The sequence below is a fragment of the Paroedura picta genome, chromosome 12 (genome assembly GCF_049243985.1).
Source record: "Paroedura picta isolate Pp20150507F chromosome 12, Ppicta_v3.0, whole genome shotgun sequence".
NCBI lineage: Eukaryota > Metazoa > Chordata > Lepidosauria > Squamata > Gekkonidae > Paroedura > Paroedura picta.
The window spans coordinates 2,987,050-3,255,299 of record NC_135380.1 but is presented as its reverse complement, the minus strand read 5'-3'; the positions used below and the strand labels follow the sequence as shown (position 1 = coordinate 3,255,299).

The window sequence follows — 268,250 nt, the reverse complement described above, 5'->3', positions numbered from 1 at the left end:
GGGAGCTTTTAGCCAGAGACTTTTACCGTTCTGGCCAGAGTGCTTTAAGTGCTGAACAAGTATGATTATTTATTACAGCACCGCCAGTGCCCTGGCCAGCCCCTTCGGAAGTGCCGGGCAGAACAAGGTGACCTAACGAGAACCTCCATGGCCAGAGGCAGTGCAACTGTGCACAATGCTTGCTGGGGTACAATATCGGGGGGGGGGGGGATATTGCTTATAGGCCACTTTGGGGAAACAAGATGGAAATACTCCTTTCCACAATGAGTTCTTGAAATGCGGAATTCGCTGCCAGAGGATGTAATGATGGCCACGGGCACAGGCAGCTTTACAGAGAACAAGTCGATTCGTGGCTGTTAGCCACGGTGACTGAACCTCCACATTCAGCCTCTGCAGTTTTTACAGGGGGTGGGAGGGTGGCGGAGGGGAGGTTTACAGCTGGCTTCTTGCCGTCAAGATTATCATGGTTTTACTGTTATATTGCACGGACGTGTATTTTATGCGGGTTTTAAATATTTATTGTAAACCGCCACGAGCCGGCAGGGCCCGGGAGTGGCAGTTAATAAATACAGCTTAAATAAACAAACCAACAAACAAATAGATAACACACATTCCTCCAGAAAATCCCAGGCCCAGGAGGCAGCATTGGGGAAGGTCTCGGCTCCTGTGCTCAGTTGTTGGTCCTCCAGAGGAGCTGGCTGGCCACAGTAGGAGGAAGGATGCGGGACTAGATGAGCTACCAATCTGATCCAGCAGGATTTTTCTTATGCTCATTAGCTTCAAAAGGGGTCTGGGCATAGGGATGGAGGATGGGTCTTATCAGCGGCTACTAGCCATGGGGGTTGAAGGGAACCTCCATCTTCAGAGGCAGTCAACCTCTGAATCCAAGGAGGCAATATTAAAGGAAGGCCTTTGCCTCTGTGCCCTGTTGTTTGACCTCCAGAGGACCTGGTTGGCCACTGAGTGACACAGAATGCTGGGCTAGATGGACAACGAGTCAAATCCAGCAAGGCTCTTCCGCTGTTCTCTCTGCACTTTTGTCATCCCTCCAGAGGAACTGGTTGGCCCCTGTGTGAGACAGGAGGCTGTACTGGAAGGACCCCTGGTCTGATCCAGCAGGGTTCTTCTGAGGTTCTTAGGAAAGCCTCAGCCTCTCTGCCCTGTTGTTGGCCCTCCAGAGGAACTAGCAGGCCACTGTGTGAGACAGGATGCTGGACTAAGATGCACCACAGGTAAGACCCAGCAGGGTCCGTAAGCTTCTTGGAGACTCCTTCTTCTGGGAGAGAAAAACGGCATGTAAGAACCAACTTTTCTTCTTCTTCAGAACACCATGCTGGAAAGTGAGGTCCACTCACACATGCATGAGTGAACCAAGCAAGAGAATCCGCACAGGGTGACTGTCCTCCTCCCGCTCTCAGGTGATGACGGTGACTGACCCAGCCGACCTCGGTCCAGGTGGATACAGGCCTGTTGGCTTTTCCAAGGCGTGTGGATGAGGCCCAGCGCTGCACTTGAGGACCTGGAAAAGGCAGTGATTCTCTCTTGGTCTGTGCCTGCAGGGATATTCCAGGGCAGTACCCACAGCACCAGCTCCCTCTGGCACAGAGCCTGGCTTGGCGAAGATCCATCAGCCCTTGAGAGAGAGAGAAAAATAGTCAAATTAATAACAACAAACCTCCTGGATGTAATTAAGAACTAGAAGAGGCAGGGCAACAAATGGGGCAGCCAAACAGATCTGGAGCTGAGTCATTGAATCCAGAGATCTGGGGAAGGATCTGGACTTCAGCAAGGCCACTCCCCTCCCCCCAGTACACAATCACACACACACACACACAGAGAGGAGGCTTGTCAGTTGTGGGTGGGGAAATACCTGGATATTTAATTGATTGATTGAGTTGATTTGTATACTGCCCTCCTGGCAAGCCGGTTCAGGGTGGTGAGCAATAATAACAGTTCCAATAGTAAAAATTAACAAAATTCCCGTTTTGTTTGCATTGTCCCTGGAGTGCTGCATTCATAGGCGGATGTGGGAATAGAGTTGCCAGATACCTTTCTGCAGGAATGCCCCCTTCCCTGCCCCACGTCAGCCCCCAAACCCTACCTGGTCCAGCTGCCAGTTTCCATTAAGTGGCCCCAGGGAGAGACACAAGTAGGACATTTGTTTGTTTGTTTATTGCTTTTTTATACTGCCGCTTACGGCAGTTCACAAAACAAACAAACAAAATGCAACAATATCAGTTGAAAATATCCTATTAAAACAACTTCAACAGACTAAAGGCCTTTGTTCGATCTCAAGCAGCTGGTATCCAAAGGTATACTGTCCCGGAATGTGGAAGATCTACAGGGTAACATCCCTGGCGATTACTGAATACCGATGCAGTTGTCTTGTCTTGTGTCTGTGAATTCAGAAATTCACGTTCCACGAGCCATCCAAGCCAGGTGTTGTCTTCCCAACTTCACCCAGCACGAATCTTCTTGCAGCCAATTTAGAAACCTGCCAGTAATTCTGGCGCAAACAGCCTAGAGGGGTTTGCCTCTTAACACACACCTACACAAAGTTGCCTTCTGCTGTGTTGGAACTCTCAAACTGCGGCCCTCCAGATGACCATGGACTACAAATCCCAGCGTTCGCTAGCAGGGGCTCATGGGAATTGTAGTCCATGGACATCTGGAGGGCCGCAGTTTGACTTCCCCTAGATCTGAATGGCAGCAGCTCTCCAAGGTCCTTCACTTCAAGAGAGAGGCCCTTCACGTCACCCTTTGTCCGTCCTTTCCACTGGAGATGCCGGGGATTGAACCTGCAACCTTCTGCATGCCAAGCAGAGCCACAGCACCTCCCCGTTACAAAAGCAAGCTCGAAAATCCCACCAGGATCTGGGGCCCGGCGTTCCTTGAGGGGAGCGAACCTGTCCTTATGCTTGGATCTCACCACCCCTCCCAGTCATATGCTTCACTCACCTCCAACAGGAGTGAACTGCGAGAGGCATATGGGAACAAGCGGCTCCCAGTGATGCCAGGATCGGCCCTCACCATCTGCTGCCGAGCTTCCCCTGTGCCTGGCACAGGAGGCATCTTGGTGACGCGAGGAGAGAAAACTGGGAACTAGCAGAGCTGCCGCAAACTGAGTCAGCTTCCTGGTCTCTCCAGCCGTGACGGGCAAAAACAGTTCTCAAAGAACGATTGATTTCGGCATAGGGCCGAGCCAGCGGGGTGTTTGGCTGGGGTCTGGGAGACCCACTTCAAAATCTCCCTTCTGCCACGGAAGCTCCCTGAGTGACCACAATTCAGTCATAATCTAACCTACCTCGCAGGGTCGTTAGGAGAGTAAAATAGAGGTGAAGGGAAGAATGTCAGGTGCTTTGCAGTGCCACTGGGGAGAACGGCAGAGGGAAATGCAGTAAATAAATGCACAGGACCTCTGTGATGGGCCCATATTGTTAGACCCCGGAAGTCTTAATTGGCCCACAGCCCTGGGTCAAGAACAAGGAACTGCAAACAGCAGAGCCAAAGACCCCAAAATGCAAGAGAGCTTGCTTGTGGCCTTTCTCCGCAAACCTCAAACGCATCCAGGAGAAGCTGAGGATGGCCTGGCTTGGCCACCCTGGTACAGGGTTGCCATTTTCCAGGTGACAGCTGGACATCCCCTCCCCAAACCTCCTCACACTCTGCCCCAATATCTCCAGGTGCTTCTCAGCTGACAGCGTGGAAAAAAGCCCAGGCTCACGAGGAAAGTGGGACTGAAGAGGCTCGAACTTTGAGATGACCGCAGTTCCAGAGCTGTCCTGCTGGAGCTTCCCTCGGAAGAACTTCTGGGTTCCCAGATCAGCCACAAAGTCCACCCACCCACCCCAATCCCCGGGGAATGAACTCTCCACTCGCTGGGTTCCAAGTGCTGTCACACTCATTGCTTCATGGGGACCAGCCTGGCCAGGGCGTGTTCTGTGGACACCAGGGGGGACATCTGGACAGAGGTGGCCCCTTCCCTCGAATCTCCAAGCCACATCTAGGGACCTGCCCCTCCCATTAGAGTCTGCTGCTCTGAACAAAGACTCCAGACCGGCTCTGCAGCAAACTGGGAGCCCCCCCCCACCCTCCCGTCTCCATCCCCGTCCCCAATGTTGTCAATCTGGAAGGTGCTCCAGGATCCTTGCTCTTTTTTACACAGCGGCCTGTCTTGATTCATCACCCCGTCAACAGAGATGTCTGGGGGCCTTCCGCGGATGATGCATGATTGAGGAGGGCAGGATGCCAGTGTAGGATCTGCGCACAGCAACGAGGAGACGGCTTTCGGCTGCTGGTGCAGGGGGGGGGGGATCAGATAGAAAGGAAAATAAGGAAAGGAGCTAGGGAGGCCAGGCAAATTTTCTTGGGTGCTTTAGGATGCTTTGGGCTGATCTTGCATTGAGCAGGGGGTTGGACTAGATGGCCTCTATGGCCCCTTCCAACTCTAGGATTCTGTGATTCTAAATATTTGCCAATTGCCACAGTAGGTAGAGCCACTCTGCCAATAAGCCAGTCCTCACTCCAGTGCATTGCTCAAACATGCCCTCTTGTGGTGCGAATAGAGGCTGGCCCCATCACAGTGCACCTTTGGCAAGCAGGGTTTATGCAGGTCAACAACCAGCCCTGTAGCCGTCACCCAGCTGGATGTTGCCCAGTGCCTTCCTGTCTTTTAACACACTTACCCTCGTTTTCATTTGAGCCGCTCCTACTTGCACCAGTCCATTCCCAAGACCTCCCAGATGGGAGGCTGCATCCAGGGAGAAGAAGGGGGGGAGCTATTACCCAAATTAGAACTGAGTTGGGGAATTTAGTTGTGAGAGGGATAGCAACAGGATTCTCCACCTGTGTATACCAGGGTCTTTACCTAAGAAACTCGTTCAGATATTGGCTTGTAATCAAATTAAGATGATCTTTGATTAAAAGCAAATTAAAAATAAAACTAGCACCCTTGCACACAAATTAAACTAAGCATTCACACCAGAGGAAAGAGAGGGGTGAGATGTGGTGATAGGAGAGCATAAGGAGGAAAGAAAACTATAGCTACCTTCATGACATGCAGTAGTCAGTGGAGAAATGGTCAGCATTTCTGGGAGAGCTGAAGAACGGATAAGCATGTAGTGCATACTGGATCCGAGGACACACACGCTTGAAGAAAAGCTGGTGGAATTGGCTTTCACCTCCATAGAGATCCCGTGATGGCTAATGCATAGCTTTGCCAGTTCTGACCTGGGAAATTCCTGGAGGAACTGTGCCTGCAGAGGAGTTAAATCTCAGGAAGGATTCCCCCCAGATATAGAACAGGGCTCTCCAACCATTTTGAGCTGGCAGGCACCTTTGGAATTCTGACATGGCATGGTGGGAACAGCAACAAAATGGCTGCCATAAAATGGTTGCCTCAGGAGGTGGAGCCAACCAGAAAATTATCGCCACAGGTTAACTTCAGTTGCACAGTGCAGATCCTTGTGCTACGGTGGCGGGTACTACCAAAGCAGCGCTTATAAAAATCTGCACAGCCAATCAGAAGCCTTGTGGGGCAAAAGCCCTACCTGGCCACACCCACTTCCTAAAAACACTTGGTGGGCAACAGAAAATGTGTCTTTGGGCCCACTGATACCAAATTGGGATCCCTGATCACTGCAGCAGTGATTCTCTGTTTGTAGCACACAGGGCTTTCCTCCAGAAGACCACGCCATGTGGACTCCCTCCCTCTCCCAACATCGTTGTCAGCAGACAGACAAATCGGTGCTTGGGAAGTATTTGGCATGCATCAGGCAGCCCATCTTTTGGGCTTGCTCTTTGCTGATGCTCCAGAATCTGGGACACGATGCATGCTGTTCCCTCGTGGGGGTCTCTTCAAAGAGCTGCGGCTGCATGAGCAGGGGAACCCCGGGAATTGGGCTGTGAACATCTTTCTGCAGCGTATTCCAACAGCATATTTGTTCTTCTCCCACTCTTCCCCCCCATGAAGTTTTCTTCTCTGTCTTTTCTCCCCCCACCTCCCATACACACACTTTCTTTTTTTCCCGGGAAACAAGCTGAACATTTCTTCCATTTCCGGTTCACCATCCAGCACAAAACACCCTAGGACTCTTCAAGAACATTTCTCTTGCGGGAGTGAGTCCAATAGAGCTGGCACCAGCCATGGGCTTGGATCGTAGAAGCAGCATTTATTTTTTAAAGAAATTGGAAGGAATCATAGAAAAATCCCAGGAAGTTTGCTTGTGGCTTACACAAAGTCATCTGAATGGCTAATTTGGGGACTGACTCCTTGGTCTACAATCCAGTGGAGAAACAGCTTAGAGGCCATATAAGCTTTGGAGAGTCAACACTCCTTTTGTATCTGACGAAGGGAGATCTAACTCTTTAATGTTTATCCCTCAGAAATCTTCTTGTTCTCTCCTGGATTAAAAACCAGCTCTTCTGCTACTGGGTTATAATTTAGCTTTTCTGCGGCAAACCAAAACGTTAACAGCAGCCCTGTAAGGTAGGCCAGTGTTATTCGGAGGTGCGTTGCACAGATATTCAAGGACCATTTCTGCACGTGCAAATCTCCACATCAGCATTCTTAAATAACCAATGTTTGTAAAGTCATCATTCAAGACGTGGAGATCTTAATGCGAGCCAGAATTTCGGGATCAATTGCATGCATCCCTCTCCTTCACGTGACCCTGTTCAGGAGAGGGGCCGGGGAAAGAGTCCGGGGGCCTTCGGTTCTGTATTTGTTCTTTGGACCAGCAGCAGTTTAGGCAGTGTGTCCCACCACTGGAGTTCCTTTAACATGAGAAGCCGCATGCCAGGGATTAACCCCAGCCTCCTCTGCCTGTGACTAGATGGACTAATGGTCTGATCCAGCAGGGCTCTTCTTCTGTTCTTATTTCTTAATCCATTCATGGTATTTTAAATATTTATATGCCCATCTAACTCCAGAGCCTCTCAGGACCCAAAGCACCACCCCCCTTCTCCACTGTCGGCAAGAATCGAATCCAGTAATGCCTTAGGGACCAACAAGATTTTCAGGGTGTACGTCTCTGAAGGTCAAAGCGCCCTTGTGGGGAGATGCTTGAGAGCAGACACCCTGGAAACCTTTCTGGGCTCCACCGTGTTGCTGAACTTGCACCTGGGTCTTCTCCTGCAGAGCACCCATCGGAAGCTCCCCACTTGAACTGGAGTTTATCACCCTTCAAGCTGCTCGGAATTGCCTCCGTCTCCCCTTCTCACCAACAACAGAGTCCAGGAAAGAGGCACCACTGTTAAACCGGAGCAACGGTGGTCTGCAGTGTGAAGGGGAGCGAGGGAGTCCTGTTTCAGCTGCCGCTGCTGCTCAGATCGGCGGGGAAAGCGCTGCTGAGGAGGGCTGCGTGTGCCCGGGGCAAGCAGCATCGGCAGTTCTAAATTTAGATCCCGTTGCCACGAATCCTCGTCCGCAGCCTTTCGGCGTCAGGTCCCCGTTCCGAGGCTTCTTAAGCAGCTCCAAGCCTGATTCTGACAGATTCTCTGGTCTGCAGGCTCTCTCATCGGAAGGGTCTCACAAAGGGGGAAGGAAATGCAAGGGGGCTTCCAACCCTTATAGCAGGACAGGCCGGGGTGGGAAAGGGGGAATCTGGAGCAATGCCTCCCCTTCCCCTGACAGATTGGCCAGCCACCTGATTTCTCCCTGTCCCTCCAGTCCACAGCAGGGCTCCTTGATAAGACCTACCTTCAGCCTTCTGGCATCATGCAGACTTTTCTGCTGTGCCACTGTCTTCTCCGAGGCACAGGAAAATCCAGCTGCAAAAAGACCTAAAAGTGCATTATCCAGTGTGTGCAGAATGGGCCTGACTTTCCCTCGCCAAAGCCTAGGGGGGCCGTATGCACCCTGCTCTCCAGCACAAACCACGGAGCCCACCTACCAGTCATTGCCATGGACCACTGAGTTGATCTCTGCTTCAGGTCGCCCACAGTTCACTACGGGAAAAGACGTTGGAATCTGCAAGAACTGCAGTGTGCATGATTGAGCAGAATATAGAGTGTCCTGTAGGGGGTGCTGGAGGAATGTGGATTTAGCATAGTTAGACCAGGAACTTCCTGATAGTTTTCAAATACTCTCTTCCCGTGTCCTGATTGGCTCAATGGAAGACTTCTTGCTCTTTTTGAGCATACTTCTTCCTGCTTGCCTCCAGGACAGCAGTCGAACAACAGACTGACTTCAGGCTTCCTCAACCGGAGTTTCATGAACAGAACATGGACCCCCGCCTGCCCTGCAGTACTTTAAGCCCCACAATAGCTAACTTGAAAAAGACAAAGAGAGACATAAAGATGGATGTCAGGATCCCTCAACAACCTCCCACCTTGAGATCTGAGAAGCCCTCCATCTCCTGATGACCTCGGATGACCCTTTCCCTTCTCTCCCAAACTTACCTTTGGATTCCTCCCATGAGAGGGATACGGACAAGGGCAGGAGGAAGGAGAGGACTCCCAGACTCAGGGTGCCTCAAAGAGGTCTGGCAACTTGATGCTTCCAGGTCACCCTCCAGGGCATGGACTTTGCAGGATTCTTTGTCACTTCCCACCATGGGCTTGGCCCAACCTGAGAGAGCTTGGCCCCGAGAGAGCCCTTGCCCATTGCAGGCCCGAGAAAAGCAGCCCTGCTTCTTCTTCCTCGTCTTGCCCAGGCGCTAAAGCATTAGATGGGCGAGGCCGGGAGAGAAGGGAAGGCTTCCATTAATCCTACTCCAAACCAGCTCTGGTCACTCCTCCCCGTCATCCCAGAGATAATCCCCGTGCAGGAAACAATTAAGCTCTTCCTCCTCTCCCGGCATCCTTACAGGGCCACCAGGGCCGGAGTCCGGCACGGCAGCCGAAGCCATTTCCCTCGATTCCCACCCTCATTTCCGGACAGCAGCGCAGGACCGGCTAGCCGACTTCATGCCGTAGAGGGCAGGAAAAGTGCAGTGGGCAGCGAAAGTGCCAGCCACAGCAAGCCTGGCCAGGTTAAAAAGAGGTTCTGTATCCTGTTTTCCGCTACCTGAAGGAGTCTCCAAGTGGCTTATAACTCCCTTCCTCGCCCTGTGAGGTAGGTGGGGCTGAGAGAGCTGGGGGAGAACTGAGACTGGCCCAAGGTCACCCAGCTTGATTCATGTTCTCCTAATTAGAGGCCGCCACTCTTATGCACAACACCAAGCGGGCTCTCAGGAGTGGTATTCCGCCCCACTTGTGAGACCAAAACGGTGCCAGATCTCTTCCCAGGAATGTGCATATCAAGTGGGTTTCCTGTTCCAAAGAGCTACCTTCTTCGTTCCTGAGATCTGATGAGATGGGTCTCGCCAGAAGGCTGCTGCTGCTGCATCATTCTACCTGCACAGCAGAATCAGCAAGGAACAGAGGTGTGGGAGGTGGGGCCGCCTTAGGGGCAGAGCATCTGCTTGGCATGCAGAAGGTCCCAGGTTCAACCTCTGGCATCTCCACTTTTAATAGGACCAGGCAGTTGGCGATGTGACTTTTCCCTGCCTGAGACCCAGTACGAGAAGATGATATCAACTCTGACAGGATGTTTGATAAGGAAGCTTCATGCGAACAACCAGCTCCCCCCCTCCCCCAGTTCTGCAGAGCCTCAAAGGACAGTTTGCAAAGGAGACACCTCCACAAGAAAGGCAGCCCCTTGCAGCAATGCAAAGCCACTCCTCCCCCAGCCCTTCCCCCCTCCCAGTGTCCTTTTATCCGACAAAGAGATCTTTTTACTCTTGAAAGCTTATATGCCCTAAAAATTGTGTTGGGTCTTTTAAGGTGGTACTGGACTAGAATCTTGCTCCCCAGCAGAAATTCTTTCCCAGCTCCGACAGAGTCTGTTTGTGACTAATCCACACACCCCGTCCCCTCTCAGGGAAAGAACGGGGGGGGGGGGGCAGGACACAGGGACTCCATTCCATTGAGCACCCTGTCTTCAGTGGGGGCAGCCTCTCATTGTGACGGGAAAAATCCCACCCAATCCTGCAAATATCCCAGATGGCAGCAAGAGCTGGCAGTGGAAGGTTTATTATTTTCTGCTGGAACACAAACATTGCAAGCCGAGAGGCGGAGACCAATCTGGGGAAAGGTAACGTGGTGAGAACAAAGTCTCCTTCTTACGGTGCCAAAGGGCTCCTCGCACCCTGGGTAACATCCAGGCCCCCCCATTGGCCCCAAGAGCTCTGGTGCACAGCAAACGACCCAGAGCTTCCTCCGCTCTGCAACGGGAATGTGAAAGGGCAGCCTCTGAGGGGGACTGGGAACCGGGAAGCGGCTGCTGGACCAGATGTCCCCTGAGTGTCCCACTCACAGAGCAAGACGAGGACAGAAGAGCCAACGAAGCCTCCCGCAGGGGGCTAGCTGAGGATGTGCAAATGCTGCACGGTCACGTGGAGACCAGGTCAGGGGAACCTGCCCTGGCAAATGGTTTGAGGCTGGAGATAAGCAGCCCCTCTAAAGACCAGCTCACACATGCACACGAGGAACAGGGAAGTCACTGTCAGGCAAAGGGAGGGGCCTGCCCCATGGAGACATTTTCGCCAGGGCCCTGCTGGAGAACAAAAGAATATTCCAGGGAATGTAGCAGGGTTGGGCGGGGGAAAGGGGGGGGGGGCTTCAAAAATTAGCCCCAATTCCTTGCATTCTCAGAATCAGATCAGGACACCGCGCCCCAGGCACGACAGCCAGTGACCGGCGGAAAAACCGGTTCCCAGCCCCCATCACCCTGGCCAGATGAGCAGCCGCCGGACCTCTTCCCTGGCAAGACCGACCAGCAGCAGAAATTGACAGCTGGCCCCCACCCCAAACACGGCAGACTAGAGTGGAGGTCGTCCCCCCTTCCCGCTTCCCCCAGGTAGCACCAATGGCCTCCGCTTCTCGGAACGCGCTTTCAAGAAGCACGCTGAGACTACGCATGGTGTCTGCGACCCAAGACCACCTCTGGGGGAGAGGGGCGCAAAGAGGCTCAGAGGTCCGTGTGGGGACAAGTGGGAGCATCAGACAATCTGAATGCCCAGCTCCTCCGCTGTCTTTTGCAGCCGATCCATGACGTTCTCCTCGGGCTCTGCGGCAAACCCGTCTGGCACTGCTGCTCCGCCCTCCGAGGGCGCGTTGGCCATCACGTAGTACACGGTTTCGCTCTCCCCGCGCTCGTTGGTCCTGTTCACGACGCGGATGATGGGGCTGGAAGGCATGCCGGGCTCTTGAGAAGGGGACGAGCCGGGCTCTTGCTCGGAGGGGGGCTGGGGGGCCACGGCGGCCTGCGAGTCCGCTTCACCAGCTTCCTCCCCGGGGGGCTCCAAGATGATGCCTTGCAGGCTGCCCTCGGTCCCTGCCAGCACCATGCACTGGGCCGGATCATCCAGCACCTCGCCCTGCTTCTCCCGGTCCTTCAGCAGCTGCTCCGTCAGCTCCACGCTCTCATAGCGCACCAGCTGCAGCCGCATGTAGCCGTCCTCGTGCTCCTTGTACCTGGGGGGTGAGGTGCAGAGGGAGGAGTTACCGGGGCAGGAGAGAGCCAGCGCCAAGAGACCCAGTCCTCCACTTTTGGCCAGCGGGGGAACCTAAGTACAGGACCACACGTGCTAGGCAGAGCAAGAAACAGAAGAAGAATGGGTTGTTTTACTCTGCTTATCACTATCTTAAGGAGTCTGACAACCGCCTTCCCTTCCTCTCCCTGCAACAGGCACCCTGGGAGGTAGGTGAGGCCAAGAGAGCTCTGAGAGAACTGTGACTGGCCCAAGGTCACCCAGCTGGCTCCATACAGAGGAGGAGTGGGGAACCAAACCAGATTCTCCACCTGAGAGGCCGCTGCTCTTATCCACGACACCGCGTTGGTTCTCATTTTTACGTGCCCATTTTTAAGTGCCTGACATCAGATAAGCTTCTGTGAGCCAGGGGCCATATTTGCACAACAAACCTTTCCAGAGAAATCTCCCTGCGAAGGGAGAAGGTGCTTCTGGGGCCAGTAGGTGGCCTTGCAGGCAACAATGACTGTTGCAGGAAACTGCTCAAACTTGTGTCAAAGGGAGCAGGCAAAGACTTTTCAATGCCAGGGAACAAACACCCAACTGCTCCACCTGCTGGTGATCTGGACTCCTGCAAGGCACCCAGGGCCGGTGAATTTGAGAGAATGGGCCCCAGTCCGGTCTCCTCTCCCAAAATTCAGATCCTGCAGGGTCACCAAGGCTGCAGCGAGTGCCAGAAACTGCCTTTATCTAAAAGCTGTGACCTTACCAAAGGCACCTTGTTCTAACTGCCAGGAGGGGACAAGGCACACCTCTGGATCACTTCACCAAGGAGCTGTGGCTCTTGAAAACTTCTACCTCCCCGCCACGCAAATCTTGGTCTCTCAGGTGCTGCTGGGTCCAAATGTAACTGGTCGACTGCAGATGGCTGCCCTCAGAAACCATCAGCAAGACTGACTCACTCAGCACAGTGCCCTGGCCCCCAGCCACCTCGGCTGCTGCCCCTGGCCACCCTGCATCTAACGCCCGGGGCAGTGGGCAAGCAGAGGGGCAGCGTGCCTATCCTCCCTTACAGCCCACCTACCTGAAACGCGGGTGGCCTGACGGCCACTTGAACTGGTGCTTCTTCCTGAGGTGCACGGTGAGGTTGTTCCCACGCGTGAAGCATTTGTCGCAGACGTGGCATTTGTAACGGGGCTCCATGTCGCCCTGCAGGAGTGCAGAAGGGGGGCACGGGGGCAGTGTTGGGTAGGCCACAGACTGTCTACACAGCCCAGCTTTACAGAATAGTGTGGTTCTGTCACACCACTGGCCCATCTCCTCAGACAGGCAGCAGCCTCCCTGCCTCAGGCAGAGAAAAATCACATCACCAACTCCCTGGTCCTTTCAACTGGAGATGCCGGGGATTGAACCTGCCAAGCAGAAGCTCCCCGACTTGGTTCCCCCACCCCTTGATCCTCCGTGCAAATAACGATTTTGACATTCAGTATCCTGATTGTAGCAATTTCGTTTTTTTTTTTAAAGCAAGACTATAGTCCTTAGGAAACAAAAGAAATATCTGGTAAAATCCAAAGAAGAAGAATATCCATGTCTAATGCAGTATTTTTTAGCTCTCCTCAAAGTATTTTCAGGCTTGCAACAGGCAAATTAAATGGAGCGGATTTTGATCTTCTGATCACAACAAGCCAACTGGGGAATTCCTAGTTTCCATCCTAACCAATTGGGATGACCCTGCAGGGGTCCTGCAAACATCATCATAACTCCCACCCTTCCCACTCTGGTCACTGAGCCCCCCCCCCTCCCTCCCTCCCTGGGCCTGGTGTCTCCTTCCCACCTCATGAACTTTCCGGTAGTGCAGCTTGATGGAGCACAGGGAGCGGGCGCTGAAGCTGCAGGCTTCAAATTCGCAGCGGTAGGCTGGCTCCTTGCTGTGCGTGTCCAGGTGCTTCCGGAGGTCGATGAGATTCTTGCAGCTGGAAGGAAAGAATACCAGGGATGGAATCTCAGAGCCGGGCACAGGCAGGAGATGGAGCGCTACAGCAGATGACAGCAGAAGCACCAGGGGACGCGTTCAAATATTCACAAGCTCACACGTGGGATAGCATCCGTGGCATCGTTTCCGACTGCAGGAGCAGTCCGGTTCCCCAGGAAGAGAGAAGCCAGCTGTACTTCCCGGCAGCTCAGCTCTCCCTCTCTGCCTGTGCTGGCGCAGCCCGTCATTACCTGTGGTCGCAGTAATTGCACTTGAAGGGCCGCTCCTCGCTGTGGCGGAAGCGGATGTGATTGCGCAGGGAGGAGGGCAGAGGACAAGTCATGTCGCACAGGGGACACTTGTAGTGGTTGACTGCTCGAGAGAAACAAGAGGGGAGGTCACCGCCCGGAAGGGGGGGAGGCAGTGGAGAGGGGGTGGGTAAAGCATGCTGGGGGCGGAGAAGCAGCCACTCACCGTGGTTCCTCATGTGGTCGCGCAAGAGCCTCTCCGTGGCGAATCTTTTTGAGCAGTGGGAACACTGGAATCGCTGTTCTGTAAAGCAGAGAGAGTTAGGCCAGGAGGAAGACCGAGAAAGCCCGGCCTGCTGCATCCCAAACCTTGGTGTGTCCTGCTGCTCCTGCTGGTGGGAGGGGGGCTGTCAGGGGTAGAGCAAAGGTCCAATCCCCAGCATCACTAGTTCAAAGAAAGCTGACAATGGGTGATATGAAAATCCTGGGCCAGCTGCCTCTGTCTGAGAAGTCAAGACTCACCTTGATGGAGCCACAGTCTGCTAGAGTATTATCATAGAATCCTAGAATCATAGAGTTGGAAGGGACCTCCTGGGTCATCTAGTCCAACCCCCTGCACTATGCAGGACACTCACAACCCTAACAGTTTGTGAGTGTCCTGCATAGTGCAGTGGGTTGGACTAGATGACCCAGGAGGTCCCTTCCAACTCTATGATTCTAACCCTATTGCTCCTCCACTGTAACCTGCCACCCCCTTGACCTGCCACCTCCTTGCTCTGTCTTCCCTTTCTGGAGCATGAGCGAGAATGAGCCCTTGCCTCAGAGGGGAACCTGAATCCTGTTCTTCCTTCACAGCAAGATGGAGGCAAGATGAGCATTGCCTATTCAGCGTCTCAGGCTGAGCTCTTTTGTAACACCTCCTGCCTGGCCCTTTGGACTGGAAGATGCCGGGGATTGGACCAGGGACCTCCTGCATGCAAAGTAGAGGCTCTTCCCCTGAGCCACGGCCCGCCTCCCAGAGTCTTCTTGGAGTGAGGAAACTCTGATGTTTGGGTGCAGGGGCTGTGCCGCATCACCGTTTAAATGCAGGAAACCTCTGAATGGCCTGAAGCATTGCCTGTGAAAACAGCCAGAGTGTCCAGTCCTCCCGGGATGCAAACCAGTTTCGGGTAGGTGAAAACAGACTGTGCCAAGAGTCACCCTCCCCCGCCTACAGCCACCGCTCCTTCTCTGCCTCCCCCCACTGGCCGCTCAGATACTCACGTTCTAGGGCAGTCTGACGACGGATGTGGTCGAAGAACTTGGTGTTGTTGGAGAACATCCCGCCACAGGTGGGACAAGCCACCACCTTCTCCTGCGTGTGGCTGCGCAGGTGCTCCCGCAACTTGCAGCGGCCTTTGAAGGTGCAGTCGCAGTCTGGAGGGGAGAGAACACTCAGAGCCGTCCTGGCTCCAGACGCTGCCCAGCCTATCTGTCGTCGCAGCAGGGAATGAAAGCATCACTCCACACAAGGCCCAACTTTTTTTAGAAACAGCGGGATCTTCTCTGGTGCACAAACTTCCCCTGCCTAATGTCAGAGGCCCCCCTGTTGCTTTTTTGAGCCTGCTGGCATCTTTGGAATTCTGACACAGCACGGTAGCCATTGCCACAAAGTGGCTGCCATTAAACAGCTGCTGCAGGAGGTGGACCCTGCCAGAAAACAGCTGCCACTGTTTACCTTGCCACACAACGAAGATCCTTGTGAAACAGGCTTTTATACCCCACTTTTCACTGCTCAAAGCGGCTTACAATTGCCTTTCCTACTTCTCCCCACCACAGACACTCCGTGACCTAGGAGGGGCTGAGAGCTCTGACAGAACTGCTCTGTAAGAACAGCTCTAGCAGGACTGTGACTGGCCCAAGATCACCCAGCTAGCCGCTGGCTGAGGAGTGAGGAACCAACCCGGCTCTCCAGGTTAGAGGCCGCTGCTTTTAAGCATGACAACCAAGATGTGCTGTTGTAGCAGCTGCTGCCAAAGCAACCTCTTTAAAAATCTGCACAGCCAGTCAAATCTCCAGTGAGCAATCAGATGCCTTGCTCAGCAAAAGGCCCACCTGGCCCCACCTACTTTCTAAAAAAACTTGGCCAGAGCCATGATGCCCACAGGCACCATGCTGGGGACACCATCTACATCAGGGGTAGTCAAACTGCGGCCCTCCAGATGTCCATGGACTACAATTCCCAGAAGCCCCTGCCAGCAAACGCTGGCAGGGGCTTCTGGGAATTGTAGTCCATGGACATCTGGAGGGCCGCAGTTTGACTACCCCTGATCTACATGCTTCTCCATCAACATATTTTTATACAACACATGAGAATGTGAGCGATCGTGCACATTCTTCCTGATTCAGGATGTGGCTCACTTTTGTACAGAACACATCAATAAATGCTTCTGTTTTCCCACACAGACCCCAAGCACAATCGCAAACTTTCTGGGAAATTTAAATCCTTTCTTTTTCCGGGAGAGGGGGCACTTGAAGTCAGAGACACTTTGGATTAAAGCTGCTGAAATAGTCAGAGCACCCCAAGACACCCCTTCTTCCTCCCTGCCAGCTGCCGCTGGGGTTCCCCTGCGAGCCTACCTTTCCAGCCGCAGAAGACAACGTGGTTTTCCTTGCCGACTGCTTTATACTCCGTGCAGAAGCTGTGATCCTCCACATGCCTATAGAACCATTCGGGGTTATCAAAAACTCTCTGGCAGGAGAAAAGGAAGTCAGAGAAATCAAGGGTTCATCAGTTGCCATTCCAAACACAGCACAGATCAGAGCAGGTTCTGGAGAAGAATTCAAATTTCTGCAAATCTCTCAAACAGCACTTGAAGGGGGGGGGGAGGTAGTGTGGAAGCTAAAAACGTTTCTGCACATGAAATGAACCTGCAATGTGCGTTGCTGGTTTGACAGATGTGTTTTACTTCTTGCTGCACTTATAATACCTAAGCAGACCACTGGTGCACCATCACGCCTGAAACAATGCTTCCCTCTCATCCACGCCCTTTCCAGCCTCCCTCACCTCACAGTACTCCCACAAGCAGAGGAAGTTCTCCTGAATCTCAGGAATGATGTTCCGGCTCTGGAAGTCCAGCTGGCAGGGGGTCAGGTCCGACTGGCTGCGCAAGGCCTGCAAGCCCCACTGTTTCAGCTTGGTGTGGTAGCAGTGGAAGTACACGTGGCGGGCCAGGTCGGCAGGGTTCTCTGGAGAACAGAAGCCGCACTCCTGCCACAGGCAGGTGTATTCTTCTGAAAAGCAAAAACGCAAGCATAGGGTAGGCAGGTTACTGCGGGCAAGTCCAAGGTGTGCATGTGGGCAGATGGAAGGCGTTTTGCCATTATCAGTCTCCCTGCATGCGTGTATAAGTACAGTGCCGTCAAATCACAGCAGACTCATTGTGATCCTACAGGGCAGGTGTGGTTCTCCAGATGTCCATGGATTAGTGCTGGCAGGGGCTCATGGGAATTGTAGTCCACGGAATCTGGAGTCATAGTTTGGCCACTCCTGCTGGGTTTTCAAGGCAAGAGTCAAACCTTGACCTTACTTAGCTTCCAAGATTTGATGTGATAGCCTGGTCTATCTGAAAACTCCCTAACCAGGGGAGGGGCTGTACAACTGGATCCTCTGTTGCTGTTATTAGCATCTTCCCTAAAGCAACGATGAAGAAACTGGGGTTTGGAATGCTTTCTATGAAAGGCAGCAGGTATGCTTATAACACTTAGGGGAAGAAATTGTGCAGTTCTGTGATTCTCAGACTTTATCAGCCTATATTTCTAGATAAAACTTTTCCATGCACCAACTACCTAGAAGCCAAGTATGGCATATATGTCTGACCCCTACTTTCCTTCATGTGCTTTGTCCCCCTGCAGTGCTGCTCTCCCTGTGGCTTGCCATTGCTCTCTCCACCAGCCTATTTGGCTTCCAGACTGAGATAAATGGGTCACAGCAGAAGAGGACCTGCGACCTTCCACTTTAAATCCCAGTGGTATCACAGTCCTGAGTATGGATTGCTCATAAGTGTGTTCCTGTTAAGATACAGGAAACTGTAGGTGACCCACTTAGGAGACCTGTTCTCCCTTTTGTAAAAAATTGCCCGGATTCTTACAAATTATGCTTTAATTAATAAAACTGAGTACATCAGTGAAATTGCTGGAGCCGGGAAGGGAAAGGAAGGTGCTGAAGATACAGCACAAGTGACTGTCTAATAAACTTTTCAGAGTATCATCTTAACTTACATTGAGGGCCAATTCAGGGCAGGTGTTGGATTAAAACAAAACACCCTTACCGAGAGAATCTACTTCATCTTCGTCCTCCTCTTTCCCATGGAGATGCTGCTGCAGGTGCTTTGACACGTGTTCGCAGAACTCTTCCATCTTGGAGACCACAAAAGTGCACATGTCCCACTCACACTGCAGAACCAGGGATTCTTTATTGCACACCTTTCCAGGAGGCATGGTAAGAGTGCTGACAGGAGACAGAGAGAAGTACAATGTCTCTTTAAGTTCAGACTTCCCCCAACATCCTCTACAATAGGATTTCCCTTAACAATTACTTAAAGAAAACATCTCTAACATGTTTTCTTACCCCTACTGTGTTTCTGGATTTTAGAAAAGTGCCCCCAACAGACAGCTCTAGCTCTCTTATGTTCTAGCATTGCCAAACATAATTCTGCATTGCATTTCTGACTCCACAAGTGGAAATATCTCTGCTTTCACAACAGGAAGAGGGACACAACAAGGAAGGATCCTTATGTTCGAGCAACCATTTTAACAACTAAAACTGCCTTAAAATCGTCTTTAAAATATGTCTGTTTAAAACAATCAAGAGTTTCCAGTGCTTGATCTTACAGTTATCCAAACAAACAACCCTACATTGCTTCTTCTTTATTAAATTTTTGTGGGGAAAACTGAACTTGAAGCAGAATGGGACAACCACATCCCCAAAGTTAAGTAGCAGTAAATTACCAACACTCTTAATCCATTAACAATGCAATCCTATGAAGAGTCCTGAGAATCTCCCAGGATTACAACTGAACTCCAGATGACAGAGATCAGTTCCCCTGGAGAAAATGCCAGCTTTGGAAGACAGATTCCAAGCCATAATACCTTGCTGAGGTCTTTATCAGGCTCCAACCCCCACCCACCTCAAACCTCCAGGTCTTTCTCAACATGAAGTTGCTAACCCTATTTAAGTCCATGGAGACCAGTGGGTTCAAATGGCATTCATTCTGCAAATACACTAGCTCCTGTAATATGATAATATTCATACAGCACTTAACAGTGTCCAGAGCTTTGCAAATCCTCAATCCCAACTTTCTTTTACAGTACTTTTGCATAGCAGGTCAGTATCCTTATCACTGTTCCCAAATTTAAAATGGCAGTGGCAATCACAGGCTGTGGGAAGAGGCTTGCCTGGAGTCACCAAATAGCTCCTGTGTCCAAGGCAAGATTGGACACATGACACTGCTTTACACCTGGCATTGATGCCACTCAAGCCCAGCATCCGCTCCAGACTTTTCTTACAAGCACTTAAGTTAGAAAATATGCAGGCTGTGCATAGGCAAGCCATCGCTCATCACAGTTCTGAGGCTGTGTAAGTGGGCGGTCTTCCCCACCATGGGTAGGCATGCAAGGTCCCCCTGCCAGATCTAAACTGGGGAATTTATGGAGATTTGGGGATGGCGCCTGGTTAGGGCAGGGATCTCAGTGGAGTGCAGTGGCATAGAGACCCCGGTCCAAAGCAGCTATTTTATGCAGGAGACGTGATCTCTGAAGTCTGGGAATGCGCTGTGATTCCAGGGGACTCCCAGGCCCCACCTGGAGGCTGATACACCAATAAAAACTGTTCAGTACAAAAGTTACACTAATGGGGGGGGGGACACCTGGAACACAACCCTGCACCATTAGAATTTCTTCACATCCTTTAATGCTAGTAAACAGGTAGAGGACTTGTCAGAGCATTTCCTGTTCTAGAAACACTTTCCAATACCAATTTCTTCAGAGACAAGGATTCCTTTTAGAACAGCCCTCAAAAGGAACTACAGTCCTGATGCAAACTGTCCTGTCCTTGAAACAAAGGTCAACGGTTTCCATAGATGTGGAACAGAATTGTGGAAGCTGTGGGTCACAGCTAGAGCCGACTTTTCCTAAAGCCTCAAAGCAGCCCCTTCCCCTCCAGGGAGACCCGTCTCTGCAGCTTGGAAATGAGCTGCGATTCCAGGGGATCTCCAGGCCCCACCTGGAGGCTGGCATCCCAAAGCACGAGTCCAGTGGGGTGGGCTGTAAACAAGACCTTGGGATTTCTTTCTTGGGATTTCCGGGGCAGCATGCAACCTCAAAAGCCATCTCCCAACACTCCCTTCTGCCCCTGCCCGGCCCAACCAAGGCCAATTAACACACGCGGAGTCGGCCGCCCCAGAGCCCCGGCCCCACTCCCACGGCCTGGCAGGCCGCCCCGGCCACGTTTCCGTGGCTTCAGGCAGGGAAAAGGAAGGGCTCCCCCCAATCCCCCTCGCCTTCCGAACCCAGCAGCCGACGAGCTCGCTATTCGGAGTGAGGAAACCGCTTCCCGGCCTTGAGCCCAGGCTCCGGGGAGAGGCGGTAGGCCCCGTCTCCATAGTTACCATCGGTTTTCCGCCCCTCCAACTCGCCCCGCGACAGCCACTTCCCCACCTGTGCGCCTGCGAACCGCCCGGATGAGGCCTCCCAGCCAATCAGAAGGCCGGCATCCGCCGCATCAGCCAATCACGCCGTCCGCAGGAAGGGATGGGAGGCGCGCCTGGCGGGTCTGTCAAAACAGAAGGAGTCCGTCGGCGTGGCGGTTCCGGCTGGAAACAGGCACCGCCGAGCAGAATAGTTCCGGGCTGGAGGGGGAAATGGGCATTAATATGCGCGAGGAGGTTGGCGTGAGTCGAAAGAAGGAGAACGATAGGGAAGGATGTGGGCTGGAGGGGAAGGGGAAGCTCTGAGGGATGTCGCTGCCGGGTGTGTATGTGAGAGGGTTTGAAACAGTCGTTTTGATGGGGGCGTCCCCCGTGGCATGCTGGGACTTGTAGTTTTTAAGAAGAGCCGTCACTTGGTTTACTGGCGAATTAATTATAGACGCTCTTCGGCTATTCGCGGCCTGCCTAGAAATGTGTGGGAGGAGGAGGAGGAGGAGGTTGATCCCAATTTACTACCATTCCTGTGTTGCTGCTGCTTTAAGATTTAATTCCAGCTTTTAGTTCAGTTGCATCACTTGCTGCTTTAGTTGACTTTTTTGGTGTATTATTTATTGCTTTAATAATTAATAGCTTCCAGTTACACAAGCCACCTCGGGGACTGTGGAGAGGCAGGCTTTTAAGACATTTGCCTCCCCAGGAGGCTGGATCCCTGGTGCTGCCAACCGCTCGGCATTGCCTCAAGGTCACCTGGACATGGCTGATGTCCAAACTGCAGAGATGAGTTTTCCTGGAGAAAATGGCTGCCTTGGCCTTATGCCTACTGAGGCCCCTCTCCAGAACCTCCCAAGGCTCTACCCCCAAACCTCCAGGAAGTGAGACCTCCCGGCATTACAACTAGGGCTGGCATCTTCCAAGTGTCACCGGGAGATCTCCCACTATTAGTTGATCCCCAGACATCCAAGATAAGGTTTTCCTAGATAAAGTGGCTGCTTTGGAAGATGGACTTTAGGAGAAGTATACCCCACTAAGCTCCCTCCCTTCCCCAAACCTTGCTTTCCCCAGGCTGAGTGACCATTTGGGGATATGCATGCAGGCCTGATGGGAAAGAGGCTGCTTTTAGCAGCTGCAGGCTGTCCTTCCCAGGCTGTCTTTGCATGTAGTTCAGCCCAAGGCCTGTACCACCAGATCCTGCACACGAACCAGCAGTGCAGACCTATGCAGTTACTCTAGGCAGAACCCATGGAAATCAATCCTCTTCTTTTTATCCTTTAGCTGGCGATTGGTAGAGCAGGTTGTCCTCTCAGCCAGTGCTGGTGGATTTTTTGCCTTTATAATATGTTACCACTCTTGGCAATTGGTGGCAGTAGTTTTTGCCATATGGATAGTCAATTGCTGGTTTCTAAGATCTTCCTTGATCTGTTTAAGCCTTGGAAAGCAATAAGCTGAGAATTGGGTAACTCTGTACAGGACTACACTACTAAATTCACTAGGAACTACCTGCAAATAAATATGTGACATGATTCCAACCTGTGTCCACTGTCTTCCAGGGGTATTTTTATTATTATTATTATTATCATCATCATCATCATCATCATCATCATCATCAGATTTATTTCCCGCCTCTCCCGATAGGCTCGAGGCGGGTCACAACAACTAATCCCATTAAAATTCCCATTAAAACATCAATCTACATCAATTTTAGCAGAAACCTCTTCCCCTAACACAGATTCCAGTGACCCCTTTGCTAAATGGTAGCATTTTTCTTGTACACACTCTAGAAACTGCCTTAAGGTCATTATTGTCTACTCTGACTGGCAGCCTCTCACCAAGATCTTGTGGGCGTCTTTCAGATTTCCCAGGTGCCAGGGATTGAGCCTGGGAATCTCCTGCATGCCAAGCAGAGAGTCTGCCACTGAGCCATTGGCCATTCCCCTCCCACACGATGCTATCAAACACCCTGTGAGAACCTCCCAGAGACAAATGTTTAAAGCTGAAAATTATGAATGACAACACAAAAATAGATGCAAATGGTCCCAAGCAAATCAAAGACTGCTGTTCCATGTTTGTGACAACAGAGTGGTCATTTGGTTGCAAAACTGAACGCTCTTGGGTTCATGTGGTATGCTTATCAAATTACCACATGTTGGATTCTGCCCACTTTTCTGCTAGCACAAGAGGGAGAAAGAGCAATTTCTCCTGATTCCTCTCCCCAGATTTCTCTGTGCGTGTGCGTGTGTTTGTGTTTTCCTCTATGGGCTTTACGATGCCCAGTAGAGGCTCTTAGCTTGTCAAAAACACCCCTTGTGTCAGTGGAAAATCTGACAAGGTCCAGAGTGTGATTCACTGCTAGAGGATGTAGTAAACAATTTTGAAATGAGATTAGATAGATTCATGAAGGACAGGTCTATTAGTGGTTACAAATCATGGTGGCTGAGGAGAGCCTCCACTTTCAGAGGCACTAATTCTCTGAATCTCAAAGTCAGGAGACAACATCAGGGAAGGCCTCAGCCTCTTTGCCTTTTTGTTGGCTGTCCAGAGGAACGGGTTGGCCACTGTGTGAGATGGGACGCTGGACAAGACAGACCACTGGTTTGATCCAGCAGGTCTCTTCTAATGTTCTTATGTCCAGTGCCTCATCCTAACACCTGAAGAGTAAAACCAGTGAGTTTTTAAAGGCTGAAAAAGAGAAAGTGACCTTCCTTGGTCGGCTCTACTTGTTAAATTCTAATCTGGCCACGGAATTCTTTCCAGTCTACTCTTTCTTGCCACTTGCAAAGAGCTCTTAGGGTAGGTATTTCTATCTGACCAAATTGCTCCACTTCCGGAAGCATGGCTTGTGTGCTGGAAGAAATTCTGGCTGCATTTTGCTGGGAGGACTTTCCTAAGAAGAATTTAGTTTTTGCCTCTTTGGCTTCCCAGTGAAATCTGACAAAGCACAGAACAATTTTCTTTCTCCTGCAACATGATCTGTGGCACACCACACTGGATTGCAGTCCCTGGGAAGGGAAATTATGTGGGCATTTGTATAAGCAATCTGCTTTTTTAAGCACTCCATAACATAATAAATACGCCGTGCCCTAACAGATGCAGTTTGCTACCAATCCAAAGGGCACACCCATTATTTTCCTACTCATCAAGCTTGCAGATTATCCTGAAAGAGAATGTCATTTTGAAACACTTGGCAAAGAATCCCCCTTTATTTGACAACATTTGGAAATGGAAACCACACTCTGAAAAGGTGTCTTTTTTTTTTTTTTAGAGTACCTATTATCTGCTTTGTTTTCAAGTGCAAGGCAAGAGGCAACGTGGACTGGCTGTATATTACTATTGGCAGAGTAATTAACACAGCCAAGGGGCACAGCCTGATTAAAGTGTAGACAAAGCTATATTCAGGCACCAATATACTTGATTGTAAAGAGAAGAGAGACACACACATTGGATAATACACTTTCAATGCACTTTAGCAAGTAGATTTCCCTGCTTTGCACAGGAAAGTCCAGCTGCAAAGGATGGTTACAGCATATTGAAAATGCATTATGGTCAACCTGTGGTCCTCCGGATGTCCATGGACCTGGAAATGTCGTGGTAAAACAAGTGATCTCCTGATGACGGAGCCCTGGAGACTATGGCTGCCTTGAAGGGGTCTAGGGCAGGGGTAGTCAACCTGTGGTCCTCCAGATGTCCATGCTGGCAGGGGCTCATGGGAATTGTAGTCCATGGACATCTGGAGGACCACAGGTTGACTACCCCTGCGTTATCCAACATGTGTGAAATTGATCAGAGATAGAGTGAAATTAACCCATGTGGAATTAACCAGCATCGCTAGCTGAGAGAAAGAGCCAATGGCTCCCAAGAAGAAGCAGGATACCGCCCTAAGAGTAGCAATCAGGAGACAGATGAGGAACGACACTTAACAGGCGAGAAAGTACTGACCTCTCTGTCCTGTCTAATGGTTGTCTTACTGCCCCCTGCAAGGTCTCCCCTTTTTATACACTGGATGTTGCCCCAAAGTCCTGCCAACCAGATGAAGTCAAGGCTCTCTTCTGAAGTATTCTTAGCACACAGTGATATCTAGGATGTCTTGCTCCCTTGATTAAACATTTTGAGCCATGTTTTCCCTGTATCCTTGGGTAACGTCAACAATAACCCCCACAAAGACAGTTCAGAGGGGAGCCCTGTTGGCCTGCAGTAGAGCAGCTATAATGGATTCCAGAAGCACCTTAGGGGCAAACAAGATTGGGGGGGGGGGGTACAAGTTCTGGATTGTCTGTAAATTTGTCTGTAAATTGACAGCTCCCTTTGTCTGTAAATTGACAGCTCCCTTTTCTGTAAAGCGCTACGAAGTCATGGCCAATTTATAGACCCCCCAGAAACTCTCATCATTGGTCTCTAGGGTGCTCTTGGACTGGAATCCAACCCCCACAAAATCATCCTGGGCAATGCATTTCATCCTTCAGCATTCTCAACTCCTCAGACTTTTAAGTGAAAGAGTGCCGTCTCCAGAGCTTTCCCCCCTTTATTCAGCAAATGAAAACTTTTGCTGCCTCCCTTGCCCCTGAAGCATCCTTTCGGTCCAGTGAAAGAGCCTATTCACCCGGCTGCCTCGCTGGCCATGCAAATTGCATCCAAGCAGACATCAAAGGATTTGCATGTACACAAATCCCAGGCGAGCCATTTTGCGAAGGCATGGCCTAAATGGTGGGGGAAAGGCCATTTCTGCCAGGCTGGGCTCGGACCTGACCAGGGCACCATGTGCAGGAGCTTCCTTTTCGGGTGCCAAGCTCCTGAAAGCTCGCCAGGGAGAAAATCCTGCTGAAGACAAGAGGGGAAACGGCTGCCATTGATCATGGAGACTGGTAGGTGTCACTGACCCAATCCGTGGCCCATTCACTGACTAGAAGACTGGTCTTTGAAAGGGATGGGAGATTGTCATAGAGAAGAGGGAACGTGGGGGGGGGGCAGTGGTGGGATGATACTTTTGAATGCCTCTCAAGTAGCCAATGAAGTAGTGGCTGGGATGTGTTGAAAAGCCTCATGCCTACAGTTGCCAACTTCCAGGTAGGACCTGGAGACCTCCTGGAATAGCAGTTGACCTCCAGGCAACCAAGATCTGTTTCCCTGGAGAACATGAATGCCTGGGAAGGAGGACTGCATAGCTCTATACCCCACTCAAGGCCCTTCCCCTCTCCCAACCCCTGTGTACCCTCAAATCTCCAGGACTCTCCCAAAACAGTTGGCAAGGCTGCCCTTGACTCAGCCACAAATTCACGATGTAGAGTTGTAGAGCTGGAGGGGGCCGTGTGGGCCATCTAGTGATCGACCAGAGGCAGGAAATGTGGGGAGAGGAAGGGAACACTGTTTGTAAGCCGATCCTTCAGGTACTGAAAAGTGGGGTATAAATCCAACTTTTCTTATTCTCTTCTTCTTCTTGATCCCCTAACTTAACTGCTAAAGACAACACTTTTCTGGAATTCATAGCTGCCATCTTCTAGTATACATTTTTCACTTTCTTGACTAGAAGAGATGCCAGGCTTCAGTTGGAGCCTGGGCGTTCCCCAGAATTACAGTCAGTCTGCAGCCTACAGAGGTCAGTTCCCCAGGAGGAAATGGATGCTTTACAGGGTGGACTCTCTGGCGTTATGCCCCACTGAGGTCCCTGTCCTCCCCAGGCTTCAACCCCAAATCTCCAGGACTTTCCCAACCTGGATATGTCAACCCCGTCGAGCAGTGAGTCAGCAGTTCCTGGACTGGCTCCCCTTGGGGAAGAGACCGTGGGAGAAACCTTGACATTTCCTAGCATTTGCTTTATTTGCTGATGCAAAGTGCTGCCAAGGCACAAGCGATGAATAGCAGCCCCGTAGGGTTTCCAAGGCAAGAGGCAAAAAGAGGTGGATTGCCATGACCTGCCTCTGCATAGCAACCCCAATAGCCTCCCATTCAAATACTCACCCAGGTCAGCCCTGCTTAGCTTCTGCAGTCTGATGAGATGGGGGTGGCCTGAGCCATCCAGGCAAGGGTATTAATAGTAAGAGCATGGGAGGAATATGGCATTTGATAGGCTTATTTACCAAGGTATAATTCTTTGCAATATCCAATTGTTGCCTTATTTACCACTGGACAAGTAGAGGCAAAGAGGCTTTCCTACAGAAGAACCAATCCTCTACCCCAGGGGTAGTCAACCTGTGGTCCTCCAGATGTCCATGGACTACAATTCCCATGAGCCCCTGCCAGCTAATGATGGCAGGGGCTCATGGGAATTGTAGTCCATGGACATCTGGAGGGCCACAGGTGGACTACCCTTGCTCTACCCCATGTCAGCTGTCCACAAAGCAAAACCGCCCCCCCCAAGTGGTTCGCATTTAACCGACGCCCTTCCTTCATCATCTGTTCCACGTTGTACCTAGCTGCCCCTCCCTTTAACCCCTCCCTAGCTGCCCCCCCCAGCTTCTCCAAGCCCTCAATGCTCCATGGAGGAAAGTGTTATTGGGAGACCTTTCGTGGACTATTAGCTCTTGCTGTGCCATTAAGGATCATGAATGCTCTTTTGTCAAAGGCCAGGACTTCGGTCGGTGAGGCCAGGCCATTTACAGCCATCTGGCGGCAAAAACAGCCGTACTCTGCTAAAGAAGTTGGCCGGATGCCAGCAGCCAGACCTCCTGGGCATCAGGTGCTTCACCTTAGGGCTCCTACTCCCTGGAAATTTGGGGAAATACCTGGAGATTGGCAACTCTGATTATGCACCACTGAATTTGCCCATCCATTCACAGATATTCCCGACATCTTTTCTAGGGAGGTCAGCTTGCGCCTCGACCTACTGGTCTGGCCACAGCTAGCCCCACAAAGACGTAGCTCAATTGCAACCCACCAAAAGGGGCTAAATTAGGAAAGGTAAATCAGAAACCGAAAAGATCAAACAGGTCAGGGGTGTTTGTTTTGGCCCCGGGAACTACGGTCCTTTCTGTTGTTGTTGTTTCCAAAAGGATTAAGCCGAACTTCATGTCCCCATTTGTCACATTTGACTAAAAGCTCTTCTCGAGCCCACACGGACACCACAGGTGCAGCGACTGCTCCTTCCCGGGGCAGCTCCCAGCGGCAGGAGCGCAAGGCGAGCAGCGTCAGGGTTGAGCGCACCTCAAAAGCAACACCTCAACCCACACTGCCAGCTGAAAAGCAGAACGGCAAGAGGGGCAGACGGGCACAGCCGGCATTTGGGGGAGCTGGGAGCGGGGGGCGGGCGGGGTGGGGGGAGAAGAGAATCTCTTTTGTGGTCGGCAGGTCATTCTTTTTCCAAAGGCCATTCCACAGAGGCACATGAGCGCTGCATGGCTCCACTGCGCGTTATATTGATCGATGCGCCGCCCTCTGTTCTTATGTGTGCTTTCAAAGGCGGCTCTTGCTTATTTGCCGTAATTGCAAACCGGGTTTCTGGCGCCAGAAAAGAAAAACACAAAAGCCATCCTCTGATAGCCGATTGTGCTAGTCTTTAAGGTGCTCCCGCTGGACTGTGGCTCTTTTCTACTGCTGCAAACATTAGCACCACATCTGTCTGAGGAAGGGAGCTGCGCATCAGGAAAGCTCCTCCCCTGCCAGAAATGTTGTTAGTCCTTCAGCTGCTCCAAGGACTCTGGCCCTTTTCTTCTGCTATGGGTAGATGAACAAGGTCACCCATCTTGATCTATTGTCCTACCAGGAAGTTGAGGCTTGAAAAGGCATTGCCTGTGGAAACCCGCTGGGCAAAAAAAAGGAGAGAAAACGGGTCGGAATTGGTGAGTCTCGCTCAAATGGCAGGGCAAGGACATCTTCCCCACGGAGGGGGAGGTCCGCCTTCTTGCTCAGAGAGGTGTTTCACCGATTTATTAATCAGGCCCTCCCTTTTGCACAAGTCTCCAAGATGGGGAACATCAAACTCCCGAATCGTCCGTTTTAAAAATCCCAGTAAAGCAAAGTTTAAAGCCACAAAGAAACAGCAATAAATCAACAGACAATCATCTGTTAAATGCTCCAGAGAAGAAAGGCCCTGATCCTGCCCCTCCTATAGCAACAGTGGGGCTGCCAGCAGGGAAGGGGGCCTGCTTGGAGTGTTTCCTGGGAGCAGAGCAGCCCAGGAAAGGTGATGGAGCATCACACAGTGTCCTTTTGCTTTTATGTATTGAGGACATTTAGGGGAGAGGCAGAGCCTCTGCTTGGCATGCTGAAGGGCCCAGGTTCAATCCCTGAAATCTCCAGTTAGAAAGGACTAGGATGTGGATGGTGAGAAAGACCCCTGCAGGAGACCCTGGAGAGCTGCTGCCAGTCAGAATTGTAGACGATGGATCAAGGGCCCGATTCCATATAAGGCAGCTTCATGTGCCCGTTTGAACTCAGGGTCGCCCCGGTTGTCTGGCCTTCCCTTGCTACCGCCTGCTGACTCGGTCTTTCTCCACTTCTGTAGTCCCTGCAGATTATGGCAAGCGGGTGTATCAGGGCGTGCGGGTCAAGCACACGGTTAAGGATCTGCTGGCAGAAAAGAGGTCAAGGCAGACCAGCGGCTCACGCTTCAACGTAAGTGACGTCTCCAGAATGAGAAATGAACCTTTGGCTTCGCTACTCAGCAGCCTGAATAGACCAGACCAACCCGAACTGGGAAGCTAAGCAGGGTCGGCTCTTGTTAGGACTTGGATGGGAGACCACTAAGGAAGCCCAGGTTTGCTCTGCAGAGGCAGGCCAGGGCACACCACCTCTGCAGGTCTCCTTCCTTGAAAATCCCATCAGGAGTAGCTACAAACTAGTTGCAAGTTGCAACTTGACGTCCCCTGCCAGGGCATATGTAGGAGGAGCTCATGAGAAGTCATATTTCTGCACCAAGTGAAGCCAGATCCCATTTTGGGATCCAAAGCCGTTGCCCAAAACCTGATTTTCGATTGGCTGATAACGCTGACTGAGCTGGAAGCCAATTAGGGTTGCTGGCTCCGGGTTGGGAAAACCATGGAACCTTGGGGGGCGGAGCCTGCAGAGGGTGGGGTTTGAAGGGAGGAGGGGCCAATGGGGTTTATTGCCATTCAGTCCACGTTCTAAGTGGCCATTTCTTCCAGGGGAACCGATCTCTGTGGCCTGGAGATGAGCTGGAATTCTGGGGGATCCCCAGGGCCCACCTGGAGACTGGCATCCCTAAAGCCAAGCCAGTGGCAAATCAAAGAAATGGGCCTGTGTCCAATCTGTTCTTTGAACGTCTCCTCTGCCGGTTGTCAGCTGGATCTCAGTGACACCCTTCCACAACCGGATCCTAAGATTCCTTTCCGCCAAGTTGTCTCTTAATGGGGAGAGATATTTTTTTCCAAATGGAGAAAGGCTTCCTCTGGTACAGGTGGATCTTCTCTGTTGGCAAAAGGGAATTCTGGCTTGGCAGAAGGCGGTTATAGCATTCCACCTCCTGATTCTCCAAACATTTCTCCAAAGATTCTCCAAACATTTCTGTTTGATACCCAATCTTTATACAGCTTTCGCTGTATAAATAAAAGGGTAAGGGGTGGGTGGAGAGTGGGCAAGGCCTGTCCGAACTCTGGGCCAATCAGGAGGCCCACAGCACCTCCGAACTGGCCCACAGTCCAAACAGGCCTTGCCCCCCCGGCCCAGCCAGGGGCAATCTGGCGACATCGCCACCAGTTTGCCCTTGGCCACTGACGGAGCCAGAGGTAAATGGGCCTCCTGGGGGGAGACAGACCAGGGGGCAGGGAGGGGAAGGGGGGTGGGAAGCCCAGTGGGAGGGGGGAAGCCTCACCATCTCCCTTGGGCTCCAGTCCCCTCTTCCCCTCTTCTGGTGCCTGTTGTATCTGTTACAATGGGCTTTATTTCAAGTTGTTTCATATTTTGACAGCCTTTTTGACATGCAACAGCATTTGGTTTTTGGTAGCGGTCACACAATGACAATGCAGCTTCAACAGCAATTGATGGATGGCCCAGGATGGGATTTGAACAGTCTTCGTTAGGTGCCAGGCAATGGCGTATAACATTTGACCATGGATGATAGCAGACATGTAATGGTCCTTGTTTTTTGACGGATAACAGCCCATGCCATTTCATACTTGGCACTTGCTGACAGCAAGAGAGACCAAGGCTAAACTTCTAATAAATGCGAAGCCCTATTTTTAATCTGGACAAGCCATATCCTGAATCTTAGAAGCAAGGTGAATAATGCTTACAACAGTCCTTCAAAGGGGCTCATCATAATTAACATTTGCCCTGACGGCGGGGCTCGCGTCGTGTGTTTGTGTGGGGGGACCGGAGCTGAGCACTTTGCCAAAATCCAGCCAGGGGGATCGTGGCGGAGGGAAGAACTGACTGGGCAGCTTCCCAGTTAACTGCTGATCTTCTGAGTGTTTCTCCACTGACAATAAATCCAATCTGACAGCAACAGTACCAGATAAACTTCCGTATTTGCTCTGATAGACTTGCAACTGTGTTATCACAAAGAGGGGGGGGGCACATCTTGTAACAAAGAAGATCATTTAACTCCAAAGCAAACACAGGTGAGCAGGCCGCAGTCTGGGCTCTCAGGCCAAATGGCACCACCCTTTCCTAGGAACTGGTCGCTGGAGTGCAGTTAAATCCTCCTGGCTGCCCAAATACAATCCTCCAATTCTCCTGTGGCAGCTGCACCCTTCCAGCGCCAGCCAGAGCTGCCATGCTCCCTTGGATTGAAGGCCCACTCTTGATTCTGCAAAGCATCATGGCCCTGGCAGTTGCATTGTGATGGGGCATGCACCGTTGTTTTTCATTCCCCGGGCATGTCCGCAAGGGCTTCATTTGGACCGGGGCTTGACAGGGGTTAGCCAGGGCCACGAGGCCAAACTGTCCCCTCCATTTCAGGCCACAGGAGATTGTTCCTTGTGTCTGACCAAAACTCCCAGTTTGGAAGGTTGCCAGCCTCCAGGATGTAGCTGGAGATCTCACACATGTGAAGCTGCTGTATACTGATTCAAACCCTTGATCACCAAGGGGTCCCACAGAGAACACCCTAGTTGGCTATGGCCAACCGACTAGTAGTTTCCAGCCCCCCAAAAGTACGGCTGGCTCTTTAGCTTGGCAAAACGACAACTGGGTGGTGACATGATTGAGGTATACAGAATTATGCTCGGGAGAAGGCAGAGAAAGGAGGACTTTTCTCCCTTTCTCACAAGGACTCGTGGGCACTCCGTGAAAATTATGAGCAGTAGGCTTGGAACAGAGAAAAGGAAGTCCTTCACACAAGACCAGTTCTGCAGAGGAAGGCCATGGCCCACCACCTCTGCTTCTCCCTCGCCTTGGAAGCCCCTTGCTGGGGTTGTCACAACTTGGATACTAAGAAGTAAGTGGCAGGAAGACCCACAAGGAAGGTTCTGCAGAAGGCGGCACTGGCAGACCACCACTGCTTCTTCCTTACCTTGAAAAGCCCCTCACTGGGATTGTTGTGATCGTATTTTCCACCACATATTACTGGGGAAGAATATGGAAGTTCTGTTTTTCTTCCCCTTTTCGACACCTGGCAATTCCAGTCCCAAAGAACTATTTTGAGAGTTTGCCAACATTCTTTCCTTAAAAAGAAAAGTCAACAGGGAGAGGGGGGAAGACGGTCCTCTGTCTTGCCTTGGCAACTCTGCGGCCCAAGTAAAAATGCTCCTTTGCTCGGCCGGACCCCAACTTCCTGCTCGTCTTAAATATTCAGCGGCACCAATTTGTGCCTAAACTCCTGATAAGTGACAGGCTAGGCAAACACAGATGGGGCATGTTATCTTTACAAGTGGCCTCCCGTGTACCAGGTGCTTGACCGGGGATGGAGTCAGGGTTTGGAAAGCAAACAGAGGCTTTCGTTGAAGCCAAACCCCCGGGGCTGAAAGAATGCCCGGCTGCCACGTTCTCACCAGCCGGTTTGTGGCCGTGGCAATTGTTTCCCGACAGAACCAGCTGGACAATTCAGGCACCTGTCGGAGTCTCTATTGCAGAAAGAGAATGGGGAAAAGGCCCCACTGTGGGGTCTGCACGACCTCTGACCTGCAAGCCAACATAATTAGGGATCAGGCCTCTCTGCTAGGGATCCCCTCGGATTATGACTCCAGGCAACAGATCAGAGTCCTCTGGAGAAAATGGCTGCTTCGGAGGGTGGACTCCACAGCATTATACTCCACGCCCTCTCCCACCCCCAAAATCTGCAGGTATTTCCCATCCCAGAGCTGCAGCCCTACTCTCTGCTCCTGATATTTTTTGTTTTCTGCATGGAAGGGAGGAGAGCCAGGAGCTTCACTCCTCTGGTGTCCACAAATCTGCTTTCTCCAGAGCTCGGGGGCCAGAGCTGCATGGCATGAGGTGTCCCAGCGGTGAGCTAGTAGAGACTGGGGGTGCTCAGGTGCCCCGGATCGAAGGCAAGGGTCAATAGGGTCTGGCAACTTCTGGTGCATGGACCCACGGGAGGTCCCCTTAGCCAAGCTTCACAAGACTGGATCCAGATTTGGAGGGCTCTGGGCAGAGGGTTCTTGGAGACCCCCTGGCTGCCCGTCCTGCCATGGGCCCCCTTTTCTGCCCCTTTTCACCCTCCCCTTGCTCCACTGGCAAGGCCTCTTCCTGCCCAGGCATGCAGCCAATGGCACTGCCTCAGCCCTTCCCCAGATGGCTTTGAGCAGCTGCAGGAGTGGTGAAGTCCTCACAAGGGAACAGGCAGGGAAAGGACATGGTATGGGGCAGGGATACCAGTGGCCCCCTCTGGCCAGTGGTGGAGAATGAGGTTATCAGATTCTGATTGGAAAGCTCCCGCAGATTTCGGGGTGGAGCCTGGGGAGGAAAGGGACCTCAGTGGGGTCCAGTGTCAGAGAGTCAACCTTCCCAAGCAGCCCTTTTCTCCAGGGGAACTGATCTCTGCAGTCTGGAGATGAGCTGGAGGTCTGGGGAATCCCCAGGTCCCACCTGGAGGCTGGCATCCATGGGGGCGGTGTCAACAGCAGTGGGTCCTGCTAGAAGCCCTGGGCAGCTGCCCCACCTGACGGCATCCTCGCACCCACCCTGCTCTCTCACCGGAAACACCCCCAGGAGCTTTGGGGGTGATCTCCCCTGTCCTGTGGGAAGAGGGAGTGCCGTGTGGCTCTTCCACAGACCTTCAGCCCATCAGCTCCTTCAGAACCCAACTGCCCTGCAGGGCATCGCCGTGAACGCAGCTGCCCTTGCGTCTGACCTCTTGGCTCGGAACGGAGGAGCTCTCGTGTGCCCGTTTCCATGGAGGTGGCCCCGGACCAGGTGGCAGGTGGGCATGCCAACCAAAAGGAAGTCGTGACACTAGCAAATTTTAATTCAAATCTAAACCTCTAAATTTGGTTGCTCACCATGGCAGGAACCTCCTGTTTGCAGTATGCAAACTGGAGGCTTCTAGGCTGCCAGTCCAGGGTCATAACCAGGGTGGGGGTGGCATTGACTGCTGTGTTTTCCTGTTTCCAGGAGGGGGGGGGGATTAGACTGTAGGCGAAAGTTCGTTCCAAAAGCAAAGTTCGTTCCGTCATCATCTTACTCGAAGCTTCGGCTAGCAATTAACCAGACATGTTCGGTTGCGGATGAACACAAGAAGCTAACAAAAAAATAATGAATGAATGAATTAAGAACCCAAAAGTTAAACAAGTCAGAATGTGATGGCCAAAGAGTTCTATATTTAAACTTCAAACCAAAAATATTACCAAATATCCAAAAATTACGTGTATTTATTACAAATTGGATAACGATGTCAGTCCAAAGAGTAAGCTCAAATCAGAATAAGATCATACAAATATCTCAGACAGAGACCATTTGTGCCATCCGCGCCCCCTTATTCCCGTTTTCTCCTTTTTTCCTCCAGAACAATTTCAACTCCATCCAATTTAAAGAAATAACCGTATTATCACCGTAATGTCTGGAGACATCTTATAGCAACATTAGCTGACGTGCATTTTGTCATAGTCACAAAAGGTCCCTTTTTAACAGCTGCATGATTTTATTCCGATTTGAAGCGACTATTTGGGCCTACGCTTATTTTTATCTATTTTGTAATCAATACATGTATTTTCAGGTATTTTATGCAGTATGTTTTAAGTTTAGATATAGAACGATCGGCCCCCTCACGTTCTGACTTCTTTGGATTCTTAATTTGAACACCCGAAATTGCCTGATACTGAATCAGACGCTTTCCAGGGGTAATCAAACTGCGGCCCTCCAGATGTCCATGGACTACAATTCCCAGGAGCCCCCTGCCAGCGAATGCTGGCAGGGGGCTCCTGGGAATTGTAGTCCATGGACATCTGGAGGGCCGCAGTTTGACTACCATTGCGTTGTCTATTCAGGCCGGCAGCAGCTCTCCAAGGTCTCCAACCAGGCTGGTGCCTCCCCTGACATTGCCTCTTCGCTCCGAGATTCAGATTTTTCATGCCTCCATCTCCACGGCTATCAGGAGACCAAGAAGCAGCACCCATCGCTCCCCTCTGGAGGCCAAATTACATGTTATGAAGTCCCGGGAGTCACGTCCAGATTAGCCACGAGGAATTTCTATCAGATGTGCCCCCCAGTTAGGGCCAGGTTTTTGAAATCGAGTTGTTCACTCAGATTCCCAAAACGTAACCCAATCAAATTTGCTCACGGTGGGAGACTGCCTGTTCCGTCAGCTGGGCTGTTCTTTTCCTTCCAGGGCAGCGCTTCCACCACGCAGTCCTCATTCCTCCCGCTCTCAGGTAAGTATATTTTCATAAAGAAACATCCCCATTTCATTTCCACCCCGCCCTTCTTATGAAATGGAACCAGGGTTGCTAGCTCTGGGTTGGAAAATACCTGGAGAGGGGTTTTTTTTTTGGGGGGGGGGAGGGGGGAGTCTGGGGAAGGCAGGGTTTGGGGAGGGGGAAAACCTCATCAGGGTACAGTGCCATAAATTCCACCCTCCAAAGGAGCCATTTCCCCCAAGAGAACTAATTGCTATAATCTGGAGATCAGATGCAATACCTGGAGAGCACCAGAGCCCTTCCTGGAGGTTGGCAACCCTAGGTGGCAGGTGGAGGTGATGCAGATGTGGAAAGGAGGGACCTGGGGGTGGGCAAATAGGGGCCCCTGGGCAATGTGTTCATGAAGCAGAGCCCACTTCTAGGACTGTGGAAACTTGCAGTGTTCTCCATAAACATCTATGGCAGCCTAACATGTGTTTGGTGGGGGGGGGGGAGGGGGGGATGTGCTTTTGAGCCTTTCTAATGTGCTTTTGAGCCTGCCTTTTCTGGTGCGCCGCTAACTGATCTCTCCGTTCCTGAAAGGCTCCCCCTCCGTGTCCGGCTACTACGGGGTCCGGCGGTCCCTGATGGCAGACGTGGATTTGCAAAGCAGCAAGCAGACCCCCGGCGACGTCTACGCCCCCTCCCTCCTCGCGAAGCCCTTTGCTTACGACGCACATGGGGTTCAAGGCTACCCTTCTTTGCTGGACACCTACTTTGGCGACCAGTACGGGGACCACCGCGTCACTCCGGTCACCTCTGGCACAGCATCCCTTTTTGGCGCGTCACCATTGCCCTCCGTCATGCCTCCTTTCCCTAGTGACTCCGCGCATTTTTTAAGTGTAAGTACGGTCGGTCCGTCTGCTTCAGGGCTCTCTCTTCAGACTGCCAGTGGTGCGCCGGGTTCTCAGGCGGAAACCTTTCCCATCCCTCCCTGATCCTTCAGCTGGAGTTGCCAGGGATTGAAAGTGGGACCTGAAGCATTCTGCCATTGAGAGGCTGTGAGAACCACAGTTGTGCGGGGGCTAGAGGGCCAGGAACAATCAGACGTCACACTGTCACAAGTGGATGCCTCTCCCAGCCTCAGGTCTGTGGCATCTGGGGGCCAGCGCACACACACCCCTGAGCCATTCTCTGCCCACTGAGGTGGGTGTTGGGGTACAGGCCCGTCAGGACTTAGGATCATAGAGTTGGAAGGGTCCTCCAGGGTCATCTAGTCCAACCCCCTGCAGAAAGCAGGAAATGCACAGCTACCTGCCACCCACATTGACCCCAATTCCATGCCCAGATGATGCCCCACCCAGTATGGCAGCTAATTTTTTAAAACCTGCCCCCAAAGTGTTGGGAATTATTTATCATGTGGTGTGTGTCGTGTAGCTAGGAGATCCCGGCAGCCAGCCAAGGGACGTTCGGAGGTGGTGTGCCATGGCCTGCCTCTGCACCATGACCCCTAGTGGTCCTTGGGGGAACTGCCACCCAAGTCCTTGGCGGTCTCCCATCCAAATACGAACCGGGGTCAGCCCTGATTAGCGTCTGAGATCTGCTGGGATCGGGCCGGCCTGGACTATTCAGCTGGGGGGGGGGAGGGGAATTAAGGCTTACTTGCTGCTTTGGGAGACGTTCTCTTCCTCCCATCAGGGGGAATTTCAAGATGTTTTTTTCTCCCTCTTCAGGAGCAGGCCCTGCCCAACAGCCTCGGCCAACCGGACGTCTGTTCTGACTCCCTGCAAGTCATTTCTGCCCCCGGCTGCCTTTCCTCGCCTGAGCCAGGAGGGGGTCCCCAGTACAGAAATCCCAGCTGGAATTCCCCTCTGGCCGGGCCTCAGCCCTACTCGCTGCATGCTCTGGAAGACGCCCACTACACCTCCAGCTACTCGGCCACCTCCCCTTACCCGTTCTCATCTTTTATGGCGGTGGCCAACGACCCAACACCCAAGGTGCTCCACGGCTCTCCGGAGGAGCCTGCAGAGGCCCCCCCTCTTCAGGACAGCAGCTTGCTCTGGCCCAAGGAAGATGGGAACCCGCTTTGGGGACCCTACGAATGCCGAAGGACTTACTGAAAAGGACCAGTAACCGATGGACAAAACCAAAGTTGACTTTTTAAAAAAAGCACAGAAATCTTTCTCCACCTTTGGAAACTTTTAAGCAGAGGCTGGATTGCTATCTGACAGAGGGGCTGATTCTGTGAAGGCTCAAGGGGGTGGCAGGTGACAGGGGATGAATGAGAGGGTTGTGAGTGTCCTGCCTAGTGCAGGGGGTTGGACTAGATGACCCAGGAGGTCCCTTCCCACTCTATGATTCTATGAAATTCTCAGACTTGGTCTGGCCAAATTTCTGCTCCTGTATGGGACCTATCCTGCACAGTGAACATTGCAAATCACTCCTATCATCCATAGGATAATGTTCCTTCCGTATGAAGGGGGAGCAAGGAAGGGGTTCTGTGCAAAAGGTGGGGAAATATCCATCTTTTCTCTCTTAGGTATTGGCAGCTTTCTAGGGTTGACCTTGAACAGATGAAGATGCCTTATACATAATCAGACCATCACAGTCACTATTTCTTGCTGGCAGCAGCTCTCTGGGAGCTCCAGCAGAGGTCTTTCACATTACCTGCTGCCTGGTCCTTTAAACTGGAGATGCCGGGAATTGAACCTGAGACCTTCTGTTTGCTGGCCAGACACCCTGCCACTGAACTACAGCTCTTCCCTTGAGCAGAACCACTCATCGACCTAGGTACCTACTGTCTATTCAGACGGGCAGTTGCTCTCCAGGGTCCCAGGTTGAGGTCTTTCATGCCACCTCCCGCCTGGCCCTTTTAAATGGAGATGCCGGGGATTGAACCTGGGACCTTCTGCATGCCAAGCAGAGGCTCTCCCCTTGAGCCACAGCCACTCCTCAAGCACCACCTGTACAAAAGCTTGTTTAAAGTGACTTATATGAGACACAAGAATAAACATCTGGAAACTGAGCATCAACTTCGTGGGAGACAAAATCCTCCTTAGCATTTAACACCATCCTGCAGCCTAGAGTGCCATGTTTCTGCTTTTTAAAATTATTATTAAGGAAAGAAAGAGCTATTAATTGGGGGGGGGGACCCCTGGAAGGAGGAGGAGCTGTTAAGGCGCAAACACCTTCTTAAGGCCTCCTGTCAGAAGAGAAGCAAGCAAGCCATGTTGTGCTAACAGCAGGTGTTTTCCCTCACTCCATTCCTGCTATAAATAGGTGTCTGCATGCCTGCAGCCCCCCCCCTTTCTCTGAAACATCTTAAGAGTTTGAAAGACCTACCTGCTAGTTTCAGATCTCTGGGGAGGGGAGCCCCATCTGCCAGTCTTCCCTGCCTGGTTCTAAACAGGAGCCCTGAAATCTTGTGGAAGAATTCAGCAGTTCTTCTTTCATAGTATAATGTTCACCCGCTGCAAACCCTCTAGTCTGTGGGGCTGGGTTTGATTCCCTGCTCCTCCTCCACATGCAGCCAGCTAACAGCAGGTGTTTTCCCTCACTCCATCCCTGCTATAAATAGGTGTCTGCATGCCTGCAGCCACCCACCCCCCTTCAGGGCCAGTCTCAGTTCTCCTAGAGCTGTTGTGACCAAGCAGTGATATCAGGACTCTCTCAGCCCCACCTACATGTTGTGGGGAGAGGAAAGGGAAGGTGATTGTAAGCAGCCGTGAGAGTACTTGACATCTTTTTTAAAAAAACAACTCTTTTTCTTTAAGAAGAAATCTGTGCTGGATGGGGACATCTCTGGTCTAAGGGCGGATAGTGAAGGCCAGGTGTGGCAGCTTGAGCTTTTTCAGCTCACTTCCCATCCTAGAACAGGGTATTGCTTTTTAAATGCCCCTCAATACTTGTGCTCAGGTTCACAGAAGAACTGGGAACCAACATAAGCCTCCTGGTTGACATGGGAATCATAGCTCAGCTTCCAGCTCACAAATGTACCCCCCTTTGTCACAGCAGTCCATGAATCCACAGCTAGGGTGGCCATCTCTGCAGGGAGATGGTGAATCTTCCATAGGACACAATCAGCATCCAGAAGCACTTTAAAGACCAATAAAGTCCCCCATCTCCCTGCCCTGGCTGGCCCAGCATAGCCCTGTCTCACCAGATCCTGGAAGCTAAGTAGGGTCAGCCCTGCCCTATACTTGGATGGACGACCAAGGAGTCATCTGCATGGGGCATTTTACCCAGTCCCAGTTCAAATGAATCCCTCCCGTCTACATTGAATCCGATTTGCATTTTGATTATGGGCGCTTTAAATTTTCCCTCTGCAACATCCATGATTGATCCATGATGACCCTACCTTTCCCCGCAATATCCAGAAGTGGGTATAAGTCTTGACATCTGAAAAATCTGTATCAGTAAATGTGCAGACCTCTGCTTTTTGCGAATTAACTCCCTGCCTCATGCCTCCAATGCTATAGCAAAGCAGTCTCCCCAGATTGGCCAGGGCGTCAGTTCAAAGACTTCCTGGTTCCCAGTTGCAAGGCTTGTCTTAAAGTGACTGTGCTCCAGAAGCCCTAACTTCTCTCATCAGGGATTTGCCTCTTATTATTTCCCCCTCCTCTACCGTCTCCAATCCTCCCCCCCCCCCGCTCCCAGTTCAAGAAAAAAAAAAGAGGGACTCCTGGTGCAATTGGCACCCCTCCCCGTTTTGAGCTTTCCCAATCGAGTGAAGAACACTTTTCTATTTCGGGGGGGGGGGGGGGCACACAAAGGAAGACCTGAGTTCCAATCGATCTGAATTCAGCAGAATCCACAACGGAAAAAACAAAGTAAGTGCAGAATCAGCCCAAGTTGCTACGCAGAGGGAGGCCATGGCCAACCGCCTCTGACTGTCTCGTGCCTTAGGAACTCTAAGGGGCTGCCCCAAGCATTTCGCTTTTGTGGGTCAGAGCAGGCGTGAGCCATTCCCAACATGGGCTGTGGGCGGCAGTGTTTGCCAAGAAACAGCGCAGCCTCCACACCTTGATTGACACCCTCCAAAGGACACTCCTTTCTCCGTTGCTCCCTAGAAGCTCCAAAACAAGAAGTTCTCTTCGGCTCCCGCCGTTTGATCTGAGGTTCCGCTTGCCAGCCCCAGATTGGGAAACGCCTGCAGATTAGGGGGTGTAGGCTGAGGTGGGGGAGGTTTCTGGGGGAGAGGGGCTCAGCTGGGTCTAGGTCCTCCCTCCAAACCAGCCGTTCTCTCCAGGGCAAATCAGTTCTCTCATCTAGTTGTATTTCTGGGAGAGTTCCAGGCCTTGCCTGGAGTTTGGCTGCCCAAGTCCTTGGGGTCTTACCAAGCAGTTCTCAAAGGCATCAGGAGAGCCGGCCAAGTTTCCCCAGAAAATGGCGTGCTGCAGAACACCTCCCCCCCTCCCCTTGCAGTGCTGCAGAATCCATGGGAACAACGATACGGCCACCACCAAATATGAACTCCGTCCCACAGCAAATGCAACACTGTTTTTGTGTGTGTTTGGGGGGGGGTATTTTTATTTTTTTAAACTTCATTTATGACCCCAGGCAGCTTACATCATTCTCTTGTTCTGCATTCTATCCTCAGAACAACCCTGCAAGGCTGAACAAAGTTTAAGCCCAGGGATTCCTTTAAGGCCCATGAAGTTTACTTTGCACAGTTCTTCAGACACATACCTGTGAGGCAGGTTAGGCTCCAGGGATAGAGGGGAGATTCAAACCTGGATCCAACCCTCAAACCACTACATCACCCTGCTTCTTAAGACGACCAAGCTGACATGGGAAGGGTTTATTCTGGGCAGGAATCTTGACGTATTTCATATTTATCGCATGATGTGTCTGTAGGGTAGCCAGGAGATAGTCCGATTGTAGGACGGTCTGGCAGTCAGGCAAGAGGCATTCAGAGATGGTTTGTTGTTGCCTGCCTCCGTGTCATACCTCTAGTGTTCCTTGGAGGTCTCCCATCCAAATACTAACCAAGATCAACCCTGCTTAGTAGCCAAGATCTGAGGTTGCGCATGCCTGGGCCATGCAGGGCCGGGATGTTCAGGAATCTTCTCTCCAGGAATGTTGCATGAATGTAGCCATGTTTATGACTCACACATGACGGCCCTTTTCCCCCAAGCTTTTTGGTCTTCGGGGTTTGTAGTGCAGACATTGGAACCTGCTTTATTCCGTTCAGAAACACCTCTTTCCCACTGATGCCCATTCACACGTATTTTTGCGCCTCTAAGAAAGAACTGATAATGTTGGGCAGGCCACATATTGAGAACCAGAACGGTCCTTCAATGATGGGGAAATCGTTCTTGCACTCCCGAGGAGTTGTCTGGCAGGACCAGTGGGAACGTCTACCGAGAAAAACCATGGTGTAGTAGTTAAGACTCTTATCTGGAGAACTGGGTTTGATTCCCCATTTCTCCACACACAGCTTGGACTAGTCTCAGTTCTCTTAAGGCAGTTCTTACAGAGCAGTTCTCATAGAGCTCTCTCAGTCTCACCTGCTTCACAGGGAGTCTATGGTGGGGAGAGGAAGGGAAATGGGGTTTGTAAACCGCCTTGGGACTCCTTCAGGAAGTGAAAAACCAGTTCTTCTTCTACTCCATTACCCGCTAATGCTTTACCGCATCCGTCGTTAGAGATGGTTAAACATTTTGTAGAATGCAGTGGCAGACTGAGCCACGCTGCACTGGACTGTTTTGCTTTGCATCCATTAAAAGAAATCACTGCATGTGGAAAGCTAGCTTGTAAGGAAAGGCACACAGGAAGCTTTTTAATGTGGGGGAATATTAAAAATGCGCATTTCCCTCCAACAGCCATCTCGAGCAAAGCCATCTGGAATCCGAGGCGTTACAAAGACTAGGTGAAGAGTGAAACGTTTTCTGGAGCCGTGGTGCGTTGTGTCCACGATTTAAAGCCGGTATCTGCAACGGGAAGGAACTGATAAGGCTGGCCCTCCGCACCCACCGGCCTCTGCACATTCCTCCCCCTGGAATTTCTTGGTCTTCGAGGTCCTGTTGAGGCCTGTCTCGATGGAAACACAATCTCTGCAGGCTGCGTGTCTGCGTAGAACTGACCCGGCTTCCTTTGGGTGATTTTGATCTGTTGCCACATCTTTTTGGAGGGTTAGTCAAGCAAGGCTTGAAGAGGAAAACAACACACAAAAAGCCAGAAATCCTGGACTTTGTCCTCAAGACAAACACGCTACTGAGGAAGGCAGGTTGGACTAATAACAAGCAGGAGTAACGGGCAAGCTGTGGAGACCTAGGCTTGCTCGTGGCAGATTTTTAAAATTTTGATGAGGTCCTGATAACTCCAAAGGTGGTGCTAGCCTGCTGGCAGCCTCCAAGTTGGGGGCTTAACTTTTGGCCTCCAGAATACGAGAGCCTCTGGGATTCTCCCTCTCCCAATTTCTCCTCCGATTCTGGAGTTTCGGTTCTCTGGCCCTGTTGAAGCCAAACCACTGTGTTAGGAATTCGCCTCCGTCTCCCCATCCCAGGGGAAGGTAAAATGGGTAAACGACATCAAGGTTCTTTTGTGTGCAATGTAAAAAAAAACAACAAGACCATCACCAATATCAACACATGATTCTATCCAGCAGGTTGGGCTCTTGATTTTAAAAGCAGTGTTTTGGTAAGAAAGACTGGAAAACCCACAATGGCAGAGATCGCCTGCCTGCCTCAGGAGGGGACACGGGTGTTGTTCATTGCCCCACCTGGGAGACCTACAGCCAAGGGCCTCCCTGTCCTCCCCTGCAGCAGGTAGTCCTTCCTCATTTGGGCATCCTGGACCAGTTTCAGTATGACCGAGGTGTCGGTGCCCGGATTTGTTTGTTTCCTTCCGCCCCTTTTTGTCCCCTTTTCCTCTGTGCTGCATGAATTATATTTCTGGGTACATAACAAAAGAGGGGAAACCAACTCAACCCAAAGTGTATTCCCACTTTGGCCAGAGGGTCAAGCGGCAACCAAAAAATTAAAGTAACAAATCAAGTATTTATTATATGACGGTGCGCTGATGTAAAATTAAAAACATGAGGGGGCTGAATGTCAGGCCGCACAATTTCCACATTACATGTCCTACGAATCACATGAAACCGTGTTCAGTATATTTATATTTTTGGTAGCTATGTAGGTCTGCTGTGAAAGAGCAAGATTCAAGTCCAGCAGCACTTCCAAGACCAAGGAAATTTTCAGGGTAGCAACAGTCAAGACTCCCTTTATCAGATAAATCTATTGTAATAACGTGAATTATACTTTAATGCTTTGACTTCCGTTAGTATTATTATTATATACTTCATTCATACCTTGTCCTTTTACCCAATGGGGAGCCCAAGTGGCTTCCACTGTCCTCCTCTCCTCCATTTTACCCAACAACAACCCTGCAAGGTAGATAGGGCTAACTACGTAAAGTCACCTAGCAACTTTCCATGGCAGAGTCGAGCCACACTTGCACCTGCAGGCAGCAAAGCGGGATAGAAAGGGCTTGGATAAGCGAACACATGCACAGAGGATCAGCAGCCGAGTGCAACTCACTAGACCCACAGAACTAATCTCTTAAAAAACAAAGCAACCTGTCCAGGTTTGCTAAGGCATGAGCTGCAAAGAGGAGGATGCGGCAGCTGGGCCCCGAGGAGGAGACACGTTTTACTCAAACCAGAGACATGTCTAGCGCCAGAGCCCTGCGCCCCGACCCCTTCCCAGTAAAAATCTGATAAAAGCAGGCGGCAGATTCCAGAAGGGAATTCCAGTCATCCAGCACAACAGAAGGTCAGGTATTAGTTTTTTTTTTTAACAAGCTGCATCAACAGCTCTGCATTCACTACATGTAGACAGACTTTTTTGCAACTCAAATATCGAAGGCATATGGAGGGGAGCTTGCCACTAGGGCTGCCAACCTCCAGGCAGGGGCCACAGATCCTGGACTCTCTGGACTAGAGAGATCATTTCCCCTGGAGAAAACGGCTGCTTTGTAGGGTGGCTTCTGGGGCATTATTCGGCTGTGGAGGTCCTTCCCCATGCTCTCCTTTCCTAGGCTCCACCCCCTCCCCAAAAAACCTCCAGGTATTTCCCAGCCCAGAGTTGACAACCCTATTTGTTACTGGTCTGCTAACTCTTTAGGGCATACCTATTCCCAGGATCCTCATGGGTATGCTAATGCCCGCCTCACACAGTTGCCTCTGCATTTGCTGGTAACCCTCATGGCATCCCAGTCAGCTGAAAGAGAGCCTGTGTTGGCAGAGTTTAAATATGCAAGAGAGCACAGCACCAAGATGCTTTAAAGAATAAAAGAGTTATCTTTAGAAGAGAGAAACAACTTTGCCAGGAAAGAGGAAACACAGAATGCTAACTAGTTGCCTAGCTGTTTTTCATTCATTCTGTGTCGTCAAAAGGAGCAGGACATCTCCAAATGAGCCACAGGAGGAGATAATTTGAAAAGAATATCAAGAAGTTCCTGATCTAACTATGCTAAATACATATCTCCTCTGATGCCCCCTGCAGGATATTCCTCATATTCTGTTCAGTCATGCACATTCCAAGAGCCAGCAGGATGGATTTGCTAGCACATTGGTCCGGGACAGCAGTGGCCTGGGTCCAAACCCTCATTCTCTCCTTCTCTCTCAGATGACCTTGGGTGACCAGGCACGTTCTCAGCCTCACAGGACGGTTGTGAGATTGCAGCAGAAGACCCACAGACACCACCCTGATCTCCTTGGATCGGTGAGACAAAGCTGCGATAGACAGAAGTGTGCACCAGATTGCAATAGTTTAAGATTCAAACCCAAGGACTGGGGAATAGGCTTTTCAGAAATCACCTTTTGAGCTTGGATTATTATCAGGTCCCAAAAATCAACCCTTTCATTCCAGACAAGCCCTAGTCAAGCGCATCCATCTACTAGTTTTGATGGGATTTTCGTAGGGTGGTTAGAAATTGGACTCTGGAGCTATAAAAACAGACCGCAAAACCATTTCAGCCACCCTTCAGTTAAGGGAGTCCAGGGCTGGTTCAAGGCATTTCATCCCCCTAAACCAGGGGTGGGCAACTGTGACCCTCCAGATGTTTATGGACTACATTTCCCATGAACCCCTGCCAGCCAATGCTGCCTAAGGAAGTGGGGCCCCTGCCAGCCAAATGGGCTGCCTAAGGAGGTGGGGAGCTCCCCCTCACTGGTGGTCTTCAAGCAGGGGCTGGGTGGATCCTTCTCCTGGATGCTTGAGGCTGATCCTGCACTGAGCAGGAGGTGGGACTAGATGGCCTGGATGGCCCCTTCCCACTCTAGGATTCTACAGGTCTGCTACATTCTCCCCATTCATGAAACGTTTGTTTGCTGTAGAAGTCGCATCTTGTGATTTTCCCACCTTGTCCTGTTTGAATGGAGAATGGGAAAGAGAAAGAAGAAAGAGGCGTACGTTAAAAAGGATTGACACAAGTCCTGTGCAGCAGACGAGGGCTAAAAGGAGCTGCTGGTCCTCGCACTGCAAAGGGCAAAAGAGGGGTTTCCCAAAAAGCAAATCCCACTGATTTCTTTGGAGCTTACTCCAGCATAAATGCGTGCAGGCCTGGAGCCTCACAGTACTGTTAAAGAAGAACAAAGCCAAATTTTGAACAAAGTTTGAGTCCAGCAGCACCTTTAAGATCCATAAAGTTTAATTTTGGGTAGTCAATTCCCAAAATTAAAATCTGCGGACCTATAGGGTGCCCCTGGTCTTAAAATTTGTTCTGTTGCTTAAGGCCAACACAGCTCCCCCCCAAAAAAAATCCACAACCTGATTTTGTGTACTTCTGCTGTTCTTCCCTCTCAGTCTGTTTCCACCTTTAAGGGATTCTTGGGGTTAGAAGCTAGAACCTAAATTTGGGCACCTGAAATGTTAAAAACTTCCAGACCATGGAAGTCCCCAAACCCGTTCACATTTCCCTGTAATTCCACAGAGTTGGTTTCCTTTCCTTACCTCATCTCAGACCTTCCTAAATTAACTAGCATTTCATCTGGGTAGTTTTTGTCAAGGGAAGTGCTGCACTTTTCTTTCAATAATCTCTTTATAAAGGCAAGTCCCACTTTCTTGTGGAAACTCCCCCCCCCCCATTTCCCTCTTCCTGTCAGGTGTGGAACTTTTCTGGTTTGGATTGCACACACATCAGGGAGTTTTAAAAGCCAATGGAGAGGGGGGGTGGGGGTGGGGGTGGGGGTGGGAGAAGCAAGGTGACTCGATGGATTTCGTATTAGGAGAGCTTGGAAACAGGCCAAGTGCATTGTTCCTCTCACATAATTCAGCCGTTCAGGGGGGGGGGGAAACATTAAGCTAGGCTTTCGTTTCCCAAATCCACGAACTGGATTCCTGGTTTTCCTGGGTGGTGCGACGGAATTACTCGCAGGGCTTTAAGGCAGAGCCCGCTTCAGACTCTGCCAAGAGGAAAACAGCTTCAGGAACATGACAATTGCTCATCACACGGGCTACTGAGCATGTGCGGAGTGCTTTCACTTCTCTCCTGGGCACCCACATCCACCTTGGTGCACCTGAATAAGCCAGCACACAGCTCCTGTTGGGCAACTCGACATTCAGTTAAAAATTAACCCCCTGCTCCTGGATACAACCCATGTTAACCATGAAGTGCTTATTAGCAATGATCCGTTTCATAGTCCAAAAGAGGGGGGGGGTTTCCTGGCCACCCCCCCCCCCAGTTCACACTGTTCAGCACCCCCTTCCCTCCTGCCTTGGGGACAGAACCATTCTTCCTCTCTTTCCAAAATATTCATATGTGCATTTGGAGGAACAGGGGCAGAACCCTTAATTTGCCATCACCCCAAGAACAGAACTGGGGGAGGGTCCCTTCTATGGCTCAAAGAGTTTCTTTGAAGATAACTCTTCCAGAGAGAGTGTGCAGTTCGGAAGTAGAGGATGGCCACGGCTGTGAGAAGGGTGTCAAAGGATCCCGAAGGAGTGTTTTGAAGCATAGCTGGTGAGACCACTCCCTAACTCAAATCTATATTTGTTGAACATTTGTTAAAAAAAAAATGAACTGGAACAATGGCCAAATTATATTTGTGGTAGATGATTAACAGCACTGCTTGCATTCTGGCTGACCCAGTTATCTGCCGCAATCCCAGCGGGAAAGGGGGAAAAAACGAAAATACAGTATAAAATTTTGGAAATTTCACCCCGGGGTCAAATGATCCGACTCCATTCAGCGCTGTTGAAAGTGAACATGAAAATCCAGCTACTGCAACCCAGGCGGTTTTTCCAGAATGCGAAACCCAGCAGCTGCATAAAGGGGAGGGGGGAGAAATAAATATGCCCACACAAAGCAAAAGAAAAGGGGGAAATACCAGAGGGGAAGGAGGGCAGGAAGAGTCCACGGAAGTCAGACCAGGGCCCACCTGCGCCCGTGGCGTTCCTGGCAGGCCTCAGGGGCTCAGCTTGGCTATGCCACGCCCCCCGAGGGCCATTTTCGGCCCTCGAAATCTCAAATGTGGCCCCCAAAAGTCCCCACTGACCCCCCAAAGTCCCCTCTCCTGTTCCAGGGGCACCCCTGCTGCTGACAGCGGAGACAGGAGAAAAGTCAGAGTCTCTGCCCATCTCCCCAGTGAAAATACAGACCATCTTGCAGGGGATCTGCCCGATTTGCAGCCGAGAAGCTAAAAGGTGGAAGCCATCCCCCGGGCAGGGGTCCCCGCGAGGCAGCGAGGGCAAATCCTATTGCCTAAACCCCTCAGCTACAAGGGGATGTGGTCGGTTTCAATCAAAGGTAGTCCATTTTGTGGAGCCTTTGAATATTCAAATTGAAAGTATCGCGCAATCATTGATTGTCAAATCATTGGTTTCTAGAGGTTTTAAATACTTGGCTTGTGGGGAGAAAAATTCAAACTTATATCCGTAGGTATAAAACATTAATATTGTTTGCTTCCCACTCGAGAGCTGCCCAGAGGACTTGGATTTTTCTTTTAATGGTAAAATTCTTCTTTTCTTGTGTGTCCCACTCTTGCAGCCCTGGAGCCCAGCTGAAGGAGCCTCAGCCTCCACACCACTTCGCCTGAGTGTTCAAAGTTTCTCCTCTTTCCTGCAACATGTCAGGTAAACGGCATTTTTGGTCTTTATCTTCACCGAGATTTTTTTTTTTTTAAAGAGGGGTAGCGGTGGCAGATTAATTCTCTTCTATGTGATTTTGGAGATTTTTGTTTGCCTTGGAAGAGAAAAAGCAAAGGGGGGAAGAGGAAGGGAAGTCAGTGGTCTGGAGAACGAAAAGAGCCACAAAAGCCCTGGTGTGTGTGAGTGTGTGTGTGTGTGTGTGTTTTTTAATGCGTGCATGTTAAAAGCAGACGATGCAAACTCATATACATAAAATATATCCCCACCCAGCGCCATAACGCCAGGGCTGCGGGGAAGGCAGTTCCGCAGCACAACGGCTCTGGAATGCAGCTGAAGCCAACTCTGATTGTTAAAGCGATTCTTTAACATGTACATGCGCGCACACACACACAAACAATGCTAATCCTTAACCTGTTTTGCACATTTGCGCACAATTCACGGCGCCACATCGGGGGCTGCAGAGCTCCAACCCGAAAGCCGTCTCCCCCTCCGCACGCGGGTGCAATTTAAGACTCCAGAAACGTAACCTGGCAGGTGATTTGCTGTGGATTTTAATATTCAGGAGGACGATCACAGCCCGACTGTAGGGCTTAGGCAGAGCCTGGGACTCTCCCCATCCCCCCCCCCTTGGGGGCTCAGGAGCCCAAAGGAACTCCTGGGGCTTCCAGAGGGGGGTCCCCACAATCAAGCTCCCCTCTTGGAAAGGTGGTGGGGCTTCAAGGTCCCCCCCCCCTTCCCACCATAGGATGCAATCTGCTTTGTGTCCAGAGGTGGCACTGCCGTGCAAGGAAATACGGGGGGCTGCAAACGCCTCCCCCCCCCCCAAAAAACTGGGCAAAGACAGGGGGCTCTACTCAGACCCCCCCCCCCCCCATTATGTCCCCTCCCAACACTGAAAGCGCAGTCGCGGCGTCTGCGCATGGGTGGAATGGATGGCGGAGCCGTTTGATTGGACACCTCCGGCGAGCGGGCCAATGCAACGGGGTGTTCCTCGGGCATCTTTACGGGACGAGGCACGGTGCAATCCGGCGCAGGGTTATTCCCGTGTAAACGCATTCATTCCGACTCCGAATACGTTTGCATTGTGAATGAGGCGCGGGGAGGGGAAAGTGGGACGTGGGAGGTCCAAGCGGAGGTCTCTCCTGATCCTGCGCAGCAAATCCCGTCGGAGCGCAGCCACGCTTGCTCCGAAGCAGACGCCGGGCGAAAAGGAATGGGGGGGGGGGGGAGAATGCACCCCCCCGCCCCTGTTCGACGGAACGATTAATGATTAAGCCGGATTCAAGCCCTGTCGAAACTGTGCACGCCTACGCCCACCTTCTGCGCCGTTACTCGGAAATAGTCCCTTCGCGGCGCTTACTTCCAAGGAACGATGCAGAACGCGACGTGAACCCGGAGACTGCGCGTCTGGGAGGGGGGGAGGGCTGACTTCCTCGGATCGGGCGCACCTGGAGCGATCCCCCAACCGGGCAGCCGCCGCCGCCCCTGTGCGTGTCTCGGCCGGAGGAAGGGAGGGGGCTGACGGACGCCCCCCTCCCCAGGACGGCCTGGAGTGTCGCGGGGCTCCGGGGGGGGGGGGATCGGGGCCGGCGGCGGACGCGCGAGCTACTCACGGCGCTCTTCGCTCGCCGCGCTCCTCCCCGCCGCAGCTCTGCCTCCTCGCAGCCGGGCCTGGACGGCGCGTTCCCGGCTCGGCTTGCGGAGAGGCGCCGCTGTTGCGCTGATCCCGGGGGGCAGAGGGGGGGGGGGTTGTTGGGGAGAATGCACCGACCCCGAGACTCAGGATGCCCCCCGGCGCCCGAGACTCAGGATGCCCCCCGGCGGGAGGGCGCAGGAGTACTCCGCAGAGCCCGTCGGGGCTTTTGCAGGCATTAAACACCCGGTGTGCCTGGGTCGCTCGTGTGGACCGGGGCAAAGTCTCTGGTGGCCCAAGCCGGGGGCGCCCCCTACTCTACTGGCCCGTTTGGAAAACTGGGTGCTGTTCTGGCCCCCGCCCCCACCCCAAAATGCCCCGAGACGGCCCCGAGAGGAGAGTCGGAGCCCCTTCCCCCGACGGAAGGCCGAAGGGTCCGTGACTTCTCCGCTGACAAGGGAGCCGCCCAAGGGGCCACATGGCCGGGGTTGAAAATTACGCCCAGCGTGGAGATAGGCTGGACGGCTGGGGAGTGGAGATTTTGGGGATAGATCAGGGAGCGGTCGGGATTTGGGGCGGGGAGGGACCTCAGTGGGGTACAGAGTTGAGTCCACCCTCCAAAGCAGCCATTTCCTTCCGGGGAAGGGATCTCTTTAGTCTGGAGATATAATTCCAGGGGATCCCCAGGTCCCACCTGGAGGCTGGCATCCCCAAGTGGAGTTGCCTAAGAGAATTTTCCCCTCCTCTCCCCAATAAAGTCGGTGGGCAGTATGTTCAGGACAGACCAAAGGAAAGACTGAAGAATTCCCAGCCAGAGGATGTTGTGAGGTCCACAGGAAACAGAACAGCATTCAAAGTGGATGAGAGAGATTTAAGGAGGATCAGTCTGTCAGTGGCTACTAGCCATGGTGACTCCATATTCAGAAACAAAACAGGGGGAGTCAAACTGCGGCCCTCCAGATGTCCATGGACTACAATTCCCAGGAGCCCCTGCCAGCGAACGCTGTCAGGGGGCTCCTGGGAATTGTAGTCCATGGACATCTGGAGGGCCGCAGTTTGACTACCCCTGCAAGCCTTTGGATTCCAGAGCCAGGAGGCAACATCAGGAGAAAGTCTCTCAACCTCTATGCCCTGTAGTTGGTCCTCCAGAAGAACTGGTGTGAGGCAGGATGAAGGAGCTGGACCATCGGACCAATCCCACAAGGCTCTTCTCTCCTGGGCCACCCCCTTCTGAGACCAGGAGAAGATGCCTTTGTGGTCCATCAACCTCCTTTTGGTGCTGCCCTAAGCCACTGCTTGGTGACATGCTCTGGAGGGGTAGAAGCAAAGCTTAGGGCAGGGTTGGCCAAACAGAGGCTCTCCAGGTGCCCATGGACCACAATTGGAATGGACATCTGGAGAGCCAGTTCAACCAACCCTAGTTAGGAGCTACCAAATATCATAGGCCTCTGGGAAAGTAACACTTCTTGCACACTTAACATGGCGTTTATGATCAAAAGAGGTGGAGTGAAGGCCCTTGTGTGCATCCAGTTTAAGATGCTCATGACCTGCCCCCCATGCTCCCCCTGTGTCACAATGCAGAACTGTGGCAGGAGCCTCACAATGACCCTGTGAGGTGGGTGAGATGGGGGGTATAACTGGCCCCAAACTCAACCAGTTAGCTAGGGGGCAGACTGGGGAGGGACCGTGGCTCAGTAATAGAGCATCAAGCTGGTGTGCCAAAGGTCCCACGTTCAAATTCCAACTAAAAGGAGGGGATGTGAAAGACCTCTGCCCAACGCTCTGGAGAGCCACTGCTGGTCAGAATTGAGGAGACGGCCCTCGACCATCTAAGCACCTGATTGCTCCCTCTGTGGGTCTGACTGCAGACTTTCCAAAGTGGAGTCCAGGCCTTTAAGTATGACCATGCTGGGTACTTCCATCTGTTATGAATGATTAATTTAGAAGGTTGGGGGAGTTTGATCTCAGGGGGTTCTGCAACCCTGGAACTCTCCTGGAATTGTACAAGCCAGGAGGTCTTCAGAAGACTTCTGTAAAACTGACTTGTTTTTCTACCGTAGATCTCTGACTCTAGGACCTGAATGCTAAACTAAGTTTAGAGCAGACTCCTGTCCAGATATGCTGATTCACACACGGGTCATGTAATAGGCATTGTGCAGACTTTTTAGGCACAAGAAGCATCCTATGCAGGAGGTGCCTCATCAGCATTCTTGACAACAGTCCTGTCATGTAGGCTGGTAGGTTTGCCCTGTATGTTAAGGCCTGGCAGAGTCATGGCTGATTGGGACTAGGGGTATCACAACCCACTTCAGCGGATGTGCTTAGCTGCTGTTCTGCTGGAACCGGTGCCAAATGGCCGGGGTGATTTGGGGTTCAGAGTCTGCAAAAAGAGACGGTGGCTGTTTCACTGTGGTGTGAAGGAACCGATCGCCAACAGCAGCGGAAGGAAACGGGAACGGCTTGTTTGAGTGTTGGTGGCCACAAAACAAATTGCGCTAGGTCCAAGCACGCGTCCATTAATGCCGTGTTCCAGAAAGGCACAACATTCCAGAGCACCCAAAACAGCATTCCAAACTGCTCCTGAACCGAGGAAAGGGTCCCTTCAACATCATACTAAACATTTCACCTGATTAGTGTGTAAAACCTCAGAGAGAGCTCAAAGCGCTCTACACAGTGAGTGTGTGGCCAGAAATTCCTCCAAGAGCAATACTGAAATTGCTGATAAAATCTTTCCTTCCCACAATCTATACCATGGGTAGTCAAACTGCGGCCCTCCAGATGTCCATGGACTACAATTCCCAGGAGCCCCTGCCAGCGCTGGCAGGGGCTCCTGGGAATTGTAGTCCATGGACATCTGGAGGGCCGCAGTTTGACTACCCCTGATCTATACGGTGCTCCCTTGAGGAACAGAGCAAGATCCCAAGTCCAGGAGCGCTTTAAAGACCAACAAGTTTTCCCGGGTCGAAACTCTGCTTTTGAGAGTCGAAACTCTGCTTCCTCATTCACCGTGCTTTCTCTTTTAATTCCGCCCATCCAGGAAAACCAAAAGTCTATCAAGGTGTCCGTGTCAAAATCACCGTGAAAGAACTTCTGCAGCAGAGGAGAGCCAAACAGGCAGTGGCCGAGGAAGCTGTAAGCACCTTCCCTTTTCTGGGTGGGGCTGGGGTTGGGGGGAGCCGTGCCTGGCATTTTCTCATCATGCATTAATGGTTGAGCATCTTCTTTTGGTGAAAGGAGTGAGACACGCCTGTCCCTTGGATCTTCCTCATGGGAAGGCCTGTAGCTGTAGACCAGATGAGATAAGCAGCTCAGCTGGCTGTTGGCATTAGGGACTGCACAGTTGAATTTTTCACCACACCCCATCCCCAAGAAAAAAAAAATTAAAAGGCAGTCAAGAAATTCTTCCATGTAGAAAATTAACTTGCCAGGGAGAGAAGGCAGTGAGCTCAAACTCTCCCCCCCCCCCCTCCGCTTCCTGTTCAGCCCCCAGCCTGGGCGTGATTGAAAGTGCCACAAGACAGCATGATTCAGCCACCGTCATGTGCATTCCCAGATAAAGGAGTTCGATTTGGGCTCTGTGCTTGCTATTTCTGTGCCACTTGCCACTTCCCAAGCAGCAGGAAGCAAAAAGACAGGAATGTTGTGATCCAGGCTAATTCACTGGTGCCTCCCTTCTAGACATCCAGGGTCACAGCAGGTTCCCCCGAGTTCTGTCAGGTGCTGTGACTTGGCTTGAGTCTTGGACATTCTGCTTTTTCACTAGAAATCACATGGTCTTAAATTTGCAATGCAAGACCATGCTGGTGTAGCGACCTTCTGAGTTACACAGAATCCTTCAGGCGCCGCCACCTCCATTAGATATTTAAAAGACAGTGCAAAGAACAAAATAAACCCCATGCCACCCCTGACCCATCTCTGCGTTCTTTTTCTCTGTGTGGACAAAACTGTTTCATGGACAGCCAGCAGTTCAAGCCAGCAGGAATTAACACTTTATTCAGGGCACGGGACTTGGAAATGCATTTAGCAACAGGCACTTGGTGAGGCTACCTGATTCCGCCCCATGATGGCGGCTTCGTTTCATTCCCCCCCCCCCACAAGATTCACTTCTGTTTCCTCCATAACTACTCCGGGTGTGAATTCCTGCCTCCCCCCAACCAGTTCCTGCTTTGGAGCGTGGCCGTTTTTGCAGCGTGGAAAGAAGGTCAACATTCACTTTAATACGGACACTCTAACTTTAGATAAAGACTGCAGTAATTCACCCATGTCCTAGAACAGGACTGGGCAAACTGGGGCCCCTCCAGATGTCCATGGACTACAGTTCCCATGAGCCCCTGCCAGCATTTGCCAGGAGGGCCACCGTTTGCCCACCCCTGTCCTAGAAAGTGCTAGATCGTCCCTTTGCTTTTGGTTGCTTCGGAGCCTGTCGTAATCGACCTGGGAATGGGAACCCTGCTTGCGGTGGTGGGGAGAGGGACATTCTGCTGTTGTGCTAGTAGCAAAAGTCTAGCAGGAGTGTCCCGGAGTGTGCATTTGTAGTGTTCCCCAACTCCAGGCTGGGAAATCCCACGAGATTTGGGGGTGGAGCCTAAGGAAGGCAGGTTATAGGGAGGGGAAAGAGCTCAGTAGGGTATAAAGCCATAGGACCCCCCCCCCCCCCACTCTCCAAAGCAGAACGGTATTTTGTAACTTAGCAATTTCAGGATATCTTCAGGCACTACCTGGAGGTTGGCAACCTGAACGTGGGTATCATTTTACCATCCGTTCTCTGCTAGTGCTGCTATCGGACAGGGTTTGCATTCCCTCTGTGATGGGTCAGTGCTAAGTTTACATTAGTTGTGGGGTTGCCAGGTCCCCCCCCCCACCACCTGCAGAGGATGGGGGAGGAGGGGAGGACTGCCAGCTCTGGGTTGGTGAACACCTAGAGATTCGGGACGGAGCCTGGACAGGCCAGGGACCTCGGTGGGGTACAGTGCCACAGAGTCTACCCTCCCAGGGAACTGCTCTCTGTAGCCTGGAGACGAGTTCTAATTCTGGGGGATCTCCAGGTCCCGCCTGGAGGATGGCATCTCTCATTAGTTGCCATTGGAAAACACAGAAGAGCCAGTCTTAAAACACAGACTCGCTATTCGAAGATGACTTGGGCTTGCTAAATGTAGGGGAAAGACTCACTTGGCTAGGAGTCCCCGGTGCCTGGGCCCTCCCTTGGCTGATCTCATAGCCTCGGGCTCCCTGGAGGTGTCTCCGCTGATTTGTCAAGGAGCAACTTTTGCACTTGCGTTGAACTTCTTTTTTAACAACCTTTTCGGTTCGCCGTCGGAGGCGGCAGCTGGAACTCGGATCCCGGGCGGATCGCCTCCCGCACAAAGACAGCTGCTCAAATACTTGCCCCGGAGGACCGGCTGGAGCGCCGGCAGAAGAGGGCTGTAAATTCCAGAGGAAGCAGTCTGCAAACAAAGCCTGCCGGGTGGCCCTTGACCTTCCTCTTAACTTTGCGATTTCCTGCTCTCTGGGTGGCTTTATAGTCCCTTCTGCAGAAGTTTGCCCGGCCCTCCTGTCTCGTGGCAAACCGCAGACACGCAATGGGGGAGACTGAAGTGGTGTCAGCCGTTTCACAGCCAGACACCTTAGGAGCACCCTGTTTCTCGAGGAGAGCCCCAGGCGCCCACGGTGCGGAGCCAGATCACAGCCCCCGCAGCCGGCTTTCTCTTTCCCAAAGCCCTGAGTGCTGCCCTCGCCTACTGTGCATTCTGGTTTTGCAGGGAGAGAAATCCTGGACTTACCTGCACTGTGATAAGAAAGTGGATGGAGTGGGGAGGGGGGGAGGAAAAGAGTAGGACATCCACATGGAGAAACACACCCAGCTTGGCTTGGCTTTTGACGTCCCCCCTCCTCTGTTCTCAGGTTTCCAGCGATGGCAGGGACCAGACCACGGAGGCGTTCTCCCCTCCCTGTCCAGGTGGGTACAAAAAGCCTACCCCCCCCACCCCACCCCGTCACTTGCCCCACTTTGTATCAGACTTTCTCAGGCCCCATCTGGAATCTTGCCTTGAAGTCAGCCACATGCATTTCATTAGAGCCTTGGCCAATCAGAACCTTGAAAAGGGTTTGCTAAATGGCTAAATGCAGATGACCGAAAGGGGGGGACGGGGTAGGGAGGAAAGTACAAAGGCAATTTTTCTTATTTTTGCTTCTCTAGTTTGATTTGCTGCTTGTCTTTTTGGCTGTTGTTGTCCCTACGGGCAGCAGGCAGACCACCCTCCCTCTCGCTTCCCCGGTCTTGCCAGAATGGATCCAGGAGATCTGGTGATCTGGCCAGCTCCTTTACACCGGTCTGAGTTTGCTGTTTTCCCATCTCCCTTTTTCTCTCTCTGTAAATCATCTTGGATTTCACAGGTCCTTCCTCTGGTATGCCAGATCATCCAAACTCTGTCAAGGGTTAAGAGGCTGGAATTTGGGATTTTTAGCTTGATAGATTCTGGCTGCTAAATTAACAAGGCATTTTAAAAAATCCTTCTGGTCGGGTTATTTGCAGGTGTATATTCAAGACAAGGAAATACCTAAATATTCAGGAACTGAATTTGCTTATGTTAATATAGAAATATGAGACATTCAAAGGCTTCTTTTCTGGCTTGTAAAAAAATGTATTTTTTCCCCAGGTAGAAACCTTTTTAAAAAAAACCACAACAGCATTTGCTTGCATCTTACAGAGGCATGCAAATAAAATGTAATTTTACACACAAGAGAAATTCCATACAGTCAAAATAAAAAAAAGGAATGTTGTAGTATCACAAAGATTGTCCGATATATTCTGGCATAAGCTTTTGCTTTTACAGCCAAACTTTTATTTTTCCAAGAAGAAAAATAGTTCACAGGGGATGTGGAAAAATGGAAGAAGGGTGAGAACTCCCGAGAAGACAAAAATGTCATTAATATTATTTATTTATTGTATGGCCGAGTTACACACAGGAAGCATATAATAAAGCATCTAACCAAAAGAGTCAAAGAAAATGTTTATTTTATTTTCCTCACCACGGGGGGCGGAGGAGAGAAAATTGAGGGCCCACAAGAAACTATTACATTTTGCCCAAAATGGGGTGGATGGGAATAAAATGTTTTAAAAGTATTTTTTAAAGTATTTTAAATTTTTATAGTATTTTAATGTTATATTTTAAATAAGTTTTAATATGGATGTTATTATGGTGGGGAAGGCCCACGGAGGCAAAAGTACTTCAAGCCTACAAGTAGTGCAATTTTCTGGGGCCACCTTCAGCAACTAACGTGATGGCAAAATAGCTTACGTTGCATTTCTCTGTGTTCCGTGTATGAGGGAAGGTCAGGGCTTGACTTGGACTTCCACAGCTTTAAAATCTTCCTCAAAAATGGGAACCTGAGGTGATAAGATAGCAAACAGCATGCTGGGAAAAACCTGATATGCTGCATTTCTGCCTGTTTGACATTCCAGGGCCACTCTGGGCCAACCACGTCATGTAGCAGTCCTGGTCACCCATGTCTTGTCCCCTCCCTCCACCTCCTCCTCCTCCTAGCACCTTATGTAGACTCGGTCTCTTCGTCGTCGTCTGGTTGTGTGCAGCCATGGCAGTTCCAGAGTTGCGTTTCCTGTGAGGAGATCCCCAGCTACCTGGAGCAGCTTGTCGACTCCTGTCTTCATACGGAAATGCCGCTGGAGACGTCTGTTGGGGCTACCCAAGACGATTTGTCCCGTTTTCCTGATAGTTTTCCCGCAGGCCCTGCCTGCCTCAACCAAAGCCTGGTAATTTGAGATTCTCTCTTTTCTCATCTAGATTTTATTGGTTTGTCGGAGTGGCAGATAATCTGCTTGGCAGGCAGACCTCTGACCTAAGACCCTGGAGAGCGGCTGCCTGTCTGAGTAGACAAGACTGACCTTGAGGGATGGACCAAGGAAGTTTCACATGTATGTTCATCTATTCACTGGAACTGTGGCTCAGTGGCAGAGTATCTGCTTGGCATGCAGAAGGTCCAAGGTTCAGATCCCAGCATCTCCAGTTAAGAGGATGGAGTATTCAGTGATGTGAAAGCCCCCTCTCTGCTGAGACCATGAAGAGCTGCTGCCTAGTTGGACAATACTGATCTTTTGGATCAAGGGCCTAATTCAGTACGAGGCAGCTTTGTGTGTTCATGTGTGTTCCACACACTCCACCACAGCACAGCATCTTGTGGCTTGCAATCACCATGATTTGAACAAAGCTGGGAGTCCAGTGGCACCTTTAAGACCAACCAAGTTTATTCAGGATATAAGCTCTTGTGGGCACGCACGTATCTGCTCATGAACGCTTACACCTTGAATAAAACTTGGATGGTCCGAAAGCTGTCCTGGGCTCCCGGCTTCGCTCTGCTTCGGAATTTTTTAAAATTTGTTCTGCTTTGGAAATTTTTAAACGGAGGCTGGAGAGCCATCTGACGGAGAGGCTGATTCTGTGAAGGCACAAAGGGGTGGCAGGTGACAGGGGATGAGCGAGAGGGTTAGAATCATAGAGCTGGAAGAAATTTCCTGGGTCATCTAGGCCACCCCCCTGCACTAGGATTCTAGGTTCCTAGGATTCCATGCTGCTTCAGAGCAACATGGTGACCCACCTGACTCAATCACTTTTGCTGTGTCTAATGAGATGCCGTGTCTCTCTCCTTCCTCTCTGTCGTACTTCAGGGTCATGGATCTCTGGATTCGTCAGGTCCCTCCGGCTCCTGCGATTACAGCCCCTCCCCGCCTCAGCTGCATGCGTTCACTCCACTCAGTTACACTCCTTCTCCTTGCCCGGATGCCCACAGCTGCATGTTCCCATCGTCGGGGGGAAGTCCCCCCACGCAGCCCCCCCACGCCCAGTACCACCCTGCCTCGTCCGCATGCTGCTGCACATCATGTGGCTCCCAGCACTTAGACGCTTTCAGAGTCCCTGAATATTTCCCCTACCCCAGCACAGACTGCCGCGGCTATGCGCCTCCCGTCTCTGTGGCTGACGATTTCTCCTGGATGGATAGAACCTGGGACATTTGCTACAGTTAATGGTATATGTCGGGCCATGGAACCACATTGATGGTGGCTGACCACTTTGTGTCTGAAATACAAAGTAGGTAGAATGGTATTTGCTATTCAGCCAGATGATGTCGAAGGATGCAAGCTTCCTAGCTCCACAGAGTTCCTCTTCAGGCAGAATGAAAAATCGCCAGCATTTGAAGCCTGTATAGACTGGCCTGCTTCAGAGGGTTACAATGTTGGTCTGCAGTAGAGCAAGAGAATAGTGAAATTCAAGTCCAGTAGCACTTTAAAGATCAACAAGATTTTGGAGAGTGTGAGTTTCTGAGAGTCAAAGGTCCCTTTGCCTTGGGACCTTTGACTTGGGTCTCTAAGATGCTACTAGATGTGAATCTTTTCTGCCAAAGATCAAAATTCTGCATCAGGAAGCCAAAAAAACCTCTTCCCATCCCACTTCCTCCCTCCCGCCCTCCTTCCTTGCATTTTCTCATACTGTCTTCTGTTTCTGGTTATTCTGGAGAGGGGCAAAGAAATCTGAAGAGTCTTCTTCAGCAACCTGGCCAACTTCCACGATCTTACTAAGTACTTTGCAACATCCCTTTTTGACCCTACAGTGCGGGAACATTTAAAATTAAAGCACCCTACAATTTCTAGCTGTTATCTGTGTTCAATAGCACATTTCCCCGTGTTTCTAGAGACGCATGGGAATAGCGGTCTGCACATAGCCTGCATATCAAGCAGACTGGTGATTTGCACGTTTTGAGTCATTTGCGGCTGACGCATCTGTAGCCGGAGATGTTTCTGGTCTGCTTTTCTTTCCGCTGAATGCAGAATTCTGTGGACTCAAAAGCTTGCATGCCCACAGGAGATAGTTGGTCTACGTGATATCTCCAGGCTTGAGTTCCGATCAAACCATCTGCAAACTCTCACTACCTGTCCTGGGCCTATTTCCATTGGTGTTTCCCCCCCCCCCCTGTAGGGTTCATGTAAGGGCTCTGATACCTTTTAGCCACACCGCAGTCTTGTTGTTGTTTTCATCCATTCTGCCACTTTCTTTGTTGTAAGATTCCATTAAACAGACTTTGACCCATTTACTGTGGATATGTCTGCTTTTTCTCTCTCACACAGTGCTGGTAATGTCTGTCTGTGACTCAGCTGGGTCTATTTCTGGTAAATTGCAGAGTGTCCAATTTTGTCCTGCTTTAAGGCTCATCTTTAAGCCTCTCTCGTTTGCGTGAGAAGCAAGGCTTACGTCTGGAGACTGGAGCCATGAACAGACAGATCTTTCTACAAAGCTGGGGGAACACACCATGCTTGCAGTGAGGCCTAGCTCTGATGAGTCCCCACTCAAAGGTCCAGTTTTGGGCTATGCAGGTCAGGTATTCTAGCATCGCATACTGACAAAACAGTGGCTCAAAGCAGAAACTGCCCTAGTAAATAAGGGACAGCATGCATTCCTTCTTTCATGCTCACCTTGGATCCTTAACATGCACTGCTTGTAGACTCTTTTAAGCAGACATATGAAACAATTCTAGTCCAGGTTATTTGCTTGCAAAGCATCGGCCCTTTTCTTCCTCCCCTTCCCCCTCGTCCTCTCGATCAAAGGGCAGGAATTGACACCCATTTCATTGCCTCCTTTTGCACCTTTTGGTGTGGGTGGCCAGGGCATGCACATCGTCCCCTGTGGTTTGACCTGCTGCTGCTGCTGCTACGTGAGGCATGTGGAAAAGGTGAGCGCATGGCAAGCCGCCGTCTGCTTCCTCTCACTCGAGACACACAGATTTCCTGCCGAATGGCTCCATATTGTCTCTGGCTCAGGCTGGCAGCATCTCTCTGGAGCCCCGAGCAGAGAAAGAGCCTTCCTAACACTTCCCACACCGGATCTGGTCCACAAGCAGCAGAACTTTGTACCAAACAGCTCCACCTTGAGTTTTAGTGAGAAAAGCAGAATATAAATAATGTGAACTGTTGAACTGCTTTTAGAGAGAAGGTTTTCCTAACTCTGTGGCCCCTACGCAGGAGTGGCCAAACTGTGGCTCTCCAGATGTCCATGGACTACAATGACCATGAGCCCCTGCCAGCATGCTTGGAATGGTTTCTTCCCCGGCTGGCAGGGCCTCTTGGTAATTGCAGCCCAAGGACCTCCTGAGGGCCACAGTTTGGCCACCGCTGCCCTGGAGCTATAGGATGAGCTTCCTGGAGAAGTGGCGTTTCGAAGATTCTGGAAAGCTGATCTTCATCAGCCGCTTTGACCAGAAAGGAGGGTAAAAAATATTTTAAATAAATAAACCATGATAAATAAACCATGATAACATAGATGACATATTTTCAAGGATAATGTCTGTTTGCTTAACATGAATAATTTGGGCAACCGTCAATATGTTGGGATGTGTTTCATTCCTCCTTATTAAAGAGTTAAGTTTTCAGTATTAAAGAGCCAGTGTTGTGTCAGGGTTAAGAACAGCGGCCGCTAATCTGGCAGCCCCACCAGCCTCACAGGATGTCTGTTGTGGGGAGAGGAACGGAATTTGATGTATGCCGCTTGGAGACTTAGTCGGGTAGAGAAAAACAGGGTACAAAAAAACCTACTCATTTATTAACAAAAGGCAAAGCTGCTCTTCAAATCTGCCCTCGTTGCAGTCAGTAGTTTCTGTCCGTATCAGTTCACTTAAGAGCTCTTGGCTAGCTGGAAACCCTTTTGGTTCTAATATAAGAAGACCGGAATTCTGCCCATAGGTGATTTCCTTGCATGTGTGTTTTCAGGGTAAGAGATTAACAGAGGTGGTTTGCTATCGCCCCACACTGTGTAGCAACCTCAGTCTTCCTCTGGGGTCTCTCACCCAAATATTAACCAGAGGCAACGCTACTTAGCTTCAGAATCCCATAGAGGTAGAAGAGAACCCAAAGGGCCATCCAGTCCAGCCCCCCCATCTTCTCAGGACTCACAAACCACACACTCCAGACAGGTGCTCATGCAATCTCCTCTTCAAAACTTCCAACGAAGGAGATTCCACCACCTTCCAAGGCAGCACATCCCCCCCACTTTTCACTACCCCAAGGAGCCCCAGATGAGCACCAGATCTGACAAGTCCAGGCTGGTCTGGCGCATCCCAGGCAGGGCTCTTCCTTGCGCTCCTCGAAAACTGTGACTGCAAGCCATGCCTTGTCTTCAAGGGCTGCGCCTTCAGTCTTATCACCCTCCAAGTTAAATTCCTTGGTTTTGTAGATTGCAGGCTCCAGAGCAATGGGTAAATATTTGTAAGGGTCATTGGTTAAAAGCGGTCCGTTTTGATTAGTGGTGGCACATACTGGGGGACCAAATGCACATGCGCACACAGGCACACACATTCCCCTGGCATACATTCTTCTGCAAAGGAGAAGGGAAGCAGGTTGGAGTATCCAGTGGCTCACTTGTTGCTAGGGATGCCAGTCCCCAGGTAGGAACTGGAGACCCCCCTGTTTTACAGTTCAACTCCAGGAGATCCCCAAGAGAAAATGGCTGCGTTGGAGAGTGGGCTCCACAGCATTCTACTCCACCGGAGCCCCTCCCTGCCAAGAGAAGGACCTGTCCAGCCGCTGCCTGAAACCCACCAGTGAGGGGGAGCCCCCCACCTCCTTAGGCTGCCCATTCCACTGCTGAATCACTCTGACTGTGAAAAATTGTTTCCTGATATCTAGCTGCTACTGTTCTACTTGCACCCCTTTAAACCCATTACTGCAGGTCCTACCCTCTGCTGCCAACAGGAACCTTTCTCTACCCTCCTCCGAGTGACAATATTTCAGATTCTTCAAGACAGACATCCTGTTCACTCTCAACCCCCTCTTCTCCTGGCTGAACATTCCCAAGTCCCTCCGCCTTTCCTCATAGGGCTTGGTCTCCATACCCTGGATCATCCTCCTCGTTCTCTTCTGCACCCTCTCCATTTTGTCCACCTCCTTTTTGAAGTGAAGCCTCCAGAACTGCACACAGGACTCCAGGTGGGGTCAGACCAATGCGGTATACGGCAGGACTAGGACCTCTTGTGATTTTGATTTGATGCCTCTGTTGATACAGCCCAAGACGGCATTCACCTTCTTTCCTGCCACATCCCCCGGTCTGCTCATAGTTAGCTTACAGTCCACAGGTACCCCAAGATCATGTTCACACACCCTGCTGCCCAGAAGTATACCTCCCATCCAGTATGCACACTTCTCATTTTTGTGGCCCAGGTGTAGAACCACACTTGACATTGTTCTGGGACTTGAATTCTAAAAGACATCTGATGCAGGGAGAGAGAGGAAGAGCAAGAGAGAACATGCAAGCAAGTCATGCCCCTCCTGTATGGCACAATGCTTCTGTGTTGCTCTTTCACATCCTGTGCATGCAAGCATCAAAGCTTTGACAACGCAGCTCTCCTCCCCTGTGCGCTGCTGGGGGATGGGGAGATGCAGGAAGACTTAAACTAGAGTCGGCTGCATTAAAGCGGGAATGAATGAAACAGGGAATGAACATACCTGTTCATCTTGCCAGACGCGGGAAGGGAGCACCTCATGCCTCCGTTGGAAGGAGTTTTGCCCTGAAACCTGCACGATCAGACCGTCAAAAAGTGGTATGATTTGCATCTGCCCAAGAGAGCCTTGCCCACAAAATTTGCTACCAGCGTCTCTCTGCTCTCTGGGCGATAAACCTCATTTGCCAAAGGGGGGAGGCAGCAGCTTGTGGAAGCAAGAGGCAGCAGGACTGGGGAGCCCCTTCTAGAAACTCTTTATTGCTTTCTCCCTACGCAGGGCACTTTGCAGAGGGAGCCAGGAAAAGCCTCTCCTTGCCCAAGCAGCTTGCAGGCTAAATATGGCCGGAGGATGGGGCGGGGGAACTGATACAGGCACATTTAAGATCATTTCAGAGGATCAGCAGTAAAAGTTAGATTTGCATCCAGTAGCCCCTTAGAAACCAACAGGAGTTTCGGGGTAGTAGCTTTCAAGAGTCAGCGTTTCCGTTGGCTGCAGAGGAAAGGATGCACAGTAATGGGTTTAAACTACAAGTACAACGATATAGGCTAGATATCAGGAAAAAAAATGTTCACAGTCAGAGTAGTTCAGCAGTGGAATAGGCTGCCTAAGGAGGTGGTGAGCTCCCCCTCACTGGAAGTCTTCAAGCAAAGGTTGGATACACACTTTTCTTGGATGCTTTAGGATGTTCTGGGCTGATCCTGCGTTGAGCAGGGGGTTGGACTAGATGGCCTCTATGGCCCCTTCCAACTCTATGATTCTATGATTCTATACCCTGAAACTCCACTTGGTCTCTAACGTGCTTCTTAGAGTTTCTTAGAGTCTGTGTGATGTCGTGTTTAAGAGTGGCAGGCTCCCTCCCTTCCCCAAATTCTGCTCCCAAAATCTCCAGTTTTTTCCCAGCTGGAGCTGGCAACCCTAACCGAGCCTTCTGGTTCGAGACTGAAGAACTCAACGCAGCAGATGGTTTCCCTGTCCACAGGCTTTGCATGAAAAATGGCCGAATCCTATTTGATCCACTCTCCCGTGCACCCAAACAAAGAGCAATTTGTCTCCGGCTGCCAGTTTATGCCAAAAGCCTAAAATATTGCTGGGTGGGGGGAGCAGGATAAAATCTGAAGTGCTTTTCCTCGTTCTCTTGGTTGCCCTCAAGTCTTGCCGAATTGCACGTGGCTCTTGGACTGCGGACAGGAAACAAAGGCAGGTGATTTGCAAGGCAGCCTTGAGAAGCGTTTGAAAGGGGCTTCCGTTCTTTAAAGGGATCATCGTCTTTTGCAAGGTGCTTTCTGGGTCATTGCATCACAGGCCGATGTTTGGGGCCCGGTCACTTGAATGTGCCTTCTGTTTACTTTGAGGTGGCCTCTGCCATTTTGCCCTTCCTTTGGGAACAGGATGGCCTCCCCACCACTTCTCCTTAGAGGGGGTCGCATTAATGGGGCAAGCTGTATCGGAACGGGGGGTGTGCATACGTGTGTGTGTGTCTTCTCCACCCCCCAGTCTTTATTGCAAAACATTTGTCACGTGGGCGAACACACGATGCTGCCCCATGCCAGTTCAGACCCTCCGTCTGTCCAGCCATTTTGAGCTCAGCTCCTCCACTGGACTGTTTTTTACACTGCAAAAGAAATTCCGTCTAAACACCCGGAAGAAGTTCCAGACAGTTTCTCAGTGGAACGGGCTTCCTCGGGAGGTGGTGGGTTCTCCATCTGTGGAGATTTTTAAGCAGAGGCTGGAGAGCCATCTGACGGAGAGGCTGATTCTGTGAAGGTTCAAGGGGGTGGCAGGTGACAGTGGATGAGCGATAGGGTTGGAATCATAGAGTTGGAAGGGACCTCCTGGTTCATGTAGTCCAACCCCCTGCACTAATGGGTTGTGAGTGTCCTGCATTCTACAGGGGGTTAGACTAGATGACCCAGGAGGTCCCTTCCAACTCTATGATTCTATGGTCTGGTTTGCCTTATCTGGACATGACTGCAAGCTGCCATTCGTGGCTATTTTCCGTGGCATGCAGAGGCATCAAGAAAGACTACACATCACACTGACATGCAGGCCCCAGGCCTGCCCTTACTTTCCTTGAAGCTACCTCTGTGTAGCAACTCCATCAGTAGGGGTGCCAGCCTCCAGGTGGGGCCTGGAGATATCCAGGAATTACAGTCAATCTGCAGACTACAGAGATCAGGTCTGTATGGCTGCTTTGGAGGGTGGACTCTGTCTGATATTATGTCCTGCTGAGGTCCCTTCCACCCCCAAAGCCCACCCTCCTAAATCTCCAGGAATTTCCTAATCCACAGTTGGCAACCTGACCCTCAATTGTGAAGTGGCCCTCATGAGACTGTGTATGCACAACGCTTCAGATGTCCTGAATAGAGACGATTCGGATTGATTTTTCTCCTAAACACATACCGTGCTGCACCTCTTTGAATTCCAGCCAGCACTGAAGAACAGAAGGAAACCTCTTTATAACCTGGATTGATTTACCCTGATTAAATATTTACAAAGAATGCAGAGTCCGTGTTGTTGTTTGAAATGGAAGAGATGCCCAGCTCCTGAATCTGAATGCCATAGGGAGGGGATCTGCTTTAAGTTTCCAGAGTCAGCGGATGGCTGTGGTCAGTCCAAAGACGCAGTTGAACAAAAGGGCATTCTCCCCCCAGTAGGATTTGCAAGAGACTAAATGAAGAAGAAGTAGAAGAGTTGGTTCTTATATGCCGCTTTTCTCTACCTGAAGGAGGCTCAAAGCGGCTTATTTCCCCTTCCTCTCCCCACAACAGACCCCCTGTGAGGTGGGTGAGGCTGAGAGATACTTGATATTCCTGCTCAGTCAGAGCAGTTTTCTCAGTGTTGTGGCGAGCCCAAGGTCACCCAGGTGGCTGCATGTGGGGGAGTCAGGAAACAAATCCGGCATGCCAGATTAGAAGTCCGCACTCCTAACCACTACACCAAAATGGTTGCCACCCTCTCAAAAAAGGATGCAGGACCAGCAAGCCAAATTGAAGGAATGTTGGCTTGAGTCCTCCTTAGGGCGTTATACGTTAACCTGCATGCAAGCAAACCAAAACTGAAGAATGCAAGATTATGGCTTGGAGGGTGGCGGTGGGGAAGATTCAATGCTGAGAACTGCACTGTGCATCTGTCGCTGATTGGACCCTCCAAATCTACAGGCCCCTGAAGCATGCTTGCCCTGTTCCTGCCTTCTTACACAGGGGAGCAACTGCACAACCAAAGACAAGGCAAAGAATTGGTGCAATTTGAAGAAAAGCTTTATCTGATGCTTTGAAAGCACAAACAATTCATAGAAGTACTGCAAAGATATTAACAAGCTGTAGGAAGGAACGTCCCTGGAAATTCCAGATCCAAACGAGGAGCTGATAAATCCTGCATTTCATTCATGATTCCTTCCTCAGCGGACCCCAACAAAAACTTTACTGCATGAGTCCTAGAGGCTGCTAAATAATATTCCGTATGCTTTCCGAATTGTACTTGAACTGAACAGTCTGCCTTTGAGTTTGCCTTACAATCCTTTCCATCCTTTCGAATTGCCAAACCCCGGGGGGGGGGGGGAGCAAGAAACCAAGAAGGGGGCTGCCCCACGGGTGTCTAGGCAGGGCACAGCCGACTGCAAATCAGTGTGCAAAAAAGCCCTGGCCAAATAAAAACGTTTCTTATAAAAATATCATATTCAAATGCTTAGAAAAAATGCTGGTAACTTTTACAAAATTGCTGTTCATTTTTATTTCAGATGTCACCCCGTGGTCCACACAGAGACCCGGTAGAAACTTCATTTCGCCACATTCTTGCTTCTAAAAGCCCTATCTGCTCCTCACCCTTTGAATATGCTGACATGCTGGATTTAAATTCCTTCAACAGGGAGGCCGTTGTTCAAATCGTAGCCGCTGTTGTCCTCGTCCTGCAAAAGAAGCTTTTCGATGGTCAGCGTGCCCATCTCCTTCCTCGCATCGTCCAGCTCTTGGGGGACCGGTTCTGGAACCGAAACAGGAAGAGGAACAAACTGGGGGGCCGGGAGGGCAGTCGAAGCCGGTGGGTACTGCAGGGAAGGAGCCGGCAATGTTGAGATGGGCTGAGTCCACGGGAAATAGCTCAGGGGTGGTTGCTGGTCCATCATGTCAAGATGCGGCACGACAGCCGGAGTCGAGGGTCTCGCCTGCTGGGGGATGTTGGCAGAGTTTAAATATGCAAGAAGTGAGTAGCACTTGGCTGCTTAAAACAATAAAATAGTTTTCTTAAGAAGACAAACAACTATAGTAAGAGAAGAGACCTAACTAACTCTTTCAACTGTTGTCAGAAGTCATTCTGCTGTTCTGGAGGCAAGCAGGGAGGAAGTGTGCTTAGAGGAGCAGGAAGTCTCCAAAGGAGCCAATCAAAACACAGGAGGAGATTGAGAAATATCAGGAAGTTTCTGACCTATGCCAAAGAAACACCTCCTGTAATGCTCCCTGTAGGATAATCTTCATATGTTTCTGAATCAGGCACATGCTACAGGTGTTGAATCTTCTAAGAGGAGAAACCACCTGTCATGCTTCTCTGAGGATTTGCTGCTGACCCATACATGAACGAAGCCATTTGGAAAGCTGATTGACACAATAATTTGACAGCTGAGGAAGACCCCTTGGGTCAAAAAGCATTTGGTCCACTCTGTGTTGGTCTATTTCTCGTGTCGTTGGAAATGTGATGTTTTTAAATCATGATGGTTATGTTTTTTAATATGTTGAATTAGTGCACTTTACGTAATAAATAGTTGAAAAAATTAAAAAATTATTTTTGCAGCTCAGCCTTTGGGATCCTAACTTTTCTGGTTAGGTTGGGTTTTGGTTTCCTTTTTCGGTTTTGCCCCATCCAAGGCAGCCATTGTTTGGTCACTGTACTCTGGAGATCAGCTGTGATTCTGGGGCTCACCTGGAGGTTGGCAATTCTAGAACCAGTCTATTAGTTTCAGCCTGGCAGAGGGCCTTCGTCCACCTCCCCTAACCTAGGAGCAGGGGCTTCTTGGCCCCACGCCTTTGAAACTGGATTGAACAGTTCTTCTGCGGACTCTTTTATACTGCACGCCTTATTTCTATACTGGATTTCTATGGGTTTTTTAAAAATTAGCTTTCAAGTTGCCGTTTCTGAATTCTTCTGCCAAATGATTTAGTCTTATTGATACTGCCTCTTATGGTTGGACTGACCCTTTGAATAATGAAAATGTTTTTTATTGGTCTGCTGCCCAAGCATTTCTTGAACATCCAGTTAGTTCCACTTTTCGAAATGTTTTTATTCTGCTGTGTGTGTACGTGTGTGTACGCGCGTGTGTGTGTGTAGTGTCCATGTGTGTAAAATACTCTGAGTGGCAATTGGGGGTGCCAAACTGTATAAACAAAATTATTATTAATTGCAAGTGTATATGCTGCTGTATCAAACATTTTGAAAATACTTAAAATGCTGAAAAAATAGAAAGTTGAAATAGGTTATCCAGGCCTCCCTGCTAATATTCAAATCCGATATGTGATATTCTGGGCAGCTGGACAGGACAATGGGATTTATGGCCGCCTTCCATTACGGCTGCTCAAATGCTATGAATCAAAACCCTGGGGCTCCTTGGCTTGGTCAAGGTTCCGGGTAAACTGACCCTTTCCTCCTCCTGCAGCTGAAAATAACAGTATTCTAAGGCGTCTTCTGTACAAGGTCAACGTTTAAATTAAAGGCGAAGTGAGTTTCATCCCCCAAATTTTCCTACAAATCATCCAAAATTGAAAGTACTGATGCTAAGCATTCGCAAGATAATATTCAAATATCTTCTGACTACTCACAACAATTCCATATCTCTATGCATAAAAAAGCAGAATGCAGAAAGAATCATAGAATCATATATTTGGAAGGGACCTCCTGGGTCATCTAGTCCAACCCCCTGCACTAACAGGTTGTGAGTGTCCTGCACAGTGCAAGGGGTTGGACTAGATGACCCAGGAGATCCCTTCCAACTCTGATTCTATGATTCTAACCCTCTCGCTCCTCCACTGTCACCTGCCATCCCCTTGAACCTTCACAGAATCAGCCTCTCCGTCAGATGGTATCCAGCCTCTGTTTAAAAATCTCCAAAGATGGAGAACCCACCATCTCCCGAGGAAGCCTGTTCCACTGAGAAACCACTCTAACTGTCAGGAACTTCTTCCGGATGTTGAGACGGAATTTCTTTTGCATTAATTTCATCCCATTCGTTCTGGTCCGTCCCTCTGGGGCAAGAGAGAACAATTCTGCTCCATCCTCTACATGGCAGCCTTTTGAAGACTTGGAGATGGTGCAATAACCCCCCTCCCCTTCCCCACCAACGCCATCTTGTTTAGTTGGAGCAGTAGTTGGGTGGGAGACCACTGAGGAAGTCCAAGGTTGCTACGCAGAAGCAGGCGATGGCCGACCACCTCTGTGCACATCTGCCCTGACCTGGCTCACCTGATCTTGTCAGATCTCAGAGCTAAGCAGGGTCAACCCTGGCTAGCCCTTGAACGACAGACAACCAAGGACATCCTACATCACTGGTTGGCCATGGCCAACCACCTCCGTCCGTCTCTAGCCGTGAAAACCCTGTGGGGTCGCCATGAGTCTGCTGCCACTTGATGGCCTCGTTCAACCAAACAGACATCCGTCATAGCCCAGCTTACCGCAAAGTTTGTGATCAATGGCTGTGAGGCGTAGGTCAGCACCGAAGAGGTTCCGACAAGCGTGTAACTGGGGCACACGGACTGAACGTACATGTCTGCTGTGTAAGGGCAGCTGACTGCGTCGTGCGACACGTAATCTGGGTGGGAGGTCCACTGGGCCAAAGGCTGCAGAGAGGCAGGTGTCGGCTGGGCCAGCCACCCGGAGTAGAGTGAGGTTTCATCAGTAACGGGCAGCGAAGCAGTGACCAAGTCCGACTCCGCAGAGACCTGACCTGCAATGAAGAACGGCCGTGAAGATTCACCAGCGTGGGTGGGTGGGGAGGGAGGCTCGAAATCAAAGCGGTGCATGAAAGGTGGTTGGGGAAAGGATTCTGAAAGCATTACCAGTGGGTGAGTAGGATGCGAGTGGTTGATGGGGGAAAAACACCTACAGGGAAAGAAGAGATTGGCATCAGTCGTTTAAGCGAGACGCAAACGCCAGAAACACGATTACTCAGAGGCCGAGAAGGAAACTTGAATTTCAGCACTTTTCAAAGTCTGACCAGCTCCGAAGACACTGTCAGAGCAAAAGCCTTCCTTTGGAGGATGGAGGAGAAATTCCTGAAGTAGCAGCTTTTCTATTCCACATAAACGTCAGGGGCAAGTTAGACTCCCCGCTTGAATTTTAAGCCTCAGCTCTTGTCATTTCCCCTCCATTCCAAGCCCTGCAAAATTTCCTCCCAGCTCCGCTTTTCACCGGCCACCTCCCCACAACTGGTTGGGCTGTGCTGACATGACGGGGCCTACGCAGGAGAAGGATGCTTCCCACGACCATCTTCCTTCCTTACCGTGGTTCCTGCAGCCATGTTTGCATTCTGCAGACTTCCTCGCTTTCGCTTCAGAAGCTCCTTCACGGGCTCCTTGACGCGGACACCTTGGTAGGGGCGTGGCAGGAGAGGCTGTTCAGGTGAGGGAGCTAAGCAAAAACATTTGGGTCATTAGGTTTCTCTGGCAGTGCTTTGGATGTTTTCCTTTCTCAAGCATGGGGGGTGGGAGAGCTGCCCTTTCAGAGCAAAATGTTCAATTTGATTTTAATTGGAGGGGGGGGGTGTCAATGAAGATGCAGTTTGGCCACCCCTGCTGTTTGGGAGCCCAGAAGAATAAAGAGATTGGGAACTGGTGTAAATGCACAGTGTGCCGACTGGTCCATGCTCTTTGGCTAACTGGGCTGGTTCCGGATCACAGGGTTGAAGCTAGTAAGCTGGTGACGCTGCCTCTGCCCTACCTGGGCTCTAGACAACCCCACAGCCACTCCGGAGTCTTGCAGCAAGCATGAGTCACAAGGAAATATCATTCGGGGTGTTTTTTTTCCCCCCTATCTGAAACGGTTAAGCTTTATCGCACGTGAAGCATTTTTGTGGCAATGAAGTGCTGCTGCATCAAAGTGCAGGAAACCCGTGAAATGTAGATAAATCCCTCTATCGCCAGCTTTCTGCTGCCTGCAGTGATTGGACTCAGGATGCCCCACGCCTCAACGAGAGAAGTCGTCTGTCACTCTCCCTACTCAGCAGCAATTAGGGGTAGTCAAACTGCGGCCCTCCAGATGTCCATGGACTACAATTCCCAGGAGCCCCTGCCAGCATTCGCTGGCAGGGGCTCATGGGAATTGTAGTCCATGGACATCTGGAGGGCCGCAGTTTGACTACCTCTGAATTAGACCAACAGGACACCGTTGGCAAGCAAGAAGGAGCCCAAGTTTGTCCGCAGTCCAAAGAGCCCATAATAACAGGAAGGTCAACTACACCGAGGGCAAGAACGCTGGTGCTCGAGAGAGTGACATGTGAGCAGGACTGAAAGGGCCTTGATTGGCACTGACCAGCTCTCAAGGAGAACATCGTGCAAATCTTAATGTATCACTGTAAAATAGCAAGACAGGCCTAGGAGGGCCCTGGAGATCTCAGGGAATTCCAGGCTACAGCAATGATGGTGGAGAAGAGCTGGGCTTGATACCCCGATCTTCTCCACTCCATGGAGTCTCTTCAAGGGGCTTACAACCATCTTCCCGTCCTCTTCCCACAAGAGAGGTGGGTGGGGCTGAGAGAGTTCTGAGAGAATTTTGACTGACCCAGCTGGCCTCACGTGGTTGGACTAGATGGCCTGTATGGCTCCTTCCAACTCTATGATTCTATAAGTACTGTGTGCAGATTCTGGAGTACTGTGTGCAGTTCTGGAGGCCTCACTTCAAGAAGGACGTAGATAAAATTGAAAGGGTACAGAGGAGAGCGACGGAGATGATCTAGGGCCAAGGGACCAAGCCCTATGAAGATAGGTTGAGGGACTTGGGAATGTTCAGCCTGGAGAAAAGGAGGTTGAGAGGGGACATGATAGCCCTCTTTAAGTATTTGAAAGGTTGTCACTTGGAGGAGGGCAGGATGCTGTTTCTGTTGGCTGCAGAGGAAAGGACACACCGTAATGGGTTTAAACTTCAAGTACAGCGATATAGGCTAGATATCAGGAGAAAAAATGTTCACAGTCAGAGTAGTTCAGCAGTGGAATAGGCTGCCTAAGGAGGTGGTGAGCTCCCCCTCACTGGCAGTCTTCAAGCAAAGGTTGGATACACACTTTTCTTGGATGCTTTAGGATGCTTTGGGCTGATCCTGCATTGAGCAGGGGGTTGGACTAGATGGCCTCTATGGACCCTTCCAACTCTATGATTCTATGACTCTATAAGGAAAACAAGGCAGCTGGTCTTTGGCAAGAACCGACATTGCCAGGGAGGAATGCCTTAAGAGCGTGCTCCACGGCCTGGGCAGCTTGGCCGGCCAAAGCCCACCCTGAGCAGATGGATGGCTCCGTCATCAGTGTTGCAAACATTGGCTCCTGAAGGAGCCAAGAGGAGTCTTGCTGCCGTTTGGGCTTCCTCGAACGCTTATCTCCGTTCTGCCCTTCGCACCAAGCACCAGCGAGCCAAGCCTGTGGGTGGGATAAGGAGGACGGGGGCTTGGGAAGGGCTTTCTCTGAGTGGTGTTTCTGTTCTGTGTAGATCTTTCAGAATTTTAATTCCCCCCCCTCCTTCTCAGGGCTTTCCTAGTTTTGCCAAGAGGTAAACATAATTAATTTTGATATCTAGGAAAGGGAATGTTTTAGTACGCCTCTCCAAGAATCACAAGTTCCAAAATATCCACAGTCTCTATAAACATACTTCTGGGGAGTGCAGCCCTCACGTTCTGCCTCTGAAATATGATCCCAGGAATAAACGGGGAGGGGTCCAGGAAGGGTCTGTGCACTCAGTTCCCAAATGAGACAACAGAGTCCTGAGCTGGACTCTGCCGCTTCAGATAGCAGGTTCACAGCTTGAAACGCATCTCGGGAATGGAGTGGGCTCCAGGCCTGTAGCCAGAGGGGTGATGCCCCTACCCAAACATGCCCTGCCCCACTAATCATCTTTCCTCTTACTGCAGGAGGAGCCTAGACCCACAGCCCCTTCCACCTGGGGAGGCTCCCTCTCTGTTGCAGTGCATTGGCTGGCTGAGAGATGCCTCTTCCTTGCAGTGGAGTCTCCCTTGTGCTCTGGTTGGCAGCTCTGAAAGCCTCTCACTTAGCTTCCACCGGCCACCTCTTCTGCAGCCAGCCAGCCAAGCTCCTCTCCCCTCCCCTCCCCTCCCTGAGTGGGGGTGGGGGTGGGTGGGATGGGGTGTGCTGGCCACCATAGTGTTGGTCTGAAGCAAAAGAACACAATTTGAGTCCAGGGGCACCTTTAAGACCGACATATTTAATTCCAGGTATAAGCTTTCATGGACGTGCCCGCTGAAGTTAGCACGTCCAGGAATGCTTCCAACCAGCATTAAACCTGTTGGTCTTCAAGGTGCCTCTGGACTCAAATGGAGTCTGATTGCTTCTTTCCCAGTGAGTTGAAAATGAGCTTTATTATTTCCAGATGAGTCACAGCAACTGCCCACTGACAGCACATTGTCATTTGGGGAGAGCAGACATGCCTGGGTGACTGTTCCTTCTCCTCCCCGTTTCTCATCAGGCCTTGGCAGGTGACAAACCTCTCAATGGTGCAGGGCAGATCCAAGCAAACATTCCCCCCCCCCTCTTCCATCTCTGATTCAATCGCCCAGAAACACACACCAGCCATTTAATAAAAAATACATAAACATTGTGAAGATACAATGGAAATCATTCCCTGTTTGCAGAAGAATTGACAAGCAAACATTCAGAGACTGCAAAAAGAGAGAGGTGGGGGCAAAGGAATATATATATTTTTTAAAAGTCTCTGATAACAACAAACCGATTGGAGAGCGTGGTCCACAGCTTGCAGAAGAAGAAAAAACAAGCTGGTGTCTCACAAAAATACTTTCTCACACATTTGTTTATGTTTAAAGAAAAGAAACCACACCTGGCTCATGCCCTGGATGCAGCAGCCGTGTGCTCACATGCACACTCCGGGACTCTCTAAAGGAACACTGGGACACATCCATAACACATGCCTTGTGGGGTCCATACTAAATAGAGTCGCCAGCCCTGGGAGGATGAGAGATCTTCTGGGCTACAGAGATCAGTTCACATGGAGAAAAGGGCTATTTTGGAGGAAAGAGTCTATGGCAAGCATTGCTCTCCAGCCTTTCATGGACTACAGTTACCATAAGACCCTGCCTCTTGTGGTCCAAGGGTAGTCAGCCTGTTGTCCTCCAGATGTTCATGTACTATAATTCCCATGAGCCCCTGCCAGCAAACTCTGGCACAGGCTCATGGGAATTGCAGTCCACGAACATCTGGAGGACCACAGGTTGACTACCCCTGTTGTAGTCCATGGACATCTGAAGAGCCAGAATTTGGCTACCTCTACATAGGGCTTTCTCGACAAGCCTTGGGCTCCCTTAGTGGTCTCCATCAAGAGCTCACTCTGCTTCAGGGCTGTGATGAGTGTGGGCCAGCCTGGGTAGAGCCTTCTGCCAGTGCAGGCAAAACTAAAGTCATTCTGCATTGGCCCCTGATGTACTTTGGAGCTTCTGGATTCAACAGAGCAGGGGTAAAGGCAACAAGATCAGCTGTCTGCTTGTGCCTGGTCAAAAGAGCAGACATCTACCCCCTGCTCCTCTCCTGGATTTTCAGATTCCCAACCTGCCTTTGGCTCTCTGTGGAGCTCTCTGTGGAGAGCTGCAATCACACAAGACAATATAGTGTTTGATGAGCCCAAGGGCTGACTCTTGTTTGCACAGAAAAAGCATCCTGGCTCTCAGGTTAGGCTGCCTTAGCAAGAGTCCTGGAGCTGTATCCCTCCTTGACCTCCAAAATTTGGCTGGCACACCAGAGTGTATCAAGTAGCAGCTGTGGGAATACCTTCTACCTTGTTCTCTGGTGTCAACTCAGCACTGTGTCAACAGGCCAAAGATAAGCCTCCTTTCCTTGGTTGTCAATTGCTCCATCGCCTTGTCTGTAAAGCTCCATTTAATGCCGTTTGCATCTCCCGGAACGCTCTGATCCCCTCTCCGTGTCAATGCATGTCTAGGCTTGTCTGCAGGAGGGAATAGGCAGGCCCTCTTGGGCAATGGACACCCTCTTCCTTTCCCAAGGAATCCCACAATGATCTTTCCCCCCCTTGAGCAAAGCTGACTGTTAGAGCTGGCAAGGAACTGTTCCAAGCACTACTCCATTCTTGCTGTTGTTAAATTGGGGCAGGGTGCTTCATTGGACTCTTAGCCCAGTGTAAAGACGCTGAGCAAACAGGTACGAGTGTTTGCTTTGAGATCAAAGGCATTTCCGCCAAAGCAAGGCAGGGTGGAGGATTCTGGAGAGTTGGATGCAGGGCAGCTGGAGGCAGATGCTATGGATGCCAGCCTCCAGGTGGGGCCTGGGGATCCCCTGTAATGACAGCTCATCTCCAGACTCCAGAGATCAGGTCCCCTGGAGAACACGGATTCTAAGGTACTGTATCCCCAGAGAGGTGGTCTCTCTCCTCCGCGGCCTCCATTCTCAAATCTCCAGGAGTTTTTCGACTTGGATCTGGCAACTGAAACCCCTCCGCCCCCCCCCCCCCCATGGCTGCCTGTGGCCAGCTACCCACCTGAAACTATAGTTCTTTGTACAAGGGGTTAGATTCAATTTGGTTGTTATACATTCAATGATCAGAGATCCCTGTTTCTCTTAGGTAGATTACTGCTGCACTAAGGGAAGAGGATAAATGCAACTAATCAAGGAAGATGCATAAGAATATAAGCATCGCTAAAGTGTTCCAGTATGATCCAAATAAGTTAAGAAGAGCCAGTTAAAGTCTCTGAAAAGTGGGCTCTACGGAGCACTAGAAATTAGAGGCTTTTGCATGAATCTGTTGGACAAAGCTGGCCAGGAGATCAAGCCCAGCTGTCAAGGGTTGGCTGAGTAACGGCAGAGTTAAACTCCAACAGGTGGGGATTGAAGCGAAGACAGGAGCAATAGGATGGAGCTTTCACAGGCTAATTTCAGAAGATATGTTAAAACGCAACCTGACACAAAACAGACAGTTCCAGGATAGGTGAGGCAGCCCTCGAAAAGAACATTTGAGCAGTTCAAAAATCTCACTCATGCAAAAAAACTAGTACTGTATTAACTAGGGTTACCAGATGCCTTCTCTTGAGAGGATGTGCCCTCTTTTTAGGGATCCATTCTCTTTGGGGCACTTTTTAAAAAACTGATGAAAATGTCCTCTTTTTGGGTTGGCAGGTTAGGAATATTCCTAGTTAGTATTGATTATCACAGCTTAGATATCTTGGACTTCGGGTATTGTTTGTATGCCTCCTTTTGATATGAATGTATGCGTTTTGGTATGTATGTTTGCATTTTAAATAAATTTTATATTAAGAAGAAAAAAAGAGAAAGGTGACACAAATTTCAGATGAACTTTTGGTAGCCTGTGAACTCCATGTCCCCAGGGGACTCTTCCTTGGATGTATTTATGAGATAAATTGAGCCTCTCCTTTTACTAACGATTCAGCCAGGCAGACCACATGTGGGTGAAGGGGGGGAGATTCAGCCAGGCAGACCACATGTGGGTGAAGGGGGGGAATCTTCACCCGAACAAGCCTGAGGGGTGGAATATTTCAGTTTCAATGGGTAAAAAAGGACTCTCAGCTGCAACTTAGCCGTTGGAGCTTTTCCCTCAAGGGACTGAACAAACTACAGAAAAACAACCCTGGGATGAGATCCTGGCTTCCTTTCTCTGACAATTTCACAGGTGAAGACGTTCTCCAAACTCAGTTGCCCAAACAGGGTTCCCTCAGCTGTGGCTGTTGCCCCTTTCCCCTCACAGTATTCTCAGAAACTGCTCAGGGAGAATTGGGGCTTTTGGCTTTTACCAGGGGGCTTGTTTGTCACTTTTAAAAAATTGTCTTTCTCCCCAAAGACTACTCAAACCCTACCTAAAAAACCCTACTTAAAACCCTACTTTAAAAAAAATTGTCTTTCTCCCCAAAGACTACTCAAACCCTACCTAAGAAAAATCCTGCCTAAACTGACCCCCTTCTCCCGAGTCACAAAGGCTCTGTCTGAGGAGAATTGTTCCCCCCCCCCCATTTTTATACTGGGTCTTACTCCCTCCCCTCCAGGGCAATTCCATCGGCTCTGATTGGCTGCCCCGAGAGCTGTGACTGACATGATGACCCTTGGGTCTGAACTGGTGCAAGGCAGCTTCACATATTCATGAAGGGTTTTTCAAATATTGAATCAGACTCGTGTTCCATGAAGGTCAGTCCGGTCTCCTCTGACTGGCCGTGGTCTTTCACCTCACCTGCTGCTGCCTGCTGGTCCTTTGAGTTGGAGATGCTGAGGACCAAAACAGAGGCTCTGCCCCTAAGCCATAGGCCCTCCCTGACAGCAATGGCTGGCTCTCTAGAGTCATTTGACATGCAGAACCTGAAGGCTTTGATTTGAGCCTGGCTTGAACTACTGGGTTTTTTGTGGGGGAAGGGCCTTAATTAAAAGGATATTAACTTCCACCTATCAGCTCTTTAATCACTCTGCAATCCTAAACGGTAGTCAACCTGTAGTCCTCCAAATGTCCATGGACTACAATTCCCATGAGCCCCTGCCAGCATATGCTGGCAGGGGCTCATGGGAATTGTAGTCCATGGACATCTGGAGGACCACAGGTTGACTACCCCATACGCACAAGCTTGGAAACATTCTGTTATCCCCTTGCCTGTTTCCTCTGAGGACCCCAACGCAGGATGCAGCTTACATTTTAATTAAAAACATTGCTCTCAGTCAAGCAGCTGGCTGACGAAGCCCGAGAGAGCACTGTCCATCCCACCGAGAGTTTGGAGGTGGCTTTGCCCGAACGGAGACGCGCATGAAGGAACACATGACGGTTTCGTCTTTCGGTATCACTGCTCAAGGCTTTCAGAAGCGGGCACTGCAGCTGAACTTCATCAGCTGAAAAACCATCACAGGATAAGCCAGGGGTAGTCAAACTGCGGCCCTCCAGATGTCCATGGACTACAATTCCCAAGAGCCCCTGCCAGCAAATGCTGGCAGGGGCTTCTGGGAATTGTAGTTCATGGACATCTGGAGGGCCGCAATTTGACTACCCCTGGGATAAGCAGTGGGCACCCAGTGAAGGGTCCAATCCACCAAAGCACTCCTGTTTGTTTCCCATAGGTAGGGAATTTTGACCCTTGGCTTAGGCCCTAACATGCCTTGGAGGACTAATTTGCGCACAGCAGTTTCACATGGCCCTTGGGTGCATTTCAACTCGTGCATTGCAAAGGGAAGCATCTCAAAGATCTGTGGGCTGAACATGCTCTGCATAAGGTTGCCAAGCTCCAGGTGGCACCTGGAGATCTGCCACTATTACAGTTCTTTTCAAGACTACAGAAATCAATTCCTCTGGAGAAAATTACTGCTTTGGGGGATGGGCTTCATGGCATTGTACCCCCCACCCCCAAACCTCACCCTCCCTGGGCTCCATTCCCCAAATCTCCAGGTGTTTCCCAATTCAGAGCCGGCAACCCTATCACTGGATCATAGCCAGATTGTGCAGAGTGCAATCGGTACAATGATTGGAGGGAACTGATAACAGAGGCTGTGATGTGGTCAAGCATATTCAAATCTGATTGGTTTTAGCTGAAGTTTAAGCAACTGCTTATAGCAAAGCTGTTAGAGACAGGACATTTCGAAGGTCCATGATCAGAGGCAATCAACCTAGGACTACAGTTCCAGGAGGTAGGGGAAGGCCCCAACCTCTTTGCCCTGTTGTTGGACCTCTAGGGGAAGTGGCTGGCCCCTGTGTGAAACAGGAGGCTGGACTGGATGGACCCTCCCTGGTCTGAACCAGCAAGGCTTTTCTGATGTCCTTAGGAAGGCCTCAACCTCTTTGCCCTGTTGTTGGACCTCCAGGGGAAGTGGCTGGCCCCTGTGTGAAACAGGAGGCTGGACTGGATGGACCCTCCCTGGTCTGAACCAGCAGGGCTTTTCTGATGTTCTTATGTCATTAATTCATAAGGTCACCATAAATCTGAAGCGAGTCAATGGCACATAATGTGCACATACAAAGCTTTCCCACTCACCACTGGCTGCGGCATACTCACTCCATTTTGGCACAGTGAGGTTATAAGTCAACATAAGCATGTGGAGTCTCTGTATGGTGAAGACTACCAAGGAAGTCTCTGCAGAGGAAGGACATAGCCAACCATCACTGCTTCTCCCTTGCCTTGGAAGCCCCTTGCTGGGGTCTCCCTAAGTTGGAAGCTAAACAGGGTTGGTACTTGGAAGGGAGACCACCAAGGAAGGCTTTGTAAAGGAAAGCAGTCACCAGCCCCTTCTGTTTCTGCCTTGCCTTGGAAGCCTTATCCTGGGACCTCCATAAATCAGTTGAAACTTGATGGTACTTTGCTCAACTATACCAGAAGCAAAGGCAAAAAAAGAAAAGATGCATTATCTTTCAAGTGGAAATTGCTTGGTTTTCTGTGACCACCTTTGCCATATTGCAGCTTTTATGAATCATTAATTGACATTTAATTGGTGGTGACTAATGCTGACAGAAGCACTGGAAATCTTCTCTGCCTAATTATACACCCTGGAAATTTACTAGCTCGGTGCAATTGCTCAGTTTCTGTCGCTCGGCATTTAAGAGAACGGATTTAAGAGACGGATACTCTGATTTCGCTGCCATCCAAGGTACCGCTAATTTTTTCACCTGTCCTTCCCCTTCAGCTAGCTCAAAGCTGCATATCTGGTTCTCCCCGCCCCTGTTGTCCTCACAACAGCCCTGCAAGGTGGGTTAAGTTGTGTGGGAGAGCATTTGGTCAAAAGTTACCCAGTGAGCTTCATCTTCAAAGTAGGAATTTAGGGCGAGGTTTCTCTCCTAACTCCAATTTGGATGACTCAGAGTAGCCTTGTCATTTCTGATCTCAGAAGCCAAGCAGGGTCAGCCCTGGTTAGTATCTGAATGGGAGGCCAGCAAGAGGAAAGCAGGCAATGCCCCCCCCCGAACATCTCTTACATCGAAAACCCTACAGAGTTGCCATAATTCAACTGTGACTTGATCACACTTTCCACTATTGCTGACCAAGTTCTATTCTGTAACTCTGACAATGTACTGGCTACCTCCTACGACATCATAGAGTCATAGAGTCAGGAGGGGGACTCCAGGGTCATCTAGTCCAACCCCCTGCTGCATGCATAACAATGAGAAGCTATTAATTCTTAGCTATGGTTTCCCAGGTCCGAAATGGGATTCTTTGTTTGCCAGCAGCAGCTTTGCCAAGCTTCATTGGAAAGAAGACCAGAAAAATACGGAACAAAGTTTGAATCCAGGGACACCTTTAATACCAACACAAATGCTTCAGATAGAATGAAACAATATTTCCTCAACCATACATATAGGTAGAGAGAAGGTGGGGGGGTGTAAATTGTCAGGAAGTTTTAGCTAGAATTCAGATGCATAATTAACTGGGCAACTTATACATCTGAATTCTAGCTTAACCTTCCTGACAATTAACACACACACACACACACACCACCTTCTCTCTAACTATATGTACAGTTGAGGAGATTTCGTTTCATTCTATCTGAAGAAGTGGGCTTGCATATGAAAGCTTGTATCTTGAATAAAACTTTTGCTGTTCTTAAAGATGCCCCCGGACTCAAATGTTGTTCTGCTGCTTCAGACCAACACGGCGACCCGCCTGGATCAGAGAAATCCTACCAGTTCTTCTTTCAGTTTGCAAAAAGCCAAATGTTCTTTTAAAAGCCATTGTCATAGCGTCATTTATTGACATGGGCATGTGAGGTCCTTGCATTCCCCGATTAAACAAACCTAGAAGGTTCCCAAAGAAAGGCATAAAGAGTTAGTTAAATGTCCTTGACCTATGGATGGCCCAGGCTAACCCATCTCATCAGATCTTGGAAGCGAAGCAGGGTCAGCCCTAAGTAATATTTGGATGGGAGTCCTCCGAGGAGGTTCAGGGTGTTATGTAGAGGCACCTCTGACTATCTCTTGCCTTAAAACTCCACAGAGCCACCATAGGTCAGCTACAAGTTAACAGTCAATAACTAACAACAAAGAATGCAGATAATTAAGACTTCACATTGCCTTCCAGACAGGAATTAGTGACCAAAATCCCTCCAGAAGAATAATATTAAAAAGAAGAGTATTCCTCTGAGCATGTGCAGAAGCACCCGTGTTTTATTACTTAATAACCAAGTACATCAGGGATTAGGAGGTAAATATTTGGATCACAAATAGTCGTCTCTGGCATGTCTCAGTCCCCAAAGTTCCCCTTTCGTGTGGCGGGAAGTTAAACTCAGATTTGATTAACTGGGATCCTGCCTTTGGCAAAAGCTGTAGGGTGGCCCTTTAGCAAGCATGTCACCTTCCCGTCACAGTTCCTGGCTTGTAAAATTTGAATAACAATCACCGACCACCCAGTGGGCCTGGTACACTCAAAAGCACCTTGGAAAATTAAATAGCAATGCAAATTATAAGCACGTGTGGTTATTGCTGCCCTACCAGCACTCAAGCAGTAGGGATGCATCTATGTTAGTTACAATATTTTCTTCCTAATAAAGAGGCCAAGACTCACTTTTTTGCCAGTGCATGTTCTGTGCCAGGAGGGATGCCCTTCCTTCCTTCCTCCCTCTCTCTCTCTTTCTCCCTCTGCCTGCTTTTTGGGTTGCTCTCTGCTTCTCTACGACGACGTGATGCTCGGCTGTCCAGATGTTCCTTTCGTCTTTTTTTAAAGCCCAGGTTCCCACTGAATGGCATGACGTTGTCACATCCTCTTACCCACAAGCACTTGAGATTTAACCCACCCAACGCATACACACACACACACACTCCTTTGCTGTGTGTTGCCGCTCACCACAACAGACACGTCTTTCAAGAGACAAGGACAGAGAAATGTTTCAGTCAGAGGAGCACTTTGCAAGCCCACGTGGAAGGGCCACGGAAAAGAACTGCTGCTCACGGCCGGCTGTGCGTTCCAGGCAGGGCAGCAGGGCTGAAACACCTCTCAGAAGAATTCTGTGATCCTTCACGAAAGGAGTAGTCAAACTGCGGCCCTCCAGATGTCCGTGGACTACAATTCCCATGAGCCCCTGCCAGCATTCGCTGGCAGGGGCTCATGGGAATTGAAGTCCATGGACATCTGGAGGGCCGCAGTTTGACTACCCCTGCAAGACAGTTGATACGGCTCTCTTTAGTTACACCAGATGGAGGACGTGGCCTGGTGATGTTCAACCATTTTTAAAAGAGAGAAGAAGTCTGGTGGTTCGGATTTGGACTCTTTTACAAGAATCTGGAGTCCCTGGGGGCGGCTTGCCAAGACTCGGGGAGGAAGCACCTGCCAGAACGTCACGCGTCGTTGGACAAAAGGGACTGCATGCATGCCGGCTGAAAGATCAGGTTTCCGTTGAGAGAAGAGAGTGGTCAGGGGAACAGAGGGCAAGCTCCACCAGCCCTCGGCCGACACAGCGCTTGCAAGTGCAGAAATGTTTGAAGGCGAAAGAGCCGCAGCAGTTTCAGCCAAGCCTGAGTCCTAGATTGTTCAACTCGAGTCGCTGTTGTCTTTTTACTGGCCCTGCTCCTGTGCCATTCACAGCCTAGCTGGCTGGCAGAGCAATGCCTTCAAGTGACTCAGTCCACCATCCAGGTCAATATCGTCTTCTCAGACTGGCACCAGACTTCCAAGTTCTCAGGCAAGGTCTCTCACATCACCTGCTACCTGATGCTAAACTGGAGATGCCAGGGATTGAACCTGGGGCCTTCTGCCTGCCTAGCAGAGGCTTCACCCCTGAGCCACACCCCCTCCTCTGTTGAATGCATGGAAGAGGAGCTGCATTGGTGTTTGGTGCCAGAACAAGGGAGGGTCTTGCTCTAAAGGCCCAAACCAAACACATCCTGAGAGCTCAATGACCAGAGTTCTTCTCAACCATTTCTTAAACTCAGTGCTTCATATTAGGGTTGCCAGCCTCCAGGAAGGACCTGGAGATCTCCCGGAATCACAACTGATCTCGGAACTGCAGAGGCCAATTCTCCTGGAGAAAAAGACTGCCTTGTGGGTGAGCTTGATGGCATCATGTCCCACTGGGGTCCCTCCGCTCCCCAAACTCTGCCATCCCCAGGTTGCGCCCCCCTCCCCACAAAATCTCCAGGAATTTCCAGAATTGGAGTTGCTGTCCCTAGTGCGAATCCTGGTGGGTTCAGAAGCATTTAGGACTCCTTATTCTGAGTTGCAGGATGAAGGGTCAGGGAGATTATTAATTGCATGGTAGGAGGATAACTATCTAAAAATATTTTTTAAAAGACAGCAAATGGCTTCATCTGATGGATGGCTGAATGGATGGATGGATTGACAGGATCTTTTCCCAACAGCTCTCAGTCTAAGCAGCTCCTGAGGCAGCTTTCAAAGTCAGCTTTAAAACATCCCGAAAACCATCCCATTTAACACCCCCACCCCCGAGCCCTGAATGAATGCAAACACCATTAATCATAGACAGCACTGACAAAAAGCCAAAAATGCAGAGATCCTAAAAGACTAAGAATATCCAGCAAACACTGCGGCATGGTGGTACCCATATTTTAAAAATGTGTTTCTGAACATGTGCAGAAAGAATTCTCGACTAAACATCTGGAAGAAGCTCTTGACCGTTAGAGCGGTTCCTCAGTGGAACAGGCTTCCTCGGGAGGTGGTGGGTTCTCCATCTTTGGAAGTTTTTAAGCAGAGGAGAGCCATCCGACGGAGAGGCTGATTCTGTGAACTTATGCAGATTGTGAGTGGGTGGGCAGGAAAGGTTGTGTCTGAGCTTGGCTCTTGTGGCCCTTTCTTGCATGCCCAGGGAATTGCTGATCACCATGTTGGGGTTGGGAGACAATTTCTTCCATGACAGACTGGCCAGGGATTCCGGTTTGGGGGGGAGCATCATCTGGGCATGAACTTGGGGTCACTGTGGGTGGGCAGGTAGTTATGAGTTTCTGCCTTGTGCAGGGTGTTGGATTAGATGCTCCCGGAGATCTCTTCCAACGCTATGATTTCTATGATTCTAATAACTTTCCTGTGCCTTACAAGCATTCTTTGCAACACCCCTCCCACCCTCTGACTGGAATAAAAGGACACAGATCTCCACTTCTACTGCCCTGTGTCTGACAGAGGGAGCTTTGATTCTCAAAAGCTCACACCCTGAAACTCTTGGGGTTCTCTAAGGTGCGATTGGCCTTGAATCTAACCCTACTTGCCAACCTCCAGGGGGAGCCTGGGAACCCACCCATTCAGGCTGTCCATTATGGGAAGGAAAAAGAGCCTGACCAAGCTCAAAAGGAGTGCACAAGAAGTGCTTCTGAAACTCAAGAAAGACGTTAAAAAGCCGCCTGCAACTGGGAGGGCGGGGAGGAGGGAGATCGCCCATGCTAGGAAAGGAAAGAAAAGCACCCCCCCCCCCTCGAAGCAGCCGTTTGCATCCTGGCCTGCATATATTATCGATAGCATCGAAGCAATTGCCCCCCTCCCCCCAGTACATTTTTATAAATGAGGAAGTCGTAAAGGGCACATTATCCACCGATTCTAAAGACAAAACAAAGTCCCCCACACACCAAGCGCCATCTCCCCGGTCCCTGTTGTGTATACACAGCAAGGAGATAAGTCCCAGCCAAGCCAGTCCTTCCCCAGGTTTGGACAGGAAGACGGTCGCGCGGAGGGAGCCAAAGAGCTGCCGCTAATACACGACTCTTCTGGCACATGGAGGGTTTGCTCCGGAGCTTGGCAGAGGGAGCCCAATCAGCAGGCTGGTCCAGCTCCCCAAGATGACGGCCGGCTTACTGAAGGGGCTGGGAAGGCTGAGCGTTTGCCAGGCTTACAGATCCGGAGGGGAAGCCCTGTTGGCCTGTCTGTTGCAGGAGCAAACCTGGAAGAATCACAGGACTTGTGGCCAGGAAGGAGCATTTGTGAGTCTCAGTTAACTTCTTCAGAGCCTCACGGCAGCACCTCCCCTGCCACAGATTTTGTGAGTCTTTCAGGTGCTCCTCCACGCTTGCTCTTTTCTAGTTCATTGACCGTATATAATCGTATTACCTGATACATCAACGAGCCCCAGGGTTTCACGAAACCCCAGCTGAGAAAGCCCGCTCTGATCTATCTCTGTGTGGGCAAAAGGGGAAGAGACTTCTTAAAAACAAAGAGGGAAGCTCAATATTCAACTAAAGCAGGGATAGTCAAACTGCGGCCCTCCAGATGTCCATGGACTACAATTCCCATGAGCCCCTGCCAGCATTTGCTGGCAGGGGCTCATGGGAATTGTAGCCCATGGACATCTGGAGGGCCACAGGTTGACTACCCCTGAACTAAAGGATTGGAGACACCTGTGAAGGAGCTCTCCCACCACGGACATTCCCTGCCACACTGCCAAGTAGCTCTCTCAGAAGGTCTGAGGGTCTGTCTGCCCCCCAAGGAAACAGCACTTCCACACGGCAGTTTCAGGGAGGGGAGCAGCACAGAGGGAGCTAACCCCCCCCCCTCCACCACCACCCGCCACCCAAAGTGGCCTACAGCATTCTCATCACCCCCAATTCATCCCTACAACAACCTTGTGAGGTCGGTTAGCCTGAGAGCACGACTGGCCTAAGTGTCACTCACTGAGCGTCCATGGAAGATAGTGATTCGAACCTGGGGCAGTTATGAAATCCCCCAAACTGGCTTTTTGCCTCTGCTGGGACTTCGGGAGGGTGATGTTCACTGCTCCAGCCCTCCTGAGGGCCTCATCCCTTGTAAAGGCAGCGATTAACAGTGGGATCTTCAGAATATTTCCTTGAGCGAAAAGCCCCTTGGGTAGCACTCGGTAGGATTCTGAGTAGGGTGCTTCTGTTTAGAAGAAAAATTCTTGACGAGGGATCCCATGACGGGTTTGGCAAAGGAGGGCACGGAAGGGAGCTGTGCTTTCTCCATGACAGCTTTAAACTTTGGAATTCTTCCTCCCTTCTGTGTTGGAGCAAAATAGCCAAGAAGGCAGCTTGTAGATTGGCTGGAAATTCCATTTCCGTCCTGCTGCTCTGGGGGAGGAGAGGTGCAAACATCTGAAAATTAATAGCCTGATGAGATTATACCAAATGGAGACAGTACTTATTGGGCCAACTGTTAATATGAGAATCATAAAACATCCAGTTTACACAGAAGGTCTGATCAGGTTTGGGAATTCTGAAGAGCAACCAGTGAACTGCGTGGCAGAGCAGAGCTTCGGACACCAGTTTACCCCAGTCCTGATTTCTAGTTTTTCACCTTACAAATGCATTGTGGCAGGAGCTTTAGAAGGCAAAATATTGCATCATCAGGTACATGCTGCATAAAGGCATACTGTGAATGCATGCAAAGGTCTGATTTGGGGAGGGGGAGAGAACTGGTAAGATCAAAAGACAGGTGGCACGTTCTGAACACAGAAGTTGAAGCCGTGAACTAAGGATAACAAATCAAGATTCAACAAAAACTCAGTCAGTACAGTAAAGACAAAATTTGAGTCCAGAGGCACCTTTAAAATCACAAAGTTTTAATCAAGCTCTTGTGTGCATGCACACTTTTTCATATACCTTTGAAGAACTTATGGAATGACATAAAAAGTAGCTGAAGAAGGGTGCATGTACACAAGAGCTTATACCCAGAATAAAACTTTGTCAGTCTTAAAGGTGCCCACGATAGATAATGCACTTTCAATGCAGTTTAGAAGTAGATTTTCCTGTTCTGCACTGGAAAATCCAGCTGCCAAAGCACATTGAAAGTGCATTATCCTATGTGTGCGGACTGGCCTCAATCTTTGTTCTGCTGCTTCAAGCCAAGACAGTGACCCATCTGAATCGACAGTAAGCCAGTGAGTAGCAATACCAATTTTGCATTTCTTCTGACAAAGAGGGAATGTGCTCTTTTATTCCTGGCATTTCCCTAGGGTCCCCAGCTGGAACACATACTAGCAAATATTACTGATATGCATCAATTGAACCATTACAAGCCAGGCTCCAGAACCATTGCTTAGCCTTGACCGCAAAGCCATGATCCTGATTGTCCTTGGTGGGAGAGAGGTCTGATCTATGAAATCACCCTAATGATAGGGAACAAGCACCCATCCCCCCCAGTTCTCATCTCGCCACTGCACCCCACTGGATGGACTGATGATCTCCTTTAAACAAGCAAGCAAATCGCCACCCATTTTGATCTGTGGTTTGTTTTGGTTTGCTGCAGAAATACATTTCTTTCCCCCTCGGTTAATAATTAAGCAGTTGAGAGAATGAGCCAGTTCTGGTGCTTAATGTTGCCATTTAAGCAAAGCAAGAGAAGTAGCCGAAATATCCCCCCCCCCTCCCAGTCTGGTCTCCCACTTTATTACAAAAGACATCCTTCTGAGCAAGTTCCTACAGGAATGAGGCATTTGCTTTGTTTCTGAGACATGGACCTTTCTTTTTTTTTGTTTTTAGTTACCCAAACCGAAACAAACCAACAAAAAGTTGTCTGTTTCTCCTCTTTGGAACGATGCAACCTTTTAGTGGACAGTAGCCAACGACAGGGGCAAGATGAATTATCGGAGGGATTGTAGTGTGTGTACGTGTCATGCTGTGATGAAGGGGGGTGGGGAAGGAATACAAGCTCCCCACACAGACTTGCAAACTGGAAACACCACCTTGTAATTTCAATGGCAGTTTTGGATGAGAATTAATCAAGATGGGGTGTGTGTGTGTGTGTGTGTCCCGAATTAAAGGTGGAAGCATTCACTGCAAAAGAGCCAGGCACTCCAGGACAGAAGAGCACAGGCCGGGGGTCTCCCAGCCCCGGGGCTCTCAGGGCGTTGAAGCAACTGCTTCTAATCCTCCAGGAGGAACAGCCTTGATTCTTCCTGGATTTCCTCATGCGTCAGGCATTCTGGAAGGCCCCCAACATTTCGACCTCTTTCCTTTTTCAGGATCCCACGGGCAGGGCAGGGCATCCGTTGAAGCTCCGGGGCTGCCGGGGTGCCTGGAGAAGTTTCTCAGGGAACGCTCTCAACCGATTGTTGTCACTGAAAACACGGCCCTTTCAAGGCTTGCCAGTTCCAAACGCCGCCAAGCCAAGGACCTCCGTAGGGGTTGAAAGGGGTGCTGGGCCAACCTGAAAATCAGAGCTCACCAGAGAGGGAGGGCTGCCTCTGGCACACATAGGGATGCCAGCCTCCAGGTGGGGCCTGGGGATGCCCCGGAATGATCTCCAGATCAGTTACCCAGGAGAAAATTGAAACTCAGCCAACAAAGTGCAGCCTGCAAATCCTGCAGCTGAGGCTACGCGTTTCGGCTGACTCTGTACTGGAGAGTGGGCAGAGCCCACCCACGTGTGCAGACGGGGCAGGGAGAAGTGGGAAAAGCAGCAGGAGGGACTCTCCAATGGCTCTCTGTCTTGACTGCAAGGGTGATTCTTTGGAGGATCTGCAGCGGACAGGAGCCCGTTGGTGAGTGTGTGGCTGCCGGTTTTGCTGGGCCAGCGTTAGGCCGGGGCAGGTGATTTCCGAAGAAAGAATTTTTAAGTCGCTCTCCTGTTTACTAAAGGGCAGCATTTCCATATTGGCTTGTGGCCAGCACAGTTTGGGTTACACATTAAACAATGTCATAATCGCTTGCGCTTTAACAATCCACAGTATGGAGGGTGTCAGCAGCCCAGTTCCCATGGTGGTCAGGTGTGCTTCTCTGGAGCTTTGAAAATGCCAGGGAGAGGAAGAAATAAGACAACATTTCCTTCTCCAGAGCGGTCCTTTTGGCCAATTGAGAGGGCAGCGGATGCCTGGCTAGGATTACAAGCAGGGATGCCTGCATTCACGGCTCCAGGGCTTGAGCAGAGTTCAGAATAGATTTGCCCACCTCCACGTGAGACCCGAAGACCCTCCAGAATTACAGTGGATTTCCAGACTACTGAGACCAGTTCCTCCAGGGGGAGGGGATGGCTGTTTGGGAGTCCATGGAATTATATCCTTTTGACAGCCAATTCTCACTCTCTCCAGGATCCATCCCTAAATCTCCAGGAGATTCCCAACCTGGAGCTGGCAACTGCCGTTCACCATGAGGCACAGAAATCTGACCTGGGAAATCTGGGGGATGCCGAGTGAATTCTGGCAGGCAGCACTAAGTTTAGGCGCAGTTGGGCAGGTGGGGTTGAATCACAGGCCCCCTTGTTTCTTCCATTTCAATTTCCTTCTACCTCTGCTGCTGTCCTATAACACATCACCTCTCTCTTGTTGGTGCTTTCTGCCCTCCTGCCAGTATTTGGTGGCTGAGTCTACTTGCCTGTGCTAAGCTGTGGGTCCAAATGAGCCACTCTGCCTGGCCTGCTGCTCTGCCTAAGCCTCCAAGGAAACCCTCTTTTTAATCTGCCAGCTTGGAAGCAAGCTCATTTTCAGGGGCGGGGCAGTTCTGCTGAGTGGCACTTAAGCCATGAGACCAGCTCCTCCTCCAAGGACTTGCCAGAAATATACAGTAGAACAGATAGGGATGCCAGCCTTCAGGAGAGACCTGGAGATCGCCCAGAATTACAGTTCGCCTCCAGGATACAGACTGGTGTCCCCATGGCTCTGTACCCCACCGAGGTCCCTGTCCTCCCCAGGCTCCATCCCTCGATCTCTAGGAGTTTCCCAATGTGGATCCGGCGATTCTAGCTCCTCGCCCTCTGCCGGCCCTGGCACCCCGAGCACATGTGCCTACCGGAATGCCTCCTGATGCACGCTTCACGCTTTCTTTCCCTCCTTTCAAGGAGTTCAGCTGGAGGCCCAGACAATGGCTGGGCAAACAGACTGCAGGTGTTACACAACTCCCTGCAAACCGCAACAGACAGGGGCCTGCTGGAGATCTAAAGGCCTGCCATCGCTTGCTGCAGGAGACTTTGGTGGCTTTTCAGCCGGGGATTAAGTAGGCAGGTGTTTATTTAGCATCGATAGCCGGATCGGCTCATTAATCAAACGGGAGAGACCAGCTTTTGTGGCGAACTTCAAACTCAGCTGCGAAGGGACAGCGGGACCAGGGTGCTGGGCTTCAGAAATGGGTGTAACCCCACACCCATCCCAAATAAATAGATCCCACCACCACCACCCATGCTCAAAGTGGAGCATGTGGGACAGAACGCACCGGGAATCCAGTTTTATTTGTCCCATTAAAAAGAAAAAAAGAAAATCAGATCACACCTCTTTGCTTTGTGCAAAGTACCTGCTGCATTCCAGACTCATTACAAAGCCATACAAACATCAGAGCAGCAAGAAAACAAAACCATTAAATAAAAAGGAAGGAGAACTCTACACAGAAAGTGTTTACTGAAGGGTTGCCAGCTTCAAGCAAGGAAATACCTGGAGATTTGGGGGTGGAGCCCAGGAGGGTAGAGTCGGGGGGGGGGGGAAGGCACCCCACAACACACACCCTGTGAGGTGGGAGAGGCTGAGAGAGCCCTGAGATTACTGCTGGGTCAGAACAGCTTCATCAGGGCTGTGGCGAGCCCAAGATCACCCATCTGGCTGCATGTGGAGGAGGAGCAGGGAATCAAACCCAGCTCCCCAGATTAGAAGTCTGCACTCCTCACCACGACGCCAAGAAGACAGAAGAGGCGGGAGGAAGGCTCAAGATTTAGACACAATTGGCTTCAACCATAGGCCCGGCAAAAGAGCTCCATCTTACAGGCCCTGTGGAATTCAGAAAGTTCAGGCAGAGCCCTGATCTCTCTGGGGAGCTCATTCCACCAGGCAGGGGCCTCTGGTCAAGGATAAACTTATTTTGTGAGGACCAGAGATCCTTAGCTGATTGATGGTGCTCAATCGAAGAGCTCTCCGGGGGTATCTTCAGAGAGGCAGCCCCTCAGATATGCAGGGCCCATATCGTGTAAGGTGCTAAAGCTTAGAGCTAAGGCTTTGAATCAGATTCGGAATTCAGCCCTGTGGGGGGAAATTCAGCCTCCTTCACTCCTTCGTCTCTGTGTTATTCCCTCCGCCAAATTAGAATCCGAAGAACAATACTACATCTATTGTCCATAAAGTGAACTGGGTGGCGGATCAATGAACTAGTGATCAGGAACAATGAAGCACTGTAGGGCAGGAGTAGTCAACGTGTGGCCCTCCAGATGTCCATGGACTACAATCCCCATGAGCCACTGCCAGCGGTTGCTGGCAGGGGCTCATGGGAATTGTAGTCCATGGACATCTGGAGGACCACAGGTTGACTACCCCTGCTGTAGGGTTTTAATAACGTTTTAAAATGCTTTTAAAAAACGGTTTCATAATGATGTACATGCAATGCAGTTTGTGATCCGACCTGAGTCTGCTTGCAGACTACCAAATAAATAAATCTGAGTTTGCCCCTACCCTACTCTGGCATGATGGGAAATCAAAAGGGAAGGCACAGAGAGTTCTGCTGAGCGTATGCAGAGGGTTTGTTCCTGCTTATTGGGGACCAATAGCCCTCTCTGCACAGCTGGGGATAATAGGAAAGGGTTGTATCTGAAGGAGGAGGGGCCACATGAGAGCTATAGCTCCCAAAAGCTCCATCTCAATTTTTGCTGCAGAATTCTTGCTCTTTTCGGCTGCTCCAGACCCACAAGCACGGCCGCCCATCTCGATCTAGCTCCTGTACCATTTACGTGTGTCGTGTGCTCACCAGGTTGCACGAGTCCTTCCCGGCACTGTGTGGCTTTTATCCCAGCCAGGTGAGTGCCAGGCAGGTGACACAATCGCTTCAGCCCATAGCGATAACTCCGTAGCCCCTGTCGGCTGCGGTGTTTGTTCTTCCCATGGAGGGCAGGGCTCGCTTCTAGGGGGCCAAGGAGCCTGCATTGTGCTGCTCCAGAGGAAAATCTCCCTCCATCTCAATTTACAAATCACAACGACAGCCGACTGTGATATGATCGCAGGGCACGGGTCCAACGCACACCTCCTTCTTCACATGTCACTCCAGTGCAGCCGATTGATTCCCTTTCGAAATGGCCTTGAACACTTAATCCCACCCGGCACGGGAGAATTGTGTTCAGAGTTCCCCGACAGAGGAGATGGTCAGCTCCAGCCTTTCTTCTGGGTTGCCAACTTCCAGAAGGTGGTCAAAGATCCCCAAGTGACAGGGATCTGCTCACCTGGAGAAGGGGGCCACTTTGGAAGGTGGACTCTGTAATGTCCCACCCATGGGCATCCCTCCCCCGCCAAACGCTGCCCTCCTCAGGTTCCTCCTCCAAATTCTCCAGGTGTTTCCTGAACCAGTGTTGGCAACCCAACCATTCATGGGGGACACTTAAGAATCGCCCCCCCCCCCACTTCCATACTTAGCAAGCCCCCTTGCTGAAGTTTCAATCCTACTGCTGGACTCTGGAAGGTTATGGATTTAAAAGCCAAAAGGGTTGTTTGCTCTGGATTGGGGGATTCCCTGAGGAGCCAGTGATTTCGCTGCACTAAGCTTTGGTCCTGCACTGGAGGGTTATTTTCGTGCAAGAGGATTTCACAGGCCCCTTTCTTGCAAGTTATGGGGAGGCCCCCGCCCTTGCCCCCACCGTGTGTGTGCGCAGCTGTGAGGCCACCGATTCTTGGCCCTCCTGCCGGCTGAGCCTGTTCCCAACGGCTGGGAAGATAACGGGAGGGAAAGAGCCTATTGACTCCGGAGCTCAGCATTTCTTCGGCTGAGCAAATATTTGACCGGGGGGGGGGGGGAGGGGAGGTCCACGCACACAGGCACCTCCGAGTGCTTTGCTTTGGTCAGGCCCCCTCTGGCTCCAAATAAAGAGAAGCGGCTTCCAAGGGACACCTGTGTGCGGCAACCTGTGCTGGTTTCCCTGCGCAGACTCGCCTTGGGAATGGAACGCCTTCCGCAGGCTGGTGGCATGGGGGACCTTTCCGCCCGATGAGCTACGGTGGCAGCTATGAGCCATGAACACCTGGTGGAGAGCCAGTTCCAGCTTTTTTTTGGGGGGGGGCAGGAACCCTCTTAGGGATGCCAGCCTCCAGGTTGGACCTGGAGATCCCCTGGAATTAGAGTTTACCTCCAAGATCACTTTCGTGGGACAAAAGGGCTGCTTTGGAGGGTGGACATAACATCATGCTCCACGGAGGTCCCTCCCTGCCCTAAATAGCACTTACTCCCAGCTCCACCTCCAAAGCCTCCAGGTATGGAGTTGGCAACCCTAGCCCCTCTCCACCCCTCTGCTCCTCTCATGGCCTCCTTCTCCTTTCCCACCCCTCCCCATCACTCCCAGTGCCTTACAGCTGCCAACCCCTGGCTGGGAAATTCCCGGGAACTACAAGGGACGGCCTGCTTGGGGAGAAGTGGCATCTGAGTGGGGCAGGATTCTATAGCATCCCCCTGCCCAAAAAGCAGCTTTTTTCCCCCCAGGGGGATTCAACTCTGTAAAGATTAGTAGTAACCAAGGGGCCTTGGGTTCAAATCCCCACTCTGCCTCTGAAGCTTGGTATAATGAAATTGGCCAGCACAGAAGAAAGGTGGGGGTTTGGGGGCTTATTTGCATACATTTGAGCTGATAAGTTACAATAAGGCAACCCTAGCAAGGGGCTTTCAAGGCAAGGGAGGAGCAGAGGGGGCTGGCCATGGCCTTCCTCTGCAGAGCCTTCCTTGGTGGTCTCCCTTCCAAGCACCAATCATAGTTAGTTTCTGGGATCTGACCCAATTGGGTTCTATCATGCCTCCTTCCCTCGTTCAGGGCTTATTTAACCCTCTGTAAAGAACCAAAACTCAGTTGCCGGCTGGTTTGTATATCATTTGGAAAAATGCAGAATGATTTATGGCCCTGGGCGCAGGGGAGATGTTGAAGTTTTCAGGTGAACGCATTGTTCAAGAGAAAAATAACGTGGCAGCCAACCAATCTAAATAATTATCCAGAGAAACTCATCCATCTACAGTTCTAAATTGATATGTCAATTTCTTATCTATGAATCGAGCGGATGATGTGAATCAGAGAAAGAGAAACAGGGAGAAAATCCAGGTGTCGGAATTCTTAACATAATCATGGTGGGGTAAAAAAAAAATTAAAATCAAATAATAAATAATTCCTTGCCAAGGGACGAGAAACGACTTCCGTATCGGACCCGGGGCATTTACGGCTTTCCAGTTACCTTCGCCAGCGGTTTTACCAGCCCCTGTTCCTGCCACTTATAGAGCAGGTTAATTTGCCCTCTTCAGCAGGTGTTGATGTTGAGCTCCCACCTGTGCCAAGGAGGAAAGGACGGTACTTGGAGGGGCACAAGTGACAGAGCCACCTTGTTTGGCGAGAATCTAGAGCTGGCCTTGATTGGCCCATGTCAGCCACCATAATTCATTCTGCCTTGCCTACTAAGGAGCCTTTTCAGAAGTCCTAAAAAGGACCGCCCAGGCACATGGATGCACGACCATCTGAAATTGCCTTAAACTCAATCAGAAGGCTGAAGAAATCCCAATTTAAAGGCCCGATATGCTGCATTGAATCACACCATTATATCAAGTAGCCTTCTTCAGTGGTCAAGCATAATTGTATGTCTTTGAAGTTATTATTTGGGCCTACAAGTGTTTGTTAATCTATTTGTGTTTCCCGAGATTGGCCTTGATCTAAATCGTCCAGAGATCAGTTGTAATTCCAGAATGTCTCCAGACCCCACCTGGAGGCTGGCAACTGTAGGCTCTATGCCCATCAGAATGCCACCTTAGCTGGTAGGCTGACATTCCTGGGAAAATAACGCAAGAGCCCAAGGAGACTCCGAAGCCATCACAAGCAGGTGAGCGAGCTGGGGATCGAACCTGGAACCTTCCGCATGGTAAGCAGATGAGCCACTGAGTCACAGCTCTTAGTGATGGTGGAAAGTGCCACCAGTCAGCAACCCCGGAGGATGGCTTGTCATGCCCTACCTCTGCATAGCAACCCTGGCCTTCTCTCAGTGGTCTCTCATCCAAACATTAACCACATATGTCCCTGCTTAGCTTCTGAGCCCGGGCGAGTTCAGGCCAGCCTGTGCGAACACAGTTCTTAGACCCAAAAACATAGTTCTGGAAGGGAAGGGTGGCCTGGCCATCACACCTGTCCATCTCTCCAGCTTTGCTGTTTCCCCAGCTCCTTCCACCTCCTTTCTGTCTTTATGGCCGTCCTCCGCGCATTTTGTACGCCCGGCCCGCATACCTATAAACCGCGCGGCCGCTCTCATGAATGGATGGGTGTGGGTGTCAATATTTTGCTACTTCAGTCCCTTTGCTGCCCGAGCTTTGCATATCCCAAAGCTTTGGGAAGTGCTTTCTTCAGCCATAAAAGAATAAAAGGGCAGCTGGATACTCCGGCGGCCCAGCCTGGCCGATTAATTGGGCTGTAACCACCTTGTTTTATTTTATTTTTTTAGATAAATAGCAGATGTCACAATTATTTGGGATGACTGTAACGCAGCCTTAAACAAACAAAGGACTTGGCACTTTCCCACGAAATTGTATGCAGATGGATTTCGAGGGTAGGGCTGGCCCTTTTCAGAGCGGGAGACAAAGGGAGACTTTGGGAAAACCGTTTCACTTGTTTTTGCGGCTGGCTCCGCTCGCCAGAGCCCAGAGCACCCCCCCCCCCGGAACACGCATACGCTTGCATGCACACAAACACACACACACACAGAGTTAAGTCACTCCTGAGAACTAACATCTGCAGATTGCCCATTTTCCTGCAGGCAGGGCTCCCGTGTGTTTGAGGAACAACGTTTTGAGTCTGGTGGCACCATTAAGTCCAACCAAGTTGGATTCAGGGTAGCTTTCGTGTGCATCTACACACCTGGACAAAGAAAAGTGGGGAGAGTTGTCCTTTTCATTTAATCACAGGGGCATTTATGTGCCTGCTCATTTCAGGTTCGGTCACACAAATGGAAATGTGTAATCGGCCAGCGTGGAAACCTGGCACGGAAACCAACACCCCCCCCCCCCCCCGGATTACCAGGGGCCTGTTGGCTGAAGCCTTCAGGAGAAGAAATCGGCCTCGATTTGGTTACCCTTCTGGAGTGAGTTCTGGGAGGATCATGATCAAAATGTCACCGCTCGGTTTAATGCCCCCCCCCCAGTAAATACCAGCTCATTTTAACGGCCCCTTTTAATGGCTTTGTTTTATTCATAAGAGGGCTGCATACCTTCTTTGAAGGCACGATGAAAAGGAAGACAAATAAAAGAGGGAAAGCGTTTCTGGGTGTCGAAGGGACTGCATTCCACTTAACAAAACACCGCTGTTCTCAGTAGGGGTATGAACTCACTTAGGATTCAGTTGCCAACCTCCAGGTGGCGCCTGGAGACCTGCGTTTCACGGCTAAGCAGGCATCCGCCCAACGGACTTCTCCGGGCCTGTCTTTGCGGGTGGCGAGAAGACCTTCTGCCCGGCTTGCGTTTTAGAACTTCCTGCCCCTGATTTTTCAGCAGGTCCCTACGCATTCTCCAGGAGTGATGGCAGGATTCAGTTTCCTGTGGGACACTGTGGGAGCTCTGAAGAGGAAATGTTTTGTTGTGTGCTTAACGGAGCTTGTATGAACCTGTAGGGCCTACTCCAGTTCCAAAGTGGCGGTGCTTCTGAACTGTGTAAACACTCCAGTAATTTTGCTTGCCTCTATAAAGAAGAGAAGAGAAGAGATTTTGCCCTGCTGGAGTTCAGGGAACTGGCCAAGGATCCCATCATTCTCGGCTTGAGATTGATGGAAGCAAGGACTTTGTCATTCTCTTTAGGAGGACTATGAGAGAGTCACAGAGATAGATGGGCCAGTATCCTAACATGCTGTCTGTCTCTATTGGATTATTGTCTCAGTTGTGATTAAGAGCAGTGGCCTCTAATCTGGCAACTCCCCCTTCCTCCACATGCACCTTGCTGGATGACCTTGGGCTACTCACAGTTCTCTTAAAGCTGCTCTTACACAGCAGTTCTCTCACAGTTCTCTCAGCCCCAGTTGCCTCTGCTGCAGGGAAAGGAAGGGAATGGTGTTCACAAGCTGCTTTGGGGACTCCATTAGCTAGCAAAAAACAAAAAAACAGCTCTTCCTCCTTCTTTTGCTGCCCCTTTGATCTGTAGATGTCTGCTCTCAGGGAACAAACTTCCCTCCTTTTACCGTGACACCTTTCTGCTGCACACACTGCCTGCTCTCCATCTTTGGCCCCACGAGAGCAGGACATGGATTCCCGCATCCCTCTCTGCCTTACTTAGCTAGAACATACACTCTCTCTTCACTATCCCATCTAGAAATGTCATTCCTGTAATAAAGAAGCCAGATTAGTTTGAAAAGATAAAGGAGTCTCCGTTGGCTTGTTTTTGTCTTGTCTGCGCCCGCAGAGACCCTGCGGCTTCTGCCGCGTTCTGAGCCATTGTGCATTCTGCTAAATCGGGCTTCCTCAACCAGGGCCCTGGGATGTAGCGAATATTCCTGCAGAGACTACTGGCCAATTGTTGCCAAGGCCAGACCACATGATTACGAGACCACGATGACCAAAACCTCAGTGGATTCATCCCGTTTTTCTTAAGGCCTTCACTAAACATGGGCAGAGTTGCTCCAACTGGCTCTGGCAAGGCATCAGATTCTGAAACTTGTTCCCTATCGGTGACCCTCTCTGATCTATTTCCACTAAGAATAAAAGAAGCCGACGTAAACTTTCTAACAGCTCCAGACTGGCTGGGGAGAAAGAAGAAGGGGCGGGATCTTGACTGACTGTCCAACTTTTTGCAGTGAGTCTGCAGAAGGAATGTTTGCCTTTCTCTGACACCCCCACCCCTTCCCCACGCTCGATCTTAACTCCACCACTGCTTGCTTGCTTGCTTGCTTGCCTGCTGTTTTCCCAACCGACTAGACTACAGGCTCGGCTTGAACGATAGCACATCTCACTCATGTCAGCACTGGAATGTTGGCAAATAGCACTGCAAGGGAAGTGAAAGGTCAGCCTGGATGGGAGGAAAAATGCACAGAAGCACTGTGGGTAGAAGGAGCCTGTGTGGTGCTCACAGGAAAGAAGAACTACAGCTGTGTTTTTGTACCCTGCTTTTTACTACTTGAAGGAGTCTCAAGGCAGCTTACAATCACTTTCCCTTCTTCTTCCCACAACAGACACCCTGTAAGGTATTTGGGGCTGAGAGAGCTCTGGGAGAACTGAGGTCACCTAGCTGGCTGCATGTGGAGGAGGATTGGGGGATCAAACAGACTTCTCTGATTTAGAGTCTACCATTCTGGCTCTCAATAAAGGAGTCTTTCATAGGGAGGGACAGGAGAAGGGGAAGGGGAAGAGGGGGAGGGGGAGGCACAAACCTAAGAATCCTGGCCCTGTTCATGGTCTGAGGCAGCCCACAAACCAAACTCCAAACAGAACCAGGATTTTCTACAACCAAACCGGCCAGTTCATACTCCCTTTCTCCAGCCGCAGCCAGGAGAAGAGAAGAAGAAGAAGAGTTGGTTCTTATATGCCGCTTTTCCCTACCCGAAGGAGGCTCAAAGCGGCTTACAGTCGCCTTCCCATTCCCATTTGGGGGTTGCCACTTAAACCACTAAAGCCTAACGGTTGATGGGCTGGCCCACCAGGTTGCTATGTTCATGGGGAAAGCCCCACATTCTGCAAGCAGCAGGGCCACTGCAAGGTCTGTGAATGTCACGGCTGTGGCGTTTAGCAACACGCAAAGGAACCCACCTCTGCACTGCTTACATGTCCATTATTAAATCAGGGTTACCAACTCCGGGTTGGAAAACTCCCCCCAGGTTTGGGGAGGCTGGAGGCTGGTAAGGGTGGGATTTGTGGAGAGCAGGGATCTCAGCAAGGGTTAAGTGCCATAAAATCCACCCCCCCCCCAAAGCAGCCATTTTCTTCAGGGGGATCGATCTCTGTCATCTGGACACCAGCTGTGATTCCAGGAGGTCTCCAGGCCCCACCTGCAGGTTGGCAACTGTACTATTCCTTTCAGACCCAAGCTAGAATCACTTGCCCCGTATGTAACCCCGCTATGTAACTCATGGTCTTCTGGATGGGCTTTTCTTTGACTTCACAGCACCATCTAGTGGCTGGTGACGGGAATGTCGTTCTCTGGCGCAAGGCTCTCCTCGGCTGGGGTCCCCTCTCTTGGAGCCAGATTTAGGGGCTGCAGACCAAGGCAGTTGCGTGGCAGGGTCATAACTTCAGACGGGCAGCTGTCCTGGCCTGCCCCTTGAACTTTCTTAAAAGGCTCAGAGGAAATGTGTTCGTTTGCCTAAGGCAGGGGTAGTCAAACTGCGGTCCTCCAGATGTCCATGGACTACAATTCCCAGGAGCCCCCTGCCAGCATTCGCTGGCAGGGGGCTCCTTGGAATTGTAGTCCATGGACATCTGGAGGGCCGCAGTTTGACTACCCCTGGCCTAAGGCATGAATCGATACAGATTAAAAGACGCCAATCTGCAAGTGAATTAGGTTACCGGACCGAGATAAGTCATGCACATAAATTGTGGAACAAGCTCAGATTCTACTTTTTTTTTTTTTTTTTTAAGTCTGTGAACCGTTAAGTCTAGGACTTATCGTGCTCAAGTGCAAATCAGCAAGTGCATTATGTTACAGGACGGAGATAAATCCTAAGCGTAAATTGTGCAACAGGTTCCAAATCGTGTTTTAATCAAGTATTTTAAAGCCATTTAGTCTGTGAACTAGTCGAATTGGCCATGGTGGCAGGGGCTCATGAGAACTGTAGTCCGTGGACATCTGAAAAGCCACCCTTTGGCCACCCCTGCTTGAAGCCAATCGAGAGAAGGGGCTGGGTCAGGGAGCCCCACCCATTAGAAAGCCCCTTAGTCCTGCAGCTGCAGGTCACTTGAAGCCAGAAGGAAGGGAAAGGGCTAAATGAGCAAGAAGATAGGACCAAAACCAGGTACAAATATGTATTGTTGTTATATATTACACATGTCCCTGATGAAGCCTGCTGGCAAAATGCAGAGGGAATTTAACTGAAGAATCAAATATTTTTTTAACCTGATTTTGCTCATCAGCCTCCCCCCCCCCCAGTCTTTCAATCTCCTGTAACTAGCATGCCTCTTTATTTTCTTATTCCATTAAGTAGGAAACCACTAGGGGTCGGTGTTGAATCGTGAAAGAAGAACCCAAGCCATGGAACGGGATCGCATCTCAAAAAGGACTACTGTGCTGATTCCATCCTTTGGTAAACCAGAACCCAAAGCAGAGGCAAGTAAGAGCCAGTGAGGGATGGCGGTTAGACGGTTGGACTAGGATTTGGGAGATCCAAGTTCGAATCTGCACCTGTGCCGTGGAACCTCGCTGGGTGACTCTGCACAACTCAGCCTCTCCCCTCTGAAGAAGCTCTCTGTCCTCCTCATGCAAAGTCCCTGAGACAAAGTATCTTTCCTAGAGTCTTGTCTGACTAAAGCAGGGGTGGCTGAACAGTGGCTCTCCAGATGTCCAGGGACTACAACTCCCATGAGCCCCTGGCAGCCAATTGTAGTCCATGGACATCTGGAGAGCCACAACTGTACCTCAAGAAGCTTGTCTTTGAAAATGCAAAAACAGGTAGTAAATCATGTGCCAACGTTTCTTTATAATGCCCCTGGAGTTAAAGGCAAATTTACTCTATTCCTATTCTTAAACCTTGGGTTTGTCCTTAAGCACTTCAGATGGTGGAAGATTATTAACTCTACTTTCAGACTCTTCTTCTTCCTTTTAGGAGGAGATTGGAAGAGCACCTGCCAGGGGTGTGCAATTTTTTTTAAGCCTGAGAAGCTGGGGAGGGGGGAGGCTGGACTGGGTGGCCTTTCGGGTTTCTTCCAGCTCTCTGTGTGATTCTGTGATTCTGATTCTGTGATTCCACAAGATGGACCACTGGTCTGATCCAGCCAGGCTCTTCTGTTGCTCTTATGATAGATGCCAAGCCCAAAGCAGAGAGACAAAGTGGAAAGCTTAAGATTCCTGGTGGCTGGCAATGCGCTTGGCTCCCTCAGACAGCCTCGTGTTGTTTAAATTTACCTTTGAACGGTTGTCGTCACGCCTCTCCACCTTTTGCTTTGCAAGCCGCCTACCCGTCAGCCACTCCTACAGCACCTTCCTTGGGAGAGAAGGTGTGTCCACAGCAGTGACAGCTTCAGCTTGACTTGGCTGGAAAGAAACTCCGGCAGACGACCAGCTGTTGATGCACCCAGGAGCCACCTCCAGAGTCTGGCTGGGTCGTCTTCCAGGTGGACCTCCTCACACCTGTAGGCTTCTCCCCTGACGGAGCTGAGCAGATACGTGGACAAGCCCTTGCAAGGACAGACAGCCTCATTGCCAGTTGCCATCCAAGCAGCTTCTGTGGGATTCAGCGGGGATTTTGGCAGCCATGCGGAGGTGTGAATTACAGCCTTGGTTATCAGTGGGGAGATCAGACTGACAAGGGGGGACCGAGGGAGAAGACCAACCACGTCTTTGCCGGCACAATGGAAACTTTGCAGAAGTGGGTCCAATGGAGCTCGCAGCCCGTTTGCAGCCCAAATAAGGAGCCCCACAGCTACATGGGGGGCCAAGGATCCCCTACACCAGGGCAGACAGCGAGCCCCCAAAGCTACTTTCAGCAGAGTCCATCACTACCCACCTCCGGACTAACAGAATTCACCACCACCGATTCTCCGAGTTGGGACCCACCTCCAGATGAGCCTTCGGAGCTGCTGGCCCCCAGAGGTGAGACCCGACTCCTCTCTGTGTATTTGAATGTTATCACACCACACAATGGGATAGCTTTGCCAGGCGAGAAAAAGACACCGGTTCCAGGCTGTTTGTTGGAGGTTTTCTCTTGCCGGATCTTGTTTATTTCGGGAACGTTTGTGGAGGAGAAACACAGACACACACAAACATCTGTTGCAATCTTTATTTCACACTCACTGGGAGGCGGATCCCCTGGTGTTTTCTTCACCCAGAGCATTAAAGCACGCTTGCCTTTTTGGCACGTTGACATGCAGGTCTGTTCTGGAGAGCTCCTATTCTCCATCCCATGGAGTGGGGCTTAGAGTGGGGCTCAGACAACAGCCTGCAATGGGAGGGGCTGATGCTGAGAGAACAAAGCCTTGGCTAAGGTCCATCTGTGTCTATTGATTCCATATCTGTTTAAATGCCATGGCTTCCACCCCAAATTCTGGGAATTGTGATGTGCCAGCAACACGCGAGAGTTTTTGGGGGTGGGGCTACTGGATTAAAGGTAAAAAAAATAATAATTTGCCTCGGAAGAACAGAAGCTTCAGGCAGGGTCCCCAGTCCTCCGTGTTTACTGATTAAGGCGGAAAGGTTGTTTAGACAAATTGCAAATATGATCTGACTCCAACGGGGGTGAAAGAAGGAAATTTTACTTACAAAAACAGGAGCACATCTTAAAATGACATATGCATGCAGGTACACTTAATGTATCGTGAAGAGATTAACTTTGAAAAGATTAACTTGCTACAGCTCCAAACCCAGGGAAGAGAGAGAAGAAAGATCCTATAAGATGATTCAGAAGGCCCCACTAAGAGGATTCTGTTCGCCCTTCCCCTCCCAGATCCCCTTGCAGGCAGAGTTACAATATCCAAGTGGGACATGGTGACGTTGTGCTGCTGGTTCTGCAACGCCATTTCCAATATGTAGAAATGACATCATGGTGTTGCAGGGATGCTCTGGGAATTTCTCTATGGTTAAACAACATAAAAACCATGGAGATCTGGGACATTCCCAGAGTGTCGCCATGATGTCATTTCTGGGCATATAACTAGAAATGACAGTGGATTCCATTTCCTCCTGCCCCATTTTTCTCCTGCTGTCCTTGAGCGGCAGCAGAAATCCAGACCTTGAGGAGGAAAGGTCCCCCCCGTAGCCAGAGACCTGGCTGTCCTGTTTCTTGCTGAGAGAACTCTGTGAGAAAAGCCCTTAGCTTGCCTCACCCCCAAACTATGATTCCCAAGGTTTCTTGGCAAGAGGGGCAGCATGTTAAACAGGGTTAAGTCAGCACTAGATTCGTGGCTGAGATGAGAGCTGGATTCGCTTGCAGCAGAGGGGCCGGCCACGGAGCTGCCTCTGCTCTTTGAACTGTCCCCAGCCCAGCAAGGATGTCGCTTTTTGAGCATTTGGGGAGAGAGTCTCTCAATGCACCTCCTAAACAATGGCGAACTTATGAATGTGACTGATCTTGTTCTTTTGTGCTCCTCACTACCATCTCCTTTCCCCCCAGAGGTGGCCTTCACCGCTGATGCCCCTCCGAAGCAGTATATGGGGGTGAGGGTCAAAATGCCCGTGCGGGAATTGCTGAAGAAAATCCGGCTCTCCAAAGCGATCGATTGTGCCAGCAGCAAAGTAAGTCTTGCTCCTTGGAAGAGAACAGACTATTAGTCTTGCGGGACGTGGGACGTGGGACGTGGGGCCAGCCCAATGCTCTTCAGTATGCAAGACGGCGGTCTTAAAAGGCACCCTTTCACTATCTGGCTTACCATGAGGTTCCCTAGTGTAGCGGAAGGCCCAAATGAAGGCCAGCTGCCCCAATGTGCTCCCAGGGTTCAGGGTTCGGGGGCCACTTCCACAAGGTCGGCATCAGAGAAGCTCTCAGCCTCGTCATGTCACACATGGGCCTCTACCACTGATCTCCCCTCATGTACTGTCCTTGGTCCATCTAGTCCAGCATCCTGTCTCACACAGTGGCCAACCAATTCCACTGGAGGTCAAACAACAGGCCAAGGCCTTCCCAAGGACATCACAAGAGCCTTGCTGGATCAGACCAGTGAGGGTCCATCTAGCCCCATATCCTGCCTCACACAGGGGCCAACCAGTTCCTCTGGAGCACCAACAGGGCGTGGAGGCCAAGGCCTTCCTCTGAGGTCGGCTCCACATCTTTTGTGCCTTCTGTTTTTGTAGTAATGTCAGCTTTGCTCTGCTCTTCTGAACTTTGCAGCATATTCCCAGAACTAAACAAGACTGATGATTCAAATTCATTCTTTCCCTCCCCGCTTAGGAGGCATCAGTAAAAACAGGAACGAAAGAGACTCCAGGAAGAACAGGTAAAGAATCACCCCCTTTGAGGACCAGCAATCTTCAGAAATCTTTGATTCAAGAGTAGCACCTGAATAATTTCTGCCAATCCTCTGGACTGGGCTCTTACACTTTGAAAATATAATTTCCCCCAGCAATTACAATCAGCTCTGAAAATTATAATCATTGCTACCTTAAATATTCATGGGTTGCAAATGTTTCAGCAGGTTCCTGAATATCTTCTCTTCTCTTCCTCTCACCCAGGGAAAAAAAGAATCCATGCGCAGAAGCATCACAGACTGGTACGTGGCAAACTTTGAGCTTTCCGGGGCCCAGAATTCCCTAGGCAAAGCGCCAGACGGAGCCGGACGACTCACATCATATATTATTTCCTTGTTCTTTCTTTAGAAGAGGCATCATTCCCGGGCAATGATGGAAAGTGTGGAGGACCTGGATATCCTGGTGGAAGTTCTCGAGGAAGACCTGAACAAGAGCTGCTTCAGGCAAGAGATGTGTGGGTCTCAGTCACACCCAGATGTTGCATCCTTGGGACTTCAGCCTCACTGGCAGGAAGGTGTTAGCCACAAACAGCTGGATGGGAATCGTCTGGGAATCAGCTGGGATTCTACCAAATTTCAGCCATATTGTTCATTCCCCGGTCCGGGTGTGTTCTGGCATGGATGCACCAAGCTTTGGAACCGAATGGAGGACAGAACGGTGCAGCTGTGTCAGAGTTCTGTCCCAATGCCCCAGTGTCCACACAGGCAAGCAAGACACGGACAGGGGCATGATCCTTTCCTGAAGTCTGTGCAGAACTTCCATGCTTTGGCTGGAGAGTTTGGGCCTCAGGGCCATGATATGCCAGGACACGTGACGTCAGAACCTCTGGAGAAGGAGTTGGTCATTTTGCAACAAGAGATGGGCCAGTTGAAGCCACACGGCGGCTCTTTCAGGGGGCAGGAGGACTCCTTGGCTCTGCCTTTCCTCCAGTCCCAACTCTACCAAGAAGAGAGCTGTCTCAGGAGCATCTTGCAGGAGAGGTGGCTTACGCCGGATGCCATTGGGAACAGGTCTGTGCAGGGCTCTGTTTGCTTCTGACAGTAGTCACAATAGAACCTCTTTCATTTGCACTTTCTGGCTTTTCTCCTCCTGATCCTCCATGCACGAGCTCTCAAAAATGGGCTCTTCAAAAAATACAAGAAGCAGACAAGAAATACCCCAAAAATAACCAGACTGGGAAAATCCCTCTATTAACACTACCATCCCCTTAAATTATGTCTAGAACAAGATGGGCTAGACATCAAGAGAAAAATTTTCACAGTCAGAGTAGTTCAGCAGTGGGATGGGCTGCCTCAGGAGGTGGGGAGCTCCCCCTCACTGGTGGTCCTCAAGCAGCGGCCGGACAGATCCTTCTCCTGGATGCTGGAGGCTGATCCTGCACTGAGCAGGGGGTGGGACTGGATGGCCTGTGTGGCCCCTTCCCACTCTCAGTTTCTATGAGTCCAGTTCAGCCATGGAATGGGCTGCCTGAGGAGGTAGTGAGCTCCCCTCACTGGCGGTCTTCAATCTGCATAGCAGGTTTGCAGAGGAGAGAGAGCTAGAGAACCCACCCTCCCCAGCAGTTGTTATCTCCAGGGGAACTGATCCCTGTATTCTAGAGAGCACATGCAATTCTGGGAGATCTCCAGACCCCACCTGGAGCATGGCAAGCCTAATGGTGGAGCCTGGGCAGGTGGGGTTTGGTGCAGGGAGAGACCTCAGAGCTGTATAATGGCATTGAGGCCACCTTCCTCCCAGAGCCACTGGGGAGCTGATCTCTGTCATCGGTAGATTACTTGCCATTCCCAGTCATCTCCAGGCCTCCCCTGACAGGTGGCAACCTAATTTCCCCTCCACAAGCTTACTGAGCCCCACGTCCCTCCCCCGCTTGCACAGACCCTTCCAGGTGTATTCCCAGTTGGTCCTCCTGCCTTTCAAGTCTGCCTGGAGCAGAGCTGCCTTGGGCCGCCTCGCTAAATCTGCAACTGGTCCTGACTCTCTCTGCCAGACCGCAGCGGACAGAGCGGCTTAGCTAAACCTTGGAGAAACTTGAGCTCAGAGGAGCCCCGCAGCCGAAGACTTCCTCGCTGTGCCGCCATTCCCAGGCGCCCTCGAAGCCAAGGCCATTGTGCCTGGATCAAATTCCTCGTGGTCTGATGCTTATCGCTGTTCTCTGGACCGCAAGGATAACATTTCGCCTCTCTCTTTGTCCTCTTCCTCCTCCCGCCCCCAAATCAGGTGGCCATAAAACTGGGTGGGAAGGTCACACGGAAACCCGAGTTTATTGACAGGGAGGGCCCCGTTGGCTTCCTCAGAACTAGGGAGCGGTGAATTTGCTGGCATTAAAAGCGGCAGCCACCAGTCTGTGACCCCAAGCGGTGAATACAACGAGGTGTGTCGAAACAGCAAATATGCGGGTATCAAATCCAAATAACAGCCATCGTGGCTTTGAGAGACCAGCAAGTTCCAGGGAAAGGGGGGAATCGGTGTCTGCTCATCCCACAAGCTAGCAGAGTGGGACAGGTAGGGTTGCCAACCTCCAGGTGGTGGCTGGAGAGCTCGTGGTCTTACAAGTGAACTCCAGATTACAGAGTTTAATTCCCCGGAGAAATGGCTAGTTGGGAACCCAAAAGTTGAGCTGCAAAAGCAATATTAAAAAATCTTACAAATAAGTATTAAACAAAGTGCACAGATATACATTAAAAACGTATTTTAAACAACACATATCTAACTGCACGTGTCCGAATAGACCAAATAGGGTTATGGTTATTTGTAAGATTTTTTAATATTGCTTTTGCAGCTCAAATTTTTTGGGTTCCTGACTTTTGTTCAGGTTGGGTTTCCGTTCCCTTTTTTGGTTTTACTTGGGAAGTTGGGCATTAACCCCACTGAAGTCCTTTCCCTCCCCAAACCCCACCTCACCAGGCTCCACCCCCAAAATCTCCAGGTGTTCCCCAAACCTGAACTGGCAACCCTAGGGACATGAGGTGAGCTGATACCAATTCTTAGTGAAGGCTCTGGTGGCTTTGTAGTTCTAACACAGCTTACAAACACCTTTCCCTTCCTCTCCCCACAATAGACACCCCATGAGGTAGGTGGGCCTGGGAGAGCTCTAAGAGAACTGCTCTGTGAGAATAGGTCAGAGAGAACTGTGACTAGTCCAAAGTCACCTAGCTGGCTGCATGTGGAGGAGGAGTGGAGAACCAAACCCACTTCTCCAGATTAGAGCCTGCCGCTCTTAGCCATTTACCATGCTCGCTCTCAGGTCCAGGGAGCTAGGCAGAGGCAGGCAATGGCAAGCCAACCTAAACATCGCTTGCCTTGAAAATCCCTGGAGGTTGCCATAAGGCAGTTGCAGCTGGACACCCCCACCATGTGAGCTTAGGAATGCCCCCGTAAGTACTGCACTGGAGAGAGACCAAAGGGGGGGGCTTTCCTCTCACCCTCCGTCTGTCACGTTCAAGAGGAAGCCTCACTGGAAATCTTATCTGACACAGGCCAGGTTCATCGACAGGCAAGGGCTGCCTGGTTCGGCAGCAACAAACTTGCAGTTTCATGGGCACAGATTAGACAGCAACCTCCTGCGTCACCTAAGGGCAAGCATTCTTTTGCTGGCAATCGCCACTGATAAGGCACAGTTGCTAGAGCAGCTCCGAATAAGAATATCCAAAGAGCCCAGCTGGATCAGAACAGTGAGGGTCTAGCTGGTCAGGTATGCTGCCTCACCAGTGGCCAACCAGTTCCTCTGGAGGGCCAACAACAGGGCTTGGAGGCCGAGGCTTCAATAAGGACATTAGAGCCCGGCTGGATCAGACCAGGGAGGGTCCATCTAGTCCAGCCTCCTGCCTCACCTAGTGGCCCACCAGTACCTCTGGAAGGCTAACAGGGAAAAGAGGCGTGGCAGGATTCAGCATGCTTTTGCAGATGCATATTCCTGTGCAAAACAGGAAAATCTGCTTGTAAGGTGCGCTGAGTGTGCATTGTCCAACGTGTGCAGAATGAGGCCGGAATATTGGCCCGCTTGACTCCAGCGCCAGGCTAGCAGTGATCTGAAGAACTTCTCAGTAGGTTGAAGGTTTTTTAAAACCGTAGGGTGACACAGAGGGTTGCATTGGGGATTTCTGCCTGCTTTAGAGGGCTGGCTCAGCATCCAACTGGGATCCAGCTGGGCCCACAGGGGTCCTCCCATTCACCCTGTCCTTCGATAGCCACAGAGGGGCTCTCCAGGGTGCTGAATCTTCCCCCTCTCTCTGCTATGGGGATTCTCATGCAGCAATTCGTCCGGCTGAGAGCCAGTGTGGTGTAGTGGTTAAAGAGCGGCTGGATCTAATCTGGAGAACTGGATTTGATTCCCCACTCCTCCACGTGCAGCCAGCTAGTTGACACAGTTCTCTTAGAGCTGTTCTCACAGAGTTGTTCTCTTAGTGCTCACTCAGATGCCTCATGGGGCGTCTGTTGCGGAGACAGGAAGGGAAAGGTGGCTGAAAGCCACTTTGGAACTCCTTCTCGTAGTGAAAAGCGGGGTATAAAAAACAGCCCTTCTTCTTCAGCCGTCTCTCACCTAACACGGCTGATCCTGCTTATCTCTTGGTAACCTTTGAAAATGACAAGCTTGCACTCGAAAGCTCACGCCTTGAATAAATCTTTGTTGGTCTTAAAGGTGCTACTGGGCTCCCTTTCCATAGTAACAGTCCCATCCTACAGAGAAATTGAAGGCATTCCATCCCATTCTCTGGGTTGCCAGCCTCCTGGTGGGGCCTGGAGATCTCCCAGAATTACCTCTCCAGATATCCGTTCCCTTGGAGAGGTCAATTCCCTTGAAAACAGCTTCAGAGGGCAAACTCTATGGTGTGGGTTCTAGGTGAAATCCCTCCACAAATGCTCCCTCCACAGGCACTGCCCCCGGAAATGATTCCAAGTCAGAACTGGCAGCCCTAAGAAAAGGTGGCATGTGGCCTAGAAGCCGGCAGGAATTTTAAGGGCGATGAAAAGATGTGAATACATTTTGTTGGGAGCAATGTGAAAATCCTGCCAGACTTGTTGACCCAGAACTTAATGAGGAACGGAACATCCACTGCAGAAAGAGACAGCTCTTTTTCGGATTGCCCTCGGCCCTGAAACTGTTTCATCACCCTCCCTGTCTGGTTCCGCATTTGGCCCTGCCTACTTGGCTATACTTCAAGTTATAGTTCAGCAACTAGTTTCTGTGAAACTTCATTGGTTACTACATGTGGAGCTATGCAATACTAATTCTTTTTTAATGAAGGAAGACAAAAGTTTATCCAGCCATCTGTAAATGGAAAACTTCCCTTTGAAGTCAATGGGAAAGGGTTTGTTTTTAAAATATATATATATATGTTTGTGTAAGATAAGATGATCGTTATAAGCGCTAAATAATCATGAAGATTGTTTGACTGCCATGCTATTGAAAGAATTCTGTGCTTGCAAAAGGTTGTCTGTATAGCTACTGAGTTCTTTTGTTCACCTGACATTTGGGGGGTGAATTTCCTCCAGGCCAAACTAGCCAGGGATTCATGTTTTTTTTTTGGGGGGGGGGCATCATCTGGTTATGGAATTGGGGTCACTGTGGATGGACAGAGAATTCCCTGCGTTCTGCAGGGGGTTGGACTAGATGACCCTGGCGGTCCCTTCCAACTATGATTCTATAATTCTATGATCACAGATGTATTCAATGATTACAACAGATATTTTCATTTTTGAGCTGGGTTGCTTTTTTTTTTAAAGTAAAATAATCTCATTTAATGAACCGGGTATTTTCGCCATTGGCTTAATTAGTATAAATTGTATATCAGAAAGGGTACCATCCTATAAAGTTGAGTGTGTCTAAAGAGAGAGGGAATTTCATGGACAACTAGAGAGTTATATGTTCACAAGTGAATTCTTCTGTGTTGAGGACAATAACTGTTGGCATGCGATAAGACCCATGCTGTGTTTCTCTGCTTTACGTTAATGAGATGCGAGTCTAGATTTATGAACCTGTATGTGAGTAACTGAGCTAAATGCTGTCAAATTTGTCCAGAGTAGGAATTTCCTTCCCTCCACTGGTACATAAGAATATTTGTGTGCTCTCTCCCTTACAATGAATAAATATTTATGATTTTCAACATTTGCTGTGTCTGTGGTGGTCTCATTTGCAAATGCCAAAAATGATTGTAGGCAGTGCCATTTGGATCAAAGCTTTTTTTTTGGGGGGGGGGTATGTCGTAACCCCAGCTGAGGGAAAGAACAGCTCTTTTAGGGCACAAACAGAGAGATGTCATGAATCTCCTTGGGTTTCATTAAAAAACAAATGAGGGGCTCAATTTGTCTTGGAGCCATGCAGAGAAGGGAGAGGAAGTTTAACCCTTTAACCTCCACTCAGTTTTGCTGTTGGAAATCTGGCATCCTGCTTTATTGTTGGCGTCTTAGTGAAGAAAAGATGTGTCCTTTAAAAATGCACATTTTCCTCTTTACAATCCTGATATCAATGGAGAAAGGCTGGTTTCAAACAGCGATATTGAGAGGAGGCTGAAGGGTTAAATTGCACAATCCCAAGGGAAACTGAGGCTGCTCTGTTTGCACCTTATAGAGAATGCAACTGGTGTGTCTTTTTCCTAAAAAACAGATGCTGGCCTTCCATCCAATCAAGGTCTGTGGCAAATCTCCCCCAAAAGGCAAACTCAACATTCCAGCTAGAAACTCAGTAGCTTATTCAGGCGAGTACAAATGACCTCACAAGACGTTCAGCCTCTCAGTGGGACCCGAGGAATCCCCTGGAAGCTGTTCTCAAAGACCTTGGATGCCCAGGGTCTGGAGCAAAGCAAGGCCCTCCATTTAGACTGAGCACCTCACCAGCTCTGGAGAAGTTTCCTGTTTTGAAGGGAGAATTTCAGGTTATGAAACTCGTCCAAGACATGTCCCGGCCTGAGGAAGAGGCCGGATCCTGCCTGGAAAGAACACAGGGATATTCCTGGCCATGCTTGCAATCCTAGATTATCAGCAGGCCACAATCTCCAACAACATCAACGGCACACCAAGTCCAAGAATGTGCCGGAGGCCGGGATTTTTAAAGAAAGGGGTCAGTGAGGTCATCCTCTCAGATGCCTGTCGCTGGGATGACCAGCCATTCGCAGGGCTTATGGCACGTTCCCCTGAACTAATTTAATCGTAACCCTGTGGCGCTACCTGCCCCTTGTCCGGATGACAGGAGGAGCTGCAAAGGGAAGAGAATATGCAGACTCCACTGGCAGCCGCTCACAGAGCCTGCAGAGGTCTTCCAGGCAGGCAGCTGGTTTGTTCTGAAGCAACAGACCAAAGTCAGAGTCTGGGGTGTTTCTAAGCCCCACAAAGATTCATGCTGGGCAGGAGCTTTCACAGTGTGCATGCACAGCCTCCCCAGGGACACGGCCGCCAGGGATGTGAAAGACCTCAGCTAAAGACCCAGGAGAGCCTGGGGACAGCAAGGCTTGGGAAGGAGTAGGACCTCAGCTGGGCTTAATTCCATAGTGTCCATCTGCCAAAGCTGTCATTTTCTCCAGGGGAAATGATCTCTGTCACCTGGAGACCGATGGTCATTGAGGAGCACTTCTACCCCCACCTGGAGGTTGGCAACCTTTCCACATGGCAGCCTCCCTTTCAGGATACGGAGGAGAGGTGGTGTGCATCTCCACTTGCCTCTTTCCTGCAGCCTCTATGGGGGGGAGGGGGGAGGCCTTCTGCACAGGCCTTATTAGGGTTGACAACTACTGGCTGGGAAATGCCAGGATCTTTGAGGGTGGCGCCTGAGGGAGGGATCTTGGCGTCTGGGTTTTCAAAAAGAAAGGCCCATTAACCCCATCTCCTCCAGGTGTGCATACGTCACATGGCCATGTAAGAACCTTTGCAGGGGGATGAGTCATCTGCAAATGCCTCCACTTGCGATGGAACAGCAGATAAGGGGTTTTTTTTTTGGAACCTGGCAGGTCAGGCCGATTAAGACGTGCTGAGGCTTGAAGTCTCAGAGCATAACCCAATGCACTCCGGAGCGTGCATAATGCTCATTAGCACCAAGAAGAAGGCACTGAGCCTTCTTTAGCAGATGCAGAGCCCAACTGCGTATTGATTACTTTACTCGTTTCATTGAGACCCTGCTCTTCTCCTCATAGGGGACCTGCAAAAGGTTGCTTCCTTCTCATCTCCTGGTCATTGATGTCCCCTAAAAAGTCCCATCTGAGGCACAACAAGCCCTTTGTGCTGCAACAACAATGCTGGGTTGAGCATAAGATTGGCGGGATTAGGTTGCCAGCCTCCAGGTGGGGCCTGGAGGCCTCCCAGAATTGCAGCTAATCTACAGATGATATAGAACTGGGGTAGTCAACCTGTGGTCCTCCAGATGTTCATGGACTTCAATTCCCATGAGCCCCTGCCAGCGTTTGCTGGCAGGGGCTCATGGGAATTGTAGTCCATGAACATCTGGAGGACCACAGGTTGACTACCACTGATATTGAAGATCATCCCTCCTGGAGCGAATGGCTGAGCCTGGCTGGCCCTTGCTTGCCTTATAAAGGACCTCTCCTCTTCTCTCTCTCGCCTGGGCTGGGAGCTGCAGTGAGTGAACCTTTTTGGAAGTTAACCTAAATGCATCTTCATGAATAGGTCATGTGCTTCTATTTTCCCTGTTTGTCCTTTCCCTTTCCTTTCTAATGCTCTTTGGCTTTAAACCTTAAGCCTTTCTATCTTATCACATGGGGGCAATCGTAAAAGTTTATTCATTTTAATTCCGTGTTGCATTGCCAAAGTCCTGGTAGTAGATGGGGTCCACATGCCATGATAGAAAACACAGATGTTGTCGCCAGCCAGTTTCTTTCACTTACAGAGTTTGTCCTTGTTGTTGGTGGGGTGTATTGTTCCTGTTGTTTGGAAGATGTTCAACAAATCTAGGGGCTCTTCTATGTTTGCAAAAATCCTCTGCATTGTCATGTCTGCCCCCATCGCTCAGATTTGGCATGGTCCACCCCAGTGGGGGCTAACCCCCAGGTATAATTGCAGCGTTTCTTGCAGCTATTCCTGGGAGTTTCTCCCTCTTCCTTGCCTCCTGCTTGGGACACAAAGTCCTGCGGATTCCTTACATACAATTTTTTTTAATAGCTGTATAAATTCCCAGCAGCACAATCAGGATTTCAGTGCCAATAAAACTTCCCTTTTAATTAGCAAGTAAATATATCTTTCCAGGGCACCACAATGCTTCTTTGGAAAAGCAATTATAGAAAGATCAATAAAGAGAACAGCCCAAAGGTTAAGATGTGTGTATCCCTGCCCAGGCCTATGTGAACCATGTTTGCTATTGTTTAAGAGAACGTCCTTTCCTCCACTCTCAGGCCTCACAAAAACCTAACAGGTTGGTGTGAGCCCCAGGTTGGAGAGCCAGGTTAGTGTACTAGTTAAGAGCCATGGCCTCTAATCTGGAGACCTGGGTTCGATTCCCTCCTCTTCCTCCAGCTGCAGCCTGCTGGGTGACCTTAGGCCAGTCTCAGTTCTCTCAGAGCTCTCAGCCCCACCTGCCTCACAGGGTGTCTGCTGAGACATACAAAAGTGGGATATACAAACCAGGCAGGGATATAGCTCCAAGTGGGGACATTTTTTGGAGATCCTTGGCAATTTGGGGGCTCATGGGAATTGTAGTCCATGGACATTTGGAGGGCCGCAGTTTGACTACCCCTGATAAATGGTCATATCACCCAATAAATTTTCAACAATTAATTTCATGAAACCCTGGTTGAGAAAGCCTGACCTGAGGGCTAGAAACTTGGTTACACAAACGCACAAACATTTCACATAAAGCCCAGTTCTCAGCAATTTCAGGCTGTCAGCAGAAAGGCTTCAGTCAACACGGCTGAATGAGTTATTTGTTTTGCAGTGGGTGCGATAGTTCTGAGGAATAAGAGACTCCGTGTGTTTGTTAGTAACTGCGTGTGGTAACTAGCATCACCTATTGAATAGATTTTAACACAATTATATCTTATCTTTCCATCCCAGTAAGAATTGCCCAGAGGTATTGGTGTACGCAACAAATACCTGCAGGAAATAGAAGTACCAAAGGCTTTAATGAGATGAGAAGTCGCTTCTTTGCTGCTTCTACCAAAACATTCTCCTTTGGCTTTTCTCTTCCCCGCCCCCATTTTCATCCTCCAGGCACAAGTTTCCCTCTGGCTGGATGATGCTTCTTAGGCAACAGAGTGCTTCAGAACTAGCCAGGAAAGTAAATCTTATCATAGCACACACAAACCCCTGTGTGCAGCCATCACAACTTCTTTGGAAGAAGCATCCTAATGTCACATGGAGCCCTAGCAAGAGGGTACCTTGACAAGCCAAGAGATGGGGAACCTGTCAGGGCAAAGAGAAGGTTGTCACCTCTTGGCTCGTCACCGACCTGCAAAATTAAGGAATTTAGCCCATGTGCCCCAAGTGTCTGCCTGCTATTCAAGCTGCAAGCCAGCAGTGCTGCATATATCTGCCAGATCTGGGTTGGAAGTTCCTGGAAATTTGAGGGACAAAGAGTGGGGAGGACAGGAGGTTAGGGAGGGGAAGGACTTCAGCCAGGTAGAATGCTGCAGAGACCACCTTCCAAGTGGCCATTCCCCCCCCCAAGGGCCTGATCTCTGTCACATGGAGGTCAGTTCTAATCCCAGGGGGTCTCCAGCCACTACCTGGAGGCTGGGAGACCTAGAGGAGTCTTCTCAACTGGATATAATGCCCTCTTCTCTGCCGTCCAAAGCAGCCATTTTCCCCAGGAGAGTTGGTCCCTGTCATCTGCAGGGCAGTTGTACTCCCAGGCCAGCTCCAGACCCAACCAGGTAATTGGCAAGCCTGGTAAATATTTGTCATGTTCCACGTAATTCTGCCTCCAACCACAGATGGAGATATCTATGTCTTCTGCACAGGGAAGGCCAGAATCCTGGCCCACATAACTTCATTTCCACTCCATTTAAGAGGATTACAGTACTTATTTATCTGTTTATTTAGATATTTAGAAGAAGAGTTGGTTTTTATGCCCCGCTTTTCACTGCCTGGAGGAGTCTCCAAGTGGCTTACAATTGCTTTCCCTTCCTCTCCCCACAACTGCGAGGGACATGAAGCTGAGAGAGCCCTCACAGAACTGCTCTGTGGGAACAGCTCTAACAGGACTGAGACTAGCTCCAAGTCACCCAGCTGGCTGCATGTAGAGGAGGCTCACCAGGTTGGAAGCTGCCACTTTTAACCACGACACCACACTGGTGCATGTTGTGTGGCCAGGACATCTACAGATTGTTTGGCAGGCAGGCAAAGAATGTCTGAAGGTGGTTTGGAGGAACTACCCCCCGAATCCTTGGAGGTCTCCCATCCAAATACTGGCCAGGGTCGACCTTGCTTAGCTTCTGAGACCTCCTGGGATGGGGCTTACCTGGCCTATCCAGGTCAGGGTCTTATGGTACAAGTCTCTTTTCCTGGATTGCAACTCTTTCTGCGCATGCGTGCTCTTCCTCAGCAGGCCGGCTCACCTCCACGCTGTGAAAGTAGAAATTTCTTTCTAGTCCAGCCAAACTGTCATCATTCTTGCCTTAAAATGTGATGCACATGTGGGTTTCCAACTTCCCACTGCCCCAGAAGTGGCAGAAGGATTTGGTTCAGGGGTAGTCAAACTGCAGCCCTCCAGATGTCCACATCTGGAGGGCCGCAGTTTGACTACCCCTGATTTGGTTAGAAAGAGCTCTGTTTGCCCCAAAATGCTCCGTGGAAGAAGCAAGGCTGCCCCCTATTGGGGGAAAGTAGGAGAAGACTAGCAGGTCACCTGGACTGGATTGATACCACTGTGATGGTTCTGAAGGCCGGCTTGGCTTTTGCAGGGCCAGCAAATGAATCCGTTCCCCAGCCAGGAGTCAGAAATCACAACCTCCGTTTAAGACAGGCCATAAACTGCAAATGCTTCCCCTGTGAGAGACGGTCTGGCTGTTTTCTTCACAACGAGGTCCGAATTCCAGCAAGTGTAGAAGCACCGGGCTAGGAAAAGCCACGAAAATAAAGAGCTGCACCAGTCACAGGAAGCCTTTTTGAGAGGACAAAGGCTGATGATGTAAAATAGATTTAAAATACTTCATTAGTACGTCAGAGGGACCCTTTCCCATCGCTCTCTTCAACCATCTGCTTTTATACAGCTGCTGAGGGTGTAAGAGTTCTCCCCAGATCTCCCCCCAATCTGCTTCTTCATTCTTAAGAACCTCAGAAGAGCCTTGCTGGATCAGACCAGCGAGGGTCCATCTAGTCCAGCATCCTATCTCACACAGTCCCCCTGGAGAGTCAACAACAGAAGAAGAAAAAGAGCTGTTTTTTTATCCCACCTTTCAGTAGTGAAAGGAGCCCAAAGCAGCTTATAAACACCTTTCCCTTCCTCTCCCCACAACAGAGAGCTCTAAAAGAACTGTTCTGCAAGAACAGCTCAAAGAGAACTGTGATCTGTGACTAGCCCAAGGTCGCCTAGTTGGCTGCATGTGGAGGAGTGGGGAGTAGTTCTCCAGATAAGAGTCCACCTACCTTTAAGCACTGCACCATGCTGGGCATAGAGACTGAGGCCTTCCCTGCTGGATCAGAACTGTGGTCCATCTAGTCCAGCCTCCTGTCCCACATAGTGACCAACCATTTCCTCTGGAGGACTAACACAGAAGCTGAGTCCTTCCCTTGATGCTGCCTGCTGGCACCAGGATTCAGAGGTTGACTGCGTCTGGACATGGAGGTTCCCTTTAGTCACTGAAGTGTCTAGTAACCATTGGCAGACCTCTCTTCCATGAATCTATCTAATACCCTTTGAGAGATGTCTGTGCCTGTGGCCATCACTTCATCCTCTGGCAGTGAATGCCACATTTTGATCACTCTTGGTATAAATAAATATTTTCCTTTGTCTGCCTTGAATCTCCCACCCATCAGTATTGCTGGATGCCCTCAAATGATAATATTTGGATATTCTTCCACCGTTCACTCATGTTACCCGACCGCCTGCGAAATGCGATCCAGTTCCGCTTTCGCTCTTGGCCCATGAAATATTCAAAGGCTGATACTTCCAAGGGGTCTAGCAGCATCTAAAGGGCGAGATACTTTGAGCTGCAGGAAGATGTCCCAAATTCCCTGGATTCTGGCCATTTTCATGGCTTCTTCATCCACCAGCTATCCAGAAGACTGCAAAAGGGGGCTGCACTGCGAGAAGGGGAGGCAAAACCTATCGACCTGTCCAGCAGGTACGCAAAAGTTGGCAAAGGGTGCTGTCCTTTTGATTCCCTTTGTGTCTTGGCACTCTCTGTGGTGGTCACTGAACTTTTCTTCAGATGAATCATTGGTAGATGGATTGAAAAATCCATGCCTTGGGTCATTTTAAAACAATCACCTTCCTTGGCTGCAATGTAATATATTTCTTGTAACTTTTATATTTGGAACAGAGTCTGCACATGACTTAAAAGATACAGAGTTGAAAAGGTGAGCGTGGCTCATGAAAGCGCCTCCCCTGTCTCAAATTTTGTTATTCTTTAAGGTGCTCCTGGACTCTGGCTCTTTTCTTCTCCCCTCCCAGTTTCTAATTCAGACGTTCTCCAGAAATCCTCTGGGTACTAAAAGGGTCTCCAGACTTTCAGCAAATATTTCATAGCCGTGTTTGATGCTGATGGTATTTGATTTCAGCAGCTGATGTTTGGCTCAGCTTGGGGCTTCCAGGCTCCAGTTGGTGGCTAAAGACCTCTTTCTGTTACAACTGATATTGGGGCAACAGAGACCGCTCCGCATGGAGAAAGTGGCCGTTTTGGAAGGTGGACTGTGTCTTTATATGCCACTGAAGTTTCTCCCCTCCCCAAAACCTGTCCTCCTCAGACTCCATTCCCTCTCCCCCTAAAAATTTCCAGGCATTTCCTGACCCAGAGTTGGCAACCCTAGCTGACATGCAATGGTGGTTAATACCTAACAATATTTGCCAACTTTTAGGCTTGCATATTCGATGCCTGCAAAACCTCAAAACCATTTAGAGAGGCCAGTAAGTTTAAAGGATTCATATTGTGAAACTGGGGGGGTTAAATTTCATATTCAAAATACTTATTCACTCGATTTATACCCCACTTTTCTCCATAGTGTGAACTCAGTGAGGCTTACGTACTTCACACCCATTTTATCTTCACAACAACCCTGTGCGGTAGATTAGGATGAGAGTTTGTGACTGGCCCAAGATCGCCCAGCAAGTTTCCCTGACAGAGGCAGAATTTGAACTTTGGTCTCCTAGTTTCTTGTCCAGCCCTCTAGCCTTTATACCACACTGGCTCTTTAAATCCAAGTTAAATCTCTGAAATGTTGGTCTTGAAATTTCAAAGGGAAATCAGCACTGTTGCAAACAGTCAATTCTGCTCTGACATGAATTCATGTTGCACTCAATGCAGCTTTATTCTGGTTTCCATTCAGTTGTTTTGGTCTCTTCCAAAGGTTTCTCCTGTCCGGACAGAGACTCACCCCCGCTTCTGTGTCCAGAAGGCACGTTCCGGCCTGCCGAAGGCACCCCCTCACACTCCTGTGCACCTTGCCCGGTGCACTTCTTTAACGCTAAACGTGGGCAAGCCGCTTGCTACCCGTGTGGCTCAGAGGCCGCGCAACCCAAAGAAGGCCAGAAAACATGTGCCTGCCTTCGACAAGGCCGGGTGTTTCAGGTATGGGACTCATCTCTTTGATTCATGGCTGATGCAGCCTAGAAGGGGCCGTGGCTCGGTGGCAGAGCCTCTACTTGGCGTGCACAAGATCTCAGCTTCAATTCCTGGCTCCTCCAACGAAAAGGTCTAGGCAGCAGGAGATGCAGATGTTGGCAGAGTTCAGGAAATAATGCAAGCCATGCTCCGAAGTTTGCTTTCAATTAATTTACTCCAACAGGATTTTTCAATATCTGCCTCAGACCCTGGAGAGCTGTCGGCAGTCTGAGTAGTACTGACCCTGATAGAGTCTGATTTAGGGTAAAGCAGCTTCATGTGTTCACACATGTCTTTGGGGAAGGGCCATGGCTCTGGCAGAGCATCAGCTTGCCATGCAGAAGGTCCCAGGTTCTGTCCCTGGCATCTCCTGTTAAAAGGACCAGGTAGGAGGGGATGGGAGAGACCTTGGCCTGAGACTCTGTAGAGCAGCTGCCAGTCTGAGTAGATGATGATGACATTGAAGGACCAAGATCTCAGCAGAAGGCAGCTTCACATGATCATGTCTCCCTACACACCTGCAAGCTAGAATCCTAGAGTGGGAAGGACCCATGAAGGCCATCTAGTCCCACCCCCTGCTCAATGCAGGATCAGCCTGAAGCACCCAGGAGAAGGAGAAGGATCTGTCCAGCCACTGCCCTAGCGGGAACACATGTAGCAGTGGGCCCCCAATGTAAACCAGGTTGTGGTTTTCATGAAAATATTTTTGGATAGATCAGCCAAACATGCTGAAAATGCTTGCTCAGAAGAAGTTCAGAGAAGTGGGACTGGACTGCCTAGAAATTCTTGACAGAGACATGTTCTTCCCTCGTGATAGCCTAGCGATGCTCAGTGCCCCTGCGCCCCTGGGCATAAAAGCCCTTCAGGAGACAGGAGGCTGGACTGCGTCAAGCGGACCTTCCCCATCTGTAGAGACGAGACTATCCGGAACCAAGAGGGCCAGTGCTTGACCAAGGAAGAGTGGATTCGCTACTGTTCGGAAAAGGTACTGTGAGAGACACACCAGCTGCCGTGTTTTTATTTGAAACCCTTTTTATCCCGCTTTTCCTCTGTTGGCAGACTTTCAGTATGCAAAGGATGTGCAGAGTACCAGCTGCTTAAAAATAAATAGCTTTACTGAGAAGAGAAAGAACTTTGTAAAGAAGAGAGGTGGGGTATAAAAAACAACTCTCCTTCTCCTTCTAGGTCTGCACTCTCCCCAAAGACTACCAGGGTTACGATAAAGTCCTCGGCCTCTGCCTTTGTCAAAGTGACAACCTCGATCATGTGTGCAACCCGCAGTGCCGATGGCGACAAGGAGGCCTCCTGCAATTGGTCTGTGACCAAGAGGCTCCCCGACTGTCCGTGACGTACAAAAATGGGAGCCAGGTAGGAAGGCAAGGGGGGCAGTGAGCAAATGGGGGTCCACTTAAGCAGGGCAGGGTGGGTTAGCGTGTCAAGCTGAGCCGCCAGATTTGGGTTGGGAAATTCCCAGTGGTCCGTGGTGGAGCCTGGGAAGAGTCTGGACTGGAGCACTTCAGGGGCTAACTGGACTGAATTAATACAAAAAAGAATTTCCTTGCAGGCAGAAAATGAAATAGGAAAAGACGGCCTGTTCTATGATTTTGCTTTCATATGGGAGCATTCTGCCCGACGAATCCCCTCTCCACCCCATGCATAAAATCACGGAGTTAGAAGGGACCTGCACTATGCAGGACACTCACAGCCGTATCGCTCATCCACTGTAACCATCATCCACACGCGCACACTTGGACATGTGAAAGCAGCGTCCCAGCACTTCCCTTCCGATCTCTTTTTAGGTTGAGATATTTTTAGAAGAGATTACAACTTCTCCACAAGTGCTGGATTTCCACGCTCATGACGGCTGTGCTTCAGAGAAGAATCAAGACGTCCACCCTGTATATGTCGTTAAAACAAATGGTAAGGAAGAAGGTCTATATTCTCCCTAGATTATTCTTTCTCTAATTCCTGATGCCCATCAACTGTTTTTAGTTGAGCAGGGTCAAGTAGGGGTTCTGTTTGGTGATTCGAAATTTGTGCAGATGTTGAAGCACGTCACTGAAGCAGCTTTTGGAGACAGGGTTGCCAATCCCCAGCTGGTCCCTGAAGATCTTTTCTCCAGGGGAACCGATCACTTTCCCCTGGGGATGAGCTATAATTCCAGGGGTTCCCCAGGTCCCACCTGGAGGCTGGCATCCCAACAAAGTGCTGGAAATGTGCTAAGTAATCAGCTGAGAATTGTTCTTTGGTTCTCCCTTTAGCTCCAGAGGTCAAATTTGAGGATACAACTAGCTAAGAAAAAAGCAAGTTTGTTATGAGACCAAGGCCACAACCAATTCCTTTTTACGTTTCTTTTTAGGAAATGGGTTCATGGGAATATACAGTCCTGAACCAGAGCTGCTATTCTCTTTCCTTGCCTTAAACCACAGCATGTCGGCCTCCCAAAACGTGCTCCAGAGATCTGCAGCTTCCTCAGGTATGCCCTCTTGAACAAAATGGCAAAACCGTAAGAAATAACTGCACATGCTGTTTGCATATAAAGGAGGTCCTGCTCACAACTTATTTCACTGAAGTTTTGTTTTTTGTAGGTAAATCCGACAGAGAAGATTCTAGACTTTACAAGGCACAAATGCAGCCGTCCAATTCAACACTGAAAATGATGTTTTCTGGCATCCTCAACCCAACCACATGCCTCAAAATCCATGACATGATCTTGTTCATTGTTTCTAAGGAACATTATCCTGTTTATGATGTGTAGGTATCAGTTCTGAACCCGGTAGAACTTTGCTGGGCTAGCCACAAAAAATGTACCATTTGGGTCGACATACATTTAAGAGAGCCAGCATGGTGTCATGGGTAGGATCTGAGAAGTCCTGTTTTGGATTTCCACTCAGCTGTGAAATCTTGCGGGGTGACTTTGGCCTAGTTTAAGAGTTTAGCCTATCTCACAGGGTTATTGTGAGGATAAAATGGGGGCAGGAGAATGATGTCCACTGCTTCGGGTCCCCATTGGGAGGGACAGAGTATGAATCACTCTTGCTTGAATCACCAAATCATGATTCAACATGATTCAGCAATTCAAGCACATGACTGTTTAAACTTTAAAGGAAAAAAGAAGGGGAAGAAAGTTCCCCTTTTTTTGTATTTGCATGCTCCGGGGTGGGGGGGGGGATTGAGGTAGAGGCACAAAAATGTCATCATAGTTACAGGAACCTCTCCACAAAATAACCCCCAAGTTGCAAAATGACCAGAGGGTCTAGTTCTACAGGTACCCAAAGAGGCTGTCTCCATCCAATCTCCATTATTTCTTATGATGATGAGAAAAAAACAAGATTCTCAGGCTTATTATTATTATTATTATTATTATTATTATTATTATTATTATTATTATTATTATTATTATTACCTTAGGAAATAAGGAAGGCTGGGTTGATTCAATATTACTTGTAGTTTAGATCTGCAGGGAGATATGCCGGACATAGAGGTATGATATCAAATTGACCACTAGAGGGTGCAAAGAACAGGGAAAAAAATCCACAGCCAAAGGAACAAGCAAGCCATGAAAATGACAATGTGGAAAAGCCCTCTGTATGAATTATGGCTAGGGTTGCAAGCTCTGGGTTGGGAAATTCTTGGAGACTATGTGGCTGGAGCTGGGAGGGGGTGGGATTTGGGGTGGGGTGGGGAGGGAAGGGATCTCGGTGTTGTATAATGCTATGGAGTCTACCCTCCAAAACCGCCATTTTCTCCAAGGGATCTAATCTGGCAGAATGTCGGCTTTGCCATCTCCCTGGAAGTGCACGCGAGGCAGCAGTCAGTTCCTTGTTCCGGACTACCAGCATTTGCCTTGTGTCTGTTTCTAGCAACAACCTGTACAACACGAACAGCGAGTTTGACTGGGGAAGATTCCGCAGCCTCGCAGAGGAAGCCAAGTTGGCCCCTGGTTCCCGCAACGCCCTCCTTTTCTTTTACCAGTTTCATGATCCAGGAACTTTTGTCTTCAGGCTCAGCAGCAACCAGCACAAGAGAATGGTTTGTTTTAGGGCAATGGTGTGCGTTGTTGACATTGCTAAGAGTGGAGAGTTTTCAGTAGGGTGTCATAGTCTCTTGTGTGCAACCAGGTTTCTCTCCAAGCTCTGCTCATTAACACAGGAAGCCACGCTCAGCTGCAATCTGGCCCATTGCCCAGTTTAAGATTTCAGAACATATATTCAGGGTGTGAACTGCTCCATTAATCAGGGGGGAACTAGAGAAAGCATTGTTTGTATCTGCAGCATCTGGTCTATAAGCTTTCTAGAATCAAAGTTCTGGTGGCTGGGGGATTTCTGGGCTGTGTGGCCAGGGTCTGGTTGTTTTAGTCCCTGACATTTTCACCAATAACTGTGCTTGCCATCTTCAGGGGTAGGACATGGCAAGTGTACACTTGGCATGGAGAGATTCCCATCCTGCCATGTCCTACCTCTGAAGATGCCAGCCATAGTTACTGGTGAACCACCAGGGACTAAAACTAACAGACCCACAGCCCGGAAAACTCACAACCAGCAGTGGACTCCAGTTACGAAAGCCTTCAGCAATTCAATCCAAGCTCTCTTTGTCAAGATCGGATGGAGATTTGACTCTCAAAAGCTCACACTCCTAAGACCTCATTGGTCTCTAAGGTGACTCTGGATTTCAATCTAGCCATTAGAAAATAAGTAACCATAGCTCACCTCGTCTTATTCTGTTACTGAGGGGTGCCACGTACAGACCTGTGAATTGTACCTCTGCTCAGTAAATATCAGCTGCCTGATGGATCTTGCATGATCCCTTTTTTGCCAGCAGACGCCAGTCCAAGGCAGTTGGCCTTCCTAAAACTTTTAGCCCCCAATGGCTGCTCTTTGAGGTTGGTTGCATGACCTCCAGTCTGCTTTCTCTGTGCCTCTGTTTATTCCACAAAGTACATCCGAGTTCTGCCGTATGGCGGGCAGTGCTCCGAAGAGGGGCCCTTCTTCCCAACGACTCCGCGGTACGTCATACAAGTTGGGATTGCAAAGATCCCAGATCTCACCCTGAAAACGGATTGGCCAGTCATTGGCGGGATAATCATTGGACTCCTCCTCCTTCTGATTGTCTGCCTGCTACTAATTGTGAGTTAATTCCCGTCCCCCACCACCACCAACCTAGCAATGGGTGCGCGTTATAACCGTGTCAATGTTCCTCTTGGGATCTGGTGGTGCTTCGCCTTCCTCATGCGCTTTTGCCGTGGTTCTTGCAGCTCCTTTGCCAAGTCCTCAGCTGGCCCCGCAGCGGAAGCCCCTGTCCTCGATTCCGAAAGTTGCAGCAGAAATATAATCTAGACAAATATTCCTCCCATGGATCCATGGTCATTGCCGTGAAGAAATATCACCCTGGGGCACAGAAAAAGAACAGCCTGGAGGAGAGTTCCAACCAGTTGGAGAAAAGAGGTCTGAATACATAGGGAAATAGGAAGCAGCTGGAAAAGTTGGTGGTTCTCATTGAATCAGTTTCAGTGAATGCTTTCACTGGAAAATTCTGCTTGCAAGATGCGTCCGAAATTCTATTTGCCACCTTCATGGTCCACTTCTGTTTAGATCAGCCCCCCCCCCTCCACAGACACCCCTTTTTGAGCCTGGGGGTGCCTTTGGAATTATGTCACAGGGCAGTGGGTCCCATCATGAGATGGTTGCCACAGGAGGTGGAGCAACCAAAAAATATCAGGGAGCAAGGTCCAGTATAATCCCACCTGTTCAAAATTTCAGGCCAAAGCTCTGTTTAACAGGATGCCTTTTAGTCTTCATAGCCCATCAGAAGCCTGCTAGGCAAAAGCTCCACTTTGCACTGTCCCCTTTCTCAAGGGAAAGATGTCAGTGGGTGCTAGGGTGCCCACAGGCACCTTGTTGGGGACCCCTGACTTGGTTCATCTCTGACCCTTTGGCTGACTTTTGACTTTTGCTGTGCCTCATCCTCGGCTTCTTGTAATTGGCTTTACGACTCGTTCCCGTGAGACTTAACGCCACGTCACTGTGCTTCTGACTTTCTTCTCTGGGGTAGCCCTCCCCTTCCTCCGGCTTTCTTGCTTATCTTATCATTATTGTGGCTGTTGCTATTGTGGCTACGGCTGAATTCATTCATGCTGATCCTAACTGCCAGGCATCTCCATGCTTAGTAAGCGGGATCTAAGAGTTTTGTAACGAGGGAAGTGCATGATGGATGACACGTCCTTGGACTTGTGCGTTCACGGTAGTTCTCTGCCTAGGTAAGTGCGAGATGTGGAACTCCGAGGAACAGATCGACTTGGATTCCTTCAACACCAACATCTTCTTTGAGATCCTTCTCACGCAGTCTCTGGCAGTCACAGCCAAACTGAGCCAATTTAAAGAAGAGGTAACAATTTCGTTTTTTCTCTCTCAGTTATCAGTTATGCCCTGACCTTGCTAGCCTGGGCAAGCCTGATCTCACCAGATCTCAGAAAGGAAACAGGGTTGACCCTGCTTAGTACTTGGATGGGAGACCCCCCCCCCCCCCGGAAGTCATATAGTGAAGAATTGCTATGCAGAGCCAGGCAAGGTCAAGGGCAGGCCACCTCTGAACATCTCTTACCTTGAAGAACCTTATTGGGCTGCCACCTTCTACCTGCACCATTACTCAGAATTAGACTCATTTGGGAAAGTATTAAACTTATTTAGAAAGTTGGGGAGGGTCGTTTGTTTGATTGTTTTGGCTTTCTGAAATCCTAACTGTAAAAGGGCTGAAGGGGAGAAACTGCTCTCTTGCAATTGTCCTTCAAGAGTTCTCAGCCAATTAGTTGGGTAGATAAGCAGATGGCTCAGGAGTGACCTACCCAGGGTGCACCATCTAGAACAGGGGTAGTCAAACTGCGGCCCTCCAGATGTCCGTGAACTACAATTCCCAGGAGCCCCTGCCAGCAAATGCTGGCAGGGGCTCCTGGGAATTGTAGTCCACGGACATCTGGAGGGCCGCAGTTTAACTACCCCTGATCTAGAAGTTGCTCAGAGCAAAGAGCCAGGCCAGAATTAGCAGTTTGGGACAACTGGGTGGGAGGTGTTTGGCTCCCTGCATCATCTGACCACTGCTGGACCCATGGTGTCTCTCCATACTGCAACCTAACAGCGTATATTTCAGTACTGAATCCACACCTGCAATCATAAAACCCTCGTTTTCTGCACTTTTGTTTCCTCCGCAGCTGAAAATCTTGTACCACAAGGTTCTGGATGAAACGGCCTCCCTCCGAGAGCTGTGGGTAGCAAGGATGTGCATCCCAGACACAGCAGACCCTGGGGACAAAGCTGTAATGGGGAACTACGCCAAAGCAAAAGAGGAGGTAGAAAACTGGTGGATTGAAGGCCTTGGCCTAAAGCTTTTGAGCTCCTGCATTGTTTCCCCCACTGAAACAGAGCAGTTGAATGTGGAGGAAAAAGGGGACTGCACACCACACCGCCTGCGCTGTTCATTTGTACAAATTTCCCTCCCGAAAGAAGGCTGCTTCTTGTAGCAGAACACCAAGATCTCCCATGTGGTTATGTGGAGAATGGCAAAGGGCATAGTGGCCAAAGGGCTGAGCTATGGTCCAAGGGAACACAGGTTCAAATCTTGCCTCTGCCATGAACCTCTTCCAAGTGGGAGCTGGAGATGTCCCAGACAGGGACGGGCATGAACTGAACCACGGTTTGCAAAGTGAATTTCTTGAGGGGTCTACCATCACGAATTTCCATGAGCTTTTAATGCAGTTTCCAAAACTGGGTCCCAAAATTCCAAGGTCCCAATGGCACCATGAAGGTGCCAAGTAGGCAGGACTTGGGAACTGGTTGTGTGTGTCGATCCCATCCGTGTCTCCTGTCACTACCAGGCAGAGGCGGAGATCCTGCGCCGAAGGAGGCTGGCAGCAGAATACGAGGAGAGCGTGACCCGACAGCACCGACTGCTGACCCAGGACCTCAAGGGCCAGGAAGAGCACTGGGTGACCTTCCATTCCTCCCTGCGGGAGGCAGCGAGACTAATGGAGATGCTCACAGATGCTCTGGCTTCCGAAGATGGGCAGTCCTCTGGGTCAGAAGGACCAGACCATCAGAGGTGAGGGCCCACCCTGAAGTCTTGCTGTGCTTTAGACCAGGGGTAGTCAAACTGCGACCCTCCAGCATTCGCTGGCAGGGGCTCCTGGGAATTGTAGTCCATGGACATCTGGGGGGCCGCAGTTTGACTACCGCTGCTTTAGACCTTGATTTTGGCATAACCTGGGTGTGCACCTCCATTCGTGAAGGCCCCCCCCCCTTCTGATGCAATGCAACAGAATTTATGGCATGCTTTTGAAGGCGATAGTGGCCATTCCCAATGAAGAGAAAATGGGGGTCACAAACGTCTTCATTAAAATACCCAGACCTTAAAGTGCTTATCTGTTAAAGCCTTCTGCTTCCCTTGCATTTTCACGGCAGTGTGGGGATTAGAAGCCAGATCTTAGCAGTCTTACTCCAGATGATCTACCACCCAGTCTCTCCTTGCTGTTACTTTCCCCTCCCACTTTGATGCCTGTTGCCCAGCAGGACTCCTTCAAAGCAGGTCTTGGGAGATGGATGTGGGTGAGCGTACTCAACTCACATGTCCCAATAGCATCTCTAAGATTTAACTTTAAGCCATAACTTGTAGAAATTAAAACTGTTTGGGCCAAAAAAAAAAGAATTAGAGTAAGAGAATCACTAACGGAAGCCACTCATCACGTATACGGACAGATGCAATTTCCTGCCTCAACAGGCCTTTCTTTCCTTCTGTTTTCAGGCTATTAAGCCTCATAGATGCTGTGAGCAGCCGGATGTCCAGTGCTGTCCGAGAGGAATGCCAGCGGCTCATGGCGTGGGGAGTTCTGGGAGAAGGACTTGGTGCGCAGCTGGTTAACAAAGAGAGGACTAGGCTGCTTCCCAAGGAAGAGCTCATAGGTAAATGAACTGAAAACTGGGGTATTCATTCCCTAAGGAGGGAAAGTAGGTACTATTGTCATTAATATTGCCCCTGGCAAGGACATAAGGAGAGCCCTGCTGGATCAGTCCTGTGGCTCCCTCATCCAGCAACCTGTCTTAGACCGTGATCAGCCAGCTTTTCTGATGGTCCAGTAACAGGAGAGTAAAAACAAAGTCACAGTAGAAGAGCAGGTTTGCAGCCCAGCTGTTAACATATAATAAGGGCTTAATGTTTCAGACACTGCGTCAGCTTGCTTTTTCTTTCCCTTGCTGGTCTCAGGACCCGGCGGGTCAGTGAAGGCCCATGACGTTGTATACCAGGATGCTACCAGTGGATTAATAATGCCCACCCCGGATGCGGTCATGCTGCTGGCCAACCAGTCCCTGATGCCTGTATCATCGGATCACTTCCTGCATCCGGACACTGGGAAGATGCTCCCAATCGCTGGGAACGTTGGCTACAGTCCTGCCAACTCCAAGCTGATCTCTGTGGCTGATTACACATCCGGTAAGAGCCATGCTTGGATACGGTTGCTGACTGCTCCATAGATGATTGCCCTTGTACAGGGGTTTGGTTAGGTATGGGCGGAATGCTTGACCAGAGCATGTGATCTGCCTTCCACTGGGAGTTGCTTTGGTGCTGGGGAGACGTCCCATGGGCCATGAGTGGCTTTTTCTGCCTGGGGACAAGGAGGGAAGGAAACTTTGCTGCTTCCGTTCCTTCTCACCTGTTGCTAGAAAGGTCCGTTTGCTGGATTTCCCTCTCAAATCGCCTGTGGTCGTTGGTCTCTCTGTTTAGGTGAGCTCCATCGCTTGGAAGTCCCCGTGTTCCCCTTTGTGCCCTACCCTATTTCTCCCAGGACTGGATTACCTGTCAAGAGTAACCTTCCAGTTCTTCAGCCGGAGAAAATTTTTAAGCTGGGAGGCTTCATGCAAGACCCCACAACGGAGATCGAGGTGCCGATTCTTGCAGTTACCCTTCACCCCCAGACTGGCCAGAAGCTATCCTTGGGGGGGACATACCTGAATCCGCTGACAGGAACGGTGACTCCTCTTGAACTCGGTGGACCCATGAGAGCACCAGAGGGAGGGGAAATTGTTCCAATCCTTGGGGTTGCCCTGGATAGTAACACAGGTAGGAGCAACTTTCTCCCGCTGCTGTTTTCATTACCCAGGTTACCACAATCGGAATTGGAATTGGAATATAGTAAAGTTATTACTATAGAGTTCCTGTCGATTCCTAGAGTGACCCAGAAATGAGGAAAAGCAGCTCTAGGAATCACCTGAAATTCCAGACGCTCTTATCAACACTAAAGCACAAAGTTCAGGCTGCTGTGATCACTGCTGCCTACCAACACATGTATCACGAATGAAAAAGAGAAATACCAATACACCCCCAGGCAATAATTTACTGAATAAAAGGAACAATCAGTTCTATAGCTCACCCTGAAAACTCTAAGGAATTTGTGGTTTCTCAAAAAAAATTATTAATGAGGCTAACCGATCAATAACTTTTTCCTATAAAGTTAAGCTAGAACGGGGAAGAATGAAATTAAAGAAATGATTGACTTCTCTTAAGAGTGGCTCTACTCATTAATTTACCTGGCGAAACCAACTCCTTTAGAATCTGTCAATCGATTAATATAATAGAAGCAGTAAAATAAGTCTGTGAGGATTGTCTATCCCAGAAAGGTAGTGTTTTCTCTCATATCGCTCATTTTAGCAAACGAGATGGACAGGATTATTGATTTCTTTACCTCTAAGGTTGCCAGAAGAGCCTCTTTGGGTGCAGGGTGGTAATGCAGCCAACATGCTGTCTGAAGCTCTGACCATGAGGCTGGGAGTTCGGTCCCAGCAGCCGGCTCAAGGTTAACTCAACCTTCCATCCTGCTGAGGTTGGTAAAGGGAATGGCAAACCACCCTGTATTGAGTCTGACAAGAAAACGCTAGAAGGTATCACCCCAAGGGTCAGACATGACTCGGTGCTTGCACAGGGGATACCTTTACCTTTAAGGTTGCCAGCCTTCAAGCGGTGACCGGAAATCTGGGATTAAACCAGTCTTCAGGTGATAGAGATGTCCTGCAGCACCTGTAAAGAACATAAGAAGAACCTTGATGGATCAGACCAATAGGCCATCTAGTCCAACATTCTCTCACATGCCAACCAGTTCCTCTGGACAGCCAACAAAAGGGTATAAGAACATAAGAGATGTCATGTTGGATCAGGCCTATGGACCATCCAGTCCAATACTCTGTGTCACAAAGTGGCCAAAACCCAGGGGCCATCAGGAGGTCCACCAGCAGGGCCAGAATTCCAGAAGCCCTCCCACTGTTGCTCCCCAAGCACCAAGGATAGAGTATCACTGCCCCAAACACAAGAACATGAGAGAAGCCATGTTGGGTGAGACCAACACTCTGTGCCACATGGTGGCCTAAACCCAGAGGCCATTTTGAGGTCCACCAGCGGGGGCAGAACTCCAGAAGTCTTCCCACAAATGCCCCTCCCAAACCAGAGCCCTTTGATCTACTGTTATTTTTTGTAATTGTCTTCATCATTGCTCCACACAGAATGTTCCATTTATACCTTGTACTTAATAGCCATTGATAGCTGGGGGCAGAGAGGCCCTGATACTGACTCCAGGCTCTGGAATATCAAATAGATCTTATTCTTACGTGGGCTGGCACCCCCTCATCCAGTGCATGTACTGAGATCCTCACTTTATTTACGGGATAATGAAGACAAAACAATGAACAGCAGGTCAAAGGGCCCGGAAAAGCAGGAGGTGCAGAGTAAGATGTAATTATGTAAAAGTCAAATGAATCAAGAAATGATGACATACCAATCTCCTTTGATTTAGTGTGTATATCTGTGTGGGTCTTTTTTTTCCTTCCAAAATTGAGAATCCCAATTCCAACTCAGACTGTGAGTGCTGAAATCACCCCACTCACAGTAAGGGGGGGGGGGAATCCATACTTCAAAAATAAACAGACTAACAAGGTTTGTGGCCCAGAGTCCCCAAGGGCAGCAGAGATTTTCTTTTCTTATTCTGGGCTTTCCTTCTAAAGGCTTCTGCTTAAGTTCTTTTGGGGATCCCAGGAGGCAAACCCTGAAACAAATAGGAGGTAAATTGGTTGAGATTAGGGATGACAACCTCCAGGTGAGGCCAGGAGCTGTCTAGGAACCACAGCTGGTTTCCAGACAAAAAGTATCAGTTCCCCTGGAGAAAATGGGAGCTTTCAGGGTGCTCTTTGGCTTTATACTCCACTACAATTTCTCCCCTCTCCACCGCAAAATCTCCAGGAAGTTTCCAAGCTGCAGTTGGCAAGTCTAGCTGGGCTCTAAAGAGGTCACTTGACCACAAAGTATTTTGTTGGGTTAAAATCACCAGAAAAAGAAGATTCCATGTTAATGTCTCCCCTTGTGATGAATTACAGCAGGGGGAGTCAACCTGTGGTCCTCCAGATGTCCATGGACTACAGTTCCCATGAGCCCCTGCCAGCAAATGCTGGCAGGGGCTCATGGGAATTGTAGTCCATGGACATCTGGAGGACCACAGGTTGACTACCTCTGAATTACAGTGCTTAATATGTCAAGGAATCGCACAGTCATTTGGTGTGGGAAATACCAGATGTTAAGGGGGAAAAGATCTGTCTGGACAGAGCCCTGAAATGACTATGAATCCATCATGCTATGGGGGAATTGCTGGTCTAATCTTTTTTTTTTCTTCTTGGACTGCAGGAGACGTGGTCCCTTTGGGAGGATTAACAGGTCCCTCAGAGAGCTTTCTCCTCCTCGGGGATTCCTTTATCGAGCCGCTGAGTGGGAAGACGGCTCGTGTGCAGGGTGCTTGCCTTCTGCAAGGCAAGGTGGTTCCCCACGCGGGGGGTTATCAGGCCCTGCTGGAAGCCAATCTCCTCCTCACTCAGGTCCACACAGTGAAAGTCCTGAGAGAATATAAAGACTCCATTTGCCAGGATCCGGGAGCTGCGGGAGATGGACAGAGAGCCCTCAAAGCTGCCGAGGAAGACATGATCACAGCGTTGTCCCAAGGGCTCAATTACTCGATATTCAGGCTACGGAGTCTAGAGAAGCAGAGAGCCGTTGCTTCAAATCTCAAGAGCACGGGTGGCAAGTTGGGTAAGTAGTATGAAAGAAAGAAGGTTAGGGGACAGGAGGAGCATGGAAGGCACGTGGCCCTTTCGTAGGGTTGCAAATCTCCAGGTAGATTCAGGTGGGAAGCCATGTTGGTCTGAAGCAGCAGAACTAATGTGGAGTCCAAGGACAGCTCACACCTTGAATAAAACTTCCCTAGAGATCTTCTGGGCTTATAGCTTATCTCCAGGCAACAGAGATCACTTCACCTGGAAAAAAAATGGCCTTGTTTTGACTCACTTCTCTTTGGGTTTTTTGTTTGTTTTTGAAATCCCAATTTAGGCATGATCAAATTTCCAAGCACCGAACTTTGGATTCCTGCAGTGTTTGGGATGAAAATTCCGGATCCTGGAGGTTCACACCTGGCGGTGCCCATCCTTGGAGTGGAATGTGACTGGAAAACAGGGCAGCCAATACCACTCGCAGGGACCACGGAAGATGCCAACGGGAAAGGTGGTGGCCCAGATTGGGACCCTATGTGGATAGGATGGGGCGGGGGATGTCTCCGGTGTAGATTCTTCTCATCTCCTTTTGGAAAGAGCGAGGTGGGACCCCATAACTTTGAGAAGGTCTGTAGCAGATTAGTGGTACTCTTTTTCCTGCAAAACACACACACATGCACCAAAGCTCCTCGTGGTTTTAAGGGTTATATCTTCTTTAAAAGATTTCTAACCTTGACTGGCTCCCACAGATCTGTCCCACTAAGGTAGCACTTTCTCCCCAGCCAAGGAACTTTTGCCGGATGTAGAAGGCTCTTGTGGATGGATCTGTGGGCTCCAGCTAAGGTTGCCAGCTGAGGGCTGGGAGATTCCTTGAGATTTGGGGGTGGAGCCGAGGGAAGGTGGGAGGTCGGAGATGGGAGGGACCACAGAAGGCCCCAGAACCCGTCTGTTTTCTCCTTGGGGACCGCTCAGTTGCCTGGAGATCTCTTGTAGTTCTGGGAGATCACCGAGAGCAGGGGCAGTCAACCTGTAGTCCTCCATGGACTACCATTCCCATGAGCCCCTGCCAGCGAACGCTGGCAGGGGCTCATGGGAATGGTAGTCCATGGACATCTGGAGGACCACAGGTTGACTACCCCTGACTTAGAGGACTGCAGCTCTAGATCCGGCCTTTTGTCTTTTGACAATGAAAAGCAGACAATGTAGACACTTCTGCTGTTCCCTTTGTGCCAAATCTAGGCCTGGCTCCGATTGCTGTTGGTTTCCGAACCATCGATCCTGTCACGGGGGAGACCGGGCCGGTCATCGGTGCTCAGATTAACCCCTGGACTAACGCTGTCATACCCATTGTCCAGTCCCTGGGAAGTCTCCCACGAGGAAACCCAGACCCGGATCTGGTGAGGACAAGTGTTCTTCGCCTCAGCCTCTGTTTTCTCATCCCCCCTTCCTGCTGCTGGCTGCTGGCTGCTGGCTCAAGGCCCGGGCTCTTGGCTCTCTTTTGCAGCTGGCAGCTCTGGACAAGGAGATCCATGCCAGGCAAGCCTACTGGGAATGCCAAAGAGAAAAGGAAGAAGAGCTGCTGCGGGAGCTGGACTTCTTGTTTCTGCACATCCTGGAGGCCGCCAAGCAGGGGAAAATGAAAAAGGTGCAGTCGCTGGCCTTGGTTCACGTCTGTGGCTGGTAGGAAACCTTACATCACCACCTGGCTGTCTAGCCTGGAGCCATGCAGTCGTTCTTCCGATGTTTAGCCAGGCTGTGTATGAGTGTGTGAGGCAGCATCAAGTTGCAGCTGGCGGGTGGTGACCCTGTGGGGCAGCCTTTCCCCACCTTTTTTACCATGGAGGAGCCCCAGGAATATTTTTCAGGCTTCAAGGAGCCCCAGGAACAGACTGGAAGTGGTGTCAGGTGGCCATGCCTCCCTACCATGCCAAGGAGAACTGGGGAGGGAGGAAAGGAGGTGGTTTGAATAAGGTCTTCAGGGTCCGTAGCCTTTCCCAACCATGCAAGGAGGCCACCCCCAGTCAATGGCAGCGACTGGTTCCCTGCTTTCATGGCCATGCTTGGAATAGCTTGTGGCTGAGTCCATTGAGACAGGATAAAAGGGAAAGGCTAGGGAGCCCCTTGGGGGGCTCTCAATGGCCCACAGGATTCCACAGAGCCCAGGTTGGGAATCCCTGCAGGGTTTTCAAGGCAAGAGGTGGTGGTTGCCTCTGCCTGCCTCTAAGTAGTGACCCAGGTATCCCTTGGTGGTCTCCCATCCAAGTACAAACCAGGGCCGACCCTGCTTAGCTTAAGAACATAAGAGAAGCCCAGTTGGATCAAGCCAGTGGCCCATCTGGTCCAACACTCTGTGTCACAAAGTGGCCCAAATTCCAGATGCCGGGAAAGCCACTGTGGGAAGGGACTTCCAGAGTTGAGGGTTTACAGCTAAAAGGTTCATCTAGTCTAAAAAAAATGAGTTTTCTCCCTGCAGGTAAAGTACAGGAGCAAATTAAAACCTGCAGAAGAACTTTGCCACTTCCTGGATGTGGCCTCAGCCCAGGAAACTCAGAGGAGGGTCCGGAGAGACCTGAACGCTCTGTGGAATTCTGAACAATACCTGCAAACAAAATGTAAGGCTGGATGTTGGGGTTGGGGGAGGGAGGTGGGCATTTGGTACGCTGTCCTATCCTTCCATGTTCTGCGCTTCCCTGAGGACAGCCTCTCTACACAATCAATTCCCTTTTCCTCTGGAGTACACAGGAGGCATGCTGCCGGAGTCTGCAACAATGTCATGAGCCTCAGGAGAGACTCACAGGGTTTACTGGGATGGCAATTAATTTCTCAAAAAACAGAACATCCACATTCATACGGGATGAGCCTTCGGTCCCCAAGCCATACCTGAAGGACCTCTTGAGTCTTCCTGCTGACATGCAGAGGACAGAAATATTGATGGATGACAGTTTTAGATCTGGTCTCTGCTAAAAAAAAACTCATTTGGAGATCCTTGGGCAAGTCACTCTCTCTTCAGCTCTGTTATTTGGTGCCTGCAGGTGACAAGGACGAGCGCGATCAAGAGGCCAGAGTGATGCTCTTGCTCAGGAAGGTGTTGGAAAGGCTGGTGCAGTTCGTCAGAAAGGTCCAGATGGAAGAAGGACGGATCCAGATGCAGCTGAAGGAAACCGAGCGTGGGTGGAGCAGAAGCGTCCCCACCGAGGAGTCCGTCAGGGAGAAATCCAGAAAGGTGACTGGGAGGAAGGATGCTGCTTGTGCAGTAGAAGCCCAGTGGCTCCTCACACCTGGCAGCCACTTAGAGTGCCCGTCACTGCCAGTCTTCCCAGTCTGGCCCAGCTGGTTAGCAGCACCTCTCTTGGCTGAGAAGTCCCAGGTTTTACTCGGTGGATCCCAACGGATGAGACACGCCCATCCAATTTGCAGACCTTTGCTGCTCTTCCTTCCAGATCACCCTTCACCTGGTGGCCGAATTCCAAGAGCACATTGCTAAGCAGCAGGCCAGCGTGGAGAGCGCGTACTGCAGGCTGGAGTACCTCCGATACCTGTCAGATACTCAGACCCTGCAGACGAAGGTGCGGTTTGCCTCTGAACGGGAAGAGGCAAAGCAGAAGTGGCATCAGAAGCAACAGGGGATCCCTGTGGGTTTATTCACCGTGTCCACGTGCGAAGGATGGCGATGGGGAGACCTAGGGGGTTGTCCAAAAATGGAGTTACACCCCTGGCCATTCCTGCTCCCTTTCTATGACTTGACAGCTTCCTCCCCCAGGCTAGCTCCAACACCAGAAGCGAGTCTGGTTGGAAGAAAGAAAACACTTGAAATAGTAAATGCCAAAACATCCCTCCCCTGAGTCCTGTTTCCTTTAATCTAGAAGGGTCTTTTTATTTAGTAGTGATCATGTGCTACAAAAAGGAATACTGCTCATTCACCAGAGAGGAGCTGTGGGTTAGTAGCAGAGCCTCTGCTTGGTATGCAAAAGGTCCCCGATTCAATCCCCAGCAGTTCAAGGACCAGGCAGGAGGAGATGGGAAAGAGCTCCGCCTGAGACCCTGGAGATCTGCTTCCAGCCTGAGTAACTACTGACTTTGACAGACCAAGTGTCTGATTCAGAATACGGCAGCTTCGTGTGTTCATATGCTGGCATTTCCACCGCAAGAGATTGCCCGCAGTACACAGCAGGTATGCTAAAAGTTGCTTCTCTTCTCTGGCCCAGGATCTTCTTTCTGGATCAACTCAGTGTTTTGTGAACTACCAGAGCACGGGATTTTACAACATCATCAGCACTCCCCGTGGAAGTTGGGAGGTGATTAATCGCAAACTGATCCCGCTGCTCAAGACTTTGGTTCAGAAGCTGGAAGAAGACAAGAGGGATGCCGAGCCTCCAGAAATGCTTCTGGGTCTGGAGTCCGGAGAAGGTACAGCCTGCAGTTTCAATCTTTCAAGCAGGAATCAAGAGAAAGAAGCCGTTCTGAGAGGCCCCTTCCTGCAAGGAACTGGGCAAGGACCTTATTCCTTGCGCAGATGACCCGAGAGAGAGAGAACCGAACAGAAAAGCCAAGTGCATCAATATACACCAAGGGCGAGGGCTTAATTCTGCAGTCATCAGCCCCTGTGATAAAGATTTGTAATAGGACAGGATCGGCTGTGTTAAATTGGATGTGACATACACACACACGAAATAATACCTTTTCTTTCCCTTTGGGAGGATGGGGAGAGAGAGAGAGAGCTTTTTTCATTCTAATTTTATTCAAAGGTAAACCTGGACAGCCCAATTTTATCGTATCTCTAAGCAGGGTTAGATGTGGCTAGCATTTGGGTGGGAACCAAGGTTGTAATGCAAAGGAAGACCATGGTAGCACTACCTTCTAACCATAGAGTTTTGCTCCAAAACCAGAGTATCACACTCCCTCCCTGGTGTGCCAACGTCACTTCTGTGTTAATTTGCAGCATCCTGCTGTTTTTGGGGGGAGTTGGGGGAGGCAAGGTGTCTCTGGAAAGTAGGGAGCCCCTGCCCTGACCAGAGGACCTCATAACCCTTAATACATTGTCGCCAAGGGGACTGGGGTGAAAAGCTATTCGATGGTGTCGATGGCTACCTGAGTCTGCAGGGGCAAACCCCAATCACAGTTTTGCAGCCCCCCATGATTTCAGTGCGATACTCATAGGCAAAATCGCCAGTGGACACTGCTCTTGGGCTCTTCCCGTCCTTCTGCCCCAAACGGCAGGATTTTAACATGGGAGACTCTGAACCCTCTTCCTCTAAACTGCTTCGCTCTGCATTAATGCCCATGCAATTAATTCGAGAGTATAAACAGAGCCTGCTAGTGCAGAATGCCTACCCTCAGCTTGGCAGCTAACGGGCCGTGCAACAGACAATCGATCGCAGTCCTTCTCCCCTGCCCTCCCCTGAGCCCTCCCATTTATAAATTGTGATGCAACCCGACTCTTAGTTACATAAGAGATTTCCGCAAAGGTTTGTGTACAGATGGGAGGAGGCTGGAGTTGGCTCTGGGTAGAGTTTGGCTGCGAAGACACATAACTATGAAGGGGGAGGATCTGTTGACATGGCCAGTGTGGTCCCAGGGAGCCGCCTGGCTTTTACAGCTCCCCCCCCCCCCGCATGTGTTTCTGTCTCCATCATGGGGCTTTGGAGCTCAGGCCCCTTGCAGATCAAGTCTGAGATGCAGCAAGAGGCAGCGGTGTTGGCACAGGCAGAGCTGGGGCATTTGATGGATTGCCAGAAAGAACTTGTCACCATTTTAGGGGGTTGCCAGAAACTACCTTTCCATGGGGTCAGTCATCTCTGCTTTTTCAGGCCCGGAACCCAAACTTGGCCCACTTTGACTGTGCACACCCATCTTTGGTTCTGGTTTCCCCCCCCCCCTTCATATAGTCTCTTCTCTCTGTGTAGATAGAATCATGGACTTGGAAGGGGTCATAGAGGCCAACTAGTCCAACCCCTCCTCAATGCAGGCTCAAGCCTCAAGCATCCCTGGTAAAGGTTTGTCCAGCTGCTCAGCCAGTGAGGGGGAACACACCACCTAACCAGGCAGAAAATTCCACTGCAGAATGACTGCAAAACAACCTTTCTATCCATCACAAGACCTTCTTGTGAATCCCTGCCTCTCCCCTCTTCCTCCTCCTATGGGGCTATCCTCTAAGGGGCCCTGGGCTTAGGGTGGCCAGCTCTGGGGTGGGAAATAGCTGGAGATTGGGGGGGGGTGGAGCCTGCAGAGGAGAGGGCTTAGGGAGGGGAGGGGGAAGGACCCCAGCAGGGTCTAATGCCCTGGAGGGTCCACCCTCTGAGGCCACCATTTTCTCCAGGGAGACAGATCTCTGTCATCTGGAGATCCGTTGTAATAACAGGAATCCTCCAGGCCTCTCCTGGAGGTTGGCAAACCTGTCTTCTGACCCTGACACCCGGCTTAGCTATGCCGGCCTGCCTCAGGGTCCCCGCCCAGCTCATGATTCCTTCAATTTCCTTGGAATGCAAACCTGAAAAATATGGCCTGAACTGGGAAAAATTCCAAAAAGGCTCAAAGATTTGTCAGCACTTTCAAAATAATTGGTGGTGATTTAAATATCGAGAACTGCATTAAAGTAATTAATACAAGGCAGATTTTTTAAAATGATCTTGCCTCTCGCGTGCTGCTGCATCTCCAGCCGCTATCGATCGCCGTTTCCACTGCAGCGTTTCAGCTCGACTCTCTTTCTGTACTACATCCCCAGAGAAACCCATGGGGGGGGGGGGATCCATCCAACAAACCACAGGAAGGGAGGGAGATTTGGGGGTCTAATTGCCCTCCTAGGTCTCTGAGTGGCTGCCCTGCCTTCCAGACTACCAGCCCTGAAGTCCACACGCACACAGGTTAGGAGTGCCAGCCTCCAGGTGTGACTTCAGGATCTCCTGGAATTACAGCTCAGCTCCAAATTACAGAGAGCAGTTCCCCTGGAGACCCATTTTAAAGCTGGGAGATTTCACAAAGTCTACAGCCCCACCTTGGGATGCCAGCTCTGGGTTGGGAAATACCTGGAGACTCTGCGGTGGAGCCAGGGGTGGTCAGAATTTGGGGCAGAGAGGGACCTCGATGGAGGATCATGCTATGGGGTCCACCTCCAAAGTTGCCATTATCCCCTGTGGAACCAATCTCTTTAGTCTGGAGATGAGCTGTAAAACCAGAGCATCCCCAGATCCTACCTGGAGTCTCTTGTGTTCCCTCTCCTTTCTCTTGAAGGCTACTCATCGAGGAGTACCTTGAAGGTCTCGGAAGCCTTCAGATCTGAAACAGGGCAAGAAGCCGCTCCACCAGCCCTGCTCTCTCCAGCGCTGCCATCTTTGTCCACGGCACACAGATCCCAACTCCTGCAGGAAACCCAGCTGAGGTGAGAAGGGATGGACGGGGATTTTCTGTTTTCTCAGAGCTCAGCTTGATCTGGAAGATGGATTCAGGTCCGTTGCCGGTTTGGTCTGAAAGAGCAGGACAAAGTTTGAGTCCAGGGGCACCTTTAAGGCCAGCAAAGTTTAATTCAAGGTATAAGCTTGACACGAAAGCTTATACCTTGGATGAAATGCAAGTACTCTGAATAAAATAAAAGCTTATTCAATTGCAATAAAACACGTGTGCATGTGTGCAAAAGCGCATACCTGGAATCAAGTACATTGAATAAAAGGAAACTTTATACCTTGAATAAAAGCTTGTACCTTGAGTAAGACATAAGTGTCTCCACCTTCTGCAGCCCTGCTTCAGAAGGTGGAGACCCCTGAAGGCTCTGAAGATGACCATGGAGGTGGGGGAGATTCTTAAGGAAATAGGTGGCTTTTCAGCTATGTTGGCCCCAAACCATATAGGGCTTTGAAGCAATTTTATGAATATGCCAATCCTACCTGATAGAATTGTGTTTTTTTGGGGGGGGGGCAGAATGTTCCTTGAGAAGCACGCCAGTGAAATGGTGCACCTGGAGTTGTCCCTACTGGCCAAGGAAATGAACATGATCTCTCACTTCTGGGACTCGTCCAAGGGGAAGAGATGTGCGGTAAGACAGCTTCATGTTCTACACTGGGGGGGGGGGGTGTGGGAAAGAGAGTTCGCTTTTTGGAGTCACCTCCGCCCAAATTGCCCATCCTCACACTGCTCATATTTGCAAGTTGTACTCCTCAAATTTCCTCTAAAGGTAAAACAAGGACCAAGCTGAGATATTGGTTTGTCTAATAGATCCAACTGGAATTGTAGAAGGCAAGTTAGAATATTTGTGGATTTGGTACCATTTTTGGCCTTGACATTATGCAAACCAGAGTTTTTCTATGGCTCCAGGAAACTGCAAGCAGCATGGAGTGGCAGGGCTTCCTGAAGGATCTGGCTGACCAGCACCTGCAAGCCGAGCGAGAGCTTAGCCAGCAGCACTGGGAGGAGCTGAAGGGGGCTGGACTCAGCCCCAAGGAGTTCACCCTCCAAGAAGGCCTTTTGTTTTCTCCGGAAGAAATCCTGCAGTCCTTGGCATCACTTGTGGCTGACTTGCAAAAGGAAGACTCCACCTTTGGTGTAGACCCTGAGCAACAAGACAGCGTGAGTCCTTTCCTGTGCCAATGGAGGCTGGCTCCAGGTTTCAGGGGCCCGTTCCCCTCCCTTCTCCCACAGACTTCCAATCTGGTGAGCTGAGTGATTCTGCACTCCTCCCCCCACATTCAGCCAGCTGGGTCACCTTGAACCAGTCACAGCCCTGATAAAGCTGTTCTGACCGAGCAGTAATATCAGGACTCTCTCAGCCTCACCTGCCTCACAGGGTGTTTGTTGTGAGGAGAGGAAAGGGAAGGCAAATGTAAGCCACTTTGAGATTCCTCTGGGTAGAGAAAAGCAGCATATAAGAACCAACTCTTCTTCTTCTTCAGTAATCTCAGGGCTCTCTCAGCCTCCCCTCCCTCACAGGATGTCTGTTGTGGGGAGAGGAAAGGGAAGGTGAATGTAAGCCGCTCTGTCTTCTTGGGAACCCACCTTCTCCCTGGTTGATGGTTCCTCCCCTGCCTGCACCCCCCACTTCCCAAAGAAGCCTGATGCTTGGCTGAGCCTCACCTGGGTTTCTCCCCCCACATCTGCATCCTCACAGCTTCTTGTTCACAGGTGTCCTCTTTCACTCAATAGGAAGCTCAGCCTTTGGGGGCAAGCCTTGAGGGGGACTCAGTGGCCCAAATAGCACAAGCGGCAGCAGTCAAGATAGTGAAACAAGAAGCTTTAAAGCAACAGAGGATCCAACATGTCTTGGATGCTTATAACCATCTCCAGGTACCTCTCAGCTCTTCTTCCTCTGCCTAGTTCCTTGAATTAGAAATTGTTTCATGTCTACCCCACTTTGGCCAAGCGTGTCTCTTCCAGGAGAGACGCTTGAGTCCCCACTGACTGATGGCCATGGGCATGGAGAGCTTTGAGATAGATTCATGGGGGAGAGGTCTATCAGTGGCTACTAGCCATGCTGAATAAAAGGAGCCTCCACATTCGGAGGCAGTAAACCTTAGAACACCAATACCAGGAGGGAAAGACCTCAGCTTTTATACCATCTCATTGGACCTCCATAGTATCTAGTTTGGTCCCAGTGTGAAATACGATGGTAGACTAGATGGACCACTGGTCTAATGTAGCAGGGCTTATGATCTTATGAAGGCCTCAGCCTCTGTGCCCTGCTGTTGGCCCTGCAGAGGAGCTGGTTGGCCAGTACATGAGCCAGGGTTCTGGACTAGATGGACCCTCACTGGTCTGACCCAGCAGAGCTCTTCTTATGTTCTGATAACATGGGTTTTCTGTTTTGTGTCCCAGCAATGCCTGTGCCCCAAAAACATACTGCAGGCTCTGGACCACCTTGGCTACAGAGTCACAGGAGAACAGGTAGCCCATGAAGTGGCTCAGGTGTCTGAAACGCAGCTGGTGGCGCGAGCTGTAGCTTTTGTTCAGGAGCACCACTTGGAAGGGGACTTCCTGGTTCAACTCAAAGAAGGAAATGAAGCTGAACTGTGGCAGCTGCAAACACTGATCAAAACAGAGCTACAAGCACAGATAGAAGCAAAGGTACAGAAAGAGCTATAGGGAGGGAGGGAGGGATGGATGGTCCAAAGCTCAGGATTCACCTGGGTATACCCCTGCTGGTAGAACACCACCTTTGCATGCAGAAAGTCCTATAGACAGTTGCAGGATTTCTGAGAGTAAGTGATGGAAAAGGCCTTCTCTGCTCAGGACCCTGGAGAGCTGTTGCCGTTCCAAGGAGGCTGGAAAGAGATGGAAGATCTGATTGGGGAGGAGTCAGTATTGGGCTTGTCCATCCAAGGGCTTGAACAAATGTATGATCAGACATCTTATCTCATCTTATTCATCCATAAAATACAGATGGCGGACTCATGCAGCACTAGGGAAAACCAAATGGAGGCTGAAGGATTAGAATCGTAGACTCATGCTGCTTGAAGACCACCAGTGAGGGGAAGCTCACTACCTCCTTATGTAGCCGATTCCACTGCTGAACTACTCTGTAATATTTTAATGTATTTAATAAAAAGCAATCCTAAATTGTTTCTCCCATGCCTGCAAACCCGTTTGCTCTCCCCAGCTGCAAGCAGAAGAAGCAGAAGCAATTCGACGGGCTGAGAAGATGGCGCCAAGTCCTCCCACTGCACACATCATGTATTTTCTCCTGACTCAGAGGCATCTCCGGCAAACGGTCCATATCTTGGGTGGTGACCTTCGGCTCCAGAAAACAACCACAAGCCCTCCAGAGGAAGATGGCCACCCAGGAGACCTCCCTGTGGAAGTAAGAGTTTGGCTTCTTCAATCTCAAATCATTGAGGGAGGATTTCGGCACAGACTTAGATATTTCATCATATTTCATGGTATTTTATGAAGAGGTGTCTTTGTTCTTCTTATCATTTTTAATCCATGTTTTATGATGATTTTAATAATGTTGTAACCCACTTTGAGTCCTCTTTGGAGAAAAGTGTGTTAACGAGGGCATACATAAACAAGCAAGATGAAGGGATAAGGTATTGCTTAAGTCTGTAGCGTCTATAGAAAGCCTGGACTGGTTTCCACGGGAAGCGAGGCCTTTTCTGTTGTAGCCCCAGGACTTGGCCACGAATGCTTATTTCTTCTCCCTCTGAGATCTGCAAACAAGCAAGGCAGTTGAATGTCTGTAGCAATTTTTGCCTTTAAAAAGGAGTGGACAAATTCGGGGACAACATCAGCCGAGCTCTGATGGATCAGACCAATAGTCCACCTAGGCCAGCATCCTGTCTCACACAGTGGCCAACAACAGGGCATTGAGCGTTGAGGGGGTTGAGTGAGGCTGTGTTGCAGGTACAGTGATTCACACACACACACACACACACACTTGACCATGGTCCTGCTTTGCTGTGTTTCAGGGTCCACAGGTGGATGACGATCTGAAATCCATCTTGCAGATGTTGAAGGAGAGAAGGGGGTATGCGCGCCCACTGCTGGAGCTGAAGCAAACCGTGCAGATGTTGCAGCTGAGGGAGAGGCAGTTTCAGGAGGTGGCCCAGGCATTGAGGGGACTCTCTTCAGATCAGGTGAAAGAACCAAAGAGCTCCCAGCTGGGCTGCTGTGGAGTGGAGGGTGTGACGAGACAAAGCCAGCAGACAGGCAGCAACCACGGGTGTCACCATTGCTCATATCAGTCAGGGAGGCAATTGGGATACATCAGCTGGCCTGGCCTATTGGTACAAGGCAGTTTTTTGCATCTTCCCGGTAGCCCGGGTTAGCAGATGGCACATGGACAGAACTCCACCTGTTGACTTTCCAATAGCCCAAGAGCATCACACACATTCAAGATACTGCTGCCGTACTGATACTACAGATAGACTGGGGCCTAATAGATTCCTTCTCCCAAAGTAGCCCCCCCACCCAACCATCAGAAAGGTGGCTGGCAGTCCAAAGGAGCAAGTCTTTCTCCATGGTGGCCCCTCTTGCTTGGAAATTCCTGCCTTAAGAGGTCAGCCAGGGTTCCTCACTAGTGGTATTTTGTGCTAAGTATACACCAGATTGTCTGGATGACTGTGTGTGAGTAAAGTATTTGTTTATACAGTGCTATATGAGTAATCAAATGACAATTGTGTGAGAGGTCCCTTCCCACCCGTGGACCCTGAAGAAAGGCTGCCCCCCCCAAATTAAAGCAGCAAACCTTAGCTGGCTCCTCCAAAGACTGGTACTATGCAATTGCTGAATTCTCTGATTGTGAGCAACCAGGTGCTCTCTCTATCTTTCTCCTTTTCTCCCCCTCTCTATCGCACTTAACGTTGTGTTTCCCTCGCAGCAGCACCTGGATGACGCTGACCAGATAACCCGAGAACTGCAGGAGTTCAGGCAGCAGAAAATCCAAGAGCTGAAAGAGCAGCTGCGGATCTTGGCCCTACAGAGGCAAAGAACAAGTGAGAGCTCCTCCAGCAGCGCAAGTCCCTTCTGGGTAGGACCACGACAAGCCATTCGATTCATTCTTTTGCAGGGAGGATGCCAGGGGTAGTCAAACTGTGGCCCTCCAGATGTCCATGGACTACAATTCCCATGAGCCCCTGCCAGCATCCGCTGGCAGGGGCTCATGGGAATTGTAGTCCATGGACATCTGGAGGGCTGCAGTTTGACTACCCCTGCTCTAGGAGCACCGCACCATGCTTCTATCCAGATATATGGCTGGAGAAAAAGTGAAGCCACATTTTGGAACGCTGGGCTTTTACCCTCGATTGTCTTACAGAGTGTGGCTAAAAATAAATTTCACCACAAGGGGAAGTCAGTAAAAAAACATGCTGGGGAAATGACAGGAAGAAGTCACCACTAGATGTGTTTTTTGCATCATCTGTGCCCCTAATCCTGAAAATGTTTGCAGATCCCTGAACGAGAAAAAGGTTCTCAGCATGTCCTTTCCTGACGACTAAAGAACAGCAGCCCACCTCCACCTGCCATTGGGAAAGGTCCCAATCTCAGGAAGGGATGGGAACTTGAAAATTGATTGCTGGCAAATGAGACTTCTGCCATTAGCACAATGTTTGTGAATTAGGGAAGGGAAGCTACTGCTCTTGTGTCTCCCCCCCCCCCTGCTGCAGCTTAAAAGTCCCATGTTAGAAAAAGAAGGGAAAGAAAGGGCAAGGAAAGAGAGGCTGGAGGTTTCCCAAGAAATGCGTTTGGAAGAGCTGGAAGAATCATACCGGGGGCAGGTATCAGCTGAAGGAGCCAAACTGCAGGATCAGCTGGAAAGAGGAGAGATCCAAAGACACACCAGGCAGGTGAGAGCACGGTTGCAAAGGGCATGGCTTGCTGTGAGAGGATGCAGGAAAGGGATTGGACCCTCTGGAGGTTTTAAGTCTGCACGTGAAGCCGCCTTATTCTGAATGAGACCCTTGGTCCCACCTGGAGGTCTTTCACAACATGAATCTACCTGACCATTTTAATTAGAGATGTGGGGGATTGAACCTGGGACACAAGCAGACGCTCTTCCACTGAGCCATGGCCCCTAATATCCACTGACGAACCTCTGCTCCTTATAAGAACGTAAGGGAGGCCATGTTGAATCAGGCCAACGGCCTATCTGGTCCAACACCCAAGGGCCATCAGGAGGTCCACCAGGAAGTCCAGAACTCCACAAACCCTCCCACTGTTGCCCCCCCCGCCAAGCACCAAGAATACAGAGCCCAGCCAATCAAATCTCCAGTGGCCAATCAGAAGCCTTGCTGGGCAAAAGTTACACTTGGCCCTGCTCACTTTCTAAAAACACTTGGTGGATACCAGGAAAGGCGTCCATAGTCACCATCTTGGGGGACCCTGCTTTATCATGCTGCAGACTGCAGTCCGTGGCAGCTTCACACAGGAACCGGTTCTTTGGAAGAGGCATGGAAGCACCTGCAAATTGTCCCTGGGTTTCTCCACCACCCAGACTCCATGAGGCTGGGCCAGAATGCAAAAGCTCAGCTCAGACATCATCACATTTCATCCTTCTTCTTGTTAGACACTCGTGAGAGAACACGATGAGACGGTGACTTTCCTGGACAAGGCGTTTCACCAAGATGCGGGCAAACTCAGAGGGAAGGTGGAGAAGGAGAAAAAGAAGAAAGAGGCTCGTCGGAAAAGCCGAAATGCCCTGGCCTCTGAGGCTGCCTCTTCACGGCAACAAGGACAGCCTGATCCGGCTGAAGACAGAGACCTCTTCCTATTGGCTCAGAGTAGGTCTCATTGGCGCTAAATCAAATGTTCACCAGATCTCACTTTTTCCTGGGGGAAGAGTCTTCCATGGGCCTTTTGGGGCTGTTATTCAGTTAAAATTGAAGTTAGTAAACAGTAAGAACAGCAGGAGAGCCCTGCTGGATCTGACCAGTGAGGAGCCATCTAGTCCAGCATCCTGTCTCCCGCAATGGCCAGCCAGTTCCTCTGCAGGGCCAGCAACAGGGCAGAGAGGCCGAGGCCTTCCCCTGATAAGGATGTCAGAAGAGCCCTGCTGGGTCAGACCAATGGTCCATCTAGTGCAGCCTCCTGTCTCACACAGCAGCCAACTAATGCTTCTGGAGTCCCATCAACAGGGCATGAAGGCTGAGGCCTTCTCCTGATAAGAAAATCAGAAGAGCCATGCTGGATCAAACCAATGTTCTCTTTAGCCCAGCATCCTGCCTTACACATTGGCCAACCAGTTCTTCTGGACAGCCAACAACAGAGCATAGAGGGCAAGGCCTTTTCCTCATGTTGCCTCCTGGCTCTGGGATTCAGGGATTGAATTGCTCTGAATGTGGAAGTTCCTTTTAGACCCTCTGTCTAGTAGCCACTGATAGACCTCTCCTCCATGCATCTCTCTAATCCCCTTTTAAACATGTCTATGCTCATGGCCATCACGACATCCTCTGGGAGCCAATTCCACATTTTAAACCCTAGCTGTGTAAAAAAAAATTTCCTTTTTTTTTTGCCCTGAATTTTTTGCCCATCAATTTAGTTGGGTGGCCCTTAAAGATGAACATTAAGACCCCGATGCCATAAGGGGGGAGCCAGCAGGGGTTGTGACAGCAGCAACTGATTATAGAACAATTACCTCATATCAGCCGGCTGGTTTACTTGGTCCCGATTTCATGGATGCACCTCTTGTGTTGCTAAATTCCTGGAGGGCTTGTGCCAGCCTAGGTCACTCCTCAGTCCCTCTCCCACGAAGAGTGACAAGAATATGAGTGCCATTCTGCTGCTCTTCGCCTAGGACAGTTGTGGCCATGAGATTTGTAGTCCATGGATACGTGCAGAGCCACAGTTTGGCCACCCTGACCTAGGATCACACTAATGGGATTCCTTTGCCTTCCTTGCAGACATCGCAATCTTCAGGCAGACCGAACTGCTGGTGACCACAAGGATCACTCTCCTGAATCCTTGGATCAGGTGCTTGCTGACCGGTGAGGCCTCCCGATGGATTTCTGCTGTGTCATTTGCAAACATGAGGCTGCCTTATAATGAATCAGATCCATAAAGACCAAGTTCTCCAAGGTCTTAGGCTGAGGTCTTTCACATCCTCTGTGACTTAAATCCTTTTTAAAACAGGAGATACTGGGGATTGTGCCTACAACTTTCTGCATGCCAAGCATGCAACTTTTCTAGAGATGTGCACAGACAGATGACCTGAACCTGCCTTCACTATACCTCTGAAATGGGTCTGCTTTTGTGTCAAAATCGCTGTTGGACCAATAAATCCTCCAATGATACCTGCGTATGTTATTCCTATTTATATAGACTCGGATGACGCCAGCAGCCTGAAATCTTCCCAGCTCCTTGCTCTTCTGAAAGACATGAATGTCCAAATCCAACAATGTGCTGCCACAGCTGGACTGCTGGACCCCTGCTGGCCGGAAAATGGTAATTTCCTTGGCATTGCATTGCACTGTCCGGTCTGCCAAGACTTGAACTCAGCACCATGGACAGTGTCTCACATGCTGAAGGAAGCTTAAGGATTCTGCAATTGCCTTCACAATTGCCTTCACAACTACAGACGTTGGGCTGTCACACACACACTCCTTTCCTAAAATGAGCTCCATCATAAAGGAACAGGATAACAGGCAGTTTAGACTGTGTAACTTTGACTGCTGTGTGCTCAGCACCAGCAGAAGAATTGTTGTTTTTTGTACCCCTCTTATAACTATCCAAAGGAGTCTCAAAGCGGCTTACAATCGCCTTCCCTTCCTCTCCCCACTACAGACACCCTATGAGGTAGGTGAGGCTGAGAGAGCTCAGAGAGAACTGTGACCAACCCAAGGTCACTCAGCCAGCTGCATGTGGAGGAGCAGGGAATCAGACCTAGCTCGCCAGATTAGAAACCACCACGCTTAACCACTACACCAAGCCGACAGGTCCAGTAAGGAGGCAAGGAATTCTGTGCACAGATTATATCTGCTCTTAGAGAACTTAAAAGGAGTCAAGTCTAGAGGAAGTTTGCCTGTATCTCATATCAGCATTCGAGTTATCTTCTGGATTAGATTAGGGTAGTGTAGGGATAAAACACGGGGGTTCCCAACTTTTTTGAGCCTTGGGACACCTTAAGAATTCTGACACAACACATTGGGAGCATCCACAAAATGGCTGCCTCAGGAGGCAGAACCTGAAACAAAATGGCTGCCTCAGGAGGCAGAACCTGAAACAAAATGGCTGCCACGGGAGGCAGAGCCAGCTACAAAATGGTTGCCACAACTCACCTTCAGTCACACAGCGAAGATCCTTGAGCTGTGGTAGCAGCCAATCAAATCTCCAGGGACCAATTCAAATCCTTGCTGGGCCAAAACCTGTGGCAAATGCCAGGAAAAGGGGCCAGTGGGTGTTGTGGCCCCCACAAAGCATCATGTTAAGGATCCCTGGATCAGGGTGTGTGACAAGGACTGTGGGGACTCAGGTTCAAACCCTCACTCTGCCATGGAACTCACCACTGTTTCCTGTCAGGACAGTCAAGCCTTTCTAAATCCAAATTGAGTTTTCAAGTGGGTGAAGTTGTGTGTGACTGTCTGGCATCCCTGCATCTGTTCCAAGGCATTTCACATTTGTTCTGGATTGGTGTTGCTTCATTTAGGCTGAGAGAGAGGCCTGCAAGTATATAATGAGCTCCACCACAGGATATATCAACCCCCTTCACATGAGACATTAATAGTCCCCTTCACATGAGACATCAGCCAAAACAAATCTGATTGACGCTTTTCTTCCTTGCAGGGGCCGCAAGTTCTTTCCAGGATATAATGAACATCCAGATGCCCCCTGGGTCAGGAGAGCTGGTACCACTGCCCCCGCCGAGCCTTTCTGCAAAGGAGTTTGTGATATTCCAATACGGCACCGTCATTCTGCAGTTCCTCAGGCCTCTTATTGGTGTAAGGGTTCAAAAAGCAGGGGGAACCCAGGGAAACTGCCGCGGAGTGAGAGACGGAACTGCTAATACAGGATCCAGCGAGACCAGCCAGCATCTTGAAAGATCACAGCTTTTATTCTAAAACACACACTCGACTTGCAAGTGCCTGTGTCAGGGGACCCCAACATGATCCCTGGGGCGCCATCATGCCTTCTTCTCCTGGTTCCTGCCAAGAGTTTGTTCAATATGGCTGGGGCCAGGTGGGGCTTTTGCCAGCAAGTCTTCGGACTAGCCAGTGGAGAAGAAGAAGAAAAGAAGAAGAGTTTGTTCTTATATGCTGCTTTTCCCTACCCGAAGGAGGCTCAAAGCGGCTTACAGTCGCTTTCCCATTCCTCTCCCCTCAACAGACACCCTGTGGGATGGGTGAGGCTGAGAGAGCCCTGATATTACTGAAGAAGAAGAGTTTGTTCTTATATGCTGCTTTTCCCTACCCGAAGGAGGCTCAAAGCGGCTTACAGTCGCCTTCCCATTCCTCTCCCCACAACAGACACCCTGTGGGGTGGGTGAGGCTGAGAGAGCCCTGATATTACTGAAGAAGAGTCGGTCAGAACAGTTTTATAAGTGCTGTGACTAGCCCAGGGTCACCCAGCTGGCTGCATGTGGGGTAGTTCAGAATCGAACCCGGCATGCCAGATTAGAAGTCCGCACTCCTAACCACTATACCAAACTGGAACTGATTGGCTGCATGGATTTTTAAAAAATATTACTTTGGCAAGAGCTACTTTACCACAGCATAAGAATCTTGGAATGTTTGGCTGAAAGCCAGCTCTGGCAGCCATTTTGTGTCATGTTCTGCCTCCTTGGGCAGCCATTTTGTGATTGTGCCCGCCCTGCCATGACAGAATTACAAAAGTACCTGCAGGTTCAAAAACGCTGGGGACCCCTGGCCTGTGTTTTCAGAGTAAAACCTGGACATACATCAACTTCTGTTATTTTTAAGAATTCTGGGTGGTTCACACACAGCACAGTTTCAGTCATTTTGTTTTATTTAATAGAGCACTTGGTGTCTGCTTTTTTTATAATATTCCCAAAGCAGGAACCTAACAACAACAACAAAACCTTTAAAAATAAAAGTATCCCATTCTGCTACTTTATTTTTCCTTCAGGGATGCCAACAAGGTGATCTGGGTAAAAAACCCAGTGCTGAGGGAGGGCACAGCCATGGCTACCCTGTCAGGCCCAGTTATGGATGCCAACCTCCAGGTGGGAATTGGGGACCCCCTGGAATTACTACTCATTTCCAGACAACAGAGATCACTTCCCATGGAGAAAGCTGATGCTTTAGAGCAGGGGTAGTCAACCTGTGGTCCTCCAGATATTCATGGACTACGATTTCCCATGAGCCCCTGCCAGCATTTGCTGGCAGGGGCTCATGGGAATTGTAGTCCATGAACATCTGGAGGACCACAGGTTGACTACCCCTGCTTTAGAGGATGGATTCCATGGTATTGAATACCACTGAGGTCCTTCGGGGGTTTCTCAAACTGGATCTGGTATCCCTACCCTCCCCCATCCCCTGCCAATGACCACTCCCACGATGCACAGATAGATGTTTCTGCAAGTTTCAATCCTTCTGCACGCTTCCAAATTATCCCCCTGAAACCTCAACCAATATAGAGCAGCTTGTCTTTGCTGGGATTTTGTTTCAGTGTTTAATGAACGGGAGAGGCTACACTGAAGGGACGTTGTACTGTCCCTGACTCCTGGCCATCAAGGCAACCTCCCGAGAGAATTTGCCTCCTCCCGGGCTTGCAGATTGACAGCAGAGTTTCTTTCTTTCTTTAGGCACCAGAAATTGAATTGTGCATCGCTTCCAGCATCCCTGCTAGCAACGCCCCAGGAAATGCCTTCCGGGACACTTTCTACTATCTGGTATGTTGGAATCTCCATCTCATTAAAGGCATAAACCATAAAACAAATGTAAGAACTCCCCCTCTCCAGCAGAGACACATTGCTAAGGTATGGGACAACTTCCTGGCACCCAAGGGGTTTTAACTGGAGACACTCGGGGTTGACCCTGGGATCTTGTGCCTACAAAGCAGGTTCAAATATCCAGGAGGGAAAGAAACAAAATGCTTTAAGGGTCAGAGGGCTTTGCAAAGCTCAAAGAGATGTGCAGTTCTGCCCTGGCAGGAGAGGCCATTCGTCAATCTAGCTCTGCACTCTCTGCACTAGCTGAATCTTGTACAAAGCTGCCTTATAAGGAATCAAACCCTTGGCTCATTGACTACTCGGTATTGTCTACACAGACTGGCAGCCGCTCTCCAGGGTATCAGAGGATTTTCGCATCTTCTCTTCCCTGGTCTTTAAAAAAAAATAAAAAAACATCAGAGATGCTGAGAGTCTGTCTGGCCTTTCCCCTCCGTAGCCTCCCGACCACAAGCTCTTTGTCCTGCGGAAGTGCCTCAGCTGCGTGGGCAGCTTCGTCCTCCTCCTCGTGCACTGCCTGGCTCACATCGCCGCCGGCAACCTCAGCCAAGATTCCGACCCGGCTTTTCGGAGACTCTTTTACCAGGTATGGGATCATCAGGCCACGGATCCATCAGCAGTGAAATGGCACGCCCAAGGCAAGGCCATAAGGCAAGGGTAATTAAACTGCGGCCCTCCAGATGTCCATGGACTACAATTCCCATGAGCCCCTGCCAGGGGCTGGAGACCTCCAGGAATTATAGCTAGATTTGCCAGCCTCCAGGTGGTACCAGCTGACCAAGATCAGATCTACTGGAGATCCCCAGACTACATGGAGAGCCAAGTGTGGTGCTATAGGCTCTGATCTGGAGAACCAGGTTTGATTCCCCACTCCTCTTCCACATGCTTTAGGATGCTTAGGGCTAATCCTGCGTTGAGCAGGGGGTTGGACTAGATGGCCTGTATGGCCCCTTCCAACTCTATGATTCTATGATTCTATGATTCTATGTAGCCACCTGAGTGACCCTGGGCCAATCCCGGTTCTCTCAGAGCTCTCTCTCTCAGTCCCACCTACCTCACAGGGTATCTGTTGTGGGGAGAGGAAGGGGAGGTGATTGTAAGCCCCTTTGAGACATAAAGCCTACCTTGGGCTGGTCCCAGTTCTCTCAAAGCTCTCAGCAAAGTTCGCAATATGTTAAATGTACCTCCGTCAATAGGTCCTGTAAGATACGCTTCTATTTTTGCACATAAGATTTCTTTCTCTTGTTTCCACTGGAGTCAGATCATCTTTGTCACTTGTTTGACCAGCCTGTTCCCCTTAACCAGGAGACATGGAGGTCATCACCTCAGCAGTTATTCTCCTGAGCTCCTTTCCACATTTTCTCTTCCACACTTCTTAGTTAATCTTTGCTGTCTTGGACTAATGTGTGCACTCAGGTGTTTTTTTTTCTCCTTTTAATCTATTATATTATTTATACGATCCCCTTTCTGTTGGCCTCTCAGGCACTCAAGGCCTGCCTGGGCGAAATGTTCTCTCTTCGGCTCCAGACGTCAGCAGTTCTGGAAGACAGTAAATCTGCGGCGAGGGTTATAAGCGAGGCTTTCTTGAAGGGAGAGGAGATCACAGATGAGAAAATCAATCTCCTCTCAGACCTCTTTGGGGCCAGGATGAAGGCTGCAGAGGAGGTAATTCCTCAGATGCACTCAATCACACCTGTCTGATGTCCAGGTGTCACAGAAATCTGTCTCAGGAAATTGGGGAGGGGGGAGCTATAATCCAGCTTCAAACTCATACCTCCCAGGTTAATGCCCACACTCCAAATCAGGAGGACCTATTAGCTCCCAGAAACTATTTTGGAATGCTAGGACTAAACTCAAAGCCTTGTACAAAAGAGCACCTGAAGAGCTCTCGGGTGACCCTGGAACCCTGGTCAGGAATCCTTGATCTGGGGCCTAAGCTGTGAACCTCATCGGGGGACTTTGGGCCAGGCCTGTTCTCTCTGCCTAAACTGCCTCACAGAATCATTGTAAGGAGGACCAGATGGGGAAATTACTGTTTTCTGTCCTGAGCTTTTGGGCGGCAGAATAGGGCAAAACATAAAACTTCATCATCTTTGCACGAGCCCTTTATTCTTAGTCGTTCACTGCAGAGAGCGAGAGAGAATGTCTCACCTAAGATCCTGAGAAGGTTTGAACCTGGAACTTTTCGGCCAGCAGTCTGAGCGACTCTATAGCTGGGGTGTCTTTGTCTATTTCATTTGCACCTCACGTTTCTTCCCAGTGGGGGCCCAGAGAAGCTTACATTGTTCTCCTCTCCTCCATGATATCCTCAAAATAACAAAGGTTAAGCCAAAAGGGTGTGACTGGCCCCAGGTCACCAGGCAAACTTCCCTATCATGAGTGGAGATTCGAACTCGGGTCTCCCAGCTACTAGTCCTTAGACACGACACCACACTGGCTCTCCGTTCAGAATATTCCGTCATGAAGGTGATCAGCATCTCAGAGCCTTCAGCTCCCATCAAGAGAGACATTTCCTAGAAAGGTGAGCAGTGGAGAACTCTGGGAAACCCATTCACAACTTCACTAAACAGGGCCCTTTTGGTAGGGCATGTAAACATAGATCTTGAGAACAGCTGTGAGGCTTCCAAACTAAAATATCCAAAAGCCTCTGCCTTGGCCTTAGGGGTTACCAAACTGCTGGTGGGGCCTGGAGACCTCCCAGAATTCCAGCTGAACTCCAGAGTTCAGTTTCCCTTGAGAAAATTGGTGGCTTTAGAAGACTGCTTCCCCACTCCTGCCCTCCCAAATCTCCAGGAATTTCCCAGTCCAGAGTTGGTAGCCCTTCCTGGTCCATGTAATGACACACACACACACACACGCGCCCAAGATCTGACATCAGTAATACTCGTTTCTTTTGCACATGTTTGGTCTGATTCCCTGGAGGACCTGCTCAAAGGCCAACTGTCCAAAAAGGAAGAAGGCTGCTATTCCTGCATCTTCTCTGAGGGTCAGAAGACCTCGGCAATGAGGTGAGAATTGGGAAAGGAACCAGGAGGGGGTGAGAAGAAGAACTGGGGTCTTTCTGGCTCAACCTATTAGTGCATTGGAGTCAGGATTCAGCCACCCGGGGCGGGGGGGGGGGGGCTTCCTCACACGCCAAATACTGCACATTCTGTCCCCCGTCAATGCGCTTTGCATCTGGATTGTTCTGTGTGAACTGTCCCAATCCATGAGCAAACAGTTGCTGAAATGGATTAAAGGGGCATCAGTGAGGAGGTGGGGGAAGCTCCCGGTGACTCAGCCTGTGTCTCCATTGACAGCTCAGTGGCCGGCAGCTGCCCTCAGTCTGTCCCCGAAGCGGCAGAAGGCAGTCCTGGAGAAGGAGCGGCACATTCTGCAGCAGGTGGCTCCTGAGCATCAGATGCCCAACAAACTGGAGGAGAAGGACTCTTCGTTGAGGGAAATGGAGGAGCTGGGAGGAAAGGGGCCCGAGGGCAGAGGCCAGCCAGAATGAGCCTACAAAAGGCAGAGAGGAGCAGAGCATTTTCTACTAGCCTCACTGGATCAGATCCATGGTCCATCTGGTCCAGCATCCTGTCTCACACAATGGCCAGCCAGTTCCTCTGGAGGCTCAGCAACAGGGCCTGGAGACCGAGGCCTTCCCCTGATAAGAAAAGTCCTGCTGGGTCAGACCAATGGCCCATCCAGGCCAGAGTAGAACAGTTCAAGTCCCTCTTCTCCAGCCCCATGGCCAGAATCCCACACACAATTTGGGATTCAGACACAGAATCTCAGTGTCCAGTGGGCTTTGGCCATAACTGACCAATGGGACAGCCTAGAAACCGAGCACACTCACTGCTGGCATGATCTGAAGAACCTAGTTACCAACCTCCAGGTAGTGGCTGGAGATCCACTGGGATGTCAACTCATCTCCAAACTGCAGAGATGAGATCCTCTGCCAAAAATGGCTCCTTTGGAAGTTGGCCTCTGTTGCAGTTGACTTTGTCCCCAAACCCCACCCCCCAAAGTTTCCAGGTATTTCCCAACCCAGAGCTGGCAACCCTAGAAGATTCTGCATGATTCTTTCCTTCCCCCATTCTCTCTTGTATCATCAGCATTCTTGCTTTGAATGTTCTGTTTAAAAATATAGAGTCACAATAAAGCATCGACTGATTCCGTTCCTAACTACACCTCTGTGGTCGGACCTTTTCTTTGGCCTCTTTTCAAACCATCTACGCTACATCTTGACAGCTGCGCAGAAAGGCCTGCAGGGGACTGGTGTGGCCTGGCCAGCCCGTGCTCCGCAAAACACTTGCAGGAATTTCACTCCCGAGGTTCCGAGGAGCCGACCGGCCCTGTCCATTAAGTAATGATCCATTTGCACAGCAACCCCCCCCCTCTTTGTGTGCCAAGCCCCACTTTAATGCATTCATTACTGCTGCCATTGGAATCCACTAAATGTCTCTAGCCCTGTGTCAGCGCAGCAGAATTGATATCTCCACAGCCTGCCAACCGAGCAGCCAGAGCCTTGTGTTGATTTAAATAAGGAGCTGCACGTTGGCCTTTTACTTGCCAGGGGAGGGGGAGGGGGGCCTTCCAAGAAAGGCTTTTACACCTCAGTAGCTCCAGGAATAGTTACAGCCAGGGCCCTGTGCAGAGACTGGTTCCAGCTGGGCTTAGCAGAATTCTAGAGCTGAGTCAGCACACCTGCTGCACCAGTGGGTCGATTCCCCCACTGTTAACCTGTTCTTGAAACTTGTTGGGGGGGGATGTCTTTTGAGAAGAGGCTCCTGGATCTACACTGAAAGCTTGGAGCCTCTAACTCAAACCCCCTCCCCATCCCAGGCCTTGCAGAAGGAAATCGGGGAATTCCCATAGACTATAAGGACCTCATTGAGTTTGATGGTGCCAAATTGATTCAGCTGGCCCAGATCCCAAATCAGCTGAATCAGATTCAGCCCAAATCAAGTCAGGCCAATGCAAAGGGGTCTGAATGGTTTTCTTTTTTTCACTTCTCATTTTGCCCATGCCTATTATCCACCATGCCTGGTTTGCAGTAGAATAACCACAAGAGCAGGGGTAGTCAAACTGCGGCCCTCCAGATGTCCATGGACTACAATTCCCAGGAGCCCCCTGCCAGCAAATGCTGGCAGGGGGCTCCTGGGAATTGTAGTCCATGGACATCTGGAGGGCCGCAGTTTGACTACCCCTGCACAAGAGGAACATCCTGCTCAGTCTTTTCTCTCCCGGCCTTCCCATGGAGACGCTCCACAGTCCACTTTAAAAACACATTTCAGTTTATTAGTGACTGGATTTCCTTTTTACCTTCCCACAAGTGCCAGCAGCCTGGCTCCGTTTTCAGTCTTGCCATAAAAACAACATTCCATTTCATCTAATTAAAACATGTTTAACCCCCAATTGCATATTTAAAAAAAAACAGTTACAAACACAAAGAAATAAAAGGACCCGGGAGACAGGAAGAGAAGAATTCTGCTAAGTGCTATTAAGAGAGTTTTGCTGGGCGCGAGGAGTTCGGGCTTCCACCCGGCATCGGCCGAGGGAGGCGGCTTCTTCCTCGATGCCCAGAGAACTGCAGAGAGTCCCAGTGGATGCTCTACCGGTTGGCGTTAACCCAGTGGTATCGATCCACGCGGGGACCCGAGAAAGCTGCTGACGGCCGATAAGACTTGTAAGTCTTGCATTGGAGGAAGTACGTGCTGGTAGGGTGCTGAGGGAGGCCATCCACGGCATGTGCTTTCCGCCGGTACTGGGCCCAAAAGTGGAATGGCTGCTTGTTATAGTCGCTGCACTGATACCAGAGAGAGAGGGGCAGATAAGCACAGCACAACGTGGCACAGCCGGAAAACTCAAGGGGTTCAACCATGTACTGCCCCCACCCCACCCCAGGGAAGGGGTCTGTAATCCTTGGTTTGTGGGTTAACCCCAAATTGTTTGGGCAACGGCAAGTACCCACATGCTTGCCTGAACCTGCTGCAGACCTGCATTCTTCTATGTCCACTGCATTCAACCAAGGTCTTCCCTATCTATTCATTTCAAGGAATTATAATATACATTCTGAAAACCAGGACATCCCCCCACCCCCGCTTTAAGCCTGAAGGCACCTTTGGCATTTTGAGAGAGTGTGGTGGGTGCCACCCCAAAACGGCTGCCACGGGAGCGGGTGCCAAGACCAAAATGGCGGCCACAGAAGGTGGAGCTAAACTGAATTCATCCCCTTCTTCCTTTGCAATATAATCACATAAGGGGGATTTTTCAAAAACAAAGGAGAGGAGAGAGAGAGAAAAGTGAGAATTATTTTCTTTTTTTTTAAATGAAAGCCTGACAGCGATAGGGTTGTCAGCGATAGGGTTGTGGGTGTCCTGCATGGTGCAGGGGCTTGGACTAGATGATCCGGGAGATCCCTTCCAACTCTATGATTCTGACTAGAAAACGGAAGCACACAATATCGAAGAAAGCTGCCCTGCCCTTTCCCAGAACAGCCAGAGCCTCCAGCCCCTCACCTGATAGACACTGTTTGGATTGCTCACGGTAGGGATGCTTTGCGGCTCCTTGGGACAGACCTCCTCATCAGAGGACGTGCCCGAGTGGTAATCGGACGTCAGCGCCTTGTCCACAGCCTGGCTGATGCGCTGTGAGAGATCCTGGTCCTCTGCCTGGCCATCAAAGTGGGCGACGGTGAAAGGAGGGTTCTTCTCGCCATATCTAGGGAAGAGGGACGCGTCTGGCCAGGCAAGTCACTAAACAGGGGTAGCGATTCAGGCCAGCGCCACAGACAGATCCCTCACACATGCAGCTGACTGACCTCCTGCTCTCTGTGCTAGAGCCACAACATTCCCCAGGCTAGCTGCTTTGTACAGCTTGTGCATGAGCGCATAGGCTCTTGAGCTCCGGTGACAAGTGAGGACAAGGTTTTCGGATCCTGGAGCTCACAGCAAGAAGCAAAGAGCGGATGCACCAAAGAAACACGATGCAGGCAAGCCACAGAACAACTCAAGCATGGGGGGAAACACCCAGGAAGCTTAGGGGTGAACTCATCCTGCAATTTGTTTGCATACTGCCCAGCACAGCCCTGTCCACAAGACTGAGGGCTTTTCCTCACACCCGACTTACTCCTGGTTTGCCTGGCAGTCAATCCACAATGATCAAAACTCCTTTTGGATATGATTGCGACAAATGTTTGACCACATTCCACATTTTCACAAATGTGGAGTCAGTTTATTTTCTTCCACACAGAATCAGGACTTAAATAGTCAGAGCTGGTTCTGCACAAGCTAGGTTTATCAAGTCATCGTTCATTTGGGCTCAACTTTGGTGGGAAAACACAGTAAAGGAAACAAAACTGTCAAAATTAAAGATTAATGAATTGTGGAACTTGAAAGTAATTTAAAGAGAATCTGTCACTAGGCTCCATTCATCACCCAAGCATGGAGGCCCCCTCACAAATGACCACCTGGGCAGAGTTTTGTCCACTGAGAACTCAATTTCAGCATCCAATTCTAAATGACATTATATCCTACTATCCTACTATTATGTTACATCACAATCCACTATTCAGTTCTATTATCCCAAATAAGGAATAAAATGAACATATGGCCCTTCTGGGGACTGTTACAAAAGGCCTGAATGAGGTTAGTGTATGGAGTTAGACAAGAAACCAAAATCCCTGTTGAGTCCTGAGGATTCCATTGCTTCAGTGTTGTACCAACTTGCAGCTCTGCAATTTCCCTTTCCAGACTCTTCTTGAAGCTCCTTTGTGATAAAACAGCTGCGTTGAGGTCGCCCATGGAATGCACTACAGACATTTATGCCTGGAATCCCACCCTTCCACCCAGCCCCATAACATTTTCAGTCCCTTCCAGTACCAACCAGGGCGACAAAGGTGGACCTTCTCCCAAGCACTCACCTGCAGCACACATCAAATGGGTCCACCCAAATGGTCAGCTCCTTTGGCAGGCCAAGTCTACTAAAATCCACGGTGCTCTCCAAGCAGGCCTGCTCTAGCAGAGGATCCCTTGTCTGGACATTGTTTATCCTGATGCACCTGGGGAGGCAGGTGGAAGGGCCTTAGGAGTGCAGAATGGCAGCTAAGAAGGCTAAAGCCAGACATCCAGAGTTATAACACAGCCACAACGTTGGGACAATACACAAGCAAAACCGAAATACAACACAAGGCCATTTTGGGGAGTGAATTAAAGTCTTCGTGTAGATGTAACAAGCAACCTTGACTAAGATGTGGAATGTAAATTCACCCGTGCAGATGCATGTTCCACATCAAAGACAGACTCCTGGGTTTGTTTCCGTTTCTTCAGAGGCTTCCTCATGTGTAATGAACCCAAAGCTTGATATTCACCTGCCATTCATTCAGCACACAGCCTTAATCTCCTTTAATTCAATCCCCCCCCCTCCAAAAATTGTAAACTGAAATATAGATGGCCATTATTACTGACAGCTATGTACAGAATGTAAAATGTTTGGCCCAGAATTTGCAAAGCATACATACATTATACTTTCATCAGTTTTAGATAGTCTTGCATTGTGTTTTGGTTTTGCGTATAGACATCAAGAGATGCCAGCAAGCCTGAATTACCAGGGAAGGTGATAGCTGTTGGATCTGCAGGGTGTATGACTGGACGGAATATGAAGCGTCCTGGAGAGGAAATGTGTATTTAGCATAGTTGGAATAGGAGGAACTTTCTGATGGTTTCCAAATACTATCCCCCACCGTCCTGATTGGCTCAGAGGGAGACTTCCTGCTGCTTTGAGTCCACTTCCTCCCTGCTTGCCACCCCAGCAGGCAGAACGAACAACCGAACAGTCAGCTAGCTGGCCTGCTGGGATTCTCTCTCTTCTCTTAGGCAAAGTTGGTGCTCTTCATAATTTTAAGCATACTAATGCTTCACTTCTCTCTCATATATTTAAACTCCACCAACTTTAGTTTCCCATGTAAGGATTCGGGGGGGGGGGGAGATGGGATAGGTCTTGAATATTTGCCAGCAGCCCACAAGCCCATGGGCCTCTCGCCTACCTGAAGGCTTGCCCTCTGGAGGGGTCGTCCAGGTACCAGTGGTTCTTGTACTTCTCAAACAAAATCATCATCAGCTTGGATGCAAACATCTCGGTTTGGTGTTTGCTCAACCGGCCGTGCTTCTTCACAAACCGCATGATGAAGAATACCGAAACAGCAATTTCATCCTTCATGTCTTTTTTTATTGCAGCTAATGAAGTCTCAGCTTCTATAGCACAGGCCGGGGGGGGGGGGAAGAGACGAGAGGGAATTTATTGTTCGAGGCCCCACCGTTTGCTTCATACTTAGTCCCTCCTCTCCCACCCAGGCTTAGGATAGCAGCTAGGGGTGGCAAAGAGATCTGGGCCATCTCAGTTCTCCATTTCAGTCCAAATGTGGAAGAACGTTGAGTGTTTCTGACATGCCCCGTAAGATAACTTGATCACATAAAAGCCTTCTAGCTGACATTCTGCCACCAACTAAATACCTCTGGTAAACCACAGGCATGGAGAGAATAGCTGTTAGAGATAAACTGCTCCTGGACATGGAAGTTTCAGGCAAAACAGCTAAAAAAAAAATTGGCCTTTTTAAAAGGCCACCTATGGGGCTGCCAGAAAATAAGCATGTTCTCTCTTGCCTATTCATGGTTTTATCAATTCACCACCGGATTAAGCACCATTAGGATGCATCTCGTTCCTTAACCATTTCCCCTTTTATTTACTTCTGCTACTCCCATGCAGCAAGCTGTCCATTATGATCAAGACATCCCACTGGGGGACCACAGCCAAGTCATTCCAATACACCAATGCCAAGGGTCCCCAGCACGGCACCCCTGGGCACCAGTCATCCACTGTCACCTATCTTGGGATCCACCAAGTACTTTTAAAAAGTGGGCGGCATCATATGGGGTTTTGGCCTAAGAAAGCTTCTGGTTGGCCATTGAAGAATGGGAGTTTTGTGTTTGCAGAATTTAAAAATCATTGCTTTGACAGCAACCGCCACTGGGTAAGTTGCTGCAACCATTTTGTAGCTGGCTCTGCCTCCTGTGGGAGTCAGCCAATGACAGCCACTTTACAGCTGCACCCCCCCCCCCTCTTAGAATTCCAAATGTGGCCACAGGCCCCAAAAGGTCAGAAACAATTAAGGAGATTGGTTTAAACCTTCACTGCAAGCTGAAGGACAGCAAAAGCATCCCCAAGTACTCTGTCATGGAGGTCCTCAAAACAGGAATGGCCAGGCAGAGGAGCTCTCTTCAGGAGGCTTTAAGACCACATCAAAAGAGGAACATGGCCAAGATGGATACCACAAGCCTCTGACCAGCCCCTTGGGGAAACAGGACAGTGAGCCCAGGATGAGAGCCAACTCTTATACTCTTACACAAGAAGCATTCATGGAGCAATAGCCTAGCAATAACTACTCACCATAACAGCTAAATGGAGCCTCCATGTTCTACAGCACTTTACCACAGAATACTAATTAAGGGGAGAGCAGACAGCAAAGGGGGGCAGCTAAACTTAATTCCCTGCTTGTCAGCTCTCCTAAAGGAGCTGATTGGCCACTGCAGAGCATCAAACAAAATGGCCCCTTGACCTGGCTCTGTTTTGATTCCTGCTCTCTGCCCCAAGGTTACCAACCTCCAGAGATTGCACAGAACTGCAACTGATTGCAGAGATTGGTTCACCTGCAGAAAGTGACTCTTCCAGAGGATAGGCTTTGGGGCCTCACAGCCCTGCTGAACTCCCCTCCCCCCCCCCAAATAATTCTCCAGGAATTTCCCAGCCAGAGCTGGCAACCCCACCTCCCCTTGCAATTCACTAGCAATAGCCACTCATTGCCCCTGCACTCCCTGGGAAAGCTAGCTTCCAACATTTGCGAGAACGTCCCACTTTTTAACTGTACACCACAAACACGTTACCTCTGGACATGACCCCCCACAGCCTCCCTGCCCAAGGACACACCTGCCACGCTCCACAGAACCAAAGAGAGGCAGAACCCTCAGCCACTGCTCCTTCTAAAGCTGCCACCGCTATGGCTTTCCCTCTGCCTCTCGTGAACCAGCACTGGTCTTTCAGCTGGCTGAACAACCCCCAAGCACTGTGGCCTCAGAGTTATATAGGCAGGAAGGGCTCAGGTGAGCTCCCAGCAGGTGTGCCTCGTCACTGAAGGCCTCCAGGGCTTTTAAAGACCCACACACTCACTAATTGCTTCTGCTTAACTCATGAAGCTTCCACTGGTTCTGCATCCCTGCTTGGGGTTGATCCTACATTGAGCAGGGGGTTGGACTAGATGGCCACTCCCCACTCTAGGATTCTGCTAAAGGGACCAGACCTTGTTCTCTAGGCTAGGCCTGCTGGCCACCTTGCTCTGAAATTCTCCCCACAAAAACTTGAGGGGCCAGAAAAGGGCTTGAAGCTCAGGGATCCTGTGTACGGCGCATACCCAAACTGCTGGCTCTTCTACTGCGGAACAGCTGGACTCTGACACAGGATGGTGGGTGCAGCAGCAATACGGATGCCATGGGAGTTGGGTTGGGAAGGAACCAACCCCAGGCAGAGGAAGCCCAAGCAGGGTTGTAGGTAAGGTTGGAAAATACCTGGAGACTTGGGGGTGGGGGTTGGGGACAGGGAGGGACCCCAGTGGAGTATAATGCTCTGGAGTGCCCCCTCCAAAGCAGCCCTTTTCTCCAGAGGAACTCCCCTCTTTGGTCTGGAAATGAGCTCTAACTTCAAGGGGGTCTCTAAGCCCAAGTGCAGGGGAGAAGAGGGGGGGGGAGAGAATAATATAAATACCATGGAGGAAGTTGTTGCTGACATTTAAAAAAAAAAATCTGCACAGCCAATCAGACCTCCAGGGACCAATCAGACACCCTGCTGGACAAGAGCTCCATCTGGTCCCACCCACTTTTCTCAAAACATTTGACAATCGCCAGGAAAGGTGCCCAACATGGGGACCCCTGCCTTTGAACAAACCGCACCAGTGCCTCCCTGTGGCCTTGGCTCATGCCTGTTGAACTTGCAGTCCAGCACAGGAAGACCAAGCTATGTTGTTGCCCAGCTGGCAGACTCTTGGGTTCCTGCCCAAGAACATGGTGGGCCCTGCCACGTGGCACCCACTTGCCCATGGGCTGGTCGCTTTGGCCCCTCCGGTCGCTCTGAATGGCAACGGCCGTGCTTTCCTTTCAAGGAGCTTTCCTTCTGAGCAGCAGGGCTCCTCCAAGCCTGATCCGGAGAGTGGCACAGAGCGAGAGAGGGCAGCTATCCTCAGCCGAAAGCGGTTGGAGCGGGCACCACTTCAGCCCAGAGCATTCCTCCTTAGATTAAATCTTGGGTCTCCCTGATCACCGGGCAAGCCCAGGCACGACTGGGGGCGGGGGGGGGGGGAGCCACCCATGTTCTCTAGCAACTGCCAGCCAACCCCGGAGCAAACATTACTTTCCTAACTATGGGTAGGCAGGGGCTGATTCTCCTGCAGGGAGGCGCTCTAGTGGATGGAGATCACTTTGGGGGGGGGGGGTTTGACTTTCTGCATGGCTCTTTCATGAATTAAAAAAGATCCCGCTCTTTCATTGGGAAGAACCCTTTTTGTGCCTGCCAGCGCTGAAGCCAAACCGTGAAAGCTCTCTTCCTGCCACAAATTTGGTTAGTTTTCAAGGTGTTCCTGGACTCTGGCTGTTTTTGGCTGCACTGCAGAGTGCGACAGACACCCGCATCTTTTCAGGTAAGGAGGATACAGAGGATGGGTCAAGAAATCAAGTAGGAACCTAGTGAACAGCTGCCACGGCTGGGCCACGATATCCCAAACCGATGACTGCTGCACAATGCGACAGATTTACGCCTGAGGTGAGGGAGTCGAGGGGAAATGAAAAAGGAGAGGGGTAGCTGTGTCGGTCTGCTGCAGCAAACGTGCAAAGCCAAGAGGCCAGTTCTTCAAACGGAGAGGGGGCCCGGCCCCTTGCGTGGCCTGCTGGAAGTCCCGGGTTTGATCCCAGTGGAAAGGACCAGGTAGGAGGTGATGGGAAAGACCTTCCTCTGCCTGAGACCCCTTGGATCAGCATCCTGTTCAAGACCTTCTAGGAAACATCATATGGAACAGCTGGACTTTATTCAAATAATTTTGATTAAACACTATCCAGTCAGGGCTGCCCATCACCATTGAGCCTTTCCGTGGATCCAGTGTGTGGCCTCTTGGCTCTCTGCGCCCGCCTTTTTTTTTTTTTTTGGCCTTGCATGATCTAAACCAGTGGTAGTCAACCTAGGGTCCTCCAGATGTTCATAGGCTGCAATTCCCATGAGCCCCTGCCAGCATATGCTGGCAGGGGCTCATGGGAATTGTAGTCCACGAACATCTGGAGGACCACAGGTTGACTACCCCTAATCTAAACAATAATGAGGATGATGCATGGATCAAATGCCCCTTGGGTCAATTTTGCACCCCGTAAGGCCTCAGCGATGAGAAAGATCTGCGTTTTCAAGGTCAGGAATCCAACTTCTTCTCCAGGGTTGACAACTCAGAGGGGGGGGGGGGATTCCTGGAGCTTTGGAGTTGGGGGGAGGGAGAGGGGCTGGAGAAGAAGAAGAGCTGGTTTTTATACCCCCCCCCCTTTTCTCCTAGCAGCTTACAATCACCTTCCCTTCCTCTCCCCAAAACAGCCACCTTGTGAGATAGGTGGAACTGAAGAAGCTCTGAGAGAACTGGGACTGGCCCAAGGTCACCCAGCGGGCTTCACGTGGAAGAAGACTGGGGACTCCAAACCTCTACACCGGCTTAGAGGCCACCCCACCCCACCGGTTTGGAAAGGGAGGGTTCTCACTCAACAGCATCATGCTCTGGAGTCCTCCCTCCAAAGCAGCTGTTTCCTCCGGGGAAACTGATTTCTGTCATGTGGAGATCCCTTGTAATTCCTGAAGATCTTCAGGCCCCACCTGGGGCTTGGCGACCCTATATCTTCTTAGGGAAGCTGTGAGTTTAGGTGATCCATGGAAACGGTGCACAATCAAGCCACCCTGTTGTCCCTTTCCCAGAACTGATCTCTGCCTCCTTCCTCAGCCACACCTGAGCCTCCATGGCTACCAGGGTATACAAACGCCCCGCCTGGGACCCACCCTGCCTGTTGCCCGGGCCAGTCTAGTTCAGGGCAGGGCAAAGTCACCCCAGCCGTGATCGGGGACTCATTTCAGCACAGTTCGATGGACTTGTATGCGGTCCAGCCTTCTGTTATTTCAGATGAACGGATCAGACGGAGACAACGGTGGCCAACAGCGTGATCCCGACCCACTTTACACCCATGGGATTTACTTCTGAGTAAGGCTGCAGCCTTAGCAACTGAAATGCAAATTGGGGAGGGGGATTATCCATTAAGGAAGAAACTCAAAAGCTGTGTGTCAACTATTTCTTCCCAGATCGAGTTTTTGAAAGGATTCCAGGCTGTTATATTTAATTATGAAGGCAGCTTCCAGCACCTGGATTTTTGCAAGGTAAGCAGCTTAGGGGGAAAGTTGAGAGTTGGGTTTATGTGCTAAGAAGCCAGGCAGCAGAAATACAGTGGGAAGTCCAGACCAGATACAGGATGTAGAAGAAGAGTTGTGATGGGGGGGGGTTATACCCCACTTTAGACTACCCAAAGTGGCTTACAAGACTCCCTTCCTCAACTCGCAACAGACACCCGGTGACGAAGGTGGGGCTGAGAAAGTTCTAAAAGAACTGTTTTCAACTGTTCTACTAGGACTAACTGGCTCAAGGTCACCTCTCCTCCCCATGCGGCCAGCTGGGTAACCTTGGGCAAGTCACCATTCTCTCAGAGCTCTCTCAGCCTCCCCTCCCTCACAGGAGAGGAAGGGAAGGTGATTGTAAGCCACTTTGAGACTCCTTCAGGTAGAGAAATCCCAGCTCTTCTTCTGCATTGCAGCTGACCTACAGGGACCCTGCAGGGATTTCTAGGCAGGAGACATTCAGAGGTGGTTGGCCAGTGCCTGCCTCGGGGTAGCAGCCTCAGACTGTCTTGGTGGTCTCCTCTGCAAGCACTAACTAACCCTCTTAACCTCCATAATGTGATGCGGTCAGACTGGCTGAGGCCTTCCAGGTCAGAGTGAGTAAACTCTACACTAGAAAAAAATTCTATGCCAAAGCAAGCTGAGTGGATGCATATAAAGCAAAATGAACCCAAATTTAATTCTGGGTAGCTTTCATGCGCCTTCTGAAGAGGTATGCCTGCACAGAAAAGCTTCTCCCCGGAAGGAAACATTGTTAATTGTGAATTTCCTGCATTCTGCAGGAGGTTGGACTAGATGGCCCCTGGAGATCCCTTCCAACTCTATGATTCTATGATTCAATATGCCCTGGAATCAAACTCTTTTCTGTTCTTTCCAACCATCATGGCTGCCCATCTGAGCACAGCGAAAGTGTGTGTGGTTATTTTGCTGTATTACAGGGCACACCTCACCCTTAGACCCGTCTCCTCCGGCTCCTGACCCTTCACCAGATGGCCAAGCCTGTGACCATCCTGAGGACTAGCCCCTTGGCTTCAAGAACCAGGAATTCTCAGGCGCCGGGAGCTTGTTCGGCACGTGTGGCGGCAGCCTGAGCAGAACTGCCTGGGCCCGGCTCCAGTATTTATCAGTGCTTCTGGTTTGTTTCACGACGGTACCTTGCCAAGTGCAATCGCTGGAAGCGTTTTCTTTTCCGGGCTTGGATGCTTCAGACCCAGCAGCATTTGGTTCGGAGGCAGTGCAGTTAGCTGATTGTGTCCCTTTCCCAAAACAATCACTAGCTTCACTGTCATCGAAACGAAGCACAGAGTTCCCCGGGGCCTGGCAGGAGGACCGGCATCCCGTCATCTGCTCATCTCTACTCCTCCTTCATCTCAGAGGCTTCAAGGCAGTGGGACTTCCGGGGGGGGGGGGGTCCGATAAGCACTTAGGGTGGTGCCCCAAAAGAGCTGCTGCTCCAGGACCTATGAGCCACCCCCGGGCATTCTCAGACTGACACCCAGTCATGGTTTCAGTGCTGGATTTGGGACTCTTGTGATTGAGCCAAGTTCGCTTACGGTCACCAGCCTCCAGGTGGGGCCTGGAAATGTCGTGGTAAAAGAAGTGATCTCCTGATGACGGAGCCCTGGAAACTATGGCTGCCTTGAAGGGGTCTAGGGCAGGGGTAGTCAACCTGTGGTCCTCCAGATGTCCATGGACCACAATTCCCATGAGCCCCTGCCAGCAAATGCTGGCAGGGGCTCATGGGAATTGTGGTCCATGGACATCTGGAGGACCACAGGTTGGCTACCCCTGCTCTAGGGCATAATACCCCCTGGAGGTCCCTCCCTGGATCCACCTCCAAAATCTCCAGCTATTTCCCAACTCAGAAGTGACAGTCTGAGCTTTGAGGCAGCCTGTGTGGTCAGATAAGTGGTCCATCCAGCCCGATCTAGTCTTCTCTGACCGGCTGCAGCTTTCCAGGGTCTTTCTGCAATGCCTATGGCCTTTTTCCAAAAGATGCTGAGGATTGAACCTGGGACCTTTTACACGCCAAGCAGATGCTCTGCCACTGATCCACGGCCTATTTTGCTGCTGCAGAGAACATAAATAACCCTTTTTTTACATGGTGAAGATTTCCCAGCATCTGTGTCCCGAAATTATTTAAACCAGGCTCCCAGTGATTGAACCTGAGATGTTGTGCTTGCAATGCTTCCGCTGAGCTATGCCCCCACCGGCCATTTCACATGAACCTGCCTGCTGCCAAATCACTGCCCGGGCCCATGAAACTCCATCTTGTCTGCTCTGACGGGCAGAAGGCAGCCAGGGCTGAAGGGAGAGGTAGGTCTTCTATGCCATGTTCAGGACTAGAAATGGTTGTGGCTCAGTGGGGAAGTATCCGCTAGGCATGCCAAAGGTCGAAAGTTCAAATCCCTGACCTCTGAGACCCTGGAGAGCTGCTGCCAGTCTGAGTAGGCAATACTGGCCTTGATAAACAAGGGTCTGACTCAGTAGGAAGCATCTTGGGAAGGGGCGTGCCTTCAGCATTCTGAAGGTCCCAGGTTTGGTCTGCACATCTCTAGCCAGGAGGATCAGGTTGGAGGTGATGAGAAAGACCACCCCCTGAGACCTCGGAGAGCAGCTGCCAGTCTGAGTGGGCAATACTGATCCTGATGGTCAAAATACAGGAGCTTTGTATGCTTATCTATATGTTTAGAAATCCTTTCCTCTGAGTAGTTTGATAGATGAAGCATCCCAAGGCATTCATTCTTTTGGACATTAACCATTAATTCGCTGCATCCTGTATCCAGCCTGAATTCAGAATGTTTACCCATCTGCTGCGATGCAAGAGATTCTCCAACTTGGCAGCCTTACAAGACGGAGAAAGAGAGTGCAGCTGTCGGATGGGTGTCCAAACACTAGCCTGGTTACTAGGCAGTGTAGTTAGCTGATTGACAAACGCAACAGTCACTAACAACACGGCCAGGTAAAACGGCCTGCAGTGCCCCTGGGCGAAAGAGCCGATGGGCATCAGAAACACTTTGGCAGCCACTGTACGGAGGTGGCATCCTGCCAGAAGCCACTGTCTGGAAGAGAGAGGCCAAGCGAAAGCAGCCAGCTCCCAGCCTGATATCGCAGCCAGGGTTGCTACAGACGCCTGCAAATTCATGTAAAAGCTTGAAATGCAAGTGGTTTTTGTGGACTTTGACCTGGAAAAATCCCCTGAAGGCAGAAAACCTGAGACTGGCAATTGCCCTGTTCAAAAGAGCTGATTCTCAGGGCAGGGGGAATGAGGTGTTAGATGGGCTTGTACTACTTCCCATGCGGGGGCCAACGTTAACAACTCCCTGCTGACAGAAAACTAGCACAACAAGCAGAGGCAAGGGATAGTGTTTCTCCGCATGTGTAAATTGTTTATCCACGTGGATTTTTTTAAATTCAAAGGAATGTTACCAGCTGGGATTCTCTCACCTGCAGTCAAAGTGGTATAGTCCATTCTACTACTTCAGGCCTGTACCACTTCATTCCTACTAAGCTTTGCTTTAGAAAAGAACTGGGTGAGGCAAAAAATGGGGGGGGGGGATAAATAGGATTGTTTACCCAAACATCCATCCTGTCTACTCCCTCCTCTCTCCTTAGGTGACCCTGTCAGGTCCCTTGTAGTTCCCCTTCAATGAAAAGCTGTCTGGATCACAACACCTGGAAAAACGCAACCTCTGTTGTCAGTAATTGTGATCTGGGAAGCTCCATCTGCAGAATGGGCACAACTACAAGTAGCCAACCATGCAAGGTTGTCGGAAGGACTGCCATGATGATGTCCACGAAGCTATTTCCACGCTCAGAGGAAAGCATCAAAATCTGGTCTCATTTACTATCCAACTATCGGTCATTTAATAAAAACTACGAGCTTCCTTTGTGTTTCCATGTCTGGTTTCTTTCCTTTGAGAATTCAAGCAGGTAGCTGCAGTCATTGTTCTCTCAGAGGTCTGCAGCAGAAGAGCCAGATTCAAGTCCTGTAACCACTTAAAGCCCAACAAGGTTCCAAGGGTGTAGGTTTTCAGGAGTCACTGCTCACTTCATCAGAGATAAGTAAGAACAGAGACCCCCGGTCCTTTGCATCCCTGTCCGAATGTAGGGTCTCCATTCCCACTCCCCAATGAAAGTAGTTTTGATTAAAATGTGGAATTTGCTGCCAGAAGATGATGTGATGGCCACAGGAATAAACAGCTTTAAAGGGAGAATACAGACAGGACGGAGGCAACACAGAGCCCGGAGGCAACACGAAGGAAAGGCCTCAACCTCTGCCCTCTTGTGTGAGAAGGATGCTAAACTAGACTAGATGGACCCTCCCTATATATATATTCTACATATATATATATATATATATATATATATATATATATATATATATATATATATATATATATATATATATATATATATATATATATATATATATATATATATATATATATATATATATATATATATATATTCTATATATATAGTATAGAATGTTTTACATATGGTACATTGCCCCAAAAGACATAGTGGAGGTCAATAGTAGTTATAATGGGAAATGTTATGAAATAAATGCATCTTTTTATCATAAGTGGTGGACTTGTAAGAGAACAAAGAATTTATTATTATCATTTTGGTAGATTCAGAGGGACATCCACACTGAAAGTGACGTAAGCTCTTTACTAGGCCTGCAGCATGGTACAACCAGAGAGGAGAAGGGACCCAAAGAAACCCACAACCAACCCCAGCTTAAATACCCAAGCGCTATTGGTCAGTTTCCCTTTAACCTGACTGGATCCGGCAGAGGGGATCGAGCCGCGCACTGGACAATTCCAGCCTTACAATCCCGCTGCCTCCGACCTCAAGCTCGGTCCTCGGCAGGACCACAGGGGCAACCATCTCTAGCCTCTCTAGTCATTTTAGGCCGCCCCTCTCTGGCAGCCGTCGGGGGCGCCTGACCATTAAAACGCCATGCATACCACTGGATTCTGATTCTGATCCGCGACCAAGTGCGGAGGATACTGAAAGCCCGGTTGTGATCTCTGTTCTGAATCCCACCCGGCTTCGTCCTGCTTCTCGCGCGGAGACCCACCCAGCGGCCAGAACGGCAAGCGCGGCGCGCCTCCTGCTGGATGCCGGCCGGGGCGGAGCGTCTGGCTCCGGGGCGAGCGTGGGCGGCTCCATGGCGACGCGGCTGGCTGGCCGGCTGGCCGGGCGATGGAGGCGCGGCCGGCGCTGGTCTTCGCGGGCTGCAGCGAGCGGGACGTGTCGCTGGCCAAGTCCTTCTGGAACTCCGTCACCCTCCAGCCGCCGCTCGAGTCCTCCCTGCGCCCGAGAAGGGCCTCGGGGGGCGGCGGAGGCGTCGGAGGGGCAGCGGGAGGCACCAGCGTCAGCACCGTCGCCGCCGGGGGGCTGGTGGCCGGCCGCCGCTCCTTCCTCGACACCCGTGAGCGGGGGCGGCGGGGCCTCTGGGCGCGTGCAGAGGGCCTTCCCCAGCCCAGCCCCAGGTGGTAGGCGGCGGGGCCTCTGAGCCGGTGCAGACGGCCTTTCCCCAACCCGGCCCCAAGGACCTGGTCGTGGGTGACGGGGCCTATGAGCCACTGCAGAGGGCCTTCCACAACCCGGCCCCAAGGACCTGGTCGTGGGTGACGGGGCCTCTGAGCCGGTGCAGAGGGCCTTTCCCCAACCCGGCCCCAAGGACCTGGTCGTGGGTGCCGGGGCCTCTGAGCCGGTGCAGAGGGCCTTCCCCCAACCCGGCCCCAAGGACCTGGTCGTGGGTGACGGGGCCTCTGAGCCACTGCAGAGGGCCTTTCCCCAACCCGGCCCCAAGGACCTGGTCATGGGTGACGGGGCCTATGAGCCACTGCAAAGCGCCTTTCCCCAACCCGGTCCCAAGGACCTGGTCGTGGGTGACGGGGCCTCTGAGCCAGTGCAGAGTGCCCATTCCTTTGGCATCTCTTTCCAATGTCAGGGCACAAAGCAGGTGCCAGGTTCAATCCCTGCCACGTCCTGTTAAGGATCGGGTAGGAGGTGATTCCTGAGACAATACTGATGGACCAAGGGTCGGATTCGGTAGAAGGAAGCCTCATGCGCTCGGAAAGGGGTTCAATCCCCAGCCTCTCTAGTTAAAAAGGAGAGCATTCTGGATCAGGGACGAGGGTGGGAATGTGGGAGAGACAATCGCACTCCTTTGGATGCCTGAGATAATCTTTCTTCTCTTCTTTTGTAGAGAAAAGTGGCCTATCTCTTCAGGCCTCCGCCATTAGCAGTAAGTGTTTTTGCAAAATACTGTTGTGGATTTAGATCCCTGTGGGCATTTACTGCTGTGCCGGTTGAAGGCACGCTGAGGATGCCTTCCCTCCATGCTGCCTGCTGCGGGCGTCTCCAACCTTTTTGAGCCCGTGGGAATTATGGCTTTGCCACCCAGCATGGTGGCCACAGCCACAAAATGGCTGCCCCAAAATAGGTGCCCTGGGAGGTGGAGCCAGCCACAGCTTACCTTTGTCACACTAAATTGGGCTGTGGTCCCAGCTGCTGCCAGAGCAACATTAAAAGCAAATCTTCACAGCCAATCAAATCTCCAGGGACCAATCAGAAACCGTGCTGGGCAAAAGCTCAACCCACTTTGTAAAAACACCAGGAAAGGTTTCTCCAGGCACTGTGGTTCAGGCTACAGGTGAGCAGGGTCATCATCAGTTTTAATATTACCTTGATGTCAAAAACAACTCTCTAACTCCCTTCCTCCCCCTGTTCTATGATTCTATCTTAAGGCGATGCTGTCTTTGTTCTGTTAAGGAAAAGGAGAAACAGAAATCCAGGAAGATCCGGAAACAGAGCGAGTGGATGATCAGAAAGCAAAGTACCTTCAGAAGGTGAGCTTTGGGTGGAAACTTTGGTCCTTTTGATGCTCTGTCTTCTTGGTGCTTGAGGGAGACACAGTGTGTGGGGGGGGGGAGGCTTCTGGAGTTCTGGCCCTGCTGGTGCTCCGCTGGCGCCCCTCCCCTCCGCACTGCAGCCCTGGCCGCCTCGGGCTTCTGTGAACGCCAAAGCGCAACCCTGCGACTCCCTTTGGGTCATCAAGGCCGTCACCGCGCTGCCACCACTGCAGCCTCTGTGACCCAAAGAGGGTCGTGCCATCAGGTACGTTGAGAACCACTGATATAAAGGTAAAGGTATCCCCTGCGCAAGCACCAGGTCATGTCTGACCCTTGGGGTGACGCCCTCTAGCGTTTTCATGGCAGACTCAATACGGGGTGGTTTGCCAGTGCCTTCCCCAGTCATTACCGTTTACCCCCCAGCAAGCTGGGTACTCATTTTACCGACCTCGGAAGGATGGAAGGCTGAGTCAACCTTGAGCCGGCTGCTGGGATTGAACTCCCAGCCTCATGGGCAAAGCTTTCAGACGGCTGCCTTACCACTCTGCACCACAAGAGGCTCTAACCACTGATATAGAGAGTGAAATTATGTAGAACTTCCCTTACTGCCCTGCCTGTCCTCTTTAAGGTTACCAATCTCCAGGTAGTACCTGGAGAGATCTCACTATTACAAGTGATCTCCAAATGACCATAGCCAGTTCCCCTGGAGAAAATGGCCTCCTTGTAGGGTTGACTCTGTGGTGTTTTACCCGCCTGAGATCCCCCTCCTCCCCAGATTCCACACCTCAAATCTCCAGGTATTTCCAAAACCAGATCTGGCAGCCTTCTTTCTTCAGAGTGGAACGAATTAGAATCTTACTCCAAATTCAAAACAGGAAAAAAACCAGATTGTTGGATTTCAGGGAGAAATTGGGTAAGGGGCAGTTAAGAGAAAGTCTCTTAACAAAGCTCCATCCATCTGACTACAGCCAAATTCTGGAAAGCGACATGAATTTAGCAACACCAACATACATAAGAAAGACGCTGTCCTTTTTGCAGTGTGGAGAGTTTGCAGAGATCTTTCTCATCTCTGAAATTTAACCTGCCTTTTAACATCCCCAGCCTGGAACACTTTCTGTCTGATTATCTGTTTCAGGAAGGGAATGGAGATAATTAAATTGCCCTGTAAACCTGAGAGAGAAAGAGGAGGAGGAGGAGGAGATTCCAGACTTGAAAACGTCAATTTGAAAAGAGCAAACACTTTGCCATTTCTCCCTTGGGGTTCTGAACTATGAGGGAGCAAAAATGCTTTAATTGCTGATTTGAGCAGATCCAGGAGGGGCCCCCTTTCGTGTTCTTAGGAGCTCCCTTATTCTCCAGACCTGCCGTCCCGCAATACAGGTGTTGCTGTTTTGGCTCCTGTGCTGTTCTGCCCTTGTCTGTCGTGGGAAATGCGAGGACGCTGACGCCCAGTTTGCAGACCCCTGAATGACCTCTCTGATTTCTGCTCTTTCAGCAAGCATTCCCATCACGCTTCCAAAGGCATTTTGGAAACAATGAGGGCTAGAAACTTGCTTCTTTTACTCTTTCGAATGAAAGCTGAGACTCGGGGGGGGGGGGTGGAAAGAGCTGTCACGTGACATCGCAGCCGGCCTATGGCAAGAGACATTCTGGGGTGGTTGGCCCTGGCCTGCCTCTGCTTAGCAACCCTCAACGTCCTTTCCGGTCTCCCATCCAACTGCTAACCAGGGCCGACCCTGCTTAGCTTCTGGGACCTGACAAGCTAGTCTGAACCTTTAAGCTGAGATTCTGAGGAAGATCCGTTCATGCCCGCTGCTGCCTCCTGCCCGGCCCCTGTTCTTGCACGAAATCATCTCCCGTGGGATATGGACCAGACCGGGCCCTAAATGCCTTCAGGCCTGGCCGGTGCACTAAATTTAAAACCCGACGACAGCAATCAGCTTGTTGAATTGCTCTCTCCCTTGCGTGAAATTCTTGAACACAGTTTGCTTGTGAGTGGAACTCTGCACTGGATTTTCCCAGAACTTGCTTGTGTTAAAGATGCAAATATAAACGATGGTCTCGGGAAGCTAATTTCGTGGAACTCTGTTGTGGGGAGGGGAAGGGAAGGTGATTTGGGAGCCGCTTTGAGACTCTTTTGGGGAGCAGCTCTTCTTCTGTCTGCTCCAGTGTGGTGTGAGTTCAAGGCTCCCCAGGGCCAAACCATTGATGGCGCTACAGCCTGTATAACGGGAAACCAACCTCGGTCGTGTATCTCTTGATGGTGAAGCTCCGTGTTGGCTCTTTGCTAATTAGCTCCTGCAGTACACTGTAGATCTGAGCACCTTTGGGATCCTTGTGCCCCACAACCCACCTTTTTCATTCAGCTGTTTATAGGAAGGAAGGAAGGAAGGAAGGAAGGAAGGAAGGAAGGAAGGAAGGAAGGAAGGAAGGAAGGAAGGAAGGAAGGAAGGAAGGCCCTCTCGCTCCATCAAGTAAAGCTCTGGTCTTGTGCTAATTGCCAGGCTATCATTAGAGAGCATTTTGCTAAATTTAGTGATGTTTCAGATATTCTTTTCTCCTTTATTCAAAATGAAACGCTTCCCATCTTGGGTCTGGGAAAGGAGCCAGCTTCGAGACGTCTTCAGGGGCGGCTGAGAGAGTGCTGAGGTTTGCAGCTGCCTCTTGCGAGCCAGCCGTCCTCCGCCCTGCAATTAATAACCGTATAATGGATTTAATCTCGTACCATCCATTAGAGCTATCTCGTGGAAATCAAATTAATGGGGAAAGGCGCTCCTGTTCACTGGTTATTCTGTGATTGTGTTAAACGAACTCTGCAGCAGAGACAAGATCAGCGTTGTGCACCTTTGCACGGCATGACTGGTGCGTTTCAGCTAGAAAATCATTTGACAGAATCACAGGATATGTTAAGTGAACCTACCTCTCAGGGTCGTTGTGGTGTATTGTAATGCCCACTTTTCCACATGTGGATGTGCAAAAAGTGCTATCCAAGTGCTTATGGCAAACTCAGCCAAGGGACTTTCAAGGTAAGGGTGGTTGGCCATGGCCTTCCTCTACAGAGCCTTCCTTGGTGGTCTCCCAATCCAAGTACAGACCCTGCTTAGCTCCCAATATGATGGCCTCAGCCAGGGGCTTTCAAAGCAAGGGAGAATCAGAGGTGGTTGGTCGTGGCCTTCCTCTGCAGAGCCTTCCTTGGTGGTCTCCCAATCCAAGTACAGACCCTGCTTAGCTCCCAATATGATGGCCTCAGCCAGGGGCTTTCAAAGCAAGGGAGAATCAGAGGTGGTTGGTCGTGGCCTTCCTCTGCAGAGCCTTCCTTGGTGGTCTCCCAATCCAAGTACAGACCCTGCTTAGCTTCCAATATGATGGCCTCAGCCAGGGGCTTTCAAAGCAAGGGAGAATCAGAGGTGGTTGGTCGTGGCCTTCCTCTGCAGTGCCTTCCTTGGTGGTCTCCCTTCCAAGGACTGACATTGCTTAGCTTTCCACATGGCAACCCCACCCAGGGGCTTCCAGGCTAGGCAGTTTGCCATTGCCTTCCTGGTAGTCACGTGGCTTTATATAAAGGGCTTATATAATCTATACGGACATCCACAATGTCTGTATGTTACAAGCCTTGAGTACCGCGTGAAAGCGAAGCCGTGGAAGAGGAATGTGCTTAATGCCCTGCGAATAACGCATTCCATGTAAGGATGGGGCTGTCTCAGCAGCACATTTTGTTACTGGCTGAAGGTTTATGAAACTCGATTTTGCTGACAGAGCATCACAAGAATGAATTCATTTCCCTTTTTCCTTGCGCTGGAAAGTTTTCCAAGCTGTTCTCTCCAAGTAACTCCCAGAACTAAAAAAAAAAAAGCAAAATTCTGGATCACCGTGGCCTTTCCTTCTTTTGAAATCTAACGAAGGGACCTTCCATGCCAGTGCAAATCCCAGGGAGCAGCCCTCTCCTTAGGATACAACGGCCCTTCAGGAGAAAGAGAGATTTCATTTTGTCTCCTCCTTCTTGCCTTGCAAAGAACTGAGATGTTTCTGCTCTCTTTTTGCTGGGTGTTGGGACCTGCTTAAGGTTATGTCAGCCAAAGGTCTGACCCAGGGGCATTCGCTGGCAGAGGCTCATGGGAATTGTAGTCCATGGACATCTGGAGGGCCGCAGTTTGACTACCCCTGCCTTAGACTGTTCAAAACACTTAATGTAGGTCAAGCTTTCTCAGCCAGAGTTTTATGAAACCCTGGGATTTCTCGATGGCCCTGGAAGGGTTTCCTGAATGGGTGGGAATTAATTAATTTTTAATACATTTTCAAAATGTATCGGGGAATATGATCATCTATGGTCATGTGGAGCCCCTCTCCCCCCCATGGCAATGATGAGCCTGGAGGGGGGAGGAACGGGAGGGGCCCCAGAGGGGCATGTGCCCAGCTCTGCTTCCCTTCATTCTGCACCATTGCACCACTTCTGGGCTACCTGGAAGCCTGAAGAACGTTTCAGGGGTTTCTCAACAGTAAAAAAAAGTTGAGAAAGGCTGATGGAGATTATTGTGCAGTCCTGACCGCAGAACCATGGGATCAAGTTCGGAAGCAGAGGGACTTGGCTGATGTTGTCTCGTGACTCCTTAGCAGCAGAGAGAGTCACCCTGCAGTCATCTTACCTTAATGCTCCTTGTCTTTAGCTGCTGTGCTACACCAGTCCTTAGGCCAGGGACTGGGTCGGTGGGGGAGAGCGGTGCCCAGAGCCATTGCGCCCCAAGACTGACCCAACCAGGAACATAAGCCTATCACAACTGCCTCCTCGCCATGCAGCCGGATCAGACGTTGGCATGAAAGGTCCCCAGTGCCTTTCTTGGCTCTTCACCATTGCCTGCTGTTTTCTTGTAGGCCAAGCGGAGAGAAGAAATCCTGGCTTTACTGAGGAAACAGCGGGAAGAGAGGATCAGGGTGAGAGACAGAAAATTCCTTCTTCCCTCATGCATCTTTTGTCTTGAGGAAGCTCTTCTGGCAGGGGCAGGGGCCTGAGTGCCCCCCCTTCCCAAAATGACCAATGATGGGCCTGAAGGGGATCAAAGGGGGAGGCGCCCTGGGTGGGCATGTTTGCAGTTATGCTCCCCAGCCATATTCTATATGATCTGGGGTTTCTTGAAGCCTGAAGAATGTTTCAGGGGTTTAGGAAGGCTGCATTAAGCAATGGTAGTCCTTAAATGTTTATGCAGAGGTGGTAGACTAGGATTTTCAGTGCATAAATGCCAGGGAATGAAAGCTTAAAGCAACGAACTCCTTTCTTTCACAGAAAGAGGCTGTTTCTCGTCCATACAAACCAAAGACCAAAATGGAAGAAAGGTAATAGATTTCACCACACCCAGCAGTTTTATTCTGTGTGTCAGATATCATGTAAACCCATGATTTTTATCCTCTTGAAGATCTGGAAGCTTTGCAGGATTTCCCTGCATCCAGGGTCGATTATGCGCTGGGCTTTTGCAGCTAATTCAGCTTTGATTTTTTTAAAAAATCAATCTGCATTTGAGTTGAGTGTCCACTGAGGCTACTTGGTTTATTTTACAATCTACACTGCTCAGGATCAACCACAGGTTCACTTAATTTTTCCCCTGGCATATCTGGGAGTGGATTTTCTCCGCTCAGTCTGAGAAATGAGCGTCCGTCTCACACTGTTCCGTGAGCAGCATTTCTATCAGATTTTCTCCCCAACTGCACCTCTAGCATCATCATCATCATCATCATCATCATCATCATCTATTTGATTTCTTTGACAGGCGCTCTCAGAAACCGGCACACGGCGGTTCACAATGTTTCAATACAAATACAGTACACTAAAACCATTAAAATTCCCCATTAAAACCCATAAACAATGACTCAGTCACAATGATGGCAATTAAGAAAATTCCTTTAAAAAAAAATTATTCTAAGGAGCCATCGGGAGGGGCCTTTGTAGGAAGGGGCAGTTTATAAATCTTCTAATAATAATTTTTAAAAATTATTTTTTTTAGGAGAAAAATCAAGCCTTGTATACTTATTTATAGTAAGTTCTGACAATAGAGTTCCTGGTGATTTCTAGAGCTAACCTGGAAGTGGTAACTGTAGGAATCACCAGAAACACTATGCTTAAGAACTTCTGGTTTGTCCATAGAGTTTCCAGCAATTCCTAGAGTTACCCTTTGATGCTTCCAGGTAGCTCTAGGAAACACCAGGGACTCTGTGTCAGAACTTCCTATATGTAAACAAGGCCGTATTTTTCTTTTTAATTTTTCTCCTGGGATGCCAGCTCTCCCACCAGTGGCCAGCACTACTACACATGATGCTTCCAAGCCACTCAGTAGGTCTCACTAAAGAACATCCGCCAACTTCAGCCGGAATTCCCATGTTCATAATGTCACTAACCTGGTTCATGGCTACCCGTTCTGTGTGGATGGGGGGTGTCTCTGGCTTGGCGCCAGCTCCCACAGGGCAGAGTGTGCTTCCAGCCTGTCTCGTGCTTGTTGTGCAGCTTCCTCTCTGGCCTCCTGAGCCGTACACACACTGTTTTGTTTTTTTGCAATGGAGCATCTGTAAAAACATCCTGTCTTGAACCCTATCGGACAAGCAGAGAGAAGATTCTAATTGGCAGCCCAAGTCGAAGGTCACGTCGCTGTTACTGTCAGACACCAAGAGAACATGGCCGCCTTGGCGCTCTGTTACTGTCGAGCGGCAGCAGCGGCGTTTCCCATTTCTCTCGTGAACAGTTTTCTGCAAAACACAAAACTCAGCTGGAGGTTTATCACCCTGATCCTGCAGCTAAAACACATCCATTCTTGTTTTGAAGAGAGAAAGGAGAGCAGACAGCTTTCTAGCACAAAGAAATGCTTCCCTTATTTCTTCCGCACGTGATAAAAAGGGGCACGCAAGCTCTTGGTGGTGGGCGTTACGGCAGACGTCTGTCAGCAGGCCTTAAACTGAGCACCGGGAGGAAGGAATAAAGCCGTGTGCCTTCAAAGGCCTCATCTGAAAGGGAAGGAAAAGGCCTTCCTTTCTGGAAAAGCTGACCTCGTCTCTCACTCTCCTCCCTCAGCAATTCCTTCTGGTTTTTAATGTGTTAATTGACAGCATTTTTCTCAGTCATGATGACAACTTATGACCCGCGAGGAGGAGGGTTTCTGACCTAACTCGTTACATTATTAAAAGCTGTTTTTAAAACGCCAGCATACTTTCTGCTCTTCCTGAGCATTTGGCAGTGTCTAGGCACATCGGCTCATGTAGGCACAACAGGAGAATGGTTGCAGATTCCCTATGTTCCAACTGTGTTAACATTAAACACAAATAGAAGTTCTTGTCCTCAGAGTCTTTAATCATCATCATAACTAGAATCCTAGGTAAAGTCTAGTTCGGGGGTAGTCAAACTGCGGCCCTCCAGATGTCCATGGACTACAATTCCCAAGAGCCCCCTGCCAGCATTCGCTGGCAGGGGGCTCTTGGGAATTGTAGTCCATGGACATCTGGAGGGCCGCAGTGACTACCCCTGGAACCTCTGTTCTGTTCCCAAAAGACCTTGAGCTCTGTTTGCATTTTGCTTGCCTGCAATTATTATTACAAAGCTGAGGAAGTCTCACAACAAAACTAGAAGTTACTTAGAATTCTAGTCTTGTTTTGGTGATTCTTAAAGACTCTGAAGACAAGAACTGTGTGTGTAATGTTAACATAGCCGGAGCACAGGAATTCTCCTGTTAAACTGCAAGATTTATTGAGCCACGTGGTTTTCCCCTGTTTGTATCTATCGGGGGGGTTGATAACTCTGAACAGGGAAGTGGGCCTAAGTGGTTTTGCTGCTATTTTCCTGCCCCTGTTTCCTGGTAGCGCCTCCCCCCCCCCCCCAAAAAAAAACAAGGGCTTTATCATGTTTTTTTTTAAGAGACGATAGACTATTGTTATAATAATCTGTGCATCATAATCTCTCGATGCCCAGCTTTCATTTCCTTAAAAAGTATCCAGTCCTTTGCATCTCAAGGGTGAGCTGGATTTGGTCTTCCATGACACTGTTGTTGTTATGATCCATGCGCTGATGACTCCGTCCTCTTGGTCTGTTCTTTCTTGTCCGGCTGGTTGTGCCCCATCAGGCCTCAGCTGCTTCCTCTGGCTAAATATAGCAAAGTCTAACAGTTCATTTCCTGCCCAGCTCTTCCCCTTCCATTCACTGCTCATGGAAGTGGCCTTTCACTCCAGGGGGGGGCTCAAACTTGGCAGTAACAAAACCCGGTTCAAGTGCATGGTCGCATTGGGGAGCATTGGGCCACCGGAACAAAGGCCTTCTTTTAGGAGAGTGCGGATTGTGGCCGAGTGATGGCATGGTTATAACGCTGGTGACCCACAGACCCCCTTGTGCAGAACTTGCTTAGCTCTTCCCGTCCATTTTGCACGACTGCAGGGCTCCTGGCCACCCCCACCCCCACCCCCTGACCATTTCCCCCCACAGAAACGGTGCCTAGGTTATTTCCAGGTTTTTAAAATTAATGTATTAATTTTTGAACACTAAAAGCGCTATACAAATCCTAGACTTTAGTAATCATGTGCCATCTGTTTTCCAGGTGACTGTGCTGAAATCAAAATTAAATTAGCATCCACAACCACTGAATGTGCATCTTTATATGTTTTCTGTTGTTTTGCAGCAAGTTAAAAGAACCAGAATCCGCCGTGGAAGATGAAGAAAGTGTCAAAGCCTTAATTTGAACAATTTTGTCAAAGTGAGTGGCTTGGAGAAAGGCCCCCTGACTGTTCCACCAATCAAAGCAGCTTGTTTTTTTGGTGGCTGAGAGGACCTTTTTGGTGGCAACCCTGGAATTATAGAACAGCCTCTCCAGAAGGTGTACCTGGGCCTTTTAAGAGACAGCTGAAGACAGCTTTATTTAGGCCATTTGGTTAATTTACTAGCAGTCCTCAACTTTCCAATGTTTTCATGGATTTGATGCCTTTCATTTGATGTCTTTTATGTATATTGAGCTGAGAATTCTGTGTGTGCATGCTTGTTTTTGACATCGGTGTTTAGAGCAGAACTGGCGAGCTCTAAATTCAAACCGCTGGTCTCTGACCGCAGGGCTGACATTGAGAGTTTTATAAAAGCCTCTGACAATATTTTATCCTTTTGAAATGGGAAGGGAGGGGGGTAGGCCCATACAGGGATGCAGATAGTCCATTAAACCGAATGAGAAAACTTTCCTGTCCATCTTGTTTGAAGCCTTCTGCATTATGTGCGCGTACAATTTTGCCCTCCTAGCGATCCATCACGGCTAATTCATAAGTGAGCGAGAGAGAGAGACGGAGCCGATACCTTGCAAGGCCTGCTTGGGAAATCACATTTCTTTGTCTCTCTGCTGTCAAAACGGCTGCGCAATTGATTCCTTAAAAGCAAGAATGTCGTCAGTGCCTTCCATCTGACGCAGAAGCCTCCGATCGGCCCCATTAGAAAGACCTTTTGAAGGTCCACCTTAATGCTGGACTTTAAAAAAAAAATTCCGTGTCACGCCTTTTTTTTTTTTTTTTAAAGCCCAGACTGGCATGCGACGCCCGCTGCCTCTTTCTGCTGTTGAAATCAGCAGAATTTTAATTAACATTTCAGCTTGTCAGCTTCTGCGGTATGGATTCTGATTTTTCCCCCCCTAGCTGGGGGCTCCAGGGAGGGGCTGTGGATGAATGAGTGGCACTCTACCCCCTGCTCATAACTCAGGCCCTGCCTGGAAAAGTGCTGATGCTTCTGGTGCAGTTGTACTTTAATGGTAGCTCTTTGGAGCCATTAGTTCTTCCAAGAAAAACTGGGCGTGTGCGGACAGGTGACCAGGACATAAGAGCATCCATCTTCTTTGCCCCCGCAGGATTACTAAGAGCAAACGTTCACTGTTGGAGAAACTTCAGTAGCCGAAGAAGTTTCTAGCGGCAGGATTGGTCCAAAGGGAACCCCCCAAATAAGGACACAATATATGGCCGGCTATTAGGGCCAACCAAAAGGACTCCAATCAGTGCGAAAGCTTCCAAGTTTTCCAGAAACCTTCACCAGCCTAGATATTGCAGAAATTAAAACAAGGTGGTGGTGAGGAGAAGATGTCTCAGACCATGGGTCTCCAACATGGTGCCCACTTACGCCTTTTCCAGTGTCCACTAAGTGTTTTTAGGATGCGGGTGAGGCCGGTAGAGCTGTTCCCCAGCAAGGCTTCGGAAAGACTCATGGGGATGCGATTGGCTGCCCAGATCTTTCCCAATGTTGCTTTGGCACAGGGATCTGTGGGAACTGTTTTGTGGCTGGCTCGGACTCCTTGGGGTATTGGAGCTCTGCCAGTGGCAACAATGTGGCCTTCTGCTTCCACAATGGGGGCTTTCCCATGGGACTGTCCTGGGTCGTGTTACTGTGGTCAGTCTGAATCATCTATACTGGGCGGCTTTGGGTTTTGAAGCCCAATAAAGTGGGTCTAGATGTGACTTGCCCTAACCTGGGTGTCGTCTGCACGGGGATTTTTACCCTGTCCCAGTTTGAATGAATCCCTCCCGTCTGCACTGAATTCGATTTGCATTTTGATTTGGGGCCTTTTAAATTTTCCCTCTGCAACATGCATGATTGATTCATGGTGACCCTACCGCGATATCCTGGAGTGGATATAAGCCTCGATATTTCAAAAAATGCCATGAGTGTACATGTCTCCTTTTTGCGAATTAACATATCCTGCCTCAGAGCAAAGCAGTCTTCCCTGATTGGTCAGAACGTCAGTTCAAAGACTTCCTGGTCCCCGGTTGCAAGGCTTGTCTTAAAGTGTCTGTGCTCCAGAACCCTAACTTCTCTCAGCAGAGATTTGCCTCTTGGATTTATTCCCCCTCCTCTGCTGTCTCCAATCCTCTGCCCCCCCCCTTCCAAGAAAAGAAAGAGGCTCCTGCTGTGCTTGGCTTTCCCGATCCCCCTTCTGAGCTTTCCCAATCAAGTGCAGAACACTTTCTGTTTCAATGGGGGGGGGGGGGGGATAGAGGAAGACCCGAGTTCAAATTGATCTGAATTCAGCAGGATCCACAATGGAAAAAACAAAGTTAGTTCAGAATCAGCCCTGGACGGTCCAGGTTAGCCTGATAGCATCAGATCTCCAAGCAGTGTCAGCCCTGATTAGTACCCAGAGGCCAAGAGGCAGCCAGCGGCAAAACACTGAACTCCCCCCCCCCCCCCGGGACACCATAAATCAGAGGTGACCTCCTGGCACTTTCCCACTGTCACCAGATACGATCCCCTCTTTTTCAGAAAGGGTTTTCCTTTATTTAAAGCTGCACAGCTGTAGAAAATTTGCATCTCGGGTCCATCCAGGCACTGTTGCTGCTGAAGTTTCTGTGCAGTCCAGAAGCCCTTGGAGCAGAGGTTCCGCTGGAGAGCCAGGAAGGAGGTGCCGACCCCCCCCCCGCCCCTCCTTCGGGAAAGCACCGTGAGAAGCGCAAAGTCAGCCTTCAATGGCTACAAGTGTCGGGGAAGGAAAGAGAGCCTTCCCTGAGGGAAGAGGAGGCCTAACCCAGAGCACTGGCCCCCTTCCCAAGCAGCCACCCTCCCAGGGGGACGGAGCTCTGTCGCAGGGCAAGGGGGAGCGCAGGGGCGCTTCGGGGAGTTCTCCAGCCGCCCCCTGGAGACTGGCATCCTGGAGCGCAGAGGGGCGGGGGCGGGGGCGTGGCCAGGCTTTCCCCTCCCTCCGGCGCGTGGGCGGGCCTGGGCCGGCCGTCCAGTGCGTTGCTGGCTCGGGCTGGAGATGCCTGCGGCGGGCGGCAGCAGCGGGCGGGGAGGCGTCATGCGGCGGGCGGAGGCGCTGCTCTGGTCGCTGCTGCTGCTGCTGCTGCTGCCGATGGCGATGCCGGGCGGAGGAGCCGTCGCCTCCGGGCCGCTGCGAGGCAAGCGGGAAGGGCCGCCGGGGGCGCCGCAAAGTTGCCGGGAAGGGAGGGGAGGGCGTCTGCCGCGGCGGCCGAGGGGCTTCGCGGCCGCGCAGAAAGTTGCGCCGGGCCGGGAGAGGCGTCCGGGGAGCTGGCTGCTGCTGGGACCTCGGGGGGGACGGGGTTGGCACCGGGCGGGGGACGGGCGGCTTGGGGAGGAGGGTTGCCAGATCCAGCCGGGGGGGGACAGGGGCCCCTTCCTTGGGGTCTAGCCCCAGAGTTGCCACCCTCCAAAGCCTCCCTTTTCTGCGGGGAACTGATCCCGGGAGTCTGGCGACGAGCTGGATTCCCGGGAGATCTCCAGGTCCCTCCTGGAGGCTGGCATCCTGAGGCGGGGCTGGGGCGAGGGCGGGGCCCGGCGCCTGAGGCCAAGCGGCTGCAGTTTGGACTGGTGGGGATCGGCTAGCTAGCCCCAAGGAGAAGGGTGCGCGCTGGCGCGGGGTGCCGCGGAGTCCGGGCGGCCGCGGCGAAGGGTCAGGCTGAGACGCGCGCTGGCCAAGTGCGGCCCCTCCGGCCAGAGGGATGGCTTTGGAGCGCAGCCTCGGCAGCAGTCGATTGCTGGACGGTTCGAGCGCTGGAGCATTTCTGGCATTCTCCCCGGTTCCAAACTCCCCCGTCTCTGGGTGTCTGCGAAGGGTCTGAAAATAAGTCCGGCCCAAGATTCCCCGACTTCATTCCTTTGAGGGGGACATAAACTGCTCGGGACATTGGCCCTTTCCCTGGGCTGGTTTTTGACTGCGGGTTTTCTGGCAGCATTCATGAGGACTAGAAGCACAGAGGGTTCAGACAGCGGTTTTGGAGGTGGTGGAGTAGCCACAAGTGCTGTGCCGGTGGTGATAGTACAATCCTGCTTGCCCAAGCTCTGACATCTTTCTAGATTGGGCCGGGGGGGGGGGGGGGTGTCTTTCTTGAAAAACTTTCCCAAAAAAGAGGGCAGAGATGCATAAGGCACTTGGGGTCCCCATCAGAGAGAAAAGCAGGCATCAATGAGTTAACTTTAGTGCTGAAATCAGGGCATTTCCATGCGCACAAACTTGTGACACAACTGGTGTCCCAACCCACGGTGTATGCGTTGAGTCCCAGGCACGCAATACCATACTCAGAGGGATAAAGCATCTTGTGCTTGGAGGTGATGGATTGTAGTCATGCAGTGTGTGGGCGCATGTGCGTGAGAAGTATGTGGTTGTTCCAGTCTGTTCCTCTCCAAAAGAAGTCATTGTGCTGTGATTTGCAAAACCTGTCACCGGAATATCTCGGTTTGGGTTAGTCTGTCTATAGCGGTAGGAAAGAGCCAGAGTCCAGGAACAGCTGGAAAAATTGGTGGCCAGGGAGGAGCTTTCATTGATCCCTCCTCATTTCTTCAGAAGTGAACTGTGACTCACGAAAGCTCTTCTCCTGCCACAAGTTTTATTCGTCTTTAAGATGCTCCTGGACTCTGGCTCTTTTCTCCTCTGTCTCAAATTAGTTTTCACAAAACTTAAAGATTGAGTAAGAATGACAGAAATAACACGGCTCGATGGTTCCCGTTTTCCAGAGGGGAAACAGAGGCCAAGACAGAGCTGGCCAGGTTGCCTAAATTGAATTTTGAATTGGGACCCGTTATATCCAAAATTACTGGACTGGGTTGGCCCTCTGCAGAACCGTTACATATGTTATTCCTGTCCTTCGTAAAGTGTTTCCCTGCAATAAACACGAGAAGTGTGAAGATTCAGGGCCATGTGCCAATGCGCCCCAAGAGGCCACGCATCTCCAGGCATGTCCCCAGTGGTTCCAGGGTTGCCCACCAGCTGAGTAACCTGCTAGTATCCAATCCCAGGACTGAAACTTCCTGTTCTGTGGCTGTTCCTAGAGAGAAAGGACTATTGTAAGCCGCGATATCCGTGGAGGGGTTAATCCCTTCGAAATTAACAACCAGCTGATGAAACACATGTAGATTCCCAGACTTCATTCCGATATAGGTTAGGGTGAGATCACCGGTTGGAGAGATGACTGTAGCAGTGGCTGGAATGGGATCAGCTGCAGTACATTCCCCCTGCCTTGGCTAGAAATTGCTTCCCATTTTGCTGATAAAACACAGACGGTGTGCCAGACTCTTGCAGGGGGAAAACTTGGTCCAGTGCTGCCTGGCCGTTAGCTGGGGATATTCTGAAGACGCAGTCCCTGCCAATTGTACAATATAATGATCTGTTCTTTGTATCCCTTCCATTGCTGCCTTCACAGCTGCAGACCAGATTCTCCAAAGAGGTAGCTTCCTCTGTCTTTTTCATCAAAGTTTGCATGTCTCTACGATTATCCTCGGGGACCGGATGGTTTTTGCTGGGTGCAGCGTTTTTAAGTTGCATGCCTTCTACAAAGAGGGGCCGTTCTGAGTCTTTAAAGGATTGTGAAACTCTGTGGAACGGTGAATCCGTGCGTTCCGTGCCGCACTTGAAGGAAGAAACAGAAATCAGGAACATCTTTCAAAATGCGCTTTAGAAATAGATACCAGGGGGTTATTATTGCTTTATTTGGAGGATGTCCGTGGCCACGCTCCAGGAATATTTATAATATCCTCTTCTTAAACTCTTCTTGTGCAATATGCTTATTGGATAAAAACCCTTGGCTTCTCTAAAACTAAACGCAAGATAAACTCAGTCACAAGGTCGGTTATCATGTAATCTAAGCAATCTATAAATCCATATCTCCACTGTGACCCTCATCTGCAGGTATCTAAATCTGCAGATCAGGGGAATAGCAGCCCAAAAAAGGTGGTTCTACAAACTGACATTGTAAAGAAATTGGGCAGTTGTTGGTGGCGTCTCTGGAGCAGGGGTGTCAGCACAGCCTGTGAACTGAGAAAATTGGGTGGGGGGGACGGGATCCTCCCTCAGGAGTCTCACAAGCCCACACGTATATTACTCTGTGTCATGGTTAAGAGCGGCAGCCTCTAATTTGAAGAACTGTGTTTGATTCCCCACTCGTCCTCCACATGCAGCCAGCTGGGTGGCCTTAGGCCAGTCACAGTTCTCTCAGAGCTCTCTAAGCCCCACCTGCCTCACAGGGTGGCTGTTGTGGGTAGAGGAAGGGTAAAGATTTGAGACTCCACCTGGTGGTTCTTATTATTATTATTTGCTTCATTGTGGTCATAACTTTCCCTGCATTTTTATTTTTAAAACCACATTGGGCGGTAGATGAGACAAAAGCCAAGCTTATGAAGAAGATGGAGGAGAGTTGGTTTTTATGCCCCAATTCTCATTACCTGACGGAGTCTCAAGGCGACTTACAATCACCTTCCCTTCCTCGCCCCACAACAGACACCCTGGGAGGCTCTGAGAGAACTGTGACTGGCCCAAGGTCATCCAGCTGACTTTATATGGAAGAGGAGTGGGGAATCCAACCTGGCTCTCCAGATTAGAATCCACCACTCTTAACTGTGACACCACGCTGGCTTATGTGGAACCTGCCCTGGCCGGGTGGAATGCTCTGTCGATCGAGATCAGGGCCCTGCAGGACCCAAATCTGTTCTTCAGGGCTTGCAAGACGGAGCTCTTCTGCCAGGCTTACGGCTGAGGCCAAAAATAACATCCACCGAGGAAAACTGGCCTCACCATTGAGGAAAAGAAAAGAGACAGAAGATGGAAGACCATCCCCCAGCCCATAAATCTAGTCCAAGGGGCATTCGTCGCATTAGCTATATTGTAAATGTTTTGATCTTTTAAAACTTTGTATGCCATTTCAGTGCTGTTTCCTTCCCTGAGCAATATGGAAGGGCGGGATACGAGCACAAATTTATTTAGGTCCGTTCTCCTAATTCCCACCCTTGGTTAAGCTCTGTGGGCACCTTTCCAATTCTGGCACTGGGTGGTGGGCACAGCCCCCAAATGGCTGCCACAGGAGATGGCAGAGGAAGAAGAGTTAAAAAAAAATACACGGGGCAAGAGAGAGAATAGAACAAACCCTGTGCTGGCAACAGCCACTGAAACAATGCTATTTTAATCTGCATCCCCAGAGACCAGTGCTAAGCAGGAAATCCACTCAATTTTCACCGTGGAAGGTGTCCGTGGGTATCAGCTGTCCTGATCTGACCACCCTGGATTCTGGGGGTGGATGGAATCTCACCAGCTTAGCAGCAGTAAAAATATGGCCAAGCTCTTCCATGCCGTAAAAGTCGTGTGTTTTTTAAAACAAATTCTGACTTTATAATTGAGAAATACTCCACGGCAAGCATCACGGATTAAGCATTTGCCGCTCCTCCCGGTCTCTGTTTCACAGTCTCCTTTCTCTTCCCTTCCCACAGGACAGGCCATCTGTCGGGGCGGGACCCAGCGCCCCTGCTACAAGATAGTGTACTTCCACGACGTGTCCCGCCGGGTGGGCTTCCGGGATGCCCTTGAGGCATGCAGACGGGACGGAGGGCACCTGGTGAGCATTGAGTCTCAGGCAGAGCAGAGGCTGATAGAGAAGATCATCGAGCATCTCTCGGCCTCCGATGGCGATTTCTGGATCGGGCTGACAAGAGAAGAGGACCCCGACAACAGCACGGAATGCCCAGACTTGTACTCCTGGTCGGACGGGAGTGCCTCTGTGTTTCGGTGAGTCCTGGACAGGGAGGAAGCGGCAGGAAGCCCTCATGAAGGGAGCAAGTGAAGCAATAATGTGAGCTTTCACGAGCAGAGCTTCTTTCCCAAGCATCAGTTGGAGTCCCTCTTTGGAGAAGCCCCTATCCCTTGACCCATTTTGTTACAATACAGCTCTTCTTCTCCTCCTCCTCCTCCTCCTTTTTGGAGATCAAGTCACAGTTGAATTAGAGTGGCCTCATAGACTTTCCAAGGCAAGAGACATTCAAGGGGTGCTTTGCCAAGGCTGGCCTCAGCATAGAGACCCTGGACTTCTCTGCTGGTCTCCCATCCCAATTTTTCGCCAGGGCTGGCCCTGCTTAATTTCCGGCTAGCCTGGGCAATCCAGGTCAGAATGCACGGCCCTGTTACCCATGAGGGAAGGCCCTCGTGCAGAATTCAGCTGTATGTAGTTTGCAAAACAAACCCGAGAGATTGGGAGCTCTCCTGACTTCCTCAGCTGCCCCGTTTGGGCAGACGTGGCAGGTCCCTCTATCAGTACTGCTCCGGTTCCCCAGTGAGCATTTGCTTTGTTCCCCCAGGAACTGGTACATCGATGAGCCCTCCTGCGGTAGTGAAATCTGCGTCGTGATGTATCACCAGCCCTCCGCTCTGCCCGGCGATGGCGGCCCGTACATGTTTCAGTGGAACGATGACAGATGCAACATGAAGAACAACTTTATCTGCAAATACTCTCTGGGTAATGTGCACACAAGCCAGGCTAGCACCACTTTTTTCTATCCGAGAAGCAAAGCAAGGACCAGCCTTCCTTAGTACTTGGATGGGAGGCCAAGGAAGACCAGGGTTGCGAAGCAGAGGCAGCCAGGGCGAACCACCTCTGTTTGTCTCTCCTGGCCTGAGTAGCCCAGGCTAGCTTGATCTTGTCAGACCTCAGTAACTAAGCAGGGTCAGCTCTGGTTCATACTTGAATGGGAGGCCCCGGGAAACTCCAGGGTTGCTACGCAGAGGTGAGCCAAGTGTGAACCACCTCTGTTTGTCTGTCCTCAGCGGAGTGGCTCAGGCTATTTTTATCCCACTTTCCCCAAAAGAGCTCAGGGCAGCATTCCTGTCCCCTTGCATCCTCTGCGAGGTAGGCCAGGTGGAGACTGACCCAAAGCCATTGAGTCAGCTGTGTGGGGATTTGAACCTGGGTCCTAATGTGACTTTAATGGAGAGTTGCCATGGGAAGGGGAAGCTGAGAGAATCTGCCGCCTCTTTTGACATGAATGGGGGACAGTTCTGCCCAATCCCCCTTGGCCCTGTAGCCGCCCACTCAGCATCTCATGCTCTGCCCAGGAATCCTTCAGGGTGGGACCAGCAAAGGCCCCTCCTGCAAACCCTGCAGTGTCAGCCACGGCATGGATCCAAGCCATCGCCCGCCAGCACATCTGCTTTCCCTTTGCTTATTGTGGCCAAACATATGAGGAAAACATGTGTGTGTTTTTTGTATTCTGCTACAGAAAAACCAACTGCTGCCTCTGAACTGAATACCTCTCAAGCAGGTAACTCGCACAGCAGAAGAAGCTTTATACCTTTAGCAGGGGGCGGTGGTTAAGAGCGGCAGACTCGAATCTGGAGAACCAGGGCTGGTTCCCCACAGCTCCTTCCTATGAAGCCACGTTGGGGGACTTCAGGGCAGTCCCAGTTCTCTCAGAGCTCTCTCAGCCACACCTCCTTCACAGGGTGTCTGTTGAGGGGAGAGGAAGGGAAGGCAATTGAAAGCTGCTTTGAGACTCCTTTGGGTAGTCAAAAGTGGGGTGCGAAATACAGCTCTCCTCTTCCTGTCATGTTTGCATATTTGGCTGGGTTTGTTATTTTTAAGTAAGCTCACAACCACAGCAGGGAAAGGCAGAGGCTTAGAAATGTCTCCCTGCCCCTGGGAGTTCCTCACTCTCCCCATGACCTTATGAACGTAGGACGTTGCCCTGGCCTGATCCGGGCCCTTTGTCCCCAAAGCCCACAGTCCAAAATGGGGAAGGAGGGCTTTTGCATGCAAGTCATTCGCCCTGCAGCTGGATCTTTGGCATTCACCCAAAGGTTTATTTCCTAGGGGTTGTAACGGAGCCTTCAGTGCTGGCACCCCCAGAAGAGCCTGTTAAAGAAGATGTCAACAACGTAACGGTCAAAGAAGCCAAAGGTAATGCCCCTGTCTCTCTCTTACTGTTGCACATGACACTGCCTTATCATGTCAGATCCTCAACCCTTCAAAGTAAATCTTGTCTGCTCACACCAAGCAGGAGCTCTCTCAAGGGGAGGTCTTTCACATCACCTTCTACCATGTCCTTTTTCACTGGAGATGCTGGGGATTGAACCTGAGACCTTCTGCATGCCGAGCGGAGGCTCTGCCCCTGAGCTACGGCCCCTCCCCTGACCCACAGAGAAACTCATGAAACTGCCTTATGCTGAGTCAGACCCTTGGTCCATCAAAGTAAATATTATCTATCCAGGCTGGCCATGGCTCTCTGGGATCTTTTCACATTCCCCAGTACTTGATCCTTTATACTGGAGATGCTGAGAATTCAGATTCATTGCTACAGGTACAAGAACATTAAAAAACCCAAAACAACACTGTCATTATTACAAAAATATTGTAAACCAGCAAGCAGTCATAAAAAAGGGGAATTTAAAATAATATTAAAAGAGGAATAGTTTCAAAGGAAAATTAAATTACCAGAATTTGTAACGAGTTTCCAGTGCTAACATATCTTTGATGTAAGCTGCAGCACAACATGTAGCTACCTGTTAGAGGCATCAGTGTTTTCCCCTGAGAGGAGCATTTTGATTTTTCCTTCCTCTGATGCTCCAGGAGACTGAAGCAAAAGGGAAGCAATGACCTTACTGCGGTATATTGAATGGACTGAGCACCTAAAGAAAATATGTCCTAGGGCAGGGGTAGTCAACCTGTGGTCCTCCAGATGTCCATGGACTACAATTCCCATGACCCCCTGCCAGCAATGCAAATGTGATTTCCCCCCTCCAGACCCTCTTTGGAGCCTCGCCTACATCTTGGTCCCCAGCATCCCTGGCCTGCTGCTCCTCGTGGCCATCATGGCCATCTTCAGCTTCTGGCTTTGTGCAAGGAGGTAAGTGCGATGAGATTGTGTAGCACGTGTGGATTGAAGTTGGGCTGTCCTGGGGAAGTGATAGGCCACAGAAAGTGAGTCTGTGTGTGTGTGTTTAAAGCCAAAGGGAAGTGTGAATGATTGCTGAGCCAAGTTGGCAGTGGGGAAAGTGATGGGAGATGAGGCAAGTTGGCAGTGGGGAAAGTGACGGGAGATGAGGAAGATCAATCGGAAGATATTGTCATGCATGCAGGAGTGAATTGAGGTCTTTCTACCCAGAGGGTACTTGAGTGAGCACCTTTGGAAAGTCGACATTGTGTGTTAGGTGCAGCCACAAAATGGCCACAACAGCATGGATGCTGCAGGAGGCCAAATGAGCCACAAAATAGCTGCTACAGCTTGAAAACTGCCAGGAGAGGGGAGCTCACTGCCTCCTTAGTCAGCCTGTTGCATTGTGAAACTATTGTGACTATGAAAAATTGTTACTCCAGTTCCCACTCTCTGCTGGCAACAGGAATCATTTTCTGTCCTCCTCCAAATGTCAACCTTTTAAATCCTTCAAGAGAGCCATCCTGTCCCCTCGCAACCTCTTCTTCTCCAGGCTGAACATTCCCAAGTCTCTCAGTCCTTCCTCCTGGGGTTTGGTCCCCAGGCCCCAGATCCTTTGTTTGTCCCTGATTTGGGAAACAGCCCTTGGAATCAGCCTTGGAGGTCTCAGGTGTTGGGTAGTGAGTTAAAAGTGGGCCAGAATGCAACACACCTGCCCGTGCACTTCAGCACTTTGGCCAGCTCCCAGTTCCTGTGCTGCCAAGGGCCCCGCCATTGTCACGGCTTGGTGTCTTTCCTCTTGTTGGTTTGTCAAGCTCTGCTTTTGGACAAAAGAAGGAAGCAGATTTTCCAGCTCTTGGGGGGGGGCTCTTTTTTGAGCTTCTGCTGAATTCAAATGGAATAATTCCTTGGCACAGTACAACAAATAAGGCAAGTCTTACTAGAAGATCTAGTAAGATATAGCCAAAGATATATTCTAGTATGCCAACGTCTACTAGACTACTGCAGCATGCTCTGGGTGGGGATGCCAAAATGGGGTGGGAAGCTGCAGCTGTTTCATTATGTAGCTACCAAAGTATTAGCCAGTGTGGGCATTGGGGAACATGATTTTGTATGATCTTTGCCAGCTTCCAGCTGCTTTCCGGATCTGAGTCAAGGTGCTGGTCTTGATCTTGAATGCGGTAGGTTCCCATCTCTTATGGGAAGAAGTGAATGTTTTCTTTCTTTCCTCATAAAGGAGACGAGAGCAGATGGAAGCAGACACGAAGGGGCAGGATACCTGGCTGTCTCCCAACAGGCAGGCCAGCCCAAGCTTGGAGATCTACAACGTCATTAGGAAACAATCGGAAGCTGATCTAGGTGGGACCAGACCAGAGATTAAGAACTCTTCATTCCGAGGCCGTTCAGGAGACGACGCTCCGGACGACCTCTCCGGAGACTATGACAACATGGCCGTCAATACCTCGGAAAGCGGCTTTGTGACTTTGGCCAGCACAGAAAGCGGTTTTGTCACCAACGACATCTACGAACTGTGCAATGACAGAGTGGGGCGAAGCAAAGAGTCCACTTGGGTCGAAAACGAAATCTATGGCTATTGAAGAAGAGCAAACTGGGGGATGCCGTCCAAAGCAGGAGGAAATCTGCTCGCAACCAGTTTTGGCACGCAGAGACAAGGCCCGTGTGTGCAAAGGAACGCAGTTCTTCATTTGTCAGTTGTTTTGTGATGAGGGATTTTTTCCCCCTTCGAGTGGAACAGAAGGGAATGCGTGTTTATAGATGTATGTATGCAGTGATCTTATCCAGACGAGCAAATGAAATGAATGAATTCCATGGACGTAAACCATTTAAAAACTTTGCTTTTCCAAGCTGACTGCCAGATGGGTCTCATGAGATGTTTACTGGTTTTGTTTCCCTAGCTCCACAGCTAAAAATACAACAGGTATAGCATGACCACCTGTCTGGTACCAGCTGCCGGGTTCCCATCTACATCCATTTTGTCATCTTGAGAGCCAACAATTTTCCAACATGGAGGAGGCTGCCATTATGAATGTTTCCCCCCCTCTTATCCATCCAGACTATTTTGCAGGATGTAAATCGCTTTCTCGGGCCTTTGTCCTAAACACTTTATGAGAAGAAACCGCTGACTCTTAAGCGGGGGTACAGTGCTGGTGATGAAGATGTGGGAATCAATGTGTGAAGCAAAACAGAATCATGCGGGGTGTTTTTCTCACTGGGATGGTTGCCTTGGCTATCCCCTTCCCCAAAAAAGGTACTGCTCAATGAAACAGCTGTTGTCTGCAGCTGGAAGGAGAATGGTTGCAAAAAAAAAAACGCCCTGCAGCGGCCTTCAACACTTCTGTCAAAGGGACATCTGTGATGGGCTTGTTAGTACACCTTGAGGGAAAGTGCAGGTCATTTAAGAGGAGAGGAAACAGGTGACGGCCTGCGGTTACTTTCCTCCCTCCTTCACTTTCCACACCGCTGGCTCTCTGTACCGAACATATTGGAGGCCAGCCCAGCTGTGTTCCTGGAAGTCGTGATGAGACTGGGATTGCCAAGAAAGGTTTGTGAACGTTACGTGGATTGTAAGCCAACTGTCCTGCAAGAGGGGTCCGAACCTCCCCAGTCAGATTGGCTAAGGTTGAAACTGGCGCTGATGTGCCACTCTCTCAATCTCAATGATAGGCCCAGAGGGGGTGGGAAGGGGAGGGGCCCTGGGTGGGCGTGTCCACAGCTCTGCTTCCCAGCCATATTCTGCACAATTGCACCATTTCTGGGGTTTCTCAAAGCCTGAAGAACGTCTCGGGGATTACTTAGTGGTAAAAAAGCTGAGAAAGGCCAATTTATACCTCTCATATTTGGTTGGTCTCTGCTGGAATCAAGCTGTTCTTCTACAGAGCAACACAGCTAGCCTCTGGGGAAAGTAGTTTTTTTCTAAAAGTATCCTGCCTTCCTGCACGCACAGAGATTTGCATTCTCTGTAGATGGCCTGGGAAATGTTTGTTACAACCTGTTTTTTTTTTAACTTTATGCAAGTTTAAATTAAATTCCCTTTTAACACAGATGTGAAAAGCTTCCAAAAGGTTAGGCGAGTATGAGGAAGGACTTCCAGAAGCATGCCTTGCAGCGGGGAGCATCCCTATGCCTAAGCAGAGAGGGTGGGTGGGTGGGTGTCCACAGGAATCAAGCAGACTGACTTACTAACATTTTTGTTGCTTTGATGTTTCAGAGGCTCACTTTTAAAAGATTTTCAACATCTCAGAAGAGCCGAGCAACTGCGGGAACACAAAGGTTGGAAGCGGTTAAAAAGTCTTCACAAAGCAGAATTCTGCCAGCATTTAATATGAACTGTAGATGTCTACTGAGGCTGTTCTGGCAGTCGTGGGGCATGGCTTCCTCTGTCGTCTGAGGTGAAAGAGAGAAGTGTTAGAATATGAAACGCTGAGGTGTTGATTCTAAAGTGGAAGATTTCCCCCTTTGAGCTTGTAAATGCCCCGTAACTGTCTGGACCTCATTGAACTGATTCCTGTTTCTGGGAAGCACAATAATTGAAGGAGGGAAACAGATGTAAGTCCAGGAAAATATAACCAGGGCCCCATCCCGGCCCTGTCCTTGACATTCCAGGACATTTTTACTCTGCTTTGGATACTGTATTACAGGCTCCTGCAGGAAAGGAGTTGAACTATTGGGGATGAACACAGCGCCTCCTTCCTGATTGCTGAGAGGTGTCCAAAGTTGTCTTTTGCTGTTCACAAAGAGTGTGAATTCCAAGCTGTAATCCCAGGGGAAAGACCAAACCAGCTCAACCAGTGTGTAATTTATTGGCATGTTCAAGTCTGGCATGTTATTTGAAACCACAATGTCTGCAGTTTCTCAGGAGTGTCCCTCCATCCCCTGGAATAAGCTTTGAGTCAACATATAGGACAGAGAGACACATGTTTGCTTGTGTTTTGTTATTTGCTGTGCGAGAGATGAAAGACAGAAAAGGCTTGTTTAATCTGAAGTAGGACTGAGCTCCTTCCCTGTTCAGGGAGCACAAAAGAAGTGCTTCATGAAAAAAAATCTGTGCTAAAGGGATTTTCAGGCAGCACTGGGTATGTTTGTGTGTCTGTGCATACATGAAGTCTCTGGCCATGATTAACTGGGATGTTGTAATGTCATGGAGTGTGCATATACATTCTAATTGCTGAAGGAACGAAGCTGTGACCTGCGGAATCTGCACAAATAAGCCCAACTTCCGAGAGTAAAGTGAAAGGTTGACTTCGTTATGAAAATGCCCCATAGAAGCTTGGAGAAGAGGTGAAAAATCAGGTGGCTAAAGAAACAGAGTTTTGAAAGTAGTGAGGGCCTGAAACAACAGCTGGCAAAGAAATCAAGCTAAAGAATGGATGGGCTAAGAGGAAAGGCTTTCAGAAAGGTGGGAAGGAAGCAGAGGAGAAAGCCAGCTCTGGAGACATATTTGCTGGAGGAAGGGGCACTAGGGGAAGGCACAGGTTCACACAGACCCCTTCCCAGACTGTATTGTCTTGGGTGATGGGTGATGTGCTCGGGAATTTTTTAAAAAGTGCATTCTCATATTATTTGCTGTGGAATGGTTTTCAGGGAATTTGATCACCCCTGCAAGAGCTGACTCACACGTGCATTATTTCGAGTTGTGTCATTTACAACGAATGCTTTTGTGTGGATGGCTCATACATGAGTGCTCTCCTGTACCCAACGGGCAGGCACGGTGTCACCCATTCATTCATACATGTATCCAGTGGTGCAAAGGGCCTGTGGGGCAGAAATAAGCTTGTTGGTGGTGGGTGTTGTGAATATTGTGAGGCTGGTGCTGGGCGACTGAGTCAAGCCTGCTACCAGAGAGTGTCACGATGAAACAACCACACACTATCCCTGTGGTTTCTGCTGTTTTTCATGTTATCTTAGATATGGGTGTTGCCTTCTTGTACTGTTTCTTGAGTGCATGTCTGAATGCAGTCCCGGGTGTCATTTATGAAAGAATAAATGGGTTTTACTAGATGACAACTTTCTGAGAAATGACAGCATGGCAGTAACTGAGTGTTTTGGGGGAGGGGAGGGATTCCATTGGCCCGTAAAGTTCCCTTTCCAAAGTGGGCCTTTTCTCCAGGTGAAAGGTTGTCAGAGGAGGGCAGGGAGCGGTTCCTGTTGGCAGCAGAGGAGAGGACCGGCAATAATGCGTTTAAACTAGGTGTAGAATGGTACTAGTTAAATATCAGGTGAAGGGAGCCCATGGCTTAGGGGTAGAGCCTCTACTGGCATGCAGAAGTTACCAGGTTCAATCCCTGCCATCTCCAGTCGAAAAGACCAGGTGGGTGGTGCTGTGAAAGACCTCTCCCTGGGAGCTGCTGCCAGCTGAGTAGACAATGCTGACGTTGCTGGACCGAGGCGCAGAGCCAGTAAAAGGCCGCATCACAAGGAAAGCGTATCGTTTGGGAATGAATGCCATGAGCTTGTTTTGCCAAGATAAACACTTCGGGCTGCCAGCTTCCTGGAAGGGGGTCCTGTCACTTTGAAACCAGGGTGGACTTTTCCTTGGCCCTGTACTCTCTGCTGATTAGCGCCATCCTGTGATTCCGGAGCTAGCTGTCCCTCTTTTCCTTAAAAAAAAAACCACCGGCCTGCTGAGAAGGTCCTTCAGGGAGCAAGGCTCGACAGAAAGCAGCAGCGGCCGCCTGCAGAGAGGGGCCGGGAACCAGACGGATCATTACGAGCATTCTGAGCGGTGCTAAGCAGCCGCCGCCAAGTGGCACCGAAGAAGCGGGAGGCAGCGAAGTGATGGCCGTGGGCCGCCTTCCCAATCGTTAATATGCTAACTGTCCGTTGAGTAAGCATTTGCAAGATGCGCTCGCTTTCGGTTGCTCTTTTAGGGGTTGCTTAAAAAACAGAAAAGCCTCCACTCTTCACAAGCTCACGATGTTTTGTTGCTGATTTAGCGAAACAGGAAACAAGCTGCAGCAGAGGAAATTGTGCCTTCCCCCCACAACCTTTGTGCAGTGTGATTCTTTCCAGGTAGGTTGGCAGCATTTGACAGGGCTAGTGGCATCTCCTTGACTGCAATAAGTCGCCTTCTGCAATTTTTAACTCTTCAGAGGTTTCCTCTAGCAAGGATATAAAGGCTAGTCTAGAGCTGGTGAAACATGGCTTGCTGTCTTCTTTTGGTGTTCTTCTTGAAGAACAAAGTCTTCAGGCTTCCTTAGAAAATATCACACGAACCCATGAAGCTGCCTCATACTGAATTGGTCCCTCAAAATCAGTATTGTCTGTTCAGACTGGCAGCAGCTCTCCAGGGTCCCAGGCTGAAGTCTTTCACGTTACTTACTTTGTGGTCCTTTCAGATGGAAATCTTGGGGGTTGAACCTGGGACCTTCTGTGCATACCAGACAAATAAACTGCCACTGAGCCACAGTCCTTCCAATCTAAAAGCACCATGCTGCTACTGTAGAAACTCAATCATCCAGTGCAGTTGGTAAATGGGAAGGTCCCCATTCCCCATCTCCCCCCCCCGATGAGTTATGAAAATGTTTTCTCAAAACACAGATTTAATCTTCAAGAAGCCATTTAACCTCCTGCAATTTTTTACTGGAAGCAGAAAGCAGGAGTTTAAATGGCTGGTGGTCAATTCACCTCCTGCTTTTTGCCGATCATGCCTTTCATAGCAAGCAGAAAGCAGAGCTTGAAATCCCTCCCAGCCTTCCCCCATCTCTTTCTGCTCATTGCAAAAAATCTGCATCAACATTTGTGGAATTTCATAGCAGTGCTTCAGTTTGCAGTTATCAATTCGCAAACCACAAACTGCTCAAAATTCATGATGAACTTTTATTCCTTGGCTGGTTCATGCCCAACCCTAATCCAGACCCCTAAAGGCGTAGCTTTCTTCACTCACCTCAGAGTTTCACTGCCGTACACAGAAGCACCAGGATGCTGCAAACCTGCCCCCAACTTCTGCCTTCATCTCCAGCCCCCACCCATTTCTCCTTTCTATAGCCCCAGCTTTGCACCTGGCCTTGAGTTCAGCTCTGCCCTCTTCCTGGGTCCCAGCACTGCCTCATAACACCTGGGGCCAGAGAGCCACTGCCCTCTCGCCCCGACTTGCCCATGGCTCCGTAGCCCGGGAGTCTCCCTGGCCCAGACCATCAAGGCACCCTCTTGCTAAATCTCCTGCACTGTTCTGCCTTGGTCCTTACCAGCTCTACCACATACATCTGGCAGCCAGGCCCAAGGGTTTGCCCTGCCCTACCGGGCAGCTTGTTTCTGGGTGGTCTGCCACACAAAGTTTGCTGCCTGTTTACCGCACCCCTTAAAGTTAGCCACTGAAGAAGACTGAAGATTCCACTTCTTGGTTATGTTGCAGAGCGCTTGAGAACAAAACCAGCTTTTATGTGCATGACGAGAATTGTAGTGTGTTGGCTACCCTACAACATTATGCCATTCAGAAGACACTCTTTGTCAGAGAACTTTTAATTAATATTGGAAGTACCCACCATTGAAGCTTGCCTGGTAGCAATACAGGATGTACTCTCTGCATGCAAATGCACAGAGTGAAAATGTATATCACTAGAGGGCGCCTACGTTTCATATTTAACGTTGCCCAGGAACAGTTTGAGCATTGTCTTGCATAGTTTGCAGGTTATAAACAGACGCTATTTGCACATTCTTATTTAAAAAATGTGTATGTATAAAATGGAATTAAAGCCACCTCACTTACAAAGGAGAAAACTGTTTCTGAACAGCCGTTGTTTGATCCTGCTGGCTTTCTGTCTCTTTCTGCACACCAGAAGGGGATGTCTAGTTGGGACATGTTTCATTAGATGCAGTAAGGGCAGGGTTACTACTTCGATAAATTATTTCAGGCACCTTTGACAACAGCTGGGAAAGGACTGTTGGGTTGAATCAGATGGTTCTAAAAATGAATTGTAAGTAAAGAACAGGTTGTGTGTGGGGGAATCTATTGCAAGAACTTTTTCAGAGCCTTGCTGGTAGCATGAAAGAATAATTACAGATGCGTCCCTTGTGTGAATGAAGCGCTACAGCGACCCCTGAGAAGGGATAATGAATGGGTTTGTGAACAAAGCAGACGGTCTGGATTGCAGTATATTATAGCCTGATAGGGACTATTCTTAGTTTGCTCGTGCTTATATCAACCACCCCGGAGGTTGGAAGGATGACTAATTTCATTCAGCAGCTCCTCAGCCACTGGGTTTTTTTGCAGTGGGTATATCTGGAAGACAGTAAAACAACACTAAGCTATAACAGAATAAATCACTGCTGATAGAAATCTCCAGATTAAAAACAATCCAGTAGTAGCCATGTGGTTGGAGAATGAAGAAAACCGACAGGAATAAAGTAGATTCCTTTGAAATGTCGTGAGGGAGGAGAGTTTTGTGGATCCCGTGGACTTCCAAAAAGACAAATCAGTGGGTTCCAGATCCAGTCAAGCCTGAACTTTCCCTGGAAGCAGAAATAACTAAACTGAGGCTATTGAATCTAGGTCACCTTCTGAAAAGGAAAAGATAATAATATTGGGGAAAGTTGAAGGCAGCAGGAAAAGAGGAAGAGAAAGCATGAGATGGGTTGACTCAACAAAAGAAGCCACATTTGAGCAAGGCTGTTCACAACAGGACGTTTTAGGAGACATTAATTCATAGGGTCCCTGTGTCAGCAGTGACTTGATGGCACTTAACACACATACATAGTCACCATGTCTTTTAGAGACTGGATTAGGTGCAGAATTTTGTGGCCGTTACCCTGGGCTCATCACATGCATCAAATGCCAGAGATTTCCACATAACCGTAGGATATATTGAAAAGATATCATTTAGGAGATTCAGATGTGATCTGCATCACCTGTTTGTGCCCTAGGTCTTGGGTTTTGATGCTAAGGAGACCATCGAATCCCAATTGTAGACATTTTAGCAGCAGCCCACGGTGGAAGGCTATAGGCAAGGAACAGTGTTGTGATCCATCAGGAGATACACCTGAACACCTGGGGTTGTCAGATCGGAGCCCATGAACAGGGGCACAGAGAGCCAAGGCCTGCAGCCAAGGCAAGCCAGATGATTTTCAGCAGGGGACAGGCTGAGAAGCTTAGTCTTCTGAGGATAGAAAACATCATCCAGGTGGCAACTGGAGTATCTTGAACAAGAGAAGCCATAAATTCTGGCCAACTGCATAGCCCAACATTGCCACAGCTAAGAGTACCCAAGCTGTCAGTATGAAAAAGGGTGGAGCATGAATGATTACTATGGATCCTATCCATTTTAGCACCTAATCTTCATGATGCTCTAATGACAAACATCAGAAGAGCCCTGCTGAGTCAGACCAATGGTCTATATAGTCCAGCATCCCCTCTCCCCCAGTAGCCACCCAGTTTCTCTGGAGGGCCAAAAACAGGCCAGAGAGCTCCCCAGTGTTGCCTCCTGGTCCTAGGATTCAGAGTCTGACTGACTTCCCATGGCTAGTAACCACTGATAGACCCATCCTTTGTGAATATATCTAATCTCCTTTTAAAGCCATCTAATCTCCATTTAAATATATCTAATCTCCATTTAAAGCCTGTGGACATCTCTGCATCCTCTAGCAACAAATTCCACATTTTAATCACTCATTGTGTAAAGAAGTATTTCCTTTTGTCTGTCCTGAAACAATTCCCAATCAGCTTAATTGGATACCCTTGAGTTCTACTATTTTAGTAGTCTGCCTCAAACCAGTCCTTTAGCAGGAGTTCTAGATGGCAGAGGTTCCCTTTGACACCAACTTGTTCAGGCCAAGACTGGCTGAGAGGGTGGAGGTTGTTGTCAACTTGAATTAAGCCTCCTGCATGGCAGACATCCAACGTGTATGTTACTGCCTGCCCACCATCAGGTTGTTCCCAGGACACTTGCAACACACCATCAGCCGCTGGCCAGGACTTAGTCACCCTCACATTAATTTGAACTATGTGAGTCTTATTAAAAGGCGGGTGACTACACAGCCTGCTGGCTTATTTTGCTTTTCTTTTGGGTCTACATCTGGGGGCGATATATGCAAATATGTAAATAAATTAATGCATGTAAATGAATTATTGCCTCTCCATCTTGAGATGTAACAACCAGGATTTTAAAGGCAAGCAGAGGTAAAAGCGGAACAAAGGAAAGCTATGATATTTGGAAAGAGCAAAACCTGTTGTTGTTTTTTTTAAGCATTCAGGGTTTCCAAAGTAAGAAATGTTCAGAGGTGGTTTGCCCTTGCCTGCCTCTGTATAACAACCCTGAATTTCTTTGGTGGTTTCTCATCCAAGTTCTAGCCATGGTTTGCTTCTGAGATCTGATGAGGTTTGGCTAGGTTGGGCCATCAAGGTTGTGGTATGGATCCCCGCTTTTCATGACCCAAAGGAGTTCCAAAGTGGCTTACAATTGCCTTCCCTTTCTCTCCCCACAACAGACACTTTGTGAGGTAGGTGGGGCTGAGAGAAACTGCTCTAACAGGATTGTGACTAACCCAAGGTCAACTAGCTGGCGGCATGTGGAAGAGCAGGGAATCAAACCCAGCTCTCCAGATGAGAAGCTGCTGCTCTTAACAACTACACCAAGCTGACTCCTAAGCATGCTGAGCAACACTGCCCAAGTCATATCCAGCTTATCCACAGGACCATGCTGGCTTTCTCCCTGGAAAAAGAAGAACTGTAGGACGCTGAGAACCAGCATGGTATGGTGGTTAGGAGCGGTGAACTCGTATCTGAAGAGCCGAGTTTGATCTCCCACTCCTCCTCCACACGAAGCCAGTTGGGTGAGCTTGGACCAGTCAGTTCTCTCAGAGCTCTCTCAGCCTCACTTACCTGACAAAATGCCTGTTTTGGGGAGAGGAAGGGAAAGGCAATTGTAAGCCACCTTGAGACTCATTTGGGTAGAGAAACGCAGGATACATAAGCCAACTTTCTCTTCTTCGTTCTTCTCTATCCCATTTTTTTAAGACCCGAACTGCTAAAACATCCTCTGAAGCTGGCTACTGCTAACCTTAATTTCTGTGTTGGTAAATTAACATTATGAAGAATCTGTGGTGTGCTTTTATTGTTATTTTTTTAAGCAAAATATGATACCTCAGTCACTATTTCAGGTTTTTTTTAAGTTGGTAGAAATGACACGTTTAATATGCCAAGGTTCTTTTTTTTTTAATTTATTATTTTTCTTTAAAATCCCTATTATGCAATATCTTGTTCCCCATGCCCAGACTGTCTTAATCCCTTCGAAACCACCTCTGGCGTAGTTTTGCCTGATAATTGGGAACAGTTTTGCAATCATCCAAGTAAATTCTGAGTCCAAAATGACTGCCAGGAACTAATTGTTTCAGGCATTACAAATCAAGAAGGTAGGCATTTTGTGACATTTTAGAAACTGGTTTTCTTTGTGGGGCAACCATCTCCTTTAGCCTATTTCACAGGCATCCCAAGAGCTACAGATGTCAGTGTGTCATAGACAAATGACGACTCGACCCCCCCCCCCCCGCTTTCCCTTTACAGAGCACCCTGACCCCACTGTAAATGGAGTGTCGAGCCAGAATGCATTTCCCAAGGTTGCAATTTCCATGCTATTTGTTTTATATTAGGATTCTGGTTTGGGGATTCACTAAACTACCCTAGCAGGGAGGGAAGGCTGCAAGATATAGCCTGATCTTGTTATATCTCAGAAGCTAAGGAGGCTCAAGACTTGGACTGAAGACCACCAAGGAAAATATCTCAGAAGCTAAGGAGACTCAAGACTTGGACTGAAGACCACCAAGGAAAACTGCAGAGGAAGGCGATGGGGAACCATCTCGGATTCTCCTTTGTCTTGAAAGTCCCTTGTTGCATTGCTATATGTCACCTGCGGCTTAAAGTGACTTTAGCCTTCCTCCTAAACTCCCCTTTCTCGTACGCTGCAATTTAGCTTGACGACGCACCAAATCTTGCTACAACTATTGACCTGTTCCTAGTTCCATTTAAAGCCAATCTACTTTTCCTAGTAGACATTGCTATTCATTACGCCTTGGCATGCAGAAGGTCCCCGGTTCAATCCCTGGCATCCTCTCCAGTTGACAGTTCCAGGCATTAGGTGAGGTGAGAGACTTTTGCCTGGGATTCACGGAGAGCTGTATGAGCAGACAATACTCGGACCAAGGGCCCGCTCTGGGATCAGGCAGCTTCACGGGGGGGGGGGGGGGGCGTGGGCTTGACCTGCCCTGGCTATGCCCTTCGTTTTCTCTGTTTCTTGAGCTTTAGACTTGAAAGCCTTCGAGAGCAACTGTTCAAGGCTGTCAGGGCAATCTGCGGAGTGGTCCAGAGAGCCTCTAGGCCAGCAGGGGCTCATGGTCATTGTAGTCCATGGGCATGTGGAGAGCCAGTTTGGCCATCCCTGCCCTAGGGAGCCTCCACAGCCAGGTCTGCAGGAATGCAGCAAGAGCACCTTGAAGACCCCCCAGCTTTCCTCAAGGCGGGAGCTCTGGAGGGCGGCCACTCTCCCTCAGACAGAGCCCGACCCCTGGTTTGGGGAGGACAACGGGGGAGGGGGCGGGCTCCTGACAGCCAGGGCAAGGCGATCCAGGCGCCCGCAAGTGCGGAGGCTTTTGGCGGGAACCGCCCCCCCCAAGGGCGAGGGGGGAGGGGACGGGCGGGCGGCGGCCGTTGGAGCGCTCGGGTGCGGTTGCCGCGGCGACGCTCCCCTCCCGGGCTGACGCGCGCGGTGACGCGCCCTTGGGGGCGTGGCCGAGGGGCCGAGCGCGGCGGTCGGTTGGGCGGGCGGGCGGTTGGGCGGCGCGCTCGCGGGCTCCGTCGTCGTCGGCGGCTCCGGAGGGCAGAGCGGCGGCGCCGGGACCGGAGGGGGCCGCCCGGGCAGCATGGTGATGGCCGAGCCCCGGCGGCTTCCCCCCGCGGCGCTCCTGCCGCCGCCGCCGCCCTCGTCGTCGCGCGGAGGGCCGGGCCCCGTCCGCGTCGGCTTCTACGAGATCGAGGGCACGCTGGGCAAGGGCAACTTCGCCGTGGTCAAGCTGGGCCGGCACCGCATCACGCGCAGCGAGGTCAGCCCCTCCGGCCGCCGCGGGGGGGGGGAGGGGGAGGGCACGGCGCGGCGCACGCCCCCTCCCCTGGGGTGCCAACCTCCCGGCGGCGCTGGCGTCCCCCACCCCCAAATCTCCAGCCGGGGTCTGGCCTGACAGCCCTGCCCCTGCCCAGTACCCGCCAGCCCCGGCCTCGGGTAGAAGGGGGGGTGGACCCCCAAGCAGAGGGGAGACTGGGGGTAGGGAGAGGGGGCTCTTGCTTCCCACGCCCGAGAAAGCCAAGGAGAGACTGGCGACCTTTCCTCCCACATGGAAGGGATGCCAGCCTCCCGGTGGCACCTGGGGAATCCCCAGACGAGAGAGATCCGCTTCCCTGGCGGGAATGGATGCTTTGGAAGCTGGATTCCGTGGCATGGCGCCCCCAGCACCGCCGCCGCCGAGCTCTCTGCCCTCATCAGGTTGGATCCCCAAATCTCCCGGCCTGGAATTGGCAACCCTAACCCCCATCAGCCACCGGTCTGGGACCTGGCACCCCTGTTGCGTTGAGAATGCATATACAGTCCGTGGACAGTCTTGCACATGATTCTTCTTTTGTGTCCTTGTTCAGTAGTTCTTAGGTGGTGTTCGGCATGTGTTGGGGTTGCAAGTGGGTTTTAATCCCAGGTACCTGTCCCTGCTTTTATTTTTTCAAGCGGACAGGTGTGGTTACAAATGGGTTATGCACACGTGCAAATGCAGGATGTGCTTCTGGTCGCCATAACTTGGGGTACAGGACCGTGGTCTTTCTTTGTAGGTCGGTTGATTATTTTCTGTGTTATACTCAGTGGTTGAATGTGTGCTTTAAAACCCCACACTTACAAAGGTGCCAATCTCTGATTTTATGTTTCAAGCGACTGCACATCAGCTCTGTTCTGCGAACAGGTTTATGTGCGGGATGTCTCTGTGTTAATGGTGACATGTATAACGGGGCTGTATTTCTGTTTCTTCCTCTTAGAAGAGAGAACAGGAGCTCTTTATGTACAATACTGACAATATGTACATTGTCTTGTGACCCATGTTTGCTTTAAAAAAAATGAATTGGGGACCTATACAAATAAATGTGGGGTATAAATCACGTGTTCAGCTGTACCCCTAACATGAGAAGGACCAAATGCATGTACAAAGAAAAGGTGTGTGCACAAGACAAAGGTTCCAGGAGTGGGGCGAGCCTCGAGGAAAGGAGATTATTTGCTTAAGGCTGGAAGGAAAAGGAGATCTCCACATGCTCCTCCTCAAAGTCAAGGGGAGGGGGTGGGGCCTTCTTCTGTGAAGGTCATCCCAGGGGGAAAAAGAAGGGGGGGGGTTCCTCCGAGAAAAAAGGTAACCCTTGAAGCCTGCATATGCAGGAAGGCATATAGGGGTTGTTTCTTCTCTCTCTGCAAGGCAGCAGGATCTGGGAAGGGGCTTCCTAAAGGCAGGCTTCACCTTTGAGAAGGAGTTCAGTGTGGTGTCTTGGTTAGAGTGTTTTCACTAGGATCTGAGAGGACCAGATTCAAATCCCCACTCTGCCATGACAGCATTCTGGGTGACCTTGGGTCAGCCCTACCCTTACAAGGTGGTGTAAGGGTGAAATGGAGGAGAGTAGAATTATGTAAGCCACCTTGGGTCTCCTTTGAGGAGAAAGGAGGGGAAGAAATGAAGGAAGTGATATCTGGATTGCAGGTGTGAATGAAGAACTCCTTGCAAAGAGAGGGGCAAGAAGAGACCTGCCTTCATGAACAAAGGGTGGCAGAAGGGGAAGATGGTTCAACTGTGCACAGCTGAAAAGGGTTCCACTCCATTGAGCTTTATCAGTCATACCCTGTCTTGGGAGTCACATGTGGCTCTTTGACTTTCCACTGTTGGTTCTCCTTAGCACTGTTCACCATCGGAAAAGAAGCAAGGCCATTGCTTGGTAGGGCTTGTGGTTAGCAGGTGGTTCCTGCCTTGGAGCTGCAGCTGCTGTGGCACAACTAAACTCCAATTGTCCCTGTGCTGCAGGCATCATGGCAGGGGTGGAAGTAAAGCACTCATCTTTCCTGTAACCACATCCGTCTGCACTCCTCTCTCAGGATCTGCCAGGAGAGGACTAAGCTGGCTGCAGATAACAGGGCATCCACCACTGTGGCAGCCACTCACAAAAAGAGCATGACCATGGGGGGGGGGGATCTTACCTACAACCAGCATTTTCTTGCCTAAGCTGCTGCACCTCATATGAAGGAGAGGGCAGAGAGGGAGCCAACTACACAAGGGCTGGTTAAGTGCTAGATAGAAACCACCCTTCATGCGCAGAAATAATGCGGTCATTTAAATGCCTATAGGTATGTCATAACTGCTAATATTAAATATTATTGTGTGCATTTGCTAGGGATGCAAGTGATATGGGGTGCATAGGGTATACAATAGTAGTCATGTGGCTCTTTTCATTGATGGTCGTTGCAAATGTAGCCTCAGAGTAAACACCCCTGCTTTGTCACAGATGTCCAAAGCGGTGGCATTAATTGAAAAGCACCCCACTGAAAGCAGGAGGCATCTGCCTACCTTGTCATGGAGGAAGATGATGCTTTCCTAGACAAGCACATGACCCCGAGAAGAAGGTTGATTGTTTTGTTTTCTTAAATATGGAGACGTTTCAGCTCTGCCCGTCTTGGGGAATGGAGCCATATATCTAGGAGAGTAAGCAGAAGGATGGTGTCCAGGCATGGTTTCCTCAAGAAAAAAAAAATAGGTCCCTTTCAAAATGAGTGGCATTTCCCACAGGGACCCAAGATCTATGCTAATTCGCTAGAAATAAATTAAGCAAGGCTGTCCCTTCAAAAGATGATAACTGTTCGCTTCTTCAGAAAAAGGTGCTACCTGTAAAGGAGCAGGGATTCAGTGGCAGGACATCTGCTTTGCACCCCCAGTTTAAAGGAATTGGTGATGTGCTGGGCTTTTTACTGAGATCCCAGAGGCATTGATGGGCCAGGGGTCTGACTTGGTATAATTTGACAGGAACCTTTCAGAAAAGCATGGCAGAGGGAAGCATGGCGTCCTTCAAAAGGGTTGGGCTCTAAGAAGAATGTTAAGGTAATTGTACAATAAAATCAGAGTCCAGGAGCACCTTTAAGACCAACAAAGATGTATTCAGGGCATGAGCTTTCGAGTGCAAGCACTCTATGTCAGACTATGATCTCCTTACGTGACAGGGAAGTTGCTGCTGGACTCTAATTTTATTGTGCTACTTCAACACGGCTACCTATTTGAATCTAAGGTAATTGTAGTCATGATACGGTGGAAGCAACCAAGAAGAAGGCTCATGCAAGAGAAAGGGCAGCTCTCCTGGCTGGTAGACTATAAAAGTTAAGAGTTGACACAGGTAAACAAAATGGGAGGGGTCTAGCTCATGGGCAAGTAAGGTAGAGCAAGATCAGGTACATATTTCTGAGCAACCAGGATGTTGTGGTTAAGAAGAAGGCTGGCATGTTAGATGTTCCCTGCTAAGGCATTTGCCTTATGCCTTGAGCCCCTTCAGCTCTCCTCGGATATCCTGGGACTCTGGTGTTTTGGCCTTCCCGGTCCTTTGCCCTCTAACTTTGACCTTCATAATTTCCTTCCTGCCAGCTGGGATCAAATGGGAATGAGTAGCTTCTTTTGTTCTCTCTTTCACAGCAAAAGCAAATGAGGCTGAGAAGTCAATGCCAGCCTGGCATAATCTTGGCGCTTGTCAGTTACTCTCCAGCCAGCAGTGTTTGCTTATTTGGGTAAGAAAAGGACTAGAGGAGAGGTGATTTCTCCTCTCCTTGGCGCTCCCAAAGCAAATCGGCCTGGCAGGCTTTGAAAAGCTTCCTTTGCTCCCAGCAAGCAGAAGCAGTGCAGGCAGTCCTGGCAGCAGGCCCCAGGCCTAACCTGTGGGCACATTTCAAAGGGGTGGGAGATTCCCCGGGCCACTTCACTGGTCTCTCTTCCGGTAGTTCTTGCATTGGACAAGAGGGAGAGTTACTGGCCGGCTTGATGGGTTAATTGAGTTCCTGCAAATACTTTTGTTTGTCCTCAACTGGGAGTGACCAGAGTCAGACCATAAAATGTTTAGCTGGTGCCTGTCCATTTTGGATGCATCATATGCCTGACCATTTCCCTTGAATTGGGAAGCCTTCAGAAGGATGGTCCCATTTTACCTTCCAGTCACATGAGTCATTGTTGTCTGCACTAAATTAAGGCCATAGGAGTTTTTGCGCCTGCAAGCTGCACGTTAAAGACGATACACAATTATTGGGGTGGATCAGAGGAACATGTAATTACTGATTGCTGGATAAATAGGTAGGGATGCTAATTGTTAGATGAATGAGGGGTGTAGTTTTTTGGGGGGATTATCTTTCAGACACTTTAATTTTTTTTTTTTAATTTAAGCAACTGAAACTGTTGCCCTTTATGGTAGTTACTTCCATAACTGATTTTATAGGGCTTAACTTCATTGAACTTTGTAGTTAAAATTTCATTGTGTGTTTTGTGAAGGTTCCATATCAAACGGAGGGACTGCTGCACTGCTTTAAAAATTTGGCATCTTAATTGCCGTATTAAGTTGTGTAAATGGAAACAAGATCTGAGAATAGTAGTGCTTCCACTTCCTAATATTGATTAATTCATTCACCCAGTAAAACACTAAAAACTAGCCTATATAAACAGAACAAAATTACATTGGATTATAGTTTCTAATATTTTGGGTAACTTTCTTGACAATTCACCTGACTTTGCTACTATTAAAACTTGAAAGCTGTTGTGCTGTGAGTTGTGTTTTCTATTTCACCTGGTAACCATCCAACTAATCTTTTGGGTTTTATGCCCAGGTGGGATGCTGTTGGAGAGAACACTTTGGCTCTTAATTTGCTGCAGTGAAAAAGGATAGAGCTCTTCACAATTTATTAATCATAAAGCTTGGAGCATTTTTAAAAATGCTTCTTTAAGTAACTATAGTTATTATTCCTGAGCACAGTCATTGTGGAAACGGAGCAGGTGAGGCTGAGAGAGTTCTGAGAGAATGGTGACTGGCCCAAGGTCATCCTGCTGGCTGCATGCGGAGGAGCGGGGAATCAAACTGTTCTCTAGATTAGAGGCTGCCGCTCTTAACCACTACACCACAGCGGCTCTGAGTCAGGTCAGAGGCTGATACAGGGGTAGAAAATGCAGTCGTTCTTTTTCCGACTGTGGGAATGTTGCCATATTTAAGGCTATAAAACACCCTAAAATATTTTAAATGAAATTTTGGTATTGCTTAAAGGGCTCATAAATTCAGTCAACTCATTTTTCATTCTTGCCAAGTGTGGTACTCCCTGTTCGGTTCTGGAATCGGAAGTTCACCTCTGTTGCTGCTAAGATGGAAGGATTCCAGGATTGTGGAAATATTGGGAATTGTTTATTTCTGGCACTTCACCTTTCTGATTAGGTTTGTTTTGTTTTGTTTTGTTTTTGGTTGTCTGTTTTGAACTGCTGATCAAATGGATCTTGATCACCTTGCTTCGTATGCTTCTAGCTGGATCTGACCAAACCAAAAGTTGTAAAAATCTTGTTACACTTCCTTCTCCTGTTTTTTTATTCCCCCACACCTTGTCTCTCATCTATTGTCTACAGCAAAAGGTCAGTAGTCACTGTAATGTTGAAGTATCGCTTGTGGCATAATTCGATGAGGGAAACTCGGATGTGGAGTAGAATTTCTGCCATAGTCATTGCTCCTCCTGGTAAAGAGCCAGGTGATGTCCTGACCTGGACGGCCCAGTCCAGTCCAATCCTGTCAACTCACAGGAGCTAAGTAGGGTCAGCACTGGTTAATATTTGGATGGGAAACCACGGAAGTTCCAGGTGGTGATGCGGAGGTGGGCAATGCTCTGCTCGTTCCTTGCCTTGAAAACCCAACAGAGTAGCCACAAGTTAGCTGCAGTCTGTTGACACTTTCTACTATTATACACAATAGCGTGTTGCCTTGTTTATGGTTGCCTTGGCTTGGATCCAGGGCATTGCATATGTGAGTGAAATCCTTCTCATGTACAGGAGAATACAGATTTCTCAATTCATGTCCCCGTACCGTTTTCCACACTGCTCCGGAGGGTCCCTTGGCCTTTAGAGCAGCTTTTCAAAATGCCAGGAATGGGGGGGGGGGCAGGGGCATTCAAGTGGATCTTTGGATCCCACCCCTAGTAAAGAAGAGGTCATTGTCAGCAAGTCTAGCTCTTAATTGCTCTTTGAGAGCCCCAAAACATTCACATCAGATTACAGGATAGGTTTGCAGAAACTTGACTGTTCTTTTTCACATTCTTTCACTTATCTGCATGCTGGTTCTCTGATAAGTAAAAGAGACCTTGTGGAGTCAAGGCAAGATGTTTTCTGGTTGGTATCATAGAAACTTAGTGTTATGTTACTAGGACTTGGTGGAAAGGGAAGGATTACTGCTTCAGTCCAGAGTCTCATTTTAGGGATCCCCTTTGCCTGGCTTTCATAGGAAATGTATTCTGCAGGCTTGTGGGTTTTCATCTGCTGTATCCCACATTTTAAAATATTTTTACAGTTTCATTGTGAAGCCTCTTGCAGGCAGATTTTGGCACTTGTGAATGTTTTTCATGGTTCCATGCTTAGATTGATAGTTTTTAATGCTCCGTTCAGTCTCTTAGAGGAGAAAAATGAATTTGGGCCAACACTCACTAGAATTGTCCTGTGATATTACATGGAAACTGTGCAGTTGCTAATCACGCTTAAAAGTGAGGGGACCTTGAAGTGAGGTATTAAAATATGCTGATCATTGAATATTAGTGTTGTACAGGTATGTGATAGAATTGGGGCCTGACAAGACCATTTACGCACTGGGAACTTCACTGCCCCAGCTCCCATACAGGAGTGCAAATCGAGGGTGGATGAGGCGCACCAGGCCAAATGCTCCTCTGTGTGGGTGCAGGAAGAGGTAGGCCAACCTGCCACGACTAAAACTCCAGCCTACAGCCTGGCATGAAACCTCCAGTGCATAAACGGTCCAAGGCAGTTGCTAAGGTGGATAGTTTTGAGTTCCTGTTTCCTTAGACAGGATCGAGAAGTGCATCTGATGCCTTCAAACCGTGCAATTTGAAAAGCGCCACTACTGTTTGTCAGACAGTGATTCAGCGCATAGTTGAACTTGTATCCACTAACACAATCCAGGCTGTTGTAGAAAATGGACAAGTACAATTTTGTGCTTCCAGTTTAGTGCTGGGTTCTGCAAGCATTTAGTACACTTGTGCTCTTGAAATTTCAGGCATTGTATTATCTGTATGCTGTATTCTGTTTCATTAGAATGCAGAAATTGCCTGTCAAATGAGAAATATAGTTAAGACCACCCAGAATCCCAGCTGAAAATGGCCACTCCTTTGCACCATTTCCCCCCCCCCCTTATAGACGAGTACATGTTGGTTGTAGCATAGAGGTATACAGTGATTACAGAATTAAGTTTGTAAAATATAGTAACAGTATGCTTTGGTTTGTCTTTGCAAAGAAGGAGAGCTTGTATTCATAAAATGGAAGGCAAATAGGTGCAGGAAAAGCTGTTGAAGTAATCAGACCGGCAAGATTTTGTGGGAAGACAGATTAAGAAAACTCCAATGGTGTATTCATGCAAGGTGAATACGGTGATATGAGGTGTGGAGTGATAAATGCTATTTGCATTCTTTAGGCTTCATTGTACTGCCCTCAGAGTCCTGGACTGTATAGTTTAAGTTGGGTAGAAGGTTATGTGAACTATGTAGTTTTTGCTGTTTTATTCAAGCTGGAAGCTTGTTATCATCTGTTTTAAATTTCTTTTAAGTAGTCTGAATTATATTAGAATCCAGTATGTGGAAATCAAATAGGACACAGGTATTTGAAACCTGTTATCTGGTAAACAGAGGATGAAAAGTTCAGAGCTCCTAGTGTGTGTGTGTGTGTGTGTGTGTGTGTGTGTGCTACAGAAAGATTTGATAGAGCAGTCTCTGGAAAGCTTCTCTGTGGAAGACCTAAGTTTCAATTCAAAAGCATTTTGATTTAGAATAGAATTCCTCCCACCCCCCCAAAAAAGTTCCATAAATTGAGCAAATATTTGAATGTACCTGAGCTGACTTCCTTGGATTTGCTTTCTCTCTGCAACATCTGACTTATTGAGAACATCTTCTTTTCTGAAGTTCCTTTTTGTCTTGCACTCTCAAAAGAAGCCCCTACCTGCCCACACGCCCCTACCTGCCCACATGAGGCTATTAGAATGCCACATTTCCCCACTCTGTTTTTCTGCCACAAAATTCAGCGGAGTCCCTGTGTTTAACAAATCCTTGGTTTAGACAGCAGCCTGGCAATCAGGATGGCGCGTGTGCATGAACCTGACGCTCTCATTTACCCAGACGCATTCCAGTTGTGTTCCAAGTGTTTAGTTCTGCATTTCTTTTGTTCAAACAATATTACTTCCCCTTCATCTGCGACATGTCATCTTATCTTATTATTTACATTACACCCTCAATGATGCAGAATTTGGATCACCCTTTGTACAGCCTAGATGATTCCAGGGAGAGCTGTGGGAAGAGGACTGTTTTAGAGAGAGAGAGAAGCAGTGTGTGCATTTGGGTTGCAAACCTTGGTCCTCATTTCACAGTGTTAATCCAGCTCATAACAACCTGTTCTTCCTCTCCAAACAATGATGGAAGAAACTATTTCATCTGAAGGCTTGCAAGTAGTGCTGTGCCAAGGAATTCAGTTCTATAACAGCATCTCCATGTGCCCCGAGACAGTCTATTGAGGGGGGCGGTATATAAATCACATAAACAGGACTGAAAAAGACTTGCTTTGGTTCTTGGAGGACTGCTGATGTGGCCCTAAAGGCCATAATGGAATATTCTGCTGACACCATAGAAAGCTGCTCAGCATCTTTAGTTTTATTCCAGGACAAAGTTTTCTGGTGTTCCAGGTGAATGTCATGCAAAGAGTGGTGTGCATACACCATCCCATTTCTAGTAAATTTCGATCTTGTGATTCAAGCTGCCTTTCACACTTCTTAAAAGCAATTTGAATATTAATGATATCTGGTGACATTTTCACAGGTTGATTATACATCAGGTAAACAAAAACCGGCAGCTTCTCTTCTTCTCCTTCTTCAAAAGAGTATTGACTCTCACTTTCCTTGAGTGCTGCGTTGATCTTGTGCACAGGGAATGTAACCCCCTAAGCTGCTCGTTGCAGATCCAGTGCTTTAAGCTCCGGGCAGGCATGCAGTTCATTTGAAGTCATTTGATTTAGCAGCACTCCCCCCCCCCCCCAGGAAGGGGATGTAGCGCTCTGTTCTAGCAGGCCTGAATGATTGTTCACCTTCAATGAATTCTTTCATTTGGTTACAAGAATTGGCTTCTGACAAGTAGTTTAGCTCCTGTGGAACTTTGGAATAGCCTTTCGTGGTTTCTTCCAAAAGGAAAGCGATCTCTTTTGCTAGCTGGGTCTGCTTGTGTAGAGATCGTAACAGGAAAAATTCACTAGGAGCCTATAGGGCAGCAAGAGAGCAGACGTCCTACTCTGAATAAAGATTTTACCTTGTGTAGAATCCTGACTCCTTGATAGAAAACGATATAGTATATTACAAGGAGGAACCAAAAACACGCTGATGTGCCAGGGCAGAGGTGCCCACTGGACAACGTAGCTAGCAGTCCTCTTCCGGTCTCTTCGGATTTCTAATGTGTAGCCTGTTCCAAAAGCTTCAGAGTCAGTTACGGGAAATCATAAGCCCAAAACAGCTATTAGGCTTGAAGCAAAACATGCCATCAACAAAACCTCGTCCCTTCCTGTCCTGTGTTTGGCCACATAGAAGCCAACCCAAATAGTGTTTTGGGACAGAAGAGGTATTTCACAGTTGTGAGGCCACTAAGGACATCTTCTCCTGTGCCTTGACTGTTTAAGCGGCTTAAGTCATGGGTAAGTATAAAGAAAGGGCTTGATCAGTTATAGAATCAGGGAAGGCAGGAGATGAACTTTCATTGGTGCTATGGGGTGTTAAAAGTAAACCCAAATTTTTGGCATCTAAGCACTTTTATGCTACGTAGGATGTTGTGGCTCCTCCCCCCCCCCCCCTTGGTAACAGCTCCTATATTGTTTCTGGAAGGCCTGTCAGCTCTGATACTACAGTTTCCATAAATCAATACAGTATTTTCAACTGCATGTTCAGATTTTTGCTGTTTGCATTTAAAATGAATTTGCAAACCGTTAAGTACATTTCTTGATTGCTCTCTTTATCCCGTATTAACAATGCACGGGCTTTTGTGAGCCCCAAAATGGGTTGCAGATGAACTGAAGAGTATTTGTTGTTTAACTTCCATGAACTTCCCTAAGGAGAACTTAGATTCCAAAGTCTCGGTAGAGTAATTATAAAGGATTTTATATATGAAACATTAATCATAGTTAAAGTGAAGCACATGAGTAATTCAGACTGCATTGATTTTTGTTTTCTGACTGAATATAAGCTGCAGGCTTCTGCTTAAATTGTATTTTTACTCATCTCTTTGTATTAGAAGGTGGGGCATTCTGGTAGTTATTGAAAAAAATTTAAATGTTACACAAAGCCACAATAATAATTTATATAAATTTACACTGACTCTCTCTTTGTCTCATATTAAACTTTTTGTAACCACTTCTTCCTCTTATACTTTATAATTAATTGAAAGCCTGTTACAATAGTATCTCTACTACAACCTCGGTAATGAAATCTGGTGGGCAGTCTGGCTAGGTAGAAAAAGCAACTTTATCAGGGGTGTTGTGTTCTCCCTGGGTTGCGTTGTTGTTTTGCCTTCCCCCCTGCTGTTACTTGCTGAACCTCAGCTGCTTTTAGAAGCTCCCTCTGTTTCAAAAGCAGTTTTGTCTCCTTGTTTGGAGGCTGCTGTTCCCAAAACACCCCTTTGAAAGCCGCTTCAGTTTATGGAGCCAGTCACATGGTCTTTTGGACCTGGGTCTGTGTGTATATAAGAAAATCTTGTGACGTGCTTTCGCAGTGTTAGCTTTTTGTTTAACAAAGCGCCTATCTTTGTAGTTCCCTTTTTTTTTAAAGTGAAATGTTCCTGTGCTGTCTTTATCAGTCCCTTTAGCAGCAGTTTCAGTTTACATACATTGGATTCCCTGCCACGCAGCAGCAAGGGCTGTGCCGATTCCAAGGGAATAACAGCAGACTCAGATACTGAGAATTTTTTTTGATAAGAGCACGTGGCAAGGTCATTAGTACCCGTTTATTACAGCCGTGCAAATGGAATGCAGCAGAAACATCTGCAGAATCAGAGAGAAAATACTGTAGAGGTCAATATTTCTGTGGGGAATCTTTCAAAATTGTCCCTCCACTCACACCTGATGAAAAAAGTCAAAGTGTGTCCAACGTTATGGCCAAGGTAGCAGACTTGTTCATTCTGTGCAAAGCGTTGGGTGACCATAAGAATGTCTTGGAGTTCTATCCAAAATATTACATTTTGAGTACAGAACACAGCAAATACATGTCTGATGTGGAGATAACTAAGTCCCAGCAGTTTATTTGCAGACTTGGTAGTTTAGTTTAGGAAAGCTGAACTTTTTATAAAAAAAGAAATTCTTGTCTTTGACTCTAGGTGGCAATAAAAATCATTGACAAATCTCAGCTTGATTCTGTGAATCTGGAGAAAATTTATCGTGAAGTGCAGATAATGAAAATGCTGGATCACCCACATATTATCAAGCTTTATCAGGTATGTTGCCACCTTTCCTTCCTACCAAGCCTTTGGGCTCTGAGCTGGAGAACCAAGTCCCTTGTCTCAGTGCCACATTGCAGGTTCACGTTGGCCTGCTGCGCCTGGAGTTGGTGGGTGGCTGTTAATGAATTGTGATCTGCCAATTAGTACCAAGCTGTGTATTTTTAAGAAATAAATATCTCCTCCTTGTCTCTTTGGGAATGCTGAGAACAGAATGGCTTTTAAGATTTCTTTAATTCAGAAGGCTGAACTCTCATTGATTTGAGCATGCAAAGGAATAGGGTGTGGAGATGTCTGAGAAATGACTCCATCAGTGCAGCAACCCTGTTGAGAGGGACAGGTGTTTATGTTGTTGTTATTATTATTATTATTTATCATACTTCTATACCGCCCTCCCCGGAGGCTCAGGGCGGTTTACGTTATAACAGAGAACCATACATAAAGAGCCATGTTAGATGGCTCTTCAACCATTCCCTGGAATGAATCCAGGTAGATCACTTTGGGGTCTTGTCTAGAGATGTGAAGGCCTAGGGAAAAATTGGGGAAATTCAGAAAACACTTTAAAAAGAATTTTGTTTTTCCTGAGGGGAAAAAATCTGAAATTTGAAGGAGCATTGTGGTGGTGGTGGGGGACTCTTGTAGATCAGGGTTCCCCAACCTTTTTGAATTCTTTGAAATTCTGACCCAGGGTGGAGGGCACAACCACAAAATGGTTGCAGTAGGAGGTGCAGCCCCCCCACAAGCACACACACACAAAGATGAGGCAGGGGAGTACAGGGATTTTTAAAAAACTGGGAAAGAGGAGTGGACAAGAATAAAATCAACACCAAGGAAGCAGCTATCACCTAAACATTGTTATTTTAATCTGTCTGGCCAGTTGGATCTCCAGTTGCCAGTCAGAAGCCCTGCAGGACAAGTCCCCACCTGGTCCGGTCCGTTCTCTAAAAACACTCAGTAGGCACCAGGAAAGTGTTGGTAGCTACCATGGTGCCCTAGGGCAGGGGTAGTCAACCTGTGGTCCTCCAGATGTTCATGGACTACAATTCCCATGAGCCCCTGCCAGCGTTTGCTGACAGGGGCTCATGGGAATTGTAGTCCATGAACATCTGGAGGACCACAGGTTGACTACCCCTGCAGTAGACACATACAAGATTTTCAAGCATTTTGTTCAAAAAAAGTGAAAGAAATACCATGGAATATACTGTTTCCAGGGTATAGGCTTGGTCTCCAAAATGCAGATTCTATTTAGAACCATTTCATACAGGATGATTTACTTACAGAGAGATTGTTCCATTTAGGAAAATGTCTATCTCTGTCATTTGTAGTCAAAAGTCATGTTTTGCTTACTGAGATAGCGCAGTTGTTTGCATTCATCGCACATGAATTGCATATGTTCTTTTCTCTATAAAGCAGAAATATCACTTCAGGCATATCACAGAAAAATGGCCTGTTTTTACCCTTCATGCAGTGCAAATGGGGTCGTGTAGTACAGGCTGTGAACCCACCTGCCCACCCCAGGTTTCCCAAGCATCCCGAGACAGATACAGTTCTTTTACCACTGGGGAAAAGCCACTGTGAATGAGAGGGCAGATGATATGCAACAGCTGCTTGACACTGAACATTTTGCCACCTTTTACCACTTCCAGGATGGCTGAGCTGTAGGCTTTAGACTTCATCAATGCCTCCATTGTGATAAGATGACAGATTTAATGCACGTGTTGATTTCCCTGAGTAAGGAAAGTAAGAGATCTCTGTTACAGTAATCAAGTCCATCCATGCACCATGTCATGTGTGGAGGAGAAGGGGCTCTAACAAAAAGATTGCTAGGGTTATAACAAAGAGGCTTCTTTTCTTCTGAATGAAGAGTTCACAAGGTTTCCCCGTGAGCTCTGTCAGTCCCCTCCATCTCCAGTTAAAAGGGACAGTCAGCAGGTGATGTGAGAGACCTCTGCCTGAGATCTTGGAGCGCTGATGCCAGCCTGAGTAGACAGTAATGACCTTGATGAACCAGAAGTCTGATTCAGTATGAGGGGGATGGGGCCTCTCTCTGTGGTCTCCCCTGCCAACTGGGCCACAGTAGAGTTTTAGGAGGTATGCTTGAGGGGCAGCGGGTTGAGGAAGTGCGGTGAAGGGCTCAATGTGATACGTAATCCTCAGCGGGCGAGGGGCAGTGAAGCACTACAGGGGGTTGGACAAAGGGTCAAGCTGCTAAAGGAGCAGTCACAAGACAGAGCCCGTTCATACAAACGCATCTTTTCTCTCACTTTTCCATACTCTGAACAGCTCTTCCCCACTCCACAGCCATTTCCCACCTTCTTCCAATTACTACAGTAAAGGCACAAGTTAATAAACAGCTCGCGCCCCCCTCCCATCCTAACTACGGGAGGGGGAGACAAGAAGGTAAGAAGATTTGCAAGGACGAAGGGGAGGGGAAGAGGCCAATGCAAACGGCAGGAGCAGCCATGGCCTGTGACCTACTTATGCTTCTCTACCTGCAGGTTGAGAAACATGGATACAGATTTTTTGTCTTTTAAGGGCTGGGGCGCATTATTCCAAGGTCCCTCTTCCAAATATGAGCAGGTTGACCGCTGTTACTACCAGTTTGAATTGGTGTGGCATTGGTTTAAACCACATTGCAGTAAGGGGAAAGGCTGTATACCTTTCAACAAAACATAATTGCTTCTCTAAAATAACTTTGATTTGTAGTTCAGAGTTTGTCTTTCTATCCCTTGCCTCACACAATATTTCATAGTTGCATCAAAAAGCAGCATGGATTTCAAACATCAGGGGTCCTATACCACATTTGCCTAGTCTGAAGGTTCTGTCGGGCCTGAACAAACATAACTCTTACAGTTGCCACAGGGGAAACTATGCATCCTTTTAAAGAATTTCATGGTCAGGGAACAAAATCCAATTGAGGTGCCTATTTAGTGAGCTGCTTAAGCATGCCTTTAAATCTGTGAAATAACCTGAGGTGGTGCCCTATGGCTGCTGTGACGTGTTGGGAGAGAAAAGGTATTTCCAGGACTTTGTTGTTTTTTGTGTGTCCCCAACTAAGTTAAGCTAATGTCTTGTTTCTCCATCAATAGGTGATGGAGACCAAAAGCATGTTGTACCTTGTGACGGAATTTGCCAAAAATGGAGAAATATTTGGTAAGCTCTTTTCTTTGTCTAAAAAGTAACATAAATAACATGGTGCCTAAAAATCGTAGTTTAATTGGAATTGTTCTCACTTTAAGAATGGAAGCTTTATATTGCCTCCTTTGTGTTTTATCTGTTTCAAAGTAACATGTTTGAGATGAAGTAACAGAACTAATTAATTGTTTTACTATTTGCCCAACATGTGAGTATAACTAAAATACATTATAGGCCAGATTACTATCTCATAGCAATGTCATACTTTTAGAAAAAGTATACATGGGTCCCTGCTGGCTTGGAAAGGGTTGATTGTGTGCATACCTTGATGGATAGTTCTTGTGTTCTTCAGCAAATTTCACTGAAATTGTTGGGAAAGACAGTTCCTTGAGCTATAATCATATTATCCTGCTCTTTGAGGAGCTTAAAACAGACTACATGATCTCACTCCCTGTCCTGCTCGCTTCGAGCCATTCTAGTGTCCAGTTCTGTCTGCTTCCTGTATGCTAAACCAAACTGCGAGTCCGTGCTGTCTTCTTGGTTGTGACAGGTATATTCAGGGCTCTGGGCGAAATCTCTGGAGAGGAAATTTCGGGACGAGGCCACCAGCCTGTTTGCAAAGAGAAAACCAGTGTTTTCCTCCCCTGATGAGTTCACTGCCTGCTGCAGTGTTGCTGTTGACTTACACCCATGCAGTGCAAATGAGGCTTCCTGCACTTCATGGGTGAATTAATACTTAATGGGGCTAACAACCAGGAGTATTAAGCTACAGCGCTATAGTTTTGTATTGCTGAACGCAGGATGGATATGCTCAGGGCAAGCAAGTGGGCATGTTACTGAATTACAGCACTCATGACAGAAGTCTTTTTCGAAGCCTCTTTGGCTGAATGCTGGCCTTGCACCGTGTTGTGTGTGCTTGACTGGGTGAAGTTTGATTATTCTTTGCTGATGGGATTTTATGGCTGGAAATGGAGTGTTGGGTACAAGAGTATAGCATGAGTAGCCAGTCTTTTTGAGCCTGTAGAAGTCTGGCACAGGGTGGTGGGCACAACGACAAAATGGCTGCTGCAGGAGGCGGAGCTACACGTACAAAGGCAGCCCAAGTGCAGGACACGAGAGATCATTTAAAAATACACCTGGAAGAGGAGAGAATAAAAACTACGCTATGGCAGCAACTCCCGTGGAGACAGCCTTATTTTAGAAGCCTTGCCTAGGCAAGAGTTCTACGTGGCCAAATCCACTCTCTAAAAATACTTACTGGGCACCTGGAAAGCGGTCAGTAGCCCCTTGGTACACGTGGGCACCATCTTGGGGACCCCTGGATGGGAAGAAAAAGTCAAGTTGAGGGACAAATGGGGAGAATACCTTTTTAAATCAATACTAGCCAACTATCAATATATAGCATCTTAAAACTTATATCCTTGCCCTGCTTCGAAAAAGAGCACAAGTAGAGTAGCAAAACTGAGAAACTAGGCCTGTGTCTCAGGTGCTGCCCCAGGGCTTGCATTTTCAACTTCCTTTCGCAGAACTCCATTTCACGTTGCCAACCGCTTTTGAAATCCCTGGTTCAACAGTGCGTTGCTATGCAGCATTCCTGCGGATGGCGGAGCAAGAAAGAAGTCCAAATTTGTCTCGGATCTTCAAAACTGGCCACACGGTCCTTCGGAACTTGCCTTATTGCAGAGTCTTATCTCATGCCTTTCTTCAAAGAAAAAGACTGAGGTTTGACCTAGTTAGAATGGATTTTAGGCAAAGCTCACCTGTATCCCTGTGGGTGTTGGTAAGAGGGACTTTAGGAGACTTGCCATGTTTTCCCCTTGCAACTTAGCATTGAGAGGCCGTGTCCTCTAGAAACAGAACACAATTTACATCTGTGCCTGAAATAATAGTTACAAACGAGCTTCGGATCCGAAACAGTTTGCTTGCTGAAAAAACATTTGAGAGAGGGCAAAGTGACGCTGGCAACCAGGAAATAATAAGACCCTTGTTAACTTACTGTCGCTAATATAAATCGTAGCCAGTTGGTGGCAAATCAAGTTAAGGGGGGAAGCAGGCTAGAAAGGGAAAGTCTGCTTTGGAGAGTAAATGGAATAAAGTTCATCACCTTGTGGCACTGAAAAGTCCAGTGATTGGAGAACAGAGGAGGTGGAGGCTGGCTGAGCCATCCTGTTTATTTAGTGGTCTGAATTCAAAGAGGGTGAATCTGCAGCGAGTCTCCTGTCTGTTTGCGTTTTCTCTCAATCTTGATTGGGGGAGGTACTTTTCGGTTCCCAGAGTGTCTGCACAAGAGCTTCTTCATTTCATAAGAGCCAAAAAGTCAAGGCTGCTGTTGAGAGACAATGCAAAGAATATTGAGCTGTGTTTTGCCTCTCCCTCTTTTTCTGCCAGACATTTACTTGCTTTGTGTATAATGTGTTGGCCAAGCTGCCTGGGAAATTGAACCTTGTGCTCTTGGTGCATTGGACCCCTGGCACCAGGTAAGAGGGCCACGGCATAAGTGCCTGGATTACGTGCACAGAACTCCTTGGCCTTCCGGACACATTTAGCACAGGGTATTGTGAGACATTACCGTTAACGGTCATGACTGGGGAAGGCCGTATTGAGTCTGCCATGAAAACGCTAGAGGGCATCACCCCAAGGATCAGACATGACTCGGTGCTTGCACAGGGAATACCTTTACCTTTTACCTTTATTGTGAGACAGCCCTGCAAAGGTTTCCCAAATTGGTGGGAGTTAATCAATTTTCAAAATATTTTTTAAAATTTGTTGAACATTTATTGGGTGATATGACTGTATATGGTTATGTTAACACTGCCCATGGCCATTGATGGGCCTGAGGGGGTGGGATGGAGAGGGGCCCCAGGTGGGGGTGTCCACAGCTCTGCATCCTAACCATATTCTGCTCAATTATGCCACTTCTGGGGTTTCCTGAAGCCTGAAGAATGTTTCTGGGGGTTCTCAAATGCAGAAACATTGAGAAAGGCTGTTTTAGGAAAGCTGCAAAGTAGGATTTCAGCAGGCTCCTTTGCTGCACATTTGCAGCATTTCTTAGTCCCTTTGCCTCATTTAAGTGTGTCCACCTGAAGCTTCTGTATTTTAATCTGTATCTCTAATGCTAATCTTCAGTTGCTTAGTGATAGACAAATCTCTTCTGGGGCAGAGTATCTGATCTGTCCACTGGTGTTTAATTAGTTCAGTTCAAGAAATTATTTGCTTAGCGCAAGATGTTTATACATGACAAAACACGATGTTATATCAGTACCAAAGCCTGATCACATCTTTTAAAATAGTTGGAGCAAGTGGGAAACTTACCTGAATTGTGTACAAGGAAAATCCTAGGCTTCCTAGGCCCCAGTTTCTCCCTTCTCATCAACCTTACTCTGAGCTAGAGCCCCAATCAGCTGGGCATCAGACTACTGAAGTGGAAAATGCCTCCTCTGCATTTCCTGTGCCAAAACTCTCGCTGCTGCCTGCCTGATGATGGGGGGAAGGGAAATCCCTGCCTTTTCTGGTTCTCTTCCTCTTGCCTTTCTTCCTGTTGCCCCCTCCTCTTCCTTCTCTGCCACGGCTGGCTGGTTCCTGCCATCCTCCACTGCTCCCATGCCCACCAGTGACACCTGCCTGCCTGGCTCTCTGGTCTCCACATCCCTTCATTCCTTGCCCAGTGCTGTTATCCCTTCTGTCCTCCCTCCTTCTGTTGCTGTTGCTTTCCTCCCCTCCCCCATTGTTTAAAGAGGTTGCTAAATGTCCATTCCAATGGTGGCTGAGATCTTGTGATGCAGCAACTAATTTTCCCTTTAGTTTAGATCTGCCTGCTTTTTAAAAAAAATTCCTTGCTTTCTCCAGATTTGTCTGCAGACCTGGGGACTTTCCCTGCTTTGTGGAATCCCCCCCCCCCAATCATGGCCCCATTGTGCAGATTTGTAAAACCCACATTTTAGGTCCATTAAGCAGGAAACCTGCAAGGACTTCATTTCCCCCTGTGTCACCTTCGCCACACTATTTCTTCTTTTTCTCCTCCCGCCAGCACCCAATTCTTCCCTTCCTGTTCACAAGCCTATTTCCCTACCTATCTCCCCATTTCCTTCTCCATTCATCCCCCAACCATCCCATGAGGTAGATTAGGCTAGCACAGTGACTGGCGCAAGGTCACCCCACAATGCCAGAATGGGAATTTGAAACCAGGTCCTTGCCTGACGCTGGAGCTGCTGTGTGTCGCTTTCCCTCCTTGCCTCCCGTTCGCATCCTGTCCCTGGGGAAAGTCTTTACCAGTTGTCAGAGTCACGTAGTAACAACCACCTCAGCCGAGTTGTGTGGTGGCTACTACCAAGGCCAGCCAGCGAGTCGTGTGGCATCAGTAGCCACCGCACCTCTTTGGTTGCCTTTAATTACCTAAATGGTTTGCGGCCAGGGGACTGCAAAGACTGCCTGCCAGCCCATGGGGCTTCCTTTTGGCCATCTCACCACCTTTAGATAGGGCCCAAACTACTGTATAGCCTGGCTTTTCACCTGATCTATTTAACTTCATTGCCTGTGTGAGTATGTTGTAATCTGGTTTGGTCCTGCTGGATATTTGAGTCTCTTTGTACTTTAATGTAGGGCGGAAGACATTGGGGCTGTTTTGACACTTTTAAACTAATTATGTTCTCTCTTCAGTGGTCCAAATAGAATTTTCAAGCCAGAGATCTCTTGCTTTCTTCAAAGGACTCCGTTGTTCTGCATCTTTTTGAGCAATTCACAGTCCGAGTCAGGAGATTCTCTATGCTTCTGAGTAGAGTGGGTGGCTTTTGCCTATGACCAGACTTCTGTCTTCGGTCTACCTTGACCTTGCTCAGGGAAGAGTGTAAAAGTGTCTCCAATTAAGTGTTTGATTTTTCTGTATAAACTTCAGTTTTCTTAAGAGAAAATAACCTAGGAATTGCTTTTGTATAGAGTTTTATTTGAGGGCCTCATAACGCCGCTTCTGGTCTTCTCTTTTAACCTGTGTCCCAGAATGTGTGGTGTTGAAAACCTGAATTTCTCAAGGTGTGTGTGTTCATGTGTGTTTGTTTTCAAATAAGTAATTTCAGTCTGCATATATTGGTAGGCAGGGTACTAAGGTAGCCTTTTGTATGCCAGTCTCTTTACAGAGCTGCTTTAGCAGCCCTTCAAGAAATGTTGCATATAAAAAAACAGCATAGAAGTACTTGAAAATATACTATTGTAAAATTACATGTGCCCTATCTTGTGTTAATGTCTTAATAGTTTTGTGCTTTGAGATCCCTAATTGGGCAGAACAGCAGGATGCAGATGTTTTAAATAAATTTAAAAGACTGCATGTGAGAGCTATATAATTTTTTATCTTCTCCAACCTAGATTAATTCAATAAAATACCATTTCTGTATTATTCATTTATGAAAAGATATAGAATAATTTCATTAATGGTTAAAGCTGTCATTTATGTTCCTTACTAACATAATAGAAGAAAATCATTCTGGCTTATCTTCAACTACCCATGAGTGAATCTCTGCACATCTTCTTCAACACTGAAATTGTGTGTGTGGGGGGGGGGAGTTGCATGTACTGAAGATTGTCTGACGTGGAGAGCACATCTGCAGCACTAGAGTCCCGGGGGCAGAGTGCGTGCACATTACCAACCAGCAGAGGTTTTCTCTAGACAGCCTGGTTTTCTTATGAGTATCCTCATGAAAAAGATTCCAAACACTTCATGAAGGTAAATTAACTGCCAATGCCTTTCACATTCTGTTAGTTAAGATCACATGCTTTGAACTATCTGCCTTTTCCAGATACCTTGACTTAATTATACTCTTCCAAGTAGGGAACATTCCGCTGTATTCTGGACAGGAAGCTGTTTTGCTTCCAAGTGAAAGGCGAGTTTCTTCCAGCTATTGTTCTGTGTTAAGTCTGAGGTGGTTTCCAGCTTACACCGAATTACCTCCCATAAAACAACGTATCTGACATGCCCACAGTCAAGTGCAAAAGGACAGCAGGGAGCTTTCTAAGAATGAGCCAGGGTGAAAGTAACTTGGATTTCTTACTCGTGCTGTCTTTCTTGGGGGGCCACTTTCTTAATGGAATTCTAATTTTTTTTTTTTTTAGAATGAAATAATGGTGATCATCTAATTGGCAAGGGAGAAGCAGGGGGGGTGGCCGTTGCCTTCCTCTGCAGAGCCTTCCTTGGTGGTTTCCCTTCCAAGTACCAGCCCTGCTTAGCTTCCAATGTATGGTGACCCCAGCAAGGGGCTTTCAAGATAAGCGATTAAGCAGAGGTGACTTGCCTTTGCCTTCCTCTACAGAGTCTTCCTTGGTGGTCTCCCTTCCAAGTAGAGACCCTGCTTAACGTCCTAGATCTGAATAGGCTGGGCTGTTCCGTGCCACCTTCCTTCCCAAAGGGGGGAGACTAAACATTTAGTTTTTCTTCTATCCTGTGTGTATCGTTAAACTGTTCTTTGACTCCGTCTTCCAATATTCCTAAGAAGCAAGCCATCATCCATGAAGAAAAACAGCAGCTTAAATTATTCTCTTTCCGGCAGCCCCTCCAAATCTCCTTTGAGCAAAGTCCAGCTTGTGCTTCGAAATGTCTGTTGAATGCTGCTTGTCTGTCATTGTGGCCACAGGCTAGTTTCTACTTTGGACCCTGTCCAGTTGTGCTTGTGATTTTTTATTGTATTTATTTTTATTGGAATTTGTATTCAGCTCTGCCTTCAGAAACTCAGGCCAGCTGACAATGATATAAAACACATATACAATTTCAAAAATGCAAAAAAAAAAAAGATCAGGGCTGATCTCCTCTAGGACTGACCGGTTTGTTCGCCTTGCAGTTCGCCTTGCAGACTCACAAGAGTCTTCTCCAGCACCAGAGTTCAAAAGCCTCGATTCTTTGACGCTCGGCCTTCCTTATGGTCCAACTTTCACAGCCACACATTGCAACTGGGAATACCATAGCCTTGACTAAACGCACTTTTGTTGGCAGGGTGATGGCTCTGCTTTTTAGGATGCTGTCTAGATTTGCCATAGCTTTCCTCCCCAGGAACAAGCATCTTTTAATTTCTTTGCTGCACAATCCTATTCCCTTATAAAAACACCCCTCCTTCTATTTCCTTTTTAAAAATGCCCTGTAAAAAAAAAAAAAACATTCCTCAGCATTCCTGTCTTGTACTTTCTGCTAAATGGCAGAGGTGGGGAGCTTCCTAATCTCCACAGGCAGGCTGTTCTCCAGGGTGAGAACCACAATGGAGTGAGCCTGTGAGTGGATTTGTGTGTGTGTGTGGCCTGTGACCATGCCACAAACAACCAAGATTGCCATGAAAAGGATTTTGGTCAGTTGCCTGCCAGCAGCTCTGTCTGAAAAACCGCCATACTGTTTGGTTCTCTAAACCAGGGGTCGTCAACTTGTGGTCCTCCAGATGTTCATGGACTACAATTCCCATGAGCCCCTGCCAACAAACGTTAGGGGAGCCTCAAGGGGTAGTCGACAAGGAAGCAGCCACCACTGAAGAGGTAGATCGCACATAAATATGTAAAACACTAGTGTTGGACACAAGGATGCATGACCCAGAATTCAGTCTGCACAACTCCAAGACGTCTCAGGCGGCAGGCAAATGGACTTGTGCAGAAGTATAATGCAGCACTGAAATGGCCATAGTGGTGCTGCTGACAGCATGTATTTGAGGCAAGGTCTAAAGTTCTTAGCGCTGTGAAGTGAATTCTCAGTGGATCCTTTTCTAAAACTGCCTTTTTCATTGCCCCTGCTGTGGTTTTTCCCTGCCTCACCTATAACTCAACAAGTAGGGAACCTGAGGGGGGGTCATAAAGAGGGATTGAGGAATTTGGGAAATGGATGTTGCTCATATTGAGGAAGAATTCCTAGCATCCAACAGCTGATGGGTGGAGAGGTTGATTCTGCAACTGGTTTGCCTTTTAGACCCCAATGTAAAGTTTGCAACTGAAAAATCATGCAGTCTGCATAATTTCTTGGGACACCCTGAACATTTAAGCGTGTCACACTTAGGGGTGTGGGCATTTTGTGACAATGTCAGTGAACTAATCCAGTTTAAATTGCCCTGTTTAGTAGAAGCTTCTCAAACCTGTCATTGTTGAGAAATGAAATGTTCTAGGCCAACCCTATTTGGCCCATCATGATTACATAACCAGTTTGACTGAAATCCGTAAGTAAAACCATTAATCAGATCTTACAATGCGATTATTGCACACGGAAGTAGGGCTTGCCTCTGTCATTACATCATCTCCCTTTGTTTACATTTTTAAAAGGCTTTGACCTGTTCATGGGCATTCAGCTGAGTGTAGGGTTTTTATTTTATGTTTTATTGCATCAGAAGTACAACGGCTATCTCAGGTATTCTGCAGCAGATCTGCAGGCAAGGTCTGCGATTCGTTGGGGAGCTGTAAAAAGAACAAGTCTTCATTGCCTTAAACTCATCAGTGTAAGAGCAGCACGTATACTTTTGTGATACTTTTACCAAGAATTTCCAGATGTAAAGTATGCATCTATTATGCTTCACTCAGTATTTTCAAAAACCAAAGTAAAATGACTGGAATATTTTACAAAGAACTCCTTTAATTCAAAGTTCTCGTCAACTATGGTGTGGTGATTAGGATGGTAGACTAGGATTTGAGCCAGTCAGGTTTGAATCCCCCGTCTACCTTGGAAGCTCTTTCTTTGAGAATTCTGGAAGGAGGAAGTCAATTCCATCATGAAAGTTCTTTTAAGGCTGTTGTGGCCCTCTTGCCCCTTCTTCTAGATGCCTGTAGCATCAACTCTTTCCATATGAATGACCACCTTCTGCATTTTAGGGAGAAAGGAACTCATGGCTCATCTTGCTTCTGTTCAGTAAAATTCTACCCAGGATTGCTACAGGTCAACAAACTAGGCTATTTAGGGGGCAGTCCTCAAACAGATCTCACTTTATTTAATGGTGCATGCTCCAAGGAAATTTTTCTTTGCATTGTAGCCTTAGGGACTTACTACTTTCTAGTAAATTTCTAAAGGTAACATAACATCTTCTGCCACTTCTAGATGAAGTTTCAATATTTGCTTGCTGGAAAGTGTCAGAACAACTTTCCCGTCACTGAAGGATCCAATTGTTTGACATATTTAAAAACTGTAAATGGTAAAATGTATAAGATAAAGCAAACTCATTAGAAATATGCCTTTAATGCCGGTCAGCATTTTGTGGGCTTAAGATGTTCATAACCTGTCTCATCTACCACTGGTGAGGTCACAGGAGGGGGGGGTTACAGCACGAAACAGCCAGCCCCCCCCCCTCCATCATAACTGGGACCCCCAATTCCAGCAGTGAGGCCCTCTGCTATACATCTTGTATTATTTTGCCTTTTGAGAACATAAACCATTTTTAAAATGCTGGTGTCATACAGAGCAGTGGTGGACTATAACTTAGGTTGGAACCCAACCGAAAGGAGTCGAGATCTACAAGACTGCATTGGATTTTTCATTCCAAAACAGTTATGCTGTTGAGAATATCTTCTATTTTTGTAGGTATGTATGGGAATTAATGGTTGTTCAATTGCGCACACCTGCAATCCACCTACCCTGGCCTTTTGCCTGTCCATTTGGGGGATCAGTACGAATTTACCCAGTAGGTAGGACCCCACATTGAATGTCAGGCCAAAAATTCATTCTGGTGCTTACTGACATGTTTCCTGCTCAGGCTAGAGGGCTGAACTGGCAGCATGAGAATCTTCTATGCAACCACACCCGCATTCTTGTTGCATGTGAATTCTCTCAACGTACATACAGGGCGTAGGAATAAGCAATCCTTATTTGGCTCCAACTTGTCAGTGTGGTGTGTTTTATCTCCCTGTGTGTTATTCCTGGCAAAAATAGCAGAATTTGGTGCCAGCTACTACGTAGTTTGGCTTATGTAATTGTTCTTCACATTTTGCAAAATAACACCTAGTGGTAAGAAGATAAGAGCTTTAAAGGTGACTTCAGTGAAGGGGTAAGTGATTCTGTCTTCAACAGGAAGGCAGAGATGGGTGAGGCTGTTGTTGCATCTTGCATAGCCGTGACCAACAAGAGAAAAGGAAGAATGTTTTTTAATATAGAAGGTAAAATGTAGCTGTAGAGATTAGCCATGCTAATTATTATCCCTAACGTAGAGCATGGAGGCTTTGCATATGATTGAGAAGTATGCTAGTTAGTAGAACATTTCTAGTTTGGGGTGTAAGTAGAATGCAGCTCATAGCAGTTACGTTATCAGAAAGTAAATTATGTGTTACTGGCAAGCTTGTTAGTCAGTGACATGCAAGCAAACTTGAAAACTGGATCATAAGGACTAGTTGGATAGCAGATCTTGCCAGTGGGGTAGTCAAACTGCGGCCCTCCAGATGTCCATGGACTACAATCCCCATGAGCCCTTGCCAGCATTCGCTGGCAAGGGCTCATGGGGATTGTAGTTCATGGACATCTGGAGGGCCGCAGTTTGACTACCCCTGGCCTAGATGAAGACCTCCTAGCAGCCCTGTGTGCACTCCCTCCAGTTTCCTGACAAAAAGATGGGCCGAGGAGGTAATAAATAAAAATAAACCTGGCAAAAGTCGGCCCGTGTTGAAATAGGGTGAGCAGCTTGCATAGAACTGCAGATGCCAACGCTGTAAAAAGCTGCCCTTTGCCATGCAAACCCTTCTCTTAGAGGCTTTGATGTTAGCTCCTGCAATACTATTTTGTAACAATAGATAAAAATAAAGGAAATCTTCTGATACCTCTAATCTGTTGGTGTGATGCAAGTTTCTGTGGCCCAGATCCTATTTCATCAGAAACCAGGAGCAGAGAGGAAGGGAAAGAATACACACGCATCTAGGCAGATTAGAACAAAATTGGTATGGCCAGTTTAAGAGGCTACAACGTGCAGGTTAATAGAAGGAATAGGACGACTTCCACCCGCTGTGTGGAGGGAGGCTTCCACCCACCTCAAATGCAGGCGCATCTGGCAGCAGCGTCAGGCAGAATGCCCCCAACAAGCACCCTGTGCGTGACAAAGACAGAAGGAAAGGGAACGTTTGCATAGGAATCCCCACATGCAGTCTTATCACTGCATGTTTGTCAGGGAGTAAACCTTAAATATTACTCTGTCACGAGTAAGTATAGACAGATCACATTGTGGGTGCTTCATGCCATGGCCGGTAAGAAGCTCTGGCTGCAGGGCAGAAATCATATACCTGGAACCTTGGAAGAGCGCTAGACTATGAACGCATCCGCTCATCACTAACTGATCTGTGGATTTGTCTGTGGCTTCTTTGCGGTTGGCAGGACATTGTGTGCTGTCGGCTTCCTAGTTGTATCGGTAGCTTTGAACTGGAATAGGGGGCATGGCAAAGGTTCTGTTCCCGTGCAGCTGGGCATCTTGAAAGGCAGCGGATGAGATATAACTGAGCTTGCTGCTTATCTGACCCGTGGACCCATCCCAAGAGATGCACGCACAAGGGCCCTTGTTGACTCTCTGGTTTCATTAGTCTTGCGCAACGTCTGATCGCCAAGGAACAAAACTGCAATCCTGTCTGGGTTTTCTGGAAGAAGAGAAAATGGATCGGGCTTATGTGATCAAGACCTGGTTGGAAGAAAGCACGGAGATGTCTCTGTCCCACTCGACCCCATCAAGATATGTGGTGGTTCTTCATCAGCCCTGCCCTGGTCAGATGTCATCCTCCAGGAGCCTCTCCCCTTTCTTGTAGTCAGCCGATGACAGGCAGCTCTATATCTCTTTTGCGAGCTCTCCCAAACAATGCTAGAGGTCCTGGTAATCACATCTTAGGCCAGAATGGCCCTGGCTGAACCTTAGCAAGAAAGGAAGCCTATAAAGTAAATAAAATATTCCTTTTTTACCCTTCCATTTTAGTTTTAAAGAACACTCAGGCAATACCACCAAAGATTGGCTCTTGTATGCCCCAAATCAACCCTCTGCTGTTCTTGTACGCTCTCCGTTAGCAATGCCATCACCACCAGCCACCCTGTTAAATAGGCTTCTCTTCTTTGGTTCCTTCCTTTCCTTTGTGAAGATGGTAGAGAGCACTTTTTGCTGTGACGTTAACTTGCTTCTCCAGCAATAGGTTGTTCTTATGGGGACCTTCAACAGACTGCTTTTGGTTGACAAAGATTGGCTGGCTTCCTGCTAGGCTCGTTCCAAATGCCCTCCCCTCTGCCACGTACATTCATTCATTCATTCATTCATTCATTCATTCATTCATTCATTTGACTCACTCCTTCAATGGCTGCTCACACAGAGACCTCAGGTTTTCTAATTCTGTTTATTTGAACATTTTTCAATCTGCCTCGGTTCTTGGTGAGAAATTATATGTTTTTGCAAAATTGTTCACAGCAGTGATGTTTGTGCACAGAGCTATAGTTGTGATGTTTGTGCACAGAGCTATAACTTGTGAGATGGGGCGAATCAAAAAAATCCCTTTTAAAAAAACATTTGGGATTTCTCCGTAAGCATGTTCCCCAAGCGTAGAAAATCTCCCCTTCCAGCACTTGGCCACACTGAGAGGGGTTTTTTTTTGTTTGTTTGTTTTTTAGTCTGGTCCCAAGCTCATAATTAGATCTGTGACCTTAGCTTTGTGACATGCTTGGTGGCTGCCCAGACAGCATTTTCTAAATAAATGTCATGTCTCTCTCTGTGGTATTGGGGAAATACAACCTGTCAGCAAAAGTTTCGGTTTGTGCACTCCTCATTTCCCTTCTTGACAGTTTATTCTCTTCCAAGTTTCTGTTGCTTCTCAGCCCTCTCCCATTTATCTAGAGTTCTGCTGCTGAAATTGTTGGCCTCTCATCATTCAGATCATGAGATGTCTCTCCTTAAATGTCCGCAATAGCATTCCCACCTCTCCTTTATCCTGCACAAATGTTGTCTTTACCTTCAGAGGCCTTCCTTGAACTCCCTTTTCGATGTCTCTGACCTTTGCTCCTCCACTAGGTCTCCCTTACCTGTCTGAAGACATCCTGTTCCCTCAAACAACTATTCTTACTTCGCCCTGTGCTTTGAATTGCCTCACAGAACATCTACACCAGGGGTAGTCAAACTGCGGCCTTCCAGATGCCCATGGACTACAATTCCCATGAGCCCCTGCCAGTGAATGCTGCCCCTTTTCGCTCCCCCTTTTCACAGATTCTTTCAGCGCTATCTTTCGTCACAGTCCCTTAGCCCATGTCCCCTAATTGAACAAAGCCTAAATAAAATACAACTAAATGGAAAAATCAATTCTTCTCCTGCTCTTCCTTCTGTCCTCTTGGTAGATGACAGAAACAGTCGTACACACAGTACTTACAACAACAAAGTGCACGCACATGGAGGTTTATACTCTGAGTAAAACTTTGTTGGTCTTAAAGGTACCTCTGGACTCAAACATGGCTACCCACTTGAGTTAGTATTCAAATGCTTATCACTGTCTTGTGCCATAATTCACCTTCCATTTCCTGTGAGATGGACACAAATCGAATCCAATGTGGTGCAATGGCCAGAAACCTGGCTTAAGGTCAGGGAGACCCACGTTCAAATCTCCACTCTGCCTTGGAAACTCGTTGGGTGATCTTGGGTCGGTAGCACACTCTAAGCCTAGCCAGCCTCATAAGGTTGTTGTGAGGATAAAACTGAGGAGAGGAAAATTACCTAACCCACTTGAGGTTCTTGTTGTGTAGAAAGGTGGGGCATAAATAAATTCCAAGGGGTCTTTGTAGCAAATAGCAGTGGTGGACAGCAGCCATTCCCCCTTGCAGTTCTTGGCCAGCTAACTTGTGGCTTTGTTCCACAAACTGCTAAGCTGGTATTGTAAATTAAATTTGTTCTTAGCAAATGTGTGTCTGAACACAGAACCACCAGCATATTGCCAGGGGAAAATGTTTGGCAATGTTTGTGCCTCCCTTGGCTTATTAAGCTTTGTGAAGCAAACTCCAAGATGCAAAATGTTTTCATCCTGCTCATGTTGCAGTCTAGCAACACGTGGGTTGCAACCTGGCTCCCCAATCTTCAGCTTCATGAAGCGTTTCAGTCCCCGTGTAGTGGTTGTTAAGACTGCATTCATCATCTGGTGAAGCTGCAAGGAAATTAAGCCTAGTGGGTGAAAGGTTAGAGGAATGTGTGAAGAACACAAAGTGGGAAGCATAGTTTCCATTTTTTTTAAATATAAAGGCAAGGAGATATCTACAAGTGATGGAGAGGAAAGAGAAACGTGATCGCTTATATGACTGAAACCCGTCACAAAATGGTTAAGAACTGTCAAAGGCAAATTGGAAGAGTACATAGAATCATAGAATTGGATGGGGCCTCCGGGGTAATCTAGCCCAACCCCATGCAGAATGCAGGAAATTAACAACTAACTGTCCACCACAATGACCCCAATTCTATGCTCAGATGATGCTCCCACCCAAAAAAACCAAAATCCCTGGCCAGTTTCTCCCCTTCAGCCCTGCTACAGCTAGGCTTTCAGGGAGCCAAAGAAATACTTGGATCTGAGCCCTGGCCCTTCAGTCTGACCTGGCTGCAGCAGCATCCCATTGTTCTGTACCCTTCCAAAAACCCTTTCTTGCCAGTAGCTTATTTAACAACACTAGAAGTCCCTAAACACAGAAGAAGATTGACTTTGGCATGCTTCAACACCCTGCCCTCGCCTTTCTGGAAGACTGATATCTCGGTTCTTCTCATGTGTCCCTGCCAAATGGGAAAGGTTGTGAGCGTAGAGCATGCATTATTGCGCTGCTCCTACTAGAGTGACGTTTGCTCACAATATTTCATGTCAGTGTTAGCAAACTCCCCAGGAGGATCAGAGCCTTCTATACCTCTCTGCTTCTCTTTGATCTTTCTTTCACAAACAACTTGTACTAGGGCATGGAGTATACGTCAGCAGATGGTTAAGTCCTTAAACAAGGCTGGGTTATAATAACAATCTTCACGTTTATTTGCTGACCATAGTACTGTTCTGTGAAAAGCTTTTAAGTTGATTTTATATTGAAATAAAACTAAATATCATTGAAACTTACCCTGTATATGAAAAATTAAATGTGATATATCTGTTACGTTCGAGTCCAGTTTCACCGTAGAGACCAGCAAGACTTCCAAGGTGTTAGCTCTTGAGAGTCAACGCTCCCTTTGGGAGTTTATACCCTGAAACTCTTGGTCCCTAAGGTGTGACTGGATGTGAATCTTGCCCCTCTACTGCAGATCAACACAGCCAGCCTCTGAAAGTATCTCTCTGATATTCCTGTTTATCCGTGGTAGTAGAAGAAGAAGAAGAGTTGGTTCTTATATGCCGCTTTTCCCTACCCGAAGGTGGCTCAAAGCGGCTTACAGTCGCCTTCCCATTCCTCTCCCCACAACAGACACCCTGTGAGGTGGGTGAGGCTGAGAGAGCCCTGATATCACTGCCCGGTCAAAACAGTTTTATCAGTGCCATGAGGAGCCCAAGGTCATCCAGCTGGATGCGTGTGGGGGAGCGCAGAATCGAACCCAGCATGCCAGATTAGAAGTCCGCACTCCTAACCACTGCACCAAACTGGCTCTCTGACAGAAATTAGTTCACTTGTGTCCCACACACACTTCTCTGGATGTATTATCACTTAGCAACATGCAATAGCTATACAATGAGTTGTGTTGCAACAAAAATGAGGACCCAACTTGACTTGATGTTTGTTAACAAGTTGGGTTGGAGTCTCAGTTCATGTCTCAGTTCGCATCAGTCATGTAGCCCCTGTTGCCTTCCAAAGTGCAGGAACCTGAAGGAGTTGCATGGGGGCTGAAGGAGTTTCCCCGTCCCCTGGCCCGCTCTCCTGACATGGTGACATGGTCCCAGCAGGTGTCATTTGGGGGCTGTTTGCACCATGTCAGGAAAATGGTGCAGTGGGAGATGAAAGCCCCCTTTCCCCTCATGTTGTGGTCTGATTCCAAATTGGGCCCCCGCCACTCCAGGAAGCTGGGTCCTCATTCAGTGCTGTTTCACTGAGGGCAATGAGTACTGGGTCAGTGGAGGCTCCTTTAAAAGTCGGGTTTGTGTCATAGACTTCCCAAGTGCCCCAAGGACCAGCACATTTATTGTGGCTGAAGCCTACTTCTTTAAAGACATGAAGTGAGCCCTTGGTTGAAGACATACCTAGGAGATGACAAACTGAGGTTAAATGGCAGGGAAATATAAGCTGCTCTCTCTGGCTAGAATATAAAGGAGAATAAAACCTAATTGTAGTAAATGGCGAATGGAGACTTTTGGCCAGATACTGTGCTTAAGGTTTCCTTTCCGAAATACTGGGTATCCTTGTCTTTAAAAAAAATTGAGAGGAAGGGGAGAACTTCCCACCCCCTACACAAAAAGTATTAAATTTGCCCCCCATCCCTCTGAGCTGGGGCACTTCCTTCCAAAGGGATCGTGGTAATACAGAGCTTCATTTTGGAGGCAATACTGGGGGTGTATCCAGGAGGGGAGGAGGGAAGTAGGGCAGCCCCACACAGAGCCTTCAGAGTGAAGGATCGTTGTTCTGGAGGCAGCACATGAAGCTGCCTGGTTTCCAGGAAGGGAGGAAATTTGTTTCAGAACTGTAGGCCAGCTGCACGTACAGAGAGGGAAAGAGGGAGGGAGGTCTCACCTCTTCACCTACGGGCCATTCTTCTTGCTCGTGGGAGTTTTGCTTCCCAGCCTGGGCTCCCCAGGCCAAGAGTATGTAAGACTAAGCAGGGTGCAGCCTGGGGGGGGGGGGGGGTAGATGGAAGATGCCTTAGCCATCTTTTGGGAAGGTGAGATGCAAATGTTCTAAACAAACTGCACTTGTACACAATGGGGGTTTAATTTGCGTGAGTGCGGGAGCCATCAGTATGGCATTTGCTGCTTATTCCTTTGCTCCGGAGTTTGGGAGCGGGGAAGGGAGACCAGGGCACGGTGCCTACGAATCTGCAGTATTTCTTTTCCCACCCGTTCTGTGGACCATAACAAATGTCCCTTATTTCGGAACACTGAAACCGGAGAGAGAATGTACCAGATTGCCGTCATGCTGTGTGTTTAATTTTTTTCTTGGCAAGCTCTCCGGCTGTGTGTTCAGACTTCAGTGAGGAACGGCAGCCTCCTTCCGCCGTCAGTCTGCACCGTGCGGGGTGAGCCCCAGATGGGCCCCAGGGAAAAGGCCACACCTCTGGGTCGCCATAGTAAATAGACAGGACGGCGTGTACCGTGAAGCGAGGGTGAAAAGTTCCGTCCCCAGACGATGAAGAATCGACAGGAAATTTTTTGCTCATGGCAAAGCCACAAAGCCGGCTTGCCCTCGGCACAAGAACGCAGAGTGTTTCCTCTTGGTGACTAACTGTGGCATCCCGAGCAGTGTTAACTCTTCCAGACCCATGGAAGTCTTTGGTCTTTGGAGAGTCCAACTCTGAATGGGAGGGCGCTACAAAGAGCCCTAAGGCTAGCGTATTTATATGGCGCATAGAAAGTGTCTCCACCGGTTCATGTGGGGTTTTTTTGAGTTCCAGCAGGGTCTCACTGTATTATTTTTTTTTAATCTGCACAACAGGGTTAAAGGGATAGGGCAGCTGTTTCTACAAAGTTGGGGGGGGGGAGTATGCAGAAACATAAAATAACATCCCCACAATCTTTTGCAACATCTGCACAAGATATCAGCTCCCTCCCCGCTTTTAAAATTAGGCATCAGCTGGGAGGTGTGTACTCGGCGGGGGGAGGGGGGGAGAGGAAAGTAGGTCCCTAAGATGGCCATGCAAGGGGTAAGGGAATGAGGGTTGGGGAGGAAAACCTGTGGCAGGGGCTAGGTTTGGGAGAGAGCAGAAGAAAGTTTGTGATCAGGAGAGTTGGAGATGGGAGTCCTCACAGTTCCGTCTTTTGTAGATGACTAATATTAACCTACCCTCCCCATATGTCCAAATAGAAGAAGAAGAAGAAGAAGAAGAGTTGGTTCTTATATGCCGCTTTTCTCTCCCCGAAGGAGGCTCAAAGCGGCTTACAGTCGCCTTCCTATTCCTCTCCCCACAACAGACATCCTGTGGGGTGGGTGAGGCTGAGAGAGCGCTGATATTACTGCCTGGTCAGAACAGCTTTCTCAGTGCCATGGCAAGCCCAAGGTCACCCAGCTGGTTGCATGTGGGGGAGCGCAGAATCGAACCCGGCATGCCAGATTAGAGGTCCACACTCCTCACCACTACACCAAACTCAAATAAGCATTGCCTGGCCTTTTGCCATTCTGCTCCCAGCTGCAGCCCCTGGGGATTAGTCTGTCTCTGCTGGCAGGAGGGAAGCCCTGCTTTGTCGGGACAGAAACATCTGGAGGTGGTGTTATTTCAGCGGGCTCTGCAGCTGCCCTTGAGTCACTGTAGCAGCTGTGGGTGACACCAGGAGGGGGAAGCTGAGACCTGGTCGCCTTTCCTCTCCAGCATCCTCCAAGCCCTTTTATTCCACAGTTAGTGAAAGGAACAGATCCACAGCTCATGCGCCTTCTCCTTGGAGGAGATTGGTTTGTGCTATCAGCCTCTCAGAAACCTTGACGGTCGTCCGTATTCCAGCCAAACTCCCAACCTGCCACCAAGTCTTAAAAGAGCACTAATGAAGAATTAGAAGTATTAATACCAGAAATTCCTTGTTTGCATTTTTGTCAGCTGCTTTGAGTCTGTCTGGTCAGTGGTGCGTAGAGGCTTTTTGGGGACTGACCCTTCGAAACCTGTGTTTATTTCCACAGATTACCTAGCGAACCATGGGCGGCTGAGTGAGTCCGAGGCGAGGCGCAAATTCTGGCAAATCCTCTCTGCTGTCGAATACTGTCACAGCCGCAAGATTGTGCACCGTGACCTCAAAGCTGAAAACCTCCTGCTCGATAACAACATGAATATCAAAATAGCAGGTAGCCGGATCCTTCCCTCCCCCTGTCTTTTGTGCAGCTGCCTGTGGTGTAAATCCTTCTCTCTTCCCAATGACCTTTGTTAACATCCTGTGGCAGCGCAAGGGAAGTGGAAGACCAGAAAGGCTCGCCTCTGCCTGCTCCCTTTGCATTGTGGGTGATGTAGGATGCTGGCATTAAATTTGTGCTAAAAATAGCTCCCCTTGTACTCCTTTCCCTCTTTTGGAAAATAGCAGTAATTTGTAGAGTTTCTTATTAATTTTTTTTTTTTTGGTAGTGTCATGACAACTGACTAGCACCACCAGATGCACAGGTTACAATCAAATTAATCAAATAACTCTTCACTACAAGAAAAAGCTGAAAATGGAAACTTTCTGGGTTATTTTAGCATGCTTGATTTAATTTTAATTACAAATTTAGACGAAGCAGATGTTCCTTGCAATAGAATAATTTTCTCATGCCTCCATGCAATACTAAAGCTCCTTGGATTGCCAGACCAGAATTTCAACAATGAGGGACTACTCTCGAGCAGAATACTTTCGCCCTTCTACAGTGCTTTGGAATTTTTGGAATAAAAGACGCCTGACAACTTTTCCAGATGGTGTTTCGTTCCAAGACAGAGGGAAGAATGATTCGCTTGAGACTTCTGAGCATTACTTAGCATAGAGATGGCAGAAAGAGCAGCTGCACCAGGAAGAAAGTGTGAAGTAAAGTGAACTTTTAAAAATGAAATTCTGTGAAATTTAGTCACTTTGCAAGATTGCTTTGCAAGATACTGGCACCTAGCACGAAATCTGGCAGATGGAAGACCAGGATCACTCTCATCTATACACTTCACTTCTTCTGGATTCTGTAGTATTGCATATACACAAATTTGGCAGGGTCCAGGGAAGTTTGGATTTCCTGCTCCCTTTTGAAGCTTCTTATGACTACTAACGGAGCTCCCATTATGTCTCCTTCAAACCTCCGTGCTTATAAATGCTTAGCAATACATGTTGGGCACCCAGGTGAATTTTTAGCATGGTTTTAGCAATATTTTGTAATGAAATGTGAATGCTGAAAAAACTCAAGCATTAAGCGTAATAGTAAAAGCTTTTTGGTGAGATGACAACTTAGTTTCTGCACTAAAACTAATGCGCAGTTAAAGGGCTATCAAAAAGAGATTTCTTGAGGGGGAGACAGAGGAGTTTCTGAAGGAAACTGATCACTCAAAAAAACTGGCCAGTGACCATTATAGCGTGTTTGATTGAACTATGTGGATTTTATGCCCTTTCCCCATTACTAGTGGAAATTTACATAGTAAAGCAGAAGTCAGTAAAGGGGAAGTGTTAAGTTCCTTTTGTGTAGTTGGTATTTATACAGTCTAGTTTGCTGTGCTGCAAAAGGTTAGGATGGATCCAGATCTCCCTTTTTGTGGCTGTAACAAAAAAGAAAAATTACAAAAGAAAAAATATATACAATTTCTGTGCATTCAGCAATGCTGTGTATTTGGCAGATGACAGTGGTGGTGATGGCATGCGCTCCGCCCTGGAAAAATCTGCAGCAGTATTAGTGTGCTAATCACCTGAGGACCCTCCCTGTAGCAATGCCTCTACGGCCCATCAGAGTACCTTGAGAATTAAGTTAGTTCTTGAGGCATCTTCATGCATCCAGTGACAGCGTCTCTGCACAGTTCTTCCTGCATCTGTTGGCATGCGTATCACTCCCTCTGCTCTGGAGCGTAGATGTCTTTCTGAAACTTTGTTGGCCTGATGTCTTCACCCTTGGGATGTGATATTTTTACTGATGCTGAATGTTAAGCAACTTGCACCATTCAATCTGGTTTCTCTTCAGGCCATTCTCCCCTTGCTTCACTGGACCTTCTGGGTGGAGATTTGCAAGTTTGACAAAATATTCCTCAGCTCTCAGTAGGGCCATAAGGGTGGCAAATGTATCTGAACCCCCTAAAACTGGCACAAGTCTCTGCCTGCACTTTGTTTCTGGGATGCAAATTTTCCTCCTGATTTGTGGAGCCCCAGGAAGAAAGGGCCTGGCTAGTGCAGTTTGTTCGACTCCCTGCTACTTGTGAGAGGAGGCAGCCTTCCTGAGAACCCAGATTAGCTTGCCTTCTGGTTAGAGCTTGCAGATTTTTGAGGGTCTCATGAAGGTCCCTGTTAACAGTTCACTCTCTGCTGTGCTGCCTAAGCTACAAAGCATCAGCTTGCATTCTGGTGAGGAAGGACAAACGCAGAGTTTGCTTGTCATTTGTAACTGCAGGACCTTTGAGCCTAACTAGATGCTCTTGTCCATCCTCAGCCCGTTCCTGCAAACACCCTTTTCCCTTTAGCGCCTCTTTAACTGCCAGGAATGTTAACCCTGGCAGAGCAGTTTGAAGATCAACTGGAGGTCTCCGTGCTCTGTTTGCTTTTAGGTCATACAAAGCAAAGAGGGAAACTGCTATTTTGAAAGGAAGGCCTTTTCTGCTGGTGGGCAGCGTAACAGGCATTGACGTCAAGACTGGGTGATCAGTGATTAGTATTCAGTTCCTGGAGTGGGTCAGGTTTGCTTCTGTCACACCTGTACCTTTCCTTTTATCTGCACACTTGCCATCCTGCTTACATTACCAAACAACAGCAGATCCCTAAAGCTTCCCTCTAAAATTGAGGAACTTGACTTTTGCTATCAAGTTAATGCGCCCTGTTAAAAATAATTCCCCTTTAAAACACATTTGCGCTGTTCCACAAAAGACTTTTTCAGATAGGAGAACTTGAGAGTCCCTGGTTTTAAAATAGCGGGCTGCATTTTGAAGGCAGACGGGTGCCACTTCCTCGTCTTGCAGGGGACCAGGATGGTGCTCAGTATTCCAACTCCGGTCATACCAGATAATATTGCCTGTTTTATTTTCAATCCCTTTCCTAATAATTCCCAACACAGAGTTTGCTTTTTCCACTGCCGTGGCAATACTAGATTGACTCTTTCATTAAGCTAGCTGCTGTGTCTGCAAGGTCTCTTTCTCTCGCGGTCTCTGCAAGTGAGCATGCTCCTGGAGGTTGGATTGTTTTGCGCCCACATGCATCACCTTACACCTACCTAGGCGGAACATTGTTTGCCAGATGGTTGCCTACTTGCTCAAGTTGTGGAAATCCTCTTAAAGCTCTGTGCAGCCTTGAGTTTCACTCTCCTGAATAACGTTGTGCCAGCTGTAGCCTTGGCCGCCATACTGTGCTCTTCCAGTTCTGGGTCATTGATGACTAAACGAAAGGGCACTGGCCTCAGTGCCCATCCTTGTAAGGCCCCACTACTTCCTTCCATCACAAGAACTGTTGGGAATTCCTCCTGGGGGGAACTGCACAGAGAGCTATCTTGCATGGCTCCCTAAAGTCCATTCTTAGCTGCCCCAGGCCATTCAGAGTGTGCGTGCCACTCCGTTGTTATTATTATTTCAGTTTATATCCCACCACTCTCCATGGACTCATGGCGGGTCACATAAAACAATATAAACCCCCCAATAAAACCAATCAATCCCATCCTCCCCTATGCACAGTCCAACATCATCACAGGGAGAGAATTTGCAAGGTGTCAATAGCGTTTTCAGTGAATAACATCCTCACATTCCTCACAGGGCCTTAAAATAAAACTAAAAGAAAACAGTGGACAGGCTGAGGGATCTGGCTGTCTACAAGGTTGGTTTTGATTGACTGTGATTAATGTCTGGTTTGGAGCATGAAAGCCAACTTGACACAGAGTCATCGCAGTAATACTGGGGGGGGGGGGGGAGCTGTTGGCTCAGTCCAGGACTTTTCAACGTGTATTACTTTAGAGCAGGTTTTGTGGGGCTCACATATAAGTCCTGTCGAAAGACAAGTTGAATGAACAGACACACCCTGGCGCAACTGGCTAGTGAAGAGAAACTATATCCAAATCCGGACTTACAGTGTTTAATAACCCGAATGTAAGGATGGTTCCATTGTTGTAACCTATGCTGTTTTCTCTGTGTATTTAACTAGCATGTGAGGGCAGGGCTGAGAACACCTAAAACAACCCCATCCTGTATTTGTGGTGCACTTTAATTTATTTTGGAATAAAATCTGCTTTCTCCTTCTCTGGATATGCACCTTTTAGCAGCTTTAGCAGAGGGAGCTTTAGCAAGTGCAGCTTACTATGGGAGGCTGAGAGAAGCAACCCCTGTAAAAATGTCCTTGTCTGCTAAATCGCCATGGTGCTGAGTACGGGCAGTTCCTTGCTAGCTCGACTCTTTTCTACACTAAAACTTACAGCCCTCAGCTCTTGCATTGCCCTGTAACCGGAGAGGGATCAGCCCAGCAGGTCCAAGATGGAGAGGAAAGCCATCGGAGCTCTCCTGAAAGAGAGGCAAGCATGGGAAGTCGGAATTGTTTGCCAGAATTCCTTTCCGTCTTCAAGCGGGGGGGGGGGGTGTGGAGGGAATGGAGCCCAGTTGCTGTTATATTAGTGTAAAAGAATCACACGTTCAGGGATGTCGATGCCTGAAAAGTTCTTTTGTTGAAATTTGATCCCTGACTGGGCGAGCCTCTGTAATCTTACCTTAGCAAAGGTATGCAGGATCTGATTGGGAAGTTTCCCAAGGACAACACGTTTAAAGGGCCCATGAATTCATGTTGGACGGTTGTTGCCTGTCTGAAAGTTGGGGGAAGAGAAAATGTATTGAAATTCCAGCTGGTACACAGATTTTAAGGCAATTGTAGGGAAAGTTTTCTACCTGCATAGAATTCAAGGTGGAGGGAAATTGCTTCACCGCTTCCAAGGTTTGCTCAGCTTCTATAACGTGCTGAAATGCCGTCTAGAGAGCCATAGTAAAAGTCTGTGAGTAATAAAAACATGGCTTAAGTCGGTATCTCCATTCAATGGTGCAGTTCCTGTATTGGGTGGGGACCTAAGCCAAAGGAAGTGAGATGTCAGCAGAAGTCATGTGTGGAGGTAAAATGAGAACCCTTGAAATACTGTCACTTCAAGATTAGAAGTGGCTTCCAAGTAAATCAACCCACGTGTGTCATTAAGAAGGCCAATGGCTTGGGTCCACCAGAGGGTAGGGTTTCTGAGAAGGGAAGGCGGGCTGCCAGCAGAGTGTGACCTCCCCACAAACATACACACACACACATACGCTGCAACCCAAAATGCCACAGAAAGGCTCCTCCAGGGCTGCAGCAGGGGAAGGTAAGAAAGTCACACTGCAAACCAAAATCCTTCTTTTTTTGGCGGAATCCTACCCCAGCATCTTTAGGTCATCAGATACTTTAATGTAACCTCCTTCCACTTGTCACTTCATAACATACTTTTGCAATTAATTCCGTGGCCCTTCTTCCACTGTTGAAATTTGCACTTTTTAGCATCTTGTGTAATGCAGCCATTACTCTACTAAATCTTTACCAGCTTGACCTTAAAGTGTTAACATGTAGTTTTTAAAAGCCCTGAAATCAAGCATTTGATATACTGAACAGGTTGTCAGAATTACTGCATGCGAAAACCTTATCTCCTTTCCTGAACTGAACATGGTAAAATTAAATAGACTGAGTTTGGGGCAAAGTGGTTGTCTGAAAACCTTACCTGCCAGAGTATACTATCTTGAATCACTGTAATCTTTTTTTCGTGGGATAATAGATTTTTAAAAATAATGTACTGAACTGATTGCCATAAATCCCTGTCTTCAGGTTACACTTTCCTTGTGGTCTGCATCAGTGATGGGATGCATAACAAAAGTCACCTTCGCCAATAATAGGGGCACTCTGCTGGAGAGCACAGTGTGGTCTCCATTGAATTTTGCTCAGAATGCATGCTGGAGCTTGAAGAGATTCTCCCCCAGTGGTCTTCAAATATGATTTGAGCCTGTGAGCACATTTGGAATTCTGACATGGCATGGCGGGCACAACAAAATGGCCACCATAGGAGGCGGAGCCAGCCACAAAATGTTTCCCACAGCTTGACTTCAGTAATACAGTGCTGCCCAAGCAACATTGAAAATCCTTAGCCAATCAGAAGCCTTGCCGGGCAAAAGCCCAACCTGGCCCCACCCACTTCCTGAAAAGACTTGTGTGCCAGAAAAGGTGTTGGCAGGCGCCATGCCTTCACGGGCACCACACTGAGGCCTCCTGATGTAGTGGATGTTCCAAAGGCTCTTTTGAGCTGTCGGCTTGTTTAAATTCCAGTTCCTTGAACAGGCTGCATATGGACTTCTGAATCAAAAAGGGAAGTCAGAACTGCAGATTATGAGCTAAGAACCAACCTTCTTGTTTTGTAGCATAAGGTCATACGAGGTGAACTTGGAGTCCCTTTGGCAAGGTAGTGCTGCTTGCCACCACTGGGGCAAAGCGAGGCTTCCCTCCGTGTGATGCCTGCTCAGTGTCCGCTCATTGCTGGCCTTATCAGTCCTGCTCTCTGCTGAGCACTGCCACATGGCACTCACATGCTTCTGAACTAGCCGGGTGGGGGATGCCACTAAGCCAACAACTCTGTTTTCGCATATCTCCGAGGCTGAGTTTCATAAGGTTCCTTAAACCACACAAAGGGTTTGACTTGTAAATGCGAGGCATTGTTCCCTTTAAAAGCACGGCTGGAAACCAGTGCTGTGTAGAAGAGCAGTCAGGGCAGTTAATTAGAAAGGCCATTAAGTGACAGCGGAGCACCATGCTATGCTAATAGGACACAAGAATGAGACTGTGGTGTGCAGGGTTGTGCAAAAGATGTACGTTAGACTTTTGACGGCTGCATTTGACAGAATGAAGTGCTAGGCAAACTGGAGGCATACATTTGCGCGTCTCCTGAAGGTTTTAAAAGCAAAAATATGGAAATGGTTCAAATCAGCACCCCAGCACTCCTTTGTTTCAGCACTCTTGCTAGCTGCAGAGCTGACATTAAGGTAGAAAAGACCACTAGCAGCCCCCCCCCTCGCCCAGTTGCAGCCTCTTCACCAAACTACTTAATTGCTCACCTCCTCTTTGCTTTTGATCTATAAGCTGTGGCCTTTGAGCACCACTTTCTGTACAGGAGACATTTTAGCAGCTGTAAGTCGCTAGAGGTCAGGGTGACTTCAGTCTCTTCTTGCAAACGGATCTAGCTGGGTTTGGAGGTTGAGAACTGATCGGGGTGCACACAGGGTGGAAGCTTCCTGATAGGAAATGTGTGGAATCCATGCAAAGCGGATGTACAAAGGGCAGTAGCCGGTGAAAAGCACTCTGAAGGATGCAGAACAAGAAACCAGATTATAGTGGTACAGAATTCCCAATGACTGGACTAAAGCAATGCTTCAAATGTCAAGGTGCCATCAAAAGCCCACCTGGATTTCCCAGGGCTTTACATAGAATCAGAACAAGCACCCATGGATTGCCAATGGCCTGGTTTGTAAGACAGTCTCATTTGGGGGGGGGGGGGTGAGAGTGGAAAATCCAGGGTATCCACAACACATCTGCAGGGTTACTCAATTGGAATCAGAACAATGGTGACCCTCCCTTCCCCCCCCCCCCCCCCGATAGGGTTTTTAAGTCATGAGATGTTCCGAGATGGTTTGCCAGCCCAGGGCAAAGACATGAGTCTATAACAGGAACAAGGAGATATGAGGCGTCTTGTGCATTTAGCGTTTTTTACAGCATTCTCTATGAAGCTTTATACAACTTTCTCCAGATGATGTGGTGAATATGCTTAAGGATGTTTTGGTCTTAATATGTATGGTATGTCTTGGTCCAGTTTCATATCATTGCTGACCATGAAAGCGATGACCAGAAATGAATAATAGGAACCAGGATTTCAAAATATAAGAAAGCTGTCTATGTGTCCCCCCCCCCTTTTCCCTCTCAACAGATTTTGGGTTTGGAAATTTCTACAAAAGTGGAGAGCCTTTGACAACATGGTGCGGAAGCCCCCCGTATGCTGCCCCTGAGGTCTTTGAAGGTCAACAGTATGAGGGACCACAGCTGGACATTTGGGTAACCTGAATTCTAACTTAGAAACCGCTAACCTCTGGTTCTATTTTTCCCTTTTACCAGAATGTAGCCAAGGTTGCTCTTGCTTCTTCAGACCTATCCAGTAGCTGTGAGATGGGGAACTGGAAACATCCCTTTTAAATTGATATCTTTTGTAAGATGGGAAACCATTCTCTCCCCTGAGCTCATGCTAGTGTGTGCTGAGCTCTCCATGCTGGAGTTTACTGGGTTAATTCTCTCTTCTTTCTTGGGAGTTCCAACCCAAGTGAGGCTCCTGAATTCTTCTCAAGGCCAGAGGGACTGTGTGAGTCATCAATCCAGGGCTGCTCTCTGCCCTCTTCCCTCCGAGTTGAGGGAACAGGCTGTTTGCCTAGAACCATTCTGCTGCAGGCAAGTTTCATGTGGCTGAACCGGAATGTGTGGTGTGCTTGCTTCATGTTACTCTAATGGGAAAGGACATGCAGGCTGACCAAAAAAATCTCACATGATGCATACAGGAGACAAAATGTGCTGAGCCAGGGTCCTTGAACTGTTCCGTACTCTGTCAGGCAGAATGCTTTTCATTCCTTTTAGAAATAATTGGATCTTCATGTCACCTGGCATTAGCAAAGCACCCCCAACATGGCTTTGCAGTCTAGGGTAGGGCCAGGCTTACAGCAGGCGTAGTCAAACTGTTCAGGGGTCACTATGAGCGTTTGCTGGGTGATAAATTGGAGTCCAGCAGTGGCCGGCAGCACCTCAAATATGCACAGGTTCTGTTTTTTTCCTGTGTTTTCTGACAAAGTCGGAAGCTACTCTGCTAGCGTGTACGTTGCTTCCAAGCCCATCAGCAGGGCCTTTGAATCTGTTCTTCTTTCGTGGTTGGATAATATGAAAGCCTCATACCTAGTTCCCTGTGACGCTATCCCGGCTCCTGCCCAATTACTTCCATTCTGCCATGGCTTGGGTCACCAGTGGGGAAGGGAGAGAGAAAGAGCGCTCCAAGCCCTCCACCAACTTCTCCCCCTTGTGGTCAGAGACAGGGCTAGCTAGCAGAAGCCCTTCCCTCCTTCCACATGGCACATCACATGCACACAAGAAAGTCCAGTTGCCCAAAGCTCTGGTCATCATTTCAGACAGACACTCCCTTTTTAAGCTCCATGGAAAAATGTAATTCCAGTTCAGTGGAGCTAGATGGTTGGCCTTTGTTCAGAAAGTCACTGTGTGTTGGAAAGCACTTGACTGAACCAAACAACAACAGAGCGTTGTACAGGCTGAGTAAAGGTACCATCTCTCCCTGGGAAGTTGGACTCTGGTTGCAGTAGGAAGAAGCTCAGCGTCGGGGTGCAAAGAGCAGGAAAAACGACTAGAGATGTGGTGGTGGTCACGCCTTGTTGTAACTCAATTTGAGCAGATAAATCCAACGAATGGGCACCATTCTGGCGACATGCATGAAACTGGCTTTTCCCAGGATAAAGGAGGGTAAAGGGAAAGATGTGGGAAGCAAAAAAGGCATGGGGCTTGACATTCTGTTTAAAATTAGACCAGAGCTTCTGAGGCTTGTAGATGCTTACGGTAACGGTGCTTTGCAGAACTTGCGTTTTTGTATTGCTTGTGTGGAGTAAGCACTAGATTACTAGGCTGTTCTTGGATATTGAAGCACTCTGCAAAACACAGGTGTCATGTATTTTCTAAAATGTCGTGCAATTGTGTTTGCCCAGCAGACTCTAGACCAGGGGTAGTCAAACTGCGGCCCTCCAGATGTCCATGGACTACAATTCCCAGGAGCCCCCTGCCAGCATTCGCTGGCAGGGGGCTCCTGGGAATTGTAGTCCATGGACATCTGGAGGGCCGCAGTTTGACTACCCCTGCTCTAGACCAAAAGGTTTTTTTCTTTCCAGAGGTAAATGCAGAAAATATTCTGTCTTCCAGAGCATGGGTGTCGTCCTTTACGTCTTAGTCTGTGGAGCACTGCCTTTTGATGGACCTACTCTTCCCATCCTGAGGCAACGGGTCCTGGAAGGGAGGTTCCGGATCCCCTATTTCATGTCCGAAGGTAACAACTGCATGCAGCAGACTTTGGGGGTCTTTTAGCTTTGGCTCCCTTTGTTCGTGATGAAAAGCTGTGGCGTGAGCCAGCCCTGAAGGCAGGAATCCAGATGGAACTAGCTAGCTGCCGCTCAAAGACAGAGCAAAAATGCAAAGATTCCCTCTGCATGCCTGACAGTTACCTTTGGCAATCTCGTCCATTAGCGCCCTGCATGATTGTTCTGCCGTGCCCTCGTGTTTGCGTGCAGTGTTGTAAGTGTTTGCATGAAGCTGCCTTCTACTCAGTCTGACCACTGACCCATCAAGGTCAGCGCTGCCTAGCCAGATTGACAGCGGCTTTCCAGAGTTACAGATAGAGAAAGAGCTTCCCTATCACCTTTTACCTAATACTTTAAACTGGAGATGCAGGAGATTGAACCACTTATGCATGCCGGGCAGATGGTCTACCACTGAGCCACACTATCCCCTTTCCCACACCCACTTTGTTCCATGCCGGACATCAGTCTGAGGCAGAGCGCCTGAGTGATGGCAGAACCTGCTGTAATGCACATGCTTCAGAGACCGCTGTGCCCCCTAGGCTGGTACGTATCAGTTGCTTGGCCTGCCCTAGGAAGGAGCCGGACATTATAAGTGGTGGAGCAGAGCAGAGCAGAACGGACCTATCCCACTTCCATTGGGTTTTGGTGCCACACTGAAAACGTTGCCTAGAGATTCAGTCCCTCACGGTTAGGCAGGCCCTCTAATTGGATACATTCAGCTTGCTTAATTGATTTTAAAAGCTTTTTCTGTAGACCCCCAAACGTAGAGGAAGAAGAAGCGCTGGTTCTTTATATGCCGCTTTTCTCTACCCGAAAGAGGCTCAAAGCGGCTTCCAATCACCTTCCCTTTCCTCTCCCCACAACAGACACCCTGTGGGGTGGGTGAGGCTGAGAGAGCCCTGATATCACTGCTCGGTCAGAACAGTTTTATCAGTGCCGTGGTGAGCCCAAGGTCACCCAGCTGACTGCATGTGGGGGAGCGCAGAATCGAACCCGGCTCACCAGATTAGGAGTCCGCACTCCCAACCACCACACCAAGCTGGCTCTCCAGTTTGGGATTCTCTGCCACAACTTTCCCTTGTAACCACGGTCATATTGCTTTAGTTCTTTAAATGCCTTGATCATCTGTGAAATATGAACATTGTTCTCCTCTGATTGGAGGCTTCATGTGTTAACATGTCTGTGCTTTCTGTGCCCAGCAGCTGCTCCCAGGGGTGCTAAGAATTATTATTATTCCATCTATCGTGCCTGCAGTTAGAAATAATTGTGCTGTTCCCCATAATTGCAGACCTGTGGGAGAAATGGATTTTATTCCTTGCACAAATTAAAGCCTCAGCCGCCGGATTATTTTTTATTTTTAGCAGGAATTTACCTGGGGCCCAGATGAGGCCTTTTCCTGTTGTCGATGGCCTCTATCAATAAGTGTTAAATTGAGTATATCTGTCAAGAGGATAACTGTGTCTCAGTTCCAGTTTTGCTCCATCTCTCCCCGCTTTCTGTCCCCGTAGAGTGTGAGCACCTTATCCGGAGGATGCTGGTCTTGGATCCATCCAAAAGGCTGACCATTGCGCAGATTAAAGAGCACAAGTGGATGCTAGTGGAGGTCCCTGTTCAGAGGCCTGCTCTCTATCCCCAAGGGCAGGAGAACCAGCCTTCCATCGGAGAGTACAACGAGCAAGTCTTGCGACTGATGCACAGCCTGGGAATAGACCAACAGAAAACCATTGAGGTAAAGCCCCCTTTGATGCTGAAGGGGTTCTTTTGGGGCATTTCCCCCCTCCTCCAATTGTTTAAGACGGTCAAGCATCGCACATATGTAAAAGAGTTTGAGTGAAGCCGGAGTTTTTGATAGAGGGGGTATTCAAACTTCGGCCCTCCAGATGTCCATGGACTCCAATTCCCAGGAGCCCCTGCCAGCGTTCGCTGGCAGGGGCTCATGGGAATTGCAGTCCATGGACATCTGGAGGGCCGCAGTTTGACTACCTAGGCTTTAGCATGTGTGCTGCCAGCACATAAGAAGAAGAGTTCAGCAGAGGATATACTTTCTATTTGTTTTAATTTATTTCTCAAATGTATATGTTGCCCTTCTCTAGAGGCTTTGTACTTCATCCTACGGCGCAGATTTTGTTTGCTCATATGTGCACTGAGGATTTCATTGCAGTTGCAGACAAATGCACAGTCAAAGCACATGAAATAGTAGGGGGGTTCAAAGGAGTGCTATATCACTTTTGACGCTTGTCCGGTGTTTTGTTTTAAGTGTTAAGATTATCATCTTTGCTTGAAAGGCTGAACCCCTAGCCAACAAGATTTGGTACTTCCACCACAAATGAATTGTAGCCAGAGAATTTTGGAGCGTCTACCTCTTTCTTTCCTTCTTTCTCTCTTTCTCTCTCTCTCTCTCCTTTCATATTTCTGCAAGAAAATAACAGATGATTCTTTAAACAGATAATATTTAGGTCTGCAAAACTTTAACCATGTGGCTCAACTTAAAAGGAGGGCAGGAGGTGGTGTTTTCCCTGGAGAGGCAGATTAGAATTACCTAAATGAATTTCTTATGGGCTTCTGTTTGCAGGGCAGCTTTTGGGAAGTACTGGGTGAAATTAAGGGAACAAAACCAGAAAGTGGAAACAAGTCCTGCTTCCCCCATTCTTTTGTATTTAATTTCTGAGACGTGAGATTCAAAGTGAGAAAACGCTACTCTTTAAAAACATCAGCGAGCGATTGCCTTTATTTTTGGCGACTCGGCTAGGATTCCAAATCAAGCCTCTTACCCGAAATAAAGGCTGAAATGCTCCCCGAGGAGTCTGCATGATCACTTCCTCGAGAATGGCAGATATTTTTAGCCGGCATTAATGCTCCCTGCCAGTTTGGGGGTCGGGATGGGGGGGGGGGGACCTTGGACCTCTGTGCACAGGGCTCCGTTTCCCATTGTTGTTCAGGATTTGGAGGGCCTTGTTATAGTGCTTCTGTGGTTTTGAGGAGCAAAAGAGAGTCTGGGGGCTCACTGACAGAACACTGCTAATGACACAGGCTTTGCAGCAGAGTCTTCCTCATCAGGCTGCTGTTCCTGGAGCCCATAAGCACCCCTCCCTCCCCTCCTGCCCCCATAATCAAAGCGGAGCTGGAAAGGATCGAAGGAGAAAAATGGCACTGCAAGAGATGCTTGCAGACATACCTCTCCACATGTCCTATAGAAGCAGGAAGAGCCTCATCTGGGCAGGGGGGAGGGTCTTGTTTCACTGGCATATCTGGCCTTTGTGAAGCCTCCTTCTCAACTGCAGTTTCACAGGCCAGTTGGAACCCGAGATCAAAATGATCCGCCCTTGAAGCCCTCCCAGAAGAGCATGGGGGCTCTGTGCGCCCCACATGTAATAGTGCTCTGGGGAGCCAGGAAAGATGTAGCTGCCATGACCTACATCAGGGGTAGTCAAACTGCGGCCCTCCAGATGTCCATGGACTACAATTCCCAGGAACCCCTGGCAGCATTCGCTGCCAGCATTCAGGAATTGTAGTCCACGGACATCTGGAGGGCCGCAGACTACCCCTGACCTACACTGAGATGCTTTTGTCTCCTTTCAGTCGCTGCAGAACAAGAGCTACAACCACTTTGCCGCTATCTATTACTTGCTCATTGAGCGACTGAAGTCTCATCGCAGCAGCTTCCCCGTGGATCAGCGGCTGGATTCCCGTCAGCGACGACCAAGCACCATCGCTGAGCAGACAGTTGCCAAGGTAACACCCCCCCCCAATTTCGGCAGACCTGCCACTTGCCCCACCTTCCTTCCTCCCTCCCCTCCTGAGTTCCTCTGCCAAGGAAAGGCTTTCTGCGCAGCAAGTGTCCGTTGTGCTTTTGAAAGGGGACGAAGCCCAAGAGGCGATCTGATGCAGACCCGCAGAGCGATGTTCACCCGTGCGCTGGGGGGGGGGGGGGCGCTTAGGCTGCTCCCCCGTTCCTGGCCTTGATCACTGTGCCTGGATCTGAGTGTCCCAGATGCAGCAAAATTTGACTCAGAGCAAGCAAAGACATCTGGCGTGTCGTGCCTTTTAAAAATAGCACCCTGTAGTGACTAAGAGCGTCGTGCTGTGAGTCAGGAAGTCTCTGTTTGGCATCTCCCCTGTGCCATGGAGCGACCTTAGGCAAGCCTGCCCCCCTCAGCCCCTGTGTCCCTGTCTGCAATGGGGGGGGGGGGTGATAACACTGCCTTGCCTTGCGAGATTGTGGCAAGGACCACTGATATAATTGCAAGACGGAGTCTGAGGGCCCTTCCGCACCAGCCGCATACGTATTAATTGCTTCTTTGGCACTAAAGAGCCAGTGGCCATTTCTGCCAGCCATTCTGCCCTCTGCTTCGGGCAGATGTTTGCAATTTCCCCTGACATGCAAGTCACGGACAGTGTTGAGCCCAAAGCCGTAGGGTGAGCTCCAGCTCACATTAGCACATTCATGACCCAGCTGGTGGTCTGGAAAGCATTCAGGCTGTGAGGTGGGCTTCGAGCCGGCTGGTGAAACACGCAGAGGGTCTGTTGCATTGGGGAATGTTTGTCCTGATGCTCCCGCTGGCCCTGGTGGAGTCCCTGGAGCCAGATGTGGCTCTGCAGACTTTCGCTCTGCTGCATACTGTGTCATCCAGACACCCTTCAGAGCCAGATGCTAGATGGCATTTGAGCTTGCTTTTCAGTTGAACAAGCAAAAAGCCCTCTTGACCTTGCAAGCTATGAGCAGCAGCAGTAGCTCAGAGCTTGCAGCAGTTCCCCAAGCATTCTGAATCCGACTGCTGCAAAACTCAGTTAAGAAGTAGGTGTGTGTACAGCGGCTGAGTGCTCTGTGCTCAGAGACAAGGGAACAGCATCTGCCCGTGGGTTTGAAAGGGCAGCGTATGTTGATGTTGCCGCTGTGGCCCTTTCCGTGCCGTCTGGCAGCCTGTGAGTCTTTCTCTAATCAGTGTGACGCCAATTTAGTTAGCATTAAGCCAGCATGTACTTAATGACATTGGGCAGACTAACAAGAGCCAGATCCTTCTTTGTGGCCTCTCATCTGGACTGTGCATGCACAACCTGCAGGAGAGGACCTTCCAGAGCTCCAGGCAGCAGCAGATGACGGCTTGCACATCCTCCTCCAGCAAAGAGCCTGCCACTGTTGTGTGTAGTGGTTAGAGCCCAGGGGTGGCTAAGCTGTGGCTCTCCAGATGTTCGTGGACTACAATTCCCATGATCCCCAGGACATCTGGAGAGCCGCCGTTTGGCCACTCCTGCGTCAGAGCATCAGGCTAGGATCCTGGAGACCGAGGTTTGGATCCCCACTAGTGCTGTGGAAGTTCTCTGGGTGACCTTGGGCCTGTCACGGTGTCTCAGCCTACCTCACCAAGTTGCCATGAGGAGGCAGTGGAGAAGACAAAACGGATGTAACCCACTTTGGGTCCTCCTTGGGGAGAAAGGCAGAGGGTAAATGTGTTGAATGAGTATAGGAATAATGATGACACCAAAGAGCAGGACCCAAGGATTTTCCTGATGGTTTGTGGGTTTTTAATGGTCTGTTTAAAGAGACAGCAACAGTGAGAAAAGCGGGATGCCCCCGCTGCCCTTCTTCCTGGGTTGGCTTTTTAAAATGAAACTCCCCAGTCGCTGCCCTCTCCCTGTCTCCTGGCTGCTGTATTTCCCCTCTTGCTCTCGTTCCTCCCCTGCAGGCCCAGGCAGCTGTGGCGCCCGTCACCCTGCGCCCCCAGAGCCTGAGGCTGCTGCAGTCTCCCGGCCTGCCTCCCGCTTCAGCCGCCGAAACGTTCTCCTTCCCTCCGTCCGGCTGCCAGGCGGGATCTGCTTTCATGGAGGAGGAGGAGCGCATTGACACGCCAAAGGTAACATTTTGACGTTCACAAATGGACTGGATTTCAGCCTCCTGGGATTTTGGGTGGTTTCTGAGGGCAGCCATGTTGGTGTTTGTAGTTAGATTTGAGTTAGATTTGAGTCCAGCAGGAACGTAGAGACCAACAACAAACATTTGTGGCTGGTTTTGCCTTTTCCTGGTTACCTTGTAGCAGAGCAGTGTTTCTGCTTCACTGTGGCAGTAATACCACAAATCTCGCCCCCCCCCCCACCCCCCAATTTGTCCATTTATAACAAATGCTTGAACAGGACAGATTGATGGACTTAATCAATAGCAGAAGGATGCAGGAGGCCCGCAGGTATTTTCCGGAGTGCCTGTTGCAAAGAGAAAAGGCTGTGCATTGAGCGTGGTGTTGTTTCCAGTGCTGCAAGATAAATATGGCACCCTGCAGTGTTTAGGAAGGTCAAAAAAATGCCACTTCGTTGTAGGATCAGCAATTTGCCCTGGGCAGAAGGCCACTGGGAAGGGAGGAAATGTACTCTGAGTCAAAGACAGATGCTTATTTAGGTATCTAAATTGTCATTTTAATGTGTGCCGATATTCCGTGTGCCGGGTAGAGACATCGCTTGGAACCGTCGAGGCAGTGGGCCTTGGCAGGCTTCTGAGGTGCTACACCATTTAACCCCATTCTGAAATATGTCAATCCCATGGTGGCGGTCTCCTTCCCCAAAATTCTAAGGCCAGCGAAGGAAGTAAATTTCAGGAGAGACATCTTCAAAGAGCCAATGTTCCCTCATTAATCATCTGTAAATGTTTAATCTTGTTAAGCCTTATGCCTGGGGGAAAGGTAGTGGAAGAACCTGCAAAATTAACAGAAGATTTGAAAAGGTGGTTCAAAGTTTGAGTTTGTCTTGTGTGCGATTGTTGCAGTCGAATGTATGGAGAGACATATTGTGAGGAAGCCCGTCCTGTTTCTCTGACTCAAGGTCCTCTGGCTGGCTGACACCCACTTTCCCCATCAGTCTTTCTTCTGTGCAAAAGTTAACCAGAACAGTTAATTGCCTGTTCCATCTTTGCAAATGTGAGGTCTAATAGCACAGAGGCTCCTCCTAGGTGGATTTCAGCTCTCCCCATACGATACTGGAGGCGGTCTTTATGGCTGTTCCTGTCCAAAACAGCACATTTCCTCTGCCCCATCCCCTTTCAGATGTGGCCGGCTGCCGCCTGGCCCCTTCAGCTGCAGTTGTGGTGGTTTCTCTGCCTCTCTGTGTAATGAGACGTTGGAAGAGACAAAGATACTTGTCAGTGAAATAAACGAAGAGCAAAAATAAATAGCACTGTTTCAGATCATTTATTTTTGCTTTTAGTTTGTTTCACTGACAGTATCAGGCTTTCTGGGGCCTCCAGATTGTCATAAGATAGTCGACGGCCTCTCTCTCCAAAATGTTGACAGCTAGGGCTCCCCCACCCCCCAGCCCAGGGGAGAATCTGTAACCAAAGTGCCAGTCCCGGGGGTCTTGCTTTAGGTAGTTATGCCAGGAAACTAGTCTGGAGTTCCTGCCCCTCGACGGTTAACAGGCTGGCACGGAACTCAGCTAATGAGAAACGACAGCTCCACAGTTGCGCAAGGATGCACCGACTCCAGTCAGCGTCGCACACGGACGCATGCAGCCCAGACTCCATGGTGATGTCCCCAAAGGGAAGGGGGAAATAACTTGGGAGATCTGAGCTGGCAGGAGGGGGAGGAAACAGCAATTCTTGCAGCTGAAATACCGGAGAGGTCAGAAGTGTGTGTGTGTGTGGGGGGGGGGGGGTCTGTCTACTCAGCCAGTGTCTCTGTTCTTGCACATTAATTGCCTCATTAAAACTGGCATATTTTTGTCCATCTGATTCACATTCTACCACTGATACGTTGATTGCCAGTCTGGAAGTATTCTATATTTATTTGTATAAGGGCAGCACATATGGGGCTTTGTAGACTGATGTCCTCTTATACTATCATATGGATGACACAGAGTAGGTCTGCAGTTATTGGGGGGGGGGGCAACGTTTGTCAGTGTTAAAGTAGCTGCTCCCCTGGCTCCCCCCACACAGATGTTTTGACTCACCGAAGCTTACCAATTCTAACTCCAGAGGAAATGGCTCTGCTTCCTTCTCATGGATAGCATGGCAGACACACCATAAAACCTGGCCTCTTCAGTTTTCCAATTAATTGAGCCTGTTTTAGGGTAGGGGAGAAGCCAGCAACGGGGTTCTCCTTTTTGCATCGTAAACCTAATTAGAAGACTTGCGGTAAAGCAAATGGCACAAATACCACAATTGAAGCACTGGCTATCCCTAAAAAGTTCCTGTGCGCTGCAGTTGGCACACAGGTTTTGGGGAGCCTTGAGAGTCTTTCTCCCTTTCTCTATGCCTGCCTGCCTTTCCTCCCTCCCTCTCTGGCCTCCCCCAACCATCCACTGCCCACTAGTGCCCACTGTATTTTCTCTACAGCAGGCTTAAATTCTAGTAATTAATGATGCTAGTGTATTAGTGTCCTGTCTTTTGACAACTGCAATAAAGGCACCTTTCTTGTCTCTTTTTGGTAGTGTCTGTGCAGGCACACAAGTGGCTTCCGTGCCTTTCTAGAGGCCAAGTCCTTAATCTGACCCTCATCGCCCTCCCTAGCGCCCCATTCACCTGCTGGATGCTTTTCTCCTTCAGCACCTGAAACCTCATCCAAGAAGCATGTGTGCTTCTCCTGTGGCAGACCGTGTGGCAGGGTCTCTAGACTAAGAGACTCTCCGTGATGAGTGGGCACTTAGCCCTCCCCACGCAGTTCGGCAATTACCTAATTTTGAAGCTGATCCTCCAAGACAGATTTCTCGATGGAATTTGGGAGCCGCTGCTTAAATGCCTGCAGATTAGTACAGAGCAGCCAAGTCCCCCTCGGCTGTCTGGGAGGGTTGCTGGTTCTCGGAGCCAGCACTCTTGGAACATGGCGTTCCGGGAACCTCTCCTGCTAAGCTAAGCTCTGTTGGATCAGTTCACACACCTGTTAATTGCCATGAGGTTGGCACCGGAGAACACCTGGCTGATTATGCCTGGGTCTGTAGACACCGAGAGGGTGTGCTGATCTTCCCGGGGGGCAAGCCTGCCCTGGCATTGTGAAGTTTCACTTGTTCCGTTTCTTGGAGGAATTTTTGTGTCCGGGTTGCATGAGAGCAGCAAGATTCCTGTGACTTTTCCAGAATGTCACACAAGTCCCAGAGGATGCTGGGAGAGAAGACTGTTGCAGGATTATCTTGTGTTATCTGCCTTGGGGCAGGATGAGAAGAGGAAAACCCTGCTGAGCCTGAAAGGATGCCCGTTCTCCCCAGGAGAAGGCGGCCCATTCAGAAGGGTCGTCACCTCCCCGATTTCACTGCTGTTGCCTCTTGCCAGCACAGCTCTTGAGCTCCGACAAGCAGTTCTGCACTTCAGGGGGCTCTTGGGTTGAGTTCAGTCAGCGGCTGGCCTCTGCTGTGTAACTGTCTGCCTTCCTTGATTTGCAGAGGCTCTGTGTGGACGAGAGGGAGGACCCATTCGCCATTAATTGCAGACCATGTTGTTTTTCTTCTCCTCCTCCCCCCCCCCTCCACATTGTGGCGGTGTTTAGCTCAATGGCTGCCTGCTGGATCCAATCCCCCCTATGCTGGGGAGGAAGGGGTGCCAGTCCCTGCCCAGCAGCATGATGGAAACCTCGATCGATGAAGGCATAGAGACCGAGGGAGAGTCCGAAGAGGATCCCGCCCACGCCTTCGCTGCCCTGCAAGCCACTCGCTGTGGGAAGAGGCGTCACACCCTGGCAGAAGTCACCAACCAGCTGGTTGTCATGCCAGGCACAGGTACCAGAGAAGGGGCGGGTGAACGGGCAGGGTGCCGGCTAAGATTTCCCTACAGCTAGATGACCAGTGGGGAGCTGGGGCCACCAAGGGCCTGTGCAGAGGAGGGGAATGATCCACCCCGCTCAAGGCGGGGGGGGGGGCTGCCAGGCCTCGGGCTCAGCTTTTCCATCCCACTGAATTTAGCTGCCAAGAAAGAAAGATCGAAAGAGGAGCCTGACTCTTTGTTTCCATTGCCTCGGGAGCTGATGATTAATTTGCTTTGCAGGCCAGTAGGGAGATAAGAAGGGTAATGTCCAGGCGGCAAAGCAAGCAGAAGGCCAGATAGTCTCATGACAGTAAGCAAAGACTGGGAAGAGCAAACAAGTTTCAGTTAAGGAGCCACCAGTTAGTTCATGTTTAGTTCACGGGCAGCAAACCAAAGGAATCCAAACAGAGCTCCCCCCTCCCCTTTCCAGCATTTCTGTGCAAAGGTGAGGAAGCAGCTCTCTTGTCTTGAACTGCAAGTCTCGGGATGCTTATGAGACATTTGTTAATGTATTTGGGGATGGCCAGAGGAATCCCCCCCCTCCCATCCTGGCTGCTATTGACTGCCAAAACTGCTTTTGGAAAAAAAAAAACATCTCAAGGGAATGCAGTGCGGGTCAGGGCTGCTGTCCTTCGGAAGCTGGAAAGCAGCACGTGGGCATTTTGTTGTTGCATCTCCGGATAATGTTTCACTTTCAGATGCCCTGCTAGGCTGGTCATCTAAGGCGAGGGTTTCACAACATGTGATCTGATCAATAGGGATGGCTTCATGTTGCAGAAACTCTCCGTGCTTTGATTGTGATAAACATCCTTTCTGTTTGGACGTCTGTGTGTTGTTGTCTCTGGATGTGAATAGCTTGGTTCTGTTGAGATCTTAGCATGTTTCTGACCACCCTTCAGCAGCGTGCAAACCTTTGAAATATCTAGAGCAAATCCTAAAGGGGAACCCGACTAAGCTGTTTGAGGAAAAAAGGTCTGCTTGCCAAGTTGCCTTTGAACCGTCAATGTGTGGCTGAGACTGTCAGAGGTTTGGTAGAGAAATCGCAGTCCTGCACAGACAGCATTTCTGCTGTTATGGTGGAAGAGGGCTTCCTGTAGAGCTGGGCTGATGTCTGTGGACCTTGCCAGGGGTTTTCCTTAGAGCAGCTGCCCGACCAAATGGATTCTGGGTCTGACACATGTTTTTATGTTTGTCCATTACCCTGTGCCCATTCACATGACCGTTACTGAGCCAGAGAAGTCACTGCGAGGTGTGCATCACCCGCGTGTTCCAGAGTGGGGAAGTGTCAGAGAAACACGTTGCTTGTTTGTAGACCAGTGCAGTTGTCCCACCGCTCCCGTGCTCAGCTTCTTCTTCCTGTGCCTTGGCATTCTACTGACGCCGCATCTTCTTAATGTGCTAAAGGGAAAGTCTTCTCCATGGACGAGAACCAGTCCTTGAGCAGCGTGGACTCTGAATATGACATGGGATCCTTCCAGCAGGACTTGAACTTCTTGGAGGACACCCCCTCCCTAAAGGAACTGATGCTGGCCAATCAGCCTGCTCCCCGGATGGCGCCCCGTTTTATCGGATTGAGACCTGCCAATCCTGCCATGCAGGTGCTGGCCTCGCAGAAGCGAGAGGCCCACAACCGCTCTCCCGTCAGCTTCCGAGAGGGGCGCAGGGCATCGGACACGTCGCTCACGCAAGGTAACTGCCGCTAACGCACCCCTGGATCACGGCCTCTGGCCCTGCTGCAAAGTGTGTGCATGTTTCAGGGAAGGTCTAGGTCAGAGGGAGTCAAACTGCAGCCCTCCAGATGTCCATGGAGTACAATTCCCAATAGGCCCCTGCCAATAGACCCCTGGGAATTGTAGTCCATGGACATCTGGAGGGCCGCAGTTTGACTACCCCTGATCTAGATGCTTGAAAGTGTGGCTGCGTCAGCAGATTTGCCCACCGCCTGTACTTGTCGGCACAACAAGTGGTTCATGCAACCCAGACCCCATCCTATGCCTTCAGTGCACCTTCACCAGACTCTCCCTAGGCGTCTGCAAGGTTCATAGGTTCCTCAGCCCAGATGAACTGATTGGCCACTGTGCTGGACAAGGTGAACTACTGGCCTGATCCAGCATGGTTCTTCTAATGTTCCTTTAATCCAGGAATTGTAGCATTCAGACAGCATCTTCAGAACCTGGCCCGAACCAAAGGAATCCTGGAGCTGAACAAAGTCCAGCTGCTGTATGAACAGATGAGGTCAGAAGACGGACCCACCCTGACGTCTACCTCTCATTTGCAAGACCTCGGGAGCGGCCTGCACCAGGTGCTTCATTTCCATGGGGTTTGTTCATGTCATTTGCACCCCACGTCCCAGTTATTTGTCTCTCTCTCATTGCAATAATTGGGAGTTTGTGTTGCCCTGGAAAAGAGGAGGGGATCGGGAAGGGAGAAAGCAGAATGGTGAGCAGTAGGGGATGTGGGGTCTGGGCAGCAGGGACTCTGTAAGGCTTAGTGGGGGGGGTTAGAAGCGCCACTGACACAGCACACAGAGTACACTAGCCACTGGAAGGGCTGCTTGACTCCCCAGGGAACCTCTGGGAAACGTGTGCCATTCTTCCACTTCCAGCTTCCCTGCACAAACAGGCCAGCCACAAACTGGGCGATCGGGAAATAATCTCTCCAGCCTTGGCTGTGGGTGGGTAGAGGAAGGTTAGGAACAGGTGTTCTCTCCAGCCCCGTTCCTCCCAGGTTGCCTGGCTACCAATTTGGCGCTCTTTCTGGCTCTGCAGGTCTCTGCCTCTTGCTCACTGGCTCAGCAGCCATTCCCAGAGTCCCGAGCTGCAAAAATGGCTTGTGGGTTGATGAAGGATTCCACTCTGTTCTGAGCTTTTCTTCCCTTTCTTCCCCCCAAGGAGGGAGCCACCCAGCAGCAGGAAACAGCCTCTGTCTTTCCGAATGGAGTGCACCCCCAGTTGCTGTCCAGGCGGCAGAGCTTAGAAACGCAGTATTTGCAGCACAGGCTCCAGGTAGGGTGCCTCCTTCTGAAGCCTACAGGGAGCATCCTTGTCTCTCCTTGCCTCTAGATGCAGGAGTCCCCAACATGGTGCCCCCGGGACCTGCAGCGCCTGCCAGCACTTTTCTTGGCAGCTGCCAGCTGTGGGTGGTGTCAGGTGGGACTCTCCCCAGAAGGGCTTCTGATTGGCTGTGCAGAAACGAGCTTGGTGTCGTGGTTAAGAGCGGCAGCCCCTAATCTGGAGAACCCGGTTTGATTCCCCTCTCCTCCTCCACAGGCAGCCAGCTGGCTGGCCTCAGGTCAGTCACTTTTCTCAGAGCTGCTGTGGGGAGAGGAAGAGAAGGTGATTGTACATTGCTTTGAGACTCCTTTGAGTAGTCAAAAGTGGGGTACAAAAAACACCTCCTCTTCTTCTTGTCACTTTACTCAAACCTTCCTCTTTCCCAATACATTTTTTAAAATTATTCCTTGGGCTCCTTCTCTGTGTGTGTGGCTCTGTCTCCCATGGTGGCTCTGTCTCCCATGGTGGCCATCCACCTGTGTCAGAATTCCAGCAATGCCCACCAGCTCTGGAAGGGATCTCCCCACGTGCTCACGCCATGCCGGGTAATAGAGGTTTCTGTCACATTGCTCTCCCTTGGGGTGTTGCTGATGGCCGACCAGAAAGCCCAGCCACCCTTCCACTCTTGTTGCAGTCCTAGATTCATAAAAGGCTTCCAGCAAGGTTGTAAGACATTGTGGTACAAAATGCTGCATGGTGATCAAGGACCTTCAGCTTATCTTCTTCTTCCAGAAGCCCAGCCTGCTTTCAAAAGCTCAAAACGCTTGCCAAGTTTTTTGCAAGGAGTTACCGCGGAGCCTGGAGCAGCAGTTACAGGAGCACAGGTGAGAAGTCAGAAATGGACACCTTTGCAGGGCGACTGAGGTGAGCACACTGGTCCCCAAAGCCTTCTGCAGGCACATCTGTGCTCTTGGTCTCACACCAACAGCGCAGGAGGCTTCCTTTGTGCTTGCGAGTGAGAACAGCTCAGGGCCAGACTTTGGCTCAGATATCCACAAGCCTTGGAGCTCGAGCACAGGGAGGGTGCAGCTCCTTTCCTGCAGGGCTTCTCCATTCTGGTTGCCCAAGAGAAAAGGGGAGTCCAAAACGCTGGCCTGCCAGTTTTCATGTCAAGCGGAGGTTGCCCTGCCTTCTGTGCCTGGGAACGATGCAGGTGGGATGCTAAGTCCCTCTGGGGCTCCTTCGCACATGCTTTGCTTTTCATCCAAGCTTAGATGTGTAGAGAGAAAGCTCTGGTTTCAGCCTGGCTTCCCTGGCGTCCAAAAGTGGCCTCTGAACGGGAAGCACGCCCTCAGAGTAAAACCATGGAGGCTGATGGGTTTGACGATGGGGCTCTGGATGGGGAGTTGGGATTAGGGGCCTGCGCAGGAGTTCAGGAATCCCCCCAAATAAAAGTCTGGGGCTTTTCAGTTTGGAAAAGAGATGACTCCGGGGTGGGGGGTGGGGTGGGCTCTGATAGAGGTTGATGAAATGACCCATGGGGTGAAGAGGGCTGACACAGCACATCTTTTCTCCCTCATCCCAAAGACCAGGACTCCAGGGCACCCAGTGAAGCTGATGGGCAGTAGGTTCAGGACAAGCAAAAGGAAAAACTGCTTGACACTGTGAGGGATTAAACTGTGGAATTCACTGTCAGAGGATGGAGTGATGGCCACAGGCACAGACGGCATTAAAAAGGGATTCGATTCAAGGAGGATTAGGCCTCTTGTTGGCTACCAGCCATGGTGTCTAAAGGGAACCTCCATGTTCAGAGGCAGTTGACTACTGAATCCCAGTGCCAAGAAACAACATGAGGGGAAGGCCTTGGCCTCTAGGCCCTGCTTCTGCACCTCCAGAGGAACCCTGTGTGAGAAAGGAAGGATGGCGGACTAGGTGGGCTGCTAGTCTGATCCAGCAGGCTCTTCCTCCTATGTGAGGGAGGGGAAATGTAGACGGTCAGGGGAGAGATCAGTTGTAATGGTTGGGAAAGGCCAAGCTGATTTTCCTTGTCGCCTTTGATTCCAGGCTGCACCAGAAGCGACTCTTCCTTCAGAAGCAATCCCAGCTGCAGGCGTACTTCAACCAGATGCAGATAGCCGAAAGCACATACCCCAGGTCCAGCCAACTGCCTCTCCCCCGCCATGAGGATCAGCCACACCCTTCCCCGTTCAGCCTGGTGCAGCCCCTCAGCCCTCTCCTGGAGCCTTCTGCAGAACAAATGCAGTGTGACCCTTTCCTTAGCCAGTATCGAAAGCTTCAGCTCGACCCGTCGCCCTCGCCTCAGGTCCACAGCGCACCTCAGTTGCCGTCACAAATTCCCATGCAGCAGCAGCAGCATTATTCCTATCAGACTTGCGAACTGCCGCTGGGCGCCTCGCCTGAAGCAGACTATGCCAGCCAGCCTCCGTATCCCCTGGACCCAGCGCAGCAGAGCGGTGCAGCAGCCGCCAACAACCAGCGAAGCTCCGACTCTCCCGGGGCCCAGTCTGGCTACGAGGCGCTTGGCCTTGGGGAGTTCCCCGGACTCTTTGATTGTGAAATGATGGAGACTGTGGACCCCCAGCATGGCGGCTATGTCTTGGTGAACTAGCGAGTGATGGAAGATTAAAGCGCAGGACCGAAAGACGCCTGGGTTTCCATTTACGCTCCGTCCCTAAACTCCCCGGCCCACGATCCCACCCGAGACCCTAATGGGCGAATGTACTAACCCTCCCAATTGGTACTGCCGGCAGGGAACGGCTGAGCGTCACTCTACCCAGGAGCTTGGGGGCAGGAGCTGGGGGCAGGCACCGCACTTTTGGTAGAGGCAGGCCAGGAGGCAGGCCACCAGGGCCCTTCAAGGAAGGCAGGCAGGCGAGCAGGCGAGTGAGTGGATGTGGGCCTCCAGACTGTCCACTGCTTGCCTAGCAGAAGGAACCTGGCAGAGTTCAGGAAGGAAAGCAGATGTGTGACGCACCATGCATCTTGGCAATAAAAGCAATACCTTTTTTTTTTCCCCCAACAGAACTCAGCAAAGACTCGGGTTGATTTTTAAGGGAAACCAGGAGTGTAGCGTGCTCAGGTCACTGCAGACTTGGCTGTTAGCTGCCGATGTAGAACTAGACTGCAGCTGATGATTGGAAGGCCCGGGGGTGGCTTGGTGGCTCCCACTTCCACCTCTGGGCTTGGGACGTTTTTCTCAAGGCGAACCAGGAAACGTGGCTACATACCGTGACTTATCCCTGGCTCTTTGACAAACAGGTTGGCGATCTCCCTCTATCAACGAGAACCTGAATCTGACTTGTAGGATTTCCACAGGACTCTGGTCTTAAGAGGCTCTTCAAAGACCGGAAAACAGAGGGGGGGGGGGAGGTGGAAAAGGTGAAGCGGGGGTTATGCGAGGCTGCCTCCGGGCCTCATTCTGATCACTGGAGAAGTTGTTATAAGCTGCCCTTGGTTGCTTCTCTGTTTCAAAGGAGCAGCTGTCATTGGGCCGGACTCTGTGCATTGCTGGTGGTTTGTTAGGCTTTGTATATTTGGACCGTTAGTTAAGGAATTAGCATTTAAGGATGAAACACGACGAGCTTATCAGAAAATCCACGTGAAGTGATAGTGCTGTGCCTTTTTGGGTTCTTTTGAAGAGACTATGCTTTTCTTTTTTCCTTTCTGAAATAGAAAAATGCCCCATTTATACCCACGCTGGCACCAAAGTCCCTTCAAGGCCAGAGTTCCACCGTGTGGAACGCAGGCTTTAAAATCCCCCTCACCTTCGTTTGACTCGGTCATCTGCATATTTGATGAAATGTTGACGTATTACAGCAATATTCAGGATCCAGAACTGCTGGCCTGGTCTCCGTTTCAACAGGCGTCTGCCCAGCCAAGCAGGAGCGAGGCCTGATCCACCGACTTGAAACCCACAGGAGGAATGCAGGGACTCCCTCCAATTGGTCACAGGAGCGCGGTGTGAACCGCTGCAAGGCCTTTAAGGAAGGCACTGGCCGGGCGGAGCGTCCTGCTGCAGGCAGAGAGCACATGTTAAGCACAAAATAACGGTCTGTCTTAAGGACGTCCCGGGCACATTTCCCAGAAGTAGCAAACCGGTTCCTGGGCTACAGCGGAAGCTTGCGTGACCCCAAATACTTCTCTGCAAAGAACATGAAATATCAGATGGCTTCTTCATGCCATGCTAGGGCTTCTTATATCTTCTGCCCAGCAAGGGTGCCCAGGGAGTGGGACTTTCCCTCCTCCCTCTCCTGCTGCAGTTCCTTTTGCAGCCCCCGAGACTTGGTTTCTGGGAGCCTGCAGGTTCTCAAGAACCACGGCGGGAGTGAGGTGGGAGTGGGAACCGGCATGGCTCACCCTCCCCTTCTCCCCAAAGCAGGCGGGCCCTTCTTTCTTCCAAACTGCACGGCCAGAGACGAGCCCAACGGGGGAGATGCTCTGGATGCTTTCTGGATGCCTTCCGCCAGACCAGCCCTCCGGCTCCCGCCCAGTGTCCACATCTAATCTAGAATTGCGAGGCTTTCCTCAAAAGGAGACCCTCTCCTGCTGTATCATATGCTCTTCGTACGGGGAGGGGGGGGGAGACTTCCAGCTGAGCTGACACCAACTGCCTTATTAACTTGAAGGAGAGGAGGGGTGGAGAAAACCCCTGACTTTTCTCTGCTGGTTTTGCATTCAACTGGCAAGTCCACCATTCCCCCCACCCGCCCCAGGGGCAGGCAACCAGGGCCTTCTGGGGAGGGGGCATCCTGGTGAGCTGGTGACAGCCTCCACACAGACCGTACCCTGCCAGCCCTGGCTCTGAGCTATTTTCAGTAGTTTCTCAATACCACAAGGAGGGAGGGGGGTTAAGGACCCCATTTCTCAGGCGTTCCTGGCTTCCCTCTGCCTTCTGAAATAAGCTTTCGGCCAGAGATGGGTCAGCGGGGGCTCCAGGGAGCGAAACCGGAGGCCTTTGAGATCTGCTCCCACGTGTCCACACCAGGCGCTGCTGGGGGCCGGGGAAGCAGCCCCTCCGCACAGACTCTGGACCGGCCTAGTTTGACACAGGTCTCCCCCCACAGAGCACAAATGGCCGCTGACCTCCGGCGCTGGCTACAGATCAGTATTCAGGTGCAGAGAGCGAATCGAGGTCTGCTTTCCGTTGGCCCATCACTTTGTACCTCCGTTTAGGGGAGTGGAGATTCTGAATGTAAAACTAGGTCAGATTTGTCCCTCTGCTTCTCAGCCCGCATTTCCTAACCTTTGGTGTCATTCCTCTCGCAACACTAGAGGAAACCCTTCCTTCCTAAGGCACACTCGCGTATCCACAGAGCACAGCCCCTCTCTCGGTCTCTCTCTCTCTCTCTCTCTCTGTATCGCTGCCACTTCGGAATAGCTGCTTCCGTCGAGTCTGCCGCGTCTGTCCTTAGAGGATTCATGTGTAACTACTGTTGAGCAACTAGTCGCTTTCTTAGTTTGAACACAGGCTCCTTTGAAGAGACTTTGGTGAGATGTACATGGGGTTAAAAAAAAAATTTCATATGGAGACAAGTGCAATATGTGTGCGTGGTACGTTTTAATGTATTTTTTTTTTAAGTTGAAAGGGTTTAGTCTTTTGCTTTTGGAGGAAATGCACTAGTTTTGCAAGCCCATCTGCAGAATTTGCTTGCAGTTGGTATGCCGGACTCTGTAAAAGCAATTACAGTGTATTAATGCAAAATAAAGAACATGGACCTTCCGTTTTTAAACTCCTGGGTGTGCTGAAGTAGTGGCTTGCAGTAGTGGCTGCAGGAGTTTGCAGCTGGGCCTCAAGGAACCCCCCAATCTCTCACGGTGTTTACAGAAGCACCCAGAGTCCAGAACCAAAGGGAGAAGAGAGTCCCAGCCAAGGAGGCCGCATTAGGACTGGCACATCTTTGCTGCTGTACCTGACAACGCAGCTTGGTTTAATGCTGCTTGTGTGCCTTTGCGCCTCCCTACATGTCCCTGATACAGGGGTCCTTCCCTTCTCATGAGACACATCTCCTCCCCCCCCCCAACAGGAAGAAAAACTGGGTTGGGATGTTCTTATTAGAGATGGGCCTTGAGATCTTTCACAGTGTCATGAAAATGCTGAATTAAACGTGGCCAAGAATGCAGAAGGCAAAGAAATGGTGAAAAGTGCTGCCCCCCCCCCTTGATCCACGTCAAACTCCTCACTCCTGCCAGCATCAGAAAAGCGCCAGAGTCCAGCAGCACCTGAAAGTCTGAGATGGGTCAGCAGGGCTTGTCGTTGGCGTCCCTCGTTCAAACAGAAGGGGGTCCCCATGTCTGTGAAGAGGGGAGGGGAAAGGCTGAACTTGGCTCCATCTCCCGCAGTGGCCACTGGAGTATTGGCATTGAGGTCAGCAGCAGCCATATGGGGAAGGGGCT

General features: G+C 49.5%; 10 protein-coding genes and 3 long non-coding RNA genes across 28 annotated transcripts; 8 read left to right on the top strand and 5 right to left on the bottom strand.

Moving 5' to 3' along the window:
- Window positions 1–9,998: 9,998 nt before the first annotated feature.
- HINFP (histone H4 transcription factor) lies at window positions 9,999–20,528 on the bottom strand. Of its 5 annotated transcripts, none has more exons than XM_077305822.1 (10): window positions 20,370–20,528; window positions 17,984–18,162; window positions 16,720–16,946; window positions 16,293–16,404; window positions 14,937–15,089; window positions 13,900–13,977; window positions 13,677–13,797; window positions 13,288–13,426; window positions 12,538–12,662; window positions 9,999–11,457 (listed from the first exon to the last, which is right to left on the bottom strand). In XM_077305822.1, the coding sequence occupies exons 2-10, from the start codon at window positions 18,150–18,152 to the stop codon at window positions 10,983–10,985; spliced, it is 1,599 nt and encodes a 532-aa protein (XP_077161937.1). In that variant the 5' UTR covers window positions 18,153–18,162; window positions 20,370–20,528; the 3' UTR covers window positions 9,999–10,982. The 5 variants fall into 5 exon arrangements, with proteins under 5 accessions (XP_077161937.1, XP_077161934.1, XP_077161936.1 ...); XM_077305819.1 differs by having other exon boundaries at window positions 20,321–20,379; XM_077305821.1 differs by lacking the exon at window positions 20,370–20,528 and adding an exon at window positions 20,222–20,334.
- A 5,354-nt stretch (window positions 20,529–25,882) lies between these two features.
- POU2AF2 (POU class 2 homeobox associating factor 2) lies at window positions 25,883–37,222 on the top strand. Its single transcript, XM_077306584.1, has 5 exons — window positions 25,883–25,946; window positions 28,791–28,900; window positions 35,010–35,052; window positions 35,620–35,918; window positions 36,750–37,222. The coding sequence occupies exons 1-5, from the start codon at window positions 25,883–25,885 to the stop codon at window positions 37,134–37,136; spliced, it is 903 nt and encodes a 300-aa protein (XP_077162699.1). The 3' UTR covers window positions 37,137–37,222.
- Window positions 37,223–42,996: 5,774 nt separating this feature from the next.
- Window positions 42,997–55,891, bottom strand: LOC143821617 (uncharacterized). Its single transcript, XR_013225851.1, has 2 exons — window positions 55,521–55,891; window positions 42,997–45,386 (listed from the first exon to the last, which is right to left on the bottom strand). It is a non-coding gene; the product is annotated as an uncharacterized LOC143821617 (long non-coding RNA).
- POU2AF3 (POU class 2 homeobox associating factor 3) lies at window positions 47,991–59,840 on the top strand. Of its 8 annotated transcripts, none has more exons than XM_077305770.1 (5): window positions 47,991–48,092; window positions 52,778–52,872; window positions 55,642–55,696; window positions 57,285–57,511; window positions 58,424–59,840. In XM_077305770.1, the coding sequence occupies exons 1-5, from the start codon at window positions 48,086–48,088 to the stop codon at window positions 58,778–58,780; spliced, it is 741 nt and encodes a 246-aa protein (XP_077161885.1). In that variant the 5' UTR covers window positions 47,991–48,085; the 3' UTR covers window positions 58,781–59,840. The 8 variants fall into 8 exon arrangements, with proteins under 8 accessions (XP_077161885.1, XP_077161889.1, XP_077161886.1 ...); XM_077305774.1 differs by lacking the exon at window positions 47,991–48,092 and adding an exon at window positions 49,343–49,594 and having other exon boundaries at window positions 57,203–57,511; XM_077305771.1 differs by lacking the exon at window positions 47,991–48,092 and adding an exon at window positions 50,817–51,637 and having other exon boundaries at window positions 57,203–57,511.
- Window positions 59,841–66,440: 6,600 nt separating this feature from the next.
- POU2AF1 (POU class 2 homeobox associating factor 1) lies at window positions 66,441–82,064 on the bottom strand. 2 transcript variants are annotated; one of them, XM_077306215.1, is made up of 5 exons: window positions 81,936–82,064; window positions 70,722–70,849; window positions 70,279–70,321; window positions 69,895–70,166; window positions 66,441–67,403 (listed from the first exon to the last, which is right to left on the bottom strand). In XM_077306215.1, the coding sequence occupies exons 1-5, from the start codon at window positions 81,949–81,951 to the stop codon at window positions 67,089–67,091; spliced, it is 774 nt and encodes a 257-aa protein (XP_077162330.1). In that variant the 5' UTR covers window positions 81,952–82,064; the 3' UTR covers window positions 66,441–67,088. The 2 variants fall into 2 exon arrangements, with proteins under 2 accessions (XP_077162330.1, XP_077162331.1); XM_077306216.1 differs by having other exon boundaries at window positions 66,454–67,400.
- Window positions 82,065–101,190: 19,126 nt separating this feature from the next.
- Window positions 101,191–110,392, top strand: LOC143821795 (uncharacterized). The gene is made up of 5 exons (XM_077306160.1): window positions 101,191–101,957; window positions 103,474–103,595; window positions 104,248–104,293; window positions 104,529–104,566; window positions 104,673–110,392. Exons 1-5 carry the CDS (start codon window positions 101,717–101,719, stop codon window positions 105,360–105,362), a joined length of 1,137 nt encoding a protein of 378 aa, XP_077162275.1. The 5' UTR covers window positions 101,191–101,716; the 3' UTR covers window positions 105,363–110,392.
- Window positions 110,393–117,456: 7,064 nt separating this feature from the next.
- On the top strand, window positions 117,457–155,492 carry LOC143822002 (uncharacterized). Its single transcript, XM_077306583.1, has 39 exons — window positions 117,457–117,547; window positions 118,770–118,990; window positions 119,841–120,008; window positions 120,209–120,391; window positions 120,823–120,943; window positions 121,612–121,777; window positions 122,887–123,055; window positions 123,961–124,149; window positions 124,278–124,467; window positions 125,280–125,407; window positions 126,228–126,365; window positions 126,891–127,114; window positions 127,814–127,971; window positions 128,273–128,500; window positions 128,792–129,127; window positions 131,732–132,130; window positions 132,428–132,598; window positions 133,327–133,484; window positions 133,592–133,756; window positions 134,561–134,699; window positions 135,120–135,310; window positions 135,528–135,719; window positions 136,293–136,494; window positions 139,315–139,462; window positions 139,999–140,113; window positions 140,392–140,643; window positions 141,886–142,134; window positions 142,667–142,867; window positions 143,475–143,642; window positions 144,386–144,535; window positions 145,170–145,349; window positions 146,069–146,282; window positions 147,402–147,485; window positions 149,281–149,435; window positions 151,259–151,345; window positions 151,842–151,988; window positions 152,885–153,067; window positions 154,325–154,410; window positions 154,702–155,492. Exons 1-39 carry the CDS (start codon window positions 117,457–117,459, stop codon window positions 154,793–154,795), a joined length of 6,840 nt encoding a protein of 2,279 aa, XP_077162698.1. The 3' UTR covers window positions 154,796–155,492.
- A 1,168-nt stretch (window positions 155,493–156,660) lies between these two features.
- BTG4 (BTG anti-proliferation factor 4) lies at window positions 156,661–162,537 on the bottom strand. 2 transcript variants are annotated; one of them, XM_077305449.1, is made up of 6 exons: window positions 162,365–162,537; window positions 160,428–160,635; window positions 159,990–160,049; window positions 159,306–159,443; window positions 157,903–158,104; window positions 156,661–157,190 (listed from the first exon to the last, which is right to left on the bottom strand). In XM_077305449.1, the coding sequence occupies exons 2-6, from the start codon at window positions 160,598–160,600 to the stop codon at window positions 156,996–156,998; spliced, it is 768 nt and encodes a 255-aa protein (XP_077161564.1). In that variant the 5' UTR covers window positions 160,601–160,635; window positions 162,365–162,537; the 3' UTR covers window positions 156,661–156,995. The 2 variants fall into 2 exon arrangements, with proteins under 2 accessions (XP_077161564.1, XP_077161565.1); XM_077305450.1 differs by lacking the exon at window positions 159,990–160,049 and having other exon boundaries at window positions 162,365–162,531.
- Window positions 162,538–163,919: 1,382 nt separating this feature from the next.
- LOC143821867 (uncharacterized) lies at window positions 163,920–169,782 on the top strand. The gene is made up of 5 exons (XR_013225944.1): window positions 163,920–164,123; window positions 165,453–165,707; window positions 165,806–165,880; window positions 166,834–167,030; window positions 169,511–169,782. It is a non-coding gene; the product is annotated as an uncharacterized LOC143821867 (long non-coding RNA).
- A 1,271-nt stretch (window positions 169,783–171,053) lies between these two features.
- HOATZ (HOATZ cilia and flagella associated protein) lies at window positions 171,054–181,961 on the top strand. Of its 2 annotated transcripts, none has more exons than XM_077306351.1 (6): window positions 171,054–171,338; window positions 172,122–172,160; window positions 172,688–172,764; window positions 177,637–177,696; window positions 178,046–178,095; window positions 181,329–181,463. In XM_077306351.1, exons 1-6 carry the CDS (start codon window positions 171,110–171,112, stop codon window positions 181,330–181,332), a joined length of 459 nt encoding a protein of 152 aa, XP_077162466.1. In that variant the 5' UTR covers window positions 171,054–171,109; the 3' UTR covers window positions 181,333–181,463. The 2 variants fall into 2 exon arrangements, with proteins under 2 accessions (XP_077162466.1, XP_077162465.1); XM_077306350.1 differs by having other exon boundaries at window positions 171,060–171,338; window positions 181,410–181,961.
- A 2,545-nt stretch (window positions 181,962–184,506) lies between these two features.
- LAYN (layilin) lies at window positions 184,507–197,407 on the top strand. 2 transcript variants are annotated; one of them, XM_077305736.1, is made up of 9 exons: window positions 184,507–184,644; window positions 186,904–186,927; window positions 188,960–189,254; window positions 189,821–189,978; window positions 190,739–190,780; window positions 191,329–191,415; window positions 192,259–192,361; window positions 193,626–194,951; window positions 195,618–197,407. In XM_077305736.1, exons 1-8 carry the CDS (start codon window positions 184,545–184,547, stop codon window positions 193,984–193,986), a joined length of 1,170 nt encoding a protein of 389 aa, XP_077161851.1. In that variant the 5' UTR covers window positions 184,507–184,544; the 3' UTR covers window positions 193,987–194,951; window positions 195,618–197,407. The 2 variants fall into 2 exon arrangements, with proteins under 2 accessions (XP_077161851.1, XP_077161852.1); XM_077305737.1 differs by lacking the exon at window positions 186,904–186,927.
- Window positions 197,408–205,145: 7,738 nt separating this feature from the next.
- SIK2 (salt inducible kinase 2) lies at window positions 205,146–267,586 on the top strand. The gene is made up of 15 exons (XM_077304861.1): window positions 205,146–205,435; window positions 217,024–217,140; window positions 220,233–220,296; window positions 238,976–239,137; window positions 246,944–247,068; window positions 248,977–249,100; window positions 250,640–250,860; window positions 252,711–252,863; window positions 254,816–254,983; window positions 258,590–258,818; window positions 260,248–260,532; window positions 260,985–261,145; window positions 261,735–261,848; window positions 262,629–262,720; window positions 263,901–267,586. The coding sequence occupies exons 1-15, from the start codon at window positions 205,256–205,258 to the stop codon at window positions 264,463–264,465; spliced, it is 2,760 nt and encodes a 919-aa protein (XP_077160976.1). The 5' UTR covers window positions 205,146–205,255; the 3' UTR covers window positions 264,466–267,586.
- Window positions 243,616–245,480, bottom strand: LOC143821231 (uncharacterized). The gene is made up of 3 exons (XR_013225738.1): window positions 245,373–245,480; window positions 243,852–243,953; window positions 243,616–243,769 (listed from the first exon to the last, which is right to left on the bottom strand). It is a non-coding gene; the product is annotated as an uncharacterized LOC143821231 (long non-coding RNA).
- Window positions 267,587–268,250: the final 664 nt, after the last annotated feature.

Coding starts and splice junctions, on each gene's coding strand:
- HINFP (XM_077305818.1), bottom strand. CDS start 20,042: ATGGCTTTTGAGGTTGCATGCTGCCCCGGAAATCCCAAGAAAGAAATC. Junction 16,405..16,719: donor GCTTGTGGGAGTACTGTGAG/GTGAGGGAGGCT, acceptor TTCTCCTGCCAG/AGAGTTTTTGATAACCCCGA. Junction 15,090..16,292: donor TGTCTTCTGCGGCTGGAAAG/GTAGGCTCGCAG, acceptor TCTCCCCTCCAG/ACTGCGACTGCACCTTCAAA.
- POU2AF2 (XM_077306584.1), top strand. CDS start 25,883: ATGCCAGGCTTCAGTTGGAGCCTGGGCGTTCCCCAGAATTACAGTCAG. Junction 28,901..35,009: donor CCAGCGGCTCACGCTTCAAC/GTAAGTGACGTC, acceptor TTTTCCTTCCAG/GGCAGCGCTTCCACCACGCA. Junction 35,919..36,749: donor ACTCCGCGCATTTTTTAAGT/GTAAGTACGGTC, acceptor CTCCCTCTTCAG/GAGCAGGCCCTGCCCAACAG.
- POU2AF3 (XM_077305769.1), top strand. Junction 55,697..57,284: donor GTTCTCCCCTCCCTGTCCAG/GTGGGTACAAAA, acceptor TCCTCCTCCTAG/CACCTTATGTAGACTCGGTC. Junction 57,512..58,423: donor CCTGCCTCAACCAAAGCCTG/GTAATTTGAGAT, acceptor GTCGTACTTCAG/GGTCATGGATCTCTGGATTC.
- POU2AF1 (XM_077306215.1), bottom strand. Junction 70,322..70,721: donor ACATGGCTGCAGGAACCACG/GTAAGGAAGGAA, acceptor CTTTCCCTGTAG/GTGTTTTTCCCCCATCAACC. Junction 67,404..69,894: donor CATTGATCACAAACTTTGCG/GTAAGCTGGGCT, acceptor AACATCCCCCAG/CAGGCGAGACCCTCGACTCC.
- LOC143821795 (XM_077306160.1), top strand. CDS start 101,717: ATGGAAACTTTGCAGAAGTGGGTCCAATGGAGCTCGCAGCCCGTTTGC. Junction 101,958..103,473: donor GGAGCTGCTGGCCCCCAGAG/GTGAGACCCGAC, acceptor CTTTCCCCCCAG/AGGTGGCCTTCACCGCTGAT. Junction 104,294..104,528: donor AGAGACTCCAGGAAGAACAG/GTAAAGAATCAC, acceptor CCTCTCACCCAG/GGAAAAAAAGAATCCATGCG.
- LOC143822002 (XM_077306583.1), top strand. CDS start 117,457: ATGGCTTCTTCATCCACCAGCTATCCAGAAGACTGCAAAAGGGGGCTG. Junction 126,366..126,890: donor ACGCCAAAGCAAAAGAGGAG/GTAGAAAACTGG, acceptor TGTCACTACCAG/GCAGAGGCGGAGATCCTGCG. Junction 134,700..135,119: donor ACAATACCTGCAAACAAAAT/GTAAGGCTGGAT, acceptor TGGTGCCTGCAG/GTGACAAGGACGAGCGCGAT.
- BTG4 (XM_077305449.1), bottom strand. CDS start 160,600: ATGAAGGATGAAATTGCTGTTTCGGTATTCTTCATCATGCGGTTTGTG. Junction 160,050..160,427: donor TCCAGAGGGCAAGCCTTCAG/GTAGGCGAGAGG, acceptor TTTCCTCTCCAG/GACGCTTCATATTCCGTCCA. Junction 158,105..159,305: donor CCATTTGATGTGTGCTGCAG/GTGAGTGCTTGG, acceptor CCTCTTCCCTAG/ATATGGCGAGAAGAACCCTC.
- HOATZ (XM_077306350.1), top strand. CDS start 171,110: ATGGAGGCGCGGCCGGCGCTGGTCTTCGCGGGCTGCAGCGAGCGGGAC. Junction 171,339..172,121: donor CCGCTCCTTCCTCGACACCC/GTGAGCGGGGGC, acceptor CTTCTTTTGTAG/AGAAAAGTGGCCTATCTCTT. Junction 177,697..178,045: donor AGCGGGAAGAGAGGATCAGG/GTGAGAGACAGA, acceptor TTTCTTTCACAG/AAAGAGGCTGTTTCTCGTCC.
- LAYN (XM_077305736.1), top strand. CDS start 184,545: ATGCGGCGGGCGGAGGCGCTGCTCTGGTCGCTGCTGCTGCTGCTGCTG. Junction 186,928..188,959: donor AGACCAGATTCTCCAAAGAG/GTAGCTTCCTCT, acceptor CCCTTCCCACAG/GACAGGCCATCTGTCGGGGC. Junction 189,255..189,820: donor GGGAGTGCCTCTGTGTTTCG/GTGAGTCCTGGA, acceptor TTGTTCCCCCAG/GAACTGGTACATCGATGAGC.
- SIK2 (XM_077304861.1), top strand. CDS start 205,256: ATGGTGATGGCCGAGCCCCGGCGGCTTCCCCCCGCGGCGCTCCTGCCG. Junction 220,297..238,975: donor CAAAAATGGAGAAATATTTG/GTAAGCTCTTTT, acceptor TTATTTCCACAG/ATTACCTAGCGAACCATGGG. Junction 261,849..262,628: donor ATTTGCAGCACAGGCTCCAG/GTAGGGTGCCTC, acceptor TTCTTCTTCCAG/AAGCCCAGCCTGCTTTCAAA.